This window comes from Lissotriton helveticus, chromosome 5_1 (assembly GCF_964261635.1).
Source record: "Lissotriton helveticus chromosome 5_1, aLisHel1.1, whole genome shotgun sequence".
NCBI classification, from domain to species: Eukaryota; Metazoa; Chordata; class Amphibia; order Caudata; family Salamandridae; genus Lissotriton; species Lissotriton helveticus.
In genome coordinates, this window is record NC_136065.1 from 520,851,354 (window position 1) to 521,139,711 (window position 288,358).

Consider the following 288,358-nt stretch of genomic DNA (forward strand, 5'->3'; position numbering starts at 1 on the left):
GGCATATGCACTGTCACCTGGGAGTGAACAAGAGGTACATGAGTTACATTCACATTGCACATTTAGATGAGGTCTACTTGAGGGTGTGTACAACTTTTTTACCTAGCAGATATCCATCTCCAAAATCTCCATTCAATAGCCTGGTGTATATTCCGCTCTTCTGGAATATGTAGGAGTCATGCGTGCTGCCAGGGAATTTGGCAACTATGTCTGTGATGATGTTCCCTGCATTGCATATCACCTGCACGTTGATGGAGTGCGTCATCTTACGGTTTCGGTATATGTGTTCGGTGGCTGCAGGTGGGCATAGGGGAATGTGGGTGCCATCGATGCAGCCTATCACATGCGGGAAGTGTGCCAGTACATAGAAGTCTGTTTTAGTTTTGCCAAGTTCCGCAGGTGTGTCAGGGAACTGTATGTAATGTCCCATTCTGTGAGTCATGACATCCAGGAATTTCCTGAAGAAACGGGACAGACAGCTCTGGGATACACCTCCTACTGCAGCTATCACACTCTGGTAGCTCCCAGAGGCAAGCAGGTGTATGCTACACAGCACCTGGACATGGGGAGGGATGGCGTGGGCCCTGGGTGTTGGATGATCCAGGTATGGGTGGAGGTCCCTTATTAGGTCCATGATGGTCCTGGGGTGCAGCCTGTACCTCTGGAGTATCTCAGGCTCAGTCAATTGGAACAGAGTGATCCTCTGCCTGTACACCTGCTCCTCCCTTTGCCATACCCTCTGACCTGCAGCCTGTAGCCTTCTCCTCCTCGCAATCACATAGAGTGCCGCCATTTTGCCAACAGTGTTGCATTTTGGGCCCTTTTTATAGCCTGCACCTGGTTACCACCTGCTTTCAGTCCATGGTAATTACCGACTCTTAAATACCGATTTTTGGTGAAATCGGTATTTTTTTCCTTTCCTACATCTCGATGGGCATTTTTTCCGATTTCTTATTTACCGATTCGGTAAATAAGGACTCGGTAAATAAGGTGTCGGGGAATACCGACTCGGTAAATATGTTATCGGTAAATACAGAATCTGTATTTTACCGACTCATATTTTCCGATTCGGTACTGTTTAGACACCTACATCCCGTTTTCTAATTACCGGTCGGTAAGGGCCGATTTTACCGATTTTGGGCCGTTACCGACCGGTATTCGCCTACCTACATCTGGCCCTTAGAGTGTTAAAAATTCTGGACTACTCTAAACTTGACATATACTACTCTCTGGTACTCCAGCTGAAAACGGACACAACTTCGCAGGGTTGAAAAGACCTCAGTGAGGGAAGAAAGCGGACTAGGGAGATCAAAATCGCAAGAAGGGAAAACGGAGGATGGCAATGGGAGGCAGGAGATAAGAGAGTCTAAGGATAAGAACTTAGAGGGTAGGTGGTACCTTAATTCACTGTTGTGCTATTAAATCTGATGTAAATTGATTGTTTGGACTAAATGCCAATAAAAATGTATTGCAACCAAGAAAAATAACTGTTTTAAATGTAACCATAAGGGTTTTTATGAAGGGAAATTGAACAACCTAATCAGCATTCTTTCATATCTGGGCTATTTGTCATGAGTTTGGTACCTCAGTGTTCAGCTCTTTTCTTCCTTTACAGAAGAATAGTAATTATCGCACTATCTCTAGAAGATTTAACTTGAAAATGTTGGGTCTTTTAATGTATTTCCTGCACTGCAGATTTGCCTAAATTCACTCATATTATTTACTCTGAAGTCATTCGTCTTCATTGTAATCGCATGTGAAGTAAATTTTTCAAATATCTTCAGGAGGGCCCCTTTTACTGCTGCATTTCCATCTGGCATGCAGCAACAGACTAAATCTTTCATAGAAATTGTTCTCACAAATACATTGATTAAGGACTACCATCTTCTACCTCAGATAGATGCATCTAATGAACCTATCTGTACAAAGGAACAGTCCAACAAATACATGCATGATGATATCTTGAATAAGGATCTCCTTAGTTTGGCAGGTATTAAAACCTACAAATTTAAGACTGCATCATCAATAATTGCTATGTAGATGCCATGGTATCTGTTAAAAATGTTTTAATATGGCCTTAGAGCTGCATCTTTATGCATTAAGAGAACAGACCAGACCCATGCCAGGGTCTTATGGCCAGACCTCAAAAAAGTTGGCCTGACTTTTTTAATACAATTTGTCAGATTTACATTCATTGTAGTCGTTCGTTCCCCAAGGATAATCATTTTTGGAAACAACACTGAACAACTCACGAGGAAACTATCAGTCTTTTTTAGTTTGTATGGCTGTTGCAAGATTAATCATTGTCAAAGGCTTTTTGAAATATAAGCTTCCTTCCAATGCAGATCTGTGGATGTAGGAGTTAATTGTGTGCTGCACATTTCAGAAGTTGGTTTTTCAAGGTCCTGAGCAGGAGCCCCCCACACCTAGGGGAGGTGTGCCCTCAGTAGCGCCAGGGGCTGAGGCCTCCTTCTGGCCCTGAAAAGGGAGAGCTGGTATGGACGGGCTGGTGTCATCGAGAGGTGGCGCAGAGAAACAAAACGTAGCAGGTATTTAAGGCTGTGCCCAGGGGGTTTGTTCTCTTTGTCCCCTCGGACCACAGTAGGGCTACAGGAGCGTCGTAAACCACCCACCCACCCGACAGAAGAGCAAGGATTTACAGAGGCGGAGGCGGAGCGCTGACAGTTAACAAAGGGGGATGCACACCAATGGAGGTGCAGCCATTCGATGGACCCCAGGGGGGAGATTCCACGTGTGCACAGGGTAGGCAGGGAGGAGGGACTGACCTGCCAGTAGTCCTGGACTCTACTGCCCTAACCTACAATGTATGGACTGAGTAGAATCTTGGGGAGGCTGCCTCTGTTCAGGTATCCTGGTGGGCCGGTGCGGTATGCGGTGCCCTGGATGTAAAGTAATGCAACTGTTGGCTGTAGTGCGTTGGGGCCTGCCAGCACAATGTGCGCAGCATAGTGGGAGATTGGTGAGCCGGAACGGCCAAGTTCAAATGCGCAGCCAAGTTCTAGTGTACGGCCGAGTTAAAAAGTTAAAGTGTAAAGTCGTACCTAATTTCCTTACTGTGTAGCACGTTGGGGCCTGCTGGCACAATGTGCGCAGCAGAGTGGGAGATTGGTGGGCTGAGACATCCAAGTTCAAATGTACGACCAATTTCTAGTGTACGGCCGAGTTAAAAAGTTAAAGTGTAATGTCGTACCTAATTTCCTTACTGCCTTTTACATGTTGATGCAGATAAAAGTAATCCTGTGAATAATTGTTATGTACCCAAGAAAAATACTTTTCTCTGGTAATGGTCTGTGGTGAATTACTTGGATTGATGTGAATAAAAGGCTACGCCATAGACAACATACCCTTATTCTGAGAGTTCTTGGGCATAGCAGGGCGGTAAAGGAGATGGAATTTGGGGAGGAGGGAATGTCAGTTGTGCGCTTACTATTGATTTCAACTTAATGTATAGCACCAATTACAGAAATTGTGAATGCTAGATAGGTTTCTATGTTCTGTGCTCCACTGTGCGATGTTTCTAGAACTGTGTGTGGTGTTGTTCAGAGTTTTTGGGGTTCTTTGATCAGGATTTTTTTGAAGTCAGTCGAAGATTTTTTCCTGTGAACTAACAAAATGAAAACAAACTGTGAGAAACAGTTGACAAATTGCATCACTCCCAAAAGAAGACTGGGAGCCTAGTTTTCGGCATACATTCACCACCGTTAGGTTTGAGAAAAAGTATAACAAGTTTAAAAGTATATATAAACATGAAAAACGTCGCTATGGTCTCTATGGGAACCACTAAAGACATTGCTTGTATGTATCTTTGCATAACAAGTTTACTGTATGCATAATAAAAACCACATAATGCATCGGTTTTGCAAAGAACGTGATCATGTATCTTTGCACATTTACTTATCATAAAAAATGTAAACAAAATATTTCAGCAAGTAAAAACATGAGGTGGTTTTCATTGCTAACCCGGTGATTTTACAATTACACAGAACTTCAAAATGTAGCAAAACGACCAGCTTTTAATTAAAAATATCAGCAAATTTCATTTCTGCACAAGCTTTTACGTTTGTAGATAATTTTCTTTACTGCAGGTACAAACTACGCTCATTTAACATACTCCAAAATACACAACATGTAATTAAATTCTTACTTTTGGAAGTGAAATACATACAAAATTAGTTCTGAAAACAGCATGTCTCCTTTTTTCATTCTACATCAAAAATAAACAGTATACTACATCACAGATTGTGTTTCTCAGCCTGGACTGGACATCTGCTGCCTTGGCTAGTATGGACTCATAGAAGAAATATCCAAAAGCCCTTCTGTTTTTGAATATTATCCAAGTGTCAAACTTAAGCGTACTGAGATCCGACTATTAACAAAGACAATTGAAGCAGTTGTGGAGAATGCGTGATGCTCGCATAAAAATTGGGAAGTCATAAAGAGAAACTGTCCATACGCTGGGTTGACTGATAGTGAAATTAAATGTGGTGGGTCTTCTGAAGCCTAGGAATAGTGCTTTGTTCGTGTTTTTCTTTTCTAATGTTATATTATCAACAACAAATCACCCCAGGAACAAAAATGTGCTCTTGGAATGTCAAATTCAGCTAGACAACATCGAAACGTTCATAAAAATCATCACATCTGAACCCCAAAAGTTCCAAAAAATGACATTCTTCATTGAAAAAAACATAGCTCTGAGCACATAAAAAGGTATTAAAACAAGGAACACACATATCTGTATGCTCTTTATTTAAAAAAAACCCATCAACAATGTTCTCACATAGCACATTTTATCCAATGTCGCACACATCATTTTGTACATGTTTAATTAGTCTCACCCAACAATGATTGTCTTGGGTTAATTCAACCTCAGAAGATTTTTTTGCATCAAATCCACAGTTAAAGCCGATGGCCGTGCCATGTGCATTCTGAAGAGCTTACAGCTAACACAAGCTTTTACGTGACCCTAAACAAAACTATATTTTGTATGGACTAAATGCATGTACTTTATTCTGTATTGACTACATAGATCCACTTGTTTCCCTTTTTGCCATAGAAGTGTCCATGTGACAAGCAATGACAGCAAAAATGCGACAGGTGGGAATGCTTGCATTAATTTGAATCACTGGTAATTATTAGTGGCTTCTACATGCCATGGATTCTTAGTTTATTTGAGCCTTTGCAGAAGTGGACCAAACAAATGCAAATCTGCCTTGATCCTTCTCCAATAGCAGCAACACAGTCTGAACTGCAAGGTCTTGTACACTCTGAATGTGAACATCAGAAAACCCAGACTGGTTTCAACCCTGTTGGGCATCAACAGTGACGTACAGCTTGAGTGGCTAACAAGGGGCCAATAGCAGGGTAAACTCACAACACGTAGGGTAGCTCACTTAGAAAGCAAATTAGTAATGGATGGAAATGCTTTTAATAATCTGACCACTGGAAACAAGTACTGTGTGCATTTCATGTTTTTTTTTTTTTTAGTTTTTTTTTTATATGGTTAGTCTTTTCCTGTACTGGGAAAGTGAACAAAAAAATGATTGATTGGAATGAGACAGTGATTGAGATGAATTGGAATACTCCCTCCATCATTTGTTGCATGTTATTTATTTAATCCTCATACACTGAAGATTCGTAGCGCTGAGAAGATAAATTTCATACAACGTATCTCCTCCCAGAAGTCAACTATAAAAAAAGACTTGACAAACCAAATCATAGTCCTCCATATCCATCAAAATGGAACACACATAATCTTTGCCAGGGTACATTACTATTAGGAAGTTAAAAATGCACTTCAATATACACATTTGTCTTATTAGGAGAAATGCAGCTCAGTGCTAGATTGTTACAGAAGTATGTAGACAGAAGTTCACTTCCAACAGGTTATTTAGCCTGCAATGCACACAGTCCAAACTGTTCATCTCAACTCCAGTTTTCCACTGGAATAAAACAACTAGAAAACAGAAACATCCCAATTTCAAATATTTATCTGGCCATTAAAGTGTAGGTTTCCAAGAACAAATTTCACAGTCAGGTGTTCCAACATGTAAAATTGTTTGATTGGGACCAATTTCATAGAGATAACTGGTTGTGGACCCCTGCGGTGTTCCGAATAACTTGTACCATTTTAGTCATTTAAGTAAAAGGATGAATATAACAGCTCAATAAACAAAATGTTTTTTTGGCTCGTCTATACTTTTAAGAATTGTAGGGTTCTAATCACAGACAAGAAACAAGGAAGATTGTTGTCCGCATATTTAGCATTAAATTTACATAGAGGAATAACATATGGCACTTGAATTAGCTGGTTTCTTCTTCACAATGGTCAGTGGAAGGAAAATCCTGCTTTGGCACCAAAACCTTACCATTCCTTGGAGGATTTGCTCAGTTTGGCTGACTCTCATCAGAAAATATGCAGATGGCCAGGTAGTGAGATATAATTTCTGTAAAAATCTACCATCTTGTGCTGTCCAGTCTCCAAAGACTACCTCTGCATCTTTTGTTTTTAGTGTCTATGTCTTATATATGATGACCTTTATACCAGCCGCCTGGACAGGTTCTGCATGTGAATGGCGAAAGTTGAGGAATGATTTAATGGGGCGTGTTTTACCAGCACTTTCCAGGCCCGCATTTACCCTGCAGCGAACTTTCCTGGTGAGATTAAGCAGTCCCTGAACCTGGTTATAGGTAAATGCACTATTGCTAAACAAGCACCCCTATATTTGGCATTATGGACCTTGACTTTTCCTGAGGGATGGATACAGCGCTGGTGCACTTTTTTGCATATTTGCACAAGGACATGAAAACCAGGGTCAGAACTAGCACTTATGGGGAGATCTCTAGTGACATAGTTGTTGCCCATGGGGTGAGGCAAGGGTGTGTATTGGCTCCACTTTTATTTATTCTATATGTTAATGAGCTCTACTCTTTTTTAACTACTATTACCCGGATGTACACAAAATTAAAGGCATGCTGCTTCCTAACATTTTATATGCGGACCATGCAGTACTAATTGCTCAAATGCCAATAGCACTCCATCTGCTGGTGCACGCTTTTATAGATTTCATGGCTGCTTTGGATCTACAAACAAAGTTTACTAAATCTTATATTATGGCGTGTGGTCCAAAGCATAAGCATCTTATACCCTTTCCGTTGGTACAAACTGTCTGAAAAGCACAAGCACGTTATCTTACCTTTGAGTAACTTTTGCATCGACCGGTTCCTGGATATCTGACATTGTGCAGTGTAGGACAAAGTTATCTAGGGCAATTGGTTGACTATATAATCTACTTCAACTACCGGGAGGGAGAGCCCTTAACCCACTGCTTCAGATATTTCAAACACAATGTATTCCTATTGCAACATATGGGGCTGAGATATGGGGCATCGCAAATTCTGAAGCCACTCAGACACAAGAACATTGCCTCTATAGGAAAGCTCTCTCGGTTCCCATATCGTCATTTCATTTAATTTGTCATGAGGAATTGGGTCTGTCCTATATAGAAGATCGTATCAGGGTATGTCCTCCACCATTGTGGTTGGCGGCCTGGAGAAACGAGGATGCCTGCTTGACTAGAGACATCATTAAAGACTGTCTTGAGTGTGCGTCTAATTCCCTTGTTAGCATTTGTGAAACAAACTTAGCAAAAGATTGATCTGCAACATGTCTAACAGTAATCTAAGTAAGAAATGTGTGCAGCAAGTTGTATGCAACCTTGACTGTTCCCTGAGACTCAACAAGGAGAGGGGGAAGCATACTGTGGCGACCTACCTTAGTTCGCCATAGAAAGCCAACCCAATCATTATCTTCATTGCACACGGGGGCTCTGGGAACACACTTTATTTTTTCCGCCTCAGAGCGGATACATTGAAATATTTGCTGTGCTTCCCGTTGGGCTTTCAGAAAAACCTTGATAATAGCCTCTTCCTCTGTGATAGTAGGACTGGGCAGTCTATGTTGCACTTAGCACTTTTTTGTAAATTTTATGCGAAATATACTAAGCACTTTTTAATATTGCTCATCGAACGGCAAAATATTCCTCAATTTAGGCCAGCTTTTGTCTTTTTGTTACAACTAGCAGATGAGGAGGTTAGTTTGCACGGTGGCTAATTTTTGAGATTTGATGTTCGGGCCGGAGGCATAATGCACTTTTCTTCAAGCTGGTATTACTGTTGTTGCTGTATGTGTACAATTTTTTATCTTTATGACTGAATATTCAATTTTTAAACTGCTTTAATATCCTTTATGCTTCGTTCTTAATGTGCATGAATTGGTTTTAATTTAATGGATGCTTTTCTGCACATGAATGAAGATATTATGATTCTGAAATGGAACAAGCAGAACACTGAGGTCCTATGTGGGGCCTAAAGCAAGGGACAGGTGGTGATGAACATAGCTCACAAATCGAGGAGGACATGTTATTGTGCATTAAGCCCAGAATTATTTTTTTTAAAATGATTTTAACTGGTCATTTGAAATGGCAGGACATGTAGATGTTCAGACTTTTAAGGTGTACCCGCGCAGACTAGTGTGTGAGGGAACAGATAGCTGGTGTGTGAATTGGTGTGGGTAAGTTGATGGTGGATGGTAAGAATGTGAATGAGTATAAGAGGTTTAGGTGGGTGGGTCTCTAGGTAATGGGTGCACTGCTCATTGACTGAGTTTGTCAAAGCGTGTGAGGGTAAGAGGTCAGAGGGTTCATGGCTGAGGTGGCAGGTGTGTAGTAGTCAAAACATTAAAATGATCTGCTTTTGGACTGTAGGATGGGTGAGGAGGTGACAGCAAGGTAATGGAGCAGTGGCACAGTGATGGAGTGGATGTGTTATGGAGTGTACATCATAGCGGGGAGTGGCTGACTATCTGAATTGTAGTGACATATGATTTATTTGTAATCGTAACGTAGAATGAGCATGAAAAGGGATGTAGGAATTACCCAGTTTGAATGACAGCAGCTACTGTCAGCGAGGAGAGGGTATTTGGCACTCGGATGTACCAATCAATTACAAATTATTTTAGGCAAGTCTCTAATAAAAAAGCATTGACCCTGCAAGTGCACTCACACCGGTTGTTTGTCAGAATATCAAGTTATAAATATTGTGCTACTTTTACAGCAAATTCAGTAGTGTAGAATTTCGCACGTTCAGTATTTTCGGTCAAAAACAGCGAGTTTAGACACCACATTATAAAACTCAGATTTGAAAGCTTTTTGGATATACTTCTACATTTAAAAGCAGAACACAGTAGAAGGGTAAAGGGTTTTCTGCAACATCAAGAGGGATTATACATCCTGTACATTTTATTGTTTTGAACAATCCCCAAATCCCCATTAGTCGGAAGGTCAGTCGTTTAGGATTACTTTAGGTTAAAAGGGTAATAGTGGAAACAGGCGCTAGGCTAAACTGGCAGGCAAGTTTCTGAATTCTCAGCCTTTGACCCAACTTCCACTGAAGCATCATCTGAGTCTAATATGTATGGGTAACTGTTAAAAAATGTACTTGTCCACCATCTGAATTATAGTAAAAAACAAAAAAGAAAACATGGAGAGTGCAATTTTGACAACGTTTACTGACGTAGGCAATTCTTAAAAAATTCCACCTAACTTATTTTTACATTATAAAGACATTTTTTGGTATACACACACAAATCCAAGCAATGTTGCTGCTTATTTTGGCAATGTGTGGCCCTTTTTCCTTTTGATACCCATACAGACATCTTTTCAGTGCTTCAGACGCCTCTGTTGTCATAATCAACCAGGTATCCATGTCAACACAGTTTATTCGTGATCTCTAGTTTAGTCTACAAAGGGAAAAGACACCTAGGAAGAAAGCAATCCAAATCCTTGCTATTAGGGATCCCCAAAAATACACACTCCACTTCCAGTAGCCAACAGTGCATTCATTCGAGAGCGGCACTAGAACGTACACAGCAGCTGGAGCGCCTCAAGGAATATATTATTGTCCTTAATGATCTTCTCTTTTCATCCTTAGTTGGTGGCACCACAGTGTCCTTGTTAGGAGACTCAGCAGGCTTTAGATGCTCCTCTATTTGTATCTCCAGGTGTTTTTGAATAGCTAAGCCAAGAACCTCGGGATCTACCGAAGCGCCATATACCTCCCATGTCATCCCTTCATCGTCCCATCGGACTTCGTGGACCGGGGTTGGAGAACCCTGCAAGTCTAGCTTCAAACTAACTTCTGGAAACACATGAGAGTGATTGCCTCCAAGGGGACTTGGGCTGGTCGCTGCAGACTTGGTTTCCAAATGTGCAACAGTTTGTACCTCAGCATCCTTATATTCATTGGTGGGTTTTAGTACCATGGTACAGATGTCTAAAGCGGTCATAGTCCCTGTGTCTCTTGTCTTAGCAAGCATCTTACCATTAAATGAAGCAGTAGATGTGTTTGCTGGCAAGTCAGTTCTGTTGGGTTCCGTGCCATCGGCATCCATCCTTTCTTTGCAAAGAAGCGGTGACTGTTCCCCTGAAGTATTGCCACATGTCATAAGCCACTTGGCATCCAACCCGGATTCACTGACAGAGCAGGCTAGCTTTGGAAAGGTCACCATATCAGATACAGGCAAAGGAAGACAATAAGATGCAGTGAGTTGTTCTCTCCCAGACTGGCTAACAGAGGCAGCTCCTAGTCTAGGGGCAAGCTTAATTGATGGTATAGGCATCGAATGACAGTAGGCCGCTACTGTATCGCTTACCTTCGTGCACGGCTCATTCCTGTTATGGCAATGCACCGCACAGCTGTTGTGCATCGTGACTGCTGGAGCAAAGTGCATAGTACAGGAATTATTATTGCAAGCGGTGCCACACAAGCTGCTGGTGGATTGACTATTCCTTATCTGTCTATCTGGACCAACATTTTCAGGATCGTGTAGCCTGATGGCACTGTGGTGATATGTCCCGGGTGAGGTATATACTGTTATATTATGTTGAATAGCATCAGTGGCAAAACTGACTGGAGAGGAATTTTGATCTCTTGCCAATGTTATCCAATCAGTTCGATTCTGAGCAGTTGGACTGCATTCCTCGTCATACCCGTGGCTATGGAAGGACTGGTTGGTTGCTGACACTTCATACATGCTGCTTGTAGGGCAAAAGTCTGAATACGTGGCACTAGTTCTATGATGTGTAGCTGCAATCGGTTCACTGCAGCCATACAAGAACTCAGAATGGCTTTTCTGGACCAGCATCCCCAATGCCTCCATTGGGTCCGTGCTCCGGGTCTTGCATATCATTGACTCTTCTTCTTGTCCTGTTGAAGAGGAGACATTCTCAGTGGTGCTACTTCTGATGTGAATCCTTAGGCCATTCCCATCCCAATGAGTTGTGGGCTGGTCCACAGTGAGGAAGTGATTCACAGACTTACCCCCAGAATGCATATTTGTTCCAGATAACTGCACGTCTGGGATTTGGGTTCCATATGAATTGGAGAGGGCCTCATTGTTCACAGGAGACCACAGAGAATCCTGGGAACATGGGACAACATTTTCAGGCATTCTTGTCTGATAAACAATACCACTGAGACTTTTGCGGAGCTCCTGTGTGATGCTTTGTGTTGCATCAGAACTGTATTGGCCACAGCTTAGCAAATTGGAAGAGCTCTTCGAGAGAGGGTGGCAGCTGGGCTTTGAACTCATGTGGCAAATGCAATTCATTGGTTCTTGATAGGAATGTGCTGAAAGCCTGTGATTGTTGCTTGCCATGACAGGTACCAGGATCTGAAAACAGAAAATAACATTTAAAATATCTGAACCAAAATTAGAACCTGCTTTAAATAAGATTAGAAGTGATGGACATCACAGACCAATGATATTCATTGAGAAAAGTTTGATCCAGTAAAATTACACTTCTGAATTACAATCACAAAATTTAGGAACGACTGCCAGATGGAGAGGCTATACATAACTACCCCTTCTGAACATGCATTACTGATGGGAGTGTACTTGGAAGACTATTTTCTATATGATCTGCTAGTAAAAGTAAAACGTTGCCACTTTTACACTGATCCTATAGGAAAGGTTTGTCAAGGATACTGTTTGGCAATTGTCACACAGGCAAACGAAGGAGCGGAAATCTATGGCACATATGCACCAACGTTCTTTAAATCTGGCATATGAAAAGGTTTTGTCAGAAGTATACACCAGACTTCGTGCTTCTGGCCAAAATTGTAAAACTAACATGTGCAAAGTGTGGCACTGTTTTAACTTGAACACTTAAAAATGATCGAATCTCCATCTAATTTGCCATTACCCGCAATTTTGTTTTTACCAAATATGTGTGGAAAAAACCCCTCAAATCAAGACTTATTGTTGCTAAATAAAAAAAGAATCATTTTGAAATAAGGATAGCAGGATTTTCTTGTAATTATTACCCAAGTTCAGAATTGTATGGAAAATATGCTTTTATACAACTCATTATCAAAACATACTTGAATTTACAAATTACAAAAAATACGAACAAATGTTTCATCTGCAGCCACCAGAAAGTTCAAATCTGATCACTGATGCAAGCTTAAAACCCTTTTAAAAACACATCATCTGTGAGGCATAAGGATTATGTAAATTCATGAAAGCATTCAATCTGCTAGACTGATCTACATTTTTAACTGATCTAGATTAAGAATGGAAATGGGCGATTTAGCCCACACAGTATATATACTGTTTGGTACCTGCCCACACCGTCCCGAGGATATGTCAACTTCATTTTGATGTTTGTTTTTCAAAGAAATAGTGCACACCACCATGATGCCCACTAAGGTACACCGCTCTGTGCTCTGGCATGCTCATTTTCTTTTATGCTTTTCAAGGCCAGCATAAATTCCAAGGAAACGCAAGACCTTGAAAACGGGCTAGACATTGTCTCCATCTGCCTTCATCATCTGCAGTTTTGAGAATTATTTTGGGACTGTAAGGTTTTCAATACTAGTTTTGAATAGTCAGCAATTTATTCACACAGATAAGATCAGCAGCTGCATCCTTCACCGTGCTACTGAATATGATATCTAAAACGTACTTGAATAGCAATTAAGACAAAAGGGAATAGACTCTGTTCTGCTCTCAGTGTGCTCCAGGACAACGCTATAAGGCACATGGTTAAAGTCGCATCCTTTGAAAGCCAATATGTTTTTCTTCTGCTCCCTAAATACCTGTCCTAGTTGAGTATGCCACACTTTCGACCGCATCAGCAAGGGACAGATTTTCAAATTGTAATTTCCCAAATTGAACTCTACCCAAATGTCGTGCAGTAACCTTCAGACGAGATATGAACAAGATTACTGGATTTAAACAGTAGTCCTTTAGTGGCAAGCCAAAAAAGCTCTGGGTCCAATACCAAGGGAATATTCATATAGGTGAGCAATTCACAGTGACTTTTACTTTCTGTTATGATTATGATCGTTATGATTTTTATTAGGTACATCTAGAAACAGCTCTATGTTGTGGCTAAGTTTATGCGATGCATTAGACATAGAGGGTCTTTGGAGGAGCCCCTTTGAGGCCCTAGGTGCTGCTCCCCTTTCAGCCACGGCTCTAGCCAGCAGTAATTTCATTGGTTAATTAGGGGAACGAATCTGCCAATGGATGGCTTACATTACACGGCATGAACTGTGAAGGATTCTTGCACTGCACTAAAAGCCGGCTGTAATCATTTAGGCTCTTCTAGAGCATCTGTGTAGCGCTGCCCGCTGCACTTCTAGGTGCAACTCCTTAGAATCTGATTGAAGCATTTTGTACCCCTGATTAGCTTGGTCAAAAATTTGTGAAAGGCAAAATGCAGCTGTGGATAGGAATGTGCAGACACATGTGCACACATTTTTTATATTCATCTGTTCACGACAAACCCTCAAATTCATTCACAGAACAATTGTATTACCAATTAGAATCTAGTGATCATCTTAGATTAGGGTTTCAGAAGGTAAAGCATATGCCATAAAACCAAAATACAGTTCTATTGTTCATTTCTCTTTGATTGCTGCTGAGTGATTGACTCTACATTACAAAATGGCCACAGCATTTACACAATAGACCTGTGCTGGGTTTCAACATTGCAGTCATCTACATCTTTGGCAAGTAACTGGTTGAACCATACCACTTGGGAAATTTAAAGTTCTCATTGATATGTAGGGTGGTAAGCCTGCTTTGCCACTGCAGGTGACTGAACATACCTATGTACTCGGTTTTACGGTCGGTTATATGGTGTCTGGTCAATACTCTGTACTGTGGTGAGTGCTGCCCAATGCACACCTCTTTTAGATTGGTATGCCCCATGGCCTGTCAGAGGAAGCATGGCAGGCACTGACAGCAGAGCCTGAAGAGGTGTGTGTCCTTTGACAGCCTTGATGAAGCGTGGGAGGGGCAAGCGTGGGCGAGATCACACTGGTCGCTTATTAGGGGTGTGGAGAAGGGTTTGAGGCATGCATACTGCAAAGTTCGTCATACTTCATAAGTTCAATTATAAAATGTAGTGCATTAAGTACCAGCAAACAACTCAAGAATTCACTTTACAGCATCGTTCTTGGCCAGTTTTACTGACTGTTCTAATTTTATTGCGTGGTCTTCGTGGAAATCAGGATACGTATATGGACAAATAATCCCACAGTGTCACTATCGTGGACTGCTAATAGCTTGGGATGAGATATTTGGCTACCAGATGACCCTGGGGCGCATTTTTTCCTTTTATTTGACAAATCCCTGTTTTCAAGTGTGTTGCTCAAATTGGTTCAATTGAAACAAATGAAGATTTCAACTCACAGAATACACTTGCATGTCAACAGAAATCACAGACACAATGTGTTCCAGGGTGTTAATGCTCCAAACGGCGCCATGTATGCAAGGGCCCACTAATACTACTTTTACAAGAGAAAGTGTGGTAGTGTCGTGCAGGTTTGTTTTTACGTTATAGACAAATACATTCATTGGTGCATTTTTTAAATCTTATAGAAAATTGTACAGCACAAAACCGAATAGGTCCATAAATACAACCCTAGAAAACACTTCACTTTAGTTATTTGTCTTATTTTTTATGTTCAGAGAATTCTACTCACAAGCTGTCCAAGAATTACACATCCAAGTCCCTCCTCTCAGCTCAACCTATACTATCTGAGGCAAGAAAATTAACTAGCCAGTTTTTTTAATTTCACTTGCCATGCGAAGCATGAAAGATGTGAATGCGTTATACCATTAGGTATGAAATGGTCAATTTGAACTGCTTGGGGGAGGGTAGACAGGACAGGTGCTGGTCTGTAGACAGGGCCGGGCACTAAGGTAAATACAGGTGGCCACTGATCTGGGCTTGATGCAGTGTTTGGAAGCCTACTGAGCGGCATGTTTCTTAGCCTGCCAGGCCTTGCGCAGTGCTGCACCAGCACCTCCTGTATTTCAGGGTCAAAGGCATCTTGTGGACTCCATCATGGTTTCCATGATCTTGCCCTGGTGCTGCTTCAGATGTGGTACTACAGACATGGGCCTTTGCCCCTCCATCCCAGTACTCTAGTGCCTAGCTGAGTGCCTTCAAAAGCACCCAGTCATCCCCTCACTGACTCATTCATATTCTTATTCACCTAACCATTAATCTATCTATGCTCTTGCTCAGTCCATAATCCATCCATCCATGCAATCAGCCATTCACTCACTGATTCCTGTTCCATCCTCCTAGTGCACTGCTGGCCTATCCTCTCATTGGTCTGCACCCTACTCCTGGATGCACTGCCCTTAGCAAAGATGCCTTGCTGCAAGGGGCTAGAGAAGAACTGATTTTCACTGCCACTGACCACCTTGTCCCAATCTCCTGCAGTGCAAAAGAATCAAAGCAACTGTAATGGAGTCACCAAAGTGACTGTCCTCATGGTATGATCAACCATTTTGTACCTGCGTGTGAGCGCCACCGCAGCTTGGGGTATGGGCACGTTCTGCCAACTCTTGTTCCAAAATGAACTTCTGCAGACTTCTCTAACTTGTCCTGACTTCAGATACATAACTGTCAGGGAGGCACTTCTGCCCTTTTTGGATAACAGGTTAATTGAGCCTGCATGGCCTCTAAGAAGCCACACACAGAAGATTCTATCCTTCAATGCTGTACCAATTAGGAGTGCCGAGATCAGCCCATAGCCAGCTATGCTAAGCTGTGCTCCTCTCCCGCACTCAGAGCAGGCACCAGACAAAATACTCAAGCAGCCTGTGACTATGTGCCCTGGCCTGTGGAGCCAGCAAAAAGCTCACAGTTGGACATGTCATGATATGGTGTGAGGAAAGTGGTTTATTATATGGTGTGGCTCTGCTACCTCATCGTGTAATAAAAGGACAATCCCATATCAGGTCCACTCAGGATCCTTTGTAAAACCTTAGCGCAGTCCTGGGAAGATGTGGCTCAGAGCAGTCAGGCTTTATCAAAAGAACAAGTGTAAAGCATTAAAAAGTATAAAAACAGTTGAATAAGATGACGACATGACAATAAAAATAGGACACCAATTTATAAAAACAGGTTGCATTCATATCTTCAAATAGACACCTCAAAGACAAAAATCCACCAGAGTGTTTTGGAGATATGAATGTTTAAAGAAATAATAATTCACAGCTTTTCACTTAGCTCAATAAATCATTGTAATCTACAGAGACACGCGGGTTAGACTAAGCCGAAACTTCAAAACGGCTATAAGGGCACTCTTGTAGGGATCATCTTCGGCAGGAAGTCAGTCAAAGGGACCAATAAGGCCCAGTTGAAGAAGAAACGCACAAAAAAAGCTGTCTCATGTCCAGTTCCAGGGTCTATGGGCAAATGAGAACAGGAAGCAATGAAGTGGTCATGATGCGCGGGACACAGGATGCTGAAGATGCTCAAGGATGATGAGCCGGTGTCTAGGGTCTTCCTGTGGCCACTCCTTGATCCACAAACAAGAATGGGCTACTTTGGCCTCTAAGGGCAATGTTCCACGAAATCCAGGTGAAGTCCAGCACAAAGCCAGATGCCCCTGGTCTACTGGTCTCCGATGACCTCAAAACCAATGGTTCCACTTAAATTGCCCGTGCTGGGAGACCAACCTGCACTCAATTATGCTCCCGGGTCCAGCAGACTCAAGTGTCACTTTTGAGGGTTGTGACTCGGCCTGTCAGGCTGCACCTCGGCGTCCAGGGGTGATCACTCTTTTTGGTGCTGGGCTCTCAATGGAGTAGGCTACTGAACTTTTTTTAGCCCTGTGGCTGTAACTAGGAATCAGCCAACTGATGTTTGCAGTCACCTTCTCTGTCTTGGGCTCAGGGATGACGTTTCTTCGAGCGGGCCACAAAAGGCACAGTCCTTTCTTTGTTAGCCCAAGAAACAGCAAGTGCAGTCCAGTCTTTGGTGCAGCCTTTCTTTGATGGGTCCAGGGAACAGCAGGGCAGTCCATCTTTGGTCCTCTTTCCAGTCCATATGTGATCTGAGGTCTGGGTACCAGGGGTGTCACTTTTATGACAAGATCTTTCCCACGGGGGATACAATGACTACTAGCCATTGGGTCCCTTCCAGCCTGATGACAACTTCCTACGAAGTGTGGCATCTAACGAGCTCCTTTTTGACCTGCCGCCACTGCCAAGAGTCATTTGTCTGCACCTTACCTTTTGGGGGCACTGAGGGCACAGCAGCTGCCACCGCCAAGAGTCACCGGGACCATTATAGCGCAGACGGATGCTGGAGGGGAGGAGAACTACACCTCCCAGCGTCCCCTGCGCCGCGCACGCCACTAACGGAAGCCAGAGCGCCAGGAGGCGCACAAAAGGACGCTCGGGCTCCCGCAGCGTGGAAGCTCGTTTTTGACCTGCCGCCACTGCCAAGAGTCAGTTGTCTGCACCTTACCTTTTGGGGGCACTGAGGGCACAGCAGACGCCACCGCCGAGAGTTAGTGCCATCTAGGTTATTTTATTTCCTTTTGTGGATTTTGTTTTTGTCACAAATGACAACCAAACGGAAAATAACTGGGCAGAGAGTGGGGGGTGGTGTGGTTGGAACTCTGGATGCTTTTTTAAATAGGGCTGAATCAGTCCTCCAGCACGAAATAATCTTGACGGAAAAAAGACTTTCTTTAGGCTCATCTTTGGGTCATAATAGATAATCTCTAGGGGCCGTAGGCAAAACCAGATCCCCAGTATTAGTTTTGCAACCTACAGATTGAGCTAACATAGATCATCATGATCTCGGGACTGCTAGCAGAGTTACCATTGGACTGAACTCTCAGGTGGATATAGCTGAGGCACCAAATTTGAGTTATGTGAATGGCTAGGTTATTTATCTCTCTCCTAAACTCACAGATACTGCGCATATAGAACCATTGAGTCCAATAACAATGGCCACACATGAATCATGGTTGTCCAATACTCTCACAATTTCTTGACTAGTTGCACAATGAATTGAATAGCGTAACTAGTCCTGCTATGTCATCTAGGTTGCGCAAACAAAGGCCAGCTTTGGGGAGCAAGGGACAAGATTATTGTACAAAAAAGAAAGCCTGACTATGTGGAACTGACTAGACTGACTATGAAGAACAACTATTTCTTAAGCACCCCAGGTAAATTGTTCTACGGTATCTGACTATCCTCAAAATGTACAGAGGTTTGCAGGGGACAAACGAGCTATCCAATAAGGGGGGCTTTGAGGTGCATCATATCCTTCTTCACAAAAGCTTCTTTAGCCTTCCGATAAGCTTCCAGACTCGCGCACAACCAGCACAACCCGTACCGAACCTCGCTGCTCGTTTGAAAAATGCGAGCAAGCTGAGACTCAACGGACACTGTGCCAATCTCCCCAAACTCTCTGTATTTAGGGGTATGTAGTCCCTACCACATTTGCTTACCGCCGTTCGTCTGATGAAGTCCAATCTTGCTTCCGACTTTTTTTTTATTTTAACAATCGTGTGAAACGATAATCCACGCCATGATTCTTCTTTTGTCACAGTCCATAAATCCACTGAAAATAATTTCTTTATCAGTCCGTGAATTCTCCTCCACATCCCATCCTCGTCGCCAATTGTAATGATGCTTGTAGACCATGGAATAGGTTATAGCTTGTTTATTTAAGGAAGTACAATGAATACAGGTGAGCGCCAGGGAACAGCCACTGTCAAACACGCAGCCCTCCAACCGCAAGTCCCTTCCAAAGATGCACCCACACATTCTACCTGGCATCATAGCATTCTACCAACACCACGAGCCTTAAAGGCATACACAACACCCGCTCTTACAAAGTCCTAGTTTAGAGCTATATCCAGGGTATTTTGAGGATACTAATGCACCAATTGATTTGGATGAGAATGTGGGCCATGAACAAATTGAATTGAGTAGAGGACTGTGAGTGAAACTTACCTCCTGGAATATAGCAGGTCTTAATAAGAACTTAATTGATATGACATGGAATGATTATATAGAACAGAGTGATATAATCCTTTTACAGGAGACATGGTCACTGGAAACCCCACACAGATTGGACTTTAAAGCATTTAGTGTAAATGCTAGCCATTCTGTCAGGGGAAGGCCGTCAGGGGGCCTAGTGATCTGGATAAGGATTACCCTAGAAATAGATATCATTCCATTGTATATCCAGTCACAGGATCTGGTGGGAGTAAAAATTATTACACGAGATGGTAAGGAATTATACCTAATTAATATCTATAATAGGCCAAGTCCAGCTAACAGAGAATCAATAATAATAGAGCATATTGATTCCTTCTTGGATACATTAGGACCTACGACCCAGATACCTGTCGGTGGCGATCTTAATTGTAAATTTGAACCGATAACAGGCTTTGGAAATCTTTTTGCAGATCAAGATATGACAAATAATATCCCCACTATAGAAAGTAAAATAGAGTTAAAGTGTACTGTTGCAGCAGCGCAAATCATGAAGCTCACTGCAGGTCATGATCTGAGGGCATATAACGGGCGTTTGACCTCAGATAGACCAAATGCACATACATTTTGCAGAGGTAGGTCACAGAGCCAAATAGACTTTATATTGGTTTCAATAAACTTCTGACACTACGCCATTGATTTTAAAATTTACCCCAGAACGGAAAGTGATCATCATCCCCTACAATTGCTATTAGAATCACACATTTTCAGATCTACCACTGTGGGGTTGGAAGGGGTGGATCCAGCCATTTGTGAGCTTATAATAAGCAACAACAGGCGAGCCCTAAAGTGGCCGTATTTTCTAGCTAAAAATTCAGTAATGACGAACATTTATAACACCTTTGCCGACACAATTGTACCACTCCTAGGATTTTCTGCAGGGGAGAATCGAGTATTAGTCCTCCATAACAATCCGGAAGATGCTATGACCCCGTTTTTAAGCAATATATCTAAAGACAGAAAGGGAGGAGATAACCATCAAAGTGAGGTGGGAAACCCTTGGTATGACAACGATTGCAGGTTAGCAAAGATTACTTTAATTCAGGCAATCAAATGTAAAAATACATCAGCAATAAGGGAAAAAAGGCATAAGTACAAGAGTAGGCTTGTAGAAGCAAAAAAAGCATGGGAGGATGATATTTGGACTGACCTAATAAATGCAGTTAAGTCCAAAGACCAGGCTGCCTTCTGGAGTCTATTTGCGAAAGGTAATAAGACAGGAAGGACTGCTAAAGATCTTTTTCTAGATGAAGAAACCTGGGTTGAGCATTTTTCCCGCCTGTACTCTGATAATACTGGGGACCATGTTATAATAGATAAAGATTTGGAAATTGCGGCAAAGTCCGCTGATATGCATTTTAGCTTAGAAGAGACCGTAAGATCAATAGAGGCCATTAAAACTGGGAAAGCTCCTGGGCCTGATAAAATCCCAGGAGACCTATTGAAGCAGGATATGGAAGTCTGAGGTCCGTACATACATTTTTTATGTAATTCAATAGTTGCGGGTACTCCAATTCCTCAAATGGAAAGGGGCAGAGATTGTGACAATTTTTAAAAAGGGTAAATCGATATGACCCAGCAAATTATCGCCCAATTAGTTTAATTGATATTTTACAAAAAGTTTTCGCTAAGCATATTTTAAATAGACTGTGAGAGTGGATAGAAGAGGCAGACATACTATCAAAGTACCAAGCGGGGTTTAGAATCAAAACAAGTACCATAGATCAAGTTTTTAGATTCATATGTATTTGTTGGAAATATATTAATGTAAGGAAGGGCAGTTTATATATTGCCTTTGTAGATCTAAGGGCAACCTTTGATCTGGTTCCCCGGGTCCTATTATGGGACACATTAAAATGTATAGGGGTCCCAGAAGAATTACTTGTGCAACTAATTAGGCTCCATGAAGGGAACTATGCAAGAGTAAGATGGGGGCCGAGGGGGGAATTATCCAAGGCAATACCAGTGAGAAGAAGCCTACGACAGGGGTGCGTGTTGGTACCCACACTCTTTTCACTGTATGTTAATGATATCCCTAAATTTTTGGGAAGCTGTAAACACGATTCTCCACAGCTAGGGGGCGAAATAATTCCAGCATTATTATTTGCTGATGATACAATTTTAATTTTGCAAACTCCAAAGGGATTGCAATGCCTAGTGGATTCCTATTGCACTGAAGGACCTCAAAATCAATTCAAGCAAAACAAAATACATGTCAATAAACCCTCATAAAACGTTTAAAAAGAACTTAGTATTAAACAACCAAAAATTGGAATATGTCCAAAGTTATAACTTTTTAGGGATTACCTTAGATACTAAACTGTGCTGGAAGGAGCAATTAGAAAAGAACAGGGTAATTATGCTTCAAAACTCATTTCCTATATTGAAAAAACATGGGGCTAGTTTTTCCAAGGCAGTTTCACCTGCTCTGGATGTTTTTAAGTATAAAGCTCAATCGGCCTCGCTCTATAGAGCAGTGATATGGGGGCCATACTGCATTTTGAACGGGAAGAAATTATTTTTTTCCGGAAACTATTAAATCTCCCGATAAGAACGCCCCTAATCCCAGTAGTTATGGATCTTAATATTAAACGCACTGATTATCATGCAGCATTAAGACCATTACTAATTTGGGTTAGGATTTGGTCAACCCCTGAGCTGTTACATTATAGAGAAGGCCTAGAGGAGATAATAAAGTTTGATCAAAGTATGAATATTCATTGGTTCAAACATGTGGCATTATGAATGACAAAGCTGGGCTTATCCCATTACTGGGGGCACCCATTACAGCTGACTACATCCTGTAAGAAACTATTAAAATCTACCTTTTGGACCTATGTAACTAATAGCATGTTATATAGTTCCTCTGTTGGGTCTCTTACTTTGAAATGTATGGCTTTCAAAGATGTCGCTCAATTTGAACCCTTTTTGGACGAGGTGCATCCCCCGCTTTGTGAAATCCCTATTTCTGAAGTTTAGATATGGGGTTTTACAAATAAATATAAACACATCTAGATGGGGTAAAAACAAGGAGGACAGTAGTCACGATTGGTGTTCTCTATGCACAAAAGAGGCCAAGGAAAATGAGGTACACATACTTTTCATTTGCCCTGCATACAAATTAGCGAGAAAACGGTGGATTAGGCCACTCTGTAGAAATTTGGGTGTTAGAAGCTGCAGTGAGGCCGAACGTATATTGAAGTATGATGCGTCGCAATTGGTTGTCTTTTGCCTAAGCAGGTTCTTATTTAATGTATCCTATCTAGAGTGGTGAGACCACTCGGCTTTTGCGCACTGTTGCACCTGGTCAGTGGGTCAGACCAGAGTCACCTTCATGTTTTTATAATGTATTGTACATTCAAACTAAACACTAAATTTAACGCATGAATCTCAACACATCAACATAAATATTTGCTTTTTAATTTGCAAAGATCGACAAAAATAATTAGTATCATTCAACTGTATTGTAGACAATTCATAACAGTTTCACAACAGAACTACATAATCATGCTTAGTAGTGAACAGTTGTAGTAGCCCTTGTAGTAGCCCGATGCATTTCGAGTCCCTTAGGACTCTTCCTCAGGGGCCTGTAAATGGGAACCAATTTTTAACATGAGTAAGCTTAATTCACTTGTAACAATCCATAATATCAGGCAATATAATACGGAGGCAACAACGTCCAATTGAAATGTCAGAAATATTGTCAGAAAACATTTTAGAACGGATATTTACAGTGTACCTAACAAACAGAAAAGCCGCCACCACACCACTGTGTAAAAAAACTGAACAACCTCAAGGTACCTCATACTCACATTAATGATAAACACACTCCGCCCTGCCTGTGGACAAGATGACAATTACTAACCAACTCTAACCCTGAGAATTTAAACTATGACCCTACTCCGTAAAGAACCTTACCTCGGTTGCTTTTTACTGCGCACTACCACGTTTCTCCCCTCTTTTCCAATACCGAATCGGATCTATAAACAAACATGAAAAACCTTACTCAAAACCTTACTCCTCTTAGTTTTTTCTCCGCAGTAAAGGCGCACATCGCCAAAAAGCTTCCTACCTTACTAGTCGAGTTCGTGTTCACCGTATGCTTCACTTGTTCTCCACGAAACAATCTGTGCCACATGGATAACCCGTGGCGTTTTTAAACTACCAAACTCTTTCTAAACGAGACCGCAGAAAGCGAAAACGGACTCCACTGTGTGTTCCAACCTCGGGATTAACAACATAAAAGACGGACTGCCGCAAACTAACGGGGCCGCCATATTACCACTATCAAGAAGTTCTATACAACGTGTATAAACATAGAAGAAAAGGAAATGTGTGCAAAAAACGGAAGACAATGTCACAACCGGGCTGTACACAATAATAACAGTACTTTACATTGGTGATCACACATATAAAGGTACTAACCTCTCAACAGAGTACTCTCACATATTTACAAAAAACTAGTATAATAATATCGGTACACAATCCATTCGTATGCATAAGTGGTTATATAAGAAGATGTAATACCTGCCAAAAACTTGCTGGCATCTCAACAGGGTACAGTAACATATTCACAGGAAACAAGTGTAATCAATTTTTTCATTGAGCCCTTTAGGTTCTTGTGTTCCTAGGAACCTAATCCAAAATATTTCTCTCTGAAGGAGTGATCTGGTGAGATCACCTCCTTCATAATTTTCCGTTCTCTCCAGAACTGAAAACTTCAGTTGAGAAATGTTGTGCCTATTTTCTAACCAATGCCTGGCTAGATTACTTTTGACGTTAGCATTCCTGATGGTACTTTTATGTTCTGAAATTCTAGTCTTTATTTTCCTTTCTGTTTTTCCTATATATACTTTGCCACAAGGGCATTTGATATAGTAAATAACATTTTTAGAATTGCAATCGCTATCGTGATACAGCTCTATGGTTTTCCCAGTCTGAGGATGGTTTAAGGTGGTTCCAATGATTGCATTGTGACAGTGCACACAATTTGAACAACGTTTCATCCCTTTGTACATCTGTCTTCTCCTAATTGGAGGTGCTTTCAACAATTCCTTCAGATTTTTTGATCGTTTATAAGCAAACATTGGCTTATGTGCAAAAATACCTCCAAAATCCGGTTCGTGCTGTAAAAGTTCCCAGTGTCTTGTAATAATGTTCTTAATTTTTACAGAACTCGTGGAAAATTTAGATACAAAAACTTGTCTCTCCAGGGTTTTTTTTGGTTTTTGCTCCAAAAGATGATCCCGGTTGAATAATTCAATCTTCTCCTTGGCTTTATTGAGTACTGCCACAGGGTAGCCTCTCTGCGCATATTTCTGTTCTTGTAGGGTCAAGTGTTTTCCCAAGGTATTAGGTTCGGAACAAATGCGTTTAATTCTCATGTATTGCGACAATGGCAAATTGACTTTTAGGTTCTGTGGGTGAAAACTCTGAAACAAAAGAGAATTGTTGACATCTGTTTCTTTTCGAAATACTTCAGTTTGTAATCTACCTTGGTTAACCGTAACTAGAACATCTAAAAATGCAATTTCATGATCACTGATGCTGTGTGTGAATTTGATTTGGTCTACATGGGTGTTTAGAGTCAATATTTTCTGCTCCAATTTCTCTCTACTTCCAGACCAAAGTATGAAAATGTCATCAATAAATCGTTGGTACAATAAACTGTTGTCACGCCATTCTTCATCAGAATAAATGAAATCAGCTTCAAATTTTGCCATATACGTGTTGGCGTACGCAGGAGCTCCTGAAAAACCCATACTGGTCCCATTCTGTTGCAAATAAAACTTGGAATTCCACTGAAAATAGCTATGATATAGACAAAAATGCAACAGTTCTAGTATGAATGTCTTTTCCGCTCTGATGTTCTCAAGTTCCAACAAAGCCCATTCAACGGCTTCAAGTCCTGCATGGTGTGGTATAGAAGTATAGAGCGATTTAACATCAATAGTACATAGTACTAGATCGTGGGAAGTCGAAATATTCTTTAATTTCAGTAGAAAATGGTTGGTATCTTTAGTGTAAGATGGCCAGTTTTGAACGAATTGCTGCAAAAAGGTGTCGATATATTGCCCCAACGGTTCAAAAAGAGTTCCACAACCTGTCACGATAGGTCTCATTGGCGGGTTTAGTTTATCCTTGTGGATTTTGGGCAGCATATAAAGGCGAGGCCGCCTTGGATGTTGTACTGTCAAGAACTGTTTTGTGGCGTTTGAAATATACCCTAGCTCAAACGCTCTTTCCAAGATAAGTTGTAAAGTATCTTCCAATTCTTTGGTGGGGTCATCTTCCAATTGCAAATATGTGAGTTCATCAGATACATGCTCATTCACCTTATTTACGTAGAAATCCTTATCCATAACAACGATGGCTCCTCCCTTGTCTGCTTTTTGTATATGAATACTCTCATTTGTTTGAAGTTTTTTCAATGTGTTCCTTTCAAATTCTGTAAGATTCTTTGTTTTAGATCTTTGAAAGCGTAGTTTCTCCAAGTCATTCCGTACTGATTTTTCAAATGCATCCAGGATTTTGTGGGATACTGGTGCTTGATATTTGGACTTGGCTTTAAACTCCATTAATTCCGTTGGTTCTCTATCCTCTTGTGTCGGAATAACGTTCGTGAAGAAATGTCTGAGCCTTAAAATCCTCATGAATTTAAACAAGGCTATTTCAACCTCCATTATATTCGTATCATAGGTAGGGACAAAACCTAGCCCTCGATTTAATACATTTAGTTCATCTCTGGTTAAATCCGTCTTAGAAATATTCATCACCAGATTTACCTCTTGCTCCTTGTTTGCGCTCCTTCTTTTACCTCTCCTTGTTTTGGTTTGGTTTTTCCGGGGGGTTGGGTTAAATCCCCGACCTGGGGAAAAGACGACGACTTTGATGGGGCTGCAGTTTCAGCAGTTTCTGTTTGTTGAGACTGACCAGATGCTTCTCCCATTTGTGCTGTCGCTGATGGTCTTGCAGCACTTAAATCCGTATCTGAAACTAAGCTCTCCTCTGAGGTTGTTATGATCTTTTTCCTTGGTTGATATACTCTTCTTTGCGCATACACTTCAGCCCAGGTGTACACCTCATTCAACTTGTAATCAAGTGTATCTCGCTTAAACTTCCTTAGTTTCCCCTCCTGAATTTCTCTGGTGTATTTATCCAACATAATTTTTGTATCGTTTAATATTTTCTCCCACTCATCTTTATCCATTCTTCTCTCCAAATTCTGTTTGATCTCCTCAATTTCATGGGATAATTCAGCTAGGACTCTAGCCAATTCCTCAATCAGTAATAAAATCAAATCTAAAGAACACTTATTCAAAATTCGGTACCATTTCTCCATAAAGTCTTTGTTTTGATGAAATCTATAGAGCATAGGTTTTATGGACAACCTCAATCCACGAGGAATCCTCTTCTCCCTATGGTACTGTACCAGGGTCGATGCGTGAAGTTTCTGACTTACTTCTCTTTTGGCCAAAAATTGTAGTTGTTTGAGTTGTTGAAATACGGTGTTGCCTTGCGCATCTGTTGCCTTTATTTCTTGGACCAATGAATATATATCGCTGGCTTGTTCAGAGGTGTGCTTCTCATTTGTAAATTTCTTCTTATTTAATGTATACCTAACAAGAAACAAAGTAGGGTTAAAACTTTAGCGCTAAAATTTTTGTAAACTTTTTTTTACCCTTTGATTAATTGATGCATAGAAGAGTATTCCACTTGCACCTTCCAAATGGTTGCATTTACATTGATTAATGCCCCTTCCTCCCCTGATAGCATTTTTTGTATTTTATGTTTGGGTACATTTTTCTTTTTAATATGGTAAAAATGACTAGCTTTTACATGTCTTTTAAATATATTTATGATTGTAGATAGGTTTTATTGGCATATTTGGAATGGATCATATAAACCTGTATAGCAGCTAATGCCCCTTTTGTTGTGCCGCAAGGTTTGGATCAATTTTGGATATTATCAAATTGTACTTTTTAAATGTATTTTTAATGGTTGTAATTAACCGAAATAAAGAATGAAATGAAATTAAACTAGCCCAGATTGCACTATTCTTCCCACTCCCAATATGGCAGAACTCTTCTCTTGGTGTGTGGCGCTTCCCAGCCCATCCCAGAAGTGAGGTTACTTGGGGCTACATGCACACAGAAAAACTGGTTTGGCAACAGCTTCTCTCTCTCTCTCTCTCTCTCTCTCTCTCTGTCCAAGATGCCAGCCTATCTGCTAAAATAAGCAGCGACTCTCATGAATGACTACCATTCACCCTTCAAAGGTGACTTCCCTTTGAAGCTCACCTTTAGGTCTCACACTCTGTTTGGCTATTCTGCCAGGAGGCCTTTTGTGTTCCTTCCTGAAAGCTGTTCACACCTCTTCCTAGTAGGGCAGAAAGCGATCTCGATGACAGCAGCTTGTGTGCAACCATGGAAGGTCACTGGAAACTTTGGCCAACAAAGTAGCATTTTTTTTAAGTAGCCATGGGAAAAAGTTACATTAAATTCAACTTGTGCAACAAGTTAGGTTTAATACAAGAATGTATTTGATACATTGAAGTAGTATATTAATTAGTTCTATTCAGAAGTTAACACTGCTGAGTTGTCCACATCTAACATTGTACTTCCCAATGGAGATACTAGCTTTTCCACAGTAAAAATTACAATGTAGGGTTTTCTGCTGTGAACACATGTAAAGTTACTAAAACACGTGTCCCTCTTTTTAATATAATGCACCTTACTTTTAGGGCTCAGTAGGTCTGTCTTATGGGTGACGAAAAACTATTAAAAAGGAAGCTTTGCCATTACTTTAAATTGTTTAGTGGAAATAGTTTAAAAACTACTCTGCCAGCTGGCAAGGGTAGGCTGGAAATCTTGCTTTGCTTTGCCATGCTCGTGGTATCACAGTAAGTGCTGCAGTCCATGAGGGGCACTTTAACTTACAGGCCTTGGATAACTTTGGTACCATGTACTAGGGATGCATAGGTAAGTTATCTTATGCCAATTGTGGATGAGCCAATTGGACAAAACGTTTTAAGGGTCAGAGCACTGCAACTGAGGCCTGTTTGGCAGGACTCAGTGGACCTTCTGAGCTGAAAAACCAGCAGCATCAGTTCAAAAACATGGGGGTGATCAGCCAAAAAAGAGGCATTTACTTACATGTGGCCCATATAGAACAGTGAGACATTTAAAAAAACGACATAACTGGCTAACAGCAGGACAAATTGCCACATAGGTGGAAGGCCCAATACTAAAAAAGGTGTGGTGGCAGACTACGAAACTGAGAGTGCACAAGGGCAGCTTACTGGTTATATACAAAGAGACGACGGGATGAAGGACATGTTTAGCCACATGTAGGAGTGTTTCCATTACCTATTTAGTCTGACACCGTCAATGCACACAAACGTTGTTCTGCTCCAAGTAACTTGTGTAGACACCTGGATCTGGTTCATTATTTTATCCATAATGAAATAGTACACAGTTAAAGTGCTATTTTAAATAAAGGTAAAACACCAGCTGGACATACTGAGGCCTTGTGACAAACTACAATTTGTAGTATATAAAGTTGCAATACACTACCATTACTCACACACTACAAAATGCTATTCATAAACTGACAGATCTCCACAAAATAGGTACAGGTTTCTGTAGTTAATGTGGGAGGGACAAGAGAAAGTTGCTGAAAAATGGGGAACACTTACACTCAAAAGAAGGGCGTTTAGCGAAATAGAAGGACAATTTAGAGAGAGACATTTTAATACAAACACACACCCACTGTTATTCACAAACCAAACTTCTAAAGTTACCAGAGCCCTACAGGTGACCACACAGGTGTAAATGTTTTCCAGGTCTACCTTGGAGTATCTCAGGCACTCACAGATACTGCAACACACTATCACAGAAAACAACGGAGACAAAAAAATAAAATAACACCCTATAGCAATTAATGTTACAATTACAAGTTATTCCAACACGTATTATTTCACACTATACATATCACATAATTAATTATATTATTATTTTAAAACTTAAGAAACTTAATTTAAACAAAATGTTTTAAACATTTCTGAAAAAAATATGCTAAATTTTCATTGTATCAGTTCTATGGTAAATTTCCAACTGTAATATTAATTTACATTCATATTAAAATAATTTGTATAGATCTAGTTTAAATGATAAAAAACGTTATTAATTTTCCTGTTATTTTTCCTAAGGAAGATCTCCACCACAGTGGCAGAAATCCCCACCTACATGTGGTATTAAAATGCTTGTAGGTAAATATACAAGTGTACTTATTTAGCTAATTAGCTTGTGATATTTGTGTATGCTGAGTTCCAAGTCTCTAACCCACACCATCTCCTCTGAGCAAGTCGTGCCCTTCTCTGCTTTGCTACCCCACACAAGTCAAGTTCTAAAATGCCATATTTGATTATCATATATTGGTCCATTAACAGTTCAGGTCCTAAGACACTAGTGGTAAACCACTCCTGTTGACACAACTGGAGTCCAGTCGCTCCAGTCTGTCCTGTGGCACCCGAAAATGTTCTACATGCATACATCTTTTAGATACATCCGACTATGGTAAAAACCAATCTTATGGGCGCTTGATTTCCAGTCCCTTAGAAATAGCACACTGTGGCATGCAGGGCTTGTCAGAATTGCATATGTTGATGCATTCTAAACACAATTCCATTTATAAAGATCTGGCACCATATTAGGCAAAGTGCCTAGGATTGCAACCGGTTCTTGAGCCTTGGGGCACTTGGTATCACAGAAGGGGCCCCTTGGGTAATATGGATTGACCAGTGCTAAATGTGTGCCTGAGGGATCTCGACGGGTGTTCCCTCATTTGCAAGAGGAAGATGAGCCCATGCAATTGAGGTAATTTGTTGCGTCTCCCAATATTACAGGCACCGAGGCAAAGAGGAATAAAGCAGGTGCAGGTTTTTCTGTCATATAGCAGTTTAACTCAGTCTGTGTGCAACCCCTGATGGTGACCTTTAAAGAAGGGGGTAACGGGAGACTCAGGGGTCCCCAAGGCACCCCCCTGCATGCTGGTGCAGTTACTCGCTGCATCACCTGTAGGGGTATCCCCTGCCCCCATTTTAAAGTGAGACAGGTCACCTCATTTAGTGAAAGGCAGACTGTCGACTTCAAACAGCTGGTGCACCCATAACCAATGTGCTGATCACTGTAAAGGTATGAGTGGTAATGGCAGTGCTTTAAATGGAAAAAATAAGTGCAGATACTCATCAAATTGCGTTAGGGGTGTGGCTAGTAGGCGGGGCTAGTGGTGGCGCTGAAGTGCAACCGATGCCCAGACAGTGTTAACAAGTAAACAAATTACAAAATAATGACGTAATATAATCAGGAACTATTCTGCATTACGCAGCATAACTTGCCTTTTCTTGCTGCATAAATGAATCAAACCTGATGCATAATTACAGTGGCTCTGATTATTATTTATTTGCGTTGTGCTTAGTACTCACATTCTCGTGTGCAGACATACTCACACAGGCCCGAGCACACACTCACAAAGGCCTGAGCACACATGCATGTACAAAGCAGTCCGCACACATTCTTTAAAACACCTTGGAATACCCAAATTCTATATCTCCCTCTTTCCCTTACACCTGAAGGCACACACACGCCGTTAAACACTAACAATCCGTCACACACTCAGACAAAAGGCTCACAGGATAAAGGACCCTTTTACCTCCTTACCTCCCGTGGCTTCCTTAATTGCCGCTCTCAGTGGGTCATCTGGATTCCAGGGTGCGCACAATGCACATCAAAGTGTAAATGTGATTGACAGAGCAGTGTCTGAATGGTATGGACACTGCTCTGTCAAGCTCAGCGTGAAGGTGAAATTATCAACACCTACAAGTCAAAGATGGAACTGAGCTGCTGATGAACGGTTTCGATTCCGCAGCGGCTCAGCACAGGGCTACAGGAGCACTTTGGCTGTCAGAATATCAGAGGCAGGCGCCACCCTGCCTCCGCAGAATTAGCAATGAGCAATACATCAGACTATAGTACCGGTACTCTCCTTGGCGGGAGGAGAAGTGCAGGTACTTGAAGGGATTAAAACAAGAAGTGCCGGTACTCAGTACCGGTGAGTACCGGCCCATTTAAAGCACTGGGTAATGGTAGTAATGGAATCAGCAGTAATGCCAATGATGCTGGTGGTGGTAGTGGTAATGGTGGCAGCAATAGTGATGATAATAGCAATGGTGGCGAAGGTAATGGTGTTGGCAGAGATTGTAATGGTGGTCATGGTAATAGTGGCAGGATAGTAGTTAGGCACCATATTGTCTAAGATTATGAATTTGGGATGTATAACCTTTTTATAAACATTACCTTACAGGATGGCTGCATGGACATGGTGTATTCCAAATAACCTCGCAAGTGCAGCAGAGATGGAGCGGGGCACTCAGCGCTGACAATAAAGGAGTTGCCCAGCAACATTTCAGAGGAGCTGCCAAGTGTAGTTGCAGCATATAAGAAGTTGAGACTGCTGTGAACTACAATCAATCACTAGAATGGTGGATGAGCGGAAAAGACCCCAGGACCGCCATGAGCGACAGAAATAAGGAGGATGGCATGGTAGTGTAGGGACCAGGATCACTGAGCCGCTGAGTAGCAGTGACAAGGAGGGCAGGCAGAGTAGATGCTGGAACAACCAGGAGTCATGGTAACAAGTAAGGGAATGTAAAGCAAAACCATGTGAGTTTACAAGGCAGATATTTTGGTGGTCAGGCTGTCCAGAGGTGTAAACACAAAAAGAATTTAGGTGGACATCATTCCGTCACGCTTGCAGCTGAGTCCTGACAAAAGCATTAAAAGCGCTCATGCAATAAAAAAAGTACCCAAGAGTGACTACTTTCTTTACACTATGTATGTACAAATAAGAATTGCATATGTGCAGGTTGAGAGTACTTTTCAGGTGTAAAGCAGCCCCTCGTCTATACAAGTGGAGCTAAATCCTAACGGAACAGACAACAGCACAAGGTAACAGATTTACTCTGCTCTAGGCTGACCCACGTGGTTGACAAAGTCTCAAAACAATTGCTGAAGTGGCTGACCTAAACAAGTCTATAAGTAGGGGGGCTTATCAAAAAGCCACCCTCTTTATATTGCAAACAATAAGCACTGCAAACAGCTTCACATTTACGCCAGATCAAAAAAGTATACTAATTGGCTGATAAGGTTAGCTAGTGGTTTCCCATCGAGACTGAACAATGATAAAAAGAGAATGGAGCCTTCTGGTAGCCCCACATATTAGAATCAGAGCGGGAGGCATGAGAGGTCAAATAGTCACTTGCAGGAAAAGGTGAAATAGGTAATCTTTTAATGCAAACGAATTCATGCTCTGACACAAAGATGAGAAAGATGGTCTAGCTTGTCAGTGCAACAAAGCCGCCAACATCTGACTGGAGTCTCCGTTCACTGACCCCTGCTATTAGCAACATCTCCATCTCAGTGTGCATGCCCAGTCTACAGTGTGCTTGCAATGGATGGAGTAGGCGATTCATTCTGTCATATACTTTTGAAACTGATCAGAATCCTTCCTTTTGTGTCTCGCATGTAGATAGCAGAGATGTGAGCTTGGACCTAAACCTATTCATTTGGATCTAGAGAGGGTTTTTCTAAAATAAGCATCAATATAGCCTTACTAGGTTTCACCAGCACAGCGTTTGCACTGTTCTTGTGAAACCTATTGAATTTAATATAAATCTTAAAAGGGGCTTACATCCTACCCTTGCTTTTCATTGGTTTGTAGGCTTGCCACTTATTTTTCTTCCCATTTCTATTGTCTGTAACATACGATTTCCTGTTGTTCCTTGTGTGTTTCACTCATCAGTATCCTGAGGTTCAAGCACTGTTTTCATCCACTTTGCTGGAACTTCTTTTAAATGTGTCAGCACTTCTGCTGGAAAGCCAAGCTTCCATTGCAACGCGCACTCTCCAGTTCCCTCAGGGCTGAAGCAGGGACCCACTCTAGTGCTCCCTTTTGATTAAAAAAAGAGTAGCGCACCTGCCTGTCCCCCTGGGGCCGAAGCCGGGACCCACTCTAGTGTTTCCTATTGTTTGCAACCCAGGAGCGCCGCATCAGATACCGGCATTTTTTAAATCTTGGAGCCCCTATTTATTTGCTCTTATCAGCACTACAAATTGCCTCGACACGTTTTGGACCCCCTGCAAAGCGGCTTAGTTAAACCGGCTGTGTTTTTCCCCTCTTCACTCATCCCAACTACAAAAGAGGGATTACCATAAAAAGGAAGCAAACGGGCCCGTGTAGAGGAGCCCTAGCCTGAATTTGCATTTCCAAGTTTTAATCTAGCTGAATGACTATCATATGTCTTGAGCTCTTTGTCGTGCTGCACACATGCAGCCTCAGCCACAAGTAGCACAGTGGAGAAGGTGAGACGCAATTTCCACAGATCGCTGTGCAAAGTAATCAAAGGTGGTGCTCATTTAAGGCTCACACTGCTCAACACGCAGAATTCATTTGGTTTTCAGGCTGATGTCATACGTGATGCCTTTGGGATTAATTATAGATTAATTAATGCAGAAAAATAATGTGAAATGTGAAGTTACTAAAAATGTGTGAGCAGGCCGTGCTTCCTGCAGGTATTTCGTCATAATGTTTCTCCGCCGAAACAGGGTTTGCACTGCATTTTAATATGGATTTGCATTTTTTTACTCAAACCCGGCAGTCAATATGCTTTCCCAGTGCTTCAATTTTGGGGCATTTAAAAAAAATTATGCAAATTCAATCTTCTTGTGCTGCGTTACTAAATCTAGACCAGGAAATCAGCTCGAATGCATTGCAATTTTGATTTTACACCTTAAGGTGCTTACCTGTCAAGCTGGGAGATGTATTTACATCCTGTAAGAAAGAGCATTTCGGATTGTGGACCCACATTACAACTCCTTACATACAGTACAAAAATTAAAAGCAATCTCGCTTGCACAAAAACATTACGAATTCTATTACCTAAAAATGTCGTCAAGTTCAGTTATGCAAACACCTCAGATAATGTCAGTTTTCCTGACCTTGCACTCCAAAGGAGCAACTTATTCAAGCAGTATCAATCTTTTACACTTGAAATTGGTGACCCCTGCAGATTAGTCAGGCTTGAAAGGATTTCTTTGCCAGGTAAAATTGTTGTTAAGGCAAAAAACAACGTTTCACTGGCATGTGCCAAAAACCTTACAACAGCAGAATGCGCCACTAAAGCACCATGGCTTGTTGCTTCCTTCTAATTAAAGTCTGATATTTGTTTATCTTTGCAGAGTTTGTTCCATTCAGTGTTGTTGTACATTGCAGTCTTTGAGTGGTGCTTCATAATCCTGAAAAGACTATCAAGTGCTCCGATTGTAATTGGTTTCCTGGAAGCCCTGGATGTAGTTTGTGGTGGAAGGGTGTGGTATGTAGTAAGTAGTATGCAGGCGCATGTTGGATGTGGTTCAAAGATATACTTCAAACACAGTGAGACGTAGGTCGCTGCTCATTAGCCATATTTCACCAATTTTTTTAAGCTTGCATCCTGGGAAGTAACCATTGTTATTATTACCCCAGCATGCTCTTCTGGTGGTGGCTCACAATTTTAAAGAAAATGCTGTCACTCCCAAGTGCCAGGTAAACTCTATGTATATATTTAACCTGATTTAGTTTAGATTTCAGATTACTAATTGCCTTATTGTAAACTTACTACACTTGGCCCCAATGGCAGTCAGTGATGACATAACCTATGCCTCGGTGTAGTGTGACAACTTACAACAAAAAACAGCTTATTATTAATCAAATAGGCGAAATCTATTGAAGTTACCATTGCTCGTTAAATGATGAGGTTAAAATGCCACTAGTAAAAGAGGAATGTTGGATGTTGTAAACTTCAGATCTGTTTTATAAGGGGCTTTACTTGAATATCATCATTGGTAACTATGAGGGTTCCCTTTATAGGAATATCTCGGTAAATTATTGATCATTTAGAGGTTGAAAGTGTGAGACATATAATTTATTTGGCTGAGTAAAACATATGAATCCCTTGCTAGGACTGGCTGCCGATCAACCCAGCTAAGTATTTTTATTATCTCACAGTGACAAAACCTTACTTTGAAACAAAGTCTAACTAGGCTTAACATCTTTCTGAGGTCTCTAGTGCCCTGTATATTGTATTCAGTATCTTGAAAACAATTAATGGCTGATGATGCAACGGCTGAACTGGTGTTATGATTCCTTTTGGCTAATTTTAGCTGATGCTTATATAAGTGCACCTGTTGCTCTCGCCAGTGCCCTGAATTATTTCTTTCCAGTGGCAAGTGCTGTGAAAAAGCATTTGTGCAGTGTTTTGTACTGCAGTATTGTACTGGTGTGTAGTGTTCTTATATTGATCAGTCGTGTTGTATTATGTTATTGTACTTATCAGTGTTGTAGTTTTGTGTATTTAGTGACTTCGGTAGTGGTTTTCTTGCTCAGTTGTTGAGTTGTGTTCGTGCGCTGTACTGCTGTGGGATCACTTTGGTGTTGAGTGACTAATGTGGTGGTATTATGTTGTGTTGTTGAATTTCAAATGTAGCACATCTTAAGCATTCACAAGCATTCATGTCTCTCATTACCACGACCATAAATTCCCTTCCTTGGTGCAGAGGTAAAAGGTATTTACAATTGGCAAGGTGTTATTTACTAAGGACCTATAATGTCTGCAATCAAAAACGTTTAGTGATCAGGCCCTTGACTCGGACAAATTAGCAGTGATCACTTGGTAAACTAACCTGCTTTTACATCAGCACTTTCCACTTTAATAACTAACAAAATGGCAGTCTATTTTGTGTACAATTGCCACTTAGCTGTGCTTCTTCTCGGTCACGCTAATACAGAGGTCTTCAAACGTTTGTAGGTTGAGCCCCCCCAGATGAATTTATTTAGATGGTGGGCCCCCCCACCACCTGACAGAAATTTCTGGAATCTGGTACACTACATATTCTTTGATGGGGCACGACATGCCCATACTTGTGCACAGGGGTGCAACTAGACCCGAACTTCGGGGGGCTAACACTCCCATCCAGGGGTGGCCCTAGCACTGGACGCACATAGTGGAACGGTCTGTTTTGTCCCCCATTTCCTCCTTCTCCCTGAATTGCATCACTACCACTCACCAACAATGCACCCCATCTCTCTATAGCACCTTTCTGGCAAACATTTCATTTTTTTATAGCGCTACTCATAGTTTACCCACACTCAGTTCTTTGATCTGCATGGTACACATTCTTCATAGCAGGCACATTAAACCTCTGCACTTTTTGGGTGCTAGGAGTGCCCATGTGAGTGCACTGTGAGTTATGTGACAGTGTAAGAGAAGGGTAAGAGGAGTGACTGCAGGGTGAGTGAGGTGATCATATGAATTTGGGTGCGGATGTCAGTGCAGATTGGGACAAATTAATGTATGGTTAGTGATGGTCTTATTTGAGTGAGTATGCACATTGTGCAGAAAGGGAGACATGTGAGTGAAGTATTTCATGAGTGCAGGGTGAGTAGTGTGCTTGTATGACTGCAGGGTGTGGTACAGGGTGAACAGCACAAGTGCAGAGTGATCACTGTGAGTTAAGGGTGAGCAGGTGATCAGTGTGAGTGCCTGGTGATCAGCGTGAGTGCATTGTGATCCAGTTCTACCAAGTATCACGCATCAGGCGTGACTCTAACGCATTTCAGTGTGGTGTTCTGCGTCACCGCACTGAAATGCATTGTCACGCATTTTGTTCCCTCTACTGACAGCGCTCATCCGGATCTGCCTGCTGCACTGGCTTTTCATCTTGATTTTTCTGATAAAACCACATACCTCTCCTGCAGTAAACTCACATGTGCACGCTGTCTCCCAGTACAGAACCTGAAGTGTAGGTGTGAAAGGTTTAGTGTATGGGCAGAATTTTTGGACAGCAAATTCTGATGCTCTGCAGCAGTTTAAAGATCTTGGAGTTCCTAGTTGCTCAAATGGGTGTCATTTCTCAAAGCTATATGTTTCTCTCGTCTTAATTGCTTGATTTTTGGCTCTCGAGAAAGTGTCACTCATAGTCGTTGAATGTCACTCATAATTACACTGAAAATATTAACATGTCACACATAAGCAATCTGAAACCTTGCCAGCTATGGTGATTGCTGTGAGTGCAGGGTGAGAGGGTGAATGGTGTGAGTGCATGGTGATCAGTGCGAGTGCATTGTTATCGCTGTGAGTGCAGGGTGATCAGTGTGAGTGCATTGTGATCACTGTGAGTGCAGGGTGAGAGGGTGGATGGTGTGAGTGCATGGTGATCAGTGTGAGTGCATTGTGATCGCTGTGAGTGCATTGTATTCGCTGTGAGTGCAGAGTGATCAGTGTGAGTGTAGGGTGATCAGTGTGAGTGCCTGGTGATCAGCGTGAGTGCATTGTGATCCAGTTCTACCAAGTATCACGCATCAGGCGTGACTCTAACGCATTTCAGTGTGGTGTTCTGCATCACCGCACTGAAATGCATTGTCACGCATTTTGTTCCCTCTACTGACAGCGCTCATCCGGATCTGCCTGCTGCACTGGCTTTTCATCTTGATTTTTCTGATAAAACCACATACCTCTCCTGCAGTAAACTCACATGTGCACGCTGTCTCCCAGTACAGAACCTGAAGTGTAGGTGTGAAAGGTTTAGTGTATGGGCAGAATTTTTGGACAGCAAATTCTGATGCTCTGCAGCAGTTTAAAGATCTTGGAGTTCCTAGTTGCTCAAATGGGTGTCATTTCTCAAAGCTATATGTTTCTCTCGTCTTCATTGCTTGATTTTTGGCTCTCGGGAAAGTGTCACTCATAGTCGTTGAATGTCACTCATAATTACACTGAAATTATTAACATGTCACACATAAGCAATCTGAAACCTTGCCAGCTATGGTGATTGCTGTGGGTGCAGGGTGAGAGGGTGAATGGTGTGAGTGCATGGTGATCAGTGCGAGTGCATTGTTATCGCTGTGAGTGCAGGGTGATCAGTGTGAGTGCATTGTGATCACTGTGAGTGCAGGGTGAGAGGGTGGATGGTGTGAGTGCATGGTGATCAGTGTGAGTGCATTGTGATCGCTGTGAGTGCATTGTATTCGCTGTGAGTGCAGAGTGATCAGTGTGAGTGTAGGGTGATCAGTGTGAGTGCATTGTGATCGTTGTGAGTGCAGGGTGAATGGTGTGAGTGCATGGTGATTAGTGTGAGCGCATTGTGATCGCTGTGAGTGCAGGGGGAGAGGGTGAATGGTGGGAGTGCATGGTGATCAGTGTGAGTGCATGTAGATCACTGTGCGTGCAGGGTGAGCATGAAAGTGAAGGGTGAGAATGAGAGCGAGTTGTCTGAATGCAGGCTGCATTCCCAGACACTTGAACTAACTCAGCAGGTTATTGACGGCAGCGTAGGGTTTCAGATAAGTTAAACTATTGCTATTATGGCATTAACCAGGGATCAGGGTGGAAGAAATAAATGTGCTGATCTTCCAACAAACTTCCAGTTTTTTAGTTAGGGTTGCCAGCTCATTATTTTGATGGCCCAGTTGGTACAAAAATAACAGTCACCTGAAGCTGTATTGTCAGCACTTGTCTTTGCATACTTTGAGCAGCAAATATAAACAGTAGCACTTTTAAGTGTGTTCTATGGCTGCCTGAATGGTCCATGACTGATAATAAAATGGAACAAAGGCAGAAACATCACATTACAAATGTTTGTTTATAAGCATATTTGGTGTCAAGACAAGCAGGCTGTTTAATAAACACATGGCTCATTTTTCTGGTGGTAACTTGAAGCCCTGTGGGTGTTGCAGCGCCTGCCTGTGTTAATGTAAAAGACACTTTGTCTCCTTCCTACTAAGAGCTTCCTCCCAGGACGTGGTTAAACTGGTAAAGCTGAAATGCTTCAGCTGCTTTGGGAGGCAGGATGTCTGCTTTGCTAAAACTGAAAGCAAGGAAAGACAGTCCTTTCAGCTGCAGTAGGAGGCAAGGAGTCTCCTCTGCTTTGAAATCGAATGCAAAGGAACAGGACTGTCTGTTCGGTTTTTTTAGCAGAAGAGACCCTGCCTCCCACTGCAGCCTAAGCATCCAAGCTCTACCAATTAACACCCTCCTGTTAGCTCTTAACGTGACAAAAGCACACGTCCTACCGTATCTATTTCCCCTCCCTCCCCCCTCCAGCCCTCAGTTACAGGAGAATTCCCATTTGAACTTGTGACACCTCGAGACTCTGAAAGGTAAGATCTTCATGTGGAGTGCGCCCCCCCTGAGATGGTGTCGCGGCCCCCTGGGGGGCACGCCCCACAGATTGAAGAACTCTGCGCTAATAACACAATAGGGCAACCCAGTTTCCCCCAAGGAACTGGGTACGATAATCATCACATACAAAATATTCCTTGAGGAATTATTTCAATCCAAATTATTTCCACATTTGGTGTCGGTCCACTAAAGTGAATCCGAATGATTAATCATATAATTAGAAACAGCGGTCACAGGTGTAATCAAAATATAGATATTCTTTTACTTCAATAATATCTAGTATGTATTATACATGTTATTTCAAAACAATGTATCCAAGAATATATATACTTCTCAATATTGACAACACTGGCACCTCCAAAGAATCCCTTCAATTACTAGGATTTTGTCTATTGTAGGATTAGTGGAAGGTTAGTCACTCCTTTTAACTCAAAACAGTGTGCACATCATTAATAATCCCAGGCGTAAAATCCTTCAGTTGTTACCATTAAGAGGATCTAACAAGAAACCAAACTTGAAACATTTGAGGTTATAAAGGATGTAGTGTCTCTGTCAGGGCCACCAAGTTTCCTGTCATGGGCTTCTCTGATATAAATCCTTCTTGTCAGATGTTTAGTGCAAATATTTAAATGGAAACAGATTATGGCTACTACTTCTTGAACTCATTGGGTTGTCAAAAGAGGCAGAGGACTAAAAATACAGTGTCCAGATATTGTGCTTAGAGGCGACCCTAGTCAGGGGGACCTGTCCCACACCCACTGGGCTGAGCGTGTTTAAGCCCCACCCCACCAGGCTTCCAGCACCTCTAGTGGACCGAGCTGACTGGCCTGGGGCTGGCGGCCAGGACCTCAGGTCAGTCATATTAAATTATTCCTGTCGCCCTCCCAAACGCATTAAAGATGTTGGGCAAACCTCCATTCGCATTTTGTTTTTTGTCACTTCCGGTGCTCACAGCCGTCCTGCTCTGCTTTTGATGATAGATACTAAGCGGTGACATGGGCAACATAATTTGTCTATGTACAGAGGTGAGGACAGCTGCATGGATAAAGCTGCTGTTATCACATCCCCGCCTTCTCCACACATACAGAGGAGGGGCCCTGCAACATTCTTTTTTTTGTTTAAATATATTTATTTTGTTTTGTCACAATACATAAACGAACATTCCCCCTCCCCCCTCCTTTGGTCAGGCAGGTAGAGATACAAGGGATTTCATGCAGAATCAAACAATAAAATAACATAATTCATCCATTTTGTCAGTTTTTTCCAAAATACCCGATATACAGTTAATAATTAACAAAAAACTTCTTATGTCCCATAGAGTTAATTTTTGTATTTCATAAATCCTTACTTTGGGCTTGGCACCACTCTAATAGCGGGGTCCAAATTTTCAACCCTTGTTAACGTTTTCTTTTACCCTTCCCCTTATATATAGCTACTTCAAGTCTATAGGTGGCTAATAGCCTCGCAAGCCATTGTTGAAATGAAGGCGTCAGTTCATCTAGCCATGCCGATGTAAAGCAGATCCTTAGGATTGCCATGGCGATAAACAAAAATTCGGCTCCTGCCTCATAGAGACTAGGATCCGTGGCCCCTAAAAGGATCATTTCTTCTGTTAAACTGATAGGTTTTCTCAGAACACTAGATACAAATCTCTCAATCTCTTGTTTCAAGAGAATCAGACCATCACAGGTAGCAAATATATGTACACAATCTGCTTTGAAATTTGACAACTAGGACAACAAGTCCCTTTACCAGATCCCCATTTAGCAATTTTATCTGGAGTGTAATATAACATGAAGCATGATTTATAAAATTGCGCCTGCAATTTGGTAGACATAAGGCATGATTGTGACATTTCATAGGTTCTGTTAAACTCTTCCGGGGATATACCGATTTTCCCATGCCACTTTCTTATTGCAATAAAACCAGACAATAATCTCACTTCATAGGACAATTTAGAAAGGACAATGATATGCCTAAGTATCAGTGGTAATTTATTTTATGTTCTTGCTGTGAGATCACTCATTACATACAGTGCTACAAATTTAAATAAAATATAGCACCATGACATTGGGTTATATGAAGAATAGTTTGCCATTCTACCAAAATATGCATGTGCACACATGTAGGCATATTTTCCTTATATAGGAATCTAAAAACTGCTGGGCATGGGTATGCGTTCCAGTTGGGACCTTTCGTCCTTCCGAGATTGATAAAATGGACACCACTACAGACTTTTACAAAACTGTAAAATCTATAGTAGCCACCTTTAAATAGAACACAAAATATGTGTTAGGAGAACAAGTAGGTTTCAAAGAGGTTAAAGTTATTGAATGACACACTACAACACCTAGAAAATATCAAAAATGTTGAAAAATAACATTTAGGTTGATTTTTGGAGTCATAGTCCTTTACGTGTATTTTAACTCTTCCAGAATTATGCATGTAATGTTGTAAGTTCTGAATAAGCATGGCCATTCACAATTAGCTAAGGGGTTTTGTCGTCATGGTATTTTAGTCAAAGTACCTTATCTGATGTATTTCTAAGGCATTAAGATATTTTTTCAGGTGCTGCTTATACCAAATTCTTAACTCATCTTTAAAAGTTTATTTGAAGAGAATTTCACTAAGTAGAGTTATGAGTGCACAGTTCAGTGTTGCCCAGTCTGAATAAGTAATATATTTGTATGTTAGTTTAGGAAAGTAAAATTGTATGCACTTTTGTGTTTTCCTGAAGGTTAGTGGCTTCTTTTGCGGACTGTTCACTCCGTACATGCTTAGTTGCCTCCTTCAAAGGGATGTTGTACCATTATTCTGTAAATGTACATTTCATATTCCTTGGTCAATTGAATATTATTAGGTTCAAATGTGCTTTGTTGGTTCACATGTTCATTCTTTAACATTGATCTACAATTTCTTTTAATCTACACTCATTAGAGCCCGCGAACTATTGATTAGGCTGAGGGAGACATGTAACATTTTGCATTGCATTGTGACTGCTCCAGTATGTAGCTTCATGTCCTTAATATAGCTTCTTCACGGATGGATAGCACGTTGGGTGCTATGTTGTAAGTTTGTGCTAGTGATGGTTGTGCTATTTTTGGAAGCGCGTGGGTTTATAGTGTGACCTAAATGGAAAGAGTATTGGTGTCAGCCGTGGGGGCAGGAGGGGTGCTACTGTGGTGACATGACATCTCTGCATGGAGCTGAGAAAAGATGTGTGAAAGATTTAGGTGCTTATGTGTATCATCATTGTACTTAGTAGAGTGTTGGTTTATAGTCGCACTCAAGACTTAATTGGAAGGATCTCTTGGGGTGAGTTTTAGTCGGTCAAAGCACATGTTCAAGAGTCCCAGTATGCAGAGGTTGTTGGGGGTTTCGGTCATCTCAAGAAAGGAACCAGTGTTTGCTACCTTGTTCGGTGGAGGCATGTATGTCAGTAGCAAGGAGCAAGTGGTGGGCCTAGGCCAGCAGCAGATGGGAAGTGATTTACATTTGGCAGCAGCATTCTCTTGGAAACCATATGACAACAGAGCTTAGCTTAGATAAGCACTGTGTGACATGCTAATAGTAGAAGGTGGTATACGAATGCAGATAAGATTTCATGTTCATCAGACAAGAATAAAACTTAACAGAATTGTATTGTAATGGCTTTTTGGAATTCTGCGCACATCATGTTTTTCAGATACTCAATGTGAAAGACTTTGCTCTTTCAGTGCACATACCTACATACTACAGTTAAGTCTTAGATGCATTTATAGTTCTTTTCCCTCTAATGCCTGAGGCAGTTCTAGAATATATGTTCATGTAAAGTTTGGTCGAACTTGATGTAATTTTGAGAAATTTGTAGTTTATCTTCAATAACCTATAATATCCTTGTTGTGTGATGGAGGATAAAGAGAAAGAGTGTACTGTTTGGTGGGGGTTCACGGGGAGAAATTATCCACAGAATACATAAACTTGTTTAATTTCTAATACAAAGGACTGCTTTTGCCACCCTCCTGCTTTGTATGGGGCAACGTCGGGCAGATGCGAGAGAAAGAAAGAGGCCGAAAGAGAGAGAGAGAGAGAGAGATGAGAGAGGCAGAGACACTCCTTAGTGCGTTGAATTTAAAAAAAAGTTAACTTAAAATTTTAAGGCAAGAGGATTATATTTACTGTGTTGCTCAAATGTACGCCTCTTGGTGGCACCTATCTGCCCCTCAAAGCGCTGAGGGAGAAGGAAACCGAAAAGAAGTACAAGGAGGGAGCAAAGGTTGGCCCCTTAACTGATTCCTCCGTACTCTACCTCTGAAATCAAATTAGTGGCATTAACTTTGTAGGGTCTATCTATTGTTGACAATTTTCTGCCTTCCTCAATACGGTACAGAATAATTTGCCTGAAACCCAGTCTTCATTTTACATTAATAGGTTAATTTGTAGCAATGTTATTCCTCATTCACTGCTCCCAAAAACGTTCATGAAAATGCATTATTTTTTCTTAAACTACTCCTATTAGTGTTCAGGAGTATGCTCTCATTTTGGGTTTGGGTCCTGTATGACGATGTACCTTTATTCACTGGAATTTCACAAGTCGCCAGTGACATCACATGCCTCTGACCCAATTACCGCTTTCATGACTCGCGAGTGAAGGGCGAGTGGGGGGATCGCGCGGGTGTTTGCACGGGGAGGTTTTAAAAAATAAATTAAAAAACGTACCTTACTGGGTCCCGTGCCGTCTCCACTCCTGGCCGGGTCCTGCGTTTTCCTGCTGCTTTCCTTGAACAGGAAGCAGGCATCTTCCATCCCTTCCCCTAAGCCAATCACAATGTTGCAATAGCATCATTGTGTTTGGTGCGGACAGCGCCCCGCCGGGCACCTGTAGGGAGGCCATTTTCTCTATGTAGGCGGAATGTAGCCTACATAGAGAAAATGCAGAGTGTGCAGGACCAAATAGTCAGGGCCCACAGCATTGGTCAAGCCACTCCTCCCCAACCCGCCCACCCCCAACGAGGCATACCATTCTGCTTTCTCCCAGCGCGAGAAGCAGAAACATAAAATGTTATGTTTCTACTTCTCACACTGCGAGAAAGCAGTGGGGCAACGCTCCTCCGCCCTAATTTAGGAGCCGCCCCTGCTCTGACCATAAGCAGCATCAAAGGATGCCCTTTGTCACAAACTTAGCCCATTCCGGCTGGCAGGTAACAGGGGTGGTGGGGCGGAGGGGGCATAATATAAAGAATAAAAACACTTACCTCCTCTCATCCGCCGGCCACAGTCTCTTCTCCGTTGTTGCTTCGACCCAGAAAGAGGAAGCACACAGGCTCCCCTAAGCCAACCACAACATTGCAATGCAGCAATGTGATTGGTCTGAGCGCCGTGGTTCGGCACTCAGGCGGTTACTGGGAGCCTATCTATGTTCCCCACCAGGCTGTATATTACAGCCTGGTGGGAAACATGCAGAGTGCGCATGACTGTTTGGATGCCCCAAGACGGCCAGCCAAACCATCATGCACACTTACAGTGTGCAAACCACTCCTCCCAGGCTCTGACGCCAGCCCCACCTCGCCCTAACCCAGCCCTTTAGCTACCAAAAAGAATTAAAATTTCATTTTTCCTGCTTTTAGTGTGGTGGGGGGACGCACCTCCGCCTTAGCGGACGAGCCACCCCTGTGCTTAGCTCTTCAGCAGCCACTTATGTGCTGCTTATTGGTTAGGTTGAGGGAAAAGAGTGCAAACTAAAGAAAAGAAATAGGGCCTTTAGAACTAGTCCTGTTACACCTCTATTGTCGGGCTATCCGGGAATTTGTTTATTGGTTTAATGACACCACAAGCTGGTTTCAGGCAGAACAAATTAACTTTTGTCGACTTCTACAAATGGACGCAATAGCACTGTGGTATAACAATTGTACATTACAGGTCTCCATTCAATGTTGTTAAAAAAAGCTCTTTGTCTAAATCTTTAACACTGTATTTTCAGTGGGTTGTTTATGAGTTGTTTTTTTCTCAGTAGTTAAAATTGTTTGCTCATACTGGCAAGCAAGACCTTAAACAGTGGAAGAAAGACAATATTCCAAACACGTGTTAATTTGCAGTCGTCAGTGTACAGCCCCTGTGCTTGTTGGGCGCTTGAGGGCATGCTGGAGAGAAAACACCGTCCCTGCTCTATGGAGTTTGAGGTCACGTGACAAACGGACCACCATGGCTTGCACAGCCCACAATGAGAACAATGCATCGCCCCACTTGTTCAAACCCGCCACGGAATTTCTGGAACACAGCTTTGCAACATTCTCGAGAAAGAAATGGATGAGCGGCGAAAGCTGAATCATTTCACACAATGTCTGCTTTGCACCGTGAACTTTGTGATTCAGAGCCACGTGCATGGTTATTAAAAGGTGTATTCGTTGCAGGATGAACAAAACAACATGCTGTGTGAATGATCAACACATATGAGAAGAGAAAGCAAGCAGTTAAAATTACACATTTGTGTTTATATTATATTTAGATTTGCTGGCACCCATTGTCATATAACAAATAGTCTTATTGTGAGTACTCATTGAGCAAAAATGCAGATCATTACCGTTCTTTGGGCTAGCAGGATATTCACCAACATTTTGTGACCAAAAATAGTATTTTTTGAAGTTTGAAAAATTTTAATTTGGATAGTGGTGACATTAAAGGAACTGACTTTTGAGCTAGATGCTTTACACATTTGTGTAACCATGACTATATTACACACATATCTCTCCAAAGAGTCTCGACTCACTAATCTTAAAATCCAATAGACTTATCCAGGAAATACAGAGTGAAATAGCTCAGTGGGCTAATGTCCCCACTGCAAAAATGTGTGCATCCCCAATTACCTCAATTGAACTGAAGCAAGAAATTGCGAAATGCAATTATTTGGTGAAAAAGAAGCAGGGACTGGAAATGGTATCAATGTAATTTGTAACTGTACTTTTTTTTGCTTGTGCCATTCCTAGTATCCCTTCCTCCTCCTATCTCGTGCCATGATCACCCACCCTCTTCTATCAGAAAAGCCTTACAATTCAGAGTAGGGAATTTCTAGCAAGGTTGGCACTTCAATGTTGCATTATGGAATGAGGTGAATAGTAATCAAGGGCCAGATGTATCAAGATACCCTTTTGTGAATCTCAAATAGCAATTTTTAGGGAATCGCTATTTGAGAATTGCAAAATGGTATGTATGTAGAAATTCGCTATTTTTTAGCGATTACTCAAAATTCCTTAATTGCGATTAGCAAATTGCTAATCGCAATTAAGGAATAATATCCCATTCATTTCTATGGGCCAGGAGGCCCATAGGAAGGAATGGGAAATTATTATCAATTTGCGACTCGCAATTTGCTAATCGCAGATTGAGAATAATTTCAAGGGTGCAAGGGTGTCTTAAGGACACCCTGCTGCACCCCTGAAATTGGCATGTGTGCGCTCCAACGTGTCTCTGTGGAAAAGAATTTCTTCATTTGGCTGCCTTACATTGTCTGCAGTCCTAATATGTTCTTAAACTCTGGTTTTACCAAACTAATTATCGACACCTCAGGGACGCATAACTCTGTCGAAATATAGGGCCAGATTATGAGTTTTTCGGTCTTACTGTAATACCGCCATGGCAGCGGTTTCCCACCCTCCGTATTACGATGTGTTTCTAACACAGTGAATATTTTGTCATATGTGCTGAGACGTGTGTATATTTTGACTGCACAAGTGTTGAATGTACACATATGTATGACTTGAAAAAATACCTACTAAGAGTACTTTACCATTGCTGGTGTCTGGACCATATGTGCCCAGTCCAGTCAATGGGTAAATATTGCACAACAGACTTACCTGGATTTTGGTGCCAGCAGGGTTGTTCTCTTCGGGGTCAAGATGCTGCTGTGAAAAAAGGACCTGGAGGAAGGGATCCACATGGGAGAATGAAGGGAAGAAAAGGAAATGACTTTGATTGTGCAGACTCGAAGCAGGCAGTCTTCCCGCCACAGTTTGCTTGTCGGAAAGCCAACTCATAATTCGGATGATGGTGAACTCCTCTGCACCACCCTCTAACAACTGCTTTTCCACTATCGCCGACATGGTGGTCTGTGAATGACTGGCGGTGGCATTGTAATACAGCAGTAGGACCGGCAACTGTTCAGCGGTGTTACCAACACGGTTTTAACGGTGGTCTTGAGACTGCCAAAGTCTGAACAGGCCCATACTCACTAGACTGCTCAACATGACGAAGGTCGAGGCGGAACTCATGTCATGTTACGCCCAAATTACTTGAGCCACACTTGGTAAATCCCCAAAATCCAAAAAGATAACTATGATTTTTTTGTAATGCTCAGGGCCCTAGGCTATCATATGGCGCTAATGATCACACAGACACATTGGGTTACTGTCTGGAACTGGTCCAGGGCACATGAGCCTAGCCCCTTTTATTAGCAGGTTCACCTGAACGGTGACAACTGTGATGGATGGGTGTGGGGTGAGTGTGGAAGCCAGCCCTCAAGGAGTGGCAGGTGGAAACACATAGGGGCTGATTACAAAGTCGGGCAGAATTGTTTCCACCCAACACTTTCTCGTAAACAGGGCTGAACAACCACCGGTCGGCGAACCCAACCTCCTGATTTGGATGCAACAGAACACTGTTTGGTTGAATTCCAAAATTTCCATTATGGGAGCATGTTTTAGGCCATAAACCGGCCGTAGCACATGCTCCCATAGGGTAATTGGAGGTGGTGTTGATCCCTGAGGTGCCTGCCACGGGGTGCAGGGAGGCACTCCCTCAGCCCCTAACCGGAACCACGCACACAAAGGAGCCCTACTAGGGGCCCCTAAAAATGCTTTCCGTCAGGGTTTCCATGTCAGAAAGGCTAGCAAGGCAACCCTGCCGGAAACCATACATCGCAATCACAGGTGCAGAAAGACTGCCCTTTAGGATTACGGCTTGCCTCTGACTGGCTGATAGGCTCCTTGAGCCTGTCAGAAGCCAGCCGGAATGACCGGCCGGTTTCAAGTTCAACCGGCTGATTCATAATCAGCCGATTGTAATTGAACGAGACCATGACGGTCGGAGAGGTGAAGGTCAAAGGCTTTTCGACCGCCATCGTAATAGGCCCCATAGTGTAGAAACACTAGACCATGACTGGCCGGTCACTACATCCCTCCCAAACTTTATTGAAAATAGGCAGCAAGTCCAACCTGTGTCAGAGAGCAAAACAACATTAAAAAGCATGCTGAGTCTCTTCAGGTCGATTACTAGACAGGATGAGTGGATAGGTGCAGGTGGGAGCACCCGGTATCATGGCTCGCCTTCGTAGTTCAACCAGACTACTCTGCGCACGAAATGCCATGTGGATAAAGCTCTAAATCACCTGTCCATGAGGTTACAGTCAACTGGGCACTGCTGGTCCTGTCCCGCCTGGTCTCATGGTGTTGAAGTCTATTTACAAATGTCACTATGATGGTGCATCCAGAGCAGTAGTGGAGTCTGCAGTGGATATATATTTTGGAAGATTCCCTTTCTCTAAGGATGGTGAGAGAGCGCCATGTTATTTTGAAAATTGTAGGGGTGCACCAGAATCCAGAGTAGTCAGCACCCACATATTTAGAGGGTCTACTAATGTAGTTTAGACTTATAATATTAGGCTGAGAATCAGCACGATATATATGGATGTGGTTATTAACCAGAGACTAATGCAGAAGTATAATCATATGTGGAATGTCGTATTACTAATGAAATGCTTTTGAAATATATACGTGCTCATTAAGGAGTGAATTAATATAGGCTTCTAGTATGAAGGTAGTGCTTACATTGAAAGTAGGATTAATGCTCCATAGTGGTGAAATGTAACGTAATGTAATGTAATGTCATGTCTTACAACCTACAAAGATAGAAGAGGACAGTTCATTGGTTAAGAGTCTTTCTCGATGGGCGTAGTGCTTCTCGGTACCTAGTGGTGGAGCATTTTCAGACTTACCTGTCTTGCCAGGACCCCTCCACGCAGAATGTCCATGAGGCCCTTTTCACAGGTCTTCTACCGGACTATCTGGACTTTGCGGTAAGTCTCCCATGCCGCACTTAGTGGCGACAGGAGAACCCTCCACAGGACCTCATTCAAGTCATTTGTTAAGCTGCAAGGGTGGTTGTCTCATTGTCTGTGTGCTCTTGCCATCAGGACTTAGGGGCACATGCATCTGCGAGTCTTAGGATAACCAGACTGCAACCGTGACCTTAGTGCTTCCTGGTACCTGCAATGGAGCTACTGAAGATGCATCTCATGTCGGTTTTCCCCTCTCACCCGAATTCCCTGAGGCCCTTGCCCCTGGATTAACCCAGATTTCTTGACTGGGGGGGGATGTTTTGATTTGTTCTGCATTCCGTCCATCAATTGTGTGTCTTTTGCCTGGATTGTCTTGGGCCTGTGTGATTGCTCGAAGCCTCTTTTTGACCCCAAAGGTGGAAGGTACAAATGGTCAAGTATGCTCTCTTCAGCAGGCTTCAGGTACACGGAGTTTAACAGATGGTCTCTGGGTAGTCAGCCTCCCATGATGCCAGGGATACCTTGTTACTCTCCAGATTGTTTGGCAGGTGCATGTCTCTACTCCTGACATAGGATGCAAGTGGCAATGGTGACGAGTTTTACCACTGGACAACCCATGCTGCAGGTGGCAACGTCTTGCTCAGTCTGATGACACTTGTCACTCTTCTTACTTCTTCCTGCACATCTTTGGTTGTTAGGATCTTCAGTCTCTCTCTACTCCTTCACATCGTGCCACTCTTCTCCTCTTCTGCAATGTGACATCAGGCCACTCTCTTCTTCTCCACTCTCCACTTCAAGATGTTGCCTTATGCCATCTAGTCATGCTCTTCATCCTTTTGACCAGGCCTCTCCATGTGACTTGCACATCACATGGACCTCCCTGGTCACGTCCTACCCCTAGGACGGACTCTCTTCTCATCTCCTGACCAGGCCTCTCGCTGTGATCTTCTTTTCACAGGGACCTCTCTGGTCACGTCCTGTCCTCTGTGTAGGATATGACTCCTCCTCTCAGGGACCTCTCAGATGCATTCTTTCTTCTCATAGACTGCTCACAAGTCCTGTCCCTTCCCTGAGGGATCTTATTGGTGCTCCACTCCCTGGCTGAAGGGTCACCTTTCTTCCTTCGCCTCTTCCTTCCGTCACTCGTCAACGACGTACATGCGCCTTACAACTGCACTGTCACAGTGGTCACACCTGCCTCCATTCAGACATGCTTTGCAGGGTCTGTCACTTCATTATGACATGCTCAGTGTGCCAGTGGTGGCCATTCTGAGCTGTGGTGGCCGACTGGTGCAGCCTCTGCTTCTTATTCTCAGAGAGCTCTCTCTCTAGGGCTTCTGCTCTGTTGTCAGATTACGTGTTACGGCCTCTGCACACCTCTGACCACATGCTGTCAGTCTTTCTCCATAGGCGCCCTCTACTGGCTCCTTGCATGCCCGGTCCTCTCTCTGTGGGAACTTCTTCTCCACTTCTTGGGCTTCTTCTCTCAAACCAACATGCACTCAGCCTTCTCAGGCGACACCAGACTCAGGCAGTAAGTGCAGGTTAAAGAGCAGGGCCTTGCATGGGTGAACGCACACTTCAGCTGCTTTACCTTTCTTTCTTCTTCTGGGTGCTGCCTTCGGTTTTGCTCAGCTTGCTTTACTGCTCTCCTGGCAGCGTTCTTGGGAGGGGGCACCTTTTGGGCTTCTTGTGGAGTTCAGCAGTCTGTCTTTACCATGGTACATAGTCTCTCCTCCTCAAAACATTAGTGTGCAGTAATTTTTCGTGGCACCTCATCCCAGTGGGTGCTCCCACTACTGTAGCTGGGGTCCAGGTAGCCTTCTCTACGCTATTGGCCATTCCTCTATCCAAGACATGCTATAAAACAGGTGCAATAACCACCTAAGTGGCACTGCAGCACTATTTAAAGACCCCAGCAACTGATATCAAAAACAGTCTTTCAGGGCTCAACTCAGTGAAAGGGGAGGCTGCCCTCCAGACCAACAGATCGGGGTGAAAGGGGTTTTGCGGGGCTGCCCCTTACTTTAGACAGCTTTACTGTTTTCCAACCATGTATGTATTGCCAAATTATAACAGTTGAATGAGGTGTCACCACAATGCTGCTAAGTGGCTCTGTTGCGCTAGTCCCAGGCCTCAGCAGCTTTCCTGACACTGCGGGCTTCGCGCTGTAGGCACGGAGGATTCTGGACACTCTCCCTCAAAGTCCCAGCGGCTGCCCTGATGCTGCGGTTCTTCTCGCCCACACGGGCCTCACAGGAGCCAATGCAGGTGTCGTGCCTTGAGAATGGCACTAGGACCCTGGGGCACAGGGTGGGGACAAGGGATACGGGACACCACATCCGGTCAGGGGAGGGGACCAGGGGTCACTTGGCAGCAGGACCTCGGAGCGAGAGGTCGGGGACAACAAGCATGTACTGAGGACACGAATAAAGAACATATCGAAAAGCCCTACCGTCTCCTGTGTTTCCTGAGGTCAGGGGACACGACATCTGGTGACGAAGCGACGCGCCCATCTGCGTGCTCATCGGGAGGAGAAAAGAGCGATTTTATACCAGGAGCCCACCCTGGATCGCATCGTGCCCAGAAGAAGAAGACTGCCAAAAGCGCCAACAAAGAAGAGCAGCGACGTGGGAGCCCACCCCAACCGCCGCGAGAGAAGACTGATTGTGCCGGTAAGCGCCGTGCAGAGCAGCGCGAAGTTTAAAGACCTGGCCCGAGCTCACGCGAGAGTCTCGGCGGCCATTTTGAGGTCAGGCGCGAGGGCCAATCAGCGAGAAGCATCGCATGGGCGGCCATTTTTAGGTCAGGCAACACGGCGATTGGCTGCGAAGTCTCGCGAGACTCTCGGCGGCCATTTTGAAGTCAGGCACAGGAGCCAATCGGCAAGCAGGAAACTTGGGCGGCCATCTTAAGGTCAGGAAAGGCACGAAAATAGTCAAAAACGCCGATTTCAAAGGAGAAGAAGGAAAAAAAGCACAAGCAAAGACAAGAAATAGTGAAAATAAAGGAAATAAACTAACAAGAAGACAAAAACAAAGGGAACACAAAAGAAATCACTGGGCAAATTAAAGAAAGAGGAGACAGATAAGAAAGACAAGTTATAAAAGAAGGAAGAAAGGAGAAATGGCAGACCCAAAGCCAAGTGCGCTAATACAGGAGACCACTACCATTCAGCCTTGCTGAACCACAAACAGGAATTAGATGGGAAAAATGGATAAGACGATTTGAAAACTATGGGGAAGCGACGGATGTGACGAAAGCAAAGATGAGAGGTCTATTTGTAAACTTAGTAGGAGATGAAGTGGAGGACCTCATGGTAACTCTGCCGAAAGAAGAGATTGCCACCTATGATCAGCTGAAGAAGTGCCTAACGGATAAATTTGATCCGCAGCGAAATGTTGACTTTGAACGATACACCTTCATGATCGCATTCCAACAAGCAGAAGAGTCCCTGGATGACTTTGCAACCAGGTTGCGAAAGCTGGTGACGCATTGCGCTTTTGACAAATTTGACAATGAACAGGCAATAAGGTTGCGCATCATCGAAGGCTGTCGTGACATCGCATTTCGCACAAGGATCCTAAAGGAACTGATCTCACTAGAAAACATTCTGGCACTAGGAAGGGCCGAAGCGAGGGCGACCGCACATGCCAACGAAATGGAACGAGGCAAAGGACGAGGCACAGAACAGATTCAGCGGATGACGAACAACCGCTCAGGAGGCTGGAGAAAAGACAAAAATGACCAGACGGCGAAAAAACAGACAGAAGGAACTTGCTACAGGTGCGGACTAGAGTTCCCGCACAGAGGACCATGCCCGGCTTTCGGCCAGACCTGCAGAAAGTGCAATGGAAGAGATCACTATGCCAGTGTATGCCAGGGGAGACAATTCAGAAATGACCGAGGAAGGCCGGGACGAGCAAGAATGCCAACAAACAGACACATCAGACATGTCGAGACAGGGGCAAGAAGCTCATCAGTAGAATCTGAAGAAGAGGAAGAAGAAGAAAAAACGGAACTACTGTACCTCATGACCGCAGTCAGAAACAGACGAGGAAGATGATGATGAAAGAATATGCCTGATAGACAAGAAGAAGATAAAGAAAACAGAGTCAGTCAACATCAAGGTCGGGCCACACGAAGCAGAAGTTGTCCTGGACAGTGGTGCAACGTGCAACATCATGTGCGTCTCTGAATATGACAAGATGGAAGTAAAACCGATTTTAAAACCATCTCGAGTCAGAGTATTCACGTGGGGGGCCAAAAGACCAGTAACCAACATGGGAAAATTCAAAGAAGAACTGACATACAAAGATCAAAAAACAACTGAAGAGATACACATACTGAAAGGAGACATCCCGGCACCATGCCTACTGAGCAACGTCACGGCTCAAGTGATGGGTCTCATGGCCATGACATACAATATGTCAGAAAAGAAAAACATTCTGAAAGAATACCCCAAATTACTAAGAGGGCTAGGAAAGCTGAGAGACCGACAAATAACACTGCACATTGACGAGACAGTGAGGCCAGTCGCACAGCACCACAGAAGAGTGCCAATACATCTGCAGCCACAGGTAGCCGAAGAGATAGAAACCCTACTAAAACAAGACATAATAGAACCAGCTGAAGGACCGACGCCCTGGGTATCGCCAATTGTGGCTGTTCCAAAGAAACTGAACAAAAAAATGCCAGACAGATTTTATTTTTTCATTTTTTGTTCCCACTCAGTCAAAATGTACTGGAGGGTAGTCTATTTTATTTTAGATTTTGAATTTTTAGAAAAGCATTCATCACTTTAAAACATGTCATCAGAAATAGTCATCAAACAGTGAAAAAATTACATAAAAACAACATATGTGCGATACTGTGCGATAATAAACTGTACAAGTGCTCAAAGAAAATATGTGTCAGTTGATGCAGGTAACACAAAACAATACACAATCATGTACCTAACGATACATTCTCATTAGGAACCAGTCCTTTCTATTGGGTACAGAAGACAAGCGGGCCTCTTCTGTACCCAATAGAAAGGACTGGTTCCTAATGAGAATGTATGGTTAGGTACATGATTGTGTATTGTTTTGTGTTACCTGCATCAACTGACACATATTTTCTTTGAGCACTTGTACAGTTTATTATCGCACAGTATCGCACATATGTTGTTTTTATGTAATTTTTTCACTGTTTGATGACTATTTCTGATGACATGTTTTAAAGTGATGAATGCTTTTCTAAAAATTCAAAATCTAAAATAAAATAGACTACCCTCCAGTACATTTTGACTGAGTTGGAACAAAAAATGAAAAAATAAAATCTGTCTGGCATTTTTTTGTTCAGTATATTTGAGTGGTCCAAGCCAGTACAGACACAGGACAATAACCTTTTCCTTCCGACTTGTTCCAAAGAAAGGCACCTCGAAGATAAGAATCTGTGTAGACATGAGGATACCGAACAAGGCCATTGAACGTGAACGACATCCTGGACCACACTTGCACGACATGATCAGCTGTCTCACAGGCACAAGGCGTTTTTCCAAACTGGACCTATGTAAAGGATACCACCAACTAGAACTGGATCCTCAGTCTCGATATATAACAACGTTCTCCACTCACCTAGGTCTGTTCAGGTGCAAACGTTTGAGCTTTGGAATATCATCAGCAGCAGAGATATTTCAAGAAACAATAAGACAGATAATAAGGCCAGTAAAGAACAGTTCAAACTACAGCGATGACATTCTAGTATTCGGAAAGTCGGATGAAGAGCATGACAAAGCTCTAAGAGAAGTGTGCTCACACCTGGAGGAATGTGGTTTGACGCTGAATGAAGACAAGTGTGAGCTAGAGCGAAATGAACTGATCTTCTTCGGCCACATCTTTTCCAGGAAAGGAATGCGGCCGGACCACAGCAAGGTGGAAACACTGGAAAAAGCAAAACAACCAACGGATGTAGCGGAAGTAAGGTCATTTCTTGGCCTAGCAAGCTACTGCGCAAGATACATCAGAGATTTTGCCACTGTAAGCGCACCACTAAGAGAGCTGACAAAACAAGGACAAAGTTTCCTGTGGACTGCCGAATGCAGGAAAGCATTCGAAGAAATACGACAAGCAGTCACAGCAGTGGATCGTCTTGCCTATTTTGACCCGAGACTATGCACCGAGTTAACAGTAGACGCCAGCCCAGTGGGACTAGGAGCAATACTGGTGCAGCATCAACAAGGGAGGGACTCCCCAAGGCAAATAGTGGCATACGGAAGCAAGAGCTTGTCAGAAGTTGAAAAAGGATACTCGCAACCGGAGAAAGAAATCCTGGCAGTGGTGTGGGCCTGCGAACACTACCATATGTTCATCTACGGGAAGCCATTTACAATAATAACAGACCACCAAGCACTCACGACAATCTATGGAAACCCAAATGCAAAAATCCCGCCCAGGATAGAACGATAGGGGATCCGGCTCATGGACTACAACTTTAAGATCATTCACAAGCCAGGAAAAGAGCACAACCCAGCTGACTATGTGTCGCGGCACCCTCTGTCACAGGCATCGCAAGCAACAACGATGGCAGAAGAATACCTCAACTTTGCACTGAAACTCAGCACCCCAACAACAATCACATTGGAAGAACTGCAAGAGGAGACAAAACGAGATCGCAGCATGCAGGAATCAATGAAGATCACCAAACAGCAAAGATGGAGACATGTAAACAGCAACAGCCATGTAGAACAAGGGGAAGAAAAAGAAGAACTATTAGCTTTCAAAAGGGTACATGAAGAACTATCGGAATGCGGAAACGGAATAATGATGAGAGGCACACGGATAGTGATGCCCAGGACACTGAGAAAAAGGACTGTGGAACTGGCACATGAATCACACCGAGGAATCGTAGCAACAAAGAAGATGCTGCGGGAAAAAGTATGGTTCCCAGGTCTAGACAACATGGTGGAAGAAACGGTGATGCGCTGCCACATCTGTCAAATAACAGGACCGTCATCAAAGCCTGAACCACTGCAAATGTCTCCATTACCGAAAGCGGTGTGGACAGAACTGGCAGCAGACTTCTATGGGTCTTTAGAAACAGGAAGTTATCTGCTGATGATCATATATGAATATTCAAGATTCCCAATAGTGAGACCAGTAGCATCAACGTCAGCAAATGCGACCCTGCCTGTGCTAGATGATGTGTTTGCTGCGTGGGGCTCACCACAGACACTAAAGACAGACAATGGCCCACCATTTTCTGGCGAGGACTTCAAGAAATTCATGGCGTGCCTGGGAATAAATCACCGAAGAATAACGACACTGTGGCCGCAGGCAAACGGCATGGCCGAACGGTTCATGGGAACAATCAAAAAGGCGATACAGAGAGCAAAGCTGATGCAAATATCAAATGGGCAGGCCCTATGTCAGGTGCTAAGAGACTATCGCAACACACCTCACAGCTCCACGGGAAAATGCCCTGCAGAACTGGTACTAGGGCGCTCAAGCAGAACAAGACTGCCACAGCTAAAGGAGGCAGAGCAAACAGAACAAAAGGACATCGCGACAAGAGACAAGGACCAGAAAGCGAAAATGAAGGCGTATGCTGACCAGAGAAGACACGCGACAGGCACAACAATCAAAGAAGGAGACACTATGCTAGTGAGACAGAGACAAGTTAAAAAGTCGGACAGCGCATTCGCAAAGGCACCTCTGAAAGTGACTGAAGTAAAGGGGCCTATGATCACGGCATCAGCGGGAAGATATCACATTACGCGGAACAGCTCTCACTTCAGAGAACTAAAAATAAAGGAAGAAGAGACACCAAAGCAAGAACAGAGTGAAGACATTGCAACAACAGAATCATCAACTTACGTCAGAGAACAACGACCAAGAAGAGAGTACAAGAAGACAAAGAGACTGATTGCGGAGATGTAAAGAGAGACAATAGGTGGACAATCACATGAAGGAAGGAGAGAGCCCTTTTCGCACATATCCATCTCTCTCTGTATCTCTCTCTCTCTCTCTCTCTCTCTCTCTCTCTTTTTTTGTTCACAACAAAGGGGGAGATGTCGTGCCTTGAGAATGGCACTAGGACCCTGGGGCACAGAGTGGGGACAAGGGATACCGGACACCACATCCGGTCAGGGGAGGGGACCAGGGGTCACTTGGCAGCAGGACCTCGGAGCGAGAGGTCGGGGACAACAAGCCTGTACTGAGGACACGAATAAAGAACATATCGAAAAGCCCTACTGTCTCCTGTGTTTCCTGAGGTCAGGGGACATGACAGCAGGCTAAGCAAATGCTCAGCAGGCTTTGCCTCATTTATTCATACTTTAAGCCCGCTGGGCTGCCGCCACAGATCTCTGCTCTTTCCCGCACCAGTGGGCCGCCACATATGAACGCCTCTTTAACCCCGCCTGTCCGGGCCTCACATTATGACCACCTGGGTCCCTCCTCACCAGTACAGAGGGAGGTCAGGCCCGGCACCAGCAGACGGTCACACCTTGGGCAGTGGGCAGGTACAATGCAAGCTCTACCAGCGCACTTCATACAGTGCTGGCGCCTTATGCTGGTGGCGGCACTTACTGCAATGTTACCCCTGCCGGTGTTACGCTCCTACAGTCACTTCAGCCGTTTCTTGGTGGGTGCAGCTTCATAACCCACGTGGCCCTGACGGGGCCATCACCTTCCTGAGGGGGTGCCTCCGACCTCCCCATACTGTCAGGACTCTGCATTAAGGTCCCAGAATCAGGCTCACCACGACAGGACATCTGCCACCATCCGGCAGCACTTTCTCAAGAATGCAGTTTATTTTTCCTTGGCCCGGTACCTAGCGTAGATGCTTCACTGGGTAGCCCTCTTTCCACCCTCACAGCCACTGCTGAAATGGGGGAGGCCTCCTGGAGGCAGCTCGGCAGCATGGGGGCACTCTAATCATGTCACTAGCTGGGACGCTTCCCCTTTTCTGTGGTTCTCTGACCTCATACTGATGTGCTGGTTAGCGTTACGGGTGCAGGGACCTCATTGGAGGACGCCAGTGCATGCACTGATGGCCGCCTTCACGCCCTGCAACCCTCGACATCCAGCTGGCATTAGGTGTACGGGTGAGCCTTAGACTCTGGCCACAGTTCCCCATGACACACTGATGCTGCTGCCAGCGTACACTCGGGGCAGGTCCTGCTCATCGCCATTGTAGTGCTGAGTGACCTAGGCCCTTATGCTGCGCTAATGATCACATAGACACATGGGGTTACTGTCTGGAACTGGCCTAGGGCACATGCGCCCAGCCCCTTTTATTAGAAGGGTCACTTGACCGGTGACACATGTGACAGATAGGTTTGTGAGGTGAGTGTGGAAACCAGCCAAGGAGTGGCTGGTGGAAACACAGTGTAGAAACACTAGACCATGACCAACCAGTCACAACACTTTTGAGAGAAAAAGAGAACTGGTAGGTGTCTCTCACCGCTCCCATACTGATTTATACACTAGTAAGCGAAGTGTCAGGAATCAGACAAACCTGCCGGGGAATCACTCTTCTGCAGGTAGGATCTGCAGAGCAAAAGCCCATACCCTGAAATCGGTACACGCACAATAGTTGGTTTCTCACACTATTGAATTATTTATTACACAATAGTTGGTTTCTCACACTATTGTATTAATTATTACCTAACTACGTATCTACAAACCATGTGTATTATAATAAATGTATTATAAACATCCCAGCATTAATAATACAAATTAGGGCAACATTAAATAAGCAAGAATCATATTTCATCACATTTCTGTATTATTAGTCTCAATCTATCTAGATTGTAACAACCACCTAACATCATGGTTACATTGGTACTTTGAAATATGGTTACATTGTTACCTTAAAATATGATTACATTGGTACGTCAAAATATGGTTACATTCATTCTTTAAAATATGCTAACTCATGCTATGGCTTCCCACATATCTTGCCCAAAAGTAATATTTCAAGATCTCCTCCAGCACAAGGTCTGTGGGGCATATGTACACGGGAAGTGGGGGAGAGAGGCGTTAGCCTTTCTGGCTTGTTGCCTCTCTCCACCACTTCAGAAACGCAGGGTGCCTGCGTGCAGGGGAAGATTGTTTATGTGCAGGATGGTTGATAGAAGTGGTCAGAAATGTAAATTGAGCATCTCCCATGAGTGGGGAAAATTAAGGGTCTTGGTCAGCAGAGTAGGAGCTTCGAGCAGTAGAGCACTGGGCCATGTACGTCTTCTGTGACCTTAGCCAAAAATAGGAAGAGAAGCTTGTGAGATAGTGATACAATAGGGTGCATGTGCAGTCTGTCACTCCAAACACGCCCTCTTTCAGGAGTTGTCTGACCAAGCAGCAATAACAATACAGAATTCTGCAACTTTAGGGTGCAATGTTTCCTCTAAAATAACTGATCTATTTATAGGTTTACTATTTTAATAATATGCTGATAGAACTCATATATTTCTGCTCATGTTTAACACAACAGGATACAAGTAGCAGTGATGAATGCGATGCATAAATACATATTTATGGATAATTAAATGATTTAAATATTGATGTACGAGTTTGAAGCTCCTCACTGAAAGAAATTCCAAAATAGGATGGGGGGGAATGTATAAATTAATCATAGCCACTGGCACCTACTCTGATTCGCATCCCAGTTTTTTTTTTAGTTATTTTATATAGCCGGAACTGGACCCGAAGGTATCAGAGCGTTTTACAAGAGCACCAGTTGCATTACAGATGGACACATTAATGTTTTTGTTAGGCACGGGGAGATTAAGGGACATATCAGAAACAGCCGGCGATAATTATCGCTAAGCTGTTTTAGCGCGAGGATAATTATAGTGGGCTTTCACTGGATTTTATCGCAGAGATAGCGTGCTATCAGCAACGTTTATCTCCAATGCGAAAATAAATCCAGTGATAGCTGCAAACTACGATTATCGCTGGAAATCCAGCGATATCCGCACAGTGATAGGTGATACGTTGATGATAGGGCAGGGTGGTCTCATCATTATTATCCACCACCCATGGACTATAATGGCTTAGTCAGTTTACAAGCAGGCGTAAGCAAACCTGCGATAAGTGCGGTTAGCGCTACTTTTCTCGTCACTACACAGGTTAGCGATTAGCTTGATAATCTGTTATCGACATTCTCCACGTTAGTTTAGCAGGGTACGCCCACTTTGCATATCATTGACGTTGCAAAGATGAGCATTAGAGAAACCGTCTCAGAGGCACAGGAACACGCGTTAGCGTGTCCTTGCTGATAGTACGATAAAATGATTGCTGCTTTGCACCCCAAAAACGGACGCTAAAGAGGCAATAATTTCATCTCAGGGCCTTGATAATATGCCCCTAAGTGATTTGCCCAGAATCACAGGATGTTGAGGGTCCCTGCCGAGCTCCGATGTCCACAGCTTTATCCGTTACACCATAATCTCTCCCTAGACCTGCACTGTTTTTCTCACTGTGACACTTCAGGGATCAGACATGCGCAAAACAGTCTAGGACCTGCACCCTGGTCCTGCTCTAATAGAAATAGGCCAGCCGGATTCTTTAGGACGTTGCTGCTCACCCTAAGACAACCCTTAGACGGGCTTCAGCCTTGTTTAGCATCATCAGTGAGGTGCAGCTTGAGCACTACTGACCAGCTTGTAGCATATATCTGGGCCTACCCGTCCCACATGGAGTGCCTCGCTCACAAAGACACCACTGCTTTTCAGAGCGACATGCAGTAAACCCTTAATTTTGGTGTTAAATATTAATTTCCAGTTAGGCAGCTGCCTTGGTCATATCTTTCCTTTTGTATAAGATAGCTTTGATTATTTCAGTCTATAGAGGATTTCAAAAACATTTTTGCAATAGCTTTATCTGATCGTCTCATGTTTACTTCTACAGTGTATTTGAATTGTGTAATGCTGTGTCTTGAATACAGCCACTAGCTGCAGCAGGGATAAAACCTGAGCAGTGCCACGTTATTAAAGGATGAGCCTCAATAAATAACAAACTTATTTAATAATTATATTATTCGAATTAAAGGATTTTGTAAGCACTTGACAAGACCATGGAGTTTAAACGGCCAAGTAAGAATAAATTGTCTTCATAACTTTTCAGGTCTGTGTCTACTTTGTGATTTATTAGGTGCAAGGCACAACTTTTGGGGCAATGTAGATTTTAATTCAACTGACCCAAGGAACATTTCAGTCAGGTATTCAGTGAGTCATCTGGTCACAGAATCACATGGCTCTGACTACGCCATGGTTTACAGTATGGTCGTAAATGTGAGATGACATCACTAATCTTGTGGATAATGGTCAGCTCTTTAAGTGGTCACTGACGCACCAGTGTTTTTTTTTGGCTATAAGCCGTCATCAGCCAGGATAGCATGACTCCAGTGGCGTAGTGAGCACGGGACCCACGTCTGGGCATACACTTCCCACATAGGGTGAACAGCAAATCACACAAAATGATGGACGGAATGTTGCACAATGGCAAAACATTCACCCCCAGTCACAGATCTGGGTTTAATCCATCGTTATTTTGCTCACCAAGCCACCCCAGTTCAGACATGGCCATATGCAAATCAGTCTTGACCCTGTGCCATCATCTTGTGTGTTTCGCTGTTCACCCTATGTGGGAAGGGTATGCCCAGACGTGGGTCCCGTGCTCACTACGCCATTGGAGTCAAGCTATCCTGGCTGAAGACGGCTTATAGCCAGAAACCCGTCCTAGGATGCTTGATTCCGGTCCAGGGAAGACATGGCTTGGCAGTTCGGGCTGGACTGTTCCCATGAGGCACAGGGTCAAGACTGATTTGCATATGGCCATGTCTGAACTGGGGTGGCTTGGTGAGCAAAATAACGATGGATTAAACCCAGATCTGTGACTGAGGGTGAATGTTTTGCCATTGTGCAACATTCCGTCCATCATCTTGTGTATTTTGCGGTCCTCAAATAGGTCACGTCTGGTTCACTTATTACTGTACTCTGCCGTCTACGTATAACACGACTGCCTGATTCATAGTGTGTGGAAGTATTTATACCCTTAGTAAATTAAATGTTAAACTGCTCGGCACGTTTGCTTCAAAATGGATTAACTTGTTTTACAATGCACATTATCTATTTGCCTCTCACATTAAAATGATTATCACGTGCTTAATTTAACGTTCGACATTTCTTTTTTTTTTTTTAAATGCATTATTGTTAAGAATGCAGAGCACCAAAAGAAAAGTTTTTAAAAGTGGTTTCTTGAAAGTTGTTAATCAGAAAAAAATGTAAATCTCATAGAGACCAAATATCTGTGGTTTTTAAAGTTTCCATCGACCTAACACTATGACTGACGCCATACGTGATACCTGCTGCCAGTTCTGTCTTTAGTGCCACCAGAACTTTGCATGATGGGGCTTGTAGTTTTTATTCTACATTTAAAAGTATGCCCAAAAAACACATGACGGGCTGAAGGTGTCACAGGGTGTCCATATGTGCATGTGTTGTCTTTGTTCATGGGAATCAGTGTATTGCTTACGAGGAAGCTGTAGCTGTTTCTGTACGCTATGCCTCTTTGTGCATGTACTTTGTGCCTTTTTTTACTTTCACTTTCCACCTAGCTCCTGTCTTACGCAACATTTGTTTATCTTTCACTACTTAGCCCACCTATCTTAAATAAAATAGGCATAACGTGCTTATAGTACAGAAAACAAATGCCTGTTATGGGAGTTCACACTGCATATTTAAAATTGTATCAGTTGTACCTCCTTTTAAAATTCCTGCAAATCCACCCCATAATAATCCCTCCCAGTGTCCCATCGACCCTTGTAGTTCTGCCCAACAACTGCCCTTGGCACCCTCCCGTGGCCCGAAGGCTGGTGTTTCCTCCACTATAGCAGAGGAGACTCGCCCCCACAAAAAAACGACAGGAAAGGAGAAAAAAACCCACTTGTTTTACTTCTCTTTTCCTGCTAAATCTTGGAGGTGAGGCTTGGAGGGTGACAGCACTAAGGGGAGTGGTAGTGCACTCCCTTCACTGCATATGATGGTTTGGCCTGCTGTCTCAGGGTGACGAAATCATCATGCGCAGTGAACCTCTCTCCAACGCCGCCTGCATTGCTGGTGTTGGAGAGGGCAGGCACAAACTCCCAGTCTGTCCTGGAGTGCTGATGGAGGGCGCTCAGGCCAATCCTGAAGCTGCCCCCATGTGAGATTAGCTTCAGGATTAGCCGCTGGTCATTCTGGGAGCCTGTGCTTGAAGCAGAAGAGCATGACGAGGGATGCAGCCAGTTTAAGGTAAGGGTTTTTTTAATAATTTTTTATTTTGCCCCCCTCCCTGCATGACCCCTATGGTCCCCTCATCCCACCCGCCCGCCCTGCCAATCATCCCAAATACGGGCCACTACTGGATGGCACCACAACTTTGAGCTGGTACTCGCCTTTTTCTACTGGTAATATCGCCATGTGAAATTCAAATGTATCTTGGGCCTTATTTATGAGGCTGTGCATCACTTTTACGCCGCCGGTGCATCACTTTTTGCGACGTACCAGCGGCGTAAAAAATGTGCCTTGTTGCACCATATTTACAAAGTGACGCATTTAGTTAGATGCGTCACTTTGTAAACCCCTGCGCCACATTATACCTGCGCCAGGTATAATGTATGCAGGGGGGCGTTCTGACGAAAGAAAGGGTCATAGAAGTGACGCAGTGAAATCTATAAGATTTCACTGCGCCACTTCTAGGACGCAAATGTGTCAATATCTTTCGCCTGCCTCACAGCAGGCATAAGACGGATGCAGGCTCTTTCACATGGGGCTTGCCCCATGTGAAAGGACACATTGCTGGAGTTGCGTCACTTTTGTGACACACTCCAGCAATGCGTCACTTTTGCGCCATACAGATACGTCAGAAATACGGATGTATCTAACTCCTTGCAAGGAGGGCGCACTGAGAAGTGACGCATCGCTGCTTTCATGCAGCGATGCGTCACTTCTCATAAATGAGGCCCCTTGTACCTAATCTATCAGTCCCTGTTGCGCCAATTCTTTAGTAGTGAGGCCAGGTCAAGATCAAGGTCTCAACTACTTTTAAGATCTTTCAAAAAAAGGATTGTGCACCCATAACCTTCCAAAACACATGAAATCACCCCCTAAAAAATACCTTCAGTTTAGAGATTTGCACTTTTGAGGCCTGGGCTCCTGCTGCCTGAAATTATGATATCATATTCCTAAAGTTCTTACACCCTTGCGTAGTCTCGACTCTCATATCAAAATATATACAAAATGAAAATTCGTTCCACGCAGAAAATATCTTTACCTTAATCGTTTTCACCAAAATCATCTCTTTAACTCTACAGTCAGAGAAATTAATTTAAATAGTACTTTGATATTTAGCAAGTGGTGAAACGAGAGGGAACCCTGTGAGCACGCATTATTGACAAATCTTGCAAATACTCGAGTAGCACATAAATGATTCGACAAATGAAATGGGACCAACATTATCCTGCTTTCTTTTAGGCACACCAGCAATTCTCAAATTAGATAGTCTAGAATGATTCACCATCTGTTCTTGTTTATTGCGCAAAGACGCTATCTCCTTCTCAATTTGGTGTGTATATTCTCAAGTAATGTATAACAGTATAACTTGTCTCCACAGCTAGAAATCTGTTGCTCCATTTCTTCGATTTTGTCTGAATGCTGAATCATCTAGCCATCTATTTTGACCATGCTTCCTTTAATTTCATTTGACATCATTCTACTGTTGTTGCATTTAATTTCTTCTAGGATCTCTTTAATAAAGGTATTAAATAATTTAGAGAGCTTTGATCGATTTTAGAGGGCAGAGAGCTCTCAGATATATGTAGCTGGGTGGGGATCAAAGTTTGTAATTGCGACTCTTGTACCACCACCCGTATTGTATCTAGGTCATGCATCAATGGCTCCTGATGGAGCGCAAATCTCATTTTTTTTGTAGGGGTGAATTATAATCACGTGTAGTACGCATCTGCATATAATCTTGCCACTGCGTTAACATGAGGTGTTAGAATTGTGAAACGTATTCATGTAATTATGTGGTGTGCTCTTGTTTATGGATAAGTGTCATGGCGAAATAACGTAGGAAATAAATGTAACTAGCAGAAAACCATAACATGTAAACTCATGCTGTGAAGCTGACACTACTCACTTACTAAATGTGTTTGACAAATTATATTTTCTATGAGTACATAAGTTGAAACGCTATATGCTTATGTGAATTGTAATGTTTGATGTGGCACGTTCTTATGTTAGCTGAAGTTATAGGCTGAAATGCAAGTCCCTGCAAACTCTTGCTTTAGAATTAATAGTCGAATTTCATGTGCACTGCAGAATCTATTCTTTCTCATGTTTCCATTGCAGGTGAAGAAGCATTCTTTATGAAAACTAATGTATTTTTTTAGTAAGCTAGGCACGGAGAGAAGAAGTTACAATTACATGTGTTGGAGGTGATAAAGACAGAGATGGTTTCATACAGGAAAAGGCATGAGAGCCAAGGACACATTGTTGTGAGGAAGGAACATAGACAACACAGTGGAAAAGTACATATAGAACTGCGCCCAGAGTGGATGGCGTGATGAGAGGTGCATCATGGTAATGTTACCTGTGGATAACTGATTGTTGGAACTTGGGAAAGTGCCCACTTCTTCCATGCTTTAGGAGAGAGAGCATCTCAGAACAAGCTCTTTCTATTGATAGTGGTTTTACGCTACTTGACTCATGGATGGTGGAAAGACTTTTAAGGAAGACTCCACCCACTGACACCTTTTTGCCGGCCCACTGAAAAAGTTTATATATGGATATCACCTTAGAGCTAGAGTAGGGGTAGATTGATGCTTTTCACTCATCAACCCACGATGCAGGGAAATTTGGACACATGCTTGTTGATTCTCTGTATCCAACTTCTTGAATTATTAGCTCTGTTCATTCTGCACCATCTAAATTGGATGCGTAGATTTGGCTTCATGCTTCATTTTCCTTTGTATTTCTATACCCTCGTGTTGAGATGTCTAGTTATTTTTGGTTTTGTAATAAACTAACTAACTTTATTTATGTGTCTGTGGCTTATTACGCGGTAAGAAGGATTGTTGAATAATTGATTGTGCATTAAGGAGTTTCTTCCATTTACACTTTCATGCTGCAAAAAAGAACCATCGGTTTTGTGTCTCTAAAACCTGTCTAGAACTAATGGACCCGGCCCTTTCACACTTTTTAATTTGAGTCCCAACCTAAGTTCCAGGTACATCTGATTGTTCAAGCACTAGCTCTCCCTGATTTTTTACTGTCTAAGTAGTTAGTTTTTGTTGAAGGGGAGCAAAACAAATCTATTGATTTATTGGCTGCAACAGTAATAGGAGTTGTGACTACTTCAAGTTATTTCTTCAGGACCACTGTCAACATCACTCGCCCAGTTGTGACAATATTCTGCTGATTTAAAAATGATAAGTGAGCTGAAAGCACATATGAGTGGAATGGAGAAGTGTGGCTCAATGGTTAGAGCAGGCAGACCTTGATGCAGAGCTGTGGCCAGGGACCAGGGTTCGATTCCCACCTCAGCGGGTCTCCGGCTCATTAATTCCCCTGACTGGATATTCTCGCCTCAGTGCCTGTTCTGATCATGGGTCCCACGCTGCAACTCTGGGCAATAGCTAGCTTAGTCTCCACAACGGCCCCAAAAGCGCTGGGATGCCTGGCTGCACCTGGGGGGTGCCCAGGAGTGGACATTTCCCAGGAAAGCCAGGAAGGGTTCCTAAGCGGTATACGGACAGCGCCGGGACACCTCTGGTGGAGGTAGCTGTGCGCTTTACAAATTCCGACATTTATTTATTTTTATTTATATGGACACATTCTTCTGAACTCATTGGTTGAACATTTTCATCTCCCACAGATGATTTACTTCTGTCAACATCTATCCCTGCCCTTTTTAGGTCTCGGCTGCACGCGCGGAAGCGCGTGTCCGCCGACAGCCTATTGTTGCCGTGTCTCCTTTCCAGGAGACACTGCTGGCCGCGCGCATCGCCTTGGAGGCGATTTGAAACGAGCACGCGCACTCTCGCGCACTCTCACACACACACACACACAGAATCGCCCATGCACGCACGCACGCACGCACGTACAGCCTCCCACACACACATACACACGCACACAGACACACGAGTGCTGCCCCCCCACCCCCACTCGCACACAGACACACACGTGGGCGCCCCCGCCTCAGCTAGAGACGCCTTCACGGGCCTTCACGGGCCGGACAGAGCCCCACCGGAGGAGAGCCGCCAGATTGCCCCAGGAGCCCCGCCTACGCCCGGACAACAGACAGCACCCCCGACGGCCCGCAGAGCCCCTCGGAGGCCCCGCTCCAGCGCCGCATCTCTTCAACGCTGCCACGAGCCGGACCTACCTCCGGGCCTCTGCTGAGCCCTGCCGGTCCACAGCTGTTCCCCGCATTGTCCGCGGCATCCCGGACCCAGGTACTGTGTAGTGTGTGCTCGAGGGCGCCGTCACGGACTCGAAGGTCCGCCCCTCATGAGATCTGTTTGCTGACTGTTAACCCCTTGCAGTTTAGGCAGCGGCAGGCAGTCACCTTAGTCCTTTCTTTATTTCCATAATACTTGTATCGTGGGTACTCGCTCTTAACTAATACATATACATATACATATACTAATACAGTGCTGCAGAATCCCCTGTAGTATTATTCCTTTGAGGGGCTGTGTAGGTGTTGGGGGGAGGGGGCGGCAGTGAAAGCTGTGTATAAACTTCGCAAGTAGAGTGTGCACCAGTAAACTGTACACACAGCATGTCATGCACCTGCCCGGCCATAAGAGGTGGCCGTTTTACGGTCTTCAAATACACACTGTCTTATAATGTATAGTGCATTTTTTGGTTTAGAAGTTAAAGGAGATATATCTCCAACTCCTCCTAACCCGAAACTCCCCACCACTTTATTCAAATATAATTTAAATGCATACCGTGCACGGACAACAAAGAAAGTAAACACTGCCATTCACAAGGGTAACATGAAACAGGCAATATAGCGCCTACTAACGATGGTTCCAAGCATGAAGACCCTTCAGTGAAAGCCCCACACTCCATTGCCATGCACATGCGAGGCCAAGCCGTGCACGTCATTAGCCAGAAGCAGTATGGGGGTAGCTTGCTACCAGATACATGTATTGTAATTTGAGTATTAAGAGCTGCCAGGCGCAGTGCGGGAGGGAGCCGTTTGTCGCTCTGCTGTAACAGCCTCCGCGACCAGGGCACATGACAACCATTTCTGACCAAAGGAAGAGGCCGGCTCAGAAGTCCTGCTGCCACAGTGACCGAGAAGGATGATCGTTATCAGCTGACTCTGATAACCATGCTGGACAGATATTGCTGCTGTACTTGTAAACGCCTTTATCCACTGAGCAGTTGTGCAGATTCCAAGGGAATTCCTGCCAGTGATTGGAGACGTATGACCCCCTTCTCCTCCTCCAGGCACTTCACTTCCCCTCACACGCCACCCTTTGTACTCTTAACCAGGGGCGAATAAACTCCTCCAATCAGAAGGGTTCATTTCATATAAAGTGTAATAGCATTGTACAAAATAATCCAACCTGAGGGTACACGGTGTGACGGTGACCAGTAACTCTAATATATTATTTCAAGTCACTAGAGTGGTCTAACGGAAATATATCATTTCAAGACACTAGAGTGGTTTAACGGAAATATATTATTTGCAAAAGTTATAACTATTGGCATTGTCATACACAATGCCAATAACTCAAACTTTAATGCTGCGAGACCTATTGCATTGCAAATGCTTGTTAATTTAGCTGATGTAGTTGCTGTTTGACTTAGAGAAATGTATTGAATAAAAGCCTGGTTTCACAATACTGAGAAACCATCTGAAGTTCATGCATCTGTCTGAGTAGGACAGGAGTCAGATTGCATTTTTCGCTGTTGTGTCTTATTTCTTCTTGTGTACTTCGCAAGAATTCAGCACGGTCCTAGACATTGGCCCCTGTAGTTTTGCTGTTTTCGCTGCCTGTGGTATCTTTTGGCACCAGCGGAGGTATAATAAAACAGGCCTGTTGCCTCACAAGTGACGTACCAACATGGATATAAGTTTACTTCATTTTGATCAACCATTTACTGTACAAAATATAAAACTTTGGATTCTTGACTTTGGAATTCTGATGATGAAGCATCATCAGAATTCTGCGGATGTAAATAGATAACCAAAGAAATTAACAGATAAATGTGACTGTGTTCAAATGATGAAACAAAGGTAAGACAAAAGAAAGATTTGCACAGACAGCGATTGGCACCAGGGCAGATTGGTGGCTCATTCAGGTCCCTTCTTCCTAATCCCATGAATTCATAGGGTGCGGTTTTAGTGGCATTTGAGTACAGCCCACAGGTGATATGAAGGTGCGTGAATTCACATTAAGGAGTGAGAGAGAACTAACACCTACGCTAAGCCTCCCTATGAACACAAGAACTCATTAAAGATGCTTAGGTTATGTGAGAGGCTCACCCACAGCTTATCGGGGCATGCATCATTATTGGTGGTTCCGCACTGTAGGAAAGTTCAAGTTCAAGTTCAAGTTCATGCATTTATAAAGCGCACTACTCACCCAGAGGGTCTCAAGGCGCTGGGGGGAGTGGTTTACTGTTTATCGAATAGCCATGTTTTCAGTTCTTTTCTGAAGGAGATGTGATTCTGAGTGAGGCGGAGGTGGGTGGGGAGTGAGTTCCAGGTCTTGGCAGCCAGGAAGGAGAAGGATCTGCCACCCATGGTGGTTTTTCGGATGCGCGGGACTGCGGCGAGGGCTTGATTGGATGATCTTAGTTGGCGGGTGGGATAGTAGAAGGACAGTCGGGTGTTGAGGCATTCGGGTCCTAGATTATAAAGGGCCTTGTGTGCGTGGGTAAGAAGGCGGAAAGTAATTCTTTTGTTGATGGGAAGCCAGTGGAGGTTTTTTAAGTGACCGGTGATGTGCTCTTGGCGCGGGATGTCTAAAATGAGTCTCGCTGATGCGTTTTGGATGCGCTGGAGCTTTTTCTGCAATTTTGATGTAATTCCGGCGTATAGTGTGTTGCCATAGTCCAGTCGACTCGTGACCAGTGCATGGGTGACAGTCTTTCTTGTTTCGAGGGGGATCCAGCGGAAGATCTTTTTGAGAATGCGAAGGACGTTGAAGCAGGAGGACGATACGGCGTTGACTTGTCTGGACATTGAGAGGGAGGAGTCTAGAATGAAGCCAAGGTTACGTGCATGGTCTGTGGGTGTGGGCGCAGATCCCAAAGCGGAAGGCCACCAGGAGTCGTCCCAAGCTGAGGGGGAGGATCCTAGGATGAGCACCTCCGTTTTGTCTGAGTTGAGTTTTAAGCGGCTCTGTTTCATCCATTCGGCTACTTCTTTCATACCTTCGTGAAGGTTGTTTTTGGCGGTGTTGGGGTCTTTGGTGAGGGAAAGGATTAGCTGGGTGTCGTCGGCGTAGGAGATGATGTTGAGGTTGTGTTGACGCGCGATGGAGGCGAGGGGACTCATGTAGACGTTGAAGAGGGTGGGACTGAGTGAGGAGCCTTGAGGTACGCCGCAGATGACTTCGGTGGGCTCTGAGTAGAAAGGGGGGAGTCGGACTCTCTGGGTTCTCCCGGCTAGGAACGAGATGATCCAGTCCAAGGCTTTTCCTTGTATGCCGATGTTGCTGAGGCGTTGTATGAGGGTGTTGTGACAGACAGTGTCGAAGGCGGCGGAGAGGTCGAGTAGAATGAGGGCCACTGTTTCACCGTTGTCCAGGAGTGCTCGGATGTCGTCGGTCGCCGCAATGAGGGCGGTTTCGGTGCTGTGTTTGGCTCGAAAGCCGTTCTGTGAGGGATCCAGGGAGTTGTTGGATTCAAGGAAGGCTGCGAGTTGGCTGTTGACCGCTTTCTCGATGACTTTGGCCGGGAAAGGGAGGAGGGAAATGGGTCGGTAGTTTTTCAGATCTGAGGGGTCTGCTGTTGGTTTTTTCAGAAGGGCGCTGAGTTCGGCGTGTTTCCATATTTCTGGAAAGGTGGCGGAGTTGAAGGAGCAGTTGATGACATCGCGGAGTTGGGGAGCGATGATGGAGTCAGCTTTGTTGAAGATGTAGTGGGGACAGGGGTCAGAAGGTGAGCCAGAGTGGATTGAGTTCATGAGGCGAATGGTGTCTTCAATGGTGATTGGGTTCCAGGAGTTGAGATAGTTAGTTGGAGGGGTGGGATCTGAAGGGGGTGGGGTGAATTGGTCATTAGGAGTATTCTTGAAGCTGTTGTGGATGTTGGCAATTTTGTTGTAGAAGAAGGAGGATAGCGCATCGCAGAGGTCTTGGGAGTTAGTGATGTCGTTGGATGCTGCTGGAGGGTTGGTGAATTCTTTGACGATATTGAAGAGTTCCTTGCTGTTATGGGAATAGTTGTCGAGACGGTCCTTAAATGCTGATTTCTTGGCTGATCGAATCAGTTGGTGGTGTTTGCGGGTGGCTGTCTTGAGGGAGGCCATGTTGTCTGAGGTTGGTTCTTTTCTCCAATTCTTCTCCAGGGTGCGGCATGTCTTCTTGGATTTTTTAAGGTCATCATTGAACCAGGGAGCTTTTTTGCTGGATGATTGCGACTGGTGTTTTTTCAGGGGTGCTAGTTCGTCCGCACTGTGGGTAATCCATTGCCTGAGGTTGGTGGCCGCTAGGTCTGGGTCCGTTGCTAGGGTGGGAGTGTTTTGGCTGAGTGATGTGAGGAGTTGGTCGGTGGTGATTTTTTTCCATTTTCTTCGGGGAATGGGTTGTGGACGGTTGTGGGTCAGGGTTGTTTTGTAGCTGAAGTGAACACAGCTGTGATCCGTCCAGTGGAGAGCTGTAGTGTGATCGAAGGAGATGTGCTTGCTGGAGGTGAAGATAGGGTCGAGCGTGTGTCCGGCTATGTGAGTGGGGGTGTCAACAAGTTGTTTGAGTCCGAGATTGGACAGGTTGTCCAGAAGGGTGGTGGTGTTGTTGTCGAGAATGTTGTCAAGGTGGTAGTTGAGGTCTCCTAGGAGAATGTAGTTCTCGGAGGCGAGGGCGTGCGGGCTGACGAAGTCAGTGATGTTGTCGCTGAATTGAGATCGGGTGCCTGGGGGCCTGTAAATGAGGGTTCCTCTAAGTGTGGTCCTGGGGTCGGTGTGGATCTGAAAGTGGAGGTGTTCGGCGGTTGCAAGATTGACGTCAGAGCTGGTTGTAATTTTGATGGTGTTTCTATGGACGATGGCGATGCCTCCTCCAGTTTGATCGGTGCGGTCTTTTCGAATGATCTTGTAAGTGTCCGGTATGGCTATGGCGATGTCGGGGGCAGAAGATGCATTCATCCATGTTTCAGTAAGGAAGGCGATGTCAGGTGACGCAGTGTCGATTAGGTCCCAGAGTTCGGTTGCATGTCTGTGGACCGAGCGGGTGTTCAGTAGGATGCATTTCAAGTCGTTGGGTTCGGAGATGTGCGTGGAGGAAGTGTGTTTGGTGAGGGTCCTGAAGCAGTTGAACTTACAGGAGAGGCAGGAGAATGGGCCGTGGGTACGTCCTGGGGTAGCTTCGCAGCAAAGTGGGGTGCGTCCGGCGTTGAGGGCGAGGAGAGTAGCGGCATCATAAGTTATTCTGGGGGGTTGGGAGCGGCATAGAGCAGGGGGACGGGCACTGGGCGCGGTCCAGGCGCAGACGGGCGTAGACGGGCTTACCTTTGGCGCACCTTCGGCGCGGCCGTAGCGCGTGGACGCTGGGCGTGGGACCATCTGACATAAATGGACAGTGGAGGGGGCGGGAGCGTGGGAGGGGCAGCAGGGAGGCGGTAGTGTGGATGAGGGGCGGGCCAGGGGATAACAACAACAAAATGAAGGGTCAAAGGGGAAAGGCAGACAGGGGCAGCAGAAACCCAAATGCGTTGAGTGATCAATATAATCCAATCAAATGCACAGACCCAAGCAAAAATGATCGAGTGAGCAGTAAAAACAAATGCACACACACAAGCAAAAATTATCCCGACAGCCTGAGCGAGGTCGCGCTAAATATGGCAAAAAGTTACAGTGACGCTATGCGTGTAAAGCGCTATAATGCAAGGTTACAACAGTGCTGTGTGAAACGCGCAGAAAACGATACCAGGGAGCGTTTCAGCAGATAATGAGGAGGAGCGTGGTGGAGCGGCCGTTCTGAAGCTAGTCCAGGTGGTCACAGTTTGGCCGGGGGAGAGGAAGGCTCGGTAAACGTGGGTGGGAGGGGCAGCAGGGAGGCGGTAGTGTGGATGAGGGGCGGGCCAGGGGATAACAACAACAAAATGGAGGGTCAAAGGGGAAAGGCAGACAGGGGCAGCAGAAACCCAAATGCGTCGAGTGATCAATATAATCCAATCAAATGCACAGACCCAAGCAAAAATGATCGAGTGAGCAGTAAAAACAAATGCACACACACAAGCAAAAATTATCCCGACAGCCTGAGCGAGGTCGCGCTAAATATGGCAAAAAGTTACAGTGACGCTATGCGTGTAAAGCGCTATAATGCAAGGTTACAACAGTGCTGTGTGAAACGCGCAGAAAACGATACCAGGGAGCGTTTCAGCAGATAATGGGGAGGAGCGTGGTGGAGCGGCCGTTCTGAAGCTAGTCTAGGTGGTCACAGTTTGGCCGGGGCAGAGGAAGGCTCGGTAAACGTGGGTGGGAGGGGCAGCAGGGAGGCGGTAGTGTGGATGAGGGGCGGGCCAGGGGATAACAACAACAAAATGGAGGGTCAAAGGGGAAAGGCAGACAGGGGCAGCAGAAACCCAAATGCGTCGAGTGATCAATATAATCCAATCAAATGCACAGACCCAAGCAAAAATGATCGAGTGAGCAGTAAAAACAAATGCACACACACAAGCAAAAATTATCCCGACAGCCTGAGCGAGGTCACGCTAAATATGGCAAAAAGTTACAGTGACGCTATGCGTGTAAAGCGCTATAATGCAAGGTTACAACAGTGCTGTGTGAAACGCGCAGAAAACGATACCAGGGAGCGTTTCAGCAGATAATGAGGAGGAGCGTGGTGGAGCGGCCGTTCTGAAGCTAGTCCAGGTAGTCCAAGTGCAGTTTCTGTATGGTCACCCCCCCACGGTTTGCTCCAATGCATGGGTTATAACTTTGAAAGTGCACTGAAGCCTGCTGTCCAGGCCCCAGTGCCAGTGCTCTATACCCAAAACTGCTAAATGTAAATTGGTAATCCTAAACGGCAAGGACTTTACCCCCCTATAAGTCCCTAGAATATGGTAACAGTGGTACCCAGGGCATGGGTGGTAAAAGGGTCCCCAGTGCTTGCAGCACTGTTAGTGCCACCGGGTGACCCAAGTAAACTACTGCGATTGCAGACTGCAGGAGCAGTGTAAACTGTTTTAATTCGATTATGGCCTCCCTATTTTTGGCAATGTCAAAGCACTATCTTTAATATATACGAGTCACCCCTAAAGAAGGCCTCCTCAGTCCAGGAGGCAGGGTGCCTTATATTAAAGGTGTGGGCATGCAAGATTATATGTCCCTTTAGTGTCCTTTACCATAAAGGAAACTAAAAGTGATAGGAAGGCCATAGAATAACATGGGCTTGTGCCCAGGCAAACATGAGGACACTAGTTCCATTATGATACCACCTAAACATGCCAACTTTGGTATTAAACATAATTACTTTTCACTCCTGACATGAATTTCGTGACATGAGCAATGTGACATGCACCCAGGTATGTGTACTTTAGAAGTTGCCTACCTGGAGCTGAATTATACAAATGGCGCAATGTCATTGTTTGCACAGGGTGCACCTTTTAAAAGTAGTGCCCAGCGCAAACAACGAAAATGGGCCGTATGAGCTTAAATGCGCTGCCACCAGGGAAGCTGCAAACTCGCACTGCCTTGGCTGCTTTGAAGCCGATCCCTGTTTTCACAGTGCAGGCGGCAACCCGTCTGCACTTTGTAGGGGGAATAGAGAACCCCTTGCAGGTGGGTGCAGCCAGTGACTACACCCGCCTGCAAGGGGATGTCTGGGGGTCCTTGGGACCCCTTCTGCCCGACCAAATTGCTGCCATCTTGGGGTACACTGACAGTGCACCTCCTGACAGCTTCTTTGCCTCTGCGCCCATGTTGTAAATATGGCGCAGGTGCAGAGGCAAAGGGATTCCCTCATTTGCATGGGGCCACTCCCCCATGCAAATGAGGGAACGCTCTCTGGAGAAAGCGCTGGTGCTGTATGTGCACCAGCATTTTCAGTATTACAGAAGGGGATGCACAAGGGTCTGTGGCACCTTCTGTATTACCAAAGTGCAGTGGGGTGCGCAAAGCGGGCGCAAATGCTTGTTGCACCCCCAGGGCACTTCTAAAATACGGCCCGTGGTTGCTCTAGCTTTACTGGGCTCTGACTGGCAGTCTGAGCTTGCTGACAACAAGACAAGATTGTGGCCTCCTGCTAGGCAGTGTGAACACTGCCAGGAGTCACGAATAAAGGCCTGGGTAGGAAAGAGGTCACATCTCCTCCCTCCCAGGCTGACTATTGCAGTAATACATCAAGGCATGAGCTTCAAAGTCTACACCCCCTCTGATATGCATCAGGGCTGCCCCCCAAAGGAGGAAACAGACCCCCTGCCCCAGGCACAATTGCTCCCTGACAGGTGGGGAAATAAGGTATGCAAGAGGTGTACACCCCCAGGAGGCTAGCCACACCTCTAGGGTGGGTTGCCTGCTGTAAGGAACACATCTGCCATATTTAAAAGTGGTAGAAATAGTGGGTCCTAGATAGAAAAGGTGACCCACACCTCTGGATCTGGTCCCACTCAGCACCAGGGCCAGCCAGGACAACTCTGCATATGGGCCAGGTAAAATTGAACAGACAGTCGTGGGTTGGTCCTGGGACCTGCATTACTTTTAGCCTGCAAGAGTTCCACACACCTGCAAGTGATCGATTGTCACTAGTGGTTTTTACCATTGACTGCAAATGTTTCACTGTATTATTTTGCACTGATTTTATATTGCTTCTAAAATCCATAATTGTGGGTTTATATATCTGATCAAGTTCATTTGGGTATCTAAATTTAGATAAAAATCCGATTTATTTGTATAAATTTGTGTTGGATTTCTTTTGAGTTGGGTCAATTAGTTATTGTTCATGTTTAGTCTGAAATGCTTAACACATATTCATCTACTAAAGACTGACTGCTCTTTGCATCCTACCAGGATTGAGCAAAGGGTTTATTATTGTAAATCCAAGGATCATCTTTGTGGTTTGTAATTGTATCACATGGTGAAGCCAAAATAGCACCACCACATAACTCCACCTTCCTACACCCACACCTAGGTAGGTAAATTCCACCTCGACGGACTCAACCATTGCTATATAAATGCTTGCTGGATTGCAGGGATCGATATAAAAGTTACAAATTTTAAAAGGTAAACCCATGGACTTCCCTTTATTGTTGAGTAGCTTTGGTCCAGTTAAAAAGAAGTATGCTGGGCCTGTGAGCCCTAGATCTATGCCAACATGTTTTGGCCACCTAAAAAAGCCTGGGTGGGTCTATGTTCTTCTTCAGGGCTTGTAGATTCCCTGCCAATCTATGCATTCATTCCAGGCAACAATCATGAGGCCTAATGCGCTCATACTTTCCACTGCCTAATGATGTTTGATCGACACATGTAGGGATAGTAGGAAGAAAAAAATATATATTTGTTGTGTAAGAGAAATATCAACATCACTCACTAACAGAGTGTGGAAGTTCACAAGCCTGAACCCCACTTTCAATTTATTTTCAGGCAGGCCTACTTGCCTTTCCCTCGGTATTACTGGTGCATAATAAGGCCCTGAATGGTGTATACTAGCACCATATACTATCCCCATTGTCACACTCACACCAAGTATACCACACTACCATACTACCTATTTGGCCACCAAATCACCAGTGCCGTCCTGCCTGAAATTAAGTGTTGTGATATATGTGTGTCCACTGACTGACATCACAAGACTATTAATCAATTGACAACATAGGACTTACAATGGTAGGGCGGGGTGTGAGCATAAAGGTAGTCCTGAAGAAAACCCAGGACCTTTGATGGGCCACTAAGAGCTGAAACATGTAAAAAAAAGTTATGGTGATAACCTAAGAAAACCACTATATTTGGACCTTTTAACCATACAAAAGGCACGCAAGAAAAAAAAAGAACCTGGGTGTCCTTTTAATCTTTTAGACCCTGCTAGGATTAATATATTCAAAGTGCTCCCTGGAAGATGGTTGAGCCATCCGTAGTTTATAGGGGCAAGGGTTAGACCTGATGATGAAACATGACACCAATAGGGTGTGTGAGGGTCCCTAAATATCCCTTTTGGGTTGCCTTTCCTTCAGGAGGAACATGCTCAAATGAAACAAGAAGGTTGTAGGATACTTTTTGTTATAAACATGTATTCTGAACACCTTTTAACTCTAAGACAGCCACTTTGTGAAACTTAAACTACCTTCATCCTCTAGTCCAAGTGTTAATCGCATAGATGTCACTTGCTTTAAAGTATGCAGGATACAAGAGTAATATGCTGCAGGAAAAAACTACAGAAACATAATATCCCAAAAATAACAAATACTCATAGGAAATTAAGATTACGTAAAATGTGGAAATATAAATAGGGACCAAATCACTACCTTGAATTACCTTAACGGTTTTACATTTGTTGTTCAATAATTGAGCAGTGTTTTTGCGTGTAAAGTTAGGGACTCGAATATAGGGCCCAAAAAGAACCTATTTACAAGGTTAACTTTTAATTACTACCGAGTCTGAGATCTGGAAGAACCTGCCCACTTAAAGCCCTGCAGGTAACAAAGGGTATGTTTTCAAATGCTTTAGAGTATCCTAATACACAATATTGTGAACCAGAGCATATTAATAAAATGACTGTCTCCATTATTTATAGTGCATAAATCCATCTTTAAACACTTAAGCCCCACTTGAAACAAATGTTACCAACTCAATGAACACAGGCCCTCTTTATTAAAAGAGCTACCCAGCATCCAAAAAACACATTTGCCCAGTCGAGAACACTTAACAATCACAAACAAAAGGTATTCCAGAACGTTTGTTTGTTTGATGATGTCAGCTGGGGTTTTGAGAACTAGTGTGACATCACTCACTGGATGGGAGTCTTATGCGTCTGTTGCATCCCCACACCTGGCAGCGAACACTTGTGACAGATAATGTTCAAAGTGCCAATGAAATAACAATTCTGAAACTAAAACAATCTTGCACCAGAAGATTGGCCTAACCATACCTGCTCCATCAGCCATAGTGGAATGTCAGGCATAGCTGTTTAGGGAGATCACCAGATTTCCCTCCTGGGCAGTCTGCCTTGCAGAAACACAGAGGTTCTTTCAGAAAAACCTTGTGTGCCAGGAAACTGAGCTCTTTTCGTCTCCTCTGGGAACTGCAGACACTTGGGAGATTAAACCTAGTCTTGAATTCTCTCTTTAGCAAAGATGAGGTCACTCTAGTTTTAAAATAAATTGCAGTTTATCTTTATAAAATCTAACAAAACAGGTTCTCATAGTGCTCCCCGCTACTGCTGTAAGTGGTTAAGTAACACTTAGCGATAGAGCTATGGAAAAATCCCAGTCCCTGCCACTAACTTCTTGTAATCAGTGTTGGGATATAAAAAATCTACTCGAGGAATGTAGGACTTGGCCTTTTTGGCTAAAGTTCCATAAACATTTTGCCTCCTCCCTAGACCATTTTCCTGACAAAGAGTTGCCAATTTAGATGCTTTGGGTATTTTGCCACTGCTGATCAGTGTGAAAGTACAAGTGTTCCCTGTTTAAAGTGTAATGGTAATTGGTTGGAAATGATTGGTATGTTTGCCTTACTAGTAAAGTCCCTAGTGATGTGCACTGTGTGTGCCAGGGCTAGTAATGCAAAGGCGCGCGGAGAAGGGAACTCAGGCCTGCAGTGTAGGGGGTGCGCGCTGTTTGCTAAGTTAGTATGTTGTCCTGACAAGTGCAACCACTTGTCAGGCCTTACTTTCCTTATTGCATACACATTGGGAACCCCTGTGGTATAGGGGAGATGGACCGTGGATTCCCTCCTTGGACATCACCTACCCAGTTGGTCTTTAGACAGACTTCCTCTCGTCTCTACGGTTGTCTCTTCCCTTACCCTCACGTTCTCACCTCACCTACCCCCCCCCACTTCTTTTCTCTCTCCTTTCTCTCCTCTCCTACTGTATTGCTGATTGTTTGATGTATTGTGTAATTGTTGATCTTTTTCTGTTATAAACCACATTGTTTCACTTCCTTTCGTCTCTCCTGTTGTCTCCTCCGCATCCTCCCTCTATTTAGGTCTCTCCTTCTCCCCTCTCTCAATGTACTGAGACTGAACTTTTTTGTCTGATGCCCGATGGAGCTACCTGGTTTAGATATAGGTGAGATGGGCCGTGGATTCCCTCCTTGGTCTTCACCTACCCAGTCGGTCTTTAGATAGACTTCTATCCATCTCTCTGTATTGTCTCTTCCCTTTTCCTCCCTTTCTCACCTCCCCTGCCCCCTCCACTACTTTTTCTTTCTCCTTTCTCTCCTCTCCTAATTGTATTGCCTATTTTGTGGGATTTATTGTGTAATTGTTGAACTTTTTATGTTGCATTGTTGATTCTCATGTAAAGCGCTCTGATACCTCCGGGTCTAGCCAGTGCTATATAAAACTCTTTAAATAAATAAATAACCCCCTGGGCAGGGTGCAGTGTAGGGAAAAGGCAGGACATATACTAAGGTGTGTGTTATGTTCTGACAGTGAAAAATATTCCATTTCGTTTTTCATTTCTGAAAGGCCATCCTGCCTGTAGGACAGAATGGGGCAGGCTGGGTGTTGTGTTTGTTAGCCTAGTTTCTTATAAGTTTAAAATGGAGAGGTGAAGTTTAGTATGCATGAACTCACAGTGTCATACCACATCTTTCTGTGAAGGCGGGTTTGTCACTGTGTGTTCAGAAACCACTATTTTAGAAAGTGGCTGAGTTTTGTGCTTTAACCTCTTCGCCACGGCGGACATTCTGCCACAGTGCTGGAAAAAAACGAGTGTGTGGTTCGGACGGCCTCCGGCCGTCCTCTGCACATGCCCACTGTGATATTGGACGGTCGGGGCCGTCCGACTAATCGAAGAGGTAAAGCATTTCATTGTGTCTCTGCTGAAATGTGGATTGACTGTCTGGATCTGAAAGGTGAGAGGAGCTGGGAGAGGTCTTGACCCAGGGAGGGGTTGAGATGGCACCAGGCTGCCCTGCATCTGGAGAGTAGGGGTAGGAGAAGCCTGGGATGTGAAAAGGTCTGGGCTGGTGCTATAAACCAATTGACCCATCTCCTGCTGAGGGATTAAGGATCCAGACCCCCAGTATCAAAGGGAGAAAGGTGACACTGGCAGGGAGTCACCCCGAACTGATTTAGGGAGGGGTCAGGGACCCCTGAGTAAAAACAAACTCCAAAGACATTAAGGGGTATAACTATGAGAGCTGAAACCCCTGAACATGGGAATGAAACGGAAATGGATTGAGACTTAAAAAACGCTTGGACCCATTCTGTGGTCAAGAGGAACCTCTGCTAAAGAAGGAGGAACTGAAGAGACTGCTGTGGAAAGATCAATCCTTGCTTTGTAATCTGGGGCTGGTATGCAGTTTGATGTTCTAACCAAGTGAGAGGCTGTTAGGACTGTGCTTGGAGGTGCTGGGTCCCCCTGCTTGACGAAGATTGTGCTTTGTGCTGTGTCTTGAACCCCAAAGGCCCGAGGTGAGCTGCCTCCCTGTTTGGAAACCCACGGGAACATAAAAGTTTCCGGAGAAGTCCCAAGCAACGCAGTGTGCGCGTGCTTTTGCAGCTTAAGACCCTCAGAAGTTTTGCCTTGTGATCGTGGGCATGCAGGAGTAAGCTGAGTCTCGACACGTGTCATGGTGCAGCCAGGGCATTGGTGAGGAACGCCTGGTCGTTGTGTGCACCGAACGAAGAAGTGAGTCCCAGATGTGCAGGGTGCATGTCGCGGTGCAAGCCAGGGCGTTGGTGAAGAGCCCCTCGTCATCATGTGCCCTGGGAGAAGAGGTGAGACTCGGACGCATCGGGTGTGTTGTGGTGCAGCCAAGGCGTTGGTGAAGAGCACCTGGTCATGGTGTGCACCGAGCGAAGAAGTGAGTCTCGGGCGCGCAGGGTGCATGCCGTGGTGCAAGCCAGGGTGTTGGTGAAGAGCGCCTGGTCGTTGTGTGCACCGGGAGAAGAGGTGAGACTCGGACGCGCAGGGTGCGTGTCGAGGTGCAAGCAGAGGCGTTGGTGAAGAGCGCCTGGGTAGTGCGTGTACCGAATTTGAAGTAAGTCTTAACAGTGCTGAGGGCGGGTCTCGATGTTCACTGAGACTGCCGGAAGGATGGCCAGGTCATCGGGCCCTCGTAGTGAAATAGCAGCGAACCGGACCGGCAGCCCCGGAGGAGCTGAGCCACCGGCCCGAGCTCGCCGTACCCATTGACAATTCTGGATCAAGGCCCAAGTCACTGAAGGAGGAGAGGAGAGGAGAGTGGGGTTGCGCCCCCCCCAGGTAACGTGGATCACTACCTAGGATGGGATGCGGGCCCGGAGGGACACTCGCTTTGCCTCTCGCTTCTGTCAGCTGCGCGAGCCTGTTGCTTCGGCTCAGATCTAGGCCTGTGCCAACCCAAGGAGGGGCAGTACTAGGGCCGGAGTGAGAAGCGGTACTTTTGTGTCATCATTGATTCATATTGGGGGCACTGTTAATGGAGCACCTAAACTGTCTTATTACACTTTGCATTAATGCTGCTAACGAACTATCGAACTGTCGTATGACGCCTGACCTTATTTGTGCATGACGAACTACATGCTGGGTGCGCTACGCACTGTGTTATTTTTCCCTTGCAGAGTACATGATTGTAACGTGGCGCACTGCAATATTTTTTCATCTCACAGTATCTGATTATAACGTGGCGCAGTGCATTATTTCTTCATTGCACAGTACATGATTGTAGCGTTACGCAATGATTTGTTTCTTCCTTGCACAGGGCATGCTGGTAGTGATACACATGGCAATATTCCTTCTATTGCAAAGTACATGACTTTGGCACTACACATGGCATTGTTTCTCTATTGCACACTACAGGAGAATATCATTATGCATTGACAATTCTGGATCAAGGCCCAAGTCGCTGAAGAAGGAGAGGAGAGTGGGGTTGCGCCCCCCCAGGTAACGTGGATCACTACCTAGGATGGGATGCAGGCCCGGAGGGACACTCGCTCTGCCTCTCGCTTCTGTCAGCTGCGCGAGCCTGTTGCTTCGGCTCAGATCTAAGCCTGTGCTGACCCAAGGAGGGGCAGTTCTGGGGCCGGAGTGAGAAGCGGTACTTTTGTGTCATCATTGATCCATATTGAGGGCACTGTTAATGGAGCACCTAAACTGTCTTATTACACTTTGCATTATTGCTGCTAAGGAACTATTGAACTGTTGTATGACGCCTGACCTTATTTGTGCCTGACGAACTACATGCTGGGTGCGCTACGCACTGTGTTATTTTTCCCTTGCAGAGTACATGATTGTAACGTGGCGCATTGCATTATTTTTTCATCTCACAGTATCTGATTATAATCGTGGCGCAGTGCATTATTTCTTCATTGCACAGTACATGATTGTAGCGTTACGCATTGCTTTGTTTCTTCCTTGCACAGGGCATGCTGGTAGTGATACACATGGCATTATTCCTTCTATTGCAAAGTACTTGACTTTGGCCCTACATATGGCATTGTTTCTCTATTGCACACTCCAGGAAAATATCATTATGCATTGCAGTATTTATTTTCGTTTGCAACGTGTGTGATTCTAGCAATACGACTTGCCTAACCATTTGGAAATTGTTAGAAGTAAGCATAACTGTTGGTTAGAAGCGGTGGTTGGGATTAGAACCTACCAATCCACCGGAAGGAATACTACCCATACGTATATGTTGGTTTTGTATCGTGTGGTCATATCGTATATCTTCTTATATGAAGATTATACTCGTTTTATAAAAACTTGTGTGGAGTCTATTTGTGGTGACATCATTGGGTTGCTGTGAGTGTGGTTGCACATACTGTACACTCGTGCCTTGGAGATCAGCTTGGCTGCTCGTGCCAAGCTACTAAGGGGGTGAGCAGGGATATCTCAGACGGTGTCCTTACTTAGCCTAACGTTGAAACGAGGGGTCTGGATCTCGCACCTGGCAACAGCGGTGTGGGACAGTGACTACCGCCTCCAGCATTTTGTGGCGGCGGTGAGGGATAAGGACCCCCACTTCCCCACTTCCAACAAGGAACCTATAAATTGGTGCTCAAAGTGTGTCAAAAGAACGGGAGTGGAATCACAAGGGAAGGAGTCATGAAAAGTTATTTTGTAAATGTCTCCTGCAAAGAAATTTGCAACAAGGACAAAGATGTAGCTTACTTAATTAGTCAATAAGTGGTTGAATTTTAAAGTATCTTAGAGGGTTAAGAGACCTGCTGCAGAGATCTTTGTGTGCCCAGCACTTGTCAGGGGATTATAATAATGGTAAGATAACTCTTGCGGTTAATGCAGTCCCGAGAGACTTCTGTGTTTTGTCCAGTCACATTTTTGGTTTATAAAATAGCATAGAGGGTTAATGTAGTTGCTATTATGTAACATGCAGATCACAGTTCTGTATTTTATGTAAATAGATAAATGGGTTACTGCTTTTGACACAGACATTCTTTTGTTACTTCAGGTTCATCTCTGTATAAATTGTTATTGTGATTGGTTGTCCATGATTGGCATATTTGTTTTACCAGGAAGTCCCTAGTAAAGTGCACTGAGTGTGCCAGGCTGGTGATAAAAATGCGGCTGGTGGGCCTGCAGCACTGATCGTGCCACCCACAGGAGTAGCCCTAAAATGGTGTCTCAGGCCTGTCATTTTGGTCTTGTTTAGTTTAGATTAAATACCTTTTATTTTTCTAAACTGTTGTGGATTCAGTTTGTGGTGTTTTCACTGTGTTACTGTGAGTGTTGGTGCAAATACTTTACACATTGCCTTTGATAAGCCTGGTTGCTCGTCCCAATCTACCAAGGGGGTGAGCAGAGGTTATCTAAAGAGTGTTTCCTCCTTACCCTGATTAGAAGTAAGGGTCCCTATTTGGACAGTGGTACCTACCTCTGCCAACTAGAGACCCCCAGATCAAACAATGCAGATGGAGCTATTCAGCCCAGGGATGACTCACTCAGCCTCTGGGAGCCACCCAGCCCCTGTCACTCACAAACCAGACAGTCAATTCACAAACAGGCACATGCACACAGAAAGGTCAGACAAGAAAACAGCCACTTTCTAAAAGTGCTGTTTTCAAACACAGGATTTAAAAACCATCCTTCCTAAAAGATGTTATTAAATTCTGAGTTCAGGGATACCAGACTTTAATTTTCCATCTTGCTCCTATGGGAAGATATGCAGGTAAACATTATACACAGCATTCTCCATGATAGCCTATGGGCAAGGTAGCCTTACTATAGTGAAAAACGAAAATGGCTGTCATTCACTACCAGAGCATGTCACCTGCACTAGTACATGCTCTACCTTTTACATACACTGCACCCTGCCCAAGGGGGTACCTTGGGACTTCCATAGGGGTGACTAATGTGCACGGAAAGGGAAGGGTTAGGCCTGGTCAGTGGGGACACTGACCAGGAGGACATGGCAGTTCACAGACTACACACAGGCACTGCGGTGGCAGGCCTGAGACACCATTTTAGGGCTACTCATGTGGGTGGCACAATCAGTGCTGCAGGCCCACTAGTATCATTTGTATCACCAGCCCTGGCACACACAGTGCACTTTACTAGGGACTTCTTGGTGATACAAATATGCCAATCATGGATAACCAATTACAATAACAATTTACACAGGGAGCACTTGCACTTTGAAACTGATCAGCAGTGGCAAAGTGCCCAAAGCATCTAAACCAGCAAAAACGAAATCCAGCACAGCATTAAAAATACAGGAGGCAGAGGCAAAAAGACAGGGGAAACCACGCCAAAGATGCCAGGTCTAACATGCATCTGGGCCTGAATAGGGCTGTGCCTGCCTTTCACTATGCTGGCTCCACCTCCTGCTGGGCAGCTGACGACCCTGCCCCTCCCTCTCAAAGGAAAGAAGAAGTCAAGTAAACAAAGTGCTCCAGGACTGACCAAAACTGGTTCTGACTAAGCCAAGGCTTCTCTGCCCTCACAGAACAAAGAGAATATTGGTATAAAAAGGGCTACCCAGACTTCAGAAAATTAGTTCATCCTGGAATCAAGAAGGAACCTCTGCCAAGGAGAAAGCTGGAAAACTGAAGAAGGACTGTCCTGCTGTGTGCTGACCTGCTGTGGACTGACCTGCAATTGCTTTCTTGCCAAGGAGAGGGGAAGTTCTTTACTGTGTGCTGTGTCCCCTTGCTTGAAGAGATCTCCACGGGCCTAAGGAGAGCTGACCTCCTGTTGAGAAGTCCCAGGAACAAAAGGACTTCACCCCCAGCTTCCCCGTGAACTCTGCGGAGAGAGTTCTGCCCTTCCTAGAGTGCTTGATCCAATTGTGGGGCCTCTGGAAGTTGTGCCTGCTGTTTGGGGTGCTGGGCAAGGAGAAACAAAGACAATCTGCAATGTTCACACATCGCTCGCTTGCGGAGCGCATCCCCGACAGTGCGAGGGAATTCCCGCCACCGCGAAGATCGAGATCGTAGCAGCGCCTGTCGTTGCTGAGTGAGATCACCGCACCGCTTGCTTGCGGACCGCATCATGTCGCTGCGAACATCGTCTCAGAGCCATCGCATCGAGGGGCCGCAAGAGGAGAAGATCGGCGCTGCGCATCGCCACCGCACCTGATATCGTCACCGTCCCGAAGATCGTCGCATCGTGCCTGTGCGAGCACTTCCTACCGAACCTGCGCACCGGAATCCATACAAGGTATCGCATCCCTCCCCATACAGACCAGATTCGTTGCAACACGCCCGCTGCGTCCATCGGGGCTGTCGCATCGCATACGCAGGGTCTCAGGAGTGACGCATCGCCTGTTTTTCAATGCTGCAGCTTCCATTTGAAACTTTATATTTTTTTTTTTTTTTGTAAACCTTTATTGGTATAGACAGGATATACAAATCTGGGCCTACAACCAAACTGGCCGGCCATAATACGTGAAAGCAGTCAAGAAGTCCAGAATGGAGTTACAGAATCAATCATAGAGAAACGTAAGCAATACAATCTTAAAAAGGGGGGGGGGGAGAGAGGATCCAAACGGCCAGCAAACAGGAGCAAAGAAGGTTATTTTTTATAATAGGGCGATAAGGAGTATGACAGGCTCGGCGACAATATAGAAGAATCCGGATTCCCAAATCAAACCATCGGTAACAGAACGGCTAAAGGGCAGCCATGCAGGAATGTCAGCACTGTATATATCAGTATAAAAACAGGGCCGTGAACACAAGTCAGTATATAATTAAGAACAACTTTGCATCCCCACCACCCAGTAGCACATCGGAAACAGAACAAAGGGGCCGGAATAGCGACAACACCAAGACTAACCCGTCATACTAACCTTGGGAAAAAAGGAAAAAGGGAGGGAGGGGGGGGGAAAGAGGAAAGAAGAGAGGGAAAGGAAAACACAAACTGAAAGAGAAGACTGCCGCGCCTAAACAAGCGCCCCGTAGCAAGGAACACATAAAAGAGCAACAATATCAACAACGAGAAGGGCATGGGAGTCTCAATGGAAAGCAGCAAAAATACAAAAAGAAGAACAGCGACATTACAGACCCCACCCCAATCATACCACGGAAGGCAAGGACAGACGCGGCACTCCAATAAAGAGATACAAAAGGGCCATAGAACTGAGGAAAATAAAACATCAAATAAGACCCAACCCACCCATCCCACCCAGCACCCCTGCAGAAGGCTACGGCCTACCCTCCAAACAGCGCGCCTGTCGCCCTAAACCAGAACCCGAAATGTAGTAGAGACAAGAGAAAGGAAGAATATAGAGACAAAAAGGACATCAAAACAAAGGAAATAAATGGGAGGGAGGAGCAAAAGGGCAGAAACAAATACGGTCGGCTACAGCCCTCCACCCAACCATACGATCATATTACATGTGAACCAGAACGACACAATCTCGAGCGCCAAAAAAACGTACGAGGGGGGTCTCCCACAGCACAATAATTATGAGCAACGTCGCCACAGATCCGTACATCAATAAACCACCGGGAGCCGTGCATCTCACCCCAGTCCCCTCCTAACCACAGTTACCACCCACCACAGGACAGTGTGAGGTAAACAACACGATGCGAGGCAAGCACACAATTGAAAGAGAGTACGAGCAAAACGTAGGCCAGGGAGGGCAATCAATAAGCAAGCGGGCAAAAGTTCAAATAGGCAGTTCAAATGTCTCAGCAATAGCAACAAGGGCAATAATAGACAGGAGTTCAGTCTCGCCGTTAGGAAAAGCGGGGATTTCCCTGCAAAATAGAAACACGGCCTCATCAAGGCAACAACAGGCAGCGGTCCACCATTGGTCTCAGGCACCCGGGGAGGATCGGATCCCCGCACGACATCCAAGTCCCCAAACTCCAAACATCGAAGAGCAGGAGGTTCCAAATCCACCGGCCAGCAGACCCGTCGATGGATAGCGACAGTATCCCTCGTAGCAACCTGGGGAGGCGAGGCGGTGGCATCACTGAGGCAAGAGGGGACCATGAAGGAGCGTTCACCCAAGATGGCGGCGGAACGAATCGAGTCCTCCGGAGCACCGGGGGCCAGGGCCGCGCGTAAGGATCGTAAGGCATCAAGAACGTCTCCAATCGTAGGCTCACGCACACACGTCCAGGCCCCCGTGCAGTCGAGCAACCCATGGCCGTCATCACGAGGAGACCCACAGCACAGGTCGTCGGTAGCCATTTTGTGAATTCAGCCTCCTCACCACCCTCCGCGATTCTCGGAACAGTTCACAAATGCGGGCCTTTACAGATTTCCGGGGGGACCCAGCAATGGCAGCCTCGGTGAAAAAAGGAGATTCGCCCAAGGCGGGGGGCCGTCTGCAATATCGCTGGCGCTCCTCTCAAACAGAGTCCGAAGACGAGGGTCCAGGGTCTATGGACGGAGCAGCGGCGGGGGGACCCCTTCCCACGATCAGTCCACGGAGCACCGCGCCCCGCACCAGCCTCACGGCCGTCAAGGCGGGCCCGGATCAGGGCCACCGGGATGTTCTCACAACGGCTCTCACCAGTGGCGCAGTCTCTCGGCCGGGGCCGACGGTCACCACAACGCCAGGCCGGATCCGATAGGCGAGGACCCGGTCTCAACACCACGAGGGCCCAGGTCCCTTCGGGGGGCACAACTTCGGAACCGCAGCACGCCGGAGTCTCCAGGCCAAACGGTGAGTAAGAGCGAAACGTTGCGTTGCTATTTCTTCGGAATTGTGTCGTCTCTGGGCAGGATATACAACAGGATAGGCGAGTCAGGCCAGAGGGCTGACGGAGCCGAGCTACAAGGCGACCATTACGCTCGCGAGCTTGGCTCCTCCCCCCCATTTGAAACTTTTGTCGCATCTACAGGTACTTTGGGCTAAATGTGATGCAACTGTGGATAATTTTGACGCAAACCCTAAAACTCTTTTAAAATCATATTCTTGAACTGTTTATGTTGGGTTTTGGTCTTGTGTAGTTTAGATAAAGATACTTTATTTTTCTAAACTGGTGTGGAGTCCCTTTGTGGTGTTTTAACTGTGTTACTGAGTGTTGGTACAAATACTTTAGACATTGCCTTTGATAATCCTGTCTGCTCGTGCCAAGTTACCAAGGGGGTGAGCAGGGGTTATCTAAAGAGTGTATCCCCCTTACCCTGACTAGAAGCAAGGGTCCCTATTTGGACATTGGTACCTACCTTTGCCAACTAGAGACCACCAGATCTAACACTCATGCACACAGGTACAGGTGGCATTCGTACAGTGCATGTACATTTCTAACATAGGGAGGTTGAACATAGTCAAAAACCTACCACCAAATCATAGTTTCTCTAAAGTACTCGTGAAATGATAAGCTGTGCACCTTTGTTTCTTTCCAATGCTTTGTTGTCTCAATGTTAGGCTCTAGATCACTGCAAGCCAGGATGATACTTGAACACAAGGAGGTCTGATTGCCCTATAAATTAGGTCTTTGTTGTGGGCCCAGTTGGAAGAGGAAATAAAGAAGCCCCTTTACTATCTTTAGATTGCCCATACTAACAGACAGCAGACAACATGCGGGTATTGCTGACTTCAGGGACATATTAAGGATTTTGGGGGCCCTGGGCCAAAAGTATTTTGGGGGCCTCTCTCGGAATAGCTTTGAATTTATGATCTAATTTAAGCTCTTTCATGCACTCTTTGGCCAGGTCACAGTGCACATGCACACTCATTCAAATTTTAAATGTGTTTACATTTAATAGTCAGGGATTGTGATGTGTAATATTGCTGGAAATAATGTCTGTGACACCCTCCTATTTCTCATATGTGAGGTCCTGTTTTGATCTAAAAGAAACTTTTTTAGTATTAAATCTTTTTATTGGAAAATCAAAGCACATACATAGAAAGAAAAGAAGCTTTTTTAATGGACTTTGTATTAAACCTAAACACAAGATTTCTCTGCAAAATGTTTGTAATAGGCTCACACAACACCCACATTAAAAATAAATTGAAGGAAAATATTATAACAATCTGTTTAGTTATTATTCAAGGTCACAAGAACAAGACTTTCTGCAGAACAGAGCTGGCTCTATCAGGGGGCATCGCTGAATGGCTGGGGCTCTGGGCCAAAGCCCACTTTGCCTTAAAATGTCTCTGGCTGACTTGTGTCCCGGAGTTAGAAAATTACACCAAGACAAATAAAGCACATTACACTGGGGCCAGCCTGGACCCCTCATTTCCTGCTTACTGGTAATACATTTCAATAGGCAGTTGGAATTGAATTTTGTTTTACCTCTCTCACTATGCATTCTGGGGGACACTGTTGATCCCATCCTGGCAACATATTCAATTGTGATCAGCATAGTGTAGAAACTGGGACTAACTCATTTGATAAAAATCACACCCTGAATAGTCAGGAACATGAATCTAGGACAGTGTGCCTTTAGGTGGGAAATCACAATATCAGAAGTTTAATATCGGGCGGCAACAATATTGACCTCACAATATCTACTTGCACTATATTATTAAGGTAGGTAGATGTGGAGTTAACAAAAGTAAATCTGCACTTTCCTATATATACTTACTTTGACAATAGAATCAATATTGTGGAGTACATATTAGTAGGGGTTGATATTGTTATAGCTGATAAGGTGGCATGCAAATGTTCCTTTAGTCAATGAACCAATTCTCCAGTACACCAGTGCTCCTGCATAACCTGTGCCATTTGACATTGCTTATTTCTTTACTTACATTTGATTATTTCATATGGGCTGTTGATTTTGCCTATACTGTAGATACAGATTTCTCAAAAAGCGTCATCCAAAGTGTTTCTGTCACAAAGACCTCCCTTTTTGATTTTTTCAAAGCTTTCTTTCTGTTTGTTGGAAAAGGACTGACCATAAAGTAATAGGTTTTCAACTATAAGGCACAGGAGATAAGTGTAGATATGAGACTTACATTTTGGTTAGCAAGAAAATGGAAACTACTAAATTATGGGACATGAAATATTATCATCTAAACAGAACAGTTTCAACAACAACACTGCTATCAGTTACAACAGTGCTACTTTTCCAAGCTAGTAGGCCAACAGCCTCGGCAAACAAAGGCATATAAGGGCCCAGGAGACTTAAATAAGAAACAAAGGTAAACCTTTTGTTTCAAAGAACATTATAGATTCAAAGAAGACAAAATTAATATTGGACCGTGTTTGGCCCTTATATTATACGAATCCCTTTTCATTAATCTATGTAAACCACTCATTTCGGACATCATAAAATGTATATGAAAAATGAGGAAATTACCTTGTTTCTCAATTACAGAGTTCATTTACTTCAAAGAAAGTCAAGTTAAGAAATGTGTAAGGCTTTAACACCTTTGTTACCCAAAAAAGTTTACAACCATGTTCTGAAAAACAGCCCACAAACTGATGGAAACAGACAGAAACAACGGAGGGAGAAAATTCAAAAACTCAAATCAGATTTTGCCAATTCTAGGAGACAGTCTGGAAGACCTCAACAGATTGATGCTGCCAGTAACACATCCGGCTCCCCAGAAAATATATTCACCTTCAATCATTAAAGTTCATGCCTTGTTCTCCTCGGTAGAAGTAGCACTCCAGAAACACTTCAACTACTCCTTGCAAATGGGAGTGGTACCAAATACATTATATAAAGAGTAATCATCACTTCACTCAAACCCCTAGCTGACAGAGATGACCTGCTCTTACATAACACCGCAACAATTCTGACCTGAGGGCTGCTGAGCTGTGCAGTGCTTAATTGGAGCCGGTGGTTTCCGGCTTTATTAGTTCAATATACATTAAAATCGACTTATATCTACCACTCAAGCCATTCTTAAAGCTTTGGGGGCCTGGAAGCATCTGAATTGTCACACTTGTAAGAGTGCAATAGTTAAAAGTTGTGTCGGTACTGTCACTGGCAGAGCTGGCAGGGCAACGGGTAGTGCAAACTGCAGCGACCCCCTGATGAGGGCCCTGGCACTTACGTTTGTAGAAATTAAACACTGAAGCTCTACAAACTTGCATAGACACTGCATATACACTGTCTTTCACTGACAAACATTGAAGGTGATTTGCAGAAGGTTGATAAAAATAGTGTTGGGTCCTGATCGCTCTCTCCTAATCAGCAGCATCCTCCACCGCAAACTACAAAGCCTTAATTTTTTGTTTCCAACAAATGGGTATTCAGGGCAGTGTCAGAACGAGTATTTTCTGTGTCAATAAAGGTAATATTTTACCTCCTTTTTAAACCGGTTTCACTCGGAGGTCCTCCTAACTAAATGTGGGGTCGTACAGGTATCAGGGTGGTAACTGTTTTTGCCAATGTACATTTAGTACCATTACCAAGTCTCGTCCATTGCCACAGAATTTGATTTTTAGAGCGGAGCTGACAGTTCGGGGTGTAGAAGGTGAGACGTCTGTTGAGGTATGTTGGTCCGGTGTTGTGGAGTGCCTTGTGAGCATGGATGAGGAGCTTGAAGGTGATCCTCTTGTTGACTGGGAGCCAGTGCAGGTCTTTCAGGTGGGGTGTGATGTGGTTGTGGCAGGGGGATGTCGAAGATAAGGCGTGTAGAGGAGTTCTCTATTCGTTGTAGTCGTTTCAGGAGTTTGGTCGATGCTCCTGCTTGGAGGGCATTGCCATAGTCCAATCTGCTGCTGAAAAGGACCTGGGTGACCGTCCTTCTGGTTTCGGTGGGGATCCATCTGTAGATTTTGCAGAGCATGTGGAGGGTGTTGATGTAGGAGGATGAGACGGCGTTGACTTGCTTGGTCATGGAAAGCGATGCGTTGAGGATGAACCCCAGGTTGCGTGCATGGTCAGTGGGTGTTGGTGCAGTTCCTAGTGTGGCCGTCCACCAGGAGTCGTCCCAGGCAGACGGAGTGCAGCCGAGGATGAAGACTTCTGTTTTATGTGAGTTCAGTTTCAGTCGGCTGTTCCTCATCCATTCGGCGACGGCTATCATTCCTTTGTGGAGGTTGGTTCCGGCCGGTGGAGGGGTCCTTGGTGTGTTAAACGATCACATGTAACTTAGTTAAGTCCTAAAAACAGTACTGCTGCTTCAGTCCATCACTTGTTGTTTTTGCAATTGCCGCCCTAAGTGCGCTGGGGATGCCCAGACGTGGGTCCCAGGCACTCCACACCACTTGAATCAAGCTAGCCGGGCTGAAGAGAGGTGTTACCTCGAAACCGGTCCGGTCCTCGGATGCTTGATTCCGTTCTGGGAAGGACATGGCTTTTGTAGTTCGGACTGGACTGTTCCCATGGGGCAACAGGGTCAGAGCTGATTTGCATATCGCCATTGTCTAACCCAGGGTGGTGTGGAGTGCAAAAAAACGATGGATTTGGGCCCAGATCTTTTGAGTGGGGGAGTGTGTGACATTGATCCACATTCAGTCCATCACTTGTTGTTTTTGCAATTGCCGCCCTAAGTGCGCTGGGGATGCCCAGACGTGGGTCCCAGGCACTCCACACCACTGGAATCAAGCTAGCCGGGCTGAAGAGAGGTGTTACCTCGAAACCGGTCCGGTCCTCGGATGCTTGATTCCGTTCTGGGAAGGACATGGCTTTTGTAGTTCGGACTGGACTGTTCCCATGGGGCAACAGGGTCAGAGCTGATTTGCATATCGCCATTGTCTAACCCAGGGTGGTGTGGAGTGCAAAAAAACGATGGATTTGGGCCCAGATCTTTTGACTGGGGGAGTGTGTGACATTGATCCACATTCAGTCCATCACTTGTTGTTTTTGCAATTGCCGCCCTAAGTGCGCTGGGGATGCCCAGACGTGGGTCCCAGGCACTCCACACCACTGGAATCAAGCTAGCCGGGCTGAAGAGAGGTGTTACCTCGAAACCGGTCCGGTCCTCGGATGCTTGATTCCGTTCTGGGAAGGACATGGCTTTTGTAGTTCGGACTGGACTGTTCCCATGGGGCAACAGGGTCAGAGCTGATTTGCATATCGCCATTGTCTAACCCAGGGTGGTGTGGAGTGCAAAAAAACGATGGATTTGGGCCCAGATCTTTTGACTGGGGGAGTGTGTGACATTGATCCACATTCAGTCCATCACTTGTTGTTTTTGCAATTGCCGCCCTAAGTGCGCTGGGGATGCCCAGACGTGGGTCCCAGGCACTCCACACCACTGGAATCAAGCTAGCCGGGCTGAAGAGAGGTGTTACCTCGAAACCGGTCCGGTCCTCGGATGCTTGATTCCGTTCTGGGAAGGACATGGCTTTTGTAGTTCGGACTGGACTGTTCCCATGGGGCAACAGGGTCAGAGCTGATTTGCATATCGCCATTGTCTAACCCAGGGTGGTGTGGAGTGCAAAAAAACGATGGATTTGGGCCCAGATCTTCTGACTGGGGGAGTGTGTGACATTGATCCACATTCAGTCCATCACTTGTTGTTTTTGCAATTGCCGCCCTAAGTGCGCTGGGGATGCCCAGACGTGGGTCCCAGGCACTCCACACCACTGGAATCAAGCTAGCCGGGCTGAAGAGAGGTGTTACCTCGAATCCGGTCCGGTCCTCGGATGCTTGATTCCGTTCTGGGAAGGACATGGCTTTTGTAGTTCGGACTGGACTGTTCCCATGGGGCAACAGGGTCAGAGCTGATTTGCATATCGCCATTGTCTAACCCAGGGTGGTGTGGAGTGCAAAAAAACGATGGATTTGGGCCCAGATCTTTTGACTGGGGGAGTGTGTGACATTGATCCACATTCAGTCCATCACTTGTTGTTTTTGCAATTGCCGCCCTAAGTGCGCTGGGGATGCCCAGACGTGGGTCCCAGGCACTCCACACCACTGGAATCAAGCTAGCCGGGCTGAAGAGAGGTGTTACCTCGAAACCGGTCCGGTCCTCGGATGCTTGATTCCGTTCTGGGAAGGACATGGCTTTTGTAGTTCGGACTGGACTGTTCCCATGGGGCAACAGGGTCAGAGCTGATTTGCATATCGCCATTGTCTAACCCAGGGTGGTGTGGAGTGCAAAAAAACGATGGATTTGGGCCCAGATCTTTTGACTGGGGGAGTGTGTGACATTGATCCACATTCAGTCCATCACTTGTTGTTTTTGCAATTGCCGCCCTAAGTGCGCTGGGGATGCCCAGACGTGGGTCCCAGGCACTCCACACCACTGGAATCAAGCTAGCCGGGCTGAAGAGAGGTGTTACCTCGAAACCGGTCCGGTCCTCGGATGCTTGATTCCGTTCTGGGAAGGACATGGCTTTTGTAGTTCGGACTGGACTGTTCCCATGGGGCAACAGGGTCAGAGCTGATTTGCATATCGCCATTGTCTAACCCAGGGTGGTGTGGAGTGCAAAAAAACGATTGATTTGGGCCCAGATCTTTTGACTGGGCGAGTGTGTGACATTGATCCACATTCAGTCCATCACTTGTTGTTTTTGCAATTGCCGCCCTAAGTGCGCTGGGGATGCCCAGACGTGGGTCCCAGGCACTCCACACCACTGGAATCAAGCTAGCCGGGCTGAAGAGAGGTGTTACCTCGAAACCGGTCCGGTCCTCGGATGCTTGATTCCGTTCTGGGAAGGACATGGCTTTTGTAGTTCGGACTGGACTGTTCCCATGGGGCAACAGGGTCAGAGCTGATTTGCATATCGCCATTGTCTAACCCAGGGTGGTGTGGAGTGCAAAAAAACGATGGATTTGGGCCCAGATCTTTTGACTGGGGGAGTGTGTGACATTGATCCACATTCAGTCCATCACTTGTTGTTTTTGCAATTGCCGCCCTAAGTGCGCTGGGGATGCCCAGACGTGGGTCCCAGGCACTCCACACCACTGGAATCAAGCTAGCCGGGCTGAAGAGAGGTGTTACCTCGAAACCGGTCCGGTCCTCGGATGCTTGATTCCGTTCTGGGAAGGACATGGCTTTTGTAGTTCGGACTGGACTGTTCCCATGGGGCAACAGGGTCAGAGCTGATTTGCATATCGCCATTGTCTAACCCAGGGTGGTGTGGAGTGCAAAAAAACGATGGATTTGGGCCCAGATCTTTTGACTGGGGGAGTGTGTGACATTGATCCACATTCAGTCCATCACTTGTTGTTTTTGCTTCTTTAAAGGGGTCATCTGGTGATGAAAAAAGGACAGTTTTCTTTCCCAGCCCTGTATCACCAACAGTTACCAGCAATAGTCCTTCCAGGATTCCATGATGTTCCATTGCTTAATGATGTCTACTTGGGTTTTGAGACCTATAGTGACATCATTCACTTGATAGCCCTTTTAAAAAGTACAAACAAACGGGTTGCACTAACCCACTGAAACAGTTCTGTTTTGCTCAATAAGTATTTGTTGGCAATTGTCAGTCTGGAGAAATTCACCCTAATTTATCTTAACGTGACATGGATTAAAGAACTTTGAAGACTTTGAAATTCACAACATTAACAAAAACTGGGCCATTTTAGTCACAACTGTGACAAGTGTGTGGGTGAGCACTATTGCCTTTATGTTCTTCCTGGCAAGCATACAAAACTGGCTCGCTCTGAAATACTCTAAGGATAGATACACCCTTGTACTTCCTGGAAAAGTCCCTAAGCAATAACTTCGCTTTTAGCGCTCACACAGGCGGTTCATATTTTCCGTTACCTACAATTTTCGGAACAAAAAATCTGTGTTACTGAAATGACAAAGTGTACAATAAAGACGTAAACAAAAATAAATAAATCATACTTGACACACACCTAGATAGGACACATGAGAAAACCCCCTATATTATATATATGTGTATGTGTGTAAGGGGTGAGGGGGGTTAGGTGCCATTAAATTTTGTAAACCGGATTCCAGTGTGCCTGCCTTCTTTTTCTGCAAACCACGGAATTGGATACAGAAACGTGCATCTATATATATATATATATATACTAGCAGCCCGTCCCAACGTTGTCCGGGGATAAAATGTTATGTGTGTAATGTTTCACAGTGTTTTTATATTTGCCTCCTTAGCTGTCCCGTATTTGCATCTCCTTAGTTCTGTGTGCGTCCTCAGCTTTAAGTTTTTAGGCTTTTGTGTGTGCAAGTGCGTTGTGTTTGATGTTAATGTGACCGTGCCCCTTCACTTTGTAATGTTTTTGGAAGGTGTTTGTCTGGTTCTGCATGCAGTGTTAGTAAGTGTGTTGTTTATATGTGGCTTGTTAGGTGGCCCGTATTTGCAGCTCCTGCGTTGTGTGTGTGTCCTCAGCTTTAAGCAGTGTCCGGCGTGATTCCGTGCTTGCGAGGGCTGGTTTGAGGCCCCGCGCGTTGTCTTTCACGTTAACGTGTGTACGCTGAGAGTGCCCTGCGTGATGCCGTGCTTGCGAGGGCTGTTTTGAGGCCCCGTCTGAGCCCCGGAGTCCAAGTAAATTGTGAAGTGTCTTTGATCGTATTGTATGCTGCCTGCCTTCAGTGTCCGCTGGAGCCGTTGGAGCGTGAAAGTCGCGGTCAGTGATTGTTGCACTTTTGCGGGCCTTTATTATTTTTCTTCCTGCAGCCACTTGTGAGAAATGTAACGTAACAAAATGAGTGACGGTTTATTTTGTTAGTGTAATTTGTAGGCAGTATGTGAAGGATCCGTGAATGCGTTGCAGCTTGTTGTTTGGAGAGGTACGTGTGAGAAGTGATCAGAACGGCAAGGCGGAGCGTGAATGTTTCCGCAAGCCGCACCCCCTTTTTTTTAACTTAATTGTAGTGCAACTCCCTATGACAACGCTGACGCCTAAAAAGTTAGCGGCACACTATATATCAGTAATGTCGCGTCTGCCCACAAAGGTTGGTTTGCACTATATATGATTAACGGCGCCTGATGCGGCGCAGCTTGTTTTGAAGTTGGAGCGTGAATGGGCTTGCACATTGCTTCTGAAAGGTGCGCTAGTGAAGTACGCGGCCATTTTTTTTTTATTTGTGCACGCCCCTCTGACAACGCTGTTCTGCCACGCCCCTCTGTGAACGGTGCACGGCCACAAACTAATAATGTGAAGTGTAGTTTGACACGCCCACGCCCATGACACGCCAACGCCCAAGTGGAGTTTGACACGCCCACGCCAACGCCCACAAGGGACTACTTTACCCCTAAGGTTCTTTGACCTTTCTAATGTATATGGTGGCCAGCTGTATAGCCTATGTCCATCTGCTGCAACTACCCTTTGCAATGGTGTATTGGGTGTTGTGATTGGTGCTGTACATCTTGAGTGTACCAGCCTCAAATGTTTCAGCTCTCTCTTTATAATAGTAGTATAGATTATATATATATATATATATATAAAAGAGATAGAGAGAGAGAGAGCACAACTAGACCAACGTGTAAGACTTCTCTGTCCATTAGTTTGGGTGAGAAGAATGTGTGTGTTTGAGGGAGGGGAGTGATGGACATGCATTACAATAAATATTTTTTTAAACAGACGATCCAAAACGTACAGTATTTTCAGCATAGCACATGGGCTCACGCAATAGCGAAGCTGCTGTTATTGCCTTGTTTGTGCCAACAGAAAATGCTGGATTCGAAAGGAAGTGTTAAGTAAATAGTACATCTGTGCCAATATGTACCCGTTCATATGCAAAATTCCAACAACTGTTTACTCTGCATTTGAAACATTTCAAATATTGTGGATATTTGGAGCAACTGGAGCTAATTTCTTGTTGGCATATACTTTATGGCAAATTAATAATAATGTAACTGACACACAAGCCATTTACGCGCCTAAGTTTAACTTAGGTGCACAAATTACTTTGTGAATTTACATCCAATTTTTGTATTCACAAAATAATGAAATTAAACAAGCACAGTGATTTACTCAGATGGAACGGAGAAGTGTGGCATTTCAGAGTGAGGATGCCTGCTAATGTCTGTGGATAGGGGCAAAGATGTATGTTTACAAACACTGTATCAGTCTATTACCAACTTGGACATTGCCAGAGATTTATACCCGGGAAGCACAAAAATATGTATGTAGGGTAGGAATGAGGGCAGGAAACACCCATAATTGATGAGGTGTCGGTAATGGGGTTTCTCTAAGGGGAAAATATCCTTCTGTGGAGATTTTTTCTTTTTTAGTGTGATTGTAAAGTATTTGCTAAACATATTGAAATTCACAAATGAATCCCAGAACTACTCAAGGCAACTGTCCATGAAGAATTCCTTAAAAAGTTGTAAAATCCCAAACATTTTTAACTTTATTGAAAGTACAATTAATGTATATCTTCTTTTCAGAAAATGGCAAATTTATATTTTTACACAGAGCAAGGTGCCTCAGTTTGCAGCACAAATAAAATATTACTCATATCAATGGCCTTCGCAATGTTCCCAAGACGTAATTGCCCACAGTTTCTGCGACTTTGTGAGCCGGTCAAATATCAGGTTCGTTTTAACTTACAAACTGCACCATGTGACAGATCAAAATAGTGAATTTTGTTCTAAATATGAACAAAATTCACTATTTTGATAACATAGCAGAAGCTCACTTGACCTTAACCAGAGTACGAGGTTCCGTGCTTGCTTAATATGCAAAATATACCCAGCTTTGGGACACCAATCCAAAAGGATATCAGGTCATATTGGACACTGAGTTGGTGTAAATATCACTCATCTGCCAGAGTGCACCGTTTACAAAGTCACAGACTTCAAAAAGATTAACAGGATCTTAACCTAACACAAATATCTTGTTCCAATCTTTCAAACTACACTAAATCCCACTATCAAGCACTTGCCCCTAAATATGCTAGGACGGAGTAAAGAAGAGTAATTTAACCTCGCCCTAGAGATTTGGGAACATTGTAATTGGTAACATGACTTTTGCAGATGTAATAAGTAGCTTATAATTGATAATTTAATATTCAGCCTTTACATGTAAATGTGGCTTAATGGAACAGAGGGTGCACATGTAAATGTGAACACTGCAACTAATTGAATTTCATATTTGTGTGTATATATATATATATATTCATTCACTGAAAAAACCATATGTTTTAGGGAAAGATATAGCTAGTTGGACATTTCACTCGTACAAAACCAGAGAAATTCCCCCGTTATAGTTAGTTCCGCTAACTATAACTTACGCCCCAGCAATGCAATGCTAATGACCTCATATATTACATCACTCATGACATGGTCGCGCCCCTTTTTACACCTCTCTGCAACGCAACTCTGTGGCACTTTCTGGACGCACCTGGTGGGTTAGTTGGCCCCCAGGAACCCTCAGGATTCAAGGGGACTTAATTCCCAACTAAAAACAGGCCACAGGGCGCGTTTGCACACTTGTCACATCAGGCCACGCCCTCTCCCTGCACCACTGTGAAAACACACCCCCTGGTGCGTTGTAAATTGGGGATTAAGTCCCCTTGAGTCCTGCGGGTCCCTGGGGGCCAACTAGCCCACCACTTACCTCCAGTAAGCTCCACAGCTTTTTTATAGGAAGGGGGGACTGCATGGCCCCCCTCCTAAGGCCTCTTTTGGCCCCGGGGACCCCACTTCGTTTTATTTTTTTACATTTTTTTCAGCTGGATTCGCGCACCAGCGTGATTTTGACAGATTTTGTAAAACAAATTGCTTTTTTTGGCCCTGGGTTCCCTGTGGGACCCCCTGAGCAGGCCTAGGTGGTCAGGATGTTTCTACCCTACCCCCTTTGTTATTTTTCATTTAGTGTTTCTGTTTTCTTGTGCCTCGGTTACGAGGCACAAGATGGCTGCCAACACTTCCAGGTTTGGAGTGTTGACAGCCAATTAGAATAAAGCTTGTGATCGAGAGGGTGCGCGGATCCTCCGTGCCTCTAAATATCAAAACATTTATTTTGGATTTTCTTAGCAACTACTGAACGGATTGTTGTGTTCGATTTTAGTTTCCGAATGAATTTCCCGATTCATGCCCTTATATAGGTACAATTCACATTGTGCATATATAGGCATAGAAATCCAGTCCTTATTTAGGCATAGCCCGTGCTGCCCAAATACAGGCTTGGCTACTTCCATCCGTTCATCTACGTCATAACTATTTCATGGAAAACCAGACTCTTAAGCCATTAGGGACTTCCCCTTGCTTGGATATTGATTTCTCGAAGAACTAATTTATTATGCATGAACATCTATTCCTTAGGGGTTCATTCATGACGTTCATATGCCCAACTTTACGTCAAAGCTGGCATTCCTAAACACCTTCAAGGTACAAATATACCTTCACTTGCTATGGCAAATCATGGTGTGGTTCGGTGCAGTTCGACTACCTACTTGCATGATGCAGCTCAATACAGCAAGTGCCGAAGGAAGCCAACTTTCCAGCTGACGCACTGACCAAGAAGCTGTTATCCTCCTGCCGAGAATCCAGCTCCAGTGTTTAATTAGAACCTAGAGAAACATTTGGCAATTCTTGGCAAAAACTAAACCTATGCTAAAGACAGCACCTACTTCTCTCCTCTTACTAGACCTAGGTTAGGTACACTGGGGTAGGCGTATTTTAGAAGCACCAGTTGAGTATTTTAGCTTGTGCTATTTATGTATGTATTTTTACATGTCATAGCAACAGACAATGCTATTACAGCAGGGTTGTGGAATTTAATAAAATATCTACTTGTCCATGGGGCAGGTTGCTTCATAAATCTACTTGTCCTGTAGCAAAATCCACTAGTCCCTTTGGTGCCATGTAGGGCGACGACAAATTATGAGAGCAATTTCATCATATGAGAGCTCTAATATATATATGCCTCTCTGATTATGCCAGTGCTCATACCATAATAGTGTTTGAATACTTGCAATTCCCATATGTTGCCACGTTTCCACAGATCTACATACTGAAGCTGAAGGTAGTGGTAAGCAATATTCCAGGGTTAGAATGCTCTTTTGAGTCTGTGCAAACCTACTAACCTGCATGTTTTATGCTTTTCAACAACTCTTCATTAATCTGTTCCCATACAGAGAAATGTTAGCAATTGTAGACGTACACCTTCTTACAGAGTTGGGGGGGAAAAAGTGGTTAGAGGGAAAGTGAACTTGCAAACAACTCAGATTTCCGCCTCAGCAAATCTACACATGCATATTTGCTCATGCTAAAATGCAGTTCACAGATATTTTCTAGGAGTACTATTTCTTGTCCTACTTCAGTAAATATAGCTTCATTTAATGAATGGGCGTATGCCATGGGTGTACTTTTGAGACTTATTTTAATAATTGGGCCCTTAATTTGGTCTGGCCTTGACCGTGACCTTTTAAGTTTATTAAAATTCCGTCCCTCTCTCTCTGTATTGTCTGGCATCACTCTGAGTGACCGCATTCTGCTCTTTCACAAGGAGCATATCGGCACACAAAATAACTTTGTTCAGTGTCAGTAACTGTGGCAGTGTGTGCTTTTTGAAACGAAAAATAACTGTTGCTTTAACCAATGTTCGTTATAAGGATGAGGGTCCTGCAGCTTCCACACCAATAAGGTTTTACAAAAATCATGCCAAAAAAAGTCACACATTGACAAAACTAAAAAGCTGACCACCAATTTCAGACCTATCTGGCTTTGCTAATGCTTGTTTATTTTTGTTTCACATAATCTTATTTAAACTTGTTTCACTGATTTTCCATTATGAATATTTTTGGGAAATACTAGCATGCATCAACATGTTACTAAATGATGCTGCAAAGAAATGGTACCTAAAGGTTACAGTGGTTTATCGAAATGCTTTTTTCCTGCTTTCATTTTTGTATGAACATTTTATTTTGAAAGCAAAAAATCATCAATCTTGCTTTCAAGTTTCTGCAAATATTTGCATCAAATCAGAGAGCATTCTGGGAGTATTATGCATGGCCTTATGTTGCCAAACATTGAAAACATGTGTACGCATTTTTAATACTGGAACCACTGTCAGAGCTTACAAATTTTACTTCGAGCGCTCACCCTAATAATAAAGGCTTTCAATTAATGAACCATAAATACAAGTTTGAACAGAATTAACATATGGAAAAATTATTACCTTAACTGCAGACAGTGCCCTTCCCTGATCCATAATGTGGTACTGCAAATTGGCAGCTAAAGAGTTTGTGCTACTGATGGTTGGGCCTACTTGTCCAAAGGACAATATACACAAGAAAACTTGACCCCAAACAATATGTCCTGGGCGTCGGACTATAGGAATTCCACACCCCTGTATTACAGTATTATTTTATATTACTGTTTACGCTGTACTCATTATACCATGCATTCTGTCTAACGATTGTAGCAGTTCACCTCTCTTGCATGAGAAAGAAGACTATTCAATAAACCCTTTTATTGAAAACGCCCGTCTCTCTATCTCTGTGCAAACTCTGTAGAAAGGAAGCATGCACGATTGACTGAGTGAAATAGTTATCTATTAGTTCCATGACTCTGAAGATATGTTTCGAATCTAGGGGAAACAAAGTTGTCATGTTTATGTGGTTGGCAGAAACTAATCCCTTCTTGTTTACTCGAGAAAGTTTCTAGTGACCTCTGAGTTAGCTGGCACACACAATTAAGTTTAGTATACTCGATAGAGATATACTGACCTCAGTCCTATGTGAAATCTATAGTGTATATTATTCCAATCCGCAGAGCCTATTGGGAATATAGGAACTACACTACATGGCGCCTAACGGTTTGGTAAGGCACTAATTTAGCGCTAGATACTGAAGTAATTCAGTCGTGCTTTTCTCAGAGACCCCTTTTTACATAATACTTCAAAAGACGTCTGGAGTGGGTAAAGGGATAATATCCGCCATAGCTTATTAGCTTTTTGGTTTGTTCAACATTGAAGGATACAGTGTTCCAAAATATTGTGCACATTATGTTTTTTTCCTTGAAACTTGCTCTGCAAATTTCATTTCACAATGACCGAAAATGAGGACAACAACTCGACTGGGGCTGCAGGCGAAAATGCCAGACCAGCTTTTAACTTTATAAGTTTCCAAGAAACCGACGAGAATGCTATAGTCATTCCTCAAAATTTAAGGAAAGCCATCACTATAACACTTATAAAACATGGCCTAACATCGAGAGGTGGTAGGGCAGTTTTTGCGATAGAGGCACATGAATATCACCAGACAGAGGTATTCTATTCATGGATAGTCTTCCCAGAAGCAAATCCAATAACACATGTGTTTCACTTCTACAAAGAAGATGATCCACCAGAGGAATATATTCCGATCATGGATATTGAAATTCCACTCACATACCAGGAGCATGAGCTCTGGTTAAAAGGTGCCCTAAAACATTTAAATCACATTACCAGGCTCAAACCACTAGGTAGACCAGGAGCAACATGGACGGTTTTAGCCAGATATACACCACATCCTGGCATTAATGAAATGCCAGATGTAAACTTACTAGCTCAACTCAAAGAGTTGATCAAAATCTATAGACAATTGGTTCAATATGCCATGCGGACTCTCACAGTCCAACCTGCAATATTAATTCCACAACATACCCCGCAACAGGGGAATACACTAAAAATTACACCACAGACGCTACACTCAGTCATTGGTAAATTACCTGCAAAACGGGAACAAATTCCATTCTGGATAGCTCAAAAAATTACTCAGATCGAAACAGTATTTCCTAATACTAGCCCTCATGAGAAACACAGAATTTTAACAATCTGTTTACCAATGGGGATCACACCACATCTGGAGGACTGCACCACTTGGGGTAAAGTCTTTGCTGCTATTTACACCAAAACACATGGTGCTCCATCTATGGCGGTAATACCAGATGTCCTGAAACAGATTCAAAACGAAAATGGGGCTGAGCCTGCTTTAAATATAGGTATGAAACTACTGAAAGATTTCAAACAGGTCTCAGCAATATTAGCTAATATTAAAGGTGAAGCAGCATCAGTGGCGATCTGCCAAAAATTAAGGGAATTTGATGTAACTGAGCAACCACAAGAATTAGCCATAATAATTGAAAAATCCTATGAAGAATTAGGCAGAGACAGTCTGGGTGGGAAACCAGTGAAACCCCAACTGTCTGAAAATCCTGAAAAGGTCTTTACTAAAAACACTCCTACTCCTTCTAACAAGAAGTGGGAAAATAGCAAACAAACTTCTAAAGAAAGGCGTTCTCATTCCAGAGGTAGGTCTCCTCAAAAGGAGCCCTCTGAAAGGAGGTATAACCTCAGGAATAGGGATAATTTGAGAAAACCGGATAGATATCAAGATACTGATACAAGTTCCTCTCGTACATTTCAGACTTCATCACAGAAACCCGAAAGAAGAGGATGGTCAGAACACAAGGAAGAACGTGAAGTCTAAAGACGATCAACATGTGCAGGAAAACAAGAAACCTCAATTCACCAAAAAGAAGGTAGCAGGTCTAAAAATCAGACATGCCGAGGATCTTGAGGACACAACTCAAGAACGGAGAATGGGCTCAGACAATGTTGGACAGCCCAGCAGAAGTCACCATAGCTCGCCAGAACCTGAAGGATCTTCAGGAGACACCAGGGTTAGTTCTCCACACAGGTTATATGAAATAACACTCCGGATGGAGGGAGACATACCAAGAAAAGTGAGAGCACTCTTTTGGGAGCGGCTTTCTAAGGGTTATGACATTCTTCTAGCTGAACAAGACCGACCACCACAATTTACCAGGGAGCGCCCACATGGCGAGGACATCATTATGCCAGCCTTCTCCAACCATATTCCAATTAATTTAAAATATACTTATGCCACCAAATGGACAGTAGCCCAAGCTCCTGCATTATACAAAAATCATGTTGGATGGGATGAGGATTATCCTCACCATAAAATCCAGTTAAAAAATCAACCAACTGCACAGAGGCAGTATCCAGTTAAGCAAGAAGCTAAAAAACAGGTTAGGGAGATTTTAGATCAACTTGAATACCAAGGGGTGATTGAAACATGCACCTCGTCAATGAACAATCCTTTGTTTCCTGTCTCCAAACCAGACAATACATATCGTCTAGTTTTGGATTACAGACATCTAAACTCTTGTTGCAAAACATTTGCAGTGCAAAATGCACACAGTACAGCATTAATGAATAACATTATTTGTAAAAGATATAAAACCGCATTAGATATTTCGAATGGGTTCTTTTGTCAAAACATTGCACCAGAAAGTAGGTATTTGACTGCTTGCTCAATAATGGTGACACAGCGTCACTTCTGTCGTCTCCCTCAGGGATTCAAGAATAGTCCTGGGTTATTCTAAGCAAGGGTAACAGAGTTACTACACACCTATGATGACGAGACATTGTCATATGTCGATGATATATATCTGACAGACGGTGACCTGGATAGGCACTTCAACAGGGTGAACACCATTATACTTGGATTCGCCTCTGAAGGGTACAAATTCAATTTTACGAAATCAAGAATTGCCCACCTCAACGTCCTTTTCCTAGGTTATGAATTATCAAGTGAAGGCAAAAGCCTGGCAGCCAACTTTTTAGAAAAGTGTGCGCTGCTCCAACCTCCAAAAATGCTGAAAAACACAGTTGATTCTAGGTTTCCTGAATTCCGGAACAACTTACATTCTAAATTACGCAGAAAGGGTTAAACCTCTCTACGAAGTAATCAAACCTGATTTTAAAACAGTAAATTGGACTCAAAAACAGACAGAAATTTTGCTTTCATTCCAACCAGACATGTTAGCAACTAAACATTTGCAAACACGTGTAAATGTACGCAGCTTAGTGATCCAAATCATTCCAGGACATTGCGGATTCACATACTTAACTTTTAACGAAGGTGAAAAAGTACCAATAGCTTACAAATCACACTTGTACACACAAGCAGAAATGAAATTCACTTCTACAAAAAAAAAAAATTCTGACAGTTATTCAAACTGCTGTAGCAAAAGAAAGAGCCCTTGCACAGGGAAAGTGCATTATGGTTGTAACACCTGTACCTGCCTTAGAGGCAGTGACGAAAGCTAGCATTTCAAATGCTAATGCTTTAAATCCAACATGGATACAATGGGTTAATTCTCTTACTGCAACAGATGTTGAATACACGTTTGACCCTTATTTGAAAACACAAGCATTTCTACAATACGAATAAGAATGTCCTCTGCCTACTGAAATTCTGCCTCTAGAACAGTATAAATGTATAATTTATACTGACAGATCAGCTCAACCCGCTACGGGGGTAAACAAGCCTATAGTGCGGCGTGCGCGATCGTTAAAGGTCATTGGCGCGACTGCAAATTCCGACCAATGGTCACTAAAACGCAATATCTAGGAGATTGTACAGCTCAGCGAACTACAAGCATTTAAAATGGCACTTGAGTATACGGACCGCAAATTTCCCACACTCATAGTGTGCGATTTGTATTTTTGTGTTCAATCTTACAATGAATATTTGCAAAACTGGCTTCAAAACGGTTACAAAGATGCAAAAGGTGGCATAATCAAGCATAAAACGCTTTGGAAACAAGTAGTTTAGTTACAAGGACTACAAAACACTCATGTGATACACACGTCGAGTCATCAATGTGATGGCGTTCACGTTGAAGGGAATTAATTGACTGATGAAGCCGCGAAGGCAGCTGTGCAAGCGGCTTCCATAGCTGCAATCACTCACTCAAATATGAAAATAGACAGTGAAATAATGCTGGCTGCCAATGCTTCTAGCAAAGACAGTGGTAAAACATTACCTAAAGGGTTTCCACTCAAATTCTCATTATATTCTCATATATATAACTGATGCAAACAATGTTCCGTTTGCTTGAATCCATGGAGTGGGGGATAGAGTAATTCCAAACATGGAACATAGATTAGGACTAATTTTAGCAGCACATGAAGGGCTCACCTCTGCTCATGCAGGTGTTTCTGCCACAGTATCATTATTAAAACAGAGATACTGGTGGCCACGCATGCGGAAACAGACCAGAAGCTATGTTTTGGAATGAGAAATATGCCAAAAGATCAAACTCTCTACTGTGAAAAGTCCTGCGCAGACGCCCCTGTTAATTTCAGATAAACCATTAGCTTGCGTTTACCTGGACCACTGTGGTCCCTTACAAAGGGATGGTAACTATAAATATATCATGGTCGTAGTGGATTTGTGTTCAAGATTCATTTGGATGTGGCCTCAGCGCTCGGCTGACGCACAAACTGTTATAAAAGAAGAGTCTTTATCGGCACATACGCAGTCGGCATGCTACATTCTGACCAGGATCCTGCATTTAGCTCTCAAGCTTAGAAGGAGGCCATGGCCAATTTGGGCGTTGCATTGCGGTACTCTATTCCATTCCATCCTGAGGGAATATTGGTAGTGGAGAGAAAAAAACGGGACATAAAACAATCTATAACAGCTAGGGTATTAGGTTCGGGGGACGGGTGGGTAAAACATTTAATAGGTGTCCAATGCCGTCTTAATAACTTGCCAAGAAGTTCTCTAGGGGGTATCACTCGATATGGGGTCCTTTTTGGGACAAGAATGCTGGTTGCGGACCTTGATTGTCAGACATCAGTGGTGGACCAAAACGATTTTGATATCAAAGATCGTTTGGCGGTTTACAGGACTAAAAAGAAATAAGAACGAAACAAAGCAACGTGATCCTGAAGCCAACCACCACAGGGGAAAAAATGACTGTCCCAGCAAGGCCTGTCTGGATCCCAAGCATGGTGATCTAGTCAGAGAAAAGATAGCGGACAAGAAGGAATTTGGGCCTTCTTACAGACAACCAGTACCTGTCCTAGCAATCCACCGATCAAGAACAATATTACTGCCGCCCCTTGCTGGTAAAAAAGAGAACAGGTTTGGGTCTATCGACCTGGTCAAACCACATCAAACCACATTATGTGGCCAATAATGAGCAGCAGGCCAAGTGGACCTCGCCAATGTAGCAGACACCCTGCTCTGGCTACTATCCAAGAGGTTCAAACTGAGAGACTCATCACCTTTGAAGAATCTGCAGTGCGAAATGAAGGACTAAGCAACAAAGCTATGGAACCTGTGCTTTCTGAGGATCCCAGCGAACCTGAAAAAACAGCAATGAAAAGGACTTTGAAAGAACAAGCAACAGACCTTTTTCATCACCTGGAAAAACGTATCTGGTTTCACCATGGATTGAACTTTGTATTGTGTTGGGTGTACTTTTTCTTCTAGTTTTGTTGACTCTGGTAATAACTCTGGGGATGCTGATAAATGGAAGATATGTCAAAATGGACACAGCAAGTAAGAAAGTCAACTTACTCCTCAAGCCACACAAATCATCCCATCGTGAACAAAGAGACTTGTCATCAGTGAACATCACAGCCGTTGCTTTACCAGATGGTAGAGCTTGGGACAAAACGGATTACATTTTTGGCCCGCCGGAGCTGTTGAAGATTCCACACTTATTCAAGATTTCATTAAGTGACTTTGTTTCATCTAGTACCTTTTCTGATGATTGGGACTTCGAGACTGTTAATAATATGATGTCAGACATAGAAATGTCTGCAGTATTTACAAATCATGAATATTTAGAAAGTTCATCAGACTATGAACAAATGTTTTGTTGTAATCATTATGGTCACCATTTCATGCACAAATCTGCAAATCCTAGAAATGAATTAATGTATAACCAATGGGAACATTGACCTACGCCACCAAAGGGTAGCTCAAAAACATTTGCAATGAAATTTCCGTACTTTACAGGGTTCATTGTATCCAATCCAGAATCATTTTACTTTAAAAATGTAAACAAAACAGGCATGAAAAGTATGTTGACAAATACCAACCAGATTTATTCTTCAGCCTTGTATGCCCAACTGTCTAAACTAGGTTTTGACTTTTTGGAAAGACAACATTGAGACGAAAACTGTCTGGGGCACAAAAGATTGGCAGGTGCAGGAGATAGAAGCTATGTTTAGAGCCTGTATCACCCCTGAGCAAATTATGTTTTTGAATGACACTGTCCAACAGATGTCTTGTCTTGGGTTAGCCAAGATAAAAGACCTGAACAATCCGTCCATACCTACACCTAAACATGTCTGATACGAGCGGTATTGTACATGTATTTAAGACCGTATTTTCTAGACTGTTAGCACCTTTTGAAGCAGTCCTAGGAAGATTTCCAAACTTCGTGCACTCTGTGTTTGGTGGACTGGCCCTCCTTTTGGGAATCGTTGCAGGGATACTATTTTTGCTCCTACTGCTGCGATATGGCAAGCCAATTCATCAGCGACTCCCAGTTCTCCATGGAGGCAACTCTACTGGCGATGAAGTGTCATGAGCGTATCGTCCAAATTTTGGAACTACCTCGTCTACGAGAATTAAATACCACATGGTTTCTGTCATTCAGACCAATTTGGCAAGATTGCATCTTACCTATTTTACGCTGCCTGCTATGTGGAGAAGAATGCATGTTGGACACATGTCTCACACTCCCATCAGTCATGCCATCGGATGTTGATACTTTGCTTGAACCAGTAACAACCCATGCTCTGTGTTGTCCCCAGTGCCTACCAATCCTGATGACAGCATTCATTGAGATCTCACAGACGCAAAATGCAACTGCTGAGGTATGAGAGGAAACAGGCGTGCAGGTATCATCCATTACGAACATTGCTAATGCGACCATCGCTGACGGCGATGCTTCACATCTATGTGCGGTTAATCTTCTAAATGAGGTAATCCAACTTTCACCTATGACGGTAGACAATTTTTTGTCAACAGACTTAGAAGAACTCTCTAGAACAGCTCTAGGAACATCCTCAGTGACCTGGGATACGAACAGCGCATTTCAGCGCGTGGCAGTGTTGGACGCAGCAGCGTTTTTTAACTCGACCTCGTTTTGTATTTAATTTATATTTTGATTCTATTCTACCCTGTTTTTAAAATCCAGCATCGTCCCTCACTTGCACGGTAATTGTTTACTCACCGCTCTTTGGCGGGTCCCTGGATTCCCCGGCTCCTCCTGACTTCGGCCGCCATATTGGGGGTAGTTTTCCTGGTTGCCGGGCGGCGCAGTTGTGCGAGCAGACCAGCTGTCACAAGGACACGTTGGCCTGCATATAAGGGGTGCATTCTAGGCGGGCTCCCTCTCTAAGAACATCCTCAGTGACCTGGGATACGAACAGCGCATTTCAGCGCGTGGCAGTGTTGGACGCAGCAGCGTTTTTTAACTCGACCTCGTTTTGTATTTAATTTATATTTTGATTCTATTCTACCCTGTTTTTAAAATCCAGCATCGTCCCTCGCTTGCACGGTAATTGTTTACTCACCGCTCTTTGGCGGGTCCCTGGATTCCCCGGCTCCTCCTGACTTCGGCCGCCATATTGGGGGTAGTTTTCCTGGTTGCCGGGCGGCGCCAGTTGTGCGAGCAGACCAGCTGGCACAAGGACACGCTGGCCTGCATATAAGGGTTGCATTCTAGGCGGGCTCCCTCTCTAAGAACATCCTCAGTGACCTGGGATACGAACAGCGCATTTCAGCGCGTGGCAGTGTTGGACGCAGCAGCGTTTTTTAACTCGACCTCGTTTTGTATTTAATTTATATTTTGATTCTATTCTACCCTGTTTTTTTAAAATCCAGCATCGTCCCTCACTTGCACGGTAATTGTTTACTCACCGCTCTTTGGCGGGTCCCTGGATTCCCCGGCTCCTCCTGACTTCGGCCGCCATATTGGTGGTAGTTTTCCTGGTTGCCGGGCGGCGCCAGTTGTGTGAGCAGACCAGCTGTCACAAGGACACGCTGGCCTGCATATAAGGGGTGCATTCTAGGCGGGCTCCCTCTCTAAGAACATCCTCAGTGACCTGGGATACGAACAGCGCATTGCAGTGCGTGGCAGTGTTGGATGCAGCAGCGTTTTTTAACTCGACCTCGTTTTGTATTTAATTTATATTTTGATTCTATTCTATCCTGTTTTTAAAATCCAGCATCGTCCCTCACTTGCACGGTAATTGTTTACTCACCGCTCTTTGGCGGGTCCCTGGATTCCCCGGCTCCTCCTGACTTCGGCCGCCATATTGGGGGTAGTTTTCCTGGTTGCCGGGCGGCGCCAGTTGTGCGAGCAGACCAGCTGTCACAAGGACACTCTGGCCTGCATGTAAGGGGTGCATTCTAGGCGGGCTCCCTCTCTAAGAACATCCTCAGTGACCTGGGATACGAACAGCGCATTTCAGCGCGTGGCAGTGTTGGACGCAGCAGCGTTTTTTAACTCAACCTCGTTTTGTATTTAATTTATATTTTGATTCTATTCTACCCTGTTTTTAAAATCCAGCATCGTTCCTCACTTGCACGGTAATTGTTTACTCACCGCTCTTTGGCGGGTCCCTGGATTCCCCGGCTCCTCCTGACTTCGGCCGCCATATTGGGGGCAGTTTTCCTGGTTGCCGGGCGGCGCCAGTTGTGCGAGCAGACCAGCTGTCACAAGGACACGCTGGCCTGCATATAAAGCGACCCTTCTACGCGCAGCGTTTGCGCGCAGCGTTTTGCCGTAGTGACGCCGGAGTCACGCCAGAGTCCAGCCCGTCTGCGCCCGTCAGCGTCCCGGAGGCGATCGGAGCGGCGGGCGGGGCTGGCTCTACGGGATATCAACTTCAGCTGCCATCATGGTATTCTATTCGTCGCTGGAGCTTCGGTCTCTGAAAAAGGTATCCTGCGCCTGTTACAAAGTTTTTCCCGGTCGATGTAGGGGTAAGAGACGATGTCCTGGTTGTGGTTGGTTACCAGGCAATGCCCCGGCCACTATATCGAATAGGGAGGTGGACAGTGTGAAGCATCTCTGCCTGCTTTTAAACACCAGGTCAGTGCACAGACATGCCCAGGATATCTACGATCTCCTGGCCACTGAGAAGCCGTTATGCCTGATGCTGACAGAGACATGGTTAGGAGATTCGTCCAATCCCGACATTGCTACAGCAATTCTCCCAGAATATAACATCTTCAGGCAAGATAGATCGGAGGGGAGGGGCGGGGTTGTGGCACTTGTGGTGAATAAACTCGCCGCATGTTCCATTATTCCCATGGATGCCATTACAGGATCTGAATCCCTTGCTTTTTCTATAGCACTGGCGCCTCATCAATCTCTCAAAGGGCTTTAAGCCTACAGGCCCCCTGGACCGGCCGGATCCTTCTTTGACGAGCTCCAGTCCGCTATCTTGGCTCTGGTTCTGAGAGCTGAGCACTGTGTATTGGCCGGGGATTTTAATTTCCATATGGATGAGGGATTGGACCCCGACACGATCCAACTGATCGATATTACGGCCCCCCTAGGCCTTGCCCCCTACCTTTCGGGACCAACGCATGAAAAAGGTCATACCTTGGATCAGGTCTTTTCTACATCCCCCATAGAGGTGATGGCACTTCTGCCGGTGCTCTGGTCAGATCATAGGCTGGCCAAATTTATGTGCCGAGCACAAAGAAACTATCGAGTACTGCTCTTAGGCAGCAGGAACTAGCACCCAGGGCGTATCACCGGGTGACTCCAGAAATGCTGGCACAGGCATCTCTCGACCATCCGTGCCCTCTTACGGGAGACCTGGATAGGGACTTGGAGTCTCTGCAGGCGTGGCTGACGGACAGGCTGAATGATCTAGCCCCTTTGATCGCCTCCCGATCAACATCTAAACGGGTTTCTGCCCCCTGGTTTACTGCAGCACTGTCGGCCTCTCGACGGCAGTGCAAGGTGGCTGAAAGGGCTTGGCGTTCACAGTATGATTCCGCGGCCAGGCTTGTCTACAGGACAGCGGTTAAAGCCTACCATCGGGATATCCTCCTTGAAAAAAAAGGTTACTTCGCTAGGAGGATAGAGGCTGCCTCTAACTCATGTAAGGAGATTTTTACGATCGTTAGGGAATTTACGGCCCCACGATCCAACTCGGCCCAGGCCGTTCCTTCCGAGCCGTGGGTTTCTGCTCTTGCCAACTTCTTTACTACCAAGATAAGACTGATCCAGGACTCTTTTCCCTTGAAGGTGGTTGAAGGTCCTCCCTGCCTCGAGGATGGTTTAGTTCCATCGGCCGATGGTTTAGTTCCATCGGCCCCTTCTGGTTCAGTTCTGGCAGATTTTCCGCCAATTTCAGCTTCTTCGTCATTGGCATTTATGGCCAACCTTAAATCTGGGTCGCCTCTTGACCCATGCCCGGCCAAATTTTTGGCGAAAATGGCGGAAGTGGTAAATCCGTTGGCGAAGCCACTTCTTAATCTCTCCTTGAGTCGGGGAGTGGTCCCGCAGGCCTGGAAACAGGCGATGGTCATCCCCCTTCTCAAGAATCCTGAGGCTTTGGCCAACTACAGGCCCATCTCTCTCCTCCCTGCGTTGGTTAAGATCTTGGAGAAGCATGTGCATATTGTGCTCTCCAATTTTTTGGAATCTCCCAACTTGTTGCACCCTACTCAATCTGGCTTCCGCCCCAATCTAAGCACCGAGACGGCGCTTTTGGAGGTGTCTGAAGCCATTAAAGAGGCACTGGATTCGGGTGGCAAAGCTATGCTTGTAATGCTTGATCTGTCGGCGGCCTTTGACACCGTCCCCCATGAGGGTCTCCTCGCCAGACTTCATGAGATTGGTCTGAGGGGGACGGTGCTTAGCTGGTTTAGATCATTCTTGGCTGGCCGCCGACAAACGGTCTGGGCCTCACCTAGCTCTGCCGTGATGCCGCCTTTGGGAGTCGGAGTCCCGCAAGGCTCTGTGTTGAGCCCGACTCTTTTTAACATCTTTATGACCCCTTTGGCGGCATTGGCGGAGTCTTTTTGGGCCCAGATCGTATCCTATGCTGACGATACCCAGCTCCTCTTTACATGTGGGAAAGGTGAGGAGTTTGATGGAGAGAGTATCCGTGAGTGCCTTGGGGCTGTTTTTAAATGGTTCCAGCTTAACAGCCTCAAGTGCAACTCAGATAAATCTGAGGTACTCTTCTTCGGATGCCTATCCGACCCAGACTGGCAGGAATGGTGGCCTGCTAATATGTTTCCTCCAGCGCGTTCGTCCCAGCTAGCAAAGAATTTGGGGATCAAGATTGATAATGGTCTGACGCTACGATCTCAGATCCTCGGTCTAATGGGAACATGCTTTGGCCTTCTCAGGATGCTCCGTAAGTTCCTTCCCTTGCTCTCAGAAGATCATAGGAAGACTACGGTGCAGGCCTTAATTGGTTCAAGATTGGACTACTCCAACGTCCTATATCTGGGCTTGCCGGAGTATCTCCTGCAACGGTTGCAGGTGGTCCAGAACTCGGCCGCGCGGTCCATTTTTGGCCTTTACAGGCGCGCCAGAGTTTCCGGCCTTTTGCAGTCGCTCCACTGGCTGCCTATCCGGAAGCGGATAGTTTTTAAGGCCTTGACCTTGGCCCACAAGGCTCTTCATGCCTCGGGAGCAAAGTATCTCCAAAGGAGGCTGGCCTTCTACCATGCGCCCCTGTCTCTGAGATCTGAATCAATGTTTCTAGCAGTGGCTCGAGTAAAAAGGGCCCGCATTAGAGGTCGCTCTTTTAGGCTGCTGGCGCCACAGCTTTGGAACACTCTGCCTTTGGCATTACGCAGCACCTCCAATTTGTTGTCTTTTAGGAAGGGCCTTAAGACTTGGCTTTTTGCCCTCTAGTATGCTTTTATTCCTTTGCTTGGTCTGTTTTATTTTGCTGTGTTGTGTGTTTCTGCTACAGGTTTTCAATAAAAGCGCCGGGACACTCTATGGAGTAGCCGCGCGCTATAAAAGACCAAATTAACATAACATAACATAACAGAAGATTTCATGTTTTCTCCAAGCCCTAACACTGGCTTTTGATGTTTGAACACAGTGTTCTGAGAGACTTCGAATTTGAGCTTCATTTTTCAAAACAAGGTACTTTCTTTGGAACTCTTTTTCCTAATTTGTATTTTTTCATTTTTTTGGCACAAATAATCTGCTTATAGTAGAACTATTCAAAGAGAACAAGATTTCTTTGAGTACTTCCAGAGACAATATTGGATCTTGTCCACATACAAACAGTTTTATGTAATCTGACATCAAATGGTTTCGGCACCTTTTTCTTCTATATTTACGGGCCATTTCATAAATGTATATTTTTGTGATTCGTTCAGTTAGCATTCAAATATCAACGACTATGCTTCAAATGAAACATTGCTTTAAATGCGTACAGCACCTATGCTTCTTTTTGTGCACAACCAGTACCATTGTATTTTTATGTATTTTGGGTGGGTTTTAACACTTCATGTGTAGATAGGTTTTAGATATGTTTCAACATGTTTTGAATGTAGTATCATCGTACATATTAAAGTGGAGTGGGTGTTGTGTTGGATTTTAGATTCCGAATGAATTTCCCGATTCATGCCCTTATATAGGTACAATTCACATTGCCCATATATAGGCATAGAAATCCAGTCTTTATTTAGGCATAGCCCATGCTGCCCAAATACAGGCATGGCTACTTCCATCCATTCATCTACGTCACAACGATTTCTTGGAAAACCAGACTCTTAAGCCGTTATGGACTTCCCCTTGCTTGTATATTGATTTCTCCAATAACTAATTTATTATGAATGAACATCTATTCCTTTGGGGTTTATTCATGACGTTCATATGCCCGTCTTTACGTCAAAGCTGGCATTCTTAAACACCTTCAAGGTATAAATATACCTTCACTTGCTATGGCAAAGCATGGTGTGGTTTGGTGCAGTTCGACTACCTACTTGCACGACACAGCTCGCTACAACAAGTGCTGAATGAAGCCAACTCTCCAGCTGACGCACTGACCAAGAAGCTGTCATCCTCCTGCCGAGAATCCAGCTCCAGTGTTTCTGACACCCCTTGCGGGGTGTTGGGAAATCAAGTCTGTGAAAGAGATACCAACCTTTCTCATTCTAAGGTATGGCGTTGTTTGGAACCTAGAGAAACCTTTGGCAATTCTTGGCAAAAACTAAACCTATGCTAAAGACAGCACCTACTTCTTCCCTCGTACTAGACCTAGGTTAGGTACACTGGGGTAGGCGTATTTTAGAAGCACCAGTTGAGTATTTTAGCTTGTGTTATTTATGTATGTATTTTTACATGTCATAGCAACAGACAATGCTATTACAGTATTATTTTATATTACTGTTTATGCTGTACGCATTATGCTTTGCATTCTGTCTAACGATTGTAGCAGTTCACCTCTTGCATGAGAAAGAAGACTGTTCAATAAACCCTTTTATTGAAACGCCTGTCTCTCTATTTCTGTACAAACTCTGTAGAAACTAAGCATGCACGATTGATTGAGTGAAATAGTTATCTATTGTTTCCACAACTCTGAAGATATGTTTTGATTCTAGGGGAATCAAAGTTGTCATGTTTAAGCGGTTGTCAGAAACTAATCCCTTCTTGTTTACTCGAGAAAGTCTCTAGTGACCTCTGAGTTAGCTGGCACACACAATTAAATTTAGAATACTCGATAGAGACATACTGACCTCAGTCCTATGTCAAATCTATAGTGTATATTATTCCAATGCGCAGAGCCTATTGGGAATATAGGAACTACACTACAGGATTTACACCATTTAAAAATAAAAGGATGCTTTCTGAAGCAAGCACTACCTTTTTGCCAAATTTGGTGTAATTCCGTTCAGCAGTTCCAGCTGTAGCCGTGTCTAAAGTTTCCTTGGGAAATGCATTTCTCAACCTCTTTTTTTACAATTTCTCAGGAACTACTGAACGGATTTACACCATTTAACAAAAGAGTTCTTCCTGTAAGAAGGGCTACCTTTCTGCCAAATTTGGTGCAATTCCGTTCAGCAGTTCGGGCTGTAGCCGTGTCTAAAGTTTCCTATGGGAATTAACATGGAGAAAACACGTTTTGGGACCCCCTTTTTTCTCAGCCCCTGCTTGCTGAATCACCCCAAATATTTCAAGATAGGAGCTGACCAGACCGCCCCACGTGTTTTGAAAATTTTGCAAAGATTCGTCAACCGGCGCCAAAGTTATTGGGAAAAGAAAAAACGCTTTTTGAATAGAAACACGGTCCTAACTAAAACTACCTACTGGCGACCGCCAGTAGGATATATATATATATATATATATATATATATATATATATATATATATATATATATATATATATATATATATATATATATATATATATATATTTAAAATATATTTCTTTTACCTCCAGTAATTGTTCATCCAAGAAAAAATATTAATGATATTGTGAAGTGGGCATTTATGTTTAACCATAAATGTACTTGTAAGAACCCCTTTCATCCGGGACCTAACCTAGCTTGCCAGCGCATTAAATTAATCTGACACAAATCCTTTGTTTAGGATTACTCAAAGCCTTACAAAACGTATGGATGCTAAATCATTCTCACATAGACATCTATATGGTTCGCATAATACTACTTAGCTGATCGTTTTTTTCATTTTCAGATGTTCCCTTTTATTTTCTAAATATCTAAATCTGAGATTTTTTTCCTATGCTCATTAATCACAGAAGAAAGGGAGAGGACCCTAAACACATATTTATGAAGGTGGCAAAAGGACTGGGCACAGAGTTTACAGGAGAAGAATAGAGATGGCATGGGAGCAAAACAGATGACTAAAGAAACGATCAATAAAGGACAGATTACTATGAAGATAGAAAAGGTGCTTACAGTAATTCCACTGAAGTGGTTTTATGAAACAAACATGTATGCAGTCTTAGGATTTACAAACACATCATCGACCCATTTCAAGAAATAGGAATTGTTAAATAAAATGAGATACCTTTTCTAAAGTGTGTGGTATAGTTTACATGTTCAAGAGATTTGAGGCAGAGGAGTGTGTTTCTTTAAAGCACTTCCGAAGAAAATAAATCAATACAGTTTGCTGGAATGGAAAAAGACAATGTTTCTGGAACAGAAAAGACTAGCATGGGTGGATTACTGGTGACTAAATTCTTCACATTAGTCAGTGGATGTTGTGATGACATTTAATACCTAACATGATCACATCCTGTTACAATCACAAATGTGACCAGACTTCTCACTGATCACAACTGGCAAAACGTTAATTGCCAAGCTGATATATCTGAATTGCTAAATCTGGTCTCCTCTGTGCTGACAGCACCAGACCAGGCAGATCTCACTGAGGCAACTCTGGTAATGGAGAATGGGGCTGTGGGGTACGAGAGGGTAAGCAAAAGAGAAAATATGAGACTGAAGCGCACTGCTCGCACACCCTCCATTACTGTTGCCCTCTGCCCACTTTCTACTGGCTGCCTTAGCGGTGCTGGCCTCTCTCACCATCCACAACCCCTACTGGCCACTGCCTAGTTCCATCAGTAGGGTCACAGTGAGGGATTGCCATTGTTCTGGGACAGAAAAGAACTATACGATGGACCCTACTTGCTGCATTTGTAACCAAAACGGAAACAAAATGAACTTCGTAGGTTCTGCTACGTTCCACAACTTTACCAATCGATTATAAATTGCATATATTAATGGGTATACTGTGTTTTTCTGACTTGACGTTAAAGAAACTATGGCAACGATCTCTCAGAAGAGAGCAGAAAGGGATTAAAGTGCGAGTAGAGCAGAAAGGAAATTATAGTGTTTTTTAGGTCTTTAGGGGGCAATTAGTGAACATTAACGAAAACGAGCTTTGGCGCGAGAAGGACAAGGAGATGCAAGAAATTGCGATGCTGAAGGTAGATTGTGAAATTAAGTGTTAAAGAATCACAAGAGTGAAAAGGTAAACAGAGCAAGACCATAATTATATTTTAAAGAGATGAAAATAAAGCAAAAGAATACAAGAGTGACAAGAAGCCAAGAACGGAAGTGAGAGCAAGAGAATCTGGAGCAGATGAATGGTCACAAAGAAATTGAATAAAAGAATTGAAAATGGAGCAGAGAGGGACAAAGTATGCAGAGAGACCGATAAGAGAGTGAGTCTAAATGAGGGCACTAGAGGGCGAGCCATGGGGAACATCATAGTGGAGAGTTAAGGAATCAAAATTATGCTCTCCTCCAGACACAGCCTAGGAGCGATCAGTGTGTTAAGAAGAGACCCACTGAAGAGCAATGCCAGAGATATCTAATAGAGATGGGGATGAGATCATGAAAGAGTGGTCCACCATGTCAAAAGCTAGCACAAGATCAAGAAAGTTAAGGAGAGAGTCAAGGTTATGTAACTGAATGACAAGCAGAACAGTTTCAGTAGGAGTGACCAGTACAAAAACAGGCTTAACCACATCACCCACATGTAAAGAACCACTGTCAGTTAAAGAGCAAATATAAGACACCTATAAGCATTACATTTAGCTCAGGCTGCTGTGCTGTCCATCCAATAGCAGTAGAGGCTGGAGGTTTGTCCTTCCGCAGCAGAAGCAGCGTGTGTGCTGGTAGTCTTCGGGTTTCGGTGGGGCTTTGGGTTTTGATTAAATCAGATTCATCTTGGTTCATCCTATTCACACAGCCCACAGAAGTAGCCCTACAGCTTCTCTTGTACTAGTATCAACCCTGCACTGTATTTTCTATGTGCTAGTGTAACTCTACAAAGTATGCACCAAACAAGCTCTGTGCCAGAGCAGGGCAGTAAGTCGATACGGAGGATGGCGTAACCAGCAACCAGACTGTTCTGCTGCCCATCTGGTGGAAGTCCTAACTGAAGTCCTGAAAAATCAGTGGTTGTATGGGTTCGCTGGCTACTATGAGCAAAGCGGAGGTAATGAGGGATGGAATTCAAATGAGAGACCAGCCACCTCAGTCCGAGTCACCATGCACACCACAAGCACATCACTCAACCTGTTGCTTCAGCTGCACCGCACCAATGGCTTTCCGGTAACCCTTCCTCTGGGTAGTCCTCCCCAGGGCGTCTAATCAGCAGCGAGGGCGACTAGGGCTGCGAGCTTGTTGTCAGACAGTACCTTGGGGGAAAGACCTTGGAAAAGCATTTTAGAAGCTGCTAAAACCTATCGTGTTTTTATATTGGGTTGCTTTTACAGTGTGATATTTTGGGAATTGTTAATGCAGGCACACTGACACCCTATTCACGCTTATTTCTTCTTTCCTGCCTCGCCCAGCCGTTTTCTGAATCGGTATTCGGCGGCGGTGGGCGCCATCTTAGGTGAGGCTGGGGGAGCGCTCTAGTCGCGCCGGATTCCCTCCCTCCCTGAGTATTTAGCCTGGCTTTTTGGCGACCGCGTTGCCTTTACGAAGCTCTCCCTAGCGAGGGCGACTAGGGCTGCGAGCTTGTTGTCAGACAGTACCTTGGGGGAAAGACCTTGGAAAAGCATTTTAGGAGCTGCTAAAACCTATCGTGTTTTTATATTGGGGGGCTTTTACAGTGTGATATTTTGGGAATTGTTAATGCAGGCACACTGACACCCTATTCACGCTTATTTCTTCTTTCCTGCCTCGCCCAGCCGTTTTCTGAATCGGTATTCGGCGGCGGTGGGCGCCATCTTAGGTGAGGCTGGGGGAGCGCTCTAGTCGCGCCGGATTCCCGCCCTCCCTGAGTATTTAGCCTGGCTTTTTGGCGACCGCGTTGCCTTTACGGAGCTCTCCCTAGCGAGGGCGACTAGGGCTGCGAGCTTGTTGTCAGACAGTACCTTGGGGAAAGACCTTGGAAAAGCATTTTAGGAGCTGCTAAAACCTATCGTGTTTTTATATTGGGGGGCTTTTACAGTGTGATATTTTGGGAATTGTTAATGCAGGCACACTGACACCCTATTCACGCTTATTTCTTCTTTCCTGCCTCGCCCAGCCGTTTTCTGAATCGGTATTCGGCGGCGGTGGGCGCCATCTTAGGTGAGGCTGGGGGAGCGCTCTAGTCGCGCCGGATTCCCGCCCTCCCTGAGTATTTAGCCTGGCTTTTTGGCGACCGCGTTGCCTTTACGAAGCTCTCCCTAGCGAGGGCGACTAGGGCTGCGAGCTTGTTGTCAGACAGTACCTTGGGGGAAAGACCTTGGAAAAGCATTTTAGGAGCTGCTAAAACCTATCCTGTTTTTATATTGGGGGGCTTTTACAGTGTGATATTTTGGGAATTGTTAATGCAGGCACACTGACACCCTATTCACGCTTATTTCTTCTTTCCTGCCTCGCCCAGCCGTTTTCTGAATCGGTATTCCGCGGCGGTGGGCGCCATCTTAGGTGAGGCTGGGGGAGCGCTCTAGTCGCGCCGGATTCCCGCCCTCCCTGAGTATTTAGCCTGGCTTTTTGGCGACCGCGTTGCCTTTACGGAGCTCTCCCTAGCGAGGGCGACTAGGGCTGCGAGCTTGTTGTCAGACAGTACCTTGGGGGAAAGACCTTGGAAAAGCATTTTAGGAGCTGCTAAAACCTATCGTGTTTTTATATTGGGGGGCTTTTACAGTGTGATATTTTGGGAATTGTTAATGCAGGCACACTGACACCCTATTCACGCTTATTTCTTCTTTCCTGCCTCGCCCAGCCGTTTTCTGAATCGGTATTCGGCGGCGGTGGGCGCCATCTTAGGTGAGGCTGGGGGAGCGCTCTAGTCGCGCCGGATTCCCGCCATCCCTGAGTATTTAGCCTGGCTTTTTGGCGACTGCGTTGCCTTTACGAAGCTCTCCCTAGCGAGGGCGACTAGGGCTGCGAGCTTGTTGTCAGACAGTACCTTGGGGGAAAGACCTTGTAAAAGCATTTTAGGAGCTGCTAAAACCTATCGTGTTTTTATATTGGGGGGCTTTTACAGTGTGATATTTTGGGAATTGTTAATGCAGGCACACTGACACCCTATTCACGCTTATTTCTTCTTTCCTGCCTCGCCCAGCAGTTTTCTGAATCGGTATTCGGCGGCGGTGGGCGCCATCTTAGGTGAGGCTGGGGGAGCGCTCTAGTCGCGCCGGATTCCCTCCCTCCCTGACTATTTAGCCTGGCTTTTTGGCGACCGCGTTGCCTTTACGAAGCTCTCCCTAGCGAGGGCGACTAGGGCTGCGAGCTTGTTGTCAGATAGTACCTTGGGGGAAAGACCTTGGAAAAGCATTTTAGGAGCTGCTAAAACCTATCGTGTTTTTATATTGGGGGGCTTTTACAGTGTGATATTTTGGGAATTGTTAATGCAGGCACACTGACACCCTATTCACGCTTATTTCTTCTTTCCTGCCTCGCCCAGCCGTTTTCTGAATCGGTATTCGGCGGCGGTGGGCGCCATCTTAGGTGAGGCTGGGGGAGCGCTCTAGTCGCGCCGGATTCCCACCCTCCTCTTACCCTATATAATGTGCACTACGGCCAGACGGCGCAGCGGGCTGGCGCAGCGGGCGCGCCGGATGCGCGCCGTAGCCGCGCCTAAGCCAAGCCCGTCTGCGGCCGGCCGGGACCAGGGGCCACGACCCCTGGCTTGTTTCCCCCCCAGCTATATTGCTATAGCAGGAGTATGCTGCTGGGCTTACGCCCTTCCCCTTCCTTCTCATGCAGACACTCCATGGAGGCACTTGAGTTGCGGACCTGCCCTCACTGCTCATTTAAAGGTAGGACTGTTGTGCCTGCTTTCACGGACGGTGTGACACTCAAAGGTGGCCTGCTAAACTGTAGGTCGCTAAGTAAGCATTGTGTCCAACTATGGGACCTCCTATTAGATGAGGAGCTTGATATACTTTTCCTAACGGAGACATTGCTGGGTGAGCATTCGGATCCTGACATCCTTAGTACTGTCCCGCCGGGATATATCCTCACTAGAATCGATAGGGGGGGGTGCATTGGGGGGGGGCATTGCCATTATTGTAAAAAAAACCCGTGGAATGCCCCCTGCTCCCGATTAAGGTGGATAACTGTGAGGTGGGAGAGTTTAACATTAAGATCGGCCCTCGTGAATCCATATCTGGCATTCTAATTTACAGGCCCCCGGGAGCTATGGGGAATTTTAGACTTAGCCTGCTGGAAGGGGTCGCCCATCTTGCCATCAGACACAGCAAACTGTTGGTGCTGGGTGATTTAAATATACATTTAGAAGATCCCCTTCTGAAAGATGCGGTGGATCTGCGACAAGTTTTTCAAGAGCTGCAACTTGATCTGAGAAGTGATGCCGCTACTCATGAGCTAGGCCATTGTCTGGACCCTGTGTTTGCCAGCTGGGAGGGGGTAAAAGTGTTGACACCTCAACCACTCCCCTGGTCGGACCACTATCTAGTGCCACTTCAATTCTGTTATCCACCCCAGAAGACAGTTAGTAATGACAATAGTAATTTTCCCCAGCGGAAATGGAAGCAGTTCTCCCAAGAGGCTTTTAACTCGCTCATACAGAGGGTGGGTCCACCCGTGGGCAGGGACAGTGACAGGGCAAACACTGAATTCAATGAACTTATTCTAACTGCCTTGGACTCGCTGGCTCCCCGTAGCAGTTACAAGACGAAAGGTGGCAGACAACGAACTGCCCCTTGGTTTACCCAGGAGTTACAGCTAATTAAATCGGAATGCAAAAAACTTGAACGGAGCTGGCGGAGGAAGCCGTGCTCGCAGGGCAAGAGTTGCTATAGTTTAGCTCATAAAAGATATTAATGCGCACTACGCAGGGCGAAAGCAAAACACTATCAGTCCCGGATAGAGGAAGCAGAATGCTCGTCTAGAGAGCTCTTTAAAATCTTTAAGGAGATATCCCTGGTATCTAGTTCCAATGCCCCAATAGTAGATTCTGTTGCAGAATGCAACAGGGTAGCTGACTTCTTTTCTGGGAAGGTAAAGAAAATCTATGCCTCTTTTTCTAAACAGCCCGTAAGTGGCACAGAATTTAGGGCGGCGATGATACCCATCGATACGTGTGCCACATTACAACTGTTCACAGTTCCTCCTACTGAGAGCTTAACCAGGATCTGCTGCAGTGTCAGATCTGGCTCTCCCCTTGATCCGGCTCCTCCCAGAGTGGTGAATGGCGGTCTGTCAGTGCTTGAACCTTACATCAGGCATGTACTGCAGACGTCTTTCTCCACTCAACAGCTCCCGGGGGACTGGAAGAGGGCGGTTGTGCTGCCTATTAGGAAAAAGCCCAACGATAGCCTAGAAGTGTTGGAGAACTTAAGGCCCATTTCGTTGCTTCCATATTTGGCCAAAGTCGCAGAAAAGGTTGTGAATTCTCTATTAGTTGAACATCTTGAGAGAGTTAATATTCTTCACCCCTCCCAATCAGGTTTTCGGGCGGGCTTCTCGACGGAGACAGCTCTTCTGCGGGCCACGGAGACCCTCAGAGCTGGAGCGGATGCCGGGCATACCATGGCCTTAATAATGCTCGACCTCAGCGCAGCGTTTGACACTGTAGCTCACTCCATCTTGCTACAGTGTCTAAACGAGGCTGGGGTTGTAGGGGCCGCCCTGAACTGGCTGCAGTCGTTCCTGACGGGGCGCTGCTTTCAAGTTCAACAGGGGTCCTGCCGCTCCTCCGAGGTGCCGCTGGACCAGGGAGTGCCACAGGGCTCAGCGTTGAGCCCTACAATCTTCAATCTTTATATGGCCTCCCTGGCCAAGGTTGTCCAAGCGTTTGGGGTGGAGTTGGTCTCTTACGCCGACGACACTCAACTGCTTATCTCGTTGTCCCAGAACCCCACAGGAGCATCCTCCAATTTTAAGGCATGCATGCAGGCCTTGGCTGACTGGATGGATGCCCATTGTTTAAAACTTAATGGGTCTAAAACTGAGGTTTTAGTGGTGGGCGGTAAGAGCAGTAGCTGGTCAGCCGATTGGTGGCCATCTTGCCTGGGAGCTACCCCGATACCGTGTGAGGAAGCAAAAAACCTAGGAGTGTGGGTAAACCCCACGCTGTCCTATGAGGGTCACATTAGACGCCTTGTGGGGAAATGCTTCGGGGTTCTGAAGGTTTTGAATAAGACACTGGATCTTCTCCCCTTGACTGCCAGAAGGACGGTGACGCAGGCTTTGGTCACCTCTCGGTTGGACTATGGGAACGTTTTGTTCCTTGGTACCACCGAGAGGAGTATGGGCCGTCTGCAGGTCATCCAGAATGCGGCTGCCCGCCTGGTGCTGAGGAGGCAAAGGAGAGCCAACTCACAGAAGGCGTTGGACGCCCTCCACTGGCTCCCCATAAAGAAGCGTGTTTTGTTTAAATGCTTGGTTATGTGCCACCGGATTGTCTGGCTAAGGGCCCCTGCCTATCTTCGGGACCTAGTCTGCAGATACGAGCCGCCCAGGGCCCTTCGCTCGGGTGGTACGGGGCTGCTGACGGTTCCACGGATAAAGAGATCCAGAATGGGAGGGCGTTCCTTCACACTACTGGCCGCCCAAAATTGGAACAAACTCCCGCTAGCCCTTAGACTAGAGAGCAGAGAGGGACCATTTCGTTCTATGCTGAAAACCTACTTGTACATACTGTAAGGTCTGGGTACGGGGTTTCCTCTGAGATCTGGTTGCTTCTTCTCCACTAGCGCGGGGACACGCCGTGATGGCGTTACTGAGCGCTCTACAAAATCCTTTATTATTATTAATCAATATACACTGATTGGACTGGCCTGCTCTGTTGGCAGTTTGGGAGTGGGCTAAGGGGTTGGAAGCTCCTTACTGAACAGTGATTTCAGAGTTCGAATGTACAGAACAATTGGACATGTAACCGCAGCCTATCTGGGAACCCCCAGGAGCCCCAGTCCAGCCAATCCAGCAATGGATGTCACTAGCAGGCCCAACATTATCCCATTCACTCATGCTCAACATCATTAATACAGTGCTTGGATTTTGTACCTTGTTTAAGTGTCATTCAAAAGCTATGATGATATTATGTAGCGGCATGCAATTATTTCACTGTAGAACTAGTGGATTAAACCACTAAAGAAAAAAAGAAAAGTTCCAGCAATTATCAGCATAGCTTGGACAGATAATTCAACAAAAGATTATGATACTGACTCCATCTTCTACGACGTTTTGCTTTTCATACCATATAAAATAAACTTTAGTTGTTAGTACATGCCTTGTTTGAATACATTTAAGTCACTGCGCCTGAAGTCAGGTTCTGAGCAAGCAGGTTGTTCAGAATGGAGCAGCCAGTTTAGACTTTGCTTTGGGTTTTCATCACCACCATGCGATCATCCTATGTGTTTTTTCATAAAGCTATTCCTAGTAGTGCTCATTGCTGGATGGAGTCTGATGCCTTTGGTGACTTTGCAACCTAAGGAAGATGGTTTTAATCCTTACTACAGCACTCCACTGACTGCAGAACATGTGATTGTAGGTGAATCACTTAATCTCCGGGTGCCTAAAACAATCATATAAGCACACAATTAAGCAACTGTGAAATATATTTAATCAATTCAAATGTGTAATTCCCACTTAATATACCCAATTTTGAACCATCCCCAAAATTCACCCATTCATTTACAGAAATCTGTTGTACCCTGCTAAATTGATGCTATGTAAATTAAGAACAACGCAGGTCATCTAACAAGGTCAGGAATTACTTAGGGTCCTTACAAACACCCAATAAGAACCAAGCGAATGCCCTGAGAGTAAGACAACAGAGTTAAACTTTGGGCCTGCTTCAAAACTCAAGGATAGCTTCTTAACTTCTTTCACAAGCGCAAGGGAGGCTGGTGCTGAGTTTCTAGGATGATCAGAAAGTGTTGCCTCTCCGGGAAGCAAGCAAAAATTAATGCCAATGAGAATGGGAGAGCATCCGACCCGATACTTTAAACCAAAATGGCAGGAGGAAGGACAACGGGAGGACATGAAGTGCCATCTGTGCCACCAGACAAATGAGACTCTGCTGCAAGTCCTATGCATCTGCCCCTGTCTAGGCCTGCATTGGAGGACCCTGCTGAGAAGTGAGTTCAAAGCATTAGCAATTAGGATGTATAGCTTGGCTGCGATGGTGTCATTGAACCCATGGAACATGATGCTCAACATTCAATTGGTGCAGTTCATGGATGATTTTAGGGACCTTGGCAAGGCCAAGAGTCCCACTTAGAGCGGGCCCATGGCTGACTATTAAGAGTGTACTGGGTGCAGTCTACAGTCGTCTGTCATGGTCTCACTAGGATACGTGCCATGGCAGGTGTCTTAAAGTTCATGGGCCCCGATTACATGCAGGTCCTATATGTGCACCTCATCATTTTCTGTGTGTTTCAGAGCCTTTCAGCAATGACTATGCAACGTAAGATCATGGCGGGCTGCCTTGGGGTGGAGTAAGTTCTTCACTCTTCCTTTTTTTGCACAAACAATTATCCCACCTTCCTAAGCATAGGTTTGCCACTTTACGTAAAGGTTCTATATATGCACCGCGTCACTTTCCGCGTGCTTCAGATCAAAGCAGGCTGCTAGAGGTGAAGTAAGTTCTTGTTAGAAATGGGGGTCTCTGGTTAGTAAAGGTATGTACCTTTGTCCAAGTAGGGACCCTTGCTTCTAGTCAGGGTAAGGGGGATACACACTTTACATAACCCAGTTCACCAGAGCAAACATGCTTATCCCAAAAGAAAAGTGTGAAGTATTTGTATCCAAACACACAATAACACAGTGAAAACACCACAAATGGGCACCACAGCAGTTTAGAAAAAGAAAGTATCTTCATCTAAACCAAACAAGACCAAAACAACAACATTTCAACATACATAGATCAAAATAGCACTTAAAAACAGTTATTTCCAAAAGAAAGCTTGTAGGAAGCAAATAACTCCACCTGGGGCTATTACGCTGTCATGACAGGCCCAAATTCAAAGTATAGCTTCGACCACGATGTGCGCGGCGTGTGGCACAGAGTCACACTGACCTCCAAACAGTACCTTGGAAATGAAGTCTATGGATGATGCACAGCTTCATGGAAGTGAGACGTTCGTGCTAAGGCCAGTTCCCTGGTTGCCACGGGGGAGGCGTCACGTCCATGACAGAGGAAGTCGGAAGAGCCAGCGGTGAGGCGTCGGTTACGGTGAGGGGATGCGAAGCCTAAGAGTTTGTGAAGTCACGCTCGTCCGTTATCGGCTCTGCGATAATGGGATGCAGGCCCTGGTGGTGACGGCATTAGGCCGATGTCAGCTGGTGTCGAAGGGCGTCGGAGCTGCAGTGCATGCAGGGCAGTACATTGTGAACTTCACAAGAGGTGCCCCTGGCCTTGGTGCAGGTCGTAGCATCACTGCCGGCATCAGAGTTGCTTTTCTTGCTTTCTTTTAGTTTCTTCCAGCTCCCAACAGCAGCAATAACCTCCAGAAGCCCAGAACTGGAACAGGTACCTCCTGGCAGGGCAGAACTCCCAGTAGAGGAGTTCAGAAGATCTGGTAATGAAGTCTTTGTGTCCATGAGACTTCAGAACAGGAGGCTAGCACACACACACCCTTAGAGATTCTTCTTCAAGCACGTTCACAGCCAAGTTCCAGTCTTTGTCCTTTCCTTGGCAGAAGAAGCCACTGCAGGCCAGCCCAGCAAAGCACATACAGCAAAGGGGGAGTACTCCGCCTTACAGCTGTCCAGCTCTTCACCTTGGCAAAGGTTCCTCTTGAGTCTCGAAGTGATCTTATTCTCTGGGGTTTAAGGTTCACTACTTATACCCCATTTAGTCTTTGTTGTCTTTTTGTCTCCAAGCCCAGTCCAAACCAGTTCTGTCAAACTCCTCCCAACACTCTAAATGCAGCCAAGGTCTATTCAGCTCAGCTATGAGTCACCCAGGAAAGGCAGGACACACCTCAACCCCCCTTGTGGCTGTCTACAGTGAATGCATATCCCCAGCCCCTGTCGCTCCAAAACCAGACAGTCAATGCACAAAACAGCAGAGGCACACATAATGGTTAAATAAGAAAAGGGCTACTTTCTAATAGTGACATTTTCAAACACACAATTTAAAACCATCTTCCTAAAAATATGTGTTTTTAAATTCTGAGTTCAGAGAGTCTAAACTCCACTTCTCTATATTGTCCCAATGGAAAGTTATACTTGTAAGATGTTACAAAGCAACTCCATGTTAGCCGATGGGACAGATAGCCTTTCACTAGTGAAAAACGAAGTACACAGTAGTTCACTATCATGACATGTCACACACACCAGCACATGTCCTACCTTTCACACACACTGCACCCTGCCCAAGGGGGTAATTTGGGCCTACCATAGGGGTGCCTTACATGTAAGGGAAGGGAAGATTAGGGCCTGGCAAGCGGATGCACTTGCCAGATCGAAATGGCAGTTTAAATCTGCGCGCAGACACTGCACTGGCAAGTCTGAGATATATTTACCGGGCTACTTGTGTGTGTGGCACAATCACTGCTGCAGGCCCACTAGTAGCATTTACAGGCCCTGGTACACTCTGTACAATTTACTATGGCATATTTTATTTACTGAGAAGTTCAATCAGGGATAACCAATCGTAATAATTTCCCTAGGAAGCACTTGCACTTTGACACTGATTAGCAGTGGCAAAGTGCCAAAAGCATCTAAGCCAGCAAACACGAAATCCAGCACACCATCAAAAATACAGTGGGCAGAGGCAGAAAGTCAAGGGAAACCACACCAAGGATGCCAAGTCTAACAGTTCTTCTCTCTTCTTTTGTTGCACAAACCCCTGTCTTGCTGACCATGGGTTTACCATTAGAATTTAACATACACCTCAGGCACTTTATGTGTGGTAGTTATCCACAGCTTATGACTAGGAATAGTTTTACAAAGTGCAGGTGCCTTAATGCTCATGGGCAGGACTTAGCCATCCCTTTATGGCCAATGTGGGCTGCTAGAGATGTAATAACCCTAGGATACAACATATAACTCAGCATTTTATGCGTGGCAGCCACTACCGGGTAATGGTTTGGAAAGATCTTTTAACAATGTGAGTTTATCTTTTTATATCTTCTGCATTACTTTTCATATTGTTGTATATTTCATCTTTAATAACAAGCATTGCGGTATGTAAATGTAGGTCTTGACAATATTTCTGGTTTTTATTAACTAATAAACTAAATTACTCACTCTTTCACCAAGCAGTCAGCAATAACCTGCTTTGGTGAGAAAACGGATTTCACAGCGTCATGTTAAAGAAATCAGAATAAACCATGAAATCGATTGAAACAACTCAATTTTACATAGTTCTTCATAAAGCAAGTATGCCATTTCTAATGGTTTTAAATAGCATGTGCGACTATTAATCCATTTGATGGGAATTAATTTGCCACTCTCGAAAGGATGAAAGGCTAATCCGCGCTGGTGTTGTGCAGGTAACAACAGATATAAACTGCAGGTGTTTAACTCTTTGAGCCATTTTGCTGATTTGGAGAATTAAGAACAGATTTGATCTTACAGCTTGTGGACATCAAGAGTCAAATTGTAATCCCAGTTTCCAAACTTGAACACATTATGTCACTTAGAGGAATATTGAGTACCTGTGTCTCAGTTCAGAAATTAAGGTAGATAAGAAAGAGTATTACCGTTTTAAGTCACGAGGCAAACAGGTATGCATTTGTCACTGATAAGACAACTGTGGCCAGGCCCAATTACAACTCCCCGTAGTTTGGTAAAATACACTACACATTCCTGAGATGGACCCAATGGCATACCACCCTAGAGCCATGCTTACAAGGCCAGTATGAGATAAACCAGCTCTAAGTAGGACACTCCTACAATCTACATTATCAACAATCTTCAATGCCTCACAATCTTCAGCGAAGTTCTGGAAATAAAAATCCACACAATATAAACATCCTCACTAAATAGATTTGTCTATCACATTGTATTACAACTATTTAACATTGGCACATGCCCAGATATCCACTGGTGATTAATCTATTTTCAACTGAAGCATTCACCTTTCTCACTGTGTATTGGATAGGGCTTTAGTTTTAAGCCACAGCCTACTTTCAAACATACCTCCACAACCCACATAAGGTGTGCTCAGCCTTTTACTTTGTTTAACATGGAGGAATACTTGCACCCCACATTTTAATAATTTGCAAACAGTGCACCATATAACTTTTAACAGGAACATTGACACTTGCCTCAAGGGCTTACCCTATTTTCGTCTTATGGACCACACATGTACACTCAATACCTCTATGCCGTATATGACTATGATGCTATCAGGGATGTCGTCAGTAATGTCATCACTGAAAAAAACAATGGTTAAAGTGATGCTATAATTAGGTATTTGCATGAGAATCAACCCAACATTTAAAAAACACTGAAATATACCAGTTATAGTTTTGTAAACTAACTATAACTTACGTAGTGAAGTACTTTGGATGAATGTCATTGTCCTTTTACTTGTTTTTATCCAAAGTATTGATGCAGTGGGTGTAGGTCACTTGCGTAGAGCTGGCAGCTGAAAATCATTGAACAATAGTCCCTTTGGTCAACCTTTGCCGTGAAGGGCTGAAGGCTGATAGGTCAAGTCCACCATCCAACCCTTACTGTATGTTGAAGGCAGGGTCTGGAGTGACACTAGGCCTTTCAGTCAAACTCTACTGTGTATGTTAAAAGTGCATTGTGCAGGTTGGCCACTTGTGGAAAGCTGGGTGTAGACCTTTGTCACAGGCTTTGCCATGTGTAAAACTTGTCCTACTTATGACTGAAAATCATATGCAGTGGAGGTTTGATGCTTGGAGAGGGTTTAGTGTACAGCTTTGATGGAGCTTAGGTACTGAGTCTAAGTCCTGATGTTGACTGAAAGAAGTTTTAGGCCGGAAGCTACGTCATTTAGCATGTCATGAGTCAAGATATAAGTGAGGTTGTAACAGTATTTGATGGGTCAGAAGTTGTAGTCAGTTACATAAACTATAACTGATGTATTTCAGTTGTTTTGGGGGGTTTTAATATTAACTCATGTCTCATTCCAACACATAACCACAATGTAATTTTAACCGCTGCTTTTTGGGGCGAATTTCTATGTGGGGGTTTTAATGTAAGTAAAGGTCTTAGCACCTAACTATAATGTCAATTTAATCCCTGTACTTCCTGGTGAAAATATATATATATTTGTCTTCCAAAATATTACTTTCTTTAAATTAGGGCACTGTTAAGTGACTGTGAAAATGAGTATGACCAGTACACAGGTGTGGAAGGGGAATGACGTGTGACAGAAAGTGAATTTCTTTTTGGGATGGGTTACTGCATACCTTTAGGAACAAAAAAAACAAGTGTGGGTAACCATTTATGTCACTAAATTACCCAAGCTCAAACTTCTGGGAGCTATGGCAACTAGGCTTATCTTAGGTCAATGTGTAAAGTTGTTATGCAGTAGTAAAACAGTAATAAAGTCAAAACATCAAGCAATAAAAACCTCAAACCAAATTCTAAAAATGGAGAAAAATGTCACCAAAATGACAAAATCTGAGTTATGGAACCAAAACCGGAGCAGTACATTTTTTAAATGTTATGTAAAAACACAGCACCAAAAAGCACTAAATGCCAGTGATAGTCTATAGCACCTGTAGACCAGGACCTAGGCGCAATTTGATGGTACCAGAATGGGAAAGTTTTTAAAAGCTTCCAAACTTTTTTTCTGGTGATCAAAGAAACACAGGAGTACAATTCTAAGGCCCCCAGGACCTCAAGGAAAGGCACTTACAGTCTCTCAGGGTATCAGGCCGAGGCCAACAGCAAAGTTCAGTCCAGATCCAGTTACCACTTGAGGGAAAAGACCTCCTTCAGCTTGTTGTGTCCTTGTAGCCACACAGAAAACCACTCAACCGACATTTGGAAAACACTTATTTGTCCTGGGTCCAAAAGGGAACAGACCCAGTCCCTACGGCTTCTCTCAGGTCACAGACAGCAGGTCTAGCCCTTTTCTGATCTTCCACGGTCCCAGAAAATGTTCTGAGGAGGGTGACACATTTATGGTTGGCATTATTAGAGAGTGGGGGTTATTCCTGTACACTCCCCTAGCCAAAAAAAGTTACCAATCCCCGGACTACCTACATTTTCAGTGGTTCCTGTTTGCCGTACTGCAAACAGGCCCAAACAGTAATACGTCAGGACAATTCCAAGATGGCCAAAGTCTCCAGCCACAGTAAATTTGGGCTCCGAGAGCTGGAGCTGTGTAGGGTCGCTTACTAGAGTATTCCTACATCTAACACTAAACTCCAGTTTGAAGCAGGCAGACGTCTGGTGAGACAAAGCAGGATCCTTCAGCAATCAGACAGGAGATACACAAGAATTGTACTTTGGTCTTTTTTTATCCCTTTCAAGAACACAGATGTTTTACATGTGCCTTAGATAGGCCTGTCTTTCGGGCAGGATTTGACACAGCTGTGCCAACAGGAAGGGCAAACCCTCACTCTGACTGTGTAGTTGGGCTCAGATGAGTCATCCCTGTCCATTCAGGTTAACCGGTCAATTAAAGCAGCCTATTGTGTGGGTCCTGGAAGGAATTTCACACCTCATTAATAGACTAAGGACAGCCTGTGCACCTTCTGGAGAGCTAATGCACGTTAGCCTCCAGGAGCCTCAGGCAGGGTAAAAGCAACATTCTAAGAGTTACTTTTCCTTTATATTTTTCTAGCTGCCCCCATACCAGAGATTAAAATATTAATATTTTAATCTGTACTCTGGTTTTCTATGTAGGACAGCCAGACCTGAAGGAGTGAAAATAGGTTTTGGGGACATTTTACTGTAGGGACAGAGTAGCATTCCTATTTACATGTCCTGCTTTTAAATACCATGCACCATACCTTATGGGCTACAAGGCCTACACAGGGGTGACTTATTAATATTTAAAAGGGAGGTATTTGCCTGTAAAAAAAAGGGTTATTTTGGCAGTTTTCACTGGAGGTTTTACATTGTACCAGTCAATCCACAATGGTAGGCCTGAAGCCACGTTTTGAAGGCCCACTGCTGCAGTCCACTGATGGCATCTAATGTCGAGGATCTGCATGCATTTTCTGCACCATAAACTAAGGACTTCTGGGCAAGATAAATGTGTCAATTAGGAATAACACAATTTAACCATGGAGAGAGGAGTTGGCCTAACGGCTAGGGTGGTCGACCTTGAATCTGGAGGACTGGGATTAAGTCTTTGCAGGGAAACACAACATCTTGCGATTCTGGGCATATCACTTAATCTCCCCGTGCCTAACAAAAATGAATGTGTCCTCATGTAATGCAACTGGTGCTATGTAAAGCGCTCTGATACCCGATTCGGGTCAAGTTTCCGCTATATAAAACTAAATAAATAAATAAATAACCATGTTTAAAGATGGAGCACATTCACTTTACTCTTGTTTAGACCTCGCTTTTGCTGGTTTTTGACTCTGTACACTCTAGCTCAAAAACCAGCATAAACAGGGTCTAAAAAAGGCAAAAAATCCAGGATAATCATGCATAAAAGGCAGAATTTATACACTGTACTTATGTGCATGTATCTCTCATTAACTCTTTTTCTCCCCTAAAAATACATTATACCTCAAATTACTAAAAACCAATATCTCACCTCACATGTAACCCAAGGGTGTCATTCCCTGCATTAAGACCTTCAGTCTGCACCTCAGGTTAGGCTTTAAATTCAACGGCTCCTATTCCAACAAAATGGCATTCAGGAGTGTCCCTCTTTTGTCTTGAATACAAAACATTAGCGCTCTAGTTGTTCATTAGAACTCTGTAGCTACGCTGCAGTTCTTACCAGGGAATTAACTGACAGGCGACTACTAGGGCTGGCACCTTTCATATTGAGCAATACCAGTCATTTGTTCACGTTTCAGATTCTGCAAAAGCCCTGACACGATACCTAAAGAGAACCGTATTGAAAGTTGTCTGTATTCAATTTAACATGGCCTTTCTGTCTTTTATCAGTCAAGGATTGGTAAGGCAGCTCTGAAATACTTTTTACATTGATTTATTTTTATATTTATTATTTAAAAGGCAGAAAAATACCAGCTTTAAGTGATTTTCCTAATGTTTGTACCAGTTCGGACATTAAAATACTGGTCATGCCGGTAAAAACACAGCCAGGTGGCTACCCTAACTGCTGCTGGTGTTGGAAGTACATGTTTCACTATGTATGACCAAATGTTTTTCAGAAATGGATGAGAAATATATTTGACTCCTCATAGAAAATTAGTCCTAATTTTAGCTTTCTAGTACACTAACCAAACTTTCTATGCCAAAACAACCCCCATTGTGTTCCTTTACTGCAGTCTCCTCCATAGGATATGGTTTCAGCTTTACATCTTTGATTTTCTCAATATGATGTTCATATGCCCCACACATCTGTCATAGATACAGAATGTCAGTGCTCATTAGAACTCTGTGTTTAAGCTGCTGTTGATCAATGGGGAGTTAACTGATAGACTGCTGCTAATGAAAGTTCATGTTTTAGTCTACATGTTAGAATGTTCTACTGACATGGATGAGGAACATATTTGAGAACTCGTAAAAAAATTCCTCATTTTAACTTTGAGTAGCCATAACTTCTATGATAAAATGAACCCCCTCGTGTATTTCCTTTCTAAAGGGAACGCAATCAGTTTTCCTGCTGTAATTTCACTAAGACGGTGTTCACGTGTGCCACACTTTTGTCTTACATACAGAATGTTACTGCTATACTAGCTTATTCGAATACGATGGAGAAGCTATAGCAGAACAGTGGGGAATCAACCGACAGGCTACTATTGCTGTTGGAAGAATGTGTTTTACTCAGAAATATCAGCTGTGGTTCCCACATGGCTGAGGAAGATAGTGCGAACCTATAGAAAATGTGCTCTTATGTTTGCTTCTGGAAAACCTTCCGGTAAACTCTATGAAAAAATCATGAGAGAAAACAGCTTTTCCTCAAACACGGTTCATCCAATCCCAGCAGAGGCTCAGCGTTAGTCACAGGGTAAAATCACCTGAGAACTCACCATAATTACTAAAATGAGAATAAAACCAAGTGATTTATATTGTGGGTAAAATCTGTTACCACTCATTACATGAGCTCCTTTTTGTTAACATCAAAACCTGGCATTCACTACAATGCATTTCACTCCAGTCATCATTTTTTCTGTATCAGAGAGCAAAGTTATTGAGGTTATTAAAATGAGAAGTCACACTTTGAGGATCCTTCCACCCCTTTTTCTTGACCCCTACTTGACATATCAACACCCAACTTTCCATGAGGAACCTGAGGTAGATGATTTTTTTTAAAGTTTCAAGTAGATAACTCAAATTGCTCCAAAGTTGTTGCTGAAACTATTTTTCTGTAGCAAAAGTTTCATATGGCAATTAACATGGGAAATCACACTTCTGTGACCATTTTTCTTGACCCCTGCTTGAAAGAACAGCAAAAACCTTTTCACGAAGAAGCGGAGGTGAATGAACTTTTTTTTTGAAAGGTTGAAGTTGATTTATCAAATGAAACAGACGTTAATAGCTAAAGAAACAGGATTCTCCCTTTGGAAATTCTGACCTAACTATAACTACAAAGTGGTGGTTACCACTGTTGATAGATAGACCAACAGAGAGACAGGTTTGCTTGAAATGTTTAAACCTGACTTTGTTCAGATGTGTGTTTGTATCTTTATATATATATATATATATATATATATATATATATATATATATGTGTGTGTGTATGTATATATATATATATATATATATATGTGTATATATATATATATATATATATGTGTATATATATATATATATATATATATATATATATATATATATATATATATATATATATATATATATATATATATTTCTCGCTTCGGTTGCACCTTGCTTGCAGGAGGTGCTACCGCAACATATTGCGCTCCTTGTTCACTTCCTTGTTCCAAAAGAGACACAGCACTCGCGGGGGGAAAGTCAAAGATTTCATTTAGACTTTCAAACGCACCAGACCCGATTCAGCATACTACTTACTCTGTGGTACCAGAAACGCGTCTGGTGCGTTTGAAAGTCTAAATAAAATCTTTGACTTTCCCCCCGCGAGTGCTGTGTCTCTTTTGGAACAAGGAAGTGGACAAGGAGCGCAATATATATATATACACACACACATACAAAGCCAGTTTTAAACATTTTAAGCAAACATTTAGGGTTGAGTAAAAGGTTAATGGACAAAAGAATGTGTGGGACAAGGTGCAGCATCTGGCTTTTTTCCTGTGTTGCCTCTTTGCACATTCAACAGCGGTTGCGGTGGGACCAAAAGGGTAGGGAGCTAGACAAATCAGAGCAGGGGCATCGGCTCCATCTGCCCCCCCCCCCCCCCCCAGACCTGGGTATGGAGGTATCACCAGTTCTACAGCTCTGCAAAGCCATAACAATTAAAATAATCCAAACAATTGCGGGAGTAAAACTTGAACTGCAAGCTTTAACTTTAAATAAAGCCTAGCACTGTGAAGTGGCTACCACCACAAGCCAGTGGTGTAGTTAGTGTTTTAAATTAAAATATAGAACATATACTCTCTCTTCAGAATACCTGTTTGCTCCTGAGAAGTGCAGGAACTCTCACATTAAATGTATTGCAGCACTGCTGAGAAGTGCCGGTACTCACCCATTTAAATAAAAGAAGTGCAGGTACTCAGTACCAGACATCACCTACCCATTTAATGAATTGGCTGTATTCATCAATAACATTAATTAATAAATTAAGCACTACACAAATCACGCACATAAGAAGTTCATCAACAGATCGACATCTAAGACGTTTGATCATTTTCCAAGACTTTTCTATTTTAACTTTAAAAAACATGTATATTTCCATTGCTTCGTTTAGCATATGGCCCTATTGTACGAAGATAATCATGTCTTAAATGACACTGAAATAGAAAAGGGCCTCCTCCTATACATGATTTGCTCCAGAAGCAAGATTACCTGAACTCACAGGTCTGCTTTCCTGGGGTCTCCGGTTACCAGCGGTCACCGGCTCTGCTAACCGCACAGACGATTTGATGAAAGTGGTGCGATTAGAAGAATGCTTATTAGCAAACAGGATATAGGTAATTAGCACAGACTGAGCTCATTAACTGCATGCAAATGAGCCGTCTGCTCGCTTCACCCTACAAACGGTTCTTTAAATAGCCTTCCGGGCTCGCAATAGCATTTATGCGTTTTTCCTGGGCTTGTTTACGGTTTAAGATGTCGTCAGAACAGGCACCAGCTGCCTCTTTTGTGTCCACGGCCTCATTTGCCGTCTTCGCGGACTGGGTGACCAGGCAAAGAGCGAAAAGACGGAAAACGTACCGGGATTTGAGTTGATGCGCGGTGGTTCCCTCAGCTGTTAACGCCGCAAGTCCTAACCCGCAGGTATGATGCGAAAAAAAAGATATAGCAGCGTGCCATTGAAAAGCCCTGTAACAAAACCTTACAATGCACAACAACACTCAATAAAACCTGTAGCGTCTCTGATCTCCCGACTGCAAACGAGTAATCTCTCAGCCTTCGAGGAGGCACAGGCCTGGCAGGGAGGCATATTTGTTTTTAGATTTTCTAAACTGGGTAACAGTGCCGCTGCTGGTGGTTTTGACCTTGAAAAGCTCCACTGTGGTGCCTCCTAGCTGCACCTTTGCCTTACTTTCTCTGCCTGCTCTCCTGCCAAGGGCAGAAGAATGCATTCATTCTTTCACACAGTCGAGAAACTCTCTCACTCATTTGTAAAGTGCACCTCTTCTCTCTACCAAAGACTTCCTTGCCTTTTTTGACAGTTCTCTCAGACACCCTGCACTCACCTCCCCTAGCAGTACAAAATCATGCAACACAGCTACAGGTCTGCAACCTGCCTCCTTTTATGTGCCTCGCCCTAAAGCTCGATTAGAGAAGACATCCTGGAATGAAATCCTGCCCTCTGGCAGCAATATCCAGTCCCAATTAAGCTATGACAGTGCCAGGGCGCGGTATTCTGCATCCTAAGAGGCAGGGCTTTAAGTGGGATGAAAAAAATATAGGGTCTCTCGAAGGGGCGGGCCAATGTAATTAAGGGCGTGTCTTAAAATCACTTAAGCTAAAAAAAATCTGTGCTTATCAAATTGTGCCGCCCGACTTGTATTTTGCTGTTTCTGTCATTGCATCTAGATATATGACACAAGTAACATCATACCTGCAACAAGTCAGGACTATTGGCTTTGTCACTGGTTGTTGGTTGTATTAGATAAATAAGCAGCAAAAATGGCTTGTATATAATATTGGAAAAGCTTCCACTTAAAAGCCCTGGTGACCCCACAAGGCTGTTGCCCCTCCCGAGTTTCAAAAAGAGAAGGGAAATCCAGAGAGAAAATGACTCTCTTTAAAGGATTTCCCTTCCCCTACAAGGCTCACCTGGCATGACGTCATGACGTAACTTCTCCACTGGTGAGAAGTGAGCAGTCTGAGCAGCGCACAACGATGTGCCTGCTGCTGTCACTGCAGTCCGCCTGTGTCAGTAAATAAAACAGAGCCCGCGAGAGACCCGTTTTGAGGCCTCCTATAAAAAACTGCCGGTGCTCAGACCCGGTGAGACCCGGCCCACTTAAAGCCCTGCTAAGAGGCAACCCTACTCGAAGACTGACACCTCTTTACTTCCAGGACCCAGAAGTGACAGCACCTTGGGAACAGAAGGGGGTGCTAACCAGTCCCAACTCTAGTCTAAATGTCTTCATCACCCTTCTCAGCCTGGGAGCCACACAGATAAATGTATCGATTACGGAGAGGCAGCCAATTTTAGCCTGAATGCAAACATGCCAAATGTTTAGGCGTCTCAAACTTCACAGGGACTCTCCTTTTCCTAGTATATCTCAAACACTAGCTTAATTTTGTATCCCCTATTGGGCACTAATTCCGTTTCCAGGCAGACCAAGCGACACTAACGCACACTAAGGTACCTTTTTTTCCCTTTCTCCCTCTTCCGCACTCTACCCAATAGTGTACCCACACTTTACATCTTCTGTTCGTATCCTGCAGTCCAGACAACCAGATGCCTAAAAGGTTCTGTTCATTTGCATATGGCTACCATCTGACACCCAACAGCAGCTTCCAACCAACAATACTTGCAAGACCACACCTTTTAATTTACACTTATATCTGCACTTCTTAAACTGAGCACACTCAAAAGACAACCTGGCAGGTTCATGCTGACTACATGGTACCAAAGTCACACTTGGTAAAGTATTACTAACTAAACCGCTCTTCCTTAATGCTAAGATGCATCGTAGGATCATTCACATAAAGTTAGCTTAAACACATCACAAACACGTAACATGCACATTACATCATTGCAATTTACCAGGATAGGAATGGTGTCTAGAAAATAATCTGTATACACCAAGCAATGGACAACCGACCCCCCCCCAACTCAATGAAATAAGCATTTGCAATGCAATAGGACTCGAATTTATGAAAATCTCGTAAATGCAAGACTTATTGCATTGCAAATGCTTGTTTGTCAAAGCGCGCATGCAACGATTTCACTTTAATGTCAGCCGCTCCCCTTTCCTTAGACGAGTGGTGTCTAAAGAAATTGGCAGTTGACAAACAAATTTTATTTTTTTGTAAAAGCGCCCCAAGTTGCGTTTTCACTTTAATGTCGGCCACGCCCATTTCTTAAGGTGCCTGGCAAATATTAATGAGAAAGCGCTGCATGGGGTGCTTGAAAAGTAAATAATTTACAACAAGGGGTGGTGATGGACAGGGTATGCTCAGACATGAGTCCCTTGCTCACTGCACCATCAGGATTCAAGCAAGCCGGGCCGAAGACGGCTGTAATGCCAGAAACCGGTCCCCGGAAGCTTGTTTCCTTTCCAGTGAAGAATTGGCTTGGTAGTTTGGTCTGCCCTGTTCCCATGATGCACTGGGCCAGGGACAGACTAATTTGCATATAGCCAGGTTCTGAACTGGGGTGGTGCAGTGAGCTAAAAAACGGTGATGGATCCAGCTCTGATCTGTTGACTGGGTAGGAGTGTTCTGATTAACTCAGATACTCTGTCCATCACCACCCCCTTTTTGAAATTATTTTGGCCACCATGAGTGTGGAAGGTTATGCTCAGACATGAGTCCCTTGCTCACTGCACCATCAGGATTCAAGCAAGCCGGGCCGAAGACGGCTGTAATGCCAGAAACCGGTCCCCGGAAGCTTGTTTCCTTTCCAGTGAAGAATTGGCTTGGTAGTTTGGTCTGCCCTGTTCCCATGATGCACTGGGCCAGGGACAGACTAATTTGCATATAGCCAGGTTCTGAACTGGGGTGGTGCAGTGAGCTAAAAAACGGTGATGGATCCAGCTCTGATCTGTTGACTGGGTAGGAGTGTTCTGATTAACTCAGATACTCTGTCCATCACCACCCCCTTTTTGAAATTATTTTGGCCACCATGAGTGTGGAAGGGTATGCTCAGACATGAGTCCCTTGCTCACTGCACCATCAGGATTCAAGCAAGCCGGGCCGAAGACGGCTGTAATGCCAGAAACCGGTCCCCGGAAGCTTGTTTCCTTTCCAGTGAAGAATTGGCTTGGTAGTTTGGTCTGCCCTGTTCCCATGATGCACTGGGCCAGGGACAGACTAATTTGCATATAGCCAGGTTCTGAACTGGGGTGGTGCAGTGAGCTAAAAAACGGTGATGGATCCAGCTCTGATCTGTTGACTGGGTAGGAGTGTTCTGATTAACTCAGATACTCTGTCCATCACCACCCCCTTTTTGAAATTATTTTGGCCACCATGAGTGTGGAAGGGTATGCTCAGACATGAGTCCCTTGCTCACTGCACCATCAGGATTCAAGCAAGCCGGGCCGAAGACGGCTGTAATGCCAGAAACCGGTCCCCGGAAGCTTGTTTCCTTTCCAGTGAAGAATTGGCTTGGTAGTTTGGTCTGCCCTGTTCCCATGATGCACTGGGCCAGGGACAGACTAATTTGCATATAGCCAGGTTCTGAACTGGGGTGGTGCAGTGAGCTAAAAAACGGTGATGGATCCAGCTCTGATCTGTTGACTGGGTAGGAGTGTTCTGATTAACTCAGATACTCTGTCCATCACCACCCCCTTTTTGAAATTATTTTGGCCACCATGAATGTGGAAGGGTATGCTCAGACATGAGTCCCTTGCTCACTGCACCATCAGGATTCAAGCAAGCCGGGCCGAAGACGGCTGTAATGCCAGAAACCGGTCCCCGGAAGCTTGTTTCCTTTCCAGTGAAGAATTGGCTTGGTAGTTTGGTCTGCCCTGTTCCCATGATGCACTGGGCCAGGGACAGACTAATTTGCATATAGCCAGGTTCTGAACTGGGGTGGTGCAGTGAGCTAAAAAACGGTGATGGATCCAGCTCTGATCTGTTGACTGGGTAGGAGTGTTCTGATTAACTCAGATACTCTGTCCATCACCACCCCCTTTTTAAAATTGAAAAGTAAATAAAGCCTTTAATAAATAAAGGCGCATGGCCTCTATTGAAAGCGGACCGCGCTGGAAAAATAAAGAAAGAAAGGCGCACAGCGGTTGCATAATAAACATACCGTGTAACCACAAAAGTAAAAGGTCCAGTCCTCATGGGAGGTTATAAATGCAGAGAAGGCGGTAATAAGGAGGGTTTATTAAGCCTATTCACGAATTGAAAGATACCATTTAGAAAATACAGTAACAGACGCCAATTGAAAAGCTGGGCGAAGCTTCAAGTCCAAACCCCAATACAGCAGGCCTCGCAGAGCAGCGCATGCGCTGCCCAGGCTCGACCTAAAAATAAAAAGTTATTTGCCGTGCCCGTATGTGCATACAAGACATTACAAAGCTCTTTATCAGGATCAAACTAATTTTCTAACTACTCTAAAGCAACAGAAATCATTACTAAACAATAAATTATAAAATTATATTAAATACAAATCTCTTATATTCAAGCTCAACCAAAGTCAGCTAATACAGACTCATCCAAGAACTGTAAGGAAGGGGTGCCCAGATCAACAAAGCACTGTAGTGTTATACGAATGCTAAAAGGGGCTCTACAAATGATGACTTTGTAACATGATAAAACCGATTCCATGAGAATGACGTTCACCCAGCCTTGTGTTTTTGTGCTTGCAACACTGGGTAATCTTGGACTTGTTCGATAAGAAAAGTGAAACTGTAAGTCCCAATCAGGCATCCAATGAGAAAAGTAAAACAGCGAGCCCCACAGTGTTTAGTGCTGCAGCTAGAAGTAAACTGGTTGCTTGCCCTGGGGTCCATGGACAGCTATGAATACATTACAGTGAAGAGTGAAAACAAAACAAAATCTCCCACACTTTGTGCCTCAAATGACCAGGGAACCTTTGATATCAGGTGAGGTCAGATTCAAGGTCCAGGCCCCAATGTGACAGTAATGTCTGCAGAAGGTGAAAATATTAAATAGTCATGCTACCCACAATGTCTTTTGAGGTAAGGGGAAGTGGATGCTCTCAGAGGGAGTTTTGGAATGTTGACAACATTTCACGAAGACCAGGTGTACTCAGGTATTGTAATGAACATGAGTTGCAAGTGCAACGAGAAAGTAAAAGCAGACAGAGCCCAGGAAGTGAACCTTATGCCAAGCAGTACTGTTCAGAGTGCAGCAAAGCGTGGAAACGATTATCATGAATTGGAAATTCTTGGGTAGGGCCAGTGAATTGTTAATTTTTTCATACTGCAAACAGACTTTTCACTAATTAGTAATCATGAAAGAAACATCCTGCCTTATGCTCAACAATAAGCATTTGGCAGTAGAGGTGGGTAGAATGAGTAAGGCGAAGAGGCACACTCCGCAGTGATAGCTGAGTGTTTAAAGTTAACAAATATTACTCTTTTTAACATTTTGAAATATTTGATTTAGTGGCATGCCAAACACCGTATTCGATATATACTGAAAAGTCAGTCAAGTAGTTGGCACTGTGTAAACTAATCTTGATGCAGGCTCCTCTCACCCAGGCACGGCCCGTGCAGGGCGTTATACCGGGGCGGTGACATGAGGCGGGGGAGGGTCAGGGTGGGGGGTTGTAAAATGCGGGATATGGACCATTACAGGTAAGTACCGAAAAAAAAAAACCGAATTTCGTTACCTGCGCTGCATCGCCAAATGTGATGCAGCGTGGCCAACAAAATTCGTTTTTTTTTTTTCAGTACTTAGCTGTAATGGTCCATATCCCGCATTTTACAACCCCCCACCCTGACCCTCCCCCGCCTGACATCACCGCCCCGGTATAACGCCCTGCACGGGCCTTGCCTGCTCTCACCTATGATTCTGTAACATACGAGCAGGGAAGTGCAACTGTGTCATTCCATTCCTTCCTCCGCCTCTGGCAGCCATCACCCTCCATTCATAACAAACGCTGTTTTCTCAACGTTGTGGTGGCGATAGGAGCTTTGCCTCAATAACAAGGCAGCATAAAGCCACTTAATGTGGCTTAACGCCTCCTTGTAAATAAGGCACCCTTTCACGTAATACGTAGTGTGAAAGGGGCGGGCAATGGGTGATGTAGTGGGTGTTCCACCGCAACACCCATTGATTTTGACGATGCCCCATATTTACAAGGGTAGCATAAAAATGGGGCGACATTGCAATTTGGCTCTTCAGGCGGGCAGGGCAGAGTAGGTCAGTCACCGCTCCCTGTCCGCGGATCGCCTGCAAGTCAACCCACCATGTTGCATACTTTTGTATGGAATAAACCTGCAGCAATCTTTTCCCAAGAAAGAATTGTGTTGTGTATTTATTTATTCCATTGTGCATGCTAACCTTGCCAAGGGTGGGGAGTGTTGCCTATATCGGCACTAAGCGAAAGAGAGAATGGCTGGCTGTTATTAACAGCGATGAAAGGAAGGGGGCAGGGCAGCTTTTTGTTCCCCAGACCAGCCCTGATTTCAAAGGAAGCACAAAAGAACTACACGCAAAAAGAATGTATTATGTTCTCACAACAAAGTCATACTGGAAACATGGCGCCCCTGGTGCTGTGGTGTGTGGTGGCCACCTTACCCTTCACCCAGTGCGGCCACTGACCTTCAAAGCTGTAATTTTCTCTTTCCAGGTCTGAGGGAGCCACGAGAGTGAGCCGTGCAGAACTACCACGTTTTTAAGTTCTATGCGCAAGTGGCTGTTCCAGTCCAAGTTTTTCTCTGTACCCTGGCACTTGTGGTCCAGTTTTTCCAGTTACAAAGTCAGCACCACAAGTACCAGACTGCGAAGAGAAAACCTTGACTGGGTGAGCTGCTCGCACATGAACCTGGACAAATTAAGAGGTGTGGGCCTAGCAGTTTTGATGGTGCTAGCTAGCATCAAACAAACCTCTTTCAGGAAAAAAACGTATACTATTGAAGGACTACATTTGTGTAGGTGGTTCTTATAAAAACAGTAAATTAATACATTCATTTGAATAGATACATAATTACCTATTAATAAAACGATATGCTAAACAAATTTTAACTTTGTCTCTAAATATATTTTGTAATATTAGATCACTCACCAGTTTCTAAAAAATAATTTGTGACGCAAGACTATTTTTTATCAAATTTGTGAATTAATAATGCCAATATGAATATATTGTTGTCACTGCTGTTACGAAATAGTTAAAATAATTGTTTTTTTAACTTAAATCATAACATTGAAGTGTTGTGCCAGACACACTGGAATCTGAACTAAAGAGAGTAAGGCGCAGTCTACACGTGCCACCACAAGATGGTTGCCTCTATACAAGTTCGCCATTTTGCAAACAATTGAACTTTTTAATTTAGGGCTATTATACGTTTTTTCATGTCAAGGTATGCACTGTGTAATGTAATGTAAATTGCTTTTGTATAGCGGTATAAATCACCCGTAGGTTTCAGAGCGCTTGCAATGACACCAACACCAGACAGAAATAAAGGGCAGAAAAGTGAGACAAAGGCTAGAACAGCCAGGTCTTCAGATTTTTTCGGAATCTGAGGTAATTGGGTTGGACCCTGATTGATAGGGGCAAAGAATTCCAAAGGCGAGGAGCTGATTTACTAAAAGACCTGTCACCGTTTCTCACCGTACGTACTTTAGGGACCTTTAGGAGCTGCATGCCAGCTGACCTGAGAGCTCTCGTAGGTAGGTAGGGTTTAAATTTATGTTCTAAGTAAGCTGGTCCTTGTCCATGAATTGTGTTATGGACTAGGCAGCACACTTTAAATTGGATCCGTTTCTTATAGCTTCTTTATCAATCTCAGTATACTTTTTCTAAGGCAAAGTATATTAACATACAGGGTTCAATTAACCTCTTTTATACATTTTTATTATATTTAATACAGATTCGTACTTTGAACTCATGGATGTGTTCCAGAAGGATGACTGAATAACTGCAGTTCACATGAAACATGTATGAGTGGGTTCTTTGCCTTTCGTAACTGTTCTATATAACAGAATAAAATATAATATACTTATATTAAATTTGATTTTATACTGGTCAGGAACCGCTGTTTTATCAAGCTAATTTGAAAAATGTGTAATACCATCATGTGAGCAATTGATTTTATGTACGGTTCACTACCTAAGGTAAATGATGAAGACGGAGCAATACCATAAGGAATTTAAGAAAAACAAAAACAAATGTTCTGCAGAATTTGTAACTTATTGACCAGGCATTTCTGTAGGCTGATGTACAGACCGTTACAGTAATCAATTTTGGAAAGAGTGAGGGCTGTTACTACTAGTTTTCATAGATCCCTTGTGATAAAAGGCAGAATTTTTCTCAGCAATTTTGAAGTTAGAAAGGCACTGATTTGTGCAGGACAACCGATTATTGACGATAAAATCCAAATTTTTCACTTTTTCTACTGGGGTGGGGACCGAGCCTAGCTCTGATGGCCACCAATTACGGGACCAGAAGGAGATATTGTTTCCTAGTAGCAATACTTATTTTTTCTCAGAATTTAATTTCAGGTAGTTGTTCAGCATTCAGTCATTGACTTATCGCATTCAATAATGGAAGCTGGCCGCAGATTCTTGGTGATTGCCCGAGACTGAAATGATAATCTCGGTGTCATCAGCTTAGCTGACGACCAAAAAACCCAATTCTTTTATCAAGATAGCTAACGGTATGACATATAGATTAAACAAGGTAGTGCTCAATGAAGAGTCCTGCGGAACGCCACACGGGAGTGAAAAAGTGTTAGAAAACAAATACCCATGGAGACAAATTGTACTCTCCCTGTGAGGAAAGATGATAGTAAAACCAGAGCTGAGCCTCTGATACCCAGGGATTCGACACGGTCAATCAAAAACTTAGGATTGACCGTATTGAAGGCTGCCAGGAGGTCAAGTAAAATGAGGGCAGCCAGGTTTCCATTATCTAGTGAAGCCCTCAATTTCTCTGTGGCCGTAATCAATGCTGACTTAGTGCTATACCACGAAACCTGAATTTATTTTTGGATTCCAAGAAATAGGGTCAGTTCTTTATTCTTAGCCTTCTCCACAGTTTTTGCAGGAAAGGGGAGCCTCGAGATCGGGTGATATTTACTCACCACTGAAGGGTCTAAATGTGGTTCTTTAGCAGCGGTAGAATTGATGCGATTTTCAGATCTGCGGGTAAGGAGCCCTTCGGGATCATTTCGTTAAAAAATGGGGTTAGTAAGCTGGCTATGGTAATAGGTACCGACTGAAGATAGCCAGGGGCAGAGATCCAATGGGGACCCAGATTGAGCGACAAGGATTAAGTCTTACACTTGATCTATCAATAGTGAGGAAAAAGAAGAAAGGGATGAAAGAGAAGTAACAGATGGGCTCGGCCGGGGATACGAGAGGACTCTGGTCCTGAGGCAGGGCTCAAAGTTCCCTGTATAGCGGTAGGGGATTGGCCTCAAAAACTTTAGGAGGTGTTAAATATGCCCAGAACTTTTTCCTGAAAGGCTAATGCAATACTATCGCAAAGAGACTGACTGCTTTTAGTTTTCTTCTGATCGCAAAAATTGGACAGTTTTTTAATTGTGGCAAACAGTTCTTTATTGGAGTTTTTGCCACGATAATTTTATATGAGACATATTCAGATTTATCAATCAGGATCTGGGCCTTATATTCTGTAACTCTTTGTTTATATTTTTCTTTTTTCAAGGGGTTGCAGACGGGTCTCTAGAGATGCTCTTGGTGCCTGCACGTCTGCTTCAACTCTCAGAGGTTCTGGGAAAACCAAGGTTGAGAGAGGGTTTGCATCCCACTACGGAGAGATTTACTTGGGGCTAGATGATCTATGGCTGAGGTAAGCCAGGCATTGTATTCTGAAATGCCCTAGTCTAGGTTACTTGAGACCTTTTTCGATGGAGGGTTTTAATATAGTTTCCATTAAGGCAGCATCGATTTTGTGCCATGGGAGGTAGGTTTTAGCCACACTGGGGTTACGTTTGTTAACATGCTTTAGGTAGCTGTTCAGATGGAACATGACTGCGGCGTGATCTGACTAAGTTAATGGTACTGGCCTCGAAAAGGCTGCAGAGTTATCAAAAAAGATGCCTTCTAGTGCATAGCTGTCACTGTGTGAAGAGGCGGTGACCCTTTGGTGTAAGCCAAGGCTAATCATAAGGTCCGTCAACTTTGCAGTGTCCCTATCTTCTAGATTTTCCAAATGGAAATTTAAATCTCCGAGCACAGTAAAATCCTTGAAGTTGACCTTAGTCTCCAACAGATGGCCTATATATTGTCAAGGAAGTTCGCTCTGGATCCAAGAGGTCAATATAATAGTAAATCATTAAAGGAATAGTTGTAATTAAGAATGCACTTAAAAAATTCAAGGTTCCAAATCATTGGAGGAGCAAACACTTGAGCCTGTGTACTTAAGATTTTGCTTAAACACAAGTGCTAACCCAGCCCCGCTCTTACCCACCCTATCCAATCTGAGAAGAGAGTATTCGGAAGGAATGGCCAGTGCCAAGTCAGGACCGGAGCTATGGTTGGCCCAGGTCTCAGTAATAAAGATTGTGACTTTGTATAAATTCAAAGAATTCAAGATTATTTTTAATGACTGATCTGGCGTTTATAAGAGAACAACTTCATGTATGGAGGGGGATCTCCTAAACGTCGGCAGAGTTCGAGGGTTTCTTTACTGAACTAACATCCTGAAGGTTACAGCCTAGTTTACAGTTAGGGACTGTCCAATAGGGATCCATGTTCTGATGGACAGAACAGGTGCTGCATTGATCCTTATCTGTGGAATTTAGTGCTAGGAGTGCCTCCCGGGAGTAAGTGCGAGTTATCCTGGAGTCTGGTTGCCAATTGACAGCATGGCTAGCACTGATCGCAGTCCAAGCGCAGATGAGCGCAGACAGGCTTGCATTTGGTGCACAGTTGGCGTGCCAGCCACGGAATGCCCTCTCCATCTGCCTAAGTATCCCAACATTCGGGACCTAGGGGGAGGGAAAGTGGCGTGTCCAGGCACTCGCTCAACTAATGTGAGGGTGAAAAGGAAAACCGAACTGGAGTACAGATACTCCATATGCAGAGCCGCATGCTCCATTGCCAAATTGCAAATACTGGAAAAGAAAAGCAAAATAAATCAAAGAGGTGAAACTAATAACGTAAAAACATCACAGGATTTGATACCAATATGGCGCCGATATGTGGCACGCAAGGGAGCCAGGCACCTCCCAAAAGGTTGCGCTCTAGCGCGTACAAGGAAAAGAAAGTAGAGGCAGTTTTAGAAGATCTGTATCTTCTGTGTTAGGCTGTGCGGACGCGCTCTTCGTCTGCTTAAATATCCCAACATCTGGGACTAGGGTGACGGAAAGGGGCGTGTCCAGGCTCTTGCTCAATTAACGCGAGGATGAAAATATATAGTATAATATGACAACACAACGATTGTCATTTTGCTGTACTAAATGAAAATGACATTTTCTGTTCATTCTGTTTCGCATGTTTGTCTGTTTTAAACGTGGTTTAATGCAATTGCTCATAGAGAAATTGGATTAGGATTTTTATTGTGGGGCTAACTCTTATAATAGAGTCAGTATGCCCTTAGAAAGCATCAACTTACTGAATAGGTGGCAAACATGTTAGCAAAGGCAAATATTAGTGAGCTAGCATCTGTAGTGATGTACACATGAATAGATATTGTTACATTTAAACAGATATTGTTACATTAAAACAACTAGGCACTTCATTCAGTCATTTCCCACAGCAGTCATTGTTGTACCTTTTTGTACCTTTAGCTTATTCTGCTACCTTTCTGTTGATTGATTTCTACCTCATGTCGCCACCAGTGAAACTCCACAGCTGTAGTTTAGGAATGCTGTGAAGAGTTAAGCACTGGAATGCAGTGACACATATGATGGTTGGTGCAATAACAAAGTTAGTTAAAGAACAGTCTGAGCTTTGCACCTAGACATTGTATAATCTCAATAATGGTGTATTTAACTTCTCATACCTCTGAGACAGACAAAATAAGGGCCAATCAGAATTCACATTTCTTAACTATAAATGGCTGTCTTTCTGCTCTAGTCCACAAGAGGTAGGGCAAAGAGGCCTCACATTCTCTCCTGGACCAGTGGTCGTTCATCATTCATTTGGCCTCTGGCGAGACAGTCACCAAATGCTCAAATTGTTTTTGGCTATTTCTACATGCTATGAACGATGTAGGCACACTGGGTGTGTAAATATAGTTATATATAATCTACATTCAGCCTTAGTGCAGCACAAATAAAGATAACACACAAATCAGTGGGTGGGAATGCATGGGCAATAAAGGAAAACAAAGAGGGGAAAGACCCCTGTTGACAGTTCAGTGCGAAAGTGTTGAAGGAAAGGTGCACTGCTATGTATTAGCAGCAGGGTTGTCCTGGATCATATGGGTTAATGTTTAGTATGCAGTTATCCAACCATCAGGGTAGAACACATTCCAGTCAAAGTGATAATGAGGACATAAAAACTGGCCAGCTTATATTGAAGTTGGTTAATCATTTTCTATTTTCTTTTTTATAGTTTTATATAGCGCGAACTAGATCCGAGAAATAAAACAAATTACAATGCCCGCTGCATTGCCGATTTGGCATTGCAGCACAGGCAATGTAATTTGTTTTATTTATTTATTTCTTTACTCAACTCCGTTCGGCAGCATTCCGGAGTTTACTACCCCCCACCCTGCCCCTCCCCCACCCCACTGCCCGCAGCACTCCCTCGAGGAGCCGCTACTGCATGGCATATGACTGAATATTGGAGTGGTGCTTGGTGTTAATTGCCTAGTCCAGTAGGGCCCAATGTAGGTCCAGGACGGCCATAGCAATTTTTGCATAGCCACATGAGATAAACTTAATTTTAGTGAATCTCAATGGCAAAAGGCAGCAAAAGGGGGCAACATCTTCCTAGTGTATGTCGACCTTAGTGCAGCTTTTGACTGTGTCCAGCACTCCAAACTGTGGGCCATTTTAAGCGATCTTAAAGTGGAACCAGCCCTTATAGCCTTTCTACGAGAACTCTATGGGGACGCAACGGCGTCTGTCAGATTTGGAGTAAATGGCGAGTTGTCTCCATCCTTTACCATCAAACAAAGGGGTCAGGCAGGGCTGTGTACTGGCTCCCTTGCTGTTCAACCTTTATACCAACGGTCTTGAGCAGGCCATGCTTGAAGGGAGCCAGGATTTACCACAGATCAAACATCGCTCTATACCAACGCTGCTCTATGCAGATGACTCCGTCATTTTTGCAAGGTCACTCAATCAACTACAAAAGCAGCTTGACAAATACACTTCTTTCATGGGTTCCCTTGGTCTCAAAATTAACATAAAAAAGACATTTACTATGCATATTGGCCCCAAGGTAAAGAAACCCAGAGCGATTGTTGTGGAAAAGTCAAGACTTGAAAAAACGTCTGCCTACCCATACTTAGGGATATTGGTGGACGACTCTCTAAACTGGCGGCAGGCCACTGCCAGTAGAAAACTCCTTTTCCAGCGAGCAACCAAGGCATTGATCTCCTTCTCCAGGAAACTAGGCAAACCTGCTCCCCAAGAACTTTTAAAAATCTTCTACGCAAAATGTCATAGCGTGGCCACGGTCCAATTGATTCGATCCAAGTGGTAGAAAACGGGTTTGCTAAATACTTGTTGGCCCTTCCACAAAGCGCTCCAAATTATGCTACACACAATGAGCTTGGAATGGATTATATTACGGACTATATACGTGTCCAACCAATCCTTCTATGGCAACGTATATGGTCAAAACCAGAATGTCATCTGACTAGCTCACTGATTGAGGACTGTACGGCCTTAACAAACTGGCGGAGGATCCCCTGGCTAGCATATGTGGAGAACTTCTTTAAAGACCTAGGTCGGAGTTCGTATTTTGATGACCCACCGAGTGTGGAGGATATATCTCGGAAAGCCCTAAAGAAAATTAGCATGGACCACTTAAGAGAACTACGGAGTACAATCGAGATTCAAAAACACTCTAACTTACAAATCCAAGCGATTCAACCAGTTAATTTTATACAACCGTATTTAACATACTATTTGTCTAATTTTGAAAAATATCTTTTGACAAGATTTCGTTTTAATACATTTTTTCGACTGGTTTCCTTTCCCCGAATACAGTATTGGTCGAAAGATATTATGAACTGTCCGTGTGATGGAGTATCGACCCAATCAACCCTTCATATTATTTTCTTCTGCTCATATTATAAGACCCCGCGCAGAACTTGGATATTACCACTTCTCCGATTATTTGGTCATAGGTCCTGTCACACAGCTTACCTTTCCCTACAACTTCTGAACTCAACTCATTCTGCTAAATGTATAGCCACATTCCTAAAAACTGCTATCAAAATAAGAGAAACTCTTGTTTGATTTAAGTGTTTTTGTGTAAATGCATATATGTTTTACTTTTTTGCTATGTAAAATAACTTTTTTATTTTTGATAAGTTTTTATCTGTACTTTTTATGGTTGCAAATAAGTGGTAACCGAATAAAAGGAATAAAACTGAATCTCAATGGAACTTATGGAAATACACCCACCCACCCACAACAAAGCAAGCCCATTGCAATTTACAAACTTCACTTCTAAAGTTACTACAGACAAAATAGTCCCACAGTAAGAAATATACTGCTGATTCACCTTGGTGTAAATCCAGCATCACCCATGACCATTCACAGGGACTGGAATTCTCTCCCATAATAGATAATCGACACAGGGACTTAATATAACACTCCATTGAGATATTAATAAATACATTAATTATTTTGACTTTTAATTAAAATACAATAGTTTTGGTTTTAAAAAGTAAGATTAAATTGAACATTAAATATATTGTGTTCTTTTTTATTATAAATGAAAACAAAAACACAACTATTCATTACATTTAATAAATATTCATTAAATATTAAAATGCTAGAGAATGGGTTTTCTTTAAAATTTTGATTAAAAAATTCCGTTTCTAAATCAAATTCAAATATTTTAAATATTTAATTACTTAATAGACATTTAATTAGATGGGTTCAGGTGGTGTTACATTTTTTTGTATTATTATAGGTTAATAAAGATCATTTGAAATTCATATACATTTTTAGTTGACATTAAAATATTTTTAATATTGTTTTAAGAATTAATAAAATGTATTATTTTACTCCATACAGAGAGATTGCTGCTACAGTGGAGATGACCTCAACCAATGTGTGAAACATAAATAGTAGCAACTTTACACTTTGTTCTGTCTTACATGTCTCCGCCTCATCAAAACTAAGGGCGTAGATACATGTAAGCCTGTACTTAGGTTTAAATCAACAGTTGGAAATGTGGGTAGCGAAAAAGTGTAGATTTACACCTAAGTTTCAAGGCTATATTAACACGTGAGTAAATATACACATGTACATTTACCTTTTTGAATAGGCCCCAATATTGTCAAAATAGTAGTTTAATGAAGCAGACACTACTCAACAGTTAGAGGGAGTCCACAAAACGTATTCCATGCTGGCCACATCAAACTCGCTATGTTGTGCTTTTTCTAATCACAATGGACCTTCGGGTGGCCACTTCCCACCATGTCATCTCTGACTTTTTGGTTACATTCCAAGAAGTTCCACTCACAAAAATCATTACTATCGGGTATAGTAATCTAGTTATTTTAACAGAAGCAAACCAGGACTACTACGCCCAGAATCCATTAGGTTGCCACACGAAAACCCATGACAGGAAGCGGTGGACATGATGATAACATGCAGCCTCGTGGGTAGAGTCTTTTTTCTATTTCAACTACCAACGACCTAGAAACGAAACACTCTCTTAAATATCTCGCACCTGATATTTTATCATTTTTATCTTCAGTCAGCAGGTTTTAATAAAGTTAACCTGCTGTAAACGTGTACTGTTCATGAAAAGGTGTTCCTGCAGTTTATCCACCAAACAAAAACCCCATTGTCACTGGGTTCATTATATAAAAGCGGCGTAGCATGAAAAGACTTGGTTACAGAACGTACAGTAGAGAAAGGCCTGCGCTGCGCTCTCATATCCGCATTATGCGAATGGAGGGGGTGATATGTCAACAAAACACCTACTTGGGATGCAAAACTCGATTTTATATTTCAGGTCTGCGACAGGGTTACACGCTGAAATACATTAACAAAAATGCTGCTCTGTGGTTTAATTTTATCACAGTACCAGAACCATAACTGATCTTTTTAAAATACACAAGGGTAATTCTGTACCATCGGTATATCAGACTTTAAGAACTACTCTGACGTACCACTTTAGTTTATAAACCATCTTTAGCCAGAGGAATTTTGGTCAGAAGATATGTTTCTGTTGTATTTTTGAGGGCATGAAATTCGTGGCATTTAAAATGAATATGAAGAAATAACTTCGCTTTGCTCACACAGGATGGGCATACAATTGAAGTGAAATCATTTTAAACAATTAAACTGAAGGGTGACAATGGCTAAAAATAGCTTCTCTGCTTTTCAGTATCACTTCTTAACTGGACAACAAGGACCAAGAAATGAATGCCTCAGTATTCAGTCTCAGTCACTGAAAATTACCTGGGCCAGCATTCCAGTCCATCGTTTCTTTGCACAAAATGCCCAACTAGTTTGGACCCAGCCATATGCAAATCAGACGACCCTACTCCAATAAGAACAGTCCAGCCCGAACTTCAGGCCAGGTCCTCCTTGAACCGGAACACAAACCCCCCAGGACCAGTTTAGCGCTTACCGTCAGTATTTCATCAATTACTCATATATACAACTACCACACATGCACATATTACGTTTCACATACCATGTATTTGTATATGCCAGGGATGACCACCGCAGAGCACAGATGCTTATAATATGCCAAGGATAGCAGCCATATAAAATCAAGGATGATAATATGATGTCTGGAATAGCCATCATTATACTATGAATGGCCACCATTGTGACAGAACTGACATGATTAGGCCACGCATGCCATAGTATGACAAGAAGTGCTATCATTATGTCACAGGTGGCCACCATTATGCCTTAGGTGGCCAAACGTATACCAATAAAGCCAATAAAAAGCCAACATCTAACCATTCCTCTCCATAGCATCTCACCAAATGTCATGTAAGTTAGCCAATACAATTACGACTTCAGGTTATAACCCTATAGTAAACAAATGATATATACATGTCTCTTCTAAGTGGCCTGGGAAGGCTTGCCGGTTGTATTATCAAGTAGCTCTTGATTGTGGTCTTGCCATGTTATAAATCATCAGAATGTGGACATTTGGTCATACGGCTAGGTTTACTATTCACTTCATTTCGACATATGACCACGAGGGAAAATTAATTATTTATTTCATATTTCCTCGCGATCGTATGTTGAAATGTTGAAATTCACCCCCACCCTCTCCCCCTCCCGCCCTTACCGCCGCGGCTGATGTGACTACTTCGTCCACACAGGGTGTCGTCCTCTCCAACAAACCCGTCTTTTAGCGCCAGACGCCTGTCAGGCATTATCTCAATTCCTTCACAAGCCAGTCTATTCCTGGTCTCATCCTCTTATTTATTTCAGACACCTTTTGGACATGGCTGGTCGGTCTCCAAATATGCTGCCAGTCGTATACGACCAAATCAACTGCGGCATGCAAAGGGATGCTACTCTCTCATCATACTCAACAACAGACAGTTTGTGCAGGAGACAGAGCGTGCTGTGGCCTGCTGGTTCACTTGCTAGCCAGGTGTGCCCGTTTCATTGTCAGTAGATGTGGCAAAGAAGGCCTCCAATATCAGACACAGAGTGTACAAGCGACATAGATGTACACGTTTCTTATCTAAAGTTATCACATGCATCAATGCCATCAAATTAATTGAACAGCGTATTGCATTCTGAGAGTTCTATTTCAAGGGAATTAAAGTTCACTATGTTTTTCATTTTCGATGTTGCGCAGCAGCGCAGCTGATGCGCAGCATGGTTGAAAGTATAAACACAAACAAGCACTGGCAAAGTTAATAGTTCTTGGCAATATGAGGGCTGCTGGCTTTGTCAATGTCTTTTAGCCAACTCACTCGATCACATTAGAATCCCCTGTGCCCACAGCTGCTATTTCTTTCTTTAGCAGACGACCTACGAAGTTCATTGATGTTAATAACAAAATCCTATGACTCTCATTCAGCCCCCATATTAAAAAGAATAACTACAACTGAAACATAATAGTTAATGTCTTTGCTCTACCAGTGATTTTGTGACACCAGCTATATTTAATCAAACAGTCAAAGATCTTCAAATTTCCCCTACCGTGAGCCAGTTTGTCAATCAGTAATTCATAAATGGACATATACTGTACCGGGAAACCTGAATGAAGCCGCTGTGACAACACCCTCAAATAAGACAAACCTTAGACTGACTAATAATGGAAACTATCACCCTTCAAAACCTCCATTCCTTTAAAAGGTGTTGGGAAAGACACAACATCCTTGTTCTCTCCCAAGTTGTTTTCTTTTCTCTGGCAGAGGAGTAAAATCTGTCTCACTGGACAATGTAAGATATGCAGAGGTTAAGACTGATTTCTGGCACTTAACACTATTTGAGTGGTAGGTGGTGGTCTACAGGACCATCCGTTGTAAGGTCCTCCCACAAAAGATGTCAAGTTTCTATAAGGGATAAAGCCTTGGCATGGAAAATCATTGTTATTGTTTCACTTGCAACCAATGGCTTTACTGCCATCCACCTCCATCTCAAAGAAAATGGCAATCTGGATCAGATTTGTCTAGCATACTGTTTAAAGATTAAAAAAGAGGCTGCCTGGGGTTTCTACTGAACAACTACGCCGACAACAATCAATGTGTCCCTAGATTGCATCACTCACTGACACCCACTAAAATGCCTTGGTGTGGATGGGCTAAAAGCTAAAAGAGAATCCTGCAAAGGATGCAATACTTGACGGCAGGCCATGAAGCAATGAACAAACTTTATCGGTTTTGGCAGTGGAACAAATACAAGCCCTGCACCAATAACACTGGTGAAAAAGCTTGGGGTTTATCTATAATCTGACCAGTAACTGGGGCCCACATTGCACTCACTGCAAGGACAGAATTTTACCACCTTAAAGTCCTAGAAAAGGGTTCCAAATTTTTGGATTTTCTGCTAAGGATTTCCACATAAGCCTACTAAAAGATCTGACTGGGCTTCAAACCCTGGCATCATGTGTACAAACCATGTGTGCAAAAAACATTTTAAGACAACTGCACAGCTCATGCTGTTGGTAAGTGCCCCATGCTCTACGTAACCCTACATTCCATAAGCCACAGGTCTTTTAAAACTTTCATTCACCATTTCTGAACCTTCAGTGATCCCTAGAAGAACCCTTTCAGGTCCCACGAGGACTGCCCATCTAGAAATGGTGGCAGGTTTTTCTCTGTACAAGAAACAACCCACTGGAATAGTATCATTTAGGAAAGAGTTAAATGTGTTAATCATTTCTGCAAATTATTGCGCTTTCTTAAGACAATGAAGCATACTTAAGAAAGTAAAACAAATATGATGTTAAATGGGTTTTTTTTAATTGGGAAGCTATAACCTTAATAAATCATGACGAAACGTTGTTTCCCATTAAGAAAGAGCAAACTCAGAAAGAGTTGTACGCGCTCACATGGTTAAAGCGGTAATATTTGTAGGATTTTTTTCAAATCTGGCTGGAACTAGTCTCTTCTCTTGGTATATCCACGCACTGGTTCCATCTTCAACTATACTGCAACTAATCATGGCTGATAAATTAACTGGGCCATCTCATGTCTTGCTTGCTTCCTGCTTCAAAACCTTCTTCTGAGGAAACTCAACCTCCTATCCCTCCCACTCCAGATGTGGTGTACAAACATTGGTTTTACTGCACCGTGATGAATCTCTGTTAGCTGGACAACCCAAAGTGACTTTAGAACGCCTCTAGGTCATTCTCTATGCTGCAGCAAGCCTTGTTAATTGTGCAAAAAATATTCAGAGCACATCACTTCCACTTTGAGACCTCTACTGGCATCCTCTGAAAGCCAGCAACAAATTGGCAATCACTTTGAGTCCTGTGGGGTCTTTTTTGACATGCTATCTGGTTTTTGCCCTAAATGAGGCATAGCATCTGCTCTGCTCACTGTCAGGGAGTAGCTATTGGAGGCTGTGGACAAAGGAAGAATGGCAATTCTTGTGCTGCTGGACCTTTTATCTGCTTTCAGTAAGATAGATCATGGATTGTGAAAGCAAAGGCTCTCCTCAGTGGTAGTGACTGATGAGACTGCTCAACAGTGGTTTGCTTATTTCCTAGATAAAAGAATAACAGTGTGTTGATCTAATGTCCTTGGCCACCATTTTGGTTTAATGTTATGTCAAACCTTTGCTCAATGTTATTTTTTTTTTTAGGTTCATGGACTTCACTCATATACAGACGATAGTCAGATTATTGCACCTCTCCGCAATATAATTGGACAGGACACTAGTAACATGAACACCATGAATTGCTCAAGGTAGGGTCTCCTCATGAATTAGCAAAATAAAAAAGCTACACACAGCCAAATGATGTGTGACATGTGTATTGTCATCGCTCAGGAGGATAAGACTTTAGCAGTTTTAATAAACCCCAATTCAATTTCGAGGGATGTAAATAACCTTCTTGCTATGGAGTTTGGCTTCAATTTGTGGCTCATTCTAAATATGAACCACTGTCATGAGGGTCATCATTTGCTCGCACTTTGACCGGTGTTGTTGGAGCTGGCCATTTTTGCAGGGTCACCCCGAGATTTATGACTTCTGTTACTGAACACTTTCTTGTTGGAATTAGGACTCAGCACACTTTTTCGTTGCCAAACAGTGGCAAAGTGCTTGTGTCCTCTCCTTCAAAACATGGTACAAGTGGATCACACCTAATTGGCACAATTAATTTACTTGTACAACACTAGTAGATGGTAATACATGGTTTCAGGACCATTATATTAAATGCTACTAGTGGAACTGCAGCACTCATTGTACCACCCTCTAAAGTAGCACATTACAAAAATGTCTCCTGCATGCCATTGAAGCATGTAGTGGTGTTTTAAAGTGCCATTTCGACTGCCAGGACTAAACCTTCCTTTTTTGTACTTATAAGTCACCTCTAATTTAGGCCCTAAAGGGTCTAGGGCAGGGTGCACTGTATTTAAAAAAGCAGGATATATGTACTTAAGTTTTTTACATGTCCTGGCAGTGAACCACTCCTAAAGTCATTTTTCACTGTTCTAAGGCCTATATCTCTGATTGACTAACAGCGGGTTACCTTATTATACACTTTAGATTCAGAGCAGATAGAGATATGCTGTTTACACTCAAATGTATTGTAATTTAAAATCATCAATGGTAAAGTCAGCATTTAAATCACAAGCCTGTAAATGCCACTTTAAGTTGCCATTTACTTGTCTCAACCAACTGTGACTTCTGCCAGTGTCCTGGGTCACATGACTGTGAACGATTCTGCGGTTGGGGGTTTTGTGTTGCTTCCCAACAGCAGCACAATGGGGGCTTAAGTGTAGATAGGATGGGTCATCCTGACAGAATGAGTGTGGCAGGGCTGTACCCAACCCCACTTACACTTCAATGGGTTTTACCTCTCGCACACACAAAGGAACTTGACACCAGGCCAGCCCTACCTTTTGCCATCTCCAGTCAGTTTGGAGCCTTGACATGGGAAGGCGAAGAGCTTTACAGAATCAGATATGGGGCAGGACAGGGAATCCTCACAAACAAATGGTAGCACTAGGTATAAATATTGGACCTCAAGAGCTGTTTATCAGAACACTCCTGGCCCTATGCAAGTTACAGAGGAAGGGCTGCCTTGCTGCCAGGGGACTGCCCTGCAGCTTGAAAGTCTGACTTGCTATCTGAGAAGGAACACTGGACCTGCTTTGCTTCATTCTAGGCTATCCAGAGTGACTCCAAAGGTCAGTTGGCTGACCTCCTGTGTGAGCTACAGGGACACAACCTTCGGAGGCCTCCCCACAACTGCACAGCTGACCTGCTCAACTGGACATGCCTGAACCTCCAACTCGAACTTCCTGAGCACTGCTGCTGGCCTCTGCTGGAATGAGTCCTGATCCCCTAAAGGGGCATCAAGGGTCCTTGACCCTTGTCTGGCATCAGTGAGATCACTCCTCTCTGCCTAACTGAATGTTCCATCAGATCTGGTGCAAAGCCCTGCTGGGTCCCGCAAAGCTGCACACAGAATGCCCGAAAGTTTCACCTGAACTGATGCTAAGCAACCCAAAGCATCACAAAGCCTCGCCACCCAGCTGAAAGCTTAATCGGACCTGATGTAGAGGAATGCTAAGCCCCACAAAGCGTCGCTGCACAGCTGAAAACGTCATTGGAACTAGTGCAGAGCTCAATGAGAAGCCTCGTAAAGCACCGCCACGCAGACATTGCATCAAGACCATATGGTACAACTCCCAGTGGGACGAACTCAGTCATGTGCCCAGCCTGCGCTCCATTGCAGTTGGCCTGAACTTGTGACTTTGTCCCGGTCCAGCACAACCAAATACCCTAATTGGTACTCTCTGCTTCTTGGTGCTATTTTCACTAAAAACATTCAAATTAAATATCTCAGCTTCTACTCGTTGGATTTTCATCATTTTGGTATTATTTTATTTATAAAACTACTCTTTTTTTCTAAATTGATGTGGGATTTTTCTTGTGTTGTATTTTCACTTTATTACTGTTTGTGTACTGCTTTAATTCTTTACATTTTGCCTCTAAGTTAAGCCTGGCTGCTTTTGTACCAAGCTACCAGATGGTTAGGCATAGGTTAATTTAGTAAAACCAAAGGTGGTGATGGACGGAGCGTTGACAATACAAACACTCACCCCCAGTCAACTGATCTGGGTTTAATCCATCACCGTTCTTTAGCTCACTTCGCCACCCCAGTTCAGACATGGCCATATGCAAATCAGTCTGACCCTGTGCCTCATGGGAACAGTCCAGCCCGAACTGCCAAGCCATGTCTTCCCTGGACCGGAATCAAGCTTCCCAGGACCGGTTTCTGGCATTACAGCCGTCTTCAGCCGGGCTTGCTTGACTCCAGTGGCAAAGTGAGCAAGGGACTCACGTCTGAGCATACCCTGCCAACTTAGGGCGAACAAAGAAAAACCAAAGGTGGTGATGGACGGAGCGTTGACAATACAAACACTCACCCCCAGTCAACTGATCTGGGTTTAATCCATCACCGTTCTTTAGCTCACTCCGCCACCCCAGTTCAGACATGGCCATATGCAAATCAGTCTGACCCTGTGCCTCATGGGAACAGTTCAGCCCGAACTGCCAAGCCATGTCTTCCCTGGACCGGAATCAAGCTTCCCAGGACCGGTTTCTGGCATTACAGCCGTCTTCAGCCGGGCTTGCTTGACTCCAGTGGCAAAGTGAGCAAGGGACTCACGTCTGAGCATACCCTGCCAACTTAGGGCGAACAAAGAAAAACCAAAGGTGGTGATGGACGGAGCGTTGACAATACAAACACTCACCCCCAGTCAACTGATCTGGGTTTAATCCATCACAGTTCTTTAGCTCACTCCGCCACCCCAGTTCAGACATGGCCATATGCAAATCAGTCTGACCCTGTGCCTCATGGGAACAGTCCAGCCCGAACTGCCAAGCCATGTCTTCCCTGGACCGGAATCAAGCTTCCCAGGACCGGTTTCTGGCATTACAGCCGTCTTCAGCCGGGCTTGCTTGACTCCAGTGGCAAAGTGAGCAAGGGACTCACGTCTGAGCATACCCTGCCAACTTAGGGCGAACAAAGAAAAACCAAAGGTGGTGATGGACGGAGCGTTGACAATACAAACACTCACCCCCAGTCAACTGATCTGGGTTTAATCCATCACCGTTCTTTAGCTCACTCCGCCACCCCAGTTCAGACATGGCCATATGCAAATCAGTCTGACCCTGTGCCTCATGGGAACAGTCCAGCCCGAACTGCCAAGCCATGTCTTCCCTGGACCGGAATCAAGCTTCCCAGGACCGGTTTCTGGCATAACAGCCGTCTTCAGCCGGGCTTGCTTGACTCCAGTGGCAAAGTGAGCAAGGGACTCACGTCTGAGCATACCCTGCCAACTTAGGGCGAACAAAGAAAAACCAAAGGTGGTGATGGACGGAGCATTAACAATACAAACACTCACCCCCAGTCAACTGATCTGGGTTTAATCCATCACCGTTCTTTAGCTCACTCCGCCACCCCAGTTCAGACATGGCCATATGCAAATCAGTCTGACCCTGTGCCTCATGGGAACAGTCCAGCCCGAACTGCCAAGCCATGTCTTCCCTGGACCGGAATCAAGCTTCCCAGGACCGGTTTCTGGCATAACAGCCGTCTTCAGCTGGGCTTCCTTGACTCCAGTGGCAAAGTGAGCAAGGGACTCACGTCTGAGCATACCCTGCCAACTTAGGGCGAACAAAGAAAAACCAAAGGTGGTGATGGACGGAGCGTTGACAATACAAACACTCACCCCCAGTCAACTGATCTGGGTTTAATCCATCACCGTTCTTTAGCTCACTCCGCCACCCCAGTTCAGACATGGCCATATGCAAATCAGTCTGACCCTGTGCCTCATGGGAACAGTCCAGCCCGAACTGCCAAGCCATGTCTTCCCTGGACCTGAATCAAGCTTCCCAGGACCGGTTTCTGGCATAACAGCCGTCTTCAGCCGGGCTTGCTTGACTCCAGTGGCAAAGTGAGCAAGGGACTCACGTCTGAGCATACCCTGCCAACTTAGGGCGAACAAAGAAAAACCAAAGGTGGTGATGGACGGAGCGTTGACAATACAAACACTCACCCCCAGTCAACTGATCTGGGTTTAATCCATCACCGTTCTTTAGCTCACTCCGCCACCCCAGTTCAGACATGGCCATATGCAAATCAGTCTGACCCTGTGCCTCATGGGAACAGTCCAGCCCGAACTGCCAAGCCATGTCTTCCCTGGACCGGAATCAAGCTTCCCAGGACCGGTTTCTGGCATTACAGCCGTCTTCAGCCGGGCTTGCTTGACTCCAGTGTAAAGTGAGCAAGGGACTCACGTCTGAGCATACCCTGCCAACTTAGGGCGAACAAAGAAAAACCAAAGGTGGTGATGGAGGGAGCGTTGACAATACAAACACTCACCCCCAGTCAACTGACCTGGGTTTAATCCATCACCGTTCTTTAGCTCACTCCGCCACCCCAGTTCAGACATGGCCATATGCAAATCAGTCTGACCCTGTGCCTCATGGGAACAGTCCAGCCCGAACTGCCAAGCCATGTCTTCCCTGGACCGGAATCAAGCTTCCCAGGACCGGTTTCTGGCCATACAGCCGTCTTGAGCCGGGCTTGCTTGACTCCAGTGGCAAAGTGAGCAAGGGACTCACGTCTGAGCATACCCTGCCAACTTAGGGCAAACAAAGAAAAACCAAAGGTGGTGGTGGACGGAGCTTTGACAATACAAACACTCACCCCTAGTCAACTGATCTGGGTTTAATCCATCACCGTTCTTTAGCTCACTCCGCCACCCCAGTTCAGACATGGCCATATGCAAATCAGTCTGACCCTGTGCCTCATGGGAACAGTCCAGCCCGAACTGCCAAGCCATGTCTTCCCTGGACCGGAATCAAGCTTCCCAAGACCGGTTTCTGGCATTACAGCCGTCTTGAGCCGGGCTTGCTTGACTCCAGTGGCAAAGTGAGCAAGGGACTCACGTCTGAGCATACCCTGCCAACTTAGGGCGAACAAAGAAAAACCAAAGGTGGTGGTGGACGGAGCGTTGTAATACAAACACTCACCCCTAGTCAACTGATCTGGGTTTAATCCATCACCGTTCTTTAGCTCACTCCGCCACCCCAGTTCAGACATGGCCATATGCAAATCAGTCTGACCCTGTGCCTCATGGGAACAGTCCAGCCCGAACTGCCAAGCCATGACTTCCCTGGACCGGAATCAAGCTTCCCAGGACCGGTTTCTGGCATTACAGCCGTCTTGAGCCGGGCTTGCTTGACTCCAGTGGCAAAGTGAGCAAGGGACTCACGTCTGAGCATACCCTGCCAACTTAGGGCGAACAAAGAAAAACCAAAGGTGGTGATGGACGGAGCGTTGACAATACAAACACTCACCCCCAGTCAACTGATCTGGGTTTAATCCATCACCGTTCTTTAGCTCACTCCGCCACCCCAGTTCAGACATGGCCATATGCAAATCAGTCTGACCCTGTGCCTCATGGGAACAGTCCAGCCCGAACTGCCAAGCCATGTCTTCCCTGGACCGGAATCAAGCTTCCCAGGACCGGTTTCTGGCATTACAGCCGTCTTCAGCCGGGCTTGCTTGACTCCAGTGGCAAAGTGAGCAAGGGACTCACGTCTGAGCATACCCTGCCAACTTAGGGTGAACAAAGAAAATCCAAAGGTGGTGATGGACGGAGCGTTGACAATACAAACACTCACCCCCAGTCAACTGATCTGGGTTTAATCCATCACCGTTCTTTAGCTCACTCCGCCACCCCAGTTCAGACATGGCCATATGCAAATCAGTCTGACCCTGTGCCTCATGGGAACAGTCCAGCCCGAACTGCCAAGCCATGTCTTCCCTGGACCGGAATCAAGCTTCCCAGGACCGGTTTCTGGCATTACAGCCGTCTTCAGCCGGGCTTGCTTGACTCCAGTGGCAAAGTGAGCAAGGGACTCACGTCTGAGCATACCCTGCCAACTTAGGGTGAACAAAGAAAAACCAAAGGTGGTGATGGACGGAGCGTTGACAATACAAACACTCACCCCCAGTCAACTGATCTGGGTTTAATCCATCACCGTTCTTTAGCTCACTCCGCCACCCCAGTTCAGACATGGCCATATGCAAATCAGTCTGACCCTGTGCCTCATGGGAACAGTCCAGCCCGAACTGCCAAGCCATGTCTTCCCTGGACCGGAATCAAGCTTCCCAGGACCGGTTTCTGGCATTACAGCCGTCTTCAGCCGGGCTTGCTTGACTCCAGTGGCAAAGCGAGCAAGGGACTCACGTCTGAGCATACCCTGCCAACTTAGGGCGAACAAAGAAAAACCAAAGGTGGTGATGGACGGAGCGTTGACAATACAAACACTCACCCCCAGTCAACTGATCTGGGTTTAATCCATCACCGTTCTTTAGCTCACTACGCCACCCCAGTTCAGACATGGCCATATGCAAATCAGTCTGACCCTGTGCCTCATGGAAACAGTCCAGCCCGAACTGCCAAGCCATGTCTTCCCTGGACCGGAATCAAGCTTCCCAGGACCGGTTTCTGGCATTACAGCCGTCTTCAGCCGGGCTTGCTTGACTCCAGTGGCAAAGTGAGCAAGGGACTCACGTCTGAGCATACCCTGCCAACTTAGGGCGAACAAAGAAAAAACAAAGGTGGTGATGGACGGAGCGTTGACAATACAAACACTCACCCCCAGTCAACTGATCTGGGTTTAATCCATCACCGTTCTTTAGCTCACTCCGCCACCCCAGTTCAGACATGGCCATATGCAAATCAGTCTGACCCTGTGCCTCATGGGAACAGTCCAGCCCGAACTGCCAAGCCATGTCTTCCCTGGACCGGAATCAAGCTTCCCAGGACCGGTTTCTGGCATTGTTCTACATTCTGTCCATCAACTGTTTTTTGTAGGTTAATTTAGTGGCTTTTGTGGTTCACCCTGACAGGGATACTGGCATTTGCCTGAGTGGCATTTCCACACTCCTCGACCAATAACACAATTCCTTAAGCTATCATTAGCTTTTTGAAGCACCTATGAAGATCATTGCAAGACTTCAAAAAATTCAAAACAATGTGGCGAGCTGTGATAGGAGCACCACACTATTTGCAAGTTATCACGTTTCTTCAAAAGCTCGAATGGCCTCCCACCTCTTTCCACCTCACAACATGCATTTTTTACATTGCGGCAGTTGCTGCTTGCAGGACCGCCTGCCACAATGTAAAAAAAGCGGGATGCATCCCGCCAGTGTGGCGGGTGCATCCTAATGCCAATGGCGGGACATCTGCAACTTCGACAGTTGGTCCATGGCTGCCTTGCGATGGCGGGCGGACAAATCGTAATAGCCCCCTTAGTTTCATAGACAGGTTACTTTTTGGTGTCTGAAGCACTATGTAAGCCACATTCTAAATTGGCCCCATAGTTCTATGGCAGGAAAGTCAACCACTGGCAATGGGCTGCATCTTGGGCCGATTTTCAGGAAAACCACTGTGCTGATCAATTCCATCTAGATTCTATGCAAATATGTCTAGCTGAATATCCTGGCAATCCGTGACAGGTCTTACAGGACTAATACCATACATCACAGTTTATGGGATAGAGGTGATAAGTATGGTTAGATAACCCACAGGACCCCAAAACAGAAAATCCCACCAGTTGAAACGGCGACTATACCTAAGCAATAATTATAGGTTGCAAATCTGTGCTAGTTCTGTTGTATCCGTTGATGTCAGGATAAGGAAACATCACAACTGCACCACAGAGGTGCCAGGTCTGCTTTGAATCAGCTCCAAAATAAGAGCAGGAATGCCCCGGGTGACATCCCCACAGCAGCTGCTTAGTGCACTGAAAGCTGCCAGAAAAAGAAAGGTGCACACGTTTTATTCCCATGCTGAAAAAGAAGCATGCAAGCAGAAAGCCGAATGAGATGCAATAAGCAATCCATGAACAGACCCAAAAACATATTCAGAAAAACAACATTTGAGAGTAGTACCTCTTGCTCAATATTATGATGACAATTCCGCCTCGATCCGTTTTTTTTAAACCAAACATCATGGCTTTTTGGAATTGAAAGCCATTTTGAGTATGAAATTAAATTTGTAAAGTGCCTAATCTTATAGTACAGGATCAGAAAGGGGATACGGTTGACAAGAGGAAGGGAGAGCCGGATTTAACGAAAATTTTTAAACCGCTTTGCATTCACGTATAAATAAGCAACTGTCCTAAAAAGAGAGGATTGCTACAGGCTAGCAAATCTGTATACACATTTGTGAACAAAATTTCACATTTTTTATATGTGTCTTCCTTTCATTCGCCTGTACAAGTATCTTTCTTTGCATAGCTCTGCATCACTACTGGGCCTTGCACGCGCTATGCAAAACTTCATAGATATTTATGGGGAGGATAGCGCCTTTCGTGAAGTGTCTCACCTGCAAATTGCAGCACTCTGTTTCTATCTGCATAAATGCGGATAACTGTTTAAGAGTCCCCTCTGATAGTCCAATCAAATTCTTACAAACTGAGTGAGATTACAACTTTCACGGCTTTCAATGTATTTATGGTGCCCATACCTATCAGACCATTTTCTTACATAGCACTGTATAAATACCTTAATAACAGTCTCTCTTTAGCACCCCCATTGTCTTGCACTGTTCGATGGGGCATTCTGGGGTCAAAACAATTCAAAGTGAGAGTCTGTCAAGGAGCCAAAAGAGCAACTACTGAGCCATCCCAAAACAAGGTCCTATCGTGATCAAGCGAGAAGGCAGAGTTGTCTCATCTCAGAACTTTACATTAACTGCCAGTCAAGAAGAGGATTGTCTTAAAGGCCTTGATTTTGGCTCAAAGGTCTTCTACTCATCTTTACGCCATCATCTGCTAGTGTGTGTTCTCTAAAATGGCTGCCTGTGCCTTGTTCTCCCTCACTGACCTCCAACTTCAACAAGCGTTTATGAAGGGAGTTCTGTACTATATCCTCTACCTTCACTCTGACTCATCTCAAACCTCATTCTACTACTCTCTCCAATGCACTACCCTCTTTCTCACTCTTTATCACTCTCAATATATTCTCTACCTCAACTGCCAGACTCATCATAAACCTCATTCTACTACTCTTTTCAATGCACTACTCTATTTCTCACCCTATACCCCTCTCAATATATCCACTACCTCCACACTCTCATTCAACCCAAACCCCATAAAACTACTATGATCTACAAAATAACCCTTTCTAGACTCCTCCCTCTTCAACCCCTCCCTGCCTCTTTTAATATTCAAATCTCCCAAACAAGCGCTTATAAACCCTTTCTTCTGACTCTTCCTCCTCCACCTCTCCTTTACTAATCCAAAACCACCTCCTACTGCTTTGACCTCCCCAAAAACAAACAAAAAATACTTCCAAAACCTTTCTCTCTTCTATACCCCCACTTTTCCTTTTCAATCAAAATAACAGACTAACATGTCCAACGCTCAAATTGATTGTAGATTTCCCTATACTAATTCCCCACTAATCCCGTTTGGGTACCACAGTAGCGTGCTCATCAGGGGTAGCAAGAGCTATATAAATGCAAACCCTACCCTCTTCTATCCATCCACTATCCTTTTTACAATCCAAATAACAGATTAACATGTCCACCGCTTGAATTAATTTCATATTTCCCTAGACTAATTCACCACTAATCCTGTTCGGATGCTGAAGTAGCCTGCTACCCTCTAAAAAGTGCTTCAACACCTCATCAGAGGTAGCAACCACTATATAAATGCAAAGCTTTCCCTCTTCTATCCCTCCACTATCCTTCTCAATCCAAATAATAGACTAATATATCCACCCCTCAATTTAATTTTATATTTCACCATACTAATTTACCACTAATCCTTTTGGGTTATGGAGTAGCGTGCTACTCGCCGAAAAAGCAGTTTGATGCCTTGTCAGGGGTAATACGCGCTATATAAATGCAATTACACTACACTACAATACAATACGATGAGAGGGGATAAATGGATGCTCTAAGACAGAGACTGGACAGGCGGATTGCATGCTGGGTTCCCCATCCCTAAACCGCTGTCTTGAATAATTGAGAATGTATATGGATGATTGGAACATGCAACAATCACAGCCCTCCTGAAAAAAGACACATGGATAAACTGAAAGAAATGGCCACCTAAAGACTGCTATCAAAGTCCCATTTCTTAGTAAGATCATGGAAAGGGTGCTAAAAAGTCACCTGTTTCGCGATAGCAGAGTAACAGTCTCATCGAAAACTGGCAACTAAAATTCGACCACAACAGAGGCACTAGGACTACAAATGCCTTTAGGTGGCAAAAATACTTTGATTCTGTGGGAAGCTTACAACAGCGTAGAGCTGAACACACTCATCCAAGCACTGCAAGGGTAGGGCGGAGACACTGGAGAACACACTTGTATGAACCCAAGTCTTCCACTCGACCATAATACAATAAAAGATGGTTCCCTATAAGTCCTCCAATCAAACAGTATTGTGTGTAGTACCCCATGTCTCATCCACATCACCCTTCATTTTGGCAATTCATGCAATAGGATGGTCATTCAAGGCATGGCACTGGACTAGTTCAAAGCATCTCTGTCTAGCAGAACACAAAACATTAAAAAAGTGATCTTCTATTGCTTCCACAGCCATGACATTTGTTGTTACACAAGGATCGATCCTCACCTCCCCGTAATTAAATTTTGTTTGTGAATCACTGGGTGAGATATTCTCCAAGGGAGGTATTGACTGTCACACGTATGCAGATGATACACTGCTTCCCCTCAAGATTGATGATAAAAAATGATAATGACACTGTCCAATAAGCTCAAGGATTTCCTGCATGAAACTTAAACTTAACCTTCACTACACAGAGTTCCCCTACTATCAACCATTATCTCTAGGGTCCTCCATCCTGACTTGGTCGCTAACCTACAGGTTCTAAACCTTTCCCAAAGATTATGAAATCAGCTAAATAAATCCCTAGCCATCACAATAGTTAGCCCTCTCCATATAGCCCCCACAAATCAAATAAACCACTAAGTGTGCTAGATATCAATTGACCCTGCTTCTTAACATTCCCAAAACATGACTCAAATGCTTCTTTGATTTCTCACATTGAATATGCAAATTTGTTCATAATCAGACAAACAAAATCTAGCATGTGAAAACCACAACTTAAGTAACAAATCTACACTACTTCTCAGAACAACCTTGTTTCAAAAAAATTTACACCATTAAGCGCACTTTCTCAGAAATGCAACTACCTTATGGAATGCCGTTCCCAAACACATATGACCTGCTTCCTCATTGCACATCTTCAATGTAATATAATAGGATCTCTTTTTGCGCATGCCCAAACATCGCTCACTTTGTTTATACCAATAAGCGTATTTTGCTGATGACACAGACTTACCACTGGTCACCTATGTTGTTCTCCTGTAGACCTTAAATGTATAACACCGGTTGGTTTCACCACTGCAAAACACTTCATGCAGTGGCAGCTGATGACCTTGAAAATGGTGGGCCACCGTACCTGCCCGAATCTAAGTGAGTCAGTGAAACAATTGAGTCCCACTTTCTCAAGGGTGGGCCTAAGAGTTAAAAAAAACTTTAAAAACTATAACATGTGGGTTAAAAAGTGCAATTTGTGCGGCACAACATTCGCATCACGTTTTAAAAAGCTTTGACTATGAGATGACACAAAATATTCTAACATGTATATGATATACCAAGCACACCGAGATGGATAGATCTAGTGGGGAGAACAAAGCGGGCATTTGAAACTATAGCTTAGACGTTTGTCGCGGACCCCGACTTATTTGCAAATCAGATACACTGATCTTTAAAAAGGGCTATGAAGCCCCCTACGATGTTTATATACTGTACTGCACAGAGGTCATGGCTCACAAGCCACCCCGCTCGGAAATCCAAGCATCTGAGCGTTCAATATACATGAGGAGGCGTGTGCAGTGGAGAAGTTTTTTAGGAAGGAAGCAATACTGCAGTTTTCACATAAAATCCTCACTCAGGTGCTGCAGCTGGGTCACAAGCAAAATGGCTATTGAGCAAATTATAACCCAGAGTTAACTTGGCTGCGCCGTGCGTTGCCCTGCCCATTGTCATAAAAATGAGAATAACAAATAAGTTAAACATCCTATAGGCAGAAAATGTGCTCCTCAAGAACCTAAGTAAGACCATGACGTTTTCCAGCAATCTGAGTCATCATGCTTCAAATACTGGGTAATCTCTCTTCCCCTCTTTCTCACACACTCTGTGCCCAGACTGCCTTTACCTAGAAACCACTGCAGAATCTTCAGCTTGCACCCAGAGTCCAGCTCTGCACCGTCTAAAACAAACTGCACTGAACCTGCAAAATCTACACCCAGCACCCTGCTGAGAAACCAGCTCTGTTACAGCTAGGGCTACTGCACGCAGAGAATGCAGACCCTGGAGCCTGCATGGGGATCTACAGAACCTAGAACCCGCTCTGCTAAGAACGCCTAGCACCAATGTTTGCCCCCAGGACCTGCTGTATCCTGAGCCCCTACAACTGCATCCAAAACCTGCTATACTCTGAGCCCCTACTGAGCCAAGAACTCGCTGCCGCTCTCGTCCCTGCTGCACTCTGAACCTAGCTGTGTGAGCAGAGCATGCTTCCAATTTCTGCTCCGCTGCACTGTGTGTGACCCTCGCACATCATTGTCAGCTGCTGTTGCATGGACATAGACGACGGGCTGGGCGTGGCAGCTAACTGGGACCAGAACCTCGTGTGTATTCTGCAGCCACGGGGAAGTGAATTAAATAACATTTGGATGCCTTTAATGTTCAAGCAAAAACGCCAGATTTTTGACTAAAGAAATAGCACTCCCCCCCTAACTAGAATTACAATAAAGGTAGATTCCTGGCCCTCTTATTCTATCTCCACACCCCACCTACTGACCCCTGTGTAGCATCCTGCTACCAATAACCACAGACACACTTCTTTGTATTACTGGAGCTTTATTACCTTGCAACCAGTCTCTCTCCTGTCCCTACTCTATCTACCTCTCTCTCGTCCGTCCCCTCCTCTTCCTGTCCTCCCCTGGGCTCCACCCACAACCACTAGCCTGCTAACTTCATAACATCTCCCCCTTTCGTAACAAAACAAATAAACACACTGACTTCTCAGTCCATTTCTTCAATAAGTCTTGTGGGTGGACGTGTGTCGCGATGAGGTCGTGGTGACCTGGCTCTCGGACTAGTATTGTTCAGTGTCTCATTGACCGGACCAGTGTTCTCACAGCCAACTGAATGTGGTTCTTCTGAACTGGGAATGTCCACTTCACTCAGCATGGTTCCAGTGGTATCTCGTGACAACTTCTTAAAGTGCGAGATATTTCTCGTGACTCGACGCTGCTCTGATTCCGCGGTCAGCATAGTTCCTTTCCTTTTCGTGATCAGCAACGGTTCATCCTTGAACAGGCAGTCGGTCTTTCTCTGCTGCTCTTGCTTGACGAGCACATGGTCCCCTTCATGTAATGACAATGACCTCGCTCTTCTCCGGTGATCTGCATATGACTTCATTTTGTCTTTACTGCGCTTGTCTGTTATCATCATTTCTTGATGATCTCGTGCGGATGGTGACGCTCGCAAAGCCCCTTCCCACGTTGGAATGCGATTCCTCATGGGACGTCCCAGTATGAGTGTCGCCGGGCACTGCCCAGTTGTTGCGTGAGGAGTTGTCCTGTAGGCTCGGAGGACCTCATTGAGTGCCACTTGTAAATCTTTTCCTTCCGCGGTAGCATGTTGAAAGGTCTTTTTGAGCGTGGCCATGAATCGTTCAATTGTTCCATTTGCCTGTGGCCAGAGGGGCGTAATCTTGCGATGATGAAAATCTAGATGTTTCGCAAACGCTGCAAAGTCTTGTCCATTAAAGGGGGTCCGTTGTCCGTTTTCACCTTTGTGAGAACACCCCAGGCTGCAAAGACTTCATCAAGTACTTTGAGAGTACTCGAGGCGTTTGTAGACAGTACAAAGTATGCAATGGGATATCGAGAATGCTCATCAATGATGGCTAGCACATATTTGCCCGATGACAGGGGTCCATAGAAATCAATGGCGATCTCTTGCCACACTCCAGGTGGCAGAGTGGTCATGTGCAATGGTGCTGGTGGATCACTTTTGCTTGTGAGCTGACAGAGATGACAGTCCTTCAAGGTGGCTTCCACCAGTTGATCGAGATATGGAAACCATACTCGTTCCCTTAGCGCACGTTTAGTTGACACAATCCCCCGATGCCCTTCATGTGCAAGGGCAACCACTCCTTGCCTCAGTTGAGTGGGGATTACGATCCGCTGGTCTCGCAGCAGTATGCCATCAGTGGTGGCTGACAGTTCACCACATACATGCCGGAAGGCTTGCATTTCTTGTTTGATAATGGGATCAGTCTCTTCATCCTGAGGATCATGTCTCCACCTGTTGTTTCGAACCCTGCGAAGGACTTTCTGCAGGACGACGTCTTGGGCCGTACTCTCTCAGATGGTATCCATGGGGATAGCTGGAGGTAGAGCTTGGTCGGTCACAAAATGTATGTACTCTTCCGCGATGGATGAATTAGAGACTGACGATGCAAGTGGGTGCCTGGACATGTAGTCAGCCGGGTTTTCCGACTTCCCAGCCTTGTGAATAATGGTGAATGTGTACTCCTGTAGCCTTAGGCCCCACCTTTCAATCCTCGGGGGCATCTTGGATCGTGGGTTACCATAAATGGTGACGAGAGCTTGATGGTCTGTGATTAGAGTGAAATGTTTACCGTAAATGAAGACATGAAAATGTTCACATGCCCACACTACGGCAAGGCTTTCCTTCTCGGGCTGCGAGTATGCCCGTTCCGGGTCAGTCAGGCTACGACTCGCATATGCAATGATACGACGTTGATCTGAGTCATTGTTATACTGTGCCAGGATGGCTCCAAGCCCGACAGGACTGGCATCCACAGTTATCTCAGTCTTTCTTTGTGGGTTAAAATATGACAGGTGATCCGCAGATTCCACTGCCCTCTTGATCTCCTTGAAGGATTGCTCACTTTGAGGAGTCCACTCAAACGGTTGACCTTGTTTGGTCAAGATGCGGAGGGGATGACTGATTGTCGCGTAGTCCCTGATATAGCGAGCACAGTAACTGGCCATGCCGAGGAACGATCTGAGTTCACTGACGTCCTGGGGGCTCTTGGTGTTGTTCAGAGTCACAATCTTGTCAGGATCAGGTTTCATGCCAGCGCCTGAGAAAATATGGCCAAAGAATTTCAGTGTGTCCTGGTGAAATTCGCACTTCTCTTTGTTTAGAGTTAGGTTTGCCTCCAATAAAGCATGGCAAACACGATTGAGTGCGATATCGTGTTCTCGTAGATCAGAACCATATACGAGGATGTCATCGCTATAGTTGAGCGTGTTGGGAATGTTTTGGATGACTTACCGAATTGCTTCCTGAAATATTTCGGCCGCTGAGGACACTCCAAAGCTCAGTCTCTTATATCTGAACAACCCCAGATGGGTTGCGAAAGTGGTGATATATCTTGACCTTACATCTAGTTCTAGCTGATGGTAGCCTTTATTTAAATCCAACTTGGAAAACACCGTTGCCCCATTGAGAGCTGAGATCATATCGCTCAAATGTGGTCCCGGATGTCGTTCTCTTTCGATTGCAGTATTGGGCAGGCGCATGTCCACACAGTCTGACTTTGTTGGCCATGCCCTTCTTGGGTACGATAACTACTGGTGACACCCACGGTGTTGGACCATCTGTGCGCTCGATGATGTCAGCAGCTAGCAGATCCTGGAGTTCTTCCTCAACAGCGGTCTGGAGATGGAACGGTACCCGTCGAGGGTGTTGAGCGACGGGTCTGACTTGTTCATTGATATGTAACCGCACTTGGCAGTCTTTCAATTTGCCCACTCCTTGAAATAGTCTGGGAAACTGACGGGTCACATCTTGGTTGCCGCTAACCTTGAAAAGGATTTCCACTAGGTGAAGGCGTTCAGCTGTCGGAAGGCTCAGTAGGCAGTCTGCTTCTGGGCCCTTGATGACATGGATGACCGCTGATATGGTTGTGTTGTCATGTTTGAGGGTCGTCGAAAACTTCCCAAGGCAGGGAAGTGGCTTCTTAGCCATCCACGTGAAGACTCTAACTGGTGCAAATGTCAGAGGAGGACGCGGACTCATTCTTTCATATTCGGTGATCGGAATATAGTTCAGGGATGCACCGGAGTCTAATACGAACTTTGTGTCATGATTGCCAACTGTGATGTCCAACCGAGGATATGTCTTAAGTTGGTCCGGATCTGCCGCCAGGTTCAGGTATTCAATGGTGTATGTTGAGTCTCTGGATGACGGTCTAGATTCCTTGGATGGTGACCTCCGTTCCCACCTGGACCGCCGTGACTCTCTGCTGGAGTGTGACGACCCAGAGGACTGCTCAGTCTGCTCTTGGACAGCTCGAGTATGGTGTCTTCGAGTGTCGGACCGGGACATTCTCGGGGTACTGCTTCGTGCGTCAGACTGGGATGTCCTTGTGGCACCACTTCGTCTCTCCTTGTTGTATTCCCCACACATCACTTCGAAGTGATTAGTTCGACCGCACTTCCGACATCTCTGACCCATGGCAGGGCAGCTATCCACATGGGGGTAATCATACCCACATCTGTAACATTTCCTCACTCTCTCAGGTTTTCTCTCCTTCTTCCACGGCTCTCGCCGCTGATATTTTGACTGTTCTTGACGAGAGGGCGGGCGTGACCTCCATTGTCTGTCTCTCGAACTCCTTCGACTGTCACTTTTGGCGTGCACACGTCGCACTTGTTCGCGACTTCCTTTGTGCCCCGTTTCGATATCAGCTGCATACTCCTCTGCCTGATCATAGACTCGTGTCATCTCCTCTATATCGTCTAGGCTATGTTCTTTTCTCAATAGTCGCCTCCTCAGTTGGTCGGAGTGACATCCATCTATTATTTGCGACTTTATTGCAGCATCTGTTGAGAAATTATCAAATTCACAATGCCTGGCTAGTCTCCGCAGGCGCATCATGAAGGCATTCATGGGTTCTTCCTTCCCTTGACGAGCTGAGTGGAATGTATGGCGTTCGTAGTCTACGTTTTTTTTGTGAAGAAATCTTTTATTCAATGCGTCACGCACTTTGTCATAGGTATCCGCCTCAGCAGCAGGAAGGTCCTTGATTATTTTGACTATCTCTCGCCCCGCCAGGTTGAGCAGGGCAATCAACTTCTTCTTGTCCACAGTCACTTCCGATCCTTCGATGTAGTCTTCAAACTCTTTCAGCCATTCTTGCCTTCTGGGACCCATGCTTCCCCCAGTGGTCACTTTGAGAGGTTCGGGTGCTCGCAGGTGCGACCCACCTGCAACCTTGGGCTTGACATCGTCTGGTTGCGACGGATTACCTTCGTCTTCAGACACCATGTTGTCGTATGCGTATCCCGCTTCCTATTTGCCTCAATGTAATGTTTGTTTAGACGTTGAGTCCAGTGCTTGTTTGTGTCTGTGCCAACCTCACTTGGTCTCACCAATGCTTGTTTGTTTGTCAATGCTTGTTTACTAGCCAATGCTTGTTTATTTGCCAGTGCTTGTTTATTTGCTCTCGTCAATGCTTGTTTGTCTCTACGCGCCAATGCTTGTTTATTTGCTTTTGACAGTGCTTGTTTCTTTCCATTCGCCAATGCTTGTTTATTCCTGTGCGCCAATGCTTGTTTATTCTTTATGCCTGACTTCAAAATGGCCGCTCTATGAAGATCAAGGGGTCTGTCCTGAAGAGAGCCTGACTCCAAGATGGCCGCCGTCACTGCAGTCACACGAGGCTTTCTCTCCTGATTCATTCACTCTGGACTCACCAGCCAGCAACTTCGGGGCAGCACACTTCAGGATTCACTTTTCTTTGGTCACCACAGCTACCAGGTGAGGTTGGGGTGGGCTCCCGCCTTACTTTTCGCGTTCCCGCACTTTCTTTCGCGGCGGCGTGCCAAATCTCACGCATCAAGCGTGGGATTTTCACCGTCGGCAGGCATTCAGGCCCGGACCTCCCGGCGCTCGGTCGCGCTCGTTGGAAGGTCTTCGGGGACGTCGTCCTCGACGCTGGGGGCACTTCTCCCTCGATCTGGGGTGCACAGCAGGGTCGGAATGGGCTCCCGATCTCTGCACTGCCAGGACTCACTCCCAGCACACGCTTCTGGCGGGGGTCGCGCTTCGGCGCGATCGGTTTCTTTCTGCTCGAGCGGTTCAGCGCTCGAGTCCACTGTCCCTCTCAGCTCCCTCACAGTCCTCGGAGGGGCAGGGTCACCTGCTGCTGGCTTCTTCTCCTTAGGCGGCAGCTCGCAATGCTCTGCAGCGTTTTCTGCTACGTTGCCTGGGACAGGGTGTCTCAGTCGGGTTCTGCAGGCAGTGGGTTTGATCATCCCACCCTCGTCGCCAGTTGTAGCATCCTGCTACCAATAACCACAGACACACTTCTTTGTATTACTGGAGCTTTATTATCTTGCAACCAGTCTCTCTCCTGTCCCTACTCTATCTGCCTCTCTCTCGTCCGTCCCCTCCTCTTCCTGTCCTCCCCTGGGCTCCACCCACAACCACTAGCCTGCTAACTTCATAACACCCTGCTCTCGTAAAGCTGGGACTCGTGAATGCATGCCTTGGATGTGGAGCATTTGAACTACAAGTTCCATCCTGCACAGTGCTATTGGTGTTAAAAAATGCCTGGGCTGCATTTTAATTTTTAGATTTGTAAAGAACTCCTACTGGCTTTCTCCAGGAATGACTGTGAGAGAGAAAGTAAAATGTGTCAGTGGTGCCTGCCTTTTGGGGAATGCTGGGAAGATATGATCATGATAATCTGCCTGTGAATCAGGGCGAGAGAATAAAGACCATATTAGCTGTATACCTATAATCTACATTGTTCATGTTGTGTGCACCAGGAGAGCCACTACAATATTGATCCCATGCAAATAAACATACACCAGTTGCTTTGTGTCTGGCTGTAATGGAGCTCATGCAGGGCGCGTGAAAACTAAGTGCCACGCCTCCACAGCCAATCCAAGCACTGCTCTCATGCTGTCTATAATAGTAAACAGCATAAGAACAGTGCCAGGATTGGCTAGGACAGGCGAACCGAGCACTCCATCCAGTACCGATGGGACTGGCTCTCCTTCCCCAGCTCCTAGTCAGTGCTGACTGTGGAAGCCTGAACTGCACAGCGTCTGGGGGAGACAGCTCAGAGGTAGTCCCACCCCATTAAGGAAGCAATTAAAGTATATGGTATGCAAGTATTTTAACTTAGGTACAGATAACGTATTTTCAATTGGAATTTTGTTTTGAAATAAAGAGTCAGGAATGTAGTGGCACGCAGTGGGGGCAGGGTGTCAGCGCCCTGCTTCTCCTATGGAGGAACCGTCCCTGACTTTATGTCAAATGTGTATCACAAATAAGTCTACATGTCCTTCATGGAATAACCACACCCTCACTCTGTCCTCTTTCCAGGATTGCTGCTTATTACAAATGCATATATCTTCTGCACCATCATATTGTACCCTGATCTCTAAATATGTTTAATCATTGACAACTACACATGAATATATCTTTGAAAGGCCCTAGAGTGGTGCTGTTGCTAACCACAAATGAAAATAGCTTTCACTTGCCCCAATAATGTATTTATCAAGTACTTACTCATTAAACTTGCTGATTTGTGCTAGTTCTTATCCTTCTACTCCCTATTGTAAAGTGCTTTGCCACTCTATCAAAAATGATTCTTTTTTTAAATTATGAAAGTGAACAAATTAGTCTAATGTATATATAAAAGTTCAATTTGTTCATAAAATAAATACAAATTAAAAAGGGCCTCACGACGGTGGTAATATTTTTAAAAAAACTCTTCAATCAAACAATATTCTGCGTGTGGATGTGAACTTTAGCAAGCGTCTTAAAAAATTGAGGCCTATTGACAAACTGCATTTTGTAGTAGGTTTAGTACTACTATAAAAGTACTACTAACATACCTCAAAGTGGTATTCACATGCCTATATGCTGAGGTCTATGCCTTCACCTCTCCTAACTTTTATGTGTGGAGATCTCCACCCTGACTCTACAAGTAAATATGCTTTTTAGTAGTAAATGTGGGAAGCACAGGGGGGAGTGGCTGCAAAATGGGGATTATTTACGACTAAAAAGGGGGGTTAATGGAGGAGTTAGGAGGGGTTTATGGTGGGCTAGGGTGGAGTTCAGTAATGCACATGCACCCACCAACAAAAGAGTAAGCCCATTACTATTCAGAAACACCACTTCTATAGTTACTATAGCAAAACAAGCATTGGCATAACCAATAGGTTGCGCCTTTTGGACCTTTACCCATCACATTATCCTGGGTGCTGTGCCACCAGGGATTGAAGAGCTATAGCAAAGCTGGATTAGTCACCTTTCTGTTGCTTATTGTTATATTTGGGCGTAAAACTGGTACTAATGTGGTGCAACCAATGCCCATACGGTGTTACCAAGTACGAAATAATGAAAGAATACTATTAAAAGATGTACCACATTATGCCGTATAATTTGGCTTTTCTTGCTGCAAAATATACTCAACCCAGCCGCATAATTTGGCCCTCTCCTGCTGCATAATTTTAGTGGCCCTGCTCAAACATGACTGCCAACTTGCTATTGACAGAATTGTCACCCCAAAAATGTATACAGTGTGAGTGAGCCTTTATCAGAATTAGGAGAGGGGGTGTTGTGAGTCATCTGTAGCCCCCCTTTGACACCTATCCCAGCTGGGTCACAACATTAAAAGGCATTCTGCTAGCAGAAGGTGTGTCTGCTTTTGCCTGGACCAGATTAACTACTCTCCTTTTGGCCAGAGTCTGGAAACAACCTTTACAACACAACTTTTACAATGCACTACCATTACAACAAAACTTTTACAACGCAACATCCATTACATAGCATGCCATTACAACGCAACCATTACAACGCATGACACTACAACGCATACCATTACAACGCATGTCATTACAACGCAGTCATTACAACGCATACCATTACAACACATACCATTACCATCCAACACTTACGCTACTGTTGCACCCCCTGGAGTTAGAATAGTAATTTTTACCCCTACACTATCCAACACTTACCCTACTGTTGCACACCCTAGAGTTAGAATAGTAATTTTTACCCCTACACTATCCAATACTTACCATACATGCAATGTAATGTTGTTATGTGTTGGTAGCATGCGTTGTAATGGAATGCGTTGTAAAGGTAGTTTTTAAAAATTCATTTGTAATGGCATGCGTTGTAAAAAAATGTGTTGTAAAGGTGTGCGTTGTAAAAGTATGCGCTGTAACGTCATACAACCGCCAGAGTCTCACGACCCTTGACATAGCTTCAAAGCTTCTCCCCCAGGGGAGCCCACAGCACATTTTGAAGACCATCTGGGTTGCTCAGGGTGGGCTCTTCTATTGCTACTAAGAGTTCAATAACAAATTGATGGAGAGCTGCTGCCCTCATGGTTTTGTAACCGAGGCTCTAAAAATACCAAAAACCGTGATATATTTGAAAGATGATAAATATTAGAGTATTAAAGTTAATCCAGTTGTAGATTACGTTCAATGGTGTTTGTATTATTTGATCTGTTGCAAGTGAACACTCGCCATGGCAAATAACTCATAAAATGTTAATTGCACAAACGAAAAATAAATAATGTCGGAATTAATTTATTATGGACTTTACTGAACGTGAAACAGACAGAGTCGGCATTTACAGAGCTCGCAAAACATATTAACCAATAAAAGTTTTCTAAAAAGGCTCAGCGATAAAATTCCAAAGAAAAGAAGCAGAACTGGAAGGTGTATCCTCCTTTGTTTACTTAGAACACGAAGGCAGCCACAGGGGTAAATGCAGAGTGTCTTTGAGTAGGCACTTATCTCACCATAAGTCCGTCTCTGAGTCCGGGGCGTAGTTTCCGTTGGTGCAGCAGGTGCAGTGGCATCAGGGCCCATTAATGCCTGAATATTGTAACCCGAGCAGTGCAGTTTTTAGTGACACTGAATGGGTTTTCGAGGAAAACTTGACTCTTTTATAAGCTGAGGGTATTTAAAGACAGTCTAAACACATGAGGAGAGTGGGGTCAGGGCAAGGAGCAGAGATAGAACCACAACAAATGGGTGGATTACTGAAACAGCTGAATGATATCTCTGTCGGGCAGCACTTAAAGTTAATGGGTAGCCCTTCATCAGCCACACCCAGACAGTCTTAAAAACAAACCACGCAACGCAGCACTCGTGTCGCCCAGTTCCATGCATGAGTAGCGCAGCCAGCCAGGTTTTTCATTGCATTCTGGGATTTGAAGTTGTGTTGATTATATTATAAAAGTATAACTACAAGTCCCAGGATGCAAATGAAAACTATTTACTGGATTAGCTACTCATGAACTTTAGAGCTCAGCACAGAAAAACGTAATTAAATGAAAACTCCATTCTTTATTTATACGTTTTTTTCTCTCTCTAAGCACCCTGCCCCAACTAAAGTTTGGCCAAGCAGTATCCATTCACACCTGAACACGAGTTTGTGTGTGTTTAGGGCCCTGAGCCCAACCGGGGTAAAGGGCGCCAGGGGAGAACTGACTGTGTAATGTTATTAGCTGAGAAAGTAACTGTGTCCTGAAGAGTGGTGTCTGTCCACTTGAGGACAGCCTTGCACCAGCGGTTCCTCTTCCAGGGCATTCCAAATACCCCCCTCCTCCTCCCCAAATACCACTGCCTCTCTTCATCTCTGTAGCAAAGTCAAAGTGAGGAAGCAGCCACTAGCTATGTCAAGAAGGACTGATAGTATAAATCCTGGAGCTGAGCTGCAGTGACAGTCACTCGCCAATGAGTGCTGTGGCTGGCCGGTCCCTGGAAGTGCTAGCAGCCACAGGGATGGAGTATGAGCAGACATAAGCAGCGCAAGGGGAGGAGAGCAGCACGCCTGAGCCCTGCCGGTGTACACTGCCAAAGCTGTATCGCTCTCCCCCGCACGCTTCCAATGCCTGCAGTCTGCTGACAAGGTGGGAGTGAGCACTTAACTTCACACCACTGACCTGGCGACCGGAGGCTCACAATAAATGGTGCGGGTGACTGGACAGGAAGGAGAGCAGCCGGGGGTAAGCAATAAATTGCACAGGACCAATTCAAAGACAAAAAGAGTGTACCAAACAAACCATAAATAAACAAAAGAGTAGGGGGACATGTAACAGGGGCAAGTGCCATGGGAGGAAAAAACACATCCAAAGGCGGGACATATAGCAACGTTTCACTAATGAAAAGAAAGGAATTCAGAAAGGCACATGAAGGAACGAATGAAAAGCAATTGGTGTGATCAAAGTCCACAAAGTAGATACAGTATGTGTCAAAAAGACAGCGCACGTGCTGCCTAGTCGGGCCTAAAGAGCCCCAAAACAGAAGTAAAATTACTCAAGCTCAGATCGGGAGTAAATCAACTGCCACACATGGCCAACCATTGGTACTTCAATATCCTCCCATAGAAAATAATAATTGTATTACAATATTATAATTCTATAAATAAAACATTTATTATTTTATTTTAAAATATGTTAGTAATTCATTTTAAAAATTAATGAAACTTTTTTTATAGAAAACACTTAAAATTGCTATATATCTGACTTTTGCATAGTGAAAAATATATATATATTTTATTTTAGTAGCAATTTGTTTCCTTAATATAAACCCTTGTAAAAATTATTCAATTTAATTTCAATATATTTTAATTAAATTCCTAATTGAAAATTATGTTATTCATGTAACTGCTGGAGATTGTTCTACATTTTAAATAAACATATACAAGTATTTAACATTAATATTAGACATAAAAATATGTTGTCCATTTTTTTGTTAAGTTAAATATATGTGCATAATTTCTGTATACTTTACAGTTGTATATAATTTTTTAGTGACTCCACCTCCTAATTCAGGGGGTGGGTACATATAGGTCTAGACTTCCGACTACTCAACACTCTTAAATGTTGATAACCAAAAGTAGTAAAGTTACTTAGAAGTGTACAAGTACACTTATTTGAAGTAAATATACAGGTTTTGAGTTACCTTTGTGAATAGGTGCTAATAAGTCTACATCAGTCATTGGATAAAAGACCGGTTTGACTGCCTCTATAAGATGAAAACAAATGTACAACTCGTAGGAAAGTCGCAAGATATGAACCTGCCATTTACTAAACCCTACTGAAATTGATGGGAAACATTTTGTTTTGAAAGAACTTGAACCAATAAACAGAGGATTTTCCATATTCATCATGTCAGATCAGGAAAAAGTGGAGTATGACTTAACGATAATTACAAAGTGACCTTTCCATTTGGTGTATAAAGCAATTAATCATAATATTTTTCTCCATAAAAAGGACAATAAGCTATGTAGAAACTAAGTTATATTCAGTTTGCGGATTGGATCCCAATCTTCAACAGGAGCACAACTCAACATTAACACTAACGTATGTATGCAACATACATCTCAGTACTCATAGAAGGCAGTTTCCTTCTGGTGCCAGAGCATGTGGTTAACATTAGTGAATTTTGCGAGCTTATCAAGGGCGCTGGCAATCAGCCAGGGTTTGTTTTCTTGAAGGTCAGTCTGTAGGCAGAGAAGGACGAGGCCCAGAGTGAGGAGGGTATTACATCGTACGCTAGAATAACAAGACAAGTCATACATCTTGGACAAGAGAAGTGGCTTTAGGAGGGACCCTGAAGTTATGCAGCAACAGAAAAAAAAAATATTCTGTAGGGTCACTAAATTATGCAGAATGAAAAAAAAATTGGCGTCATATTGTGATACATTTTGTAGCAGTGTATCACAACTTTGTGTTCTTAAAATGCACTAATCCAAGGCTGTCTCAGAAAAGGATTGCCCTCATTAGTACCGGTTTAACACAGCAACCAGCAACTAAAAGGTTACCAGTTAACCTTCGAAGTGGGGCTGCACAGCACGATGTGTGGAGCTATTTTTAAGTAGATACTTTACCTCTAGAGACAAGAACAATTTTCAATGAAATTGGCAGATTAGGCAGAAGGTGGGGATTATCTGGCAACAACAGTAAATCTGTAACTAAGCAATAACTCTGTGGTCTACCTGTCTAAGACAGCAAACAAAGTCACCGCCGTTCTTGGAGTTTGACCTGACCATTATCATCAGTCTCACAGCTGTAGATGCGGCAGCCTCCACTTCGTCTATCGTGGAGGATGTTGCAAGGCTGAAAGATCAACACGTTTGTGACTGCATTCCTTCAACAGAGAAGACGAGCCATCCATATTGAACACACACAGTTTCTAAGTACGGTATCTAAGCCAGGCCTATGCATCTGACCTTGCTTTATTTTATACCACATAAAGTTGAGGTTGTGGAAAATTGACTGAAGTTGAACAGTAAATTCCAGAGTTTGTAGTCTAACTTGAAATGGACATGCGAGTACAGATATCTTTTGTAAGTGATGTATGCCGTGCGTATGCCATCTTTGAATTTGTTCCATCTGATTTAGAAAATCACATAAAATATTTTCAAAGAATTACCGTACTTCATCATTGTTTTTCTTTGCTAATTCTATTTGAGATGTTTAGTTGGAATTGGCTCAAGTAAATAGTACGCATTGGTAACCCTTGTGGACTGCTTGTCAATATTCTTCTTTATTTGGCAGTCGTTTCAAAAAGGAAATTAATAAAAGTAAGCCCGAAAATGTCGACCTGTGTGTGCAAATGTAATTATGCTCACAGCGCCCAAAGAGGGGTCCTCAGTTATGTCCTCTATCAACTCCCAACTTCGTACCATGCTCTAAAAGGCACTGGATTTTAGCAAACGGAGACTACATTTTTGGCAGTCACATAGGAGGTCAGGTGCCTAATTCTACCCAGAGGAAGGCTCCTCCTACAGACAGTAAGCATGATAAAGGTACAAGAAAGACAAGCCCTCAGCCTTGTGGAGGTGTTAGTAAAGGTTCATCTGCCCACCTGTATAATTCTAGTCAGATTTCATCGAGCACAAGGACATATAGAGATAGTCAGATCTTAGATTAGACAAAAGGCTTTTATGTGCAGGTTGAAGGCATTAGGTCAGTGTAGGAGTGACACACAGTTCACGAAATCTAGCTCTAATCAAATAGGTCATACACAAAGACCCACTTGTTATCTTCACATAAACATGAGAAATATGAATGCACACAACTTTTGGAACAAAAAGAAGGTCCCGAGTGTTAAAGCTGGATTGATCATGAATCATGATGCATTAAAAAGTGCATGGGTGGTGGCCTACGCTCGGCTGTTGTGCCAGTTGTGCTCTATACAAATGCTAGACAACAACAAAAAAATAGAGTTCCCCAGTGTTATGCTGGAGGAGCTTATAAAGAATCTTGCCACAGTAGGTGAGTGAGGGTCTACCTTCCTATTTAACATAAAGCAGATAGTCAAGGTAAGAAGACAGCACACAATACAAAAGTGGGGACATTTAATGGGAACCCCGCAAGAGGACTTTTTAGGCCTCTGTTCTGAGTTTCAAAATGCAGCTAATCAGGATTGTTATACAACTTTGACTTCCCATACTTCTCCTGTGCTTTTGCACAGCAGAGTAAGGGTCTAAAACTGCACCCATGTGCAGTCAAAGTTGACTTCAGGCCGAATGTGGCTGCTGTGTGTGTGTCCCAGGTTTCGGCTGACACCTATGTATTCCTATCACTCTTGCACATTTCTGAAAACGAGCCACTTAGAGAATCATGGTGCTATCGATTGAATTGATCCCGCATGTTTCCAGCCAAAATGCACTGCAAACACAAACTTTGCCCAGCTCATCCATGCCCAATATCGTTAGGACAACACATTTGTTCCTTTTGGCTTTTTACCTCCTTCAGTCGCATCCCATTCCCACAGATACCTCTGCATGTCTGATATTTCTGCAGTCCATTGACACAGGGGTGACGTATTGTGGCCCATCTGGACAGCTGACATTTTTGGTTGAAATGACAGCTTTTTGCAAGCTAGAAGGGTGGCTCAGAGAGCTGAACAATTTTAGCTCAGTGATCTACAAGTCAAGCCAATGTATTTTAATACTAGAACCAAGTTAGAATAAACGTCAGTGTTGTCATCTGTTATGCAATTAAGGACACCAATGTTTGCTGACTGAGGGTGTGCAGAATAAGAAAGATCCTAGAACAGTTGGTAAATTGGAGAGAAAGAAACTCTGCAGAATAGAGGATATCCATGTAAGAAAGGGCAGGGTAACCCTGGGTCTGCCTCATTATTCCCCATTCCAAAGTCTTATACTCTTATTTTATGGGGTCTGGGTCTTGGTGCAAGCCATTATTCCACTCCGCTTGGCTTGTAATATGGCCCTAACTTCAAGGACCCTTTGCACATGTGCATGCCAAGTCAGGCACCACCAATGAAATGGATTTCTTTAAACTTATAATAATTAACTATGCTTGTGGCAACTGCCAGCTATTTTCTCCAGAGACACGTAGGGCTTACCGTATTTTCTGGCGTATTAGACGACTGGGTGTATAAGACGACCCCCTAGTTTTCCTTTTAAAATATAGGGTTTGGGCTATATTCGCTTGCTTATTAAATGACACCAGCGTGTAAGACGACCCCCAACTTTTGAAAAGATTTTCAAGGGTTAAAAAGTCGTCTTATACGCCAGAAAATACGGTAATTTAGAGTTGGGCAGACAGTTTACGCAGCCGCTAATGCGAAGGATATCCGGTCTACTCTTTCATATTACGATAGAATGCACTTGCAATAAGGATATGGTGCACTTGTAATAATTAGAAATAAGATATAATGCACTTATAAGTCCATTAAGATATATTGTATGTGTAATAGGGTAACGGGAGGTTGTAACGTTTATGACGGAGCACCCGTCTGTGAAGCTCTAAATCAGGCCCTCAGTATTTTAATCATTGCCGAGATAGTGTCTATGATTCAGTTCGACTGATGTGGGGGGTATCCTATGCTCCATCTACTTTTGTGTGATGTGGACAACCCCAGTGTAAAATATAGTAGGCTTTCTGGATGGTTCAAAGGCCAACTACATACTTCCTCATGTGTTTTATTCCCTTTTTGCCAGATTCTTTCCAATCAGAATATCTCTGTAACACGACAAGCAAACTGTTTTATCGCTTGAGGAGTAGGTGTGATTCAAATATCAGGCTTTAAAAATTACATTAAATATGTTTTACATTATGCATATGCAATACATAAGTTTAACATTAAGTCCTAGATTTCTGTACCACTACCTTGAAAGAATGCATAGAAGTCTTGCTTTTTGTCTTCTGAGAGGACTATATTTGCTTGCTATTGTGCCAACCACCAGCATTCTAATGTGTTCAAGCTTTAAACCCATTAGATCCCTTTTCAGCTACATCACCTTTTACCCAGAATGTCCCTTCTGATGCATTCCTTCAGGATTTAGCCACCAGATGTTTTGAGAGAGTGCTCAAAAAGCCCTGGATAATTTCCATTACTCTTCAGCGTAGCTTGAAAGCCCAGATCAGCTGACAGAACAGAAGGGGGAAGGAATATTTGAAGGATTATCATCAACTCCCAGATGTTGCATTCAGTAGGCCCAACCTTCAATATGCTTTAGTCATGGCTCGGTAGTTCAGCACATATTTACAGCCCGTATCTACTTTCGACCTGGGCAAAATTTCAATTACGCCGGCATAATTTGCATAATTTCGAGTCGAATTTGTAGTTCAAAAGTCCCAAAATAACGCCATTATGCTATGTCGCCTAATTACACCGCATTCGTGCCCAAGTTGTAGCACATGGGTGCAAGAAAAACTGGAAAGGAAACTGTCATTTGTCGTAATTCTGTTTTTGCCATTATCTTTTATGCTAGAAATGTGTCCTTAAATCCAAAGATGACACACGGACACACTTCATACTAAAACGTAGAACTAAATGTAATATTTGCATATTTATGCTTAATTTCACGTGCTTTTCCCATAATTTCGTTTCGTTTCATTTCACAAAAGCAAATTATGCAGTTCCACACACGCCTCATTTTCTTATCATGATTTTGTCCATATTGACCAGTCTGTGCCAATTCTTCCTCGGAAAGACGGAGCTGGCTTTTCCCACTGTTTCTGCCTTGTGAAGAGCCATCTGTTTTAGAAGAATCCAGCACAACATATTTAATTTAAAAACTCAGATTACTGCCATACTGGTGCATCTACTAATACCATATTCCCCAAGTGAATTTTGGCAGAGTTTTGGTGCTGTTTTGCACTGATGACAAAAGGTAACAATTCTGTATTTATGAGAAATATCAAGTCCTTCTTCTCACAACACTTTTACACGGTCTTAAAATATATCTCGAGCGCTCTGGCATCTTAGCAAATAAGAGTAAATCACCCTCATAAAACTGTAAGGTGGCCTGAACATCATCACGCTTTGGGGAGCCCTCTGCAGTTGCTGATACCTCAGCGCATGGGCTGTTGGTGGTAAAACTAGGCCCAGAAGAAATGTCTGTTATGCCCACGTATTCTTACGGTAATATCAGGGATTTTGCGTTGTGCTTGTAACTCGAAAATTCCCAAAATTATGTAATTGAATAACGATATAATTACGCTTCAAAATTTAGGGTAGAACCATGGGAACTATCCGGATGATCAGAACGTGAGGGCTGTTTACGTCACTTGTGTTTTTTGGGGGTTTGTTGCTATTTATTTTAGGGCAAAGGGCCATATGTATCAAAAAGTAATTTTGCGATTCTCAAATAGCGATTTTTTGCGAATTACTATTTGAGAATTGCAAAATGCTATGTATGTAGGATTTGCAATACATTTTGCGAATCCTACATATTCCTTAATTGCGAATCGCAAATTGCGATTCGCAATTAAGGAATACCTCCCCATTCATTCCTATGGGCCTAGAGGCCCATAGGAATGACAGGGAAGACATTCTCAATTTGCGATTCGCAATTAGCGAATCGCAAATTGAGAATGCAAGTTCAAGGGTGCAGGGGTGTTAAAAGGACACCCTGTTGCACCCCTGAAATAAGCATGGGTGCACATGTGGCGCACATACATGCCCAAAGGGCATGTATGTGCTTCACATTGCACTTTGAAAAATGCAAAAAAGTGCATTTTTCAAAGAAATCCTAAATTACCACCAACTTGAAGTTGGTGGTAATTTGCGATTCCTTAAGGCCAAATTGCACTTTTTTGGTGCTTCTTACATTGCATTTAAGGAAGCGCAAAATTTGCGATTCCTTAAATGCAATCGCAAAATAATTATTTTGCCTTAATACATACCGTTTGGCATAATTGCATTCGCAAACGCCGAAATTCTGCGAATTTTGTCATTTGCGAATGAAATTTTGCTTGATACATATGGCTCTATATGAGGCCTCAAATCCATTGAAGGGGAGCTAGACTCATTGTGCTCTAAAATACAATGCTAAATACCAATTTTGTACTTCATGTAATATTGCCTAATTTTGCGGAGTTTGGCGTAATGACGTAAAAGCAACTTTCACGAATTTTGCTCACCTCTAGAAAAAACAAAATCCGGTGAGTGCTAACAAACATCCCTGTTTGACATTTCTGGTATGTGGAAACGTGAGTGGGTAAAACTGCCAGACCAAACCTCACCGTTGTGCCACCAGACAGTTTGATTATATTCAAAAACGTAGTCTTTATGACATTCCTTCAAGCTTTAGCCAAAGTTTACCTAATTTTTTCTTTGGATTAAAAATAAATGTCCTTTCCTGCATAAAGTCAGCGAAACACTGAAGACTTAGATAGCGCACTCATTGACCACAGTCGGAATAATGTCCATGGGTGTGTTTATTATATGTGTGAACAGTGTTAACATTTTACCTAAAAGATAAGAACTCAAGGTCTGGGCTCCAAATAAACTGAGAATTCCGATGCCTTCATAAATACCTGTTTGCACAGGGATCAAAATGCTGCCCTCCCTGCTCAGATTTGCTGGGTGGAAGCATGCAGGAATTAGTAACAGATGCGGAATTTGGTGTGAAAAGCACCAATTCAACATTTAAAATCTCGGTTTAACAAGAAAACCCCAGAATTGTAGTTATTTAAAACACCCCGCAGTGTCAGTATTCATCATGCTGCACTAAATAACCTAATTCTTAAGCTTGAACTTGCAGGGGTACCCCCATGACATTGAAAAGCTATTAAAGTATTTTAGAAAACTAGATAATGTATGTTGTTTTTCTCTGCAGGCAGCATAGATTGGAGGAGGGCAATCTATAAGGATTTTTAGGTCTGGCCTGACAGTGCAAGTCAAACGACCTTTGAACCTATACTAATATGTAAATGTAAATGTATAGTATTTATATAGCGCACTTCTACCCGGAGGCCTCGTATCGCTGTATTCATACCGCTGTGGAACCCATCCTGGTTTTCCTGTGAAATGTCCACTCCAGGGCACCCCCAAGGTGAAGCCAGGCATCCAAGCGCTGCTGGGGCCGTTGTGGAGATTAAGCAAGCTTTTACCCAGAGTCACAGAGTGGGACCCATGATTAGACTAGGCACCGAGGCGAGAATTATCAGGTCCGGGGAAATTGAGTCCAAGAGCCGCTGAGGCGGGAATTGAACCCTGGTCCCGGGCCAGACCTCTGCATCAGGGGCTGCCGCTCTAACCATTGAGCCACGCTTCTCCACATTTACTCTGCAGTTCTTTGCTTCCACACAAAAACATATCTAGTCCCCGTGCAATATTCTTGTAATGCTCCATATCTCCATGAACATTTTTTTTTAAGCCAGACTTATTGGCATTGCCAATGCTTGTTTAATTTTGAAGAGACCATCCTATTTTTACAAGATGCGCTTTGTAAAGTTTACATGACGATATTTTCGTGGCTCAGCTCGTGCACGGGCCCCTAAAGCCAGAGTCGACCCTTGGCTCGGCTCTGGCTCTCCCTGTTAATTTGTTGGATTGCCCAGCTCTACTCACCCTATTCGACTCACTTATAATCAGAGCCCAAATTAGCCATTACCAGACTGGACCCTCTGACTATGAGCTTACCTACAGAAGAATATCTATATATATATATATATATATATATATATATATATATATATATATATATATATATATATATATATATATATATATATAAAAACTCTAACCACTAGTATATGTAGTAGACCTTTGTACTTACTACCATTCCTATGTGATTTAAGAGTTTATAACTTGTACATTTGCAATTTTTCCTGTTTGTATCTCTTCCTTGAGTGACTTTACAACTTGCACATTTGCAATTTTTTTCTGTTTGTATCTCTTATGTAAATCATGTAATCCAAAGTCCTTATGTATCGCAACTGGTTCTTTTGTAAAACGCTCTGACACCTTCGGGTAATGTTCGCGCTATATAAAATCGCATTCAATAAATAAATAAATACCTGCAGCAGTCTTCCCACCCACAGACTAATTTTGTCGGCTAGCAGGTGCAGCAACCGAGAAAGAGACAAATAGAAATGTATTAATAATCTTTAATGTGACAAAGAACACAAATCTCAGGGCACATCAAAACAAGAGAAGAGCTGTCGAACGAATTCTCTCTCAGAAAAATCTGCACTTAGCAACGTGCAAAGCTTGCCCATATGTTGCCACTGCGCTCAGGGACTCGGTCCTCTGGGCTTCCCGTCTATTTTCGTTTATTAAACGAGCTGGAAATCCCAGCGGTAATTTCCCTTCAGACAACTTCCCCCATATGGTGACGAAAATACGGAAACAAGAATAAGTGGCGGGGCATCGCAGAGTGGCTGAGGTAAAAGAGAATGGCAGAAATGTACAAATACGATGCCCGGTTGAAAGGTAGGTAACTAAAACAGGTCTCAACTTTAATAAGCAATGTAATCAGTGGCTTAAATCGAGTGTGAGAAGGGTGGGGTATCTGTGTACATGGCGGTTTCAAGAAAAGGGTGTAGCAAAGGTGTCAGCATTTACAAAGGGAAGTTTGGATATTTCGAACCCCTCTGTACATTATCATTTGTCAAAGTGGGCCAAGGATGCGCTTGAAACGCGCACTTCTAATTTAACCACTTGCATGCTAATGACAAGGTGAACTCGTCATGAGGCTATACTGGAGCTGTGCTCATGACAAGGGGAACTCGTCATGTAAAATGGGATTCATAAATATCCAGCACCGGAGGGGAAAACCCCTTAGCAGCCAAGTGGTTAAGCAGAAAAACCCAAATATGGGATTGCTCGCAATAGTTTCTGAAACAATGGAAGGAACTGTATTTCTGATGCGGCCAACAAGAATAATGGCCTATAAGCAGGGTCACTGAAATCATGTGTCACAAGAGGAGGACCAGATTATGCTCCGGTTTGACTTAGAGGCCCATTAGGATGGGGGACTGATCGCCCCCACCGGGCCCGCGGTGGCCACCGATGGCCCGGCGGGGGTGATTCGCCCGCCATCCGTCCATGATTCACCCCCGCCACATTATGATGGCTGGGGGTCCGCGGCGGACGGGAAAACCGTCCACTGCTTTTTCGCCGGCAGACGCGTTAACCAGGCAGAAAACTGCAACAATATGGTGGCAGTTAGACACCGCCATCCATATTACGATGAGGACGGAGATGTGCCTTTCCATGGCGGTGTTGCCGCCATGGAACGGCATGCGGTCTTTGCTGTAGGGGGCCTGTAGCGGGCCCCCAGGATGTTGGAGGGTGGTGGGGTGCACATGGGGGGGTACCTATGGTACCCCCCTGTACTGGCATGGACAAGGCAGCAGACACCGCGGGGTGCCTGTCACCTTGTGCATGCCAATCCACAACGTGCATACCCAGCATTGTGGCGGGCTGTGCTATGAGCACCATCCGCCACAATGCTGAGAATGGGGATGCCACGGTGGCGGTGGCATCCTAATTGCAGGTACGGAACTGCCGCACCCTTGGCGGACAGTCCCGCATTCCGTTGCGGTGGCGGGCGGACTTCCATCGTAATGATACCCTAAGTTATATGGCAAGGAAAGGTAAATTATGTGGCACAATAAGGTCATTTTGTGATAGTATTACTTCATTATTGTGACATTTTAACACATTGTAACCATGTGTGCGAAACATATTTCACCCCATAATACTAATTTAGCACCAAAATACAGCAATAAACAACGGAAAGATGATCAGTCAAATTTTGCGAACGGACTTCCAGTGCGTATGAACATGTCATCACGTTTTTAGTAATTTATGATCCATTTGTGCAAGAACATTTTTTTTAATATCTGCAAATTATGCATCATATGATGGAATATGTAGCAATTGCAGCAAATCCATAATTATACAAAAAACTGCTGACAAAGAATTGCATAATTCCAGTGGCCCTACCTATCATACAAGAATGAGAATCTGGTGTATTACTCCCAGGGCTTTAAGTGGGATGAAAAAACTATGGGTTCTCACAGAGGAGTGTGGCTGATGAAAGTAGGGCTTGGCTTAAAACTTGTGTAAACTAAAAATCTGTTCATAGCATTCTGTGCCACATCACTAATAATTTGCTGCTTCATTCATTGCGTCCAGATATATAATAAAGTGACATTACACCTACAACAAGCCAGGAGTATTGGCTTTGCCAAAGCTTGTTAGTTGCATAAAAGAAATAAGCAACAACAATGGGTTTGTTGTACAGAACACTGAAAAGGCAACAGTTCTGAAACAATGTCATGGTACTTATAGAGCGCACTGTCACCAGACGGTCACCTTGCGGTGTCGCCTATACGGTTTCCTGGCGCTGATACTCATACCGCTGTGGAACCCCTCCTGGCTTTCCCTGTGAAGTGTCCACTCCTGGGCACCCCCAGGGTGAAACCAGGCATCCTTAGCGCTGTTGGGGCCGGTGTGGAGGTGAAGCAAGCTATTGCCCAGAGTTGCAGCGTGGGGCCCGTGATTAGAATAGGCACTGAGGCGAGAATTAACAGGTCTGAGGAAATTGAGCCCGAGACCCCGCCGAGGCAGAAATCGAACCCTGGTCCCTGGCCAGAACTCTGCATCAGGGTCTGCCGCTCTAACCATTGAGGCACACTCCTCCACCAAACAATGAACCTGTGAAAGTACTATAACCAGTCTCTTTGAAGATACATCAAAGGCATTGAACGGTGGTACTGCTGCTGAGTTAAGATTGATTTTTTCCATCCTGAGGGTAAGGGTAAAAATGGAGAGCCCAATAGGGTCCTGTCTCAGCAATTGCTTTTTAGAATTGCTGATGCTCATCACCGCCAGGACTCGGCCCACTTAAAGCCCTGATTACTCCCCTCAAAATACCAAATCTTTCTCAATTTACCTTATCATCCTACAAAAATGTAACTTCAATTTAGGCTTTTCATCGTCCTTAATCTGTCTTTCATTTTCCACCATATCCCAAAATGTCTCTGAGCTAGTGAAGTCACCTTAGAACAACACACTAATTTGTTTTGATACCCTCACACCACCTCAGCCAAGGCCTGTATCCTCCGGGACCTTGCATGTTTGTGGCGAGCAGTGCAAGAAACAGGCTTCTTTTGGCTAACAAAACTTGTAGTCCATGACAGCACAAGTTCATAGACATGTAGGCAGCAAATTTATTAAAAAACAGAGCATTCCATTCTAGAAATGTGTTTGTTTCCAGGCATCAAAATTGCATATTAGAAGGACACTCATGCAAAGTCGATGCCCCAGAAATCCATTTGCTAACAAGATGCAACCAAACCTTGTCTTCTCCTCTGATTCGCAAGACTCTTGTACACCAAGGACTCAAAGAGAACCATCTCCAGCCAACCCACTAATTCCACTCACCAACCATCTATATCACCGCTCGTGTATCTCTCCCTGTCTTAGGTGTCACGGATGCTCCTTTCTATGGAATTTGTCTAGTACGGTTTGAATTTTCCTTTGTCGTCAGTTTGAATAGGTGGGTATTTTGGAGAGTCAAAGCATAAAATGCAGTTGCTAAAAATTAACCTAAGAAGATGGGCACCCTTTAGATGTAAAACAGACCCCATCACATTCCTGTAGACACTGTTTCTTAACCTTTTGACTTTTGTGGATCTCCTCTGAATTATTATTGGCATCTGGGGACCCCCACTGATTCACTATTGGAATCCGGGGACCCATACAGAGTCATTGCTGGAAGCTGGGGATCCCTGCCTAAGCAGTTTCAATTATTTGAACCACAAATAATACATTAAAAATACAGAGACAAGCATTCAAACAAATACACACATAATGAAATATGTTATTTAATTCACAAAGAGATATACAAAAAACTCAAAATGTTATTAGGAAATTTGGAGCTTTTCTAAATTCAATTGAGGCCACTTATCGCCCATGCTATATTCTGTTTGATGCATTTGCAGTGCTCCTAAAATCAATCTGAGGATATTAAATTAATTTTTAGACTCCAATTTCAAATTCCTTCACATTTGCAGGACGCTTTAAAGTTGAATTGTACATTTTGCTTTTTTTCTCTATATACTTTATTAATCTGTTAATATTTCATTTTCTAAGTAGTTGTGGACCCTCTAAGTAGGCTTCGTGGACCCCAGGGGTCCTCGGAGTACAGGTTAAGAAATACTGCTGGGAGCCTAAAACCTCTCTTCAACATTAGTTTCTAAAAAATGACTGTGTTGCAGCAAACACCTTACTACTATAGGGAAGAGCCTTTACTTGTTGAACACAGCCACCAGGCTCCTCTTAAAGAAGCAACTGACTATTACAAATGAGTTTTACAACTGTCCTTTTTCAGATTTCAGACCTAGAAAGAGCTGAGAACATTTTAATAAAACAGCTCCAGGAAAAGTTGAAAACCACACCCTCCTGCATGACTGCCAGTCAGGGTGTAGAGCAGCAAAGGGAAGAGAGTTTTCACTGTTGTACACCTGAGACGGCTCAGCTCACTTGCCAAATCCCTCTCTATATTGTTGTTCCTTCTCAGGCTCTCTGAGGAAAGTGACCAGAGACAATAAGATCCTGCTTGAATTTAGAATGCAAACTACCTCCTAATTCAAGTAATAGCATTTATTATTAAGATATTAACATTCTCTAATTTTGAAGAAACCAGACAGGGCTTATTTTGGAAAATGTGGATGTTTGTGTGAAGTGTAGTTACAAAATCAAGGGCAATCTATTTGTGAACAATAACGTAAGCAGGATCAGCTTTTGCACTTCTCCTTGTCAGTTTTTGGTGGGGGTAATTTGTAAAATCTAATGCACATGTACTGTCACACTAAGCTGACTATCACAGTCTCTGCCCCTTTTGAACCCGCCTGCCACCACCTCTGTGCCAAGTCTATGGGGTTCCAGTCTATATGATTCCTATTTCCTGCAATGAATGAAACTCATAACATCACTGATACAATCCAGTTTGGAGAGCTGTAACATTGTTTTACTGAGCCTACCAAAAAAGCTGCAGTAATTCAGACAATACAAAACCAGGAAGTCTAATACTGCCTAAGTTACAGAGCAAGTACTGGAGATGCCAGTAAGCCTTGCTTATCAGTGAGAGTGCCTCTCCAATCAATGGTGAGGTCGGGCACTTAATTAGTCACCATCCATGCACTGTTACTTATCCTTGCACTCATGTATCCATGTAGCCACAAACTGACTCATTCTTGCATTCAACAACTTACCCAGCCCAAATAAAACAGACTTAAGTACTCAGAAAGGGTATAAACAACAAACTGAAAACATAAAAGAAAACAGTCTACCCCCAAGGGCAAATATTTGCAATAAATAGTGTAATTATCCAAAGCAGCTAGAAGTAGTTTCGTATTGGGATTGACCATAGTACATTGATGCTTTCAAGTTCCAACATGGCCACCAGGTTTAGAGGTAATGTGCTGGCCATCTTAGATTAGTAAAAAAATGATACGCATTGCTTATACCATTCCAAGATTGTCGTTTAATAAACATTACACTGGGAGTGAAACTGTATTGTTCATACTGTATCACTTTTGTACAATTTCCAGATGGTTACCATAATACTTCTAAACACGAATGCTGCCTTGGAACAGTAAAAATAATTTTACCATATGGACAAAAACATTTCGCAATCGCTTCCCGTGTTAAAAGCAGTGGTTGTGAAGATGTGGCGAACTATTGAGGAAATAATGTTAGATTCCATGTTACAAAATAACTGTACACTTGCTTTAACATGGTATGATAACAATCCACCCTTAGAGGTCTATTGACTTTAACATATGATTATCAGAATAAGTAAGGCTTATAATGACACAAGCTGGTACTGGTTTATTATAAGCATTAACAACAAGAGCGAGAACTGCTAGGCCTGTCCCATTACATGAACAAAATCGCTGCTGAGGAAAGGTGGGACTATAAGCTTTAGGAGAAATAGAGAAATAGAGAAAGTGATAAACCTGTCCCAATAAAGGTATAACAGCCCTAAGAGAAAAGCCAGTAAGTACTAGGTCATTCTAAGTACTAACAACAACAGAGAGTGCTGCTAATTCTGTCCTATTAAAAGAAGAACTGCACAGCTGTGAATTCTTGGAACCACCCTGTTAGAAGTATCAAAGCCCTGCTGAGGAGAGCTGGGACCTGGTTAGCACAATGACACCCATCAACAGTGAAGATTGCCAAAACTAGCCCATTAAAAGTGTATAGCCCTGCTGGGGCAGCTTGCTACTGTTCCATTAGAAGGCTAACATCCATGCTTAGAAGAGCTGGTACTGTCCCTTATTATTAAAGGTAAAGGAGTCAAACTAGGTTTCAACATTGACCTGTTAAAGGTACAGTACTGCGGCTGAGAAGAGCCAGGCCTATGTAGAAGACAATGCTAGTTCCACCACATCAATCAAGTGTAGGGGCCCTTCAAGTGAATGCCTACACTGCAACAAAAAAAGTATATAGCAGCTGTGCTGAGAAAGGCAAGTATAGGCCCAGTACAAGTACAGATGTACTTATAAGAAGAGCCAATGTCATCCCACTAACTGAACAGCAGTTCTGCAGAAATGCGCATGTATTGTACCTGGCGTGGAAAAGTTCTATTTTGCAGAGGCTGACGGTGAATTCTCAGTCAATCCTCTCCAGGCATAAGTCTATAAAACACCACTGTGGCTAACAACCGACACAAATCGCAAACCATAGGGTGATGTTAGCCACAGGTCAGGAAAATACCTAATAAATAAATTAATTTAGCAATGGATGAATCAAAACACTTAATAAACACTTTTACCCGACAAAACTGTCTCTAGTCTTCTGTTAACAAGTGGGATAGTGGATAGAAGCAGTCCTTTCACTATTTTGCATCTCTACTGATACATGAAGACCTTATGGGTGTGACTATGAAATGCAGGGAAAAGATAGCCATGTATGTGCACATTAACCGCTGTAACTTTTTCTTAACCAGGGGGCATTATATAAGAAACACAACAGGGTCTATGTGGCATCCGTGTAAACCTGGGTATATTAAGAGTAAGAAAGCATGTGCTACTTCGGACACACTTGAAGTTTGTACTTCGTGGTACTCTAATACTTTCTAGATCTAGAGGCAGATATACGTTGCCTGACGCATCTCTGCAAATCGGCAGAGATGCGCCAGGAAAGATACGGCACGCAAGTTCATCAATTACAATGCGGCGCACCATGGCGCAGGAATGAACAGATGCGTATCGCATCTTTGGCGTAAAGTTGGCGCAGTGCTGAAGTTGTGTTGCGTGCGGCACGCAACTCCAGCACTTTTCCAACTTGCCCTATCTTTAACGTGGTGCGTCAAGCCTTACGCCTGCTTCAAGCAGGCACAGGTTTTGACGCATCATCGTTGGGAAGGTGACTCAGTGAAATCTTGTAGATTTCACTGAGTCACTTTTCAGGGGCGTTCCTGCGACGGAACGCCCCCCCCTTCACCGGAACGCCTACATGAAACCTGACGCAGGTTTCATGTGGCGCAGGGCCTTGCACCGTGACGCATCTCCATAGATGCGTCACGTTGTAAATGCCTCGTAGGGATGCGCCACGTTTACGCCGCATTGCGTGACGCAACAGCGGCGTAAACGTGGCCCAAGGGGATTGTAAATCTACCCCTTTGTGTTTGGATATTGATCAAATAAATTCATAGGCTTATGCACATTTTCAGGAAGATCTTGACTGTGAAAAAGAAAATAGCAGTGAACTTGCTAAGCAATGAATGGTTTCAATCCAGTGGTTACAAACGGTGCTACATAGAATTTCTGAGGAAGCAGTGCAGTGCTTGTATTCTTTTTAATATAAAAAAAAAACAGGCAGTGAGATCACAGCATAAAAAACAAAAGGCTAGAATGAACATATAAAGCAGCCCAAAACTACGGTTGTTGGTGTTTCAACCCCTTTTTAAACTGACCTTACTTGGTCCTTCATCGGGACAGTAATCAATAAACAGCTACTTACAACTAAGGAGTGTCTAGTCAAATTCAGTAGGGAAATCTTTTATACACTGTAATCTATCGGTTATTGACTTGAACAGTGCTCTGTTTCCATGCTTCTCTAACTGATTTAGCAACACATGCACACACACTCTAAACGAGTTCCTTGAGCTGTCAAATACTGTACAAATATGAGATTAAATACTCTTTTCCCCAGTGATATGGCTTAGTCGCAAAGTTTACTGTTGAGGTGAGGTTAAGGGTTACTTTATAGGCTAAAGTTTGGACTGGGAAAAACTTGAGTTTCAAAGTACTTTTAAAAATGACTTTGAAAAAATATTATAAAGTTGGTTGCAAAAAGAGGGAAGTTTCATTGATAACCATACTATTTACCAATGAAAAAACGTTTGTGATTAATTGCTATGAGAGAGCGAGAGACTGTAATTTAAAATAAATATTGCAAAACTCAATGTTTGCACCGAAAGGTTTTTCTTTAAAATATAACAGAATACTTCAGGTTAGACATGTCCTGCTTTCGCTCGTTCCTGCGGGCGTGTCACTCCCTGAAGCTTTCCCCCTTGAAGATCGTGTGTTGGATGGTCACCTCCCAGAGAAGACCATCTCTCTGATATATAAGAAACTCATTAATAATACGGAGGACCCACTGACCCTACTCAGGTCACAGTGGAGTGCAGACAGGTTGGAGCTGGACGACTAGGATTGGCGGAAGGCAGTCTACTCCCCACGTGTGGTGGCCATACAGATGAGGCTCAGGTTAGTTCAGATCAAGATACTACGCAGATCTTATATTGCAGGGCCTCGTCTGGTTTGAATGCATATGTCAGAAAGTGGGGAATGTCGTAGGGTATGTGTAGAACTTGGAACTTTCATGCGTATCTTGTGGCATTGCAGCGCGGTGCAGGACTACTGGGTAGAAATCCACGATAAACTGCGAGCTGTCCTCGGGTGGAGTTGCGACCAGAGGCCCGCAGGTGTATTTTGAATGTATAGGAACCAATGGATCTGTGTGTATATAAGAGGCAGTGGGTGACATTGGCATGTATGGTTGTCAAGCGCAGCGTCGCAACAACTGTGGGGAGCTAGACAGTCGCCCCAGGTTGGGAAGTGGGCAGAAGACATGGACTGGTGCATGTTCAGGGAAAGGTCGGTCTATGTGTCCAGAGGTTGCCCCCGAAAGTTGGGAAAGGTATGGTCTGACTGGAATAGTTACCGGGGGGACATCTGTGAGCCACCGATCTGTTTAGAGGGGGAAGAAGCGCAGGGATCCCCATGATCCACCTTATCGCTATTTTGTATGTATTGTTTGCAGTATGGATTGGAATAATGATTCAATATGTAACTGCTGATTCAGTCACCTGATGTTTTTTCTTTTTGTGGAATTGTTAATAAAAAAAGAATAATAAAACTATATATATATATATATATAGCAGAATACATTTTAATGTCCTAAGGATGAATTGATTGAAAGAAATCTTAATAAACACAAATTGCAGCACCAGCTGGGACATTTCTTTGTCTACATCCTATCACGAGCGAGCCCTATTGAGAAGAGGTAGGCAGGGTAAACCATACAGCACCTAAAGAGTGGACGGTGGAGCCATAACTCAAAAGATCCAATCTTGGCTTCCCTAAAAAATTAGAAGGTGGCATTCTGGGCAAATCACTGCTACATGTTTATTGCCACTTACGTTTCAGTATAGGTTTTTTAGAAACTAGTGTATAAGCTATAAAGCAAAAAAACAGCTGGACAATACATTCCTCATTGTGGAGAGCTGATAGAAGATTACAGTTCAACACTTCCTAAGCAACAAATTCTATTTGTAAATCATAAATTAATTTGAAAAATAAACTGCTACATTCCTGTGCCTGTTGCCGGTTATCATAGCTCATTTTTAAATAGCACTTGGTGATACCATCTTGCAATTTTAGACATCCTGAAATAAGAATAACAGAGGACTCAATGTCATGAATAACAGCTTTACATTCCTAGTCTTTTTGTCAACAACCAAAAGCATTCTAGTAGTTGTAGGCTTTGTCATCTCAAGTGAACCAATGTTACCTCCAAGCCTGAAAACAGTAATCTGCAAATTGGTGGCCCAAGATTATAAATAACATCCCCTAGGACAAGCAATCACATCATTATCTTAGCACAAGTAACAAGCATTAGCCAACTCAAATGGCACTTCTATCCTCTACCTCACAAGTCTCAGATAATAGGCTGAGTTCACTTCACTTTCCCTTATGTTGCAGAGCATGCGTACCATAGTAGTGGGTACTCTCACTGTCAGCAGTGGCAAAAGTGTGTCTCTCAGGATACCAAAGCTCCAATTTATAACTATGGAGCCGAATTTCATTCATTTTCGAAAAGTTTGAAATCTATGCCCTCCAGATCTACTCCTCTGAACTGTATAATTGTCTACTAGGGGGTTCACAAAAATCCACAGAAGTGTGCAGTACAGCTAAGCCGATCTGAGGTGTCCTTGTGTACTAATATTACATTTTATCCTGAGAATTATCTGAAGGGTGGACAATCCCGCGTGAATGCTTGCTGGAATTATATTTTTGTCCAAGAAATGCCCCTCTTTTTTTCCTATGAAGGAAAAATGCTTGTCCAGGTGCGCAACCACATTCCACTACACGTCCAATGCCCTGCCCCCCCCCCCCTCCCCCACCCAGAGACGTGCCTTATGCCTTTTGCAGAAGAAGTGTTGTGTGCGCTTCCGGGTTGGAACACGCCATACAAAATGCTTATGAAACCTGCAATCTACACTCCTTTTCCCATTCTAAACACTAAATGTACTACTGCTAAAAATCTTCCATAGTACTAAATTCATTCTGTTGGGTAAATTTCCACAGAAACGAAATCTTTTAATCAGGGTCTTACAATGTAAGCTTGAGGGTTTACAGGAGACGCCTCCTTTTATTTACCATATTCATATAGAGCAATAAGAACTATGAACTATTTAGGCATTTTGCAAGCAACTTATGGAATAATATATAGACCCATAACCTGTAAATCCAGGCTACAATGAGTTCAACTCAGATGCAAGGATACATTTATGAAGGACCGCTAAAGAAATACTTTCTGTTTAGTCGGCTGACACAATCTTGCCGGTCGATAGAAATGTAAATACCATTTGTCCCTGTTATTCCCTAATGCTCTATTTGTCGACCTTGAATGAAAAACATGCTCCTTCACTTCGCTTGGATTAGAACCTGCAGGATGTACAGAAACAACCGCAGCAGATGCATTAACCCAAAGCGCTATCCTGTCACTTTCTGCGTCTTCAAGTAAAAATTCTGATTTATGAGGCCCTGACTGCCAGTTAGCTGCAAGCGATCACTTATATAACACAGTGCTACTGTTGTGCAGACACAACGCCCTCTACATAACAGGCATGCTGCCTAAACTCAATGACATGCATTCTATCAAACTCGGAAGGGCGAAATGCAGGTGAGGCGCTACCAAGATTCGACCTCCTAACCAGGAAAATGTGTCTTTTTTTTCTGCACAGCGCCACGGGGGGCGGGGCTGGAGGATACTTCAGAAAATTCGTGAATTACAACTTACCTCTTGCAAAGATTAAAGACAAAAAGCACAATTCGCAGTGCAGATTGACAAAAAATGGTTCTTTGTGGATAAGCAACAGACCAAGGCCCGCAATGAAAAAAAGTCACGTTTTGAGATGAATCGGTAAGCATGTCTATTGCGCTGAGCATTTTCGGAATTTCTTTACTTTTCAGGTAGTGAATGGATGGCTCATTTAGCCCTGTTTTATTCTGGCAGTACCACCGGATGAGAGAGACGACCCAGGATATACTAACAAGGTATATAAATATTAGTTACTGTAAAGCCTACAGGCGCTTCCAGCAACAAGAATGCAAGCTTCTGGGCGCTGTACACGCGACACCATAACCCTGCCAGCTGTGCTCTGAGTGATACAGATGAGTTAAAATAATAACTGTGTTTGTAATTATTCAAGGGTGTTGTACATTTTAATGTAACTAAAAAACAAGAAAGTGCAAAAAAGTTAACAACAAAACAAACTGAAATATGCAAAATTACAGTTATAATGACAGGAAGTCATCTTGCCCGTGGGAACAGCAACAGGGCACGCTTGTCCCTGAACTAGCCTGCTTTTGCCCTTCCCTCTCAGGGAACAAAGGGTGTTCTGTGGTTTTTTTCTTACCTGAAACTGTAAACAACAAAGTGACAGAAGATTCATTAAAAGAGAGCACATTTTCCCACGCGCTTTAAAAATCGAAAAACATGAGCCTCAATTTTCACAAGGGAGGGTATTTTTTTCAAATAGGTAAAATATTTATCTTACCTGGAGCTGCTATAAGCCAGATAAAACGCACAAAAAAAAATCTGAAGGTCAAAAATAAACTGAATAAAAATGAGCAATGGTTAAAAGTCCGTTTCCAGCTGGGTTCTGCAGGATACGGACATCCAGTTCATCATGAAACAGGAACGAAACACAAGCATCCAGCGAGAAGAGCTCGCAAGAAATAATAGCTCGTACCATTGCCCCAGGTTCACTGAGCGAGAGCTCTCTACAGGTGATTTACCCCTCCCCCTCTGCAGTCCACGGGAAACAAGGCAGCGCGTGCGCAGAAAGAGAAAAGGCTTGGCGAAAGAAAGAGAGAGCGAGAGAAAGAGAGAGAGACACGCCGAGTGAGGCAATGATAAGGGAGCCAGCGAAATAAGGGAAGGACTTGAATGTTAGCTTGTTTAGTGCATGTGTTTGTCACCAGGCTGAATGTCCCTACAAATCTATCAAAGCAGCCATCTTCGAAGATAGCTCTTTCAAACCAGTTTAGAACGTGCGAGTTACAAACAAGGTTCTCTTTTATGCGCTTAACACGTCTTTTCCAGTAGTGGATGTTAATCAGTTACATCCCTAGAGGGTAAACAACAACTTACATCCTCCTAAAAGAACTGAGGGGCAGATTTACAATAACTGGCGCATCCCTGCATATCAGCAGGGATGAGCCAGTTATTGTGCGTCACGGCAGACACCTCTTGCGCTATCATGGATACGCCGCATTTACAATGGGGCAAGAATAGACAGATGCGTGTCGCAAGCGCGACGCAGCTCCAGCAAGGCTCGGGGTTGCCCTATGCCTAACATGATGCGTCAATCCTTACGCCTGCTTCTAGCAGGTGCAGGGTTTTGACGCAGCATGGCCTTAAAAGTGACTGAGTGAAATCTTGTAGATTTCACTCAGCCACTTTTAGGAGGCGTTCCTGGGCCGGAACGCCCCCCCTGCGCCGGAACGCCAACATGTGGCGCAGGGCTTTACAACGTGACGCATCTCCCAGATGCATCACGTTGTAAATACCCCAAAGCATGGTGTTGGCTTTGCGCTGCCGCTGCGGCACAAAAGTGACACAACGGCGGCGCAAATGTGGCGTATGGGGCTTGTAAATATGCCCCTTAATTTGTAAAATATAGAATGCTGGTGCCCAAAGTTTTGCTCAGAAATGTCGCATGCCTCACGCCTCTTTTATCCACTACCAGGCACTCTCTGCCCCTTTATCTCGCGTTTTCAGGTTGCTGCTTTCTCCTTTTATGACACCTTGTCTTTCCGCTTTGTTTGTTTTTCCCTCTCTTGGGTTTGGTAAAATGTCTGATGTAGAAAATTAAGTGCTGGTCTCCATAACGAGTACCAGTGGCCCCTCGCTGGCAATCACCAACTCAAATTAAGCACAGCATGCTAGGTTGGTCCATACATTACAATCTTCTAGATGCAGATGGGAGGCTACCGATTTCAAGGCAATTTTTCTGCTTCCTGATTCCTCCATCTAAAAACCTGATTCTTTGGCAGTCTAATGGTTGTACGGACTGGCTTGACTCGTAGTATGCACTGCAAGTAACCTTAGAGTGACCAGATTTTGAGAATGAAAAACTGTGACAGCTGGAGATATGAAAATAGGACTATGTGTTGCTCGTCCCGGATTGTGGTCAGAAAAGGACTAAACTAAACACACACGCACGCGCACACACATACTAATTCACTGAAAATAACAAAGGTTACAGTGATGTTAAAGGAATCACTGTCAAAATATCGACCTACAAAATATCGACCTACAGGAATATCGATGCAGAAATATCGAAGGCAAGAATATCGACATCCTATCTACAACATGGTAAGTACAAAAATATCGGAAAAAAAATATCGATGTTAAAAATATCGATGTTAAAAATATCGGGTTTTTTTCTGTAAAAATATAAATGTAAAATAAAGTAAATAACACTAATAAATAAAATAAACATAATGAAAACTATCTAATGTTTAAAAGTAATAAATAATACATATATAATAATAATACATCAATTAAACATATACATAAAATATATTATATATACATATTTAATACGTTGTAATAATTATTTTAATAATTTATAAATCAATAAAAAATATTATAAATTACAAATACATTTACAAACATAAAACAAAAACATAAATTAAAAGTAAAGAATTACGTTTAATAAATAAAAAAATTAAATATACTTTTAATATTTTTAAAATTAATTATATACTACATTATCTACATTTTTACAAAAAAATTAAATAACTAAATAAATAAAAATACTATTCAAAATCCATGAGTAAAAAAAATACAGTAATAAAAATGTTGGATAGCATAGAACTTAAAATTACCATTCCCACTCCAGAGAGCGCAACAGTAGAGAAACCGTTGTATAGCGTAGAGGTAAAAATTACTATTCCAACTCCAGAGAGTGCAACAGTAGGGAAAACATTGGATAGCGTAGGGGTAAAAATTACTATTCCAACTCCAAAAAGTGCAACAGTAGGGAAAGCGTTGGATACCGTAGGGGTAAAAATTATTATTCCAACCCTAAAAAGTGAATGAATGAATGAATGAATGAATACATTTTATTTGTGGTTACTCAAAACCTAAAATAAGACAAAAAAATTGCATTGTTATAAAAGATTAAATAGTTAAAACCATAAGCTTTGCTAACAAAGAAACATTAAAATCTAAAATTCATTAGTACGTTTATACTCAGCCGACAGTCTTGCCTAGTCACAATGGGATGGGCTGTACAGTCTCGACAGTGTAACACATCAGTGCAAGTACTGGCCCGGTTAGTTAGCAGGGGAAGTCCATCAGTTTCCGACGGGTCTGTTGTATAAATTTGCCGAACATAGCCATGTGTTTCACTGTTTCCAGTGTGTACAGATGTTGCACAGCCTCCTTTGTCGTTCTGATCCCTTGTTGTAGTAAAATTGGCTTGAGGTAAAGTCTACGCTCTAAACACAAGAACGGGCAGCAAAGTAGAATATGGGCCAAACTCTCCTGTTTATATTTACATAGCCGACACTCCGTGTACCCCGTCCTTATTGACTTCGAGGGATATAGTTCTTTAAGGGGGAGAGGTTGTAATCTAAACGCTATGATCCTTTGTGGAGCTTGTCTTCCCACTGCCTAGGTAAGATGGAGTTTGGACTTGTGTTCTGTATGTGGGAGGCTTTGGGACTCATGGAACCCTCTTGCTTCCAATGATTCCAGGTCTGAGGTGCGAGAGCAGAGGCGGACCTGTTTTTTTATCGCACTTTTAATGGCGGTATATTTAGTTAACTTGGTGTCCCAGTTTTCCAGTGCAAGATTCAAAGCTTCTTTGGCGGCGGAAAGGCTAATTGAACAGGGGTTGTCAGGCTCCAGAAAAATATTTTTTAAGGTAAACTTCAATGTGTTCACTGTTGCTGCCGTGGTGAGAAAGAAGTATTTGCTCAGGGAAGCCATCTCTTTCAGTTTTTGTTGATTTAGATTAAATTCTAACCGCACTAGATTGTTTCTGGTACATGCGGGTAGTTGGAATATCTTTTTGTATGCCGAGCAGTGGATTTTTTCTAGAGCTCTTGGTAATTTCCCTGGGAAGGCCAGTTGTGCATAATTAAGTGATGGTATTAACTTTGCTCTCAGGACTCTTTGAATTGCACTTGTTGTGGGGCTGTGTAAAGTAGCATGAAGCTTGCCAAGGGCATAAGTAATACTTTTCCCTTTTGTGCGTATTTTAGCAAGGTGAACTCCTGGGCGCCCTGTTTCAGTGAGCCAAACTCCCAAGTAATTGTAATGTTGTATGTAATCCAAAGTCAGCTGTCCTAGCCTCCATTTTGCCAGGTTTTTTTTCGGATAGTGCCCAAAGATTATTATTTTTGTTTTAGATTGGTTGGCAATCAGTTTGTTCTTAGCGTTATAAGTTGCCAGGGCCGAAAGAGCTTTTTGTAGGCCAATTTTGGTATGGCCAAGGAGTATCAAGTCGTCAGCATATTGCAGTAGTTGGATCTTAGTATGTTCGATCCTCGGAGTTGCTAGTGATGCTCCAATCAGGGCTTGACCCATGTCTGCAGTGTATAGGTTAAACAGCATCGGAGCTAATACACATCCTTGTTTCAGGCCGCGATCTGTGTCAATTTTCCATGAGGCAGAGGCTGTCGAAAGTTGGATTCTGACCCAAGTTCTTGAATATAATGATCGAATAGCTTGTAATAATGAAGGATCAATATTCCAGCTTGCCAATTTCTGCCAGAGGATCGAACGGTCAACCCCATCGAATGCTGCCGTATAATCAATGAAACAAGCGAACAGCGGCAGACATTTTCCTGCCACGGCCTTATGTGCGAGATATGAAAGGGCTATAATGTTGTCCACTGTTGATGCTCCGGATCTAAACCCTGTTTGATAAAAGGCAGAAGGCCCTCGTTGCTGACCCAGTTTGAGAGTTCGACCAGAAGGGTTCTTGTATAAGCCTTGCCCTCGATGTCAAGCAAGGCAATCATGCGATAGTTTCGATGATTGGATTTTGGGCCTTTCTTATGTATTGGGTGTAATAGTGACCCTGTCCAAAAAGTGCAACAGTAGGGAAAGTGTTGGATAGCGTAGGGGTAAAAATTACTATTCCAACTCCAGAGAGTGCAACAGTAGGGAAAGCATTGGATAGCATAGGGGGAAAAATTACTATTCCAACTCCAGAGAGTGCAACAGTAGGGAAAGCGTTGGATAGAGCAGGGGTAAAATTACTATTCCAACTCCAGAGAGTGCAACAGTAGGGAAAACGTTGGATAGCGTAGGGGTAAAAATTACTATTCCAACTACAGAGAGTGCAACAGTAGGGAAAGCATTGGATAGCGTAGGGGTAAAATTACTATTCCCATTCCAGAGAGTGCAACAGTAGGGAAAACATTGGATAGCGTAGGGGTAAAAATTACTATTCCAACTCCAGAGAGTGCAACAGTAGGGAAAGCGTTGGATAGCGTAGGGGTAACATTTACTATTCCAACTCCAGAGAATGCAACAGTAGGGAAAGCATTGGATAGCGTAGGGGTAAAATTTACTATTCCCTCTCCAGAGAGTGCAACAGTAGGGAAAGCATTGGATAGCGTAAAAGTTAAATATAACATACTTATAAATAATTGTTGTAAATAAAATATTTTAAATTTTAATTTTTAAATAACTCTTCATCATTTGCAAATACCCATTAATAATTACTAAAAACATACTTAATATTGAATATTTAATTAAAACTAAATTAACAATAAATACCAATAAATATGAATTAATAAATTTAAATTACCTAATAATAAATATTGAACACCAAAATATTTTCAAAACAAAAAACATATTGATAATTAAAAACTGATTAACAAACAAAAAATGGGAAACAATAAATACATTTTTAAATAAAAACATTTTTTATGAAAAATGAATTACCAATTAATAAAATAAATTTCTAATTAATAAAAAGTAATTAACAATTAAAAATATCAATTACCAATTGTAAAAAATTAATTGCCAATTAAAAAATGTAATTTCCAATTATAAACCTTAATTACCAATTAAAAAAATGAATTGCCAAATAAAAAAATTAATTTCCAATTAAAAACCTTGATTACCAATTAAAAGAATTAATTGCCAATTACAAAATGTAATTACCAATTACAAACCTTAATTACCAATTAAAAAAATGAATTAGGGGGGCGTGGCCAAGATGGCGGTGTGAGCGGACGCTTCCTCCCGTAGCTCCCCCGGCCCCGCTCAGCTCGAGCCCCGGTTCCTGCGCTTCTCTCCCCCCGCGGCTGCTTTGCGGGCGAGAGAACTGTGCCGGAGTTCCTGGGGCACATTTTGATACTACTTTGACTCCTATCGCCCTGGAGGAAGTGCCCTGAACGTTTATTCGTAGACCGGCCCACGGAGAAGAGCCTGGATCGGACCACGGAGAGGAGCCTGGGGGCGGAGCGTGTTGCGGCGCTGTCCGGGCGCCTCGGCTGGGCCGAGTGCTGAGTGCGGGTGTTCCCGAGGGATCGGACCCGACGTGCTCTGCAGAGTGCGGGTCCCTCCGGCTGCAGCCTACGTGACCAGAGTCGCCGCTGGACAGCGGACCCTGGACCCTCGCTGGTGCGCTACCCCTTCACCACTGATGTCGGTGAGTGATGCGATGTGGATCCCGAACCTGGAGGCGGGAGAAGGAGGCGTTTAAACGGCGGCCGATCTGGGTGTGCCCGCCGGTACAACTGTGGGACATTGGCTTTGATCTTTCCTGGCCCATTGCAGCCCGGGGGTCTCCGGCGGTCTTGCCGGCCTGGGCCGCCCTCCCGGGTTCCGCTCTTCCGCCATCTTGTCACCGAGGGGCTGGAGCTGGCGACCCTCCCCGCGCCCTTGCCGAACGAGTGCCTCCTTTCGCCCTGGCTCCCGCACTACCTTCCTTGAGAGTGAACTACTGAAGGACCCTGACTTTGGCCCTGCTCACCGCTCTGGTCGGTACTATGATCGTCTCGCCCTGGCCTGAGCCGCCATTTTGTCGCCTGTGACGCATCACCCTTGTCCCCGGCGGGGCCTTCACATCTGGTGCCCACGAGCGACTGGACGCATCTACAGCGGCCAGCCCTGAGCTTTGCCCACTGCGGAGGCCGGGATGACTGGGAGAGGAGGCGCGAAAAGGGGGGACCGCACTCTGCCAGACATGCTCAGCAGGGCCCAGCAGCAGCGGGACAGGACGCAACCATCCCCGGGGCCCTCTCGGGCCTCGGCAGACGCCACTGGAGGCGAGCCACCGGTCACGAGGTCCTTCATGGAGGACTTATTCAGCTCCCTCAGGGAGGACTTCCAGACGCTCAAGAGCGAGGTAGCCAGCGAGGTCCGAGAGGTGCGCAGGGAGGTCGAGGGCCTTGGCGAACGTGTTGACACGGTGGAAACGGCAGCCCAGCGCCGCGATGAGGAGATAGTCCATCTCCAGCAGGACGTTCTCCGCCTACGGGAGCAATGCGTCGAGCTCCAGGCCCACTCTGAGGACCTCGAGAACAGGTCCAGGCGGAACAATATCCGGGTGCGGGGTGTTTCATCCACAGATGAGGGATCGGACCTGGTGGCCTATTTGCAGGACCTGTTCCGGGAGATTTTGGGAGAAGACACGGACTTTCCGATTCGCATAGACAGAGCGCACAGAGTGGGCCGCCAGCGCCAGTCATCGGCACCCCCCCCTGATATTCTGGCGTTCCTGCCGGACTTCCCTTTGAAGGAGCGCATTATGACAGAAGCCCGCAGGAAGCAGCCTTTAACCTTCAGAGAGCGGCCTGTGGCGCTCTACCAGGACCTGTCCGCCATCACGCTGCAGAAGCGTAGGTCCTTCCGGATCGCTACGGACTTTCTGCGGGAACATGAGACGCCCTACTCTTGGGGTCACCCCTTCCGTCTAATCTTCCGATGGAATGGAGTGTTACACCAGCTGCGCTCCCTCCAAGACATCTGCGGGGTGTTGGGACTCACAGCCACGGACGAAGACGGAGCGACGCCCGCATGGAGACGTCCCGAGAGACGGGGCCGGCGAAGATCGAGGAGACGACAATCGCCGGCGACTGCGAGTCGCCCTGATTCCCCTACCATCAGGGCGGATATGGCGGAGGCCCTGAGAGCGGCGGCCGGGACCTTGCCTGAATCCAGCGGTGTGGCCATGACGGCCTAACTTCACTCCGGGGGGAGAGATTCTTAGCCTCTACGATGCTGGGTTGGGGCTGGGGGGTTGGGGGGGGACGGTTGGAGGTGAGTGGCTGAACGTCCACTTGATTGATTCCTGCAGACTTGCCCGTTCGGGCTGGACTGAGACAATGGGGTGTTTTTCTTTGTTTATGGTTTTGGCTAGTTGCCGTGGGTTGGTTCGGGGAGGGTTTAGGAGTTGGTTTGTTGTTGGTGGGGTCCCGTCCGATACTGCCCATGCTCGCGCGAGGCCGGTTCTGGCCTTCCCTGCACCCCTACCCCGCGCGCCCCCTCCGCTGATCCCTCACTTGCTGCATAGCGCTTCGATCCCCTGGGAGCGATGCCGTCCTTGAAGGTGGTGACCCTTAATGTTAAGGGTCTGAACAACCCTGTGAAGCGTAGGGCGATCCTTTCTTTGCTGGAGGGGACGCAGGCGGACATTTGCCTTTTGCAGGAAACCCATTTACTTTCCAATGATTGTCATAGGTTGCGCTCTGCCAAGTTCCCCACCCAATTCTTCTCTTCGGCGTCGACCAAGACTGCGGGTGTGGCCATTCTTTTAGCCAGCTCCTTCAGGGGCGAGGTGTTGTATAAATATGCCGAGCAGAAGGGGAGGCTCCTAGTGTATCGCATGCGGCTTGGAGGTATCGCCTTCACGGTTGGCTCCGTTTACAGCCCGAATGACCACCAGGATCGTTTCCTGGCATCAGTGTTGGTGGACGTCACTGCCTCGCCCGATCGCCATGTTGTCCTGGGGGGAGACCTAAATATGGTCTTCGACTCAGCTTTGGATAGGTCTGCCCAACGCTTCCCGCAGACGGGGGAGCTTTCTCGAGCGGTGCGAGACCAGATTGCTGAGATGGATCTGCATGACCTCTGGCGCACTATGCACCCCACCGATAGGGACTATTCATACTTCTCCCATGCGCACCGCACTTATTCGCGGTTGGACTACCTCTTGGTGAGCGGACCGCTTCGCTCGGCCGCCACGGCGGCAGACATCGGGGTCTTGTCCCTGTCCGATCATGCACCAGTTTCCGGGGTCTTTGCTTGGCCGGCAGCCCCCCCCTCTAGAGGGATGTGGCGGCTTCGGGATACGCTTCTACATAGGAAGTCGGTGGTGACGCGAGTGGGGGAGGTCATTCAGGAGAACCTGGTCCACAATAGCAACTCCGACACGTCTCTAGCGACGCAGTGGGCAGCCTTGAAGGCGGTCCTCAGGGGGGAATTTATTTCCATTTCCTCGGCGGAGAACAGAGAGCGGCAATGTAAGAGAGACGAACTGACGGCGCAAGTCAGGGAACTTGAGCAGGTTCACCGCCGCACGGGGGCTCCTCGGGTCTGGAGGCAGCTGAAAGCGGCGAGGAAACTCCTCTCTGCGCTAGATCTAGATCGGGCGGAATACGCAGCGTTGCGTCTGAAGCATGCCTTTTATACGGGCGGAGACAGATGCGGTAAGCTCCTGGCCCATCGGCTCAGGGCTGCGCGGCAACGCAATGTGGTGAAGGAGCTAGTGGGCGCGGATGGGGTCCCGGTTTCCGGTGACGCGGATGTGGCGGATTCTTTCCGTAGCTTTTACGAGGCGCTATACGCCGCGGAACCCTCCCCACCGGGAGAAGCTGAGGCCTATCTGGAGTCTGTGACCCTCCCGTCTCTGGAGCCCGCCCAGGCGGACCATCTGGAGAGAGACATCCATGTGGAGGAAGTCATCTCCGCTATCGCACGATTGAAGCACGGTAAGGCCCCGGGCCCGGATGGCTACACGGCCTTGTTCTACAAGACCTTCTGCTCCACTGTGGCGCCTATACTGGCTCGCCTGTTCAACTCCTTCTCTGAGCCGGGGGCCATCCCGCCGGACCTTCTTTCCGCGACGGTGTCGGTTATTCCGAAGCCCGGGAAGGATCGGACCCTGTGCGGTTCATATCGGCCTATTTCGCTTCTGAATGTGGACCTTAAGCTCTACACGGGGATCCTGGCGGCCAGACTTGGACTGCACCTACCGGGCCTGGTGGAGGCGGACCAGGCTGGTTTTGTGCCCGGTAGGCAGACAGTCGACAACACCAAGAGGGTGACGCACGTGTTAGAAAAGGCCTCACGCGTCCCGGGAGAACGGATGTTGCTGTCGGTCGATGCGGAGAAGGCCTTTGATAGGGTTCATTGGCCGTACCTTGAGCTGGTTCTCGGGAAACTGGGGATCGGCGAGAAGTTCCGCTCCATGGTCTTCAATTGTTATAGGAGGCCGTCAGCATCGGTGCGGGTCAACGGACACAGCTCTAGTAGTTTTGCCATTGAGCGTGGTACGAGACAGGGATGCCCCCTCTCACCGCTTTTGTTCGCCCTCTATATGGAGCCGTTCGCCCAGAGGATTCGCGACAATCCGGACGCTATTGGGGTTGAGATGGGTCAGTATACCCATACTGTTAGCCTATATGCGGATGATGTCCTGCTGACCCTGGATGACCCCAGGCGGTCACTCCCTGCCTGCGTCCGGGAACTGAACGCCTTTGCACGCGTGGCCGGCTTTAAAATGAACATGTCCAAATCGGCTGCCCTGGATGTGTCGCTCTCCGCGGACACCAGACGAGACCTTCAGCGTCTTTTCCCTATGCAGTGGTCCTCTTCCACGGTGCCGTACCTGGGGATCCTGCTTGCACCTTCGCTGCCCGAGATGGTCAAAGCCAACTATTCTTCCCTTAGCAAGAAGATTAAGGAGGAACTCGGCCGATGGGGCAAGGGCCTGCTCTCGTGGCTGGGCCGTATCGCAGCGGTGAAGATGACGGTACTGCCCCAGATCTTGTATCTTTTTCGCGCTCTACCTCTCCAGCCCCCTGTGGGTTGGATACAGCCAGCGCAAGCTGACATCTCCCGTTTCGTGTGGCAGGGCCGCAAGCCTCGGATGAAGAGGGTTCTTTCCACGCTTGCACCGGAGGCGGGGGGTCTCGGTGTTCCGGACCTCCGGAAGTATTTTCAAGCGGCGCAACTCCGGTATTTGGTGGAATGGAGCAGGTGGGAATCGGACAAGCACTGGCTCTTTCAAGATCAGGCGGTTGCAGGTCGCACCCTTCAAGAGGTTCCATGCCTGCGGCGCGCACACCGCCCGGCTAATCTTTACGCCTCCTTTGTCACCCGGGTTCCACTACGAGTGTGGGATGCGGTTTGTGAGCTCCGCGAGCTAACTACTTTCCCATCACCGTTCACACCCATAGTTGGTAACCCAGACTTTACTCCGGGCCTGGAACCGGGAGCTTTTTCTCACTGGGTGAGTGCGGGTTGCAGGGCGCTCTTTCAGATTTACGGGCCGGAGGGCGTGCTCCCTTTCCAACAACTCCGACAGGACTTTGGTCTGACGGAGGTGGACAGACTGCGTTATATGCAGGTCCGTCACTGGGCTCTCCAACCCCAAGTGCGCGACGTCGCAGCCCGTCAAATCACACCTTACGAGCGGTGGCTGGTGACCCGGACCTCGGATGCCAAGCTTATCACTGATCTATATAAATTTCTCCAACCCCCGCCGTTTCATTACCACAACCCGGGGAGAGAGCGCTGGCACAGAGAGTTGGGCAGAACCCTGAGCCACAAGGAGTGGGACGGGATCGCATATCGGGCGAGGCACTCTGCGTACCACACTGGGCTGACGGAGACTTTTACCAAGGTGTCCACCTACTGGTATTACACCACGGAGAGGCTCTACGAGATGCACAAACTCACCGACAAGGGTTGCTGGCGAGGCTGCGGACAGGAGGGTACTCTATCGCACATTCTCTGGGGGTGCCCGATACTGTCTGCTTATTGGAAGGAGGTCTTAGATGAGGTGGACAGGCACTTCGAGGTTGAACTCCCGCGCTTCCCGGCATATGTCCTGCTAGGCCTTCCCAACGACTTGATGTACCCGCTGAAGTCCCGCAGGGGTAGGCAGATTGCTATTGCGCTAGGCTCAGCTGTTCAAAATATCCTTGTGCACTGGCGCACCCCCACTGCCCCCTCTATCACTGGCTGGTTACATAGACTCTGGCAGGTACTGGGTATGGAGAAGATGTCGCTCACAGTGGCTGGTAATGTAGACCAGTTCGAGGAGCTCTGGCACCCTTTCTTGGCACTGTTGTCCACGGAATTTCGCGAGATCACATGTCCGAGGTACCTACGCCTTCTTAGGCTGACGCCGCCGGCGGCTCCAGCGGATTAGGAGGGATGGGATCGGGGGGACTGGGGGCTGGGGGTAGGTGGCTGGGGTGAATGTTTCTATAACGGGCTATTGGACGGGGTTGTTGGGGTATTGTTTTCTTCTTTTTCTTTTTCTGGGGATGAGGGGCTTGGAGGGACTGTGTTGTTTACGCTGTGTTGCGGGACGCTACTCATGCTTAGCTTTGATTGGGAGGTTGGGGACTATTGGAGGGTTATTCGCACGGCCTTCTTGCCTTACAGCATTTGCCTTTTTTCCCCTCCGGGACTACCGACCTCCCCACTTTCCACCAGAATTGCTGCAACATGCCTCCTTTTGTACTGTATGTAAACTTGACCTCCTAATTCCCTTCCCCGTGTTTTTATGTTTTAATAAAATGCTTTAAACCTAAAAAAATGAATTAGCAATTAAAATAATTATTTACCAATTAATAAACAATTAGAAAGAAAAAATTATCAATACCAATAAAAAAAAATAATTACTTCATTACAATTAAATTACTTCCCACCCAATTCGCCTATAAACTCACAACCTGCTACAGAACTTTAACGCAAAAATTAATTTAAATTAAATTATAATTACTAAAAATGAATAGTTAATTTACTACAATTACATTACTTCCCATCCTATTCCCCTATAAACCTACAACCCGCTCCAGTACTAAAACATAAAAGTAAAATTTTTAATATACAAAAAATAGTACACATATAATTTAAAACAAATAAAATACTTAAAAAAATACATAACAACAAACAAAAATAGATATTAGTAACATCAAAATTAGTAACCGATATAATTGATATCGATATTACTAACTTCGATATTACTTACATCGATATAAAAAAAAATTATATTACTTACCTTAGGGTCGATATTCTGTCCAACGATATTCTTGACCTCGATATTCTTCACCTTCGATATTTTAAACTCGATATTGATGTAAGTCGATAAGTAGGAGAAGATATTTTGACTGTGCACCATGTTAAAACTAGGCTCAGATTTCACTCATACAAACAGCGGCGGCCACGCCATTTGAGCGGAGGAACGTCGCCCACCACCAGGAAATAAAACGAGAATAAAACTGGTAATAAACCAGTCTTATTCTTGTTTTATTTTAATCCCCTGGACCCGCGCCCAGGACTCAGATGAGTCTTCTGGCGGGTCTTGGTGAAGACCCTTCTGGTGGGGGAGTGGTGGGCACTCCCTTCACTGCACATGATGGTTTGACCCACCATTTCCGGCGGGCCAAACCCTCATGCCCAGTGAAGCTCTCTCCGCCCCAGCTGTGTTGCTGGGGATGGAGAGAACAGGCACAGTCTCCCAGTCTGCCTGGGAGCGCAAGGTGCCGGCACTCAGGACAATCCTGAAGCTGCTGTCACGCGACAGCAGCTTCAGGTTGGCCGCAGGGCAGGCTGGGAGCCTGTGCCCAGGGCCAGAAGCAGGAAGAGCGTAATGTGGCGGGAGACTGTGGCATCAAGGTAAGTTTATTTTATTTCTTTATTTTGTCTCCGAACTCTCCCCTCCACCTGCCCCTCCCCCGCACCTCCTTCCTCCGGCCCAGCCCGTCCCCCACTTTGGCAGGGGATGGGCTGCTACTGCATATAAAACCAGTGGAATTCAGGGGTTATAGTTCCCTGAGCTAACTATAACTTACACCCCACAATGCACTGCTTATGACCCTACATATTACATCACTCATGAAATGGTCAGTGACATCACTGGTGACATCTCAAATGAAATCACTGATGACAGTATTCAGTGAGTGTAACTATTTCATAAATGTTTCTGAGACTTAAACATACGTGATCTGAGTGGGTGTGTGAGTGGCTGTATGGGTGCATAAGTGGGTGTGGGCGTAGCTGTGTGGGTGGGTGAGTGGCTGTATGAGGGGCTGTTTTGGTGAGTGGATGGGCATGTCAGTGGCTGTCTGGATGAGTGAGTGGGTGTCTGAATGCTGTATGAGTGAGTGACTGGGTGGGTGTTTGGTTATGTGAGTTTGTGTGTGAGTGGCTGTATTAGAGAGTTAGTGTCTGTGTGAATGGCTGTATGGGCGAGTGAGCAGATGTGGGAGTGCCTGTATGGATGTGTGAATGGGTATATAAGTGGGTGTGTGGGTCACTCACCCACAGAACCACTTAAATACCCATTCACAAATCCATAGAAGAACTCCCACATTGGATCACTCCCTCATACAGCCATTCACACAGACACTCACTCTCCAATGCAGCAACTCACACACCAACTGTGGCAGTGGCTGTGTTGAGAGGCTATACGGATGAGTAAGTGGGTGTGTGAGTGGCTGTATAGGTGAATAAGTGTGTGTGTAGTGTATGAGTGAGTGGGTGTGTGAGTGGCTCAATGGATTAGTGAGTGGTTGTGTGAGAACTTGTATGAGTCTGTGAATGGGTATGTGAGTGGTTGTGTGGGTGGGTGGGTGTATCAGAGGTTGTATAGGGGTGTGAGTGGTTATGTTGATGATTTCATGTCACTAACCATGTCATGAGTGATGTAATAAGTGAGGTCATAAGCAGTGCATTGTGGGGATGTCAGTTGTAGCTAGCTCAGGTAAATATAACTGCTGAATTTCACTGGTTTTGTACCGGTAAAATCTGAACCTAACTCTAAAGTCGTTGTAACCTTTGCTTTTTTCTGTAAGTGCCAAAAGTTTTTTAAATTTTATTTCTTAGCATTAACATCCCTGTTACCTTTGTTTTTGTATGTGAATTTATATGGTGTTTTAATGTTATTTCCTAACTATAAGGTCCCTGTAACCTTTGGTTTATTAACTGAATTTCTAAGATTCTTCACATTTTATTTCCTAACTGTAACTTATAACCTTTGAGAGTGAGTGAGTACCTGAGTGCCTCATTGGGTCTGTGAGAGTGTTTGAGTGGGTCTGTGAGTGGGTTTGTGAGTGTCTGAGTGGGTCTGGGAATGACTGCATAAATGTCTCACTTGATGTGTGAATGGGTGCGTGAGCATCTGAGTGAGTGTGTGAGTGTCTGATGGAGTGGGTGACTGTCTAAGTGAGTCTGTGAGTGGGTGTCAGAGTGTCTGGGTTTGCGAGTGCCTCCATGAGTGTTTGAGTCAGTCTTCGAGTGAGTGCATGAGTGTCTGAGTGAGTCTGTGAGTTGGTGCATGAGTCTCGTGAATCTGTGAGTTGGTGCCCGAGTGTCTCAGTGGGTTGTGAGTGGGTGTGTGAGTGTTAGAGTGGGCCTCTCAGTAGGTGCATGAGTCTCTGAGCGGGTCCATGAGTGGATGTATGAGTGTCTCAGGGGGTGAGTGGGTGTGTGAGTCTTTTCTAACTTTATTTGGGACTCAGCTAAAGCAAGCGGATACTCTGCATGAGACGGGAGCTGGAGTCGAGAGTGACAGCCATAGCTGAAATTACCCTTTCTGATTACAAGTACAAGCACCAAACACCCTCAACAGAGTGGATAAACTGTATAGATGTTCACTCGCCGACACACTTAGGTTGCTGGCTGGCCTCATCCCTCACTGCTACTTCCCCACGTCCCCTTGGGAGCCGTGCTCCTCTGATACTCCTCCTCATACCACACGCGTATCGAAACGGGCCTCAACTCACTTGAAGATATCGATGAGTGCTAGCATGGCCCTATACTCACGGGTTCACACATACTGCGCACGAAAAAGTAACAAAACTCTACAGACCCACCTTCACATCACCAACTGAATGTATACTTATATAATGCTCGAATCGACCGCTTACGCCGCCGGACCTCAGGGTTGTCGGCCTTGAGGCTGTGTTCACTAAACACTTACGGAACAACTCAATGTGCATGCGGCTGGCCCAGATGGGTTGTAAGCGACACGCTGTGTGATACTCCTGTTGATCAATAAAGGTCTTAAAAAGAAAAGAAAAAAAAAAATGAGACGGGAGCTGGAGGCATATGATGGCTTCTCCTGACCCCTTAACTGCCTGTCTATCTGAGTACCGGTGGTGGGGCGGCAGGACCCTCTGGGGACTTGAGGAGGTGAGCACTGACTGCCGCGAATTGCTGGGAGGCCGGCGAAGACAACGGGGTCTGCAGCACTAGAGTTCTAATTGATTGCCTTAGAAAGAGTGAGTGCAACATAGCATACAACCGGGGGACAAAGGAGTGTAATTGCTGGGGGGTTCCAGACATAAGAGCCCCCTCATCCTTTTTTTTCCCATTGGGCCACAGGGGATGATTGCCAAGGTGTAGGCCCAGTGAATAGATGCTGAGACACTGCGCTTGCAGGAGTTGCCTAGAGGCCTTCGGGAAGCCTTAGGAATGCATAGAGAGCGCAAGCTATTACTGGAGGTGGCTATATTGAGGTTGGTTGGATGTCCAATCAACTTTTCTGGATTGCTCCTGGCCCTCTGAGGTCCTCAAGCACCTGAGGCTGCTCATGCCCCCTGCTGTCATGTGGGGAGAGGTGAGCCTCTTTTCTAGGAAACATTGCATTTGCTGAAACAGGTGAGGCAGAGAATGGACAATGAATGACCTGGCCTACACGTCCCTGGAGGTCTCAAACTTTCCTCAAAGCCAGAGACATGGGAGGAAGACCTCCCAGAGGATAGCAGTGCAGATACAAAGACACCCCTCAGCAACATACAGCAAAGCCTTACGTCTATTAACTGCAAAATGTATTCACCAACTCATCACATGGACACTCTTACGCTGAAAATAAAGAGACATGAAGGACACATTGCAAAAGCAGACAGCAGATCTCCAGTTTGGAAGACGACCAAGAGTCATACAATGAAAAGCAACTCCAAATTGACAAAGTACTATTGTTAATTAAAGCCAAGAATGAGGACTTAGGAGCACGATCCAGGCGGTCAAACTGCAGATAATGGGTGTGGCAGTATCAACCTCTACTGGGAAAATTGAACATTTTGTGGAGAACCTGATAATCACCTTATATGGGGCTGAGAGCTTTTCCAATTTGCTGATAGTACAGCACGCCCACCACACGCTTATTCCCTGCCCGCTTTGTAGTGTAGTTCCTATATTCCCAATAGGCTCTGCGCATTGGAATAATATAAACAGCAGTGTAGACGTAGGACTGAGGTCGACTAGGTCTCTACTGACTATATTAGACTTAATTAGTTTTGCCAGCTAGCTCAGAGGTCACTAGAAACTTTCTCGAGTAAACAAGGAGGAGTTTAACTTCCCTGGATAGACAAGAAGGGATTAGCTTCTGACAACCATATAACATGACAACTTTGCTCCCCAAGAATAAGAGTGTATCTCTAGAGTCGTGTGAAAACAATAGACAGCTATTTCACTCAGTCAATTGTGCATACTTAGGGGCAGAATTATGAAGGCCTTGCGCCGCCGGTGCGTCACTTTTTCCCATGTTAAAAATGACGCACCGGCGGCGCAAGGCCTTCATAAATCTGCCCCTAAGTTTCACCAGAGTGCAGAGAAATAGAGAGACGGGCGTTTTCCTTAAAAGGTGTTATTTATTGAGCAGTCTTCTTTCTCATGCAAGAGAAATAAATTGCCACAATTGCAATACTTATAGTAAAGTAAAGTGCGTACAGTAAAGGAGTATTATAAAATAATACTGTAAAAGCATTGATATGGTTTCTTAGCCATATGATACTTTAAAATAGATAAAATATATACATACATAAAAACATTGACTAACATGCTCAACTGGTGCTTCTAAATACACCTACCCCGCTGTACCTGACCTAAGCCTAATACGTGGGAAGGAGTAAGTAAGTAGCAGTTTAAGTTAAGTTGGTTTTGCCAAGAATCTGAATCAAGAATTCTCTTTAAGGGTTTAGTCTGCTCCGTACCTGGGTAATAGAATGCAGGAGGTCTGGTATCTCTCTCTCAGGACTCGATATCCCAGCAACCCGCAAGGGCGGCTGGAAACACCGGAGCTGGATTTTCTCGGCTGGAGAAAAAGACAACGTCTTTCTCAGTGCGTCAAAAGGGAGGGGTGGCGTCCGTGGGCTCTCGCATCAGCTGGGCTCTCGGGCAAGTAGATAGCCGCTCTGCTCCAAACCACCGTGTGTTTGCTTAAGGCAACATTGGTATATTTATACCTGAAAGGTGCCGGGTTTGACGTAAGGTTGGACATAAGACGTCAATAAAAGATGTCACTAAGAACTGGCCGTTCTTTCAGTGCTCGCAGAAGTTCTAGGACAAATCAAAACAGAAGCATGGGGAATTCCCAGGTTGCTGGAGGTTTGGTTTGTTTAAAGAACGCGTTGTACTCTCTAGGAGTCTGGGGCGGTAGCCTTGCTTAATTTGGACTGCATGGGCTACGACTAAATATGGATATGATTCTTATGCCTTTATAAGGATATTATTTATTATAGCCATACAAGGGCATAAATTGGGAATATCAAATTTAGGGTCCCAGATAGAAATACAACACCCACTCCACGATCTAATGTCCATCATTACTAAAACTAAGCAATAGTAAACATATAACGATGCATGTGTGTTTTCCAACCCACCCCAAAATACATAATCGCATTTGAAATGGTATATGGTAAATACACGAAAAATGAGTATTGGTACTGTACGCTTTTCAAGCAGTTGTATCATTCAGTTAAGTGCATATATATATCAGCTGAATGAATTGCGAAAATTACACATGAAATGGCTCTGAATACAGAAAAGAAGGTCGAGACCATTCCATCACATATTAATACAAATGCTGTACATGTGCTAGAGGCTGAGGTAAAATATTGTCTCTAGAGTTCCTAAAATAGAAGCTCTGTTCTCTAAGAATAGTTCTACTTTAAGCAGAGTACATGTGCCAGAAAAAGGTAAATATTTTGGAAGTGAAAAAAAAATAATTTCGCTTTCATTGGAAAAATAGTTCCAAATGTTTTCAGTAGCTTTTGTTTATCAAATCTGAAAGCCGAATTCAGAGTTCAGGGAACGCTGTGTGCTCGTTGCTTTAAAAAAGCTATTCCCGTTGTTCAGGAGAGAACATCATATCAGACAGACTCGCAAAAAACTGGTCTACAACATCAGGTGAAAGTTCAATCAAGTTTGAAAATGCCGAAACAGTGCATGTGTGAGAATGATTGCTATCATCGATGTCAGGATCAGCAATGCTCACAGAAGGTTGTACCTGTGCGATGCTGCTCTCATCTCGTACTCCACTGCCACATACTCGTAGTGGTGAAGTCTCATTGAATGCCGTCATCAGAATAGGTAGCCGCTCGGGACTACACGATGCATGAGCCGTTACAGGACCTAGCAAGGTATCTGTGTCCATTGGTACTGCTGATGGTAGTGTAAGACAGACGTCCAACACGCATTCTTCTACGCATAGCATTCATCGAAGCACAGGTAAGATGCAATTTTGCCAGATTGGTCTGAATGAAAGAAACCAGGTCATATTTAGATCTCTTAGCCGGGCTAATCCGAGGACTTTAGTTATGCGGTCCCGATAGCGTATAGCTAGGATCGTTTCTTCCATCGTTGCTGGAGTGTTGTCTGCGGCTTGGCTTGCCATATCGAAGCAGAAGGATCAAAAATAAAATTCCTGCCATGAGTTCCAAAAGTAGAGGTAGGCCGCCAAAGACAGAATGGACAAAATTAGGAAAGATGCCCAGAACTGTTTCGAAGGGTGTTAACAGTCCCGAAAAAACTGTCTTAAATACATGTGCGATGCCACTGGTATCAGACATGTTTAAAATTTGGATTAACATTTCTACGAAATGCACGGGGCAATTTGTTGATAATAGGGAATGTATCTCTGCCGTTGTCCTTGCAACTTGCAGATCATACGTTTCTTTGGACGAGGTCAAAGGCACAGTTGTCTGTAAAAGAATAGACTTCATTCTGCTTAAAGTATCAATTCGAATAGAAGAGATATTCAAATAAGGCCATATTGCCGCCTCCATGTCTGGAGTGCTGTTTGGATACAATACTTGCATACAGCAAGTGACCATGGAACTAACGCTCATGAGATAGGCTTTTCCTGGCACCATGCCACAACAGCTGTGGTCATTTATTAGAACATAGCTGCCGTTGGAAAGCTGTCTAAAGAATGGCTCTATCTGTGTTGCAGGAGTGCCGTGCAAGTGACATGAAAGGTTATTCGAAGACCCTTCGCAGGCTCCATGCAAGTTAATACCTTGACACAGAAGTGTACCGCTTAGTGATTTTTTACAATTGTTACCACTAAGAAATACCTCCTTTTTCTTTTCACTATAACATTTGTGTGTATAAGGTAATTTCCATGTTGACTTGATGTATCCTTTACCCAACCTTTCATACTGGCCCGCTGGTATAAACTCTTCGCAGTATTTAAACTGGAAAGTTGTTATCGGAATTGAAATTATTCCGTGTATTATCCATTCAATGACAGGTCTTTCTGACATTGTCAATGGTAATCAAGTTGTTCAATGCTCAGAATCGTATAGTCTGCTCCTTTTAGTGTCAAACTGATTTGTTTATCAGTAAGGTTAAAGATAGAGAATAATGACGTTGTGTTGATTAAACGCCATGGCACGTAGCCTGAACGCAGATTTTGCAACGTCCAGCCAAGCTGTACAATAGAACGTAATTGGGACTGACCATGTTGTAGCATTAGTAAGTCCTGCTCTATTATATCAATAGCAGATGATACAAAACGGTCCAGTGAATATATTCTGGAGGACAGAGTCATTAACCCATTGTCCACAACACAAAGTGATTTTTCCAAATTAATACGATCAATTTCTCGTATTTTTTCTGCTGTTTCAATTTGTGTTACTTTCCAAACCTCGTTGTATGCAGCGTATATACCGGCCGCTATGAAACGTTTTTGACACTGTTTGCATGGTCCCAGTATGAAATCACGCAAGTCAGCACCGTCTTTAAGTAAAGTCAAGTGTTGCTTAATTTCTGCCAGTGTGGATTTTTGTAGCCATTCGAGGCATAGTTTCCCTACACTGTATGTTGTAACTATCCCTGGATGTTGTCTCTGGGAATATCTTGGGTCTGGCCTGGTCATTTTGAACCCCTGTGTTTTGTTCAGGAATCTATCTTGACAGTTATTTGTGTCTGTGGGCCAGATCAACCATTTTTTCCAATCAGGATGTGTTCTGTTTTGGTATAAAATATGGGATACGTCTATCTACACATCCGTAGTGCTATTACTATCAGGGATGGGTTTCGGAATAGACGGTTTGTTTAAGTCTTTTATCTTAGCTAGGCCAAGACAAGTAGTCTGTTGAATGGTGTCATTCAAGAATATTATTTGTTCTGGGATCATGCAGGCTCTAAATAATGCTTCTAAACCTTGGACCTGCCATTCTTTTGTACCCCTACCCCAGATGGTTTTTGTTTCAATGTTGTTTTTCCAGAATTCAAAACGAAATGTAGTAATTTTTTCATAAAATGTTTCAGAATAAATCAATTTAGTATTTGTCAACATTGTTTTCATTCCTGTCTTATTTAACATTTTAAAATAAAACGTTTCTGCATCACTTGTGTTAAACCCTGAGAAGTATGGGAATTTCTCATAAAATGTTTTCGAGCTGCTTTTAGGCAGTGTTGCACAATGTTCCCATTGGTTATAATTAAAAACATTTCTAGGTTGAGCAGATTTATGCAAATAGTGATGACCAAAATGATTGTAGCAATACATTTCTTCATAATTTGATGAACCCTGTAAATAATCATGTTTTGTGAATTTGGCTGACATTACTAAATCTGACATCATATTATTAATATTTTCAAAGTCCCAATCATCAGAAAAAGTACTTGGTGTTACAAAGTCACTTAAGGAAATCTTGAACTGGTGTGGATATTTCAAGAGCTCAATCGGGCCAAAAATGTCATAATCAGTTCTGTCCCATGCTACCCCACTGGGTATTGGATTGGCTGTGATGTTCACTGATGACAGTTCTCTTTTCTCGATGTGAGAGGATGCGTGAGGCTTTAGGACCAAGTTGATGTTCTGGCTTGCTGTGTCCATTGTACTGTATTTTCCTTCAATAAATTGTCCCAAACAAAGAACCATGATGAGCCAAAGCAGGAGGAAAAGTACACCTAACACAATCCAAAATTCAATCCATGGAGAAATCAGATAGGTTTCTTTCAGTTGATGAAAGAGTTCAGTCATTTTGTCTTTGTAAGTTTTTGTTGCCGGTGTTTCTTCAGGCTCGCTTGGATCTTCAGAAAAGTCATCGAAATTGATGAAGTAGCCAGATGCAGTTCTGTCAATTGTTGGAATTGCTTCCGAATTTTCATTTGCTTTTGGATTTTTCTTTTTTTCATCAGCATAGTCTGAGGCTACATCGTTGTAGACTGGTGTTTCTTGACGAACTGTTGCAATTTGGGTTTCAAGAGGCATAAGTTCCATGGCTTTATTGCATAGTCCTTTTTTATTCACTGCAGGTTTATCAAATGTGATTAGTCTCTCAGTTTGAACCTCTTGGATTGTAGCAAATTTTGGTGTTCTGCTATTTCTTGGGAGTCCACTGGGCCTACTACTTATTATTGGCCACATGATTGTGGTTTTACCAGGTCGATGGATACAACTCTGTTCTCCTTTTTACCAGCAAGGGGCGGTAGTACAACTGATCTTGTTCCGCTGACAGCTAAGACAGGTACTGCTTTTCTGTAAGAAGGCCTAAATTCCTTCTTCACCGCAATCTTCTCTCTGACCAGATCCCCAATCTTTGGAATCCAGACAGGCCTTGCTGGGACAGGTGGTTTTTCTTCAGTGGCTGTTGGCTGTTGCTTTAACTTTATGTTGCTCAGGCTTTTTCTTGTTTCATTTAGGTCCTGTAAAACAGCCAAACGGTCTTTGATATCAAAGGATTTTTCTTCTACCACTGAAGTGTGACTATCAAGATCCTGAATGTGCATTCTAGTACCGAACAATAGTTTGTACGGACTGAGACCTTTTAGAGAATTTCTTGGCAGATTATTAAGACTACGTTGGACACTTGTTAAATGTTGGACCCACCCATCACCCGAACCTAATACCCTCGCCGTTAAAGATTGCTTTATGTCCCGGTTTTTTCTTTCCACTACCGCATTTCCCTCAGGATGGAATGGACAAGAGTACCGCAATGCAATGCCCATGCTGGTCATGGCCTCCTTGTAAGCTCGAGAGCTAAAAGCAGGACCCTGGTCAGAATGTAGCATGTCAATTGCGTATGTGCCGATAAGGACTCGCACATCTTTGTATAACAGTTCTGGCATCAGCCGAGTGCTGGTGTCTGCATTTTAAGTGAATCTAGTCTTAAATATTATGGGGACGCATTTCTCCGGCTGGATTTTTGCGTATAGATAGCCTGATGCTTTCTAATAAAAAGGTCCTGGCAATACTCCGGTCGGTTCACGACTGCGATCTCTGCTGCAGTTTGGACAGCCCATTGCAAATTTGTAATGTTGCAGGCTCATTCCCGGCCACCAGTATTCTGATTGTAATTCTTTAAGAGATTCCTTGATCTCTTGGTGCCTTAGACCCTCACCCATGTGTGCGTCTGCTAATAATAAGACTCTCCTGTTCGTGTTTGGAATTACTCTATCCCCCACTCCAGGGATTTGAGCAAAAGGAACGGAGTTTGCATCAATTATGTATGTATTATTGAGTGGATAGTTCACAGGTAATGCTGCATAGTCGCCTTTTGAAGACGCTTTTACCGCCAGCATGGTTTCCCCATCTATGTATTTTTCTGAACGCTTTTTTGTGGCTACGGAAGCCGGTTGAGCTGCTTCCACTGTGGCTCTGAGAGCTAATGAATTCCCTGCAACGTGAACGCCATCACGTTGATGACTCAGTGTATGTATCACGTGAGTCTTTTGTAGTTCTTTATGCAAAAGAACTACCTGTTCCCAAAGCTTTTTGTGCTTTATTGTGGCACCTGTGTCATCTTTGTAATCGTTTTGAACCCAGTTCTGCAAGTCATTATTGTAAGACATGATGCAGAAATGCGAATCGCACACTATTAGTGTCGGGAATTCGCGATTGGCATTTTCAAGCGCCATCTTTAAAGACCTGATTTCAGCTCGCTGAGCTGAACAGTTTCTCTCTGATTCAGTTTTTGTGACTATTGGTCTGAATTTACCAAAGCGCCAGCGACCTTTAACAATCGCGCACGCGGCGTTGTAGGATTTTTTCTCTACATCCTAATGTTGTGCAAATCTGTCCATGTAGATTACACATGTGTATTGTTCGAGAGGCAGAATTTTGATTGGCAGAGGATATTCTACTTCATATTCTAGATCTTCTAGTTTTTTCATTTTCGGGTCAAAATAGTATTTCACGTCTTCTGTAGCAAGAGAATTTTCCCATTGTATCCATTTCGGATTTATTGATACTGCAGTCAAATTGCGTGGACTTGTTAATGCCTCAAGGGCTGATTCTGCTGTTAAAACAGTTATTCTTTTGCCTTGCGCTTGGGCTCTTTCTTTTGCTACAGCAGTTTGAACCGCTATTAGAATTTTTTCAGTAGAACTGAATTTCATTTCGGCTTGTGTGTACAAGTGTGATTTGTAAGCTATTGGTACCGTTTCTCCCTCATTAGAGGTTAGGTACGTGAATACGCATCTTCCTGGGATGACTCAGATTACAAGGTTGCGTACATTTTCGCGAGTTTGCAATTTTGTTTTAGCTAACATGTCTGTTTGCAATGATCTTAAAATTTCTGTGTGTTTCTGAGTCCAATTAATTGGTTTGAAATCAGGTTTTATTAATTCATAGAGAGGTTTAACCCTCTCCGCATAATTTAGAATGTATGTTCTTCCGAAATTCAGGAAACCTAGTATTGATTGTAAGTTCTTCAGCGTTTCTGGTGCTTGGAGTACAGCGCACTTCTCTATGAAGTTGTCTGCTAGGCTTTTGCCTTCACTTGATAATTCATATCCTAAAAATAGGACAGTTAGATGGGCAATTCGTGACTTTTTAAAGTTGAATTTGTAACCCTCAGCTGCAAACCCCAGTATTATGGTGTTCACTCTTTTCAAGTGAGTCTCCAGGTCATCGTCTGTGAGATAGATGTCATCGACATAAGATAATGCCTCATCATCATATATTTGTAGTAACTCTGTTACCCTTGCTTGGAATAATCCTGGGCTATTCTTGAATCCCTGTGGTAGTCGACAGAAGTGTTTTTGCGACCCCATTATTGAGAACGCGGTCAAATACCTGCTCTCAGGTGCAATGTTTTGACAAAAGAATCCATTAGAGATGTCTAATGTCGTTTTGTATTTTTTGCGCACGATGTTATTCATTAGTTCTGCACTGTGTGAGTTTTGTACTGCAAATGTTTTGCAACAGGAGTTTAAGTGTCTGTAGTCCAAAACTAGGCGATATGAATCGTCTGGCTTGGAGACAGGAAACAAAGGATTGTTCATTTGTGCTGTGCATGTTTCAATCGCCCCTGGTACTCAAGTTGATCTAAGATCTCCCTGACTTGCTTTTTAGCTTCTTGTTTAACTGGTACTGCCTTTGTGCAGTGGGTTGACTTTTTAACTGGATTTTGTGAGAAGGAGTATCCTCATCCCATCCTACATGATTTTTATATAATGCAGGAGCTTGGGCCACTGCCCATTTCCTTGCATATATGGATTTTTTATGAATTGAAATATGATTTGAGAAGGCAGGCATAATCATTTCTTCGCCATGAGGGCACTCCCTGACAAACTCTGGTGGCCAGTCTTTCTCAGCTAAAAGGATGTCATAGCCTTTCGAAAGGTTATCCCAAAAGAGACCCCTTACTTTCCTAGTCTTATATCCCTCTATACGCAATGTTATTTTGTATATTTTATGAGGTTTGCTAACTCTGGTGTCTGCAGTTTCCACTTGAATTTATTCATTCGTGTCCACTGTCTCCAAAAGATTCATCAGGATCTTGCGAGCTATGGTCACTTCTGCTGCGTTGTCTAGCATTGTCTGGGCTCACTCTCCGTTTTTCAGTTGTGTCCTCAGTATCCTCGGCATGTTTAATTATTTTAATACTGGCTACCTTCTTTCTTGGAAATTGTAATTTTTTACTTTGATGAGCAGGTTCCTTGTCTTTGGACTTGACGTGCTCTTCCCTGTGTTCTGACCGTCCTCTTCTTTCCGATTTCTGCGAGGAAGTCTGAAAAGATCGAGAGGGACGTGTATCAATATCTTGATATCTATCAGGTTTTTTCAGATTATCCCTATTTCTAAGGCTGTATCTTTTCTCGGAGGGCTCCCTCTGGGGAGACTTGTTTCCTCTGTCTGGAGATCTTTCTCTCCGTTGAGGAGACCTTCCTCTGGACTGGAATCTTTTTTCTTTGGGAGTGGATTGTTTATTACCATCCCAACTTTTTTTTGGAGTATTTAGATTATTTTTAATAAATGTTTTTTCAGGATTTTCAGTTAGTTGGGGTTTTACTGGTTTCCCACCCAAACTATCTCGTCCTAGTTCTTCATAGGATTGTTCTATGATTCTGGCAAGTTCAAATGGTTGTTCTGCTATGTCTGTTTCTTTCAATTTCTGGCGGATCGCCACAGATGCTGCTTCTCCTTTTATGTTGGCTAATAATATAGCCGAGACCTGCTTGAAGTCTTTCAGTAATTTCATACACAGAGTTAAAGCAGGTTCTGGACCGTATTCATTTTGAATCTGTCTTAGTACATCTGGTATTACCGCCATAGACGGAACACCATGTGTTTTTGTGTAGATGGAAGCAAAGACTGTGCCCCAAGTGTCACAGTCTTCCACATGTGGTGCGATCCCCATTGGAACACAGATAGTCAGAATTCTGTGTTTCTCAGTAGGTGTAGTACCAGGAAATACTGCCTCTATTTGAGTGATTTTCTGAGCTTACCAGAATAGAATTTGTTCCCGTTTTGCGGGTATTTTGCCAATGGCTGATTGTATATTCTGTGGTGTGATTTTATTTGTGTTCCCCTGATGAGGGGTCAGCTGTGGAATGTTAATCGTTGGTTGGACTGTTGAAGTCCTCATTACATATTGGACCAATTGTCTATGTATTTTAATTAGTATTTTTAGCTGAGCTAAAAGTTCCCGGTCTCACATTTTATCAATGTCTGGATGTGGTGTGTAGCTGGCTAGAACCGGCCACGTTGCTCCTGGTCTACCTAGTGGACCGAGCCTGGTGATGTGATTTTGATGTTTTAGGGCGCCTTTAAACCAGAGCAGATGCTCTTGGTAATTTAGTGGGATTTCAACATCCTCGAAAAGGAGTGTATTCATCCGGAGGTTCCTCTATTTTATAATAGTGGAATTCTTTTGTTACAGCGTTTGCTGCTGGAAAGTGTATCCATGAATAGAATATATCTGTCTGCCGATATTCATGGGCATCTACCACGAATATTACTGTACCACCTCGTGATGTCAGTCCATTTTCTATAAGTTTAATAGTTATAGTTCTTCTTATGTTGACCGGAATGAGTATAGCATTCGGGTCATTTTCTTGGAGACTTGTGTCATCTGCTAGGAGTTGAGCTGCTATTCTAGCTCTCTCTGTTTCATCGTCACTTTCCATCATTTTACTGACAGAAAGGTTTTTGTTGCAGATCAAGTTTCAAGGAAACAAAGATTAGGTGCACAATATTTTGGAACACTGTATCCTTCAACGTTGACTAAACCAAAACGAATACATAGGAATCTCTTCCTACTAAGTTCCGGCGGATTTTAACCTTTTACCCACTCCAGACGTCTATTGGAGTTTTTACGGGAAAAGGGTCTGTGTGAAAAGGCACGACTGAGTTACTCTAACGTCTTGCGTTAGATTTATCGCCTTACCAAACGTCGGGCGCCATGTAGTGTAGTTCCTATATTCCCAATAGGCTCTGCGCATTGGAATAATATAAACAGCAGTGTAGACGTAGGACTGAGGTCGACTAGGTCTCTACTGACTATATTAGACTTAATTCGTTTTGCCAGCTAGCTCAGAGGTCACTAGAAACTTTCCCGAGTAAACAAGGAGGAGTTTAACTTCCCTGGATAGACTAGAAGGGATTAGCTTCTGACAACCATATAACATGACAACTTTGCTCCCCAAGAATAAGAGTGTATCTCTAGAGTTGTGTCAAAACAATAGACAGCTATTTCACTCAGTCAATTGTGCATACTTAGTTTCACCAGAGTGCAGAGAAATAGAGAGACGGGCGTTTTCAATAAAAGGTGTTATTTATTGAGCAGCCTTCTTTCTCATGCAAGAGAAATGAATTGCCACAATTGCAATACTCATAGTAAAGTAAAGTGGGTACAGTAAAAGGAGTATTATAAAATAATACTGTAAAAGCATTGATATGGTTTCTTAGCCATATGATACTTTAAAATAGATAAAATATATACATACATAAAAACATTGACTAACGTACTCAACTGGTGCTTCTAAATACGCCTACCCCGGTGTACCTGACCTAAGCCTAATACGTGGGAAGGAGTAAGTAAGTAGCAGTTTAAGTTAAGTTGGTTTTGCCAAGAATCTGAATCAAGAATTCTCTTTAAGGGTTTAGTCAGCTCCGTACCTGGGTAATAGAATGCAGGAGGTCTGGTATCTCTCTCTCAGGAGTCGATATCCCAGCAACCCGCAAGGGCGGCTGGAAACACCGGAGCTGGATTTTCTCGCTGGAGAAAAAGACACCGTCTTTCTCAGTGCGTCAAAAGGGAGGGGCGGCGTCCGTGGGCTCTCGCATCAGCTGGGCTCTCGGGCAAGTAGATAGCCGCTCTGCTCTAAACCACCGTGTGTTTGCTTACGGCAACGTTGGTATATTTATACCTGAAAGGTGCCGGGTTTGACGTAAGGTTGGACATAAGACGTCAATAAAAGATGTCACTAAGAACTGGCCGTTCTTTCAGTGCTCGCAGGAGTTCTAGGACAAATCAAAACAGAATCATGGGGAATTCCCAGGTTGCTGGAGGTTTGGTTTGTTTAAAGAACGCGTTGTACTCTCTAGGAGTCTGGGGCAGTAGCCTTGCTTAATTTGGACTGCATGGGCTACGACTAAATATGGATATGATTCTTATGCCTTTATAAGGATATTATTTATTATAGCCATACAAGGGCATACATTGGGAATATCGAATTTAGGGTCTTAGATAGAAATACAACAGCTTCTGGGGGCACCAGCTTGACCCATTATAGCCAGATTGCTAAATTATAGAGACCAGGATGCAACCTTGCTGCTGGCACAAGGAAACAAAGACCTGCAATACAAGGGCTGCAACATCGTCTATCCCGACTTCACAATGGCTGTGCACGAATCCCAAGGAGCATTTTGCCAATCAAAAAGAAGCTCCAGACCGGAATATACAATATGGTATGCTGTACCTAGCACTTCTGAAACTGGCAAAGCCCTAAAAACCAGCAGATCAGTGTGAGACTATTGTCATTGATTAATTGCAATGCTAAATTACTTGCAAAGGTCCTCGCTAATAGATTACTGTTACTTCTTCCAGCCATGATCCTCCTGGATCAGGCCAGCCTTGTGCCGGGCAGATCCACCATGCACAATCTGAGAGCCATATTCATGGTGTTACAGCAAATAAATTCTGATGCTTAGGCAGCGGCAAGGTTGCTCGACAACAACATAGCATTTGAATACTTTGAATGGAGCTACCTTATGACTGCACTGAGCCACATGGTATGGGCCTTCCCCCATGCTTCCTAGGAATTATAAGAGTGTTTTATATAATACAGATGGCGAGACTCTATATATATATATATATATATATATCATGGGCTGGCCCTGTCAATCGAAATAGGGATGGGAACCAGGCAGCGATGCCCTCTGTCACCTCCACTGTTTGCACTGGCAGTGGAACTCCTGGCTGCTAAGTTGCAACAACGTGACACCAACAATGTACTGAGATTCCAAGACAGGACATGATTAATCTCAAAGTACATGGATGATATAGCCTTGTATTTCAGGGACCTACATATCAACCTTGATGCGGTACTGCAGGAATTTATTACATTCGGGGGCCTGTCAGGGCTGACAATAAACTGGAAGAAATGCTCGCTCATCCCAATGGTGGCAACCACAGTAAGGGTCTTGTCAGAGTACATCCCCAGAATGGTGTAACAGTCTAGTTAAATACTTAGGAATATGGATTAGCCAAGATGTGGAGGAAATCATGACCCTGAATTTATGGTAGGGCGATAAACTCCCTGGAGGAGCGGGTGGATTGATGGGTAGAACTGCAGCTACCCATGGTTGGCAGAATTAGTCTCATTAAAATGGTAATACTGCTGAAGTTTCTCTATTATTTTGCGAAAATTCTGATTAGAATGAAAAGTTGCTTTTTTGGAACAGGAACTCGCAATCAGGAGGGATGTGGAGAAAATCCTGACCCTGAATTTATGATAGGGTGATAAACCCTCTGGAGGAGCAGGTGGATCAATGGCTAGAACTGCCACTGTCCATGGCGGGCAGAATTATCCTCATTTGAATGGTATACTCCTGAAGTTTCTCTATTCTTTTGTGAATATTCCGATTAGACTAAATGTTGCTTTTGCACACGCTGAACTCCCTCTTTCTTTTTTTGTAAATTTGTAGTTATTGATTTTTAGAGAACGTGATCATTAACAGTCAGCATATCTTGCTGCAACATGCAGTGTCAGAGGTTATTATTCGTCACATAACATTGGCAATTATAGTATCACAGCTGCTGATTCAGTAAGTGCATTCATCTGATAACTTACACATGTTATGTTTGTGCGATAATACAGTACATATCTAATACAGCTGGACTTCGTGCATATTCTACGTCTGGTGTATAACTTTGAAGGCCAGTTCAACTGAGTCTGGTGTGATGAGCTGCACATGTAATAGTAACTGTGGGCATAGGGCGTCAAACTTGGGTTTGGGTTGAAGTGCTACCACACACTTCCTTGTGTGTGTTCTCATGTGTGTGCCACCTGATGCGCCTACACCGATAGCCTTGGTTTTGGAATTCCTGCATGTACTTGCGCTGGGTAAGCGGCACACGGCTGTTTGCGACTGGCCAGGTTTACATGCATGTTTTAGGAGTACTAGTCACGCGTGTGGTGCTAGTCTGTCGGGGCAGGTGTCTGCGAGGACTGGACTGATGGGTCCGCATTTTGCTGTAGTGTTATCAGGATCGCTTCCCAGCTTTCGGATATGGGTACTTTCCTGAGACCAATGATTTCTTCCCGCTTGATCGCTTTGCCTTCTGCCCTGGCCCAGGCAAGAGTAGAGCACCTCCAGGCTTGTGTGTGTGTGTGGGGGGGGGGGGGGGGGGGGGGGGGTCAGGCGCTTTCCACCTCTTTGTGATTAGCCTTCTGGCTGCGACTATGCCCAGATCTAAGAGCCTGGAGGTGACTTTGGTGTTATGTGGCCTGCGGAAGATGCGCAGCAAATATGTCAGCCAATCAAATTGTATCTCTCTCTGTGCAGGAATGGAGCATGTCTGCCACTCCTCTCCAATATATACTAAGTCTGGTACAACCCCAGACCAATAAATAAAGGAGGGGCCCCCTGAGAAGACGAATATAGGGCAGACAGGCAGGGGAAACAAAGGCTAATTCCGAGAACAAAACAGTCTGCCCCTTCTAGTATATCAATTAGAGTCCTGTATAGCAATTCGCAGTAATAAGCTCACTGAAAACACAAACCAAAAGCAACTTAGTCAGAATCACTCATTGTAGAAAAATATTCATAGTTTATTTCTTTTCTTTAGTGTAACTATATCATTATTTCAAAACAGAGCAAAATAGACAAAACATATCACTGATATTTTTTGCAGAATTATTTCAATAACATCCCGCACACCCCTACATGCATTCAATCAATCTTCACAGACGCACACATTCCTTAAGCATCCCAAAGACTCATAAGGTTCACACCTACACATCCATTCTTCAATCATCCCAAACAAATCATGCTTCAGTAGCCAGATATGATATAATTCTTGCGTCCTGAGGAGTCTAAAGGTGTAGGGTAGGAGACTAGATGGCAATATAACAGGACGAGCTCAAAAACGCCAACGCGCATTTTCGGTGCAGTGACAGGTCTAAGGCCACAACTTCGTCAGGGCATACAAAAGAGGGCAGGGGGCGACAGTACAGCATACAATCTGCTCAGGGGCAGAATGTTTCCTTCCAAAGTTTCCCGGCGGGGTTCGATTTAAGACGTTCCTCGTGCCTCTTGTCCTTCGGGTGGTACGACGGCAGCCCGGGAATTATTCAAGATAAAGTATTCAAAAATGGTTCGGTGGATCAACTGATGATAGACGTTTTTTTTGGCAAGAAATGGGCGCCCTCCAGGGTGGAGACAATAACCATTCGCTAGGGCTCAACACCGATGCTCAGATCCCATCTTGCAAGATCTGAAAGTATAAAATGGACGCGCACAAACTCCGAATTTCCAAAAAAGGTCGTGTTCCGGTAATTCGATCGGCTCCTTAAATCTTATGCGATGACCGAAGTATGGCAAACTGTTCCGACGTGTGACGGGACGCCTAACCTGTAATATACAGGACTCTAATTGAGCCTTAAAATATACTAGAAGGGGCAGACTGTTTTGTTCTTGGAATTAGCCTTTGGTACAACCCCAGAGCATGTGCACCAGGTTTGCGTCCAAGACAGCACATCTAGGGCAGGCGGAGTCTGCTCGGCGAAAGTACCTGTTTATGGTAGCTGGTGTTAGGTACGCTCTTTGCATGATGAAATATTGTATTTGCCTAAATCTCATGTTTCTAGGGATACGAACCGGGCTAGCTAGAGCCCGTCACATTCCTTGTCTGAAAATTGACAGACCAAGTTGTGTTCCCACTTGTGTCTGAGGGGATTTAAGTCAATCGCTGGCTGCGTGTTGTCGCAGCCAAGCTGCGAACCAACGCATCAAGTGTCTGCTCTGTCCCATGACATGTAAATACTGTATAGTGAGGTGCGTCTGTGGTTCAGTGGTAAGGTCCCCCCATTTCTCTGAGAGTGTGGCTACCAGTGAACGGTGTAGGAGGAATTACCCTGCGGGGAGCCCTTCGTCTTCTGTCAGTGTCACCTTCGTCTTCTGTTAGTGTCACGTAGGGGATAAGCGAGCCTCTACAATAGAGATTACTTAGGGACTGTATCTGAGCTTCATGCCATTGCTGTAGCATAGCAGACGTACATACTGCCTGGCCTCTGGGAGAGCCTTCCAGGGGCATAGGGTACAGTGTTCCGAGTTATGTAGAGGCTCCTCCGGTAGCATCTGTATGCCACATTCAACAGCAGGGGTTCTGGAAGACGTGTTCGCATTCCAGGGTGGAAGAGCGCAAGGATCTGGGGCAATGTATACAGTGAACGTGTGGACGCCGTATCGTTTGCCAACCATCTGGCGATCCACTGGTGCTGAGGCCGCCAGGTATTAGAGTTCAAAGCATGGAGCTGCCAGGCCCCCCTGATTCGTGGGTAAGCATAGCTTCTTGATCACCACCCTATGGCGGGTGGGGATCCATATGAAGTCCCTGATCGTCCGCTCCAGCAAAGCTAAGAATGATGCAGGAACATAATTAGGCAGGTTAGCAAAATAATACAGAAGCCTCGGTGGGACCACCATTTCCACCAACACCACTCTTCCCATGACTGTTACTGCTCTGCCCAAGTTACCGTCAAATAGGTCTAATGGCGGACGGTAGATACATATTCCTTAATAACGGAACGTGTCTGCGCTCTACTGCACTCTTACTCCATTGAGCAAAAGGCCGGGATCACTGTTTCCCTCTCCAAAGGCATATAGTTTGCACTTAGCAATGTTAACTTTCTGTCCTGATATGGTTGCAAACTCACTAAGGAATGGGGCCAGTCGGTCTGGTACATGGTTGATGTCCCTGAGATAAATTAACAGGTCATCAGCGTATAATGATACTTTGTGGACATCGTCACCTAGCAGGATGCCACCATGTAGTTGTGTTCTTAGTGATTCCGCCAATGGTTCCATCACTAGCGCAAAGAGGAGAGGGGACAAAGGACAGCCCTGCCTCGTACCTCGCCACACTGGGATGACGTCTGAAACATATGGGCCCACCTTTACTCTTACCACCGGGTTTGTGTAAAGCAGTCGGGTCAGCTCCAAGAAGGTGGGGCCTAGCTTGTACTTTTCAAGAGTCACAGACATGTAATTCCATTCAGGAGAATCGAAGAACTTTTCAAGGTCAAGTACAAGGCAGCTTGCCTACAGCCACCTGCATGTGGAGTATGTTGTGACTCGAAAAAACGACGTAGGTTGAGCGAGGTGTTTCGGGATGGTACAAAGCCATTTTGGTCCATGTGTACCAAGCGGGAACCACCTGTGCCAGTCTGTAACCCAGGATTTTGGCCAGCACTTTATAGTCAGAGTTGAGTATGGCGAGGGGTCTGTACGAGCCCATGTCTGTTTGGTCCCTAATAGGTTTGGGTAGTGATCCAGCGGCCTATAGAATATATGTCATAAGCAACGCTACCTAACTCTATAACCTATTTCATTAAACACTACTCTAACTCATGGACCCATTAATCAAATATGACATATTTTGACCTACTGAATCAGGTGGCCAAATTAAACTTATATACAACTTATTTACAATTTATATACAACCGCAGTAAAAGATAACGTCATTTGAACAAATCCTAACTATTTAAATGACCACCATGGCGATGGCATCTTGCTAATAGTAACCCACACTTCTGAATAACCAAGACCAGCTTGTTTCCAAAAGTAAGATTTTATTAACTAATTTTAGATTGTTGAGAATATAATTTTATAAATGTAATTTTTAAAATTGTTTTTCTGAACGCTCCTACCCTCGCTAGGCAGATAATTCATTTCCCTCTGTCCCCGATCCCTGGGTGCTGGGTTTAGACCGGTCCCGGGCTCGATCTGGTTTTGGCGGCCATCTTAGGTGGGGCCACATTCCCCGAGCGGTCTAGTCGCCCTATAAAAGGAGGGCTTAGCGTCCAGACCGGGGATTAAGAACTACTGAGAGGCTGCTAGTCGAGCGCTCAGTTGCTGCTTTTACCTGATAAAGAATTTTACTTCATTTACCCCTTGTGTCCGATCCCCCCTGCATTTAGAAGTACATTTTAGGACGAAAAAAAAAACGGAGTTTTAAAATCGTTTTTAAAATTGTTTTTCTGAACGCTCCTACCCTCGCTAGGCAGAGAATTCATTTCCCTCTGTCCCCGATCCCTGGGTGCTGGGTTTAGACCGGTCCCGGGCTCGATCTGGTTTTGGCGGCCATCTTAGGTGGGGCCACATTCCCCGAGCGGTCTAGTCGCCCTATATAAATAGTCCTTTATGGCTCCGCGCAGCGGACGCGAGCAGCGGACGCACCGGACTAGCGCCGGAGTTTCGCCAGAGTTAAGCCTGTCTGGGCCTGTCCGGGCCCAGACGGGCCCAGGGCCAGTAGCTATGCCCGAGGCGAGTCCCCAGCAGTCCATCAAGATCAGGTATACGAAGGACGAGCTCCTATCCTACCGAATACCGAAATACGATAAATGCTGCTATGTTGCCAAAGATGGAAAGCGCTTTAGGGGATGTAGAGTTTGCCAATTGGATGTAGAAGAAGCCATCCCCACTACCTTGTGTCGGCTTGCCCTGCTCAACTGCAGATCACTCCCCTGCCACGCTACAGAGATTAACTCCCTACTACTGGACCACAAGGTTGATGCCTTGTTTCTCACTGAGACTTGGCTATCTGACACCTCGGGTCCGGATGTGGTGATAGCGCTGGCGCCGGGGTATCTGATCTACCATCTTGACAGAGGCACAGGGATAGGGGGAGGTCTGGCCATTTTATACAGGGAGTCACTGAGTTGTAAGGCACGTGAGGCAGGGGTCAAGGACTGTGAGAGCTGCCAATTCTCACTTCAATTTTCCCCTACCTTCACGTTGACAGGCCTCCTTGTCTACCGGCCCCCTGGAAACATGGGTGATTTTACATCGTCACTAATGGAAACTACTACTCTGTTGGCCGCGGCCGCATCTAATTTCATCTTGCTAGGAGATCTCAATTGCCATTTCGATGAAGAAATTGACCCTAGGGCTACTAATTTAGTGAGTGAGCTGAGCGCCATGCAGATGAAACTGATAAATACTGGGGCCACCCATGTCAAAGGTCATCTTCTTGACCCCATCTTTTCGAACATGACGGGTATATCCGCTATGCCTCCCCTCGCTCTTCCTTGGTCCGACCACTCACTGATCATGGCTAACTGGGAGGTTAAGTCTGATGACACGCTCCCACTCAGGGAATTTAGAATTGATAGGGCATGGTCAAGGCTCCCGGTAGAAACTTGGAATGCCCGCCTGGAGGACACTCAGCCTGAGAAGGGCTGTGATCCGGTGACTGCAGATGCTATAGTGAGGAACTGGCTGACCAATGCACTGGACCATGTGCTTCCCCTCAAGAAGATGCTTATTAGGGACAAGAGAATGGGGTCTGCCCCTTGGTATACCCCAGAGCTCAGAACCCTGAGACAGAACTGCAAACGCGCGGAGAGATTATGGAGAAGGTGCCCGGAGATAGATAGCAGGGAAAAATATCGCATGGAACTTAGAACATACAAACGTGCTATACATACTGCTAAGGCCTCCTTCTATGGGGAGAGAGTAAATCACGCTGCGTCCTCATCCAGGGAAGCCTTCCTAGTGATGAAGGAGCTTCTTAAACCACCTGAGCCTACTCCTGTCTATGATAGACCACAGGAAAAATGTCTGGAATTAGCCACCTACTTCAAAAACAAAATTGACATTATTATTAGTTCTCTCCCCTCGGTCTTGGGAACATCGCCCCCTTCTGAGGACTTCAGCATGTCGGAGAATCAACTGACGGCATTTGGCCCTGTATCTACAGGTGAAGTACTGAAGGTCCTCGGGAGCATGAAAAGCGGCTCACCTCGGGACCCAGTCCCGATGCGGTACCTAAAGCAGGCCGCCCTGGCGATAGGAGAGCCCTTGACCGATCTGATCAATCTCTCGTTCACTCAGGGGACAGTGCCACCTGACTGGAAAGGTGCGGTCGTCAAAGCGCTTCTGAAGAAGCCGGGCTTGGACCCGCAGAACTTGGCCAATTTCAGGCCCATCTCCTTATTACCAGGAGTTAGTAAGATGGCCGAGAGGCTGGCGAACCAGCGGTTATCAAACTTTCTTGAGGAGAATGGCCGGTTGAGGGACTCCCAGACGGGATTTCGACCAGGCCATGGAACGGACACGGCTCTGCTAGCAGTGGTAGAGGAGGCCAGAAGCACTTTGGATGCAGGGGGATCAGTGGCAGTGATCCTCCTGGACCTCAGTGCGGCCTTCGATACCGTCAACCATGGGGTCCTGATACAACGTCTAGCGGAGTCGGGTGTCACAGGAGTGGCCCTGGAATGGTTGGCCTCCTTTTTGGAGGGGCGTACCTTGGAGGTTTGGGAAGGAAATGCTAAATCCCCTCCCCTCCCACTCCACTGCGGGGTGCCACAGGGCTCATCCCTTAGCCCCACGTTATTTAACGTGTATATGGCACCCCTGGAGGGTGTGGTGTCTCCGTTTGGCTTTAAGACCATAAGCTATGCGGATGACACCCAGCTAGTGGTGAGTCTTACACAGCTGGAGAAACAGCCTGAGACACTCCATGCATGCTTGAGAGATGTGTTTGATTGGATGTCCAGGTCATCGCTCAAACTGAACGGGTCAAAAACTGAGCTGATGATCTTGGGCCAGTCAAGTTTTGCCCTCTCGCCAAGCAGCTGGCCCAACTGCATGGGCACCCCGCCCGACCCAAAAAAGGAGATTAAGAGCCTGGGGGTCTGGCTGGAGCCGGACTTGTCCTTTAGGACACACGCCAAGAAGATCGTGGGCGTTTGTTATGGAATGCTCCGGTCGGCCCGTAAGGTTCTCCCCCTGTTACCAGAACTCTCCCGGAAGCTGTTAGTCCAAGGCTTAATCATCTCACGCCTGGACTACAGTAATGCGCTCTTTCTTGGAGCGCCAGAGTCAACGTTTAAGATCCTGCAACAAGTGCAGAACGCAGCAGCAAGGCTGCTGCGGAATGTTCCGGCCAGGCAGTCAGCCAGGCCGGCTTTAAAAGCACTCCATTGGCTCCCTGTCAAAGAGAGAGTTACCTTCAAGGCCCTGTGCATCGCCCACAAGAGCATACAGGGGAAAGGACCAGCTATTCTGAAGGACATGATTCGCCCCTATAAGCCCACAAGAGCCTTACGCTCTGACAATAAACATTTCCTTCAGACTAAGAGAATCAGGAGAGCCCGCTCAGGGGGCAGGAGTTTTTCTATCCATACAGCGCTCGCCTGGAACTCCCTCCCATTCTCGCTGCGGTCCGAACCAAACCTTCTCAGATTCCGGAAACATCTGAAAACGTATCTTTTCCCAGAATAACTGCAGCTCCTCTGTTTCCTATTAGTAAGCCTGCTCTTGGTTTCTTTAAGCGCTGGGATGCCCTAGGGTAACCGTGCGCGGTACAAAATTCAATAATAATAATAATAATAATAATAATTTTATTAGAATCATAGTAAGCATGTTTGAAAACATTATAGGAAATTACAGTTTCAAGCAAGAAATTAAAAGTTTAGCATTTTTAAAATCCTAAGTCCCTAGCTAAGTTAAAATAAATGAAAATAAAGTAAAGTCTTTATGGGTTCTTACGTGCTCCAAGTAAAGTCCGTCAGCACGACACCCTCATCTGAAAGTTAAAAAGCAGAAGCCGGCACTATCCATAGGGCATGGGTTTTTTATACCTTTCTACGCTAGCTAATCTAAGTAAAGGAAAATTTTCTGCAAAAGTCGATGTCCCATTGGTCCGAAAGTGACAAGTGACATGTCACCCCATATTTCAAAACTTCCATTCTGTCATATTCTTTGAGACCATTGTCTTTATTGTACGTGTTCCAAAGCTTTCTTAGTTTGCAACAAATTTGAACAAGAGTTCTCACTGGTTTCATTTCACTTCCTCGGATGCCAAGTTATCAAATGTTCTTTCTGCCGGTTTCTGACCTTGGCCACGTCCGACAAAAATAATGACAGCGCTTCTTCATTGTTAAGTGAATGTAACTTTCATGGAAAACTTTAGGGTGGACATCGTGCTTCAGGCAGAAATTGAATTCATCTTTTAGCAAACTCGAGCAAACTAGGCCCAAAAGCAGGCAACTTATTTTTCTAGTATAAAACAAACACAAGGAAAGTATTAATGAAAGAAATATTATTTTATTCTGTTTCCACCCTTCGTTTACTAATTGATTAACCCACCCTATTAGTCTAGTGTTACCTAGCAAGAAGCAAACAAATAAAGAATCATTTTATATCTACCAGTCTTCAAGAATCCATGAAATCTTATATGCACCTATAATAGTAGAAATAACATCACATAGACAAGGAAAGCAAAATAAGCACATACCACTATTAAATCTGCTGCAGTTAATAATGACAAAAATGAAAACGACAAAATTAATTTATTATTTTTGCACAAACAAAAGATGCAACAATAATGCACGTTTATGAGCACACATGTTAATATCCCCATGTGTAAAGTTTAATCTAAGTTGAGTTAGCATAACACATCACAAATCATTAATATTATTAATTTATATTATGGAAGTGTGACTTCACGAGTTTAAACAAAATTTTATTTTCTATCTCGCTTCATCAACTCCCTCATCTGGTGATTAACAAATCACCACACCACAACCCAAAATTTGGGAAAATTTAGACTTCTTGGAAAATTATTCAAATTCATTTGAGTTAGTATTTCTAGAAATGTGTTTCTGCAAAATCCTTGCAATTGTCATATTGTGCTCTGTGTAATTCTTGTAACTCAATCTCCCTTTCTTCTTCTTTTTTGATTTTATAAATTCTTCTCTTTTCTTTCATTTGTTTCTTTCTCTTATGCAACAAACAACCAATTTTTGTCAGAACAAATATGAATATTATCACAATCAAAGGTGCCAAAATCTTGCCAAGAACTGAACTTCCAATGTCATGGAACCAATTTTTTATAGTTTGAAATCTTTTCGAAAGTTTTTCTGAAAAATCTTCTTCTTCCAATGGAATAATCTCTGAATGCATTTCTGTAATGTTCTTAATATACATCTCAATGTTCTTACTTTCATCGGGAATGTAGGTGCAACAATGTTGCACATGTAAAATGCCGCAGACTCCTCCCTCTTTTGCGAGGAGTATGTCTAAAGCAAGGCGATCTTGAATCACCATAGATCTGATTGCAATGACCTCAACATTCACTAATTGGAAACCATCAGCTGTATCTGTTGACAATCTGTCAACAATTGTGGATAATTTTCTGATTCTTCCTGCATTCAGGGTTATACCTACTAAAGGTATCACTGCTTCAAAAATATCTCCCAAAATCTCTGTAAAAGTTTCTCTTTTAGCCCTATTTACATAATTATTAATTTTGAACAATCCTTCTGTATTTCTGTCAACATGAAAGATTTTAGGAAAAACAATCCCAACATAACAAGTCCCATACCAGTGGTCAGGAAGGTTGTAGTAAGCTTTGTCACCACATACAAAATAAATCCCAGGGAAAATTGGATCTTTTCCACCTTTGAATCCCCAACCTCCCATAATCTGATATGTATCTTCACAATTACTTGCACCCACAAAGTAATTATCAAAAAGTGTATTGTCCCTTCTAATGCAAAGCTTACCACTAATTGGTTTGTCTATGTGAATTGCAGCGTTATCAAGTGTTTTACCATTTAACTTCTCATCCTCTTTTTGCCAGAACCTAGACTTAGTCTGCTTGACTATTTCATTTCTCTTGTAAATTGCTCTCCTCTCCTCAACTAGGTTCAAAAATTTCTTTCCTTCAGCACTTAATTTGCAGGTTAGATTGTTTTTGTAAGCATACTCGTAAGTGAGTTCATTAGTAACAAGGAAAAATTCCCTCATCTGTTTAGCCTTTTTATGCTTATTCAAAGTACCCTCAATTTTTAAATTTGCAAAAATGTCATCATAATTCGAATAATAATATTCTAAGCGTCCAGTTTGATAGAACAGACTAGCTAACACACTGCATGTCACACCATATGTAAGAGGAAGCATATTGTATGTCACTCCCTCAGAAACAGAAGCAGGTAATTTAACACAAACATAGCAATATTTAGCATCCATTACCTTGACATATTCGCTCAAAAGCCTTGTAAATGTATTGCTTGAAAAATCACTAATAGATTTGTCCTGGTGAATGTCAGGTCGATGATCAATAACTTTGCCTATTACACTATGTTTGTTTTGACTAACTGAAGCTTTGCTTGTCATGTTGACTTTGTGAAAATCTTTGTTAATTTCCAAAGGAATAACAACAGCTAAAATTAACCAGAGCAGAATCAAAATGAGCACACACCAGAGTCATCCTACAGCATCTCTTAAAAATGGAACACCTTGAAGTACTTTGTTCCTTGATGTAAGGCATCTTTTGTTAGCTTTACCTCAAAAGAAAACAAAAATTATTTAAAAAATAATTTAATTAATTAATTAATTAATTACACCCCCCTTTTAAAAGAATTTTTTTTTTCAAAACCCTAACAGTGTTTCTTCGACCTTATGTCACAAATAATTTTTCTCAGCTAAACAAATTTTCTTCGACCTTATGTCACCTAACAAGATTTCTTCGGCCTTTTGCCAAAATTAAAAACCAAAAAAAATATCCCAATTAAAATCTCTATACTTCAATCATTGTCACTAATCTCTTCAATTTCTTCTTCTTCTTGGCTGCAATCGTAAATATCAATAACAGGTGGAATCACTAGATAAGTCCACTCAGGAGATTTATATTTTTGATTTGGCTTTATAATCCTCCTTGTCTTTCTTGTCACTACTTCAATTTTTCTTCCAACTCCAACTTCCTTTTCACAATCCTTTTGACTACTTATTTCTTCCACCTGCTCCTTTGGTTTTTTAATTAATCTGACTCTCAATCTTCCACCTGGCCAAAAATCTGTTTTTCTCAAGAATTTTCTTTTTGGTTCAGAAACATTTATTTCTGACTTCCAAGATCTTTTCTTCGCATTTCTACTTTCACCATCTACGTCACTTTCTCCAGTATCGTAGTCTGAAACTTCAATGATTGACTCAGGAATTTTTCTATTCGGCAGTTTCACTCTGTCAGGATCTATGCTTTGTCTTCCATCACTGGTACTCAGTAATTCGTCCTCCTCCTCTTCTTCAATTACCTCCAACTTCCCAGTTTCTGGTCTTCCGTTCCTTACTTCAGAGCTTGACTTCTGCCTTTCGATACTCTCCTGGTCAGAAATTTCAATTGGTTCAGCTTCTCTGTCTTCAATAGAATTTACTCCATTTATCTTCTTAAGTGAATCTTCAGTTGTCTTTCCTTTTAATAGATTCTCTTCTTCTCCAGAATCTATTTCAATAATTTCCAAGTCTTTTCTTGTCAACTCTTCATTCACAGGCACATGTTCCAGATGTCGACCTCTCTGTCGATCTTCAGAATCTGGATTTGTTTCACTTTCTACCTCAGAATCAGAATCTTCCGTAGTATCACTCCCATTGTCAGAATTTTCAGGAGTAGGCACTGGAATAGTATGACTAGGATGGATCCACCTTTTCAATCCTCTGCATTTTACTTGTAGTGACCAGAATAATTTGTCTAGGCTTCTGCCACCTAGGAACCAGACAATTTCTTCTTCGATGTACTTTTGTTCTGCCCCAATCACCAGGTTTCAAATCATGTGTCTGAACTTTCTCATCTGATTGTGCTTCAGTTCCCACCTGATTAGACACAGAAGTTACTATATCAGATAACCTCTTACAGTAATCCAAAATAGCACTGTCATTTATGCTTAACAATTTGCCTACAGGTACAAAAGCTTGTCTCATGACTCTGCCCATGAGAATTTCATGAGGGCTCAAACCTGTCTTTTTATCAGGTGTACTTCTTAATGACATTAAGACAAGTGGAAGAGCATCAGTCCACTTTACACCAGTTTCTAGACACATTTTTCCAAATCTGTTTTTTATTGTCCCATTAATCTGTTCCACCACCCCAGATGCCTCTGGTCTGTATGCACAGTGTATCTTCTGCTCAATGTTCAATGCCTCGCATATCAGTTTCATAAGTTTGTTATCAAAATGGCTTCCTCCATCACTCTCAATAGTGATTGGAAAACCGTACCTTGGGATAATTTCTCTGAGCAGCAGTTTTGCTACTGTAATTGAATCACAATGTCGTGTAGGGAATGCTTCCACCCATCTTGAAAACAAACAAACAATCACAAGAACATATTTCAAACAATTGTGTAGAGGCATTTCAATGAAATCCATCTGCAACCTGGTAAAAGGACCACCCTCTCGACCAATTACCCCTGTTCCTACAACTGATTTTCTGTTGGGGTTCATTTGTTGGCATGACAAACACCTTTGACAAAAAGACTCTGCAATCGTTCTGAATTTTGTGTTAAACCAAGTCTCTCGGAAAAGTCTGATCATAGCATCTCTTCCAAGGTGAGCTGGGCCATGATATAATCTAGCCATGTCAGCAATCAAACAATTTGGTAAAACTATTCTGCCATCTTTGTAAGTCCACACTCCATCCTCATCACGTGGTCTACATTCTGCTCTCAACCATAAATCTTTTTCCTCATCATCTGCTTCATTTTGTAAGTCCCTGATTTCCTGCCATGTCTCTACTGTTGTTGTTAGCATCAATGAATTTGAATCACATTCTTTACTTCTTTCCCGATTGTATGCACGACAATTTTTCGCACAGTATTTTGCTGTTTCATCTGCATAGGCATTGCCTTTTGAAATATAATCCACTCCTTTTGTATGTGCTGCACATTTTACAATTGCAATCTCTTTTGGCAATTGTATAGCATCAATTAATCTTTTAATAAAAACTGCATTTTTAATTGGTGACCCTGCTGAAGTTAAATAGCCTCTCTGGGACCAGAGCTGTCCATAATCATGCACAACTCCGTACCCATATTGACTATCAGTAATGATGGTAACTCTTTTATCCTTTGATATTTCACAAGCACGAATTAAAGCAATCAATTCAGCCACTTGTGCTGAACGAATTCCCTCAAGACATGATGCTTCTTCAACATCTGCAACTGTACAAACTGAGTACGCTGAGTACACCTCCTTCTGTCCTCAGACAGGAGCCATCCACAAAGTAGACGACATCTGATTCAGGCAAAGTTACATCTTTAATATCCTGCCTTGGTTTGGTGCAAAATTCCATGACATCCAAACACTCATGTTCCACTTCGTTTTCATCAACGATTTCTGAATCAGGTAATAACGTGGATGGATTCAAATTCAAACATCTCGAAATGGAAACATTGTCTGCTCCTAGAATGATTTTCTCATTCTTCGTCAACCTGCTACTGGTTAAATGTTGAGTTCTACCTCTTGTCAGTAATATTTCAACTGAATGAGGCACAAAAACTTTCACAGGAAATCCCATTATGATTCCTTCGCTTTGTTCAAGACTAACACTAGTAGCTGCAACTGCTTTCAAACAACCTGGTAAGGCTTTTGCAACAGGATCAAGAACTGCAGAGAAATATGCAATGGGTTTCTTCAGATTCCCATGTCTTTGAATTAACACAGACAATGCACATCCTTCTCTTTCACTGCAATACAGTTCAAAACCTTTCTCATAATTTGGCATGCCTAAAGCAAGAGCTTGACATAAGCTCTTTTTCAAATTCTCAAAAGACTCCAACTCAGCTTCATTAAGAACAATTGGATCTTTTACATCAGACTTTGTCAGTCTCTGTAGTGGTTTTGCAATTACTGAAAATCCACTTATCCATTGTCGACAGTAGCCAACCATTCCCAGAAACATTCTAACCTGTCTCTGTGTTCTTGGTGGTTGCATTGCTTGAATCATTTTTATTCTCTCAACTGTCACCTGTCTTTTCCCTTTAGCAATTCTATGACCAAGATATTTCACTTCTTGTTTACAAAACTACAATTTTGCTGGAGACACTTTATGTCCCTCATCTGCAAGATGGTTCAAAAGTATTATTGTGTCTGTCACACAATTTTCTCTTGTTTTAGCAGCAATTAACAAGTCGTCGATATACTGCACCAACGTTGACCTGCCAGGTAAATCTAAATCTTCCAAAGATCTTTTTAACAGCTCATTAAAGATTGAAGGGCTCTCTGTATACCCCTGAGGGATTCTACACCATGCGAGGGTCCTACTTTGGAATCTGAAAGCAAAAATTTCCTGACTCTCTGGATGTAAAGGAACAGTAAAGAACGCATTGCAAAGATCAATGACAGTGTACCATTCAGCATCATGTGGAATATGATACAAAATGACTGCTGGGTTTGGAACTACAGGACAACATGGAACTACAATCTGATTGACTTTTCTCAAATCTTGAACGATTCTGTACGTTCCATTCGATTTTTTAATTCCCATGATCGGTGAATTACAAGGACTACTCTCAATTTCTTTTAAAACACCTTGTTTAATGAATTTTTCAATCACAGGTATAACTCCCTCAATTGTCTCCGCTTTCATCTTGTACTGAGGAATATTAGGAAATTCTATTCCCTGCTTCAGTGTAATTTTGACTGGATCGACATGTTTCATCAGACCCATCTCATTTCCAGTCAAATCCCAAATTTCAGATTTTACTGTATTTTTGAGCTCTTCTGGCAGAATTTCTTTTTCAAATGTGGGAAAAAAAATTTATTCCTCTGATTCCATCAACATCATTGTCATTCTGTACAAGCCATCTTCTTCTATTGTTTGCAATTCAACCCCTTCAGGAGAACAATATATTCTGCAATTCATTTTGCACAATATATCTCTGCCCAATAGATTTACTGGACTACTGTTACAAACCACAAACCTGTGCTTGTCTTTAAAATTTCCAATTTCGACCGGTACTGGGTCAGTTAAATCAGTTCTGATCTGTTGATTACTCACTCCGACAACTTGGATGGTTTCCCCAGAGAGAGGTAGGTTTTCAATTTCTACTGATCTAACAGTAGAACGGGTAGCACCAGTGTCCACTAGAAAAGTGATGTCTACATCATTAACTTTCCCGTTTACAAATGGACCAGACTGGTCAACCTCAAGAGTGGCTCCAATAACACACTCTTCCCCCTCTCTCGGGCACCATCAGAAATAATCATCAGAGTCACTTCCCTGTCCTTCTGTTAACAAAAACTGTTGTGAAGCATTTTGCACAATTTGCCTTTGGGATTTTATTACCTGTTCAACTCCTTGAAATCCCACACCAGAATTATATTTTTGTGTTCCCCCACAATTAGGAAAAGGAGGCTGTGGCAATTGATTCTGCTGGTGATTCACCTGATGCTGCAGCTGTCGCTGAAGATTTAACTCATTTAAACTCTGTTGTAACTGTAGCTGTCGCTGCAGATCAACATCATTCTGCATCTGTGGATTTAACAATGGATTTTTTAAATTTCTAGGTGGTTTCTTACATTCGTCTCTCCAGTGTCCAATCTCGCCACAATTAAAACAAGGTAATTTCTGCTTCAACTCTTCAATCTTGAGATTAAATTTTCTGATAATATTATTACCCTTAAATTTTCCTTGACCTAGATTTGAATTTGTAGTCTGAACAAAATTTGTGTTTTTATTTCCAAGATTAGCAATCTGTTGCTCAGCCACTTTCACTTGAGCCCACATTGCCTTTTCCTTGAGCTTTTTCTGTCTCACTTCTAATTCATCACTACAGTATTTTGCTTTTCTCAAAATGTCATCAACAGAAAGTGCTTGCCATCCGACAATACTGTTCCTAATCATATCTGCAATTTCTGGTTTCAAACCATAAACAAATCTGTAGACGAAATGACTCATATCTTTTTTGTCTAATTTTTCATAGCCACTGTATTGTTTAAAAATCAACAGTAACCTTTCGTAAAATGAATGAACTGATTCCTTTGGTTCTTGGTTTGTTCTTTCTATTTTAACCCAATCAACCTCTTTTGGTGGAATTTTTTCTTTTAACCAGTAAATCACTTTTTCATAAAAATCCATTACAATTGGATTAGGAGCACCTGTTTCTTTTATTCGCTCAGGTTCTACCTTTGGCCAACTTATGGCTATTTTGCATTCTGTCCAAAGATCTGATGGGACAACAATGTCAAAAAATCCATCCAGATCAATCCACAGAACCTTTGAAACTTTGATGAACCTGTCTACCTGTCTATACCACTCTACCGGTTTCTCTCTCAGCCTTGGAAAATCATTTGTAAACAGTAGTATGTCCTCTCTTGACCAAGGGACATGAACATACCCTCCACCTGCAATCTCTCTCATTGGAAATTGTTTTGACAATTTTTCTAATTTCTCATCTTCCTTCTTTCTTGTCCATTTAACTCTCCACTTACTCAACTCTCCCAGTTTTTTTATATAAACAATCAAATCTTTTATGTGCATTATTCTTCCCATTGAGATCAAATTCTCAATGTCACCTTCTGAAAAGTCTAATCTGTAATGTTTTGCAAAATTCTTTTGCCTGCTCAAATCAATTTCAAGTTCTGCTGCCAGTTCATCCAACTGATCATATTTGTTTTTCGTTTTCCACTGAATACTCTTACAAATGAACAGAAGTTCATCATCTCGATAAAATTTTAAACTGTCAGGACCAATTGTACCAATTATTAATTCTTCCAAATTTGCTTTTAATTTTGCAACATCAAGTTTAGGTTTTGCCACTCTGATTTCAGAACACTCAGCATCAGATTCTGCACCCATAGGTGATTTAGGAAATGAATCCTCAATAAAAGTCAGATTAGGCATTCTCGTTTTTGAAGAATTCATTTCAGATATGTCTGAGTAAAATTTTTCGGCAACCTTTTGAATTTCTGCATTTGAAGGGATAGTCAAACCTGGCTTATTAACTTCTCTTTGCTCAAAGACAGGCTGAACAGGACCAATTGTTACTGGAACTGTCACAGCTTCCATGCTTTTTGTTATTTGTCGAATTAATTCTTCTTTTGATCGTAAATACTCAGAAGAATTCCCAGCTTCCACATTTCTGACTTCTCTCACATATTTTTTTGGAGCTTCCCTTTCTCTTGGAATTAATGAAAAAGGTCTACCTCCAATACAGACATCTGCATTTGTCTCAGTTTCCAATTTTCTTGGAGTTTCAAAAGATTCAGAATTATTTGGGTCAATCTTAGAAGAATCATTAACTGGAGGTGCACTCGGTGTGATTTCTGTAGAAACCATCGGAGTAGACCATGACCTAGGAGGTCTCAAAGGCTCATTCCTTTTATTGGAAGTGTAAATTTCTTCTAAAACTGTATCTTCAGTTTCACTCTCTACAGGGGCATTATTTTTCTTTTCAGTTCTTTTTTCACCAGGAGAACCTAAAACCATCTCTCTAATTAAATAGAGTCCCTCACTCATACTTCCCTGTCTCCACATTCGCATCCTGTCTTCATGTGTCTCCCTTCTATAACTTGGAATTTTAGGAGGTCTTTTAATTCCACTTGCTTCTCTTTGTAATTGAAACATCTCATCCTCCCATTCGACTAAAGCTTCAAATTGAGTAGGTCTCGGTTTTGGAATAAGAGCATTCATTTTATCTCTCAAATTTCTCAAAACCTTTACATTAAATGAACCATCATCAGGCCAAGCCAAAACACCATCATCCTTAGTGTAGTGTTTCCAAATATCAAACCACAAAACAGTATGATAACCATATTCACCTTCCATTTACGCTGCAGGTGTTTTATACTTATGAAGTAATTTACCACCTCGCGTCTCGATTTTCTTGTCAGGTGAGATAAAAAATTTTAGCTTCTGAAATAACGTTGGCTTTTTCTCAACATGTTTAAAATGATAACTCATTTTTAAAATTTTAATTTAATTAACAATTTTGTTCGTAAAATATTTCCGGGATATTCCGCAAAGCCAGCCAATCCGTGCGTGAAACACACTAACAAGCCAATGAGAGTTAAACCACGTCACTACTTTGCTCAACCTATAGATGTGGAGTTTTTCTGAAATGCCAATTAGCTTACAGCTTGTCAGAGACTCAAGAACCAATCAGAACACAGCTAGTGACGTATATCACCCAATCACAGCGCAGCTCTGTGACGTACACAGCAGCTGCGGTTTCTCACTTCTCACCCTCAGCGCTCACCCCTCCTTCACAAAATCTTTTCACAGCGCCATTTTAAAAGCACTTTTTCAGTAAAAATTAATTTTAACAACGACAAGAAAGACTCATCTGTCTGTTTCTCTAAAAAGTGACAGAATTTCAATCACTCAAATATTCTCTTGCTCGGAATAGAAGGCGCTATTCCCATAGAATATACATTTGCCAGTACAGTAATCTTTTTACTCTACCCTTCAAACAAGTAATTATGAACTCATTTCCCTCAGAACGCACAACTAAGTGACTGTTCGAAAGTTCCACTTGAACATAATTTACAAAACAACTTCGCACTTTCACACGGAAAAAGTCCCTAAATTCAAACACACATGAAATCCGTACAGGACTCTCACCTGTTTATAGAAATCATGCACCGTTAGTAGAATAACGACGTTATCAGTACAGGACTTTCACCTGTTTATAGATATAAAACATGTACCCCTACAGGACTCTCACCTGTTTATAGATAATCATGTACCGACGTTACCCTACCCTTCATTCGAGCTCGAATATATACTAATACTTTTATCACAGTGAGTTTTATAGCAGGCTCTCAGTCCCTATACTCATGCTGTTCAAATTTCTTAGACAATCCTCACTATACAACATTCACACCTAGCCCTAAAATGTGTTGCACGGCCACAACACCTGTGATACACGGCGATATCACTACTCTGAAACAGATCAAATGCCCTGTGTGACTACCTTCTCATCACACAATCTGTACCGGTACAACTCACATTTAACACGAAAACGAACTTAACATGTGTTAAACATTAATCCTATATCCATACTATAACAAATTGGTTACCTTTAGCAACCATCAATCTCTGCTACCAGAAGAATTGATCCAGCGGCCTATAAAAAATATGTCATAAGCAACGCTACCTAACTCTATAACCTATTTCATTAAACACTACTCTAACTCATGGACCCATTAATCAAATATGACATATTTTGACCTACTGAATCAGGTGGCCAAATTAAACTTATATACAACTTATTTACAATTTATATACAACCGCAGTAAAAGATAACGTCATTTGAACAAATCCTAACTATTTAAATGACCACCATGGCGATGGCATCTTGCTAATAGTAACCCACACTTCTGAATAACCAAGACCAGCTTGTTTCCAAAAGTAAGATTTTATTAACTAATTTTAGATTGTTGAGAATATAATTTTATAAATGTAATTTTATTAGAATCATAGTAAGCATGTTTGAAAACATTATAGGAAATTACAGTTTCAAGCAAGAAATTAAAAGTTTTGCATTTTTAAAATCCTAAGTCCCTAGCTAAGTTAAAATAAATGGAAATAAAGTAAAGTCTTTATGGGTTCTTACGTGCTCCAAGTAAAGTCCATCAGCACGACACCCTCATCTGAAAGTTAAAAAGCAGCAGCCGGCACTATCCATAGGGCATGGGTTTTTTATACCTTTCTACGCTAGCTAATCTAAGTAAAGGAACATTTTCTGCAAAAGTCGATGTCCCATTGGTCCGAAAGTGACAAGTGACATGTCACCCCATATTTCAAAACTTCCATTCTGTCATATTCTTTGAGACCATTGTCTTTATTGTACGTGTTCCAAAGCTTCCTTAGTTTGCAACAAATTTGAACAAGAGTTCTCACTGGTTTCATTTCACTTCCTCGGATGCCAAGTTATCAAATGTTCTTTCTGCCGGTTTCTGACCTTGGCCACGTCCGACAAAAATCCCGGACTGGATACAGCTACCTGAGATGACATCGTCACATAGTGAGATATTGGACGCACAGATATCACTAGAAGAAATGAGAGAGGCAATTTTGTCCTTGGCCACGATCAAGACCCCGGGACCTGATGGTCTCCCGGCAGAATACTAGAAAGCATATCTGGTGTCTTTGTACCACACCTGCACTGATTCTGATTGGTTCTTGAGTCTCTGACAAGCTGTAAGCTAATTGGCATTTCAGAAAAACTCCACATCTATAGGTTGAGCAAAGTAGTGACGTGGTTTAACTCTCATTGGCTTGTTAGTGTGTTTCACGCACGGATTGGCTGGCTTTGCGGAATATCCCGGAAATATTTTACGAACAAAATTGTTAATTAAATGTAAATTTTAAAATGAGTTATCATTTTAAACATGTTGAGAAAAAGCCAACGTTATTTCAGAAGCTAAAATTTTTTATCTCACCTGACAAGAAAATCGAGACGCGAGGTGGTAAATTACTTCATAAGTATAAAACACCTGCAGCGTAAATGGAAGGTGAATATGGTTATCATACTGTTTTGTGGTTTGATATTTGGAAACACTACACTAAGGATGATGGTGTTTTGGCTTGGCCTGATGATGGTTCATTTAATGTAAAGGTTTTGAGAAATTTGAGAGATAAAATGAATGCTCTTATTCCAAAACCGAGACCTACTCAATTTGAAGCTTTAGTCGAATGGGAGGATGAGATGTTTCAATTACAAAGAGAAGCAAGTGGAATTAAAAGACCTCCTAAAATTCCAAGTTATAGAAGGGAGACACATGAAGACAGGATGCGAATGTGGAGACAGGGAAGTATGAGTGAGGGACTCTATTTAATTAGAGAGATGGTTTTAGGTTCTCCTGGTGAAAAAAGAACTGAAAAGAAAAATAATGCCCCTGTAGAGAGTGAAACTGAAGATACAGTTTTAGAAGAAATTTACACTTCCAATAAAAGGAATGAGCCTTTGAGACCTCCTAGGTCATGGTCTACTCCGATGGTTTCTACAGAAATCACACCGAGTGCACCTCCAGTTAATGATTCTTCTAAGATTGACCCAAATAATTCGGAATCTTTTGAAACTCCAAGAAAATTGGAAACTGAGACAAATGCAGATGTCTGTATTGGAGGTAGACATTTTTCATTAATTCCAAGAGAAAGGGAAGCTCCAAAAAAATATGTGAGAGAAGTCAGAAATGTGGAAGCTGGGAATTCTTCTGAGTATTTACGATCAAAAGAAGAATTAATTCGACAAATAACAAAAAGCATGGAAGCTGTGACAGTTCCAGTAACAATTGGTCCTGTTCAGCCTGTCTTTGAGCAAAAGAAGTTAATAAGCCAGGTTTGACTATCCCTTTAAATGCAGAAATTCAAAAGGTTGCCGAAAAATTTTACTCAGACATATCTGAAATTAATTCTTCAAAAACGAGAATGCCTAATCTGACTTTTATTGAGGATTCATTTCCTAAATCACCTATGGGTGCAGAATCTGATGCTGAGTGTTCTGAAATCAGAGTGGCAAAACCTAAACTTGATGTTGCAAAATTAAAAGCAAATTTGGAAGAATTAATAATTGGTACAATTGGTCCTGACAGTTTAAAATTTTATCGAGATGATGAACTTCTGTTCATTTGTAAGAGTATTCAGTGGAAAACGAAAAACAAATATGATCAGTTGGATGAACTGGCAGCAGAACTTGAAATTGATTTGAGCAGGGAAAAGAATTTTGCAAAACATTACAGATTAGACTTTTCAGAAGGTGACATTGAGAATTTGAACTCAATGGGAAGAATAATGCACATAAAAGATTTGATTGTTTATATAAAAAAACTGGGAGAGTTGAGTAAGTGGAGAGTTAAATGGACAAGAAAGAAGGAAGATGAGAAATTAGAAAAATTGTCAAAACAATTTCCAATGAGAGAGATTGCAGGTGGAGGGTATGTTCATGTCCCTTGGTCAAGAGAGGACATACTACTGTTTACAAATGATTTTCCAAGGCTGAGAGAGAAACCGGTAGAGTGGTATAGACAGGTAGACAGGTTCATCAAAGTTTCAAAGGTTCTGTGGATTGATCTGGATGGATTTTTTGACATTGTTGTCCCATCAGATCTTTGGACAGAATGCAAAATAGCCATAAGTTGGCCAAAGGTAGAACCTGAGCGAATAAAAGAAACAGGTGCTCCTAATCCAATTGTAATGGATTTTTATGAAAAAGTGATTTACTGGTTAAAAGAAAAAATTCCACCAAAAGAGGTTGATTGGGTTAAAATAGAAAGAACAAACCAAGAACCAAAGGAATCAGTTCATTCATTTTACGAAAGGTTACTGTTGATTTTTGAACAATACAGTGGCTATGAAAAATTAGACGAAAAAGATATGAGTCATTTCGTCTACAGATTTGTTTATGGTTTGAAACCAGAAATTGCAGATATGATTAGGAACAGTATTGTCGGATGGCAAGCACTTTCTGTTGATGACATTTTGAGAAAAGCAAAATACTGTAGTGATGAATTAGAAGTGAGACAGAAAAAGCTCAAGGAAAAGGCAATGTGGGCTCAAGTGAAAGTGGCTGAGCAACAGATTGCTAATCTTGGAAATAAAAACACAAATTTTGTTCAGACTACAAATTCAAATCTAGGTCAAGGAGAATTTAAGGGTAATAATATTATCAGAAAATTTAATCCCAAGATTGAAGAGTTGAAGCAGAAATTACCTCTTTTGGGCTGTGTAGGTAAATTAGAATCGCCCCTCACAAGGGCTTGGGCATGCATGGCCACAGTGGGCTTGGGAATACTTGGCTGACCCAAGGGATTGGATTTAAAGCTAGCCTTCTTTGGGACCTGTGTAGTTTTGGCCAATGTGGGTGAGTTTACGCTATTCACAATTCTGCCCCCTACCCTCGTCCCATCGGATTTATTTGGAGCAGGTCTTATGGATGCTGGCTTAGCGGGTACTATGGAAGGCAACTTACCCGTGGCCACTGCTCCCTGTAATTTAGGATTACTAGAGGGAATGGAATTCGCCATAGCACTTTGTGGATTAACTAGTTTTTTTTAAAAGACCAGTGTTGGTGTTAACAAGATTCTCAAGTGCATCCAGTGTTGCGGTCATCAATCTAGTTCTTTCCAGAACGGGCAGTAAAAGAGTTTTAAATAAAGCTTACATTTTACCCAACAAGCCATCATCGCTACTGTAACACGTACGACAAGGATCTGAAAGCCCAAAAGGATGCTTTGGGGGGTGCAGAAGATCGTCTAAAACCAAGGCAGGGAGTGCAGTAGGGATCGCTTCGGGAGTGGTGGTTAGGTGAGATAGGCCATTTGCTTTTAAAATCTTGGTTGCACCTCCCCTCTGACGGCCCTTGCATCTCTTCCTCTTACGTGATAGGTTTCTCATGGAGTCCTCATCCGAGGAAGAGTCCGGCTGAGATTGGCTAGCCAGAAGCACACTACCCTCAACCCCACTGCCTTGTGAATTACCAGGGTTGATCTCACTATCAGAGGAGATCAGAGACGAGACCTCCCCCTCCGCCTCTCGATGCACGTCCACTGGTGCGGCAACCAGAAAGAGGCTAGCACTCGGTACCGGTGCATCTGGGCTAGGTATCGTAGCAATTGTGCCCAACGAGGAGTGTTTCCCACCGACTAAATCAATTGAGAGCCGTTTTTTGGCCATAGCTATCTCTTTTTCCAAGATGCCTGTTGCCCTAGTGATGAAGGCGTCCAAGGGGCCAGAAACCACCCCCTTAGGTGTCTGCAACTGAACAGTTAGTTACTTTCCAGAGCGTAAAGGCATAATTATACCAATAACATTGGATGGGGATATAATTAATTAATAGGACAGATCAAAGGGGATGGCGCAACCCAACCTCGTCCGACCACGGACGGCCACAGACGGTCCCGCCCTTGTCCCGGGCTTCTCCCGGGACGCTCCCGCGCAGCGGTATATTCTGCCTGTTTTATAGGGAGGGAAAGTGAATAGGGGCGGGGCGGCCAGGCAGGGATAGCGGACCCGGTGGTGATAGAAGGTCATACAGGGACTCCTGGGAAACGGAGTCCCTGTTTTCACGCTCGCAGCCCTGTCGCCTTTACAACCCTCACCTTCCCCAAACACAGTGCTTCAGCGCAAGTCCAGGAGCTGATACCGACAGAGTCCTCAGCTGGCGAAGCGGGACCCGTGGAGCAGGTCCGGCGAGCAGCTGTCAAATCCTTGGGCAGGAAACACTCCAACTCACTATAGCTCCTCACAGGCAACCAGCGGCAACAATGAGGGTCCCACGGGGTCACGAACAAGGGCAGGTTTTGAATCCTTCGTGGTCAGGGGACGGGGCGGCCAGGCAGGGAGAGCGGACCAGGTGGTGATAGAAGGTCATACAGGGACTCCTGGGAAACGGAGTCCCTGTTTTCACGCTCGCAGCCCTGTCGCCTTTACAACCCTCACCTTCCCCAAACACAGTGCTTCAGCGCAAGTCCAGGAGCTGATACCCACAGAGTCCTCAGCTCGCGAGCAGGTGTCAAATCCTTGGGCAGGAAACACTCCAACTCACTATAGCTCCTCACAGGCAACCAGCGGCAACAATGAGGGTCTATTCTACTTAGATCAGATTGAAGAGCCTTACGTATGTTCAAAGTCATGCCCATGCAGTGTCCCCTTATTGTGACCATAAAGGCCTCCCACTCCACCAGTGTAACCCCTGCTGTATCCTCGTTGATCTCAAAATATTCGAGGATTTCCGTTCCCAACGATGAGCAAAAGGCTGGGTCCTCTAGAGCTGCAGTTTGCAGTCCACCAGGGACCAGGGGAAGCATCGCTGGGGACCCCACTATTCTGTCTAGGCGCACATGCAGCTTGTGTACCGCTAAATAATATGAGTAGATCCAGGTGTCAGGATTTGTGATGCGCCATATATCTAGCAGTGCCCAGTGTGACAGCCAGTTTGTATGGGCCTGTCCATTGGACACAGCCGCGGTCCTCGACAGGGGCGGGAACAACCTGTCCAGGTCCACGTCGAGTACAGAATGGAAGTCTCCCCCAATGATCCAATTTCCCAGTGAGACTGTCTAAAAAGAAGGCCTGACAGACATTAGGGACGTAAATGGAACCAAGGAGAATTGGTTGGCCATTATGGCACCCGCTAACAAATGTGTATCTGCCTTCCTGGTCGACTAGCGCTTTCTCACTTGTGAATGGAACCCTGGCCGTTACCCAGATAACAACACCCCGCGCATGGGTCGAGTAGCCCGTGCTGTATATTTGACCTCTCCATCTGCCGCGCAGGCGACCCAGCTTCGAGTGAGAAATATGCATCTCCTGAAGAAGTGCGATGTTGACAGCTCTTCGCCGCAAGTAGGCATAGATGGAGTATCTGCGTGTAGGTGAATGTATACCACGCACGTTCCATGTGACTACGTTAACCTGTACCATGTCTTCGTGCTATGATGGACAGGTCGGTGTGGGATGGGCTGATACTGTGGTACTTGTTGTGTGTGAGCATGCTCCTACCCGGTAACATTAACAGCAGGGTGTTAAGGCGAACTGAACCATGCATAACTGTTGGGACGAATTCCGAAATTGAGTTTGTCCAAACTATGTTGCCCAACTTTGGGCTAAAACTGCGTTTAAGTGAGGTCTAGTGTGGTTATAAGTTGCGTTTGTTTGGTGAGAGTCATGCCGCCCCTCAGCACCGTGTTGTGGACATGGATCCCCCATGCCAGCCTGCAGCGCAGAGATGAGCATGTACATTTGGTGTGTCCTACTACGTGGCATCTAATGGGGCTGTTCACTGCAGTGTGTAAGGTGGAGCTGCTACTTGTAAAGGGCAAGCAGCTTATTCAAAATGCCGTTCACTATGTAATATTTCGCCAGTGCATCAGATACTTGCATTTGTTGTATTTCACAGGGTACTGAAGTTCATAGAGAGTCATATAATATCATCCGCCGTTTGTGGAGTAACATCTGGCATTTGGCACTCGTCAGGGTCGTCTAGTGCAGAGGGCATGAAATCGCCAGTGTCTGAGGCTCAGATGGCGGACAGGATTGTGCGTGGATGACCCAGTGCCGCAGCCAAGTGTAATGCCTCCTGCCTTTCAGCTTGCCTCTGTTCTAGATTGGGGGCAGTGGAAGTCGCAGCGGCTCCTGTTCAAGGTCTGCTACGTCCACCATAGCGGCATCTTTGTCTGTAATATGTCTTTGGCTCCTCTTCTGCTGATGGTCTTGACCCGGTCCATGTACCCGATTCCTCCTACCAGTCCCAGGCTTTGGTGGGAGAATCAAAGAAGTGTGTACCCCTTTGGCCACCATGTGCAGCTTAGCAGGGAAGGCCAGTGAGTAGTTGAAGCTGAGGTTGCATAGTTGTCTTTTAACCGCAGTGTATGCGCTTCTGTGGTGCTGTACTTGCGCTGTAAAGTCTGGGAAAAGCATTATTTGGCTGTTACCCACCTTTATGTCTGCCAGCTTGCGGGTTTCTCCAAGGATCGAGTCTCTGGTGGTGGTTTCTGCGCAGGGATTCGAAGTGCTCTTTTAATTATGAAGTGGGGGGACAGGGCGCCATGTGGGAGTAGTTCTCTGATCCAATGGGCGGTGTATACTTCTGGACGTCGCCCTTCTACGCCCTCCGGTAGTCCCACCACGCGGATGTTGCTGCGGCGTGAGCGCCCCTCCGCATCTTCCACTTTATCTTCCAAGTCATGTATGCAGTCTATTAGATCTTGCAGGGCTGCCGTGTGACTTAGTGTGACTGGCTTCAGCTCCCCTAATGTTTGTTCTTGTGAGCGCACCTTTTCTCCAAGTTTGTGATAGTCAACCCCCAGTAAGGTAAGGTCGGAGGTGACTTTGTCAATTTTGGATTCTAGCAAAGCGCGATTCTTGTCTAGAGTGGACCCGATCTTTTCTACCGCAGCCAATACTGTGTCCAGTTTGGTAGGTAGCGTTGCTTGAGGCATATCTGCGGTTGATCCTCCCCCTGCTGTTGGCAGTTCTGAGTTGTCACTGCTCGCACTGGAATGCTGAGTGCGTAGGTAGCCCATTGCAAATTGCTGTGCTGTCAACATTTGTTACTGGACTGTGAGGACAGGACCAGAAGCCTAGACCGTGGTTTTACCAGCACCTCAAGCCCTTCCTCGTTGGTTCTCTGAGCCGTTGTGGGTTGCAGGCACTTGGCCGCCTGAGTGATTGCGTACTCCTATTCGCATTTATTTCCTGCCTTGCAGGTGTTGCTCCTGCCCTATGGTGTCCTGCTCGTCACTTCACATGGCTCAATTGCTGCTGCTTTTGCGTAGTATTGGGTGTCATGGGCCCCTGCCTTATTGGTCTGGTTTCCTTTATGTTACCAAGCGTGTAGAGTCGGCACGCAGCTTGCACTAGTTAGCACTGCCACGTGCACAACGACGCGCTTTAGCTTGGGTTTCTATCGATGGCTGGAGGCAATAACAGGAGGGTGGTGCTGTCTGCTGTAAGTCAGCTGGTAGGGCCTTCCCCCACCTTCCACTTCTGTTAACGTTGGTGGTCTAGGCCCGATGCGGCCTCCGGGCTAGGCTCAGCGCAGGTCTACAGTTTGGATATGTGCGCGGCCTCCTCTGGCTCCACGCACCCAGCAGTGATTTTCTTCATGTGGTAGCCCAGGTAGGGGAGAGGGGCCGGTGAGAAGATGCCTGCCTTACTACGACCGCGGCGGCCCTCGTCAATGGCAAGGTGTTTTGCCAATTAGTGTAAGTTAATACTGATTCCCTTTTATTATGGTGTAATGAATTGGAGGTGTGGGCAGGGTACTTTGCCGCAGCCTTTGTGGCCATCACAATGGTGCACTAGAGTCCAGGGCGTACACTGGTGATGGTTGTACACTCTTTCCCCCTTCGACTGCGGTCGACACACACTCTTGGGATGAGAGGGGCCCCCCCTCGATGCTTCACAGCGTTTTCAAAGCCCCGTGGTGCTTCAGAAGCTAGCGCCGTGAGGCCAAAGCTTATTGGCATCTTTTAACTACTTTTTATTTCTTATTGCGTTTATAAATTGTGAATTCTTGTATTGCTGTGACCCACTTACTTTGGCATCATATGTTCGCTATCCCCCGGTCGGTCATGGCTCGTTAGTGCCTATTGAACGGAGGGGACGCGACTCCTCCCCTGCATTCTCTCACTTCCTACCTACCGGCTCACACGTGTATTTAGGCAGATGGGGGCTCGGCCATGCAGCAGCCGCTTGCAGCGGGAATGCCGCCAGCGCGCCGAAGGCCGTACGGGTCCAGCCACTATGCCCATTTCATGAGTTACTCGGCCACGGATCTGAAAGAGATGTATGGAATGTATGAAATAGCTGATAACATCCATCTCAGCTTAAATGAGTCGGGTATTTTTAAGCAGAGACCTATTTACCCTAAAATCCTGCACAACTCTGCTCCCCCCTCCCCATAATATTGCATACCCTAAATACTTTCCACAGCAAGGAAATAACGGGTCTTTTAGTCATGCATTTGAATACATGGTCCATGGTGAAACACCAACTCGAAATGTATCAACTTCTTCAGTCTGAAAAGCCAGATATACTTCTTCAAAGTGAAACAAGGCGAAATAATTTCTCACTTAGCCATCAACCACGCCCGACTTCTCATTATTGGTGACTTTAATTATTGGCCCCATGACAAACAGGAGAATGCCAGCTCAATAGAGCTGACAGATCTTCTGTCCGGAATGAATTTCACCCAACATGTGTGCGAAGCTACCCGCATAAAGGGACACACGCTGGACCAAGTTTGGACAGCCAACCTGACGATCTCGACCCCCCGCATTTCCTCTTGTATTTGGTCGGACCATCATTTTATTTCTTTTATTCTTTCTGATGTTCGGCCCACTAAAACCCAATTGACAAAGAACTGCACGTCTAGAAATTGGAGAAGTGCTAATATTGATTACCTCTGCTCACTTTTAACCACTACGGAATCATCTGTACTGGAACCGGTTCAAACACAGGCAAGCGAACCTCAAGTTATGGCTTGAGTCCGCTTGCAACTGCGTCGCCCCTTTAAGTCAACTAAGATTCTGAGACCCCACGACGCACAACGGTGAGACAAGCAGAATGCAGATGGAGACTTCAATATCTTGTAGAAGATAGGACCGCTTATACTAATTTGATGAAAGAATACAAAAATTCCATTCTCCAAACCAAGGCAGATTATTCCTCTAAGAAGGTTCAAAACTCAGCTAACAGGTCTAAAGATATTTTTTCTATAGTAAATGATCTCTCTACACCAGACAGAATCACATTGAAACCGACCCCTTCACAGTTCCTCTGTGATTCTTTCAGCTCATATTTAATGGAGAAAATCACTGCCATTAGGGTAGTATTCCGACCTCTGCCTCCTTCATAGACGTTCCCAATATTCGCAGATCTTCGTCTCAGGTGATTTTGATTCCCCCTATTTCTCAGGAGACCTTCTAAGGATTACTTAAAAAAGTTGGCCCTGATTCCCCAACTGACTGCTGCCCTCCTCATGTCCTTCAGGAAGTTTTTACTAAATGCCCAGATCCCCCACTTTCTCTTCTTAACAATTCACTTAAGTCTGTCATTGTTCCTGACCTTTTTAAAAGTGCGGAAATTATCCCCATTTTAAATAGCCAGGTGTGGATCCATTTAGTCTTAGTAACTACCGCCCGATCTCCTTATTACCTTACCTTAATAAGGTCCTAGAGGCATACCTTTTGACTCAACTTAGTTCTTTTGTCGAACAGTCCCATGTTTTTGCCTCTCACCAGGCTGGGTTTCGACCAGCCCATTCTACAGAGTCAGTCATCTTGACAGTTATGGATGATCTTGGGGGGGGGGGGGGGGGCGGTTAGGGGCCTTACCCGGGCCCTGGTTCTCCTGGATTTGTCAGCAACTTTTGACACGGTTGATCATAACATCCTGATTGACAGTGTCAGTATTGCTGGGACCCAGGGTCTGGCTCTGAAGTGGTTCTCCTCCTTCCTCAGTTACCGGTCTCAATCGGTACGTCTTGCCATCTTCTCCTCTAAGAAAATGGAATTCACATATGGGGTTCCCCAGGGTTCCTCCCTTTCCCCACTTCTTTTTAATTTGTACCTCCTTCGTTTAATCTCTTCCTTGCGAGAAAGAAAAGTTGGGACATATAATTACGCTGATGATCTTCAACTGGTCTTCGACATTAATCTTGCTCCATCCTCTGTGTCTCTTTTTCAAGACTCTATGATTTTCATAAGTGAATGGATGAATGAAAATCAATTGAAGCTTAACCCTGATAAAACTGAGCTGATCCTCACTGGCGGGCTTGCTAATCCATGGAACTCCAACTTTTGGCCTTCTATCCTGGGCAACCCTCCCCTTCCAGTTAGATCAGCCAAACGTTTAGGTATAGTGATAAGTAATGACCTCTCTTTGAAGGCTCAGATCAGCTTGGTGGTCTCTGCTGGGTTTTTTCAACTACGTAGAATTAAGAAGATCAGCAGATTTCTGTCTCGAGAAGCCCTGACCTTAGTGATCTAGGCCTTGGTCATCTCCCGACTGGACTATGCCAACTCACTCTATGTTGGCATCCCGGCTTACCAACTCAGACACCTCCAGCTAATCCAGAATCAGGCTGCTAGTCTGATCATTCACCAACCTAAATGACATCACGTCAGACCACTGATGAAAAGCCTCCATTGGCTCCCAGTGTCTATGCGTTGTGTTTTTAAGTTGGGATGCACTATTTTCAAAGCTCTTCATGGCAATTGTCCAACCTTCATCTCTTCCAAGATCCTACACTATGTCCCCACTCGTAACCTACGATCCTCCTATCTGAATCTATTGTCACTCCTGCTTTCAAACACAAGAAACATGGTTGCTCCCGATTTGCAGTCTTAACTCCTCAGTTCTGGAATTTGCTCCCTATGGAGCTGAGGTCGGTCACCTCCTGTGCACTATTTAGAAAACAGCTAAAGACCTGGCTGTTTTCCCAGGCATATGACAACTAGGCTCTCCCCTCTGCTGTTGCCTAACTTCCACTCCAGCGCCAAGAAACCGTCCTGGTGAACGCGCGCTTAACAAATATCTTTAACATAACATAACAGGCAGCGCGAGCTTGCGCTTCTCGGGCTTCTGGCAAAAGCCCTTGTGTGTCACCGGCCTAGGCCCGAGTCTGCCTCCAGACCCGGTGGGTCAGACCCTCACCTCCCCAATCATTGCGGCGATGCCAGCCATGCTCCAGATATATGGGTGACCTCTCCCTGACTCGTGCGGTCTGTCCGACTCCCCCTCCTGTATCAGTTCAAACGAAGAAGGAGGGAGGGGGGACAAAGCAAAAGGCACTCACCTCGTCTCATCAGCCGGGTTCCGTGTCGGCATACAGCACTTCACCACCCAATGGTGCCTTAATGTTGCCTTTTGTCTCTAAGAGGCACTTGGATGGTGGCCGGGCAGGGCCGTCCCGCTGTGATCTCTGCGGCCTCCGCGGCGATGTGCAATTCCTCAGGGTGTGCAGAAGAGGCGAGCCCCTGTAGCCTCTCGCTATAGTGACCGTTGTCCTGTACCAGGGCGGTGGAGCTGCGCACCCAGCAACTGCTACCTCCGCACTAGGGACGCGCTGTCCTCTGGCAGTCCTGGCGGCGCGAGCCGGCACCTCGTGGGCTGCAGATGTAGGCCCCAGTGCCTCGCTGCTCACCTACAGCTTGTCAGCTGGCTCCCCGCAGCTCGCCCAATCTCCTCCGACCCCGTGCACAAGCCGATGTGGTTCCAAAACAGCTGTGCTGGTTATGGGCGCCCATAGGGTAGAAGCTATCAATTTTCGGCAGGATTAATGAGGGGATACTGACGGAGCTCTAGCAACTCGCGTCCCCCATGTTCAGCTGGTTGGCCACGCCCCCACGATGAACTCCCTCTTAATCAAACTTGCATTTACAGGCTGGAAGCCAAGGGTTGCCTGGGACGTTCTTATCCTGCTGTATCACAAAGGCGGTGTATGAGGGATGGGCAGAAATATGGCTTAGGAGGCTTCTCTGATTTAGTTATGATGGCTTTTAAATTGAAAATATAGGTAGAATCAGGATCGATGTAAAATTAATAATTCTCATGTGAGGATAGTGTAGCTGGGAATGTGTGGTCCTCTTGATGTGATAGCTAGTGGTAATGCTGAATTTGGGTTCTTTAAGAGGGTTGCCACTTCCAGAGTCCCCAGTGAAATACAGGAGAAAGTTGCGGTATACATAAGGTAAGATGAGCGATTGGCTTATTCTCTCACCAGTGCACCTCTGTGATTTTATCCCTAAGGATTCATGTACAAGGCAGGACTTGCTTCTATAAGGGATTCTGTAAGGGTTTATCTGGGAAAAGGATAGGAAGGTGGTGTGCTAGTTCCCCAGTTTTTTGCACCCTGAAATATGGGCTCATCTCTAGGAGTTGCAAATGAAGCTACCTTGTGTGCGGTGACCCTGCTTTCCCCTTTCATCTTAAATTAGAGCACCTGTGCATGCTTCCCTAGCGGGTGCCAATTGGGTGTACTCCACTAAGCAAATGCATAAACAATAACATATGAAAACAACCCAAATAACCAAGACAAAATAAACCTCATGCAAATCCAACCGACCCTCCCTGTATCAGGCCATGATGTCATCCTCATTGGAGGCGACGGTGCTTGATGTTCTTTAGATGACCAGCCACCATCTGCGACCTTTATGCTTCCCGGTGCCTGTCGTGGAGCTGCTGCCAACGCTCTCTCCGATAGAGATTCCCCTCCCACAGGAACTCCAATGAGGCTCTTGCCCCTGGATTGCCACGTGACTGCGTGGGCTCTGTGGGCCTCTCATAGGCCACGCTAAGGGGTCACTGCAGAACTCCCAACAGGGCCATGGTCAAGCCTTGTGTAACCCCAAGAGTGGATAGTCTAATGGTCAGGTATGCTCTTCTTTGGCAGGCTTGAGGTTTACGGGGGCACACAGAAGGTCCCTGGGTGGCTAGCCAGCCACGGTGGTAGGAGTGTCTCATTGAACTCCGGAAGTCTTGATCATTTGGATCCACTCTGGTGGTGAGATGCTCCTTAGATGTTCTTGGTGGTGATGCACTTGGACAACAGGCAGGTGACTTCATGGAATGAGGAGGACTGGAGGGACTTCGTTGCCACTTACAGTTGTCTTCTGGCAACTGCACTTGCTAGATGTGGTGCCATTGAGGCCAAGCAGCCGGTGACAGGTGAGTGGATGGTTGCACTGTGAAGCGTGGGGCATGGATGCAGATCGTGCTAGTTAGCGGCTTACGGTTGGTTCTCCTGCGGAACTGTCTCCACTGAAGTCTCTGCACCCCAGTGGCTGGCTTGTGCTGATGAACACCTTCTCCAGTGCTGGCATGAGTCCTCTGTCCTGTCGCTCTCCTCCTTTTCCTTCTTGCACGTCTGTGGTGGTTATTCGCCCTGTGAGGATGTGCCACTCTCCTCTTCTCCTTTGCAAAGTGGCGTCCTGCCACGCTCTTCTCCTTCGCTATGTGGCATCCAGCCATGCTCTTCTCCTCCTTCAGACCAGGATCCTCACTCGGATGTGGCGTCCTGCCACATATCTAATGTTTGGGCCACATGGACATCTCGCTGGTTGTGTCAGTTTCTAGGGACTGTCTTTACTTTGATGTGGACCAGTCGCAGGTCTTTCCTATTGGTAGTACTTGCTTCTTCTCCTTGAGGACCTTTTGTGGGCCCATCCCCTCCCCAGGGACTTTCGCTGTGCTCTTCTGCCAGGATGGCAGGTTACCTCTTCTCTCAAGAGCGTTGTGCTTGTGCCTCCAGCCTGCTCCTTCGTGGCACTTGCTCCTGTCTCCGGTCGGGCATGCTTAGCGGGGTCGTTCACTTTGTGTGACATGCTCCTTGCTTGCGATGTGATGTGGCATCTGGCCACATGTTGCGTGTCCTTGGAGCATGTGGCAGTGGTGGCCTGCTATGTGGAGTGTGCAACTCTCCTCTTGCCTGTCTGGGGCCACTGGCAACTCTGTCTTGAGGCAATGTGAGGTTGGACACTGTGCTACGGGGCTTCACTGGTGTGGTAGAGATGTGGATGCTCAGCATTTATTCTTCTCTGTGAATATCTCTCTATCTCCCGGGCGCCTGCCCATCCTATCAGGTTTGCTGGTGCAGCCTTCTGCGTACCTCTGAGCTCATGCGCTCCGTTCTCTTCTTGGGTGCCCTCTCCTGGCACCAAGAGAGGCCGCTCCCCACTCTTACGGTGGTGTACGTTCACCACTAGTGGGCATGAAGCATTATTTTCTCCGCGTGCGGAGGCCTCTGATAGCCACTGGGGGGGCTCATAGCGCCCAGTGCTCCTTGCCCTTTGAGTGCGCTTGTTGGCTGGGCTTGCCACCTTTTGACTTTGTTGATTGGAGCTTGACAGGCTTTGGTTCCTTTACTCTGGCTGGACTTTTCTGGGCTAGGCAGCTTTGGACTTCCTGGGGGCTCTCTCTCTGTGGTGGGGGTTTAACAGTCCCTCCCCACCTCACCGACGGGTGGGCCACAGGGGCGTTTGGCACTCTTTGGAAAGTCTTTCACAGTAGACTTCCCATGGCTGCATGTGGATTCACAGACTAGACTTTTGCTGTACACCTGGCCACTCTCATGGCAGGGGCACTGTGCAGGGGTTAGCAATCTCTTCCCTTGGAGCTGTAGCCTTTGTCTGGGGTGTAGAGTGGCTAACCAGTGGTGCTGAAGCCACTTCACATGGTGGCGAATGTGTAGTTACAGCTCAATTTTTCTCTATGTCTTTTCACCTTTGCCACTCAATAATGGCTGCTAACTTGGTCCTGCCTCATTAGGGGGGGACCCTTGTACAAGGCACAAATGTTTCTTTATTTTAATGCAGACCGCTCAACATCACTAGGTGGCCCTGCAGGTGATTTCTGGGAGGCCCTGCATCTTTCCTCATGCTGAGAGCCTGCTTGGCTCTAGCTGGTAGGCGGTCACCAAGGCATCAGCTGCTTTTCTTTAGAATGTGACACTCTTCTGGTGAGTGTAGCTGGGATAATGCGTCAGGACATTGTGAGTTGGGTGTGGTGCATAGGGCCGCAGCTAGGTGGCGCTATACCCACCATTCTTCTCTTAATTTTGCGGTTCGTCTTAATGCTGGTATGTGGCGCGCCGGGTATATGCCGGCTGTGATTACAGGTATGCCCGTGCCTGGGTGGTATTACTTTTATGAGCCTGTGATCCCCATCGGGCCGCTTAACACCGTGGGCTGGTGGATTGGATGCGGTTTATACTATCGACGCCAGGTGGTGCAGGCTTCAATGCAGGAGGCTGCAGCAGCTTTCATGACACTGCAGGACTCACGGTGTACTGAAGATGTAGGCACAAGGGTCTAAAGGATGCAGGAGCCACATTTCTGACTCCTGCAGAAGACTGCAAATTCTCGGCTAGCCACACTGCCATGCGAGATTCCTCCTCCATGACGTAGTTGCAGGCAGGTGGCAACCAGAGACGTACAATGCTGGTGCCTATCCTCGTTAGCTGTCTCTGATCATGGCCTCCAACGCTTCACAGTCTCTCATCGTGGTACGAGGGGAGCGGCCACTCTCCCCACCACGAGCAGTGAGAACAAGGTGAGATAGGCTCTTAAAGTGGCACCTTGTCAAGTAGTTCTATGTGCAGCTTGTCAAGTAGTTCTATGGGTGCCTTGCATTACATGCGGTGCATGCGGGCGGCTGCCCATTCTTCGCCGTGGCAGACTCTAGGAATGTAAGCTGTGCATGGCTGGGGATGCCGATGCGGAAGGCGCTCAGTACTGGTACAGAAAGGCAGCGTTCTCTCCAGCTATCATGGTCTAGCGAACTCTTGCCAGCAGGGAACGTGAGTGCATGCAGGCCAGCTGGGATTTATACACTCTGCCCTCACTTTGGGGCCGATTAGGATGGCGGTTTTTCCGCATCCTCCGGGCCGGCGGAAGTGTCCGCCGGCCTGGAGGATGCGGAAAAACCGCAGCGGAGACTCCAAAGACCCACCGCCAAATTAGGATGGCTGGTGGGTCTGATAATCTGTCCGCCGCTTTTCCGCCGCGGTCGGAAGGCGACCGCGGCGGAAAAGCACTAACATGTCTGGCGGTGTCTATCAGACACCGCCAGGCATATTAGGATGTCTGTAAATATATGCTTTTCCGCGGCGGCTTTACCTTCACTTCGGGGGCCCGTTGCGGGCCCCCTGGGTGAAGGTGGGGTGGGGGGTGCACATGGGGGGTACCTATGGTACCCCCCTGCAGTTGCGTGCACAATGCAGCAGGCACCGCGCGGTGCCTGCCGCTTTGTGCACGCAAATGCTGTGCATGGATTTTTTACATTGCGGCGGGTGCAGCTTGAAGCTGCACCCGCCGCAATGTTAGAGATAGAGGATGTGACCGCCACCCTGGCGGTCACATCCTAATTTGATCGGAGGGAACGCCGCAGCCCATGCGGACGTTCCCTCCTCCTCAGGTCCGTCCGCGATCCTAATCGACCCCTTAGTGTGGAGTGGTCTGCACTGATTCTGGTCACCTAACTCTGGCAGTCTTCTGCAGGAGTTTTTTGCAGTCTATTCGCCCCGTTTGGGCATTGCAGGTCCTGAAACGGGTGTCGGCCTCTCGTGGTACAGGATGGCAGCATGGAGGCTCCTCGAAACGCAGTGTGTGTTGCAACACTTCTCTTCCTTTTCACCGCACTCAGTAGATGTTGGGCTGGTAGCAGGGGGTACCCAAGACATGGGTTATACTGTCCTCCTTGTACACGAGCGAAGGAGCTACCAGAACACGCGTGGGTGTCGACGCGCTCATCGACATTGTGGTGTCTTGGGCCCTAGTCCCACATGCTTCACAAATGACCACACAGTAGTTAAGTACTGGAACCGGCCCAGAGCACGTGAGCCCAGCCCCCTTTTATTAGTAGGGGCACCTGACCAGTGATGCCTGTGGTGGGCGGGTGTACAGTGTGGGGCGATGCCAGACGGAACACTAGAACGTGTTCAGCAGGACACTACACCCAGTAAGTATGGGAAGTGAGTCAGGGTTATGCCACAAGCTCATTTGCCCCCCCAATATAGAATTGTACTACTTGTGTGCACAGACACATAATGCGCACTTTTGGTTTGACTCACTGAAATATAGGGCTCACCTTGCTGTGAAAAAAGGCATTGCGTCCCCCACACCCTTACAGACTGTTTTGTGGCAAAAGAGGCCTGTCAGAAGAGGGGAAATAGACGCAATAGCATGTACATGTGCAACATGGGAGGAGCTGAGGAAAAAGGCCAATATTGCACCAACTCAAAATATACTATGACCCCCCCTAAAGCATCCCACCCCATGGACATTTCGGTCCTATTCCACTGTTTTCTGCTGGAGACCGACAGAGCAGAAGACTCCTGAAGTGTTCTGGCAAAGTGGTCGGATATAAGTAAATGGAGGGACCACCCCCCCAAAAAGAAAATGAAAAGACACTGAGGTTATCAATTGTGGAAAGATATCTGTTGGTGCGATTACTATATACTTTCATAGAATATTATGCATATACCTGCCTGGGATTTGCTCAAATGTATTGTCATGCTGTCTTCTGCACTTCTGTTGCCGGTGCTATGGGTCCACTTTCTGACAAGTTGATCTGTATGTTTTGTTTAAGCCTTAATAAAGAAAAAGCCTAATAAAAAAGCAAACCATACTATCGGAATCATCACTTGTGAGGTTGATGTAGTGCTTTTTCCTGGTCTTCAATTTAAAGCGCTACTGATGACCCTAGAGCAGGGTTAATGCCCTAAGGGTTTTGTTGTTCGAACAGGACTTGATCAACATATAAATCAAATAACAAATAACATTTCAGAGTTAAATGTAAAGCACACTAGGATTCACAATAGAAACTGGCAAGAATTTTAATGAAAACCATCAACAGCAATTAAATGGCAGAGTCATACAGTTAATTTAATTTTTTTACACTAGGCCTAAAGTGCATTATCAATAAAGTGCTAGTGTGTTCTTACCAATAAATTCCTGCTAATACACCTTTAATACAATCACCTGAAAATACAAATGTCTCCTGAAAAAAGAAAAGAGCTGCTATAATTGTTAAATTCTTCCAGTATTATGATCTCTCTTTGATCTTTTCCAACTCATTAAAAAACTTCCAATTATTTTCAAAACTCTTAGTAGCTCCTACCCTCCTGGAGCAGACTTCTTCAAATTGCCGAGTCCTTTTCATTTTATTGAACCATTTCAGATGGGAAGGAGCTTCCCTAGATCTCCAGTTTTGTAAAATCAGGGAACGGGCTACCGAGCTTGAAATGAATATAAAAGCTGTTTCGGAATCAGACTGCCTTATTCCCCCTTTACAAATTCCGAATAGGGCAGTTTCAGCCTCGATCGGAATTCCTGTCACATTGTAGGTTAACACTAACCTGATAAGCCGGATACAGCGGGAGCGATGTGAAGCTAGTTTTCCTTTTCCCCTATATGGAATCACCTGTGAGTACTAGAACACTCATCAGATAAACCACACTTGGGGAAGCGGAAAAAGGGACAAAGGAAACAATAAAGTTGCCGCAGTCAATCGTTGCAGACGTACACTGATGAGGAGTGGGGTTAACCTCTCTGTCTCCTGCGTTAACTCAGTGTCTCCTGAATAACGATAAAACATATCACACATAAGTATACACTCAATGCCAGCAGTTTTCTATCAATGTGATATGTGTTTGTATGTCACTTACTTTTAATAACTGCTGCATTCACCTTACATAAAATCTCTCAAAAAGAAAAAATAAATAAAGAAAAATAATTGAAGGCTAGAAGAATACACCACTTCAGCCATTAAAGAAATAGCGGATGTATCTCCTCAAAAATAGAGAAACATAGTCAGCAACCAGATAATGTAAAAACGTATCTGTTACCAGTCAGACCACTGGTGTTATCCTGAAGCCAGAAGAATCAAAGAGATCTTCTTTTCACAATCATGCCAAGAAGAAACAAAGCCATATGCCTAATCAACAGCTCTAGGGCTTTAGGAAAAATAAATGATCTCTCAGGCAAGGTCACTCCATCTTTTCCTGCACGGTAATTTCCACTCCTGTGCTAATGAAATGTTTTGTAACCAGTGTGAACAAAACCATAAATCCTTGCATGTCCTGGAATAGCTTCCTTTCCGAGGAATCCTTCTGTACGGCAACAATTAACCTTGGACCTTCAGATAACAAAATGCTCTGAAGGCTTGTGCTCACAACGCAAGGCAATAGTTTCAAGAATAGAGCAAGTTGGCTCTTCTGGGATTCCGAGAGGCTCCGAAATATCCAAGAAGAAAAATAAACAGATTACGGAACGGCTTGTGGGTCTGGCAACACAACTGCCTCAGCAACTCAGGTGACAAGCACCGCCTTCCGGGCAGGATTGAATATGTAAAGGAAATGACAGACATAGAGACATGACTATCATTTCTCTAAGAGTTATGGGAGATGTAGTGCACTCCTTTCATTCCGACTTTCATACCTATTTGACCCTTAAGCCCTGTTTGATCGTGACAATTCCTTTCCCGATGGCTTGCTGGATATCTAAAAACACTGTCTCCCAGAAAATCTTTAGGCCTGGACAGGTAAAAAAGGTGTGGTGCCACCCACCTTGCCCCTCAGCTTGACATCGGAAGCATTTATTTTCAACCCCCGGGAATCTTTTACTTAAGGTAGGTTAGGTAGGTAGGTTAGGTAGGAGAGCCATTGGGATAAAAAGGCCATCCTTTTATAATTTGCAGCATGTAATAATTTACTTCCCAGGAGGCAAACAGACTCCCACTCCTTCCCGGACAGCTCACATCCCGTTTCCCGATTTATTTTCTCCAAATGATTATTTAGCACAGGGGCTTGTCCTGGTTTGTGCAACAGCCTATACCAATTTCCTACCCCTCTTATTTTAGCCACATAAAGAGCATCCACCAAGGGGTCGGGGGAATTCAGCATACCACTAGTATTTTTTAGCAAGGAAACAATTCGTAGATATTCAAGAAAGGTCGGCTTCTGATGGTTCTCTGCATTTTGCCAATACAGGAGATCGGTCTGTTTTGTATTATAAAATGCCTTAGCTCAGACAATCCACAACCTTCCCAAATAGTGATGTGTCTCAATTGTAGCTGAAGACCAAGACTAGCGCATTCTCTAATTTTTAAGTACTGGAGACCCGACGAGCTCGTCTTTTTAAAAAAGGACTGAAGTCTAAAAAGATAATCTTTTAATGTTTTGTAACGGGTTTTTTTGGGAAGTTTTGAAGTTTTTAAAAATACTGGGGTTAGTGATCCAATTTCATGTGTCATTTTATCTATACAAAAATCTGTCTCTAGCAAAATTTTATCCTGACACCAACTCTAAAAAGGCAGCTTCATAATATGTTCTTAAATGCGGCAGCGCCAAACCCCCTAGCTCTATATGCAATTGCAAGACATTTAGTTTGACCCTTGGAGCTTTCTTACCCCAAATAATTTGTCTAAATAAGGTATCTATTTCCCTAAATATGACTGGTTTATTTTTATCGGGATATTAGAGAATAGGAAGACCAGCAGCGGGAATATGGACATTTTAATTAGTGATATTCGACCCACTAGGGAAGCAATGTCCATTGTTCCAACAACTTCTTAATCTTACTCTTTCTTCATCCTCAAATAGTTTAACTCAAATAGTTGATTAAACTGTGCAGATACATATATCCCGAGATATCTTATTGGGTCAGTTTTGGTCGCTTGAAATTTCGAAAAAGGTGGAAAAGAATTCAGATCAGCATTAAGGGCTAGAACCTCCCTTTTTTGTGCATTAATTTTGTACCCGCCTATTTTTTCACACTCAAAAAAGGACTGTTTCAAAATTCACCCTTTCCGGAGTCAGGTACAAAATGATGTCATCCGCAAATAATTTAAGTTTGGCCATGTCAGGAATTGGGGATTGGATAGCAGCATTATTTCGTATCTTTAAAACCAAAGGTTCAATAAAAAAAGTAAAAAGTAGGGTCGAAAGTGGGCAGCCCTGTCTGGTGCCGCGGTTTATATTATTGGTTCCCGCACAGTTCGCATTAATAATAATCTTAGCTGTAGCACCCAGGTAGATATTCCGCAGCATATCCACTACTTGTGCAGGAAACCCAAACCATCCAAGGGTGGCAAACAAGGTTCTCCAATTCACTAGATCAAAAGCTTTTTCTGCGTCGACCATTACAATGCTCGCCGGAATACAATTCGTGTTAATATAATCTAGGGCATGTATTAGGAAATGGGTATTAGCTGGAATTGATCTACCCGCTATGAAGCCTGTTTGATCTTTATGTATGACTTCCTGGACGGTCGGTAAAAAACTTTCTGCCCATACTTTCATCAGAAGTTTATAATCAGAATTCAATAGACTGATGGGCCTATATGAGTTCACGTCCTCCGGGTTTTTATCCTTCTTAACAAAAGAAACGATTATTGCTTCTTTAAAAGCCACCGGAACCGTACGGATGTATGACATTACAACGCATGCTTTTACCACGCATGCCTTTACAACGCTGTTTTTACAACGCATGCCTTTACAACGCATAGTGCTTTGGGGCGCTGGATAGTGAATAGTTTAATTTACTATTCCAACTCCAGTCCCCGTGGATAGTAGGGAAGGTGTTGGATAGTAAATTAAACCTATTCCCTATCCTAGAGCGCCCCCAGCGCAATGCGTTGTAATGGTTTGCGTTGTAAAAGTTGCGTCATAAAGGCACTCCGTGGTAAAAGTTGCGTTATAAAGGTTGTTTCCAGAACCGTACCCCCATCTCTAACAAAATTAAATAAATTTCGCAAAGGAGTTAGAAGTTCTTTTGCAAAAACTTTAAAAAACTCAATGGGGAAACCATCCTGTCCGCAGGCTTTTGCCCCAGCTGTTGTTTTAATAGCTGCTAAAACTTCACAAGTCTCCACTTCCTTTTCCAATTCGCCAATCCGATTCTCCGAAAGTTTTGGGATATTCATATTTATAAAATATTCCTTAATTAACTCATCCTCCACTAAATATTTGATAGAATACAACCGGCAAAAATGGTCCATGAAGGTTTGAGAGATTTTGCTATTGTCAACTACTTCTAAACCGGACAGAGGATCCAAGATTTTCAATATTATAGCTGACTCTTGCTTCTTTCTGGTACAATTCGCCAAGAGTTTGCCAATTAGCTGGCTCTCCTCATAGACCCTCTGCTGAAATAATTGCGAGTTACAAACTTCTTCTAAGATAAAAAAACCTTCAAAGCAGCTCTTGTCTGTTCATATTTATTTGGGAGGAACTGGGGTTTAAGAGTATGACCCTGATCCACTTCTAATTGCAATTGGGCTATCTTAACCTTTCGGGCGCGGGACTGACCCGCCTTATAAGCTATTATCCGCCCTCGGGCTGCTGCCTTAAACCCTCCCCACACAAAGAATGGAGTGAAAGTGTTTTCATTAATCTGGAAGTATTTTCGAATCCATTCTCTGAATCCCTCTACCCACTCCACATTTTGCAGAAGAAGCCGATCTAGCGGCCACCTAGGGCATTCCCTACTTTCTCCCCCAAGTATAATTTCCATCCCAACATATGTGTGATCTGAAAAGGGATTGCCACCTATACCGACATCTCGAATCTGAAGGTATCTGGAATTAAGAAAAAAATCTATTCGAGAAGCTGTCCGAAACCGGCAGGAGTAACAAGTATAAAATTCCTTATCTTCATTCAATTCTCTCCATGAATCTACTAATTGATACTCTTGTATAATAGCTTCCAATATTCTTTCTGTATTTGGTTTTAATTGTTTTCTATTTCTGTTCGAGGTATCCTTATTAATATCCTGTATAAAGTTAAAATCCCCGCCTAATATTACCTGCCCAGAAACTCCTACCAATAAATAAATAAATCTCCGTCAATGGTCCTATATCATCTGAAATTGGTCCATAATAATTTATAAAATTTAATATTTTTCCCTGCAGTTTAGCTACTACCCACATTCACCTCCCATGCATATCCCTATGAACCTCTAAGAATTCCCAGGGAAGTTTGTTTGAGAAGTAAATTGCTACCCCTCTTACTGCCAAACCTAAAGATGCAAAAAATACTTTAGAAAATATTTTGGGTAGAAAAAGTTTCGGTGAGTTAGATTTCAGATGTGTCTCCTGTGAAAACAAGACTTGGGGATTTAAAGAGGACAGCCATCTTATAAGAGCGCCATACTTCTTTTTGTTCAATATGCCATTTACATTGGCTGATAGGATCTTACATTTACTATCTTCCGTAATTAACTATTCTTAGTATATTTTCCCAACCTTCATGAATTTTCTGCCCCCGCTCTTTTTTCTGCTGTGAACCCCCCCTTCCCACCCCAAAAAGAAAAAAGAACAGCCCACCCCCTCGGAATGTGAAAAAACCCCTAGCGACCACGCTATCCACATTCGGACCCTCTCAACTAGCCTACTGGGTGTCATGAAATTACACCCTAAGTGTCCCCACTGATCCCAGAGCCCCCCAATGATCTTTTCACCGTTAATCAAGTTAGCTACCTGATCCACTCAGCCTATATTTAAGAATAGAGAAAGCACATATTTTACCCAATGAAAATCTAGCAGATTTAGCAAATGTAGCAAATGTAAATCTAACAGTTGATTCCTCATAACAAAATTAGATGTACTTAAACAAAAAATAATCCAAATTAACATTTCCGCCAGTAGTGCTTCCCCATCTATCTAAAGGACATCTGTTCCCTCCTGTTCAAATCTGCATGGGTGGAGAAAAATAATATTGCCATTTAAAACATCTCTATCTGCCCCCATATGATTATTCAACTACTAGCCCCTGTTGAGATCTCTTTCAGAAGGGCCTGTGCTTCTTCTAGTGCTGAAAACATAACATTTTTTCCTTTCACTAGTACTCTGAGCTTTGACTGCTGTGCAATTGATGCTTGTGCACCGTGAACCTTAAATAGATTCAGGATCTTGACAAACTCCTTTCTCCTCTGGGCAGCAGCGGCAGTCGTATGCGAGAAAATACATCATTTACTAGTCTCCGTCACCGGGAATTGTCTCTGCTGAAATGCCTTTGAAAGAATTTTTTTCCTTGATCCTAAAATCTGCAAAGTTCAGCAAGATGGTTCTAGGAAAGGTAGAGTTGGGGAAGCGTTGAGCAGGCACTCGATAAGCTCTTGTAATTGTAAGCGCGCCTTCGAATTCCGGAAGTACATTCTGCTTGATGAAGGAGTTCACCCACTGGATAGGTTGGGTACCTTCTATTTTTTCAGGAACTCCTACGATCCTGAGGTTTTACCTGCAAGAGTGATTCTCAAGTTCCTCCAATTTGGCCTCAAGAAAATTCCTCTTTTTTGCCGTCTCCTTAGCTTCTTCCATAACCACAGTCATTTGATCCTCCAGTACCGAGATTCTTGCTTCAGCCTCCTGTAGTTTATTCAGAAACCCAGCCATTGTTTCTTCAATTTTCCCCAATCTCAGATGCAGGGCAGCAGTCTCTATTTGTTGTGTATTTTTCATTTCTCGTATTTCCTCTAAGATTAGGTTCAGCATGTCTTTAATGTCTAGCTGATACGTCACATTGATCTCTGAACTTTGACTAGCATTAGTAGACAAAATACCAGTGTCCATACTCAAGCCTCCCTCCTTAAGATCTATCTGAACAAAAAGAGTCGAGAGTACCAATGGAATCTCAGATATTCCTTCTCTTATGCTTATACTTGAAATTGTAGCTGTAGCAGTGGATGATAGATGAGGCTGTATTCGCACTGAATTTTCCAAAGGTTCGATTGCGATCTCACAGCTTTTATTGAGTATATCCTGAAAAGAAGAGGGATCTATCCTAATTCTTCACTCCCTACTATGCTCAAGAAAGTTGGAAGTGCATGGGATGCTGACAAAGCTTGAACTTCTATTTGAGCTTGCACTTGTAATGGAATTTGGTCCAATTGCTGTTGCTAAATCCCCGAACAGCTCATTTCGGAAGTTTGTTGTGTTGCCCCCGAGTCAATAGGCTCTCTACTTTCCATCAGAGACACTTCTTCTCCTTCTTCTACTTCTACATACATTGATGGAGCATTTGGTGGCTTGGAGACAGAGTCTGAGGTCAGAGAGGAGAGTTGCAGATGTGAAGATTTCGGGGTAATTCGCTTTATGAACAATGGGAATTCTTTATTTTCTTTTACACCTTTTCTTAAACCATCTTGCGCCGGGCTTGTTGATACAGCGGCCACTGCCACTTCTGGTGGTTTTGATATTGCCTTAGCCTGGACGATCTCTGACTCTGCTAAAACAAGCCCCCCACATTGCAAGGGTACTGAAGGGACACAAGAGGGGGGAAGCTCTTCTTCTGAGCTCCCCATGGTGGTATCAGGAATAGGAGAGGCAGAATTGCTCCCCCCCTTTTCCTTAGCAGCCCGAAGTGCAGCTTTCTTTGCCAAAGCCTGACGAGCTTTTGTTTTAAGGCGGGCTGCAATCTCTACTTTATTGGGCTTACTGACAGCATTACCGTTCTTCTGCGGCTTACCCATTTCGCTTCCTTTCGCCTTTCTCCTTCTCCCACCACACTTTACTCTTTCTTATGCAGCAAAATGCTTATAAATAAGTTTTGGGCAGCCTATCCCTCCAGAATGTGTTTTTTCCCTTTTGTTTCCAAAATGAATCTTCAATCCTCAGTCCACCTTTCCTCCTTCCCTCCTTTCTTCCTCACCTCACCTCCTTTGCCACCTGGAACTCTTACTTCTGATTCAGGGTTCTGTTCAACTCCTCCTTCACTTCACCGTGCAATGTACTTCAATTTCGAGGCTTTGCCTGCCTTTCATTGTTCAGCCAGCAGGGGGCCGCCAAGGAAGCAAGTGAACGCTAGGCAGGGATCCAATTATCCTGCCTGCTTGGCCGCGGACTCCTCGGCTGATCTCCTTGTCTCCTCGGGCTCCCCCGCCGAAACCGGCGTCACCTCCAACAGACTTTGGAGCCTGCCATCGGAACCGCCGGAGCCAGTGCCAGCAATCCTGCTCCAGAGACCACCGCCCGCTACAGCGTGTTGATCACCGCCGAGAACGCACCGCACTAGTCCCTCGGCATCCAGAGATACGCTCGGCTGGATTCAGTGCCAGGTAGCTGCCGCCATTACTGAGGGGGGCGGGATTGCAGGACACCTGTGGCTACATGGAGGCGTGGCACTCCATAGCCATCCCCCATACAGTTAATTTTTTGTCATTTAAAAGCATAAAGTTCAGAATAAAATGCAAATGGTGAAATAGCAGAAAAGTGTTTTTATTAGCTTTAGTAAATAAGCCAGAAAATCAGGGATCATTCTGACAGCATCTTCTTCTAAAGATCAGGGGAGAGTGAGCCCAACACCCTCTTGTGGTGTTAGATGGGTGACCCTGGATTGGCGACACCAATTGAGAGGCTGAGTTAGAGAAGCTTGCTTTATTTCTCCCTTCCTCCTTTGCCGCTGCACATATCTCTCCCAAATCTTGAAATGCTCTCCCATAGCGCCACTTCCCTTTTACAGTCACTTCCAGCCATGACGTCTGATGCCCAGGGTCCATGCGTCTGACTCCACACCTCTGGTTAAGGCTAATTTTATAAGGTGAAATACAATAAGTCTAATACATTTTGTGTAAATGTGCAAAGATCTAGAAATCACACCCAATCATATTACAGAAAGAATGATAAAGTTTAATATCACATTTGTCAGCAGTGTCCCACAGATTCATATCATTAAATTCCTAACCCAGTGCTCCTGTGACACTCCAATAGTTACAACAAATCTGATACAAATCAAGGTTAAATTCTCATTAGAAGAACATCATTGCCCCAAACGTTGTGGCTATCGGAAAGCATTCACTATGCTAACACAGTATGAAAATGAAGTTTGAGATTTAGGCATCAGGTTGTACATGAGAGAATGACATTGTGTTTCATAACATTGTACACAAAATATCTTTAATATGGCGAATGCACAGTGTGGAAAGGACAGAAAGATGACTGCATGCAAAAATAGAATGTTGACGGCATCAAGAATTTTGAAATTCAGGCCTAAGATGTCCATGTTACAATCAACACAGCTTTTCAGCAGAATATCTTGAATTTGTTATGCTGATAACACTGTGTTAATACAATTATATGTTTTCATTTAAATCTCTATGCCAACACTCCATTTAATGGTTTTTCTAATCATAAATAACAAAGGAGTAGATTACTTAAGAATTTTAGCCAAAAGCATAATATAAAACAAATGTGAACCTACCAAATTCCTCAAAAACAATGACAGTCTCTAAACCAACATACCAAATCTTTTCCTATAATAAATATAATATTTTATTATAAATGTCAAACAATTATTTAAAATATCAATGTTAATAAAGAATGATATAATTAAAAAAATATACATTATTTTAAAAACAATGTAGCTATCATCAACCAAAATAGATAAAAGCAAACTCAATCCATCACATAAAATAATTATTGCAGCGCTTCCGCCTCTCTGCAGCGCTTGTCTGCTGAAGCTCTTCGTTTTAATGACCTGTTCTGTCTGTTTGGTTTACTTTTGCTTTTTCACTTACCCCCGATTTTAAATTAGTGGCCTCGCATACTTGCACTGCTGACACTCTAACCTGCATTTAAAAGGAAATACTCACCGCATTTTGCGGGTCCCTGCCCCTGACTCGTGCGGCCATATTGAGTTGAGCATTTCTCGCGCGCCTTAGTCCTACTTCAGTGTTGTTAGGCGGACATAAAGGTAGGCAGTTCTGGGCAGCCTCGCTCTATTGCAGCGCTTCCGCCTCTCTGCAGCGCTTGTCTGCTGAAGCTCTTCGTTTTAATGACCTGTTCTGTCTGTTTGGTTTACTTTTGCTTTTTCACTTACCCCCTGATTTTAAATTAGTGGCCTTGCATACTTGCACTGCTGACACTCTAACCTGCATTTAAAAGGAAATACTCACCGCATTTTGCGGGTCCCTGCCCCTGACTCGTGCGGCCATATTGAGTTGAGCATTTCTCGCGCGCCTTAGTCCTACTTCAGTGTTGTTAGGCGGACATAAAGGTAGGCAGTTCTGGGCAGCCTCGCTCTATTGCAGCGCTTCCGCCTCTCTGCAGCGCTTGTCTGCTGAAGCTCTTCGTTTTAATGACCTGTTCTGTCTGTTTGGTTTACTTTTGCTTTTTCACTTACCCCCTGATTTTAAATTAGTGGCCTCGCATACTTGCACTGCTGACACTCTAACCTGCATTTAAAAGGAAATACTCACCGCATTTTGCGGGTCCCTGCCCCTGACTCGTGCGGCCATATTGAGTTGAGCATTTCTCGCGCGCCTTAGTCCTACTTCTGTGTTGTTAGGCGGACATAAAGGTAGGCAGTTCTGGGCAGCCTCGCTCTATTGCAGCGCTTCCGCCTCTCTGCAGCGCTTGTCTGCTGAAGCTCTTCGTTTTAATGACCTGTTCTGTCTGTTTGGTTTACTTTTGCTTTTTCACTTACCCCCTGATTTTAAATTAGTGGCCTCGCATACTTGCACTGCTGACACTCTAACCTGCATTTAAAAGGAAATACTCACCGCATTTTGCGGGTCCCTGCCCCTGACTCGTGCGGCCATATTGAGTTGAGCATTTCTCGCGCGCCTTAGTCCTACTTCTGTGTTGTTAGGCGGACATAAAGGTAGGCAGTTCTGGGCAGCCTCGCTCTATTGCAGCGCTTCCGCCTCTCTGCAGCGCTTGTCTGCTGAAGCTCTTCGTTTTAATGACCTGTTCTGTCTGTTTGGTTTACTTTTGCTTTTTCACTTACCCCCTGATTTTAAATTAGTGGCCTCGCATACTTGCACTGCTGACACTCTAACCTGCATTTAAAAGGAAATACTCACCGCATTTTGCGGGTCCCTGCCCCTGACTCGTGCGGCCATATTGAGTTGAGCATTTCTCGCACGCCTTAGTCCTACTTCAGTGTTGTTAGGCGGACATAAAGGTAGGCAGTTCTGGGCAGCCTCGCTCTATTGCAGCGCTTCCGCCTCTCTGCAGCGCTTGTCTGCTGAAGCTCTTCGTTTTAATGACCTGTTCTGTCTGTTTGGTTTACTTTTGCTTTTTCACTTACCCCCTGATTTTAAATTAGTGGCCTCGCATACTTGCACTGCTGACACTCTAACCTGCATTTAAAAGGAAATACTCACCGCATTTTGCGGGTCCCTGCCCCTGACTCGTGCGGCCATATTGAGTTGAGCATTTCTCGCGCGCCTTAGTCCTACTTCTGTGTTGTTAGGCGGACATAAAGGTAGGCAGTTCTGGGCAGCCTCGCTCTATTGCAGCGCTTCCGCCTCTCTGCAGCGCTTGTCTGCTGAAGCTCTTCGTTTTAATGACCTGTTCTGTCTGTTTGGTTTACTTTTGCTTTTTCACTTACCCCCTGATTTTAAATTAGTGGCCTCGCATACTTGCACTGCTGACACTCTAACCTGCATTTAAAAGGAAATACTCACCGCATTTTGCGGGTCCCTGCCCCTGACTCGTGCGGCCATATTGAGTTGAGCATTTCTCGCGCGCCTTAGTCCTACTTCTGTGTTGTTAGGCGGACATAAAGGTAGGCAGTTCTGGGCAGCCTCGCTCTATTGCAGCGCTTCCGCCTCTCTGCAGCGCTTGTCTGCTGAAGCTCTTCGTTTTAATGACCTGTTCTGTCTGTTTGGTTTACTTTTGCTTTTTCACTTACCCCCTGATTTTAAATTAGTGGCCTCGCATACTTGCACTGCTGACACTCTAACCTGCATTTAAAAGGAAATACTCACCGCATTTTGCGGGTCCCTGCCCCTGACTCGTGCGGCCATATTGAGTTGAGCATTTCTCGCGCGCCTTAGTCCTACTTCAGTGTTGTTAGGCGGACATAAAGGTAGGCAGTTCTGGGCAGCCTCGCTCTATTGCAGCGCTTCAGCCTCTCTGCAGCGCTTGTCTGCTGAAGCTCTTCGTTTTAATGACCTGTTCTGTCTGTTTGGTTTACTTTTGCTTTTTCACTTACCCCCTGATTTTAAATTAGTGGCCTCGCATACTTGCACTGCTGACACTCTAACCTGCATTTAAAAGGAAATACTCACCGCATTTTGCGGGTCCCTGCCCCTGACTCGTGCAGCCATATTGAGTTGAGCATTTCTCGCGCGCCTTAGTCCTACTTCTGTGTTGTTAGGCGGACATAAAGGTAGGCAGTTCTGGGCAGCCTCGCTCTATTGCAGCGCTTCCGCCTCTCTGCAGCGCTTGTCTGCTGAAGCTCTTCGTTTTAATGACCTGTTCTGTCTGTTTGGTTTACTTTTGCTTTTTCACTTACCCCCTGATTTTAAATTAGTGGCCTCGCATACTTGCACTGCTGACACTCTAACCTGCATTTAAAAGGAAATACTCACCGCATTTTGCGGGTCCCTGCCCCTGACTCGTGCGGCCATATTGAGTTGAGCATTTCTCGCGCGCCTTAGTCCTACTTCTGTGTTGTTAGGCGGACATAAAGGTAGGCAGTTCTGGGCAGCCTCGCTCTATTGCAGCGCTTCCGCCTCTCTGCAGCGCTTGTCTGCTGAAGCTCTTCGTTTTAATGACCTGTTCTGTCTGTTTGGTTTACTTTTGCTTTTTCACTTAGCCCCTGATTTTAAATTAGTGGCCTCGCATACTTGCACTGCTGACACTCTAACCTGCATTTAAAAGGAAATACTCACCGCATTTTGCGGGTCCCTGCCCCTGACTCGTGCGGCCATATTGAGTTGAGCATTTCTCGCACGCCTTAGTCCTACTTCAGTGTTGTTAGGCGGACATAAAGGTAGGCAGTTCTGGGCAGCCTCGCTCTATTGCAGCGCTTCCGCCTCTCTGCAGCGCTTGTCTGCTGAAGCTCTTCGTTTTAATGACCTGTTCTGTCTGTTTGGTTTACTTTTGCTTTTTCACTTACCCCCTGATTTTAAATTAGTGGCCTCGCATACTTGCACTGCTGACACTCTAACCTGCATTTAAAAGGAAATACTCACCGCATTTTGCGGGTCCCTGCCCCTGACTCGTGCGGCCATATTGAGTTGAGCATTTCTCGCGCGCCTTAGTCCTACTTCTGTGTTGTTAGGCGGACATAAAGGTAGGCAGTTCTGGGCAGCCTCGCTCTATTGCAGCGCTTCCGCCTCTCTGCAGCGCTTGTCTGCTGAAGCTCTTCGTTTTAATGACCTGTTCTGTCTGTTTGGTTTACTTTTGCTTTTTCACTTACCCCCTGATTTTAAATTAGTGGCCTCGCATACTTGCACTGCTGACACTCTAACCTGCATTTAAAAGGAAATACTCACCGCATTTTGCGGGTCCCTGCCCCTGACTCGTGCGGCCATATTGAGTTGAGCATTTCTCGCGCGCCTTAGTCCTACTTCTGTGTTGTTAGGCGGACATAAAGGTAGGCAGTTCTGGGCAGCCTCGCTCTATTGCAGCGCTTCCGCCTCTCTGCAGCGCTTGTCTGCTGAAGCTCTTCGTTTTAATGACCTGTTCTGTCTGTTTGGTTTACTTTTGCTTTTTCACTTACCCCCTGATTTTAAATTAGTGGCCTCGCATACTTGCACTGCTGACACTCTAACCTGCATTTAAAAGGAAATACTCACCGCATTTTGCGGGTCCCTGCCCCTGACTCGTGCGGCCATATTGAGTTGAGCATTTCTCGCGCGCCTTAGTCCTACTTCAGTGTTGTTAGGCGGACATAAAGGTAGGCAGTTCTGGGCAGCCTCGCTCTATTGCAGCGCTTCAGCCTCTCTGCAGCGCTTGTCTGCTGAAGCTCTTCGTTTTAATGACCTGTTCTGTCTGTTTGGTTTACTTTTGCTTTTTCACTTACCCCCTGATTTTAAATTAGTGGCCTCGCATACTTGCACTGCTGACACTCTAACCTGCATTTAAAAGGAAATACTCACCGCATTTTGCGGGTCCCTGCCCCTGACTCGTGCAGCCATATTGAGTTGAGCATTTCTCGCGCGCCTTAGTCCTACTTCTGTGTTGTTAGGCGGACATAAAGGTAGGCAGTTCTGGGCAGCCTCGCTCTATTGCAGCGCTTCCGCCTCTCTGCAGCGCTTGTCTGCTGAAGCTCTTCGTTTTAATGACCTGTTCTGTCTGTTTGGTTTACTTTTGCTTTTTCACTTACCCCCTGATTTTAAATTAGTGGCCTCGCATACTTGCACTGCTGACACTCTAACCTGCATTTAAAAGGAAATACTCACCGCATTTTGCGGGTCCCTGCCCCTGACTCGTGCGGCCATATTGAGTTGAGCATTTCTCGCGCGCCTTAGTCCTACTTCTGTGTTGTTAGGCGGACATAAAGGTAGGCAGTTCTGGGCAGCCTCGCTCTATTGCAGCGCTTCCGCCTCTCTGCAGCGCTTGTCTGCTGAAGCTCTTCGTTTTAATGACCTGTTCTGTCTGTTTGGTTTACTTTTGCTTTTTCACTTACCCCCTGATTTTAAATTAGTGGCCTCGCATACTTGCACTGCTGACACTCTAACCTGCATTTAAAAGGAAATACTCACCGCATTTTGCGGGTCCCTGCCCCTGACTCGTGCGGCCATATTGAGTTGAGCATTTCTCGCACGCCTTAGTCCTACTTCAGTGTTGTTAGGCGGACATAAAGGTAGGCAGTTCTGGGCAGCCTCGCTCTATTGCAGCGCTTCCGCCTCTCTGCAGCGCTTGTCTGCTGAAGCTCTTCGTTTTAATGACCTGTTCTGTCTGTTTGGTTTACTTTTGCTTTTTCACTTACCCCCTGATTTTAAATTAGTGGCCTCGCATACTTGCACTGCTGACACTCTAACCTGCATTTAAAAGGAAATACTCACCGCATTTTGCGGGTCCCTGCCCCTGACTCGTGCGGCCATATTGAGTTGAGCATTTCTCGCGCGCCTTAGTC

The 288,358-nt window shown here is 44.2% G+C and overlaps 1 protein-coding gene across 2 annotated transcripts; it reads right to left on the reverse strand.

The window, feature by feature from the left end:
* Positions 1–3,872: 3,872 nt before the first annotated feature.
* GPRIN2 (G protein regulated inducer of neurite outgrowth 2) lies at positions 3,873–205,166 on the reverse strand. 2 transcript variants are annotated; one of them, XM_078642860.1, is made up of 2 exons: positions 204,927–205,166; positions 3,873–11,749 (listed from the first exon to the last, which is right to left on the reverse strand). In XM_078642860.1, exon 2 carries the CDS (start codon positions 11,732–11,734, stop codon positions 9,917–9,919), a length of 1,818 nt encoding a protein of 605 aa, XP_078498986.1. In that variant the 5' UTR covers positions 11,735–11,749; positions 204,927–205,166; the 3' UTR covers positions 3,873–9,916. The 2 variants fall into 2 exon arrangements, with proteins under 2 accessions (XP_078498986.1, XP_078498987.1); XM_078642861.1 differs by lacking the exon at positions 204,927–205,166 and adding an exon at positions 138,959–139,067.
* Between the last annotated feature and the right edge of the window lie 83,192 nt (positions 205,167–288,358).

Coding starts and splice junctions, on each gene's coding strand:
- GPRIN2 (XM_078642860.1), bottom strand. CDS start 11,734: ATGGCAAGCAACAATCACAGGCTTTCAGCACATTCCTATCAAGAACCA.